Source organism: Chionomys nivalis, chromosome 24 (genome assembly GCF_950005125.1).
Source record: "Chionomys nivalis chromosome 24, mChiNiv1.1, whole genome shotgun sequence".
NCBI classification, from domain to species: Eukaryota; Metazoa; Chordata; class Mammalia; order Rodentia; family Cricetidae; genus Chionomys; species Chionomys nivalis.
In genome coordinates this window covers 22348050-22636407 of record NC_080109.1, presented here as the reverse complement: position 1 = coordinate 22636407, position 288358 = coordinate 22348050, and the positions used below count along the sequence as shown (strand labels likewise).

The 288358-nt window shown below is 40.9% G+C and overlaps 1 protein-coding gene across 4 annotated transcripts; it reads left to right on the top strand.

Annotated features, from left to right (window-relative positions):
• The first annotated feature begins 106879 nt into the window (after nt 1-106879).
• Trpc4 (transient receptor potential cation channel subfamily C member 4) lies at nt 106880-269217 on the top strand. 4 transcript variants are annotated; one of them, XM_057757099.1, is made up of 12 exons: nt 106880-107234; nt 148164-148568; nt 176926-177444; nt 216295-216631; nt 229464-229603; nt 238151-238464; nt 246475-246670; nt 249715-249909; nt 266127-266168; nt 266257-266346; nt 268049-268178; nt 268431-269217. In XM_057757099.1, exons 2-12 carry the CDS (start codon nt 148191-148193, stop codon nt 268757-268759), a joined length of 2670 nt encoding a protein of 889 aa, XP_057613082.1. In that variant the 5' UTR covers nt 106880-107234; nt 148164-148190; the 3' UTR covers nt 268760-269217. The 4 variants fall into 4 exon arrangements, with proteins under 4 accessions (XP_057613082.1, XP_057613081.1, XP_057613083.1 ...); XM_057757098.1 differs by having other exon boundaries at nt 268049-269217; XM_057757100.1 differs by lacking the exon at nt 176926-177444 and having other exon boundaries at nt 268049-269217.
• Nucleotides 269218-288358: the final 19141 nt, after the last annotated feature.

Below are 288358 nucleotides of genomic sequence, written 5' to 3'. Positions count from 1 at the left end.
TCTTGGCACCCACAGGGTGGAAGGAGAGAATCAATTCCTGCAGATTGTCCTCTGACCTCCACATGAGCACCATGGTGCATGTAGACCCATGTAAACAAATGGAAAATAAATAAATGCTTTAAAATATTAAAAGCCTTTTGAATGAAGGAGATTAAATATAGATCATACCTGCAGAGAGAAACTGATTTGAGGACAGTCACATGGCTTTATATGCAGCTATATTTTAAAGGGCATGAGGCAAGGGTTTTATTTTCTCATATGCTTTGCTGCAGAAACTAACATATCTTTAGCTGACTACTCACTATCCTTGATGATCATTTCATATCAGGTCTACTCTAAGAGCTACTGAACCTTGGTAAGATAGAAATTCCCTTTCTAAAATAAAATTAACTTAAAAAAAAGTCCCCAGAGAGCACTGGGCTGAGCTCCCAAAGTTCATTTGAAGAGTGGAAGGAGTGAGAATATGAGCAAAGAGGGCAAGACCATGATGAGGACACCTACAGAAACAGTTTACCTGAGCTAATGGGAGCTCACCAGGGAAGGAACCAGCGTAGGTCCAAACTAGTCCCTATGAATGTGGATGGGGCAGACTGCAGGGCCACTGGCAGCGGCACCAGGATTTATCTCTACTGCTTGTACTTGCCTTTTGGGAACCCACTCTCTTTGGATGGATACCTTGCTCAGCCTATATACAGTAAGGAGGGCCTTGAACCTTCTCCAAAGCAATGTGCCTTACCCTGTTTAAGGAGTGTATGGGGGGCAGGGAGGAGGGGTAGGTGGAGGGAATGGAAGGAAGGGAATGAGTAGGTGGTGTGGGACAATTCTGTATTCTGTCAATTATGTTTTAAATAAACACTGATTGGCCAGTAGCCAGGCAGGTGGGACAACCAAACATGAAGTAGAGGTGGGTCAATGAGAACAGGAGAATTCTGGGAAGGAGGAAGCCCATTCCTCCCTAGTCCTCTCCAGATACCGAAGAAGCAGGATGTGACCTGCCCCACTGACAAAGGTACTAAACCATCTAATATAGATAAGAATAATGAGTTAATATAAGTTATAAGAGCTAATACGAAGCCTGAGCTAATGGGCCAATCAGTTTATGATTAGTGTAGACTTCTGTGTATTTTCTTTGGGATTTATCGGCTGTGGGAACGAGGCAGGAAAGAAACCCTAACAAGCAGGCCCTCATGTTACAAGTAGGTACTGGAACTGGTATGTAAAATGAAAAAAGAGTTTGTTTTCAAAAAAAAAAAAAAAAAAAAAAAGGCCCCAAAGGATTTCTAACATTTAAGAACAGACATCCAATATTTTTGGGGAACAGGGAGGAAACATGAGTGGAGACATCAAAAAGTGTTTTATTTTTGTTTTTTGACAACATACAGAGAACTCTTGGCATCCTTCCTAAAACAGGCCTCCCATAGTCTAGAACAGCATTTTGCTAAAATTATGCAAACAGGACTCAAAATCCAAATGTGAAGACAAAAACAACTCAATTTTCTAACTTAATTTTCAGCTCAATTTTCTAACTCTAGTGCAAATGGCCGAGTCATAGGAGCCATTGTGGGAATTAGCATGTATCTAAGACATAGAAAGTGCCAGACCAACATAATGGAGAAACTATTAATACTAAAAATGAAAGTGAGAACAAAATGCAGGAATAAATACTGAAAATATATAAACCACCATGTTCAGAAATGGCATTGAGATCGAGAGATACAGCCGAGGAGAAGCAAACCTGATGCAACAATATAAATAAACTACCTTTCCATTTGCTCCAAACTGAGATTTAATTAAGAAAAAGAGAGTTGATAGAGACTCAATCTGAAACATTTTCTTCCCAAAAAACACTCCAAAACTGGCCATGGTTTGGGAAAATAAGGGAAAAATACATTGGAAAATGTAAATACAGCCACATAGTGGCTCGTTTGCTTTTTACGTTTATTTTATGTGAGTGAGTGTTTTGCTTGTCTGTATGTGTGCAGGTGACTGGGACTAGTGGAACCGAGAATGTAAGGGTGGATCCCCTGGTGATAGAGTTCCAGGGGTTTGGGAGGTACCTGATGTGGGTTCTGGGAAATGAACTCAGGTCCTCCCAGTAAGGCAAATGAAGATTTAGGGGAAGAGAGACTGGGGAAGAGATTATTGTCTTTAGAAAGTCCAATTCGTTGGTGCTAAAACAAGGACCCATGAAAGGCAAATCCTGTTTTCAGTAGAGCAGGCAGAAGAAGAAGAAAAGAATTTTCGTCTGATTTGCATTTGATTGATGGGGATTAGAACTACAGCTGGGGAAAGTAAAAGGAACACATTTTAGACAGCTTCTAAAATAAGTTCCAGCTTCACTGTCAGGAGAAACGTGTTCAAATGAAGGGAAACGACTGGCTACTATTTTCAGCCCCTTCTCCTTTATTTTGTTTTGCTGACTTGAAACCAAGAATCAGTTGAGCACTTTGAAACATGTGCGGTGTCATTCATGAACAGAAACATCCCAAGTGTGGATCACACATCCTAGGCTTAAAATGTGCCTCTCCTGAGTCTCTAGACAACATTTTGCTTACGAAAGCTCATTCCTTATGCTACACGTGTCTTACAGATGCCTCTTCCCTCGGTCACTCAATCTGCCACCTGATGTGTATTACCGTTCTTACTTCCTCCCAAGTTGCTTTTCATGAACCATCAGAAGAGATATTTAATAATAGATTAGTATTTACTGCAATGACAAATTGATTATTGGGAAAACCGTTCGATTTTGTCATCTTATAAGCAAAGTATTGGCAGGTAGAGACAGGCTTCCCACCACTGGGTACCACAGTGAGGAACCTCAGGAAAATGTCACATCCAGCTATTTCCCCTGCCAAGGTGATGCGTGTCACAATTTTTGTGCTGAGAACTGGGTGTTCTTATAGACCCTTCCTGCGAATGACCTTTTCCTCAAGTTCAACCACAATTAGGCCATTGAACTCTATGGGACTGATAGTTTTCAGAACTATTACCTTCAAATGACTACTGATAATTTAATCTGATGTATTGCAAAAAATGCTAGCACTTTTTTTAAAAAAAAAATCTATACATATAAATGTGTAGTTTAATGGACAAAATAGTCTCAAACTTGCAAGGTTTCTCAACAATTTCTCACAAGGAACTTAAATCACCTTTCCCCTGTATGGAATCTTAGCTTCTCATCTTTAATTCTGTATATTCAGCTAGAAGTTCCAGCAGAAGCCAGAAAACTAGAAAGAAGCATTTGGGAGGGGAAATTGGATACAGATAATATGAATCATAGTGCGGACATGGGGAGAGATCAAGCATGGAGCATAGGAGAGATTGGCGTGGGGAGAGAATGGGCCACACAAAACAAATGGGGTATGAAAAAGACATCCGGAACTTACCATCATGTAACTGAACTAAAGATGCAATTTATTTTTTAAAATAGCTTGAAAGGAGATCTCCTGCAAGGCTGGGAAAAACTGTTTCCAGAAGCTGTGTGTTATTTAACACTGCCTTCCCCCAAATGCTATGAGTAGGGTACCTGTTTATGAGTTGTTGGTCAGAGAGGCCCCAGAGATCAATACAACAACACAAGCTCTTGTCGTTTCTCTTGGTGGCCCACCAGATCTAGATGATAAGACCCTGTCACTGAACCACAATTGCCATTGAGGTATCATCCCACCCCAGTCAGAGCAGCTGCCACCAAGAGAACAAGAAGTCATAAGCCCTAGTGAGGGTTCAGGGACAAAGGAAATTTCCTGCAACTGTAAGTTGCTCAGCCACTATGGAAATCAATTTGGGAGTTCTTTGAAGAACTGAAGCTAAAACTACCACATGACCCAGCTCTAACACTCCTGGGGGTGTGCCCAGTAAGAATCAATGCAGTAGAAACAACTGCATGCCCATGTTAATCATGGCACTAGTCACAGGAGCTGAGTTATTGCATAGGTGCGTATCTTTGACATAAACAGATAATGGAAATTTGAATACATGCACGGTGGAGCGTTATCTCATAATAAAAAAGAACCAGATCATAGCATGTTCAGAAACATGGATGAAACTGGGGATCATTATGTTAAGTGAGTAAGCCAGTCTAAAAATAAAAAGGGTGATATTTTCACTCTAGTGCAGACTCTAAGGGAGAAATAGATGGCATGAAAGTAAAAGGGAGAAAATGGAGTCAAGGGGAGGGGGGAGGGAAAGATGACCTTACTAGATGCGTAGAAGAATGGGCTCATCAGCATCCAGGCAAGGCTGCAGAGCAGACTCAGAGGATCCTCTCCTTCACTGCCAAACTATTGCTGCCGATAGATTCAGGGCATGCAGGCGTCATTACCTTCATCTGTGCACTCATTGGTGACCCCCCAAAAGCTCCAATGGATAGCTCAGTCCAATGCTCCCATGGATGATTCCTCTTAAGTAAAGCATGACATAAAAACACACTTGAAAGTCATGACTCTGGGAAATGGACTGATAGCGAGAATGCCTAAGCTATTGGCCAAGCAGGGTTTGAATCAATACAGTTTCTGTGTGATTATTTCAGGTCTGGGTGGCTGGGAAGCGAATGATCAGTCTCTGCTTACAGTGACCAACTTTAAAGTAAACTCTTAAAGGCCATTTGGCTGCTGCAGAGAATCCCCAAGATGGGGAGGGAACAAATTTTACCATTTTAAAAAGTTAGTTCAATGACAGGTAGCTTTTACCCTCCAGATCAGGGAAAGTGATGTTGTGCACATGGGCAGTGAATGTTCTTTAAGGTAAGAGAATGTGGAAAGTGAGCTACCTGACAGGACCGCAGTAAGACAGATGCGGCCAGTGTGCACAACTCCAGGTTTTACTTCTGGATTCCCCTTAACTCTGCAGATGTGCTGCAGGATTTTCTGCTTTTCAATCTCACTGCCATCAGAGCCAAAGGGTAGGGTGGTTTTTCAGAAAAATTTAAGTAATGCTTGAAGTTTTTCAAGCATGAGTGCATAGCATGATTAGACTGGAGAAAGCCAGCAGCAGTGAATTGGCAGGAGACTGGAGACTTCATTGGAGGGGGAAAAGCTGGAGGGCTCAGGAGAAAGAAGCTTATACAAGATAAAATTAGTAAAACCTCAGCAAGAGGTAAATATAACTTCAGCAAGATTGCCACTGGTGGAGCTAGGAAGTCAACAGCACAATGAAGAGCAATGATGTGGTTTAATCAGCACGTGTGGAAACTGATTGGAGGTCGGAATGAAGTCAAAGCTGTCCACCTGGGGCTGAGGGCTTAGCTCACCTAGAGAGTGAAGACCTTCAGTTGACAATCACACCAAGGTGCATTTGAAGCTGGCTTGCTGAATTCTGTTCTTGGGTATTAACTCACACGTTAAACATTCTCTTTGATTGCTTTGATTATATGACCCAAGGTAGTTGAGACATTTCTACGTGGAGCCTCCATCAGTGTGCAGTCAAAGGTATGAAAGACAAAGCAAGAGATAGATAATAAATAAGTAGGTAGATAGATAGATGATTGATTGATTGATAGATAGATGACAGATGATAGATAGATAGATAAATGAATAGATAGATGATAGATGGATAGATAGATAGATAGATAGATAGATAGATAGATAGATGAATAGACAACAGACAGACAGATGACAGATAGAGTTAGGGGAAGAAGGGAAGAGAGAGAATACAGTGAGGATTAAAGGTGGGACAGCTTGCATACTGCCAGTCAACCCCCTCTAAGTCCAGTCTCTGGACCTGTGACTGGATGAAAGGCCAAGAGGGGCAGAACCTATGAAGATCCTATGGAATATTGCCTGTGTTGATTGCTAGTCCTGCCCTTACCTTCTGGAATCTTGATGGATGAACAAAGCAAGAAAACAATGTTTAATGAAGACTTTCTAGCTCCCTCCAGACTCCATTCTTCCTTTTACCTTGGGGTAAAAAGAAGATATCTGACTTTCAACATGATCTAAATTTTTTTATATTGAATCCGACATTTGGAGTTGAAGGGTTTAAAGTGTGTGATTAAGATACTATATAACCATGAGATTCCAAACTGGAAGACATGTGCCTGAAGTAAAATGTTAACCCAGATGCCAAACCAAATTATACAGCTAACCAAGTGTGATTGTTATTCTTGGTTGTCAATTTGACTACATCGGAATTAACTAAAATCTAAAATGGAGGGCATACCTGTGAGGGACTTTTGCTTGTCTTAAAGGAGGAAGATCTACTTCTAATCTGGATCTGGATCTTTGAGACAGCCCTTTCATCTGTATCTTGAGCTGGGAAGACACCCTTAATCTGGGCCGCACCTTCTGCTGGAAGCCTAAATAAGGATGAGGAAGAAGAAGGCTTTTGCTCTTTGTTTGCTCTTGCCTTGCTTGCAAGTCCATTCCTTCACTGCCATTAGAGCCTACTTCTCTGGCATTTCCGTATGCTGAAGACCAGCTGAGACACCCAGCCTTGTGGAGTGAACAGCTTTTGGATTCTTGGACTTCTAATCATAGCCAGTCAGCCATTGTTGGATTGGCTAGACCACAGACTGTTAGTCGTTTCAATAAATTCTCATGTGTGTGTGTGTGTGTGTGTGTGTGTGTGGTTAGAGTTTAGGGTTAGGGATAGATAGATAGATAGATAGATAGATAGATAGATAGATAGATAGATAAATAGATAAGGGGATTTTTCTATAAATTCTGTTATTCTAGAGATCCTTGAATAACACACCAAGCAACTGAATAAAATAATACTTTATAGAAAAAACATGATAAATTATGATTAAAAGTCATTTTAAGAAAATTGTGGCCTAGGGGAGTGAAGCCTGGCTCTAATTTTTCTGTGCTGATGGGAAAACTAAGACCCCATGAGGCCATGGTTGTGATTTCCTTGGCAACTATGGTTTTACATCCACGTGGGGACAAATCCATGCCTCAAACAGTTTGCAGGGAGGTGATTTGTTCAATGGCAAGAAGACAACATTAAACATAGTTAACAACAGCTGCTGAAGAACTCAGTTCAATTTCTTAGATTTAAAGATGCTCATGGCAGAGGCATTCTGGGGTGCCCAGCAACCATCCAGTGCAAAGCACACATTGCTGGCTTTCATGAGGCTTTAGACTTTCCTGTGTCAGGCCTACAACAGGAAGATTTATAGGCATATCCTATTTGTCTTCACCAGCCTTCTTGTTTGCCTCTGGATAGAACCTCAACATGACTAGCCTTGCAAGAGGAAACAAAAGATAACCCGTTTGCACTAAGCTTCCTACTCATAGACTATGTATTGATTAAAACTTCACTGAAAGCTCATAGGTGCTTTTCACAGAAGGATGTCAAATCAGAATCCAGAAGAAAATACTTTGCATGCATACATGTGTTTCTGTCTACTTATCTTTAATATATAAAGAGCCACAAATCCACAGATAAATACAAAGGAATTTTTAAAGGAACAAAATAGGTCAAACACATGACAAAAGGTGCCGGTATGATAGTTATTATAGGGAAAGTCCCAGTAATTAAAATTAGGCTAAAATAAAAATAATAAATGGTTTTATACATTGACTAAAAGCAACAGCTGTTGGGGCTAGAGACATGGTTCATTGGTTAAGAGCACTGGCTGTTCTTCTAGAAGACCAGAATTCAGTTCCCAGCACCCACATGGTAGCTCACACACATCTGTAACTCAAGTTCTAGGGGATCTGATGCTCTCTTCTGGCATCTGTACATATGCCACACATATGTTACACATATATACATGCAGATAAAAATACAGCACATAAAATAAAAAAAAATCTGTTTAAAAAGAAAGAATAGCAGCCGACTCTCATAGCTTGAAGTATATTTTTACATCAATGCATGGCACAGCAGAGAAACTGAGTCACTACAATCACACAGGCAACACAAGTGAGTTTGCAAAATGGTCTTAAATGAAATTGATACATTCCACTAGATTACCTATAAAATATTATCACTTATTTACTAATTTTACAAGGAAAACTAAATAAATATTTAAACATATGCTAAATGTAGATGGAACTCAGAGAGACAGAAAGTAGCAACATGCTATGTGAGCATCCTGATGCTTGTTCATTGCATCTTTATAGTCTGTCACATATATTTATATGACCTATATCTGGTCTTATATGTACACTATTTGATGAAGCACAAATACAGACAGATTTAAGCAACTGTATTTGATAATGGGGTGATATCTACTTTGATGTAGGATTTCCCTCTGTATGCTCTGATTACCATTAATAAATAAATAAACTGCTTTGGACCTAAAGTAGGGCATAACTTAGCTAGGTGGAGAAAACTAAACTGAATGCTGGCAGAAGGAAGGTGGAGTTTAGAGAAGTCATGTAGCCCCGCTGGAGACAGACACCAGAACTTTACCTGGTAAGCCACAGCCATGTGGTGATACACAGATTACTAGAAATGGGTTAAATTAAGATGTAAGAGTTAACCAATAAGAAACTAGAGTTAATGGGCTGAGCAGTGATTTAAATAATATAGTCTCTGTGTGATTATTTCAGGGCCGAGCAGCCGGGAATCAACAAGTGGCCTCCTTTCCACAGTACTTTCTTCATAAGAGATCAATTTCATGACACAGGTAAGGAAGAGATTATGATGTATTACTTTCACTGATATATATTGAAATTTATTATGACCTCTAATTAAGTAAATGGCAAATAAAAACGCTATATATTGCTGTGCCATTGTTTAATGTGAACTTAATGAGTTTAAGAATTTATTGAAAAACCAACCATTAATGGTTAGGCAGAGGGAAAGATGGACACTAAGTTTTGCTTTCATGTGACCTTGCAGACACTAGAGGCTTGTACAGTTTATGTGTCATCCCCAGTGAGAAAGAGCACCATTCCTGGGAATGCAAAACTGATAGCTACGTGCAAACCTATAAAGCCCCCAAAACCATGCTTTAAAATACCAAAATTGAAAGTGTCCTGTAATCACTTCAGAGTTCCAGATGTTATTATAGTTTCAGAAAAGATTTACAAAAGATGGTTTATGTACCTCAGTAAACTTTAGAATTGAATATCATTTCTGTAGTGTTATGGTTGGTTGATTTATTTTTTATTACTTTAAATTGTTGAATGTATGTGTGTGTGTGAGTGAGTGCATGTGTGTGAGTGTGTGTGTGTATTGGAACCATATAAGGGTAGGTGTAGTTAGGGAATGTGGATAAGCTCAGGTGAGTGTAGGTGTCGTTGGAGGTCCGGGCTGTGAGATCCCTTGTAGCTGGAGTTACAGGCAGTAGTGAGACAGCTGATGTCAGAGCTGGGAACTGAACTCTGGTCTTCTGGAAGAGCAGTGTAGCCTCCTAACTGCTGAGCTGTCTCCCACCCCTACTGTTCATTTCTTTTGGGAAATTTTAAGTTTCCACTCCCATTGTAGAAAACTCCTATTTACAAACTATATGCCCAAGCTTCTTACTGGCACAGGCCTTAGTTACACAATGCAACAAGTCAAGACTTTTCCTCTTCCAGTGTTAGTTACATCAGCCTTTCTACTGAAGAATTAAAATATCTCAGGCTCTGTTGAACAGCGCTGACGTGGTGTAAAAGGAAGGCAGCTCGACATCACACTGTATTACAGGAACACAGCAGGAGACACCCAAGCAAGACTCTCTGTGGTTCCCCTGACTCATTGTTCCCATCCCACAACCTCCAACAAGGGGTGTTCAGCTGTGCTCACATGCAAAATTTCATTACAGCTGGGCTTGTTAACTGTTTATGCCTTCTGCTTTTCAAGGTGGGGTAGGAAGATCCTGGGACCTAACCTGAGTACCGGATGCTGAACAGCATTTGTGTGCAGTTTTGTCCTATTCACGCTTGGGTAGAAGCTAAAGTATCTAGTGGAAAAAGATTGGGGATGGGGACAATAGAGACACTATTATAGCCAACAAAGGAGTTTCCAGTATGGCTTTTTAAGGGTGAGCATCCACAAGCTGCTCCCATGTGTCCTGTGGGGAAAGCCAACAAACTCACTTGTCCTCCCAGAGTGAACTTCAGTAGGATTGTGCCTCTGTCGTTGGGACCTTAGGAGGAGGGGTAGACATTGCTTATGTCTTCCCCTGGGACAAAATTTAAGCAGTGTTCTATCTGCAACATTAGATGACAGTATCTATTTGTTTATCAAATGCAAGTCTCAAGTAAGTTGAAACATGATTTTCTTAAATGTAGCACAGACGCAAACCAAGTCACTAAAACTGAGAAGGGACAGTAGAATGGTGCACTGAGGTAAATGGGCTTGTGTCATACAAGCTGACTAGTTTGAATTTCTTCCCCAGAACCCACAATAAGAGGAGAAAATGGATTCCTAACTTGTGTCGCCTTACCTCCATTTGTGCACTGCATGCATGTTCCCCTGTAATAATAAAGAGAACACAATATTTAAAAATTAGACATGTGCTCAAGATACATGGGAACTATGGTCTTGATTTTAGTATTATTCATCCTAATCTTTAACTGTCATAAAACAGGGACATAAATCACTCCATCATTCTTTGATTGGAATCACCGCTCTAAGGTGAAGAGCTACCAACCAAAAATAATGGATAATTTTGTAATTACTCAGAATGAGCACTGTTTCCATACCATCGGAACAGAAGTTAGCAAGGGGTTTTGTTGTTCGTTTCTATACATTTTTAATATGTTCCCAGCTCATCATTAAGGATAATAGAAAAGCTCTTGCAAGCTAAAAGGAAAACGGAGGATAGCTTAACAATCAGCCAGCCTAAACATAGCTATAACGAGGGAATGTAATTGCCTCATAAAGTCAGATCATAAATAAAACAGGAAGTACAACAGAATGTTAAACATATTAGTAATTAATGTTCAATGCTGAGAACACACTTAACCCCAAACCAACAGGACAGCTAAACAGAAAGCAGGGAAAGTAAATCAGTATCTGTCCTTCATGCTCTGGTATCCTCGCTTTGGAAGCAGAAGGCTGGATGTAGCATTCCAAGGAAGAGGAAAGTCACTGTTAAAAAGAGGAGGACGAAGGAAGGATGCTTTGGACGAACTGACAGAGAGGAGTAAGGATGCAGATGGGGCATGTTGTGCTCTCTGATGTGCACTAGTAAGAGATTCCCCATGGAAGGTTGTGTTATCTTTGTCATATGTGCAGCGTGCTACAGTAATCTGACAGTCGCTTTGAGAACTCTCAAATCCCTCTGCCTCCCCTGTTCAGAAGCACCAAACAGAAGGAATATGTATGAGCATGTACACACGTGCACGCATATTTGTTCACATACAGCTGACAGAAGTTGAGTGAGGTACCAGAGGAAACAAATTATTAACATGTTAACTTCATATACAAGAGTATAAAACATATCCACTAAAATGTATGTAACCTTATATATGTTGTTTTGGAAATAGAATTTGATACATTGAAAGTTTCAATGTGATCTCTGTGAGTTTGAGGCCAGCCTGGTTTACAGAGTAAGTTCTAGGACAACCAGGGTTACACAAGAAACCCATTCTCAAAAACCAAACTAAAAACAATCAAAGAAAAAATCTGAAAAACAAAAAAAATTACAAGCTTACAGAGCAATGAAACAGAGAATGTATATACATAACTCAGAGGTAACTAGGGAAAGAAATATAATTTTATTTGAGAAATTAGTATAAAATATGTCCCATATTTTTTTAAAAGTATATCCAGTATATATATCATATATCTTGTTTGTTTGAGACAGGGACTCATGTAGTCCAGGTTGGCTTGGAATTCATTATGTGGACAAGGGTGTCATTGAACCCCTGATTCCCCCCCCCACTTCCACTTCCAAAGTTCATCAAGGGCCGCCATATTCTGCAGCTACTGATTTAGCTTGCCAGAGCGTTATTCAAAGAGCATCTTGTGACATTCCCCCACCAGATTCTAACTGTAATGGTGTCCTGTTCCGTTTTAGCAAAACACTTTCAAACAACGGACGCTGGAACTCCTCAGCTTGTGCATAATTTAAAATTCAAGGCTCCAGAGCTGATTAGTTAGAGATAAATTGTGTTTCTCTTTGTGTGCAATTCAATAGATAATCACACTTAATTGCCTTGTGAGAGAATAGGAGCCCCTATTACATGAAATTAAGAATTTAAAGAAGTTTGCACGATAATTTTAAAACAATATTTGACTTGAAAAGACTATTAATTAGGCAGGACAGTTTGCATGGGTTGAACCCACATTTAATAATGCACATTTGATCTTTAATTTCTTCTAGAGTCTGTATAATGTAATGTATTCACTTAGCCCGTCTAAGCTTTCTCTATGCCCAGAAAAAAATAATCACCTTGAGGACTGTGTGTTATCAATTTTCTCAATGTTTCTTTCATTTATTTTTTGTTATAAAATTATTCATGTCCTTATCTGGCTCTCGAGGCAAGTTCTGTTTTGATGCTTTGAGACTATGGGGACATTATAGTCAATCTGGGAAAAATGAGTCTCATTCATGTCATAGAGAGGCTGAGTTTTCCTGTACCGGTCGCAGAGTCACAGGGGACTCTGAGAGAGTCACTCTTCACCTGGAACTCACCTCCAAATAGAGATGAACTTGTCAGTGGAGTGGAGCCAAGATACTGATAGGAAAAGCTCAATGAGAGGAAGTTGTGTTCACTGATTACAAAATTAACGTAACCTTGGAAGACAACCTACTATATTTTTGACCTTAGTTAAAATATTCATGATAAATTGGAGAGAAATAGCTCCCTTATACCACTCATATCATCCCTGAAGCCGAAAGTCAGTGTAGCAGGCCCAGTTTTTCACTGTGCAGGGCTGAGCAAGGTGACGTCTACCCCGTCATCCCATTGTCTTTATAAAATATATGCAGCCTGCTACCTAGGAAACCCAGGAGTAGGAGGAGCTGTTCTGGGTGATTGCATGTGGCTGCAGTTGCCAAGGAAACACATGCCTTCCCTCCTGGGAATGCTCAGTGCCCTTCCTCTGTGAAGAGCTGGCTTATCAGGGTCCTCAGAAGAAGAGAAGGGAGGCCTTCCACGCATGCTAACTGGGTGAGCCATGATGTAGCCTGAGTACACAGCTTTCAGTGACCGAAGTAAAGCTTTGCGGGTCACCGCACAGCTTTCGGCAGAACCAAAACTGTCAAATGTTCGAACTCTGGACAGTAACACAAACCATATGAATAGAGAGAAAAGTGAAACAGGAGGCACTGAAGACATCTAGGTGTCTAAATCCATGCCTTTTGAGTGACATTCTACAGAAACACAAGTCTTTTTTGCCCCGATTATTTTTTATTACTTAAGAATTCCATACATGCATATAATGTATTTCTGGTCAGTCCAATTCTTCGCCTAACCCCCTGCTTTTCCCAAGTGCTTTTTAAAAAAATCTACTAATCCTAATCAATTCTTCAAGCACATCTCCCTCTTTTTCTATCACTGATTTATTATTCTGGAAACATCATATACAAAATAGCCCGGCATTCAATATTTCATCATTCCAGTGTAAATAAATGTATAAAATCCCAAGTAATAGAAATGTTGTTAGTGGTCATTTACTATATTCCATTGCTGATCACGTATGAAATATAAAACCGCTGGAGTTAAAGCATTTTATTAATGTCCTTCAAAAGATCATTAAAAATAATACGCACTATAAAAGAGAAAGCCTGGCATCTTGCCAGTCTCTGGAGTGCTGGGAATAAAGGCACATGCCACCATGCCTAGCACGGGACCAGTTGCTTGGAAGCATTCGCTTCATTGTCTTACACGTTACTCACACAGCCTATATATAGGCAGGTACACACAGGTAGCTTGTTTTAAAACTAAGTGGAAATGATTAAGATTTCTCAGAAATGAGTCAGGGAGAATTGCAATTCACTGAGTATTCTATTGGGCGGTGAAGGGGCATGAGGGGAGGCCACATGCGTGGTGGCTAGATTGTGTACTGTAGCAGCCTGTGCAGGGTGCAATTTGAGAAACGTCTTAAATGCCTTCAAATGTCACCAGCTTTCAGTAGACTCGGCAATATAATTTCAAGGCAATTTTCTAAAATAAACTGTACACAGGGATAATGACACACTTTGTCAAAAAAAAAGTCACCTGCATTTCAGCACTTAGGTGTTAATAAAGCCATGTCAAATGCGCAGGATGCCGCTGTGTGGATAGCAGTTGGTTAAGGCCAGCTGTAGAAAGGATATGTAGTTGGGTGGACATGTTTGTTATAGAATGGGCAGCTGAAAAATGAAGACCACAACCAAGAACCACGATGTCCACACTCTTCCTTCCCTTGCACCAGTGGTCTTCTGCCCACCAACATAACAGAACACAGATAAATATGGAAAGCCCAGAGTCCCATGTACCAGGGTGTTCAATGCGACAATGCTTTGTGTCAACCCAATGTGTGACCATTTTCACGGGGTGAACGCTGATGGGTCACAGCACCATTATACAGTGGGTCTGTTTCCTTTGTGACTGGAGGAAGTTGCCAAGTGGGGTGTGTGATGATCTCATTTGATTGAAAAGAAACAGAAATGGCGCGCGCGCACACACACACACAAAGGACACATACTACATGCCTGCCTACTGGAAAGAGGCACATGTGGCTGGGAGGAGCTATTCCTCTAGCTGTATAGGATAGTCAGTGTTATATAAAGTAGAGAACTGTAGGAAAAATTACAGCTGGTAATTACTAACGTTCAGTAGTTACACTAATCAATGCGTTTCTGTTCTCGACAAAGTACTTACAAACGTGTCCCACTCATTTGAAGCACAATGAAAGGAGAGCACCTACCTATCTAAGGTTTAGAAACATGGCTTTTTTTGTCAATTTGTTACAAATTAGAGTCACTTGAGTAGGGAGCCTCAGCTGAAGAAATGTCCTGGCTGCTTTAAACTGATGTGGAAGGACCCACCTCAAGTATGGGTAGCACCCTCTGGCAGCTCCTCACCCAGATCAGAAGGGCATGGCTGGAGGAAGATTACGCTGGAGTTGATTCATCCTGTTGCCCTGCTAACGATTCCTTCTCTGATATCAGAATTGGCTTTTCCAGGCTTCCAACCAGTACTAAGATCCGCGGCTCTTCAAGAACTTTCCAGGGTTTTGATCTCCAGATTGGGACTGCTAAGGCATCGGGCACGTGGTGGGAGGAGGGAACGTTAAGCTGCTACCTGGCTGGGGCCTCTCCAGTGAGAGGCAGACTGATCCAGCCTCACAGCCAGAGTGTCTCCAGGCTCCTCAACCTCTCCCGTATGAGGCAGTTGTTGGTCCTATTTTAGATTCCTCTAAGCACCAAGGGTGGGATTGTGGGGTACAGACACAGGTGTGGGTGCTGTGTGACTCTCCAGCAATTCAGTGTATTTACTGTTTCTAAGGCTTTCCACCCGTTTCTGTTTCTTGTTTCGTCACTCTGAATCACCTGTTCTGCTCTTTACTATGGGAGTCTGATGATGGCAAAATCTTTTCAGTCTCGTCCTCTTGAGGTTTGAAACCAGGTGTGGTAGCACGTGCCTGTAATTTCAGAACTCAAGAATCAGAGGCAGGAGAATCGTTTCTGGTTGGAAGGCAGTCTGGTCTACAGAGTGAGTTGCAGTTCTAGCCAGGGTTACCTAGTGAGTCTCTGTAAGGGGAGGGGAGGGAAGAAGGAAGGAAATAAAGTTTATTTTGCTTTCATTATTAATAATTTTACTGTGTTTCTAAAATTCCTTCCCCATGGGAGAAATAAACAATGGCGACCCCTGTTCCTCATGTCCCAGCGACAAACAGAGGCTTGATCCCACGAAAGTTCACTCTGGGGAATCAACAAATTGACAGAACACAGCCCTTTCTCTCTTCAGCGTTTACCAGCCTTGCCCCTCCCCTGTTGGCTTGCAGCTTGGTGCTTCGCTTTGCCAGCCTCTTCTCCACCAAGAGCGCTTCACCAAGGCCCATAGGCAGGCCTTCTCTCTCAGCAGTGTTCCCATCTCAGATGCTGCCCAAATGCCGCCACCTGGGAGCCTACAAACCCAGCTTCAGTAGTCTCGTTTGCTACTCGGAGCTTTTGCAGACTCTCCGTTCCATCCCTCTGCCAGGTATAGGCTAAGCACAGTCAGCAGGAGGCTAGAAACCCATCGATCCTGGAGTGGACCTTCTGTGTGTTCCTAGAGGATGACGGCTCTCCAGAGCTGGCTGCTTTCAGATAACTGAAAGTGAACGGTAACTGCGCATTTCATTCAGACTTGGAGTTCTTGTTACGAGGCAGAGTCCTAGGCTGCTTCCCTTCAAAGTCAAAGTACATTTTATCTATTTTTAAAATAAGAAATTTGAAATTAAGAAAAGTTCATCTCTTTATGCTGATAAAATAAATGATAAACAGAAGGAATTTTGACTTTTCTTCTGATTTTATGTCCTGGCATTTTTATTGCTCCATAGCTATCTTTACAACCGAACAGCCTGAGGAATAGGGCTAAGAGTCAATTTTCTTAATGGCCAGCTTACATGATCCCAGTTCAAATGCTTTGCAGAAAATAACTTAGGCTTGATAGATGTTTCTTTCTACATATGAAACAGCATATCAATAGAGAGGATGGCCATCTATTGTCTTGCTATTTACAAACAAAGGCAAAGAAACAGACCGTGTGTGTCAATAAACCACTTTCTGATAAAGGAGAATTTCTTTAGGAAAATAAAGTGAAGGGGCTGGGAAGACGGCTCGGCGGTTAAGAGCACTGACTACTCTGGCAGAGGACTGAGTGCTGAGTTTACTCGTCCTCTCCTACCTCCCCCCACTTCCCTACCCCACCCCCCTACACCAACCCACACACTGGCCTACAACTCCCTCTGTAACTGCAGTTCCAGGGGATCTGAGGCCCTCTTCTGGCTCCTGCAGGTACTGTACGCATGTGCACACATATATTTAGGTAAAATATCCATACATACAAAATTATTTTTAAGACTGGAATAAACTCTATAAAAGACCCCTATTGTTGTATTTTTGTCTCTTTTCTTCAGGATCTAGAGAGAGCTTCGCTTGTCTGAACGGGCACTTGGAGACAGCCTGACGCACCTTTTGGTGAAGTAGGGCATATCTGACAGGGTCTGAGTGGAGGTGAGACAAGCTGAACTGGTCCTCTTGTCGGGGCAAAGCCAGCAGGAAACAGATTCATAACTACAGCAAAGAGGCATGCGTGATGTAAAAATCCTTAAAAACAAAACATGAAAAAATGAATCAATGCAGAGCCAAAAGGTATTTGTATATATTAAAATATAGCACGATGGCTTACGATAACCACACGTTAGGAAAAGGTGGTCACAGGACAGCGTCAGTTCAAAGTGAGACAGTGAGGGGAGGTGATTTTGAGACTAGTATTGATTATCATAAGTCAGCAGAGGAAAATCACTCCATGTTTTAATGTAGACAGAATGCTTAGACATAAAATATTTGAATTTTAATCAACATAACTTTATTGGTTTTCAACATTTCCCATCATAATGTTTTAGAAAATACTATTTAAAAATACTCAGATTGTTTTCTAAGAGAAGAACATAGCAAACATGATACTATTTGAGCAGCACAGATTAGTCTTGAAGGTTTACAAACAGAAGCAACACAAAGGGGAGTGGATTAGAGAAGAGTTGGGTGAGGGATGAATATGAACAGAACTTATTGGATGAAACTCTTAAAGATCTCACAAAGATTTACATGTATATATTTGGGGCTTAAAACTGACTAAAACCTTACAGTGATACTGATAGCAGTATCTCTATGATAGAGCTTAGGCTACAAAACCATAACCAAAATCCAAAGTTCATAAAGGGAATCCTTGAAAACCCAAGGATGCTAACAATACCAAAAGATAACCAGAAAAGTGAAAAAATTAAAAAAAATGAACAAGACAGAGATTTCCCCATTTTTTTCCTCTCACTTGAGGTCACACTTAGCCCATGGGGTGAACATGGGATGCCTCATGTCCATGACAAATGTCTTCTCTAAGCTGTTGTTTTTTCTCTTTGCATCCCTAGTCAAAAGGCTGCCCTGTAAAGCTGATGTGAGTAAATCCAGAGAGAAACCCAATCCATAATTCCAGGGATGAAAGAACAGGACAGGAAGAGATCACCACTTTTTGTTTTATCATGTTATTTCTGCCAACCATCGGCTCTAGCTGCTCTGTTTCTAGACAGGAAAAGCAAGTGGAGGAAATAGTTTGAAAGAAGATACCTCTGAATCATTTCATGACCTGGACTCTAAGTGCCATCATGTCTGCCTTTTACACAAGTGCCAGAGACCGAACTCGGGTCCTCGTGACCACCCATACTAACACCCAGCCCTTCCCTTGCAAACAGCTCAAACAGTGGTAGCCTGAAACTTACACTCGTGATTTGTTACATAAATTATCTAATGTTTGGTAATAAGAACTTACTTATTAGAAAATCCATTACATCTGGGTAGTGGTGCTGCATACCTTTGGTGCCAGCACTTGAGAGGCAGAAGGAGATGAATCTCTGAATTGAGTTTGAGATCAACCTGATCTACAAAGTGAGTTCCAGGACAGACAGGGATGCAAAAAAAAAAAGTCAGAAAAACAGAAAAATTGCATTTATTTACTTATTCAGTGATATGGCCCCAAGTCAAAACTTGTTATTTGCATGTCGAGAACTCTCTTTGAGGCCTAAGTCCATCCAGAGAGCATTATAAAAACACTTTTGCCACCCTGAATGTATTTAGATTACAATTTCCAAAGAGTCAAATCTTTAAGACTAATCTTAACTGAAGTTTTAACCCTCTGAGTTACCTCCTTGCAGTGATCATTACATATTTTCACAGTGTCCTCCCATCTGCTCTCAGTACTAGACATTTCTAACTAGAAAAACACGTTTTCTGTCCTCCCACAGCACACTGTGCATTCACCAAAGACAAAAACCTTTACAATTGTAAAATTAAAATAAAATTTCATTCTTTGGCACAGGAGTACATTATGGGAAATATGTGTGTGTGTGGTGTATTCAAATCATTCTGAAACATTATTCATAATGTATCCCTACTTTTCCACCACATTCCCACTTTTAAAAGCAATAATCAGAACAGCTGAGTATGCTCTGAGATTCTCTGGGTGCCATTCCTCCATGCTCTGCCCCTTTCTGGCTGCGTGACTTTGGGCAAAGCATTTCATTTTCCCATGCTTCAGCTGTATCATCCAGAACACAGGGAATATGCTAGGTCTGATCCATAAAGTGGTCACATTCAAATGACAGCAGGAAGCATGGGGTAAGCCATCTGATAGGAGAAAACGTTCAGATATGCCCTACTTCACCAAAAGGTGCGTCAGGCTGTCTCCAAGTGCCCGTTCAGACAAGTGAAGCTCTCTTTAGGTGATTTTAAGCGTTATATATATACATATATTATATATATATATGTATGTATTTTTTGATATTTATTGAGCTCTACATTTTTCTCTCTGGCTCAGCCATTAAAGGCGAAGCTCACAACCAAAAACACTTTATTTTCTGCTGTTACATAAATCCTCAAATGTTTGCTAATAAGTACTTTCTGATTAGAAAGTCCATTTAAGTTGTACTCCTTGGTGATTCTGTATTTGTGTATTATACATAATATGTATTTGAATTCTTAACTATAATTGCTATTGACTAAGATCTTAGTGAGTAAATTTATATATCAGATCTTATGAATTTCTGGGTGGGCTTTACAAAATAATTTTAGTGCAAAAATAAAGAATGTAAGCAAAGGTTATGGCAAGTGTTCCATGACATTAGTTTCTTAAATATTTAATTTTTGTTTATAATTCACAATTGACTTATGCTTTATAAAACCAAACAAATGAAAAGCAGAAAAATAGAAATATGTATCCTTGCTTTCAATCATTCATAAATCAAACTTTCCCCAAGAATATTGCTAACTTCATAGTTAAAAACATTCGAAATAGGCAAAATTGTTAGCAGTTGAAATGAAAGGAATTTATTTACAAAATAGTTGAAGACGTTTTCCCTGTATGAAAATGTATGTGTTCTTTTAGCAAACATAGACCGAAAACAAGACCAAAACCAAACACACACACACACACACACACACACACACACACACCCCTCCTGGATCAGACAGAGAAAATACCCATCACAGGCTGGAAACCTTGCCTACATGGTAAAGCATCAGAGCTTCTCCAGGCAAAGAGACAGACACTACAGAAACAATGCAGGGTGTGACCTTCGAACCAGGGGAATCACACAGCAGTGATGCTTCCTTCCATCTTGCACAGAGTAGTGGCCAGCAATTCCTTTCTACAAGAACCTCACAGAGTTCACCATACACACTGCACTCCTAACCAGTCTCTTGAGAATTCCCCAGAGAACTATTCTGCAAAGAAAATAGGGGCTGAAGATGAACCAATCATCCTCAGTAATGCCAGTGTGTGCTGGGATTCACCAGGTTGTTTGACGCGGCTCTTTAGACATTGGTAGTACATTTTGTTCATGGTCCCTAATCTTCCTAGTGTTTTTCTGATCTTGCTCTGTTTGTAGCTAGGAGGCCCAGTGACTTCACATAGTCTCCTCGATGGATTTCATAAAACTGGCAACAAAATAGAACGTCTAATCCCGTTGATTTCTGAAAACAAAGGCTGAGCTGTTTTAGTCAACGCTCACACATCTTGTTAGGAGTGTGATACTCACAAGCTGCGCAAAGGCTCTGTCCAGCTGACTTACAAAGATGCTCCAAGGAATAAGGCAAGCCTTAGAAGTTGCATGTCAGGGTGGTCTCTTTGGTGCTGTCTAGAAAGATTAGGAAGGAAATGCTACTAAAAATCTTTCAGAATGTGGCAGAGTTAACCACTTCGCTTGTGGTTTTAACATGAAAATTAATACAGAAAAGTTATTAACCGTCCACCTACAATACTGTTCTAGACTAAGTCAGGTGCCTCCAATCAATCCCTGCTGAATTTGTAATGGAATTACTAGGATGCAAATATTCTTTTACAGTCGCAGGTTTTCTTACTTCCTCCCACAGGGTACCATTTTTCTTAATTTCTAATACGAGGAAAAACTAAGATTCCCCAAGTCATAGATAGTATAGAGGAAAACGACGGAAGTCCGCGTTTCTCTAAGTTGTTAGAAACGCAGTGTTAACCTAACAAGAAAACAAGACAATGTTGTTTATTTTACATGTCAGGAACAAGTAGGAATGAAGCTCACACTAGTCTTGGTGGATTTGAAGCAATTAGATGGGGAACCTGGTGCCCGTAAGTACTTCAGAGTTCTTTTGACAAACGCTTACAATTTTTGCACAGTGCCTGCTTTTTGCTGTTCCTCAGAATTTTGCAGTCACTTCTTTGACTCTTGAAGACGGTGGATGGGGAGGGTAATTACCAGAGAATGGACAGTTATCCTTAAGTGAACATTTCCCAGTGTATTATTAGTCAAGAGGGCAATTTCCAATCCATTTGAGTGAGTTGAAAGCGTTCAGTCTTGCTGTAGGGAAAGGTTTATTTCTCTAAAAGCAACTGCTAACAGCAGGCATGCTGGTCAGGTCTTGTATGTGTAGCTCAAAATTCTAAATTCTAAATGCAAGCCCAGGAAGGAAGCATTCTTACTTGGATGGTGTGTTCACAGCAAGGAAATTCATTTGAAAGGCAATCACAGTTCAGATGTATTTTAAAGGTACACTATAGAATTCTGGGAAAATGTCTAAATATGATTTACATAAAAATCAAATCAGAATGCATGTGTCCAGGCTGGGGACTATTTACACATTCTCATGAAAATTAAGACACTGTGAGGTGATTTCAAATTTTAGATCCCTTTGTCTTAAAAACTAGGCTGTGTCCTGAAAAAAAAAGCTAATGGGATTGTTTAGCACTTTGTGTTCTACCAGTAGAGGACTTAAGACCTGCAATAACCTGCTAATAACAGACACCAGAAATAAGACTGAATTTTATTTTTTCCTCTCAATTAGATCATGAGAGATTAAGTAGCACGGACCTAGAAGTGTATCCCAGCTAGTGCCCTGACATTCAGCACCACATTGAGAGATGAGCACCCCAGTGCTACCGTGACAACATTTCTCTTTCTGGTTCTTCTCATCTTGAGCACATGATTCTCTAAAGTCACCCCATGACCTGGATGGAGTTTGAGACTTCAGCCATCTGTAGTGGAGAGCAAGATAATGGGGGACAGAAGACAAGAGTGTACCACTTTTCCCTTTCTTCAGTTCTCAGCCATCTTGCTGCCTGGCTTCCTCTAGTAGCCATACTTGGCTTCAAAATGGGGCAATCTATGAGTTAATTTGCATCCTACTGCTTGGGAGAAAATAAGAATGGACATCTTCACATGTAGATCTTATAATCCTAAATGCAGGCTCTCAAAGGAAACATCCCTTAGATGAAATTATGCTGGTAATAGCAGATTGCAGTCAGGAGTTCCTACCATAGTAAGAATGAGCTCAGTACCCATTAGTTATTCACTCATCAATGAAAAAGATGCTTGCAAGAGCATTGCTGATAGATATGCCAAAGTGAAAGAGGAAAAGCTTATCAGGCCACAACATTACACAAAGAACTACAGGCAACTGAAGAAAGCTGAGAACAGGAAAATTAGCCTTCTCCCCAGGGAAGAGCAATCTAATTGGCTATCCAATACCAAATTCTCAGCATTGAAAATATGCATACACATAACATTATAGAAACTATGCAGGTTATATTTAGGAATATATGTGTGTATACATATACGTATGTTGCTGCACACATTCCCAAAAGGTGAGGTGGGTGGTTTTGGTTGCTCAGTGGATTATGAATGTTTATTATCATTTAGGGGAATTGATTGCAAGTTCTTATTGTTCATAAGGAGAAAACTAAGCAAAGGAGATTCGAATCAGGCATCTTGTCCAAAAAGAAAAAGGGAGATATATAGGAACAATAGGATAAAAGGGTAAATTCTTAAATCTATTTTTAAACTAAAACAGTAACTACTAGTCATAAATATTTTGCATTGGCATTGATTTTTGTGTATTGATACAAATTTAAGGTTATTTTTGTTATACTATAGATATATTTCTTCTCTTGTTTAAGGTATTTTTGTTAGAACACACTTTACACGTTTCTACTCTTGTTTAAGGTATTGTAACTATGCAGCTCATTTAACAATGTAATGTAAATTTCTAGTCCTTGAAAATTATTATTGCAAACTATTTAGAATAATAAAAACTACAGTTAATCATTTATAACAATCAAACTTATAGTCATGTCATGTTTTCAGATATATTTTAGATAAATAGGTGATCTTCAAACACTTCAAAGACCTACAGAATGTGGCATTTAAAATATTTTAATATCAGAAGGCTTTTCATGACAATGAGATATGTCTGCTCCTGGCAGCACAAGTCCACTTCAAAGAAGATCTACATCAAAGAACATTCATATAGAGTTTTCTTTCTTTGTGGCAAAAGTTAACCACAGGGCAAGAAACTGCTCTTGCCTTGGCTGATGATAGTATGCCGTCCAAATTGGATAAACAGGACATGAAAGCAACTGCCAGACTTTGTCAATACAAAAATTCCTGCTTCACAGAAAAGTCTGTCAGATTTCCTAGGCCTCCAGACCAAAGATGGATGCCCCAAAATTATAGAGGAATCTTTGGTGGCTGCTCAGGCATCCAGCTGTTTCTGTCATTTCTATAGTTTTGGAAGTTGTTTACGCTGCACTTCCTGTTTACTCAGGTTATTACCTAGTAATATTCAGGTTATATTCTTCTCAGATCTCTGATGGAGCTGAAGACAAGGTAGTTATAGTTACAGTTTTCCTTGTTATCAATTTCAGAAAAGAAACTCACAAAAGAGGTGTAAAGTATATAAGGTTGAAAGACATAAAAGCTTAAAATTATTTATCTAAGAAAATGTTTTGAGGTCTAAAAAATAGTTTTGGGTTGGTAATATAAGTTAGGATAGAAAGTGAATTAGATACAAAACTTTGGACTCACAAAGAGAGATAATGGAGCATTTTCTCTGAATTTGACATATGCAAATAGACTAGATATTGTAAATGTAATTCTTACCTGATAATTGGACTTGTTGTATATAGTTTTACTGTATAAAAGCTAAAATTCTTCCATTTTTATTTAGACAAAAAGAGGAAAATGTTGTGAAATCTTTTGATTGCATTCTGGCACTCCCAAGAATGAAAATTTGCTTTGAATCAGAGAATGGACCAAGCTACTAGCTGACCAAAATTAGCCATAGAGGTTTTGGAAGACTGAGGACATATAGAGAGACACAGGAAGAGGTAGGGCAGAAATTGGAGAGAGTCTCAACCTTTTTGGATGGAGGACAAGAGAGGAGGTCACGCATTGCTTCTCCACTGCTTCTCTGATCATTCAGGTTCTTACCTCAATATCTGACTCCTGAGTTTTTATTGATAAAGAATAATTAGATAAGTACTTCAACATATACAATAACAATTACTGAAAAGGAGGCCATGAAATAGAAAGAAAGCAAGGAGGAGGGTTATATGGGAACATTTGGAGAAAGAAAAGGGAAGGTAGACAAGTTGTAACGATATTATAATTTCAAAAATAAGAAAAGTACTCACCAATTGTCAAATGTATCTCAAGGATACTAACACAAAGTGTAGAGACAAATTCCTTCCAAAAATACATAACACAGTTGGGGTCATAACAATAAATAGATTGTTTCAATGAGTGGTGTGCTGTTGATAGGTACGCAGCTTGCAGGATTCATTTTCTTAACCATTCTAAAATATTAGTTATAAGAGTGGACTCTGTATGAACTAGTCTTCTGAAAGTAAACCAACCCTTGGTTTTTGCAAGTGGCATATAAATGCAAAAAGAAATAAGAAGGAACAGGACCGCTCCTGGATATGGTGGAAGAGAAAGCTCATTGTAGACATGCGGGAGAGCATAGGCAGAATCAAGGACATCTGGTAGGGTACAGAGTGCACAGGACCCTGAACCAAGTGAGGAGAAGGGGGAAGGGAGGGGAGGGTAACCATGCAGCAGCTTGGAGGCCCAGAAGAGAGTAGACAAGGGACAGGTTACCAAAGTGGTTATTACATAGGGAAGGGCAGCCAAGCCCTTGGGTAGGAGTTTAGGATAGGGTGCAGAGTATGCCAGCTAGGAGGTCTCTGTTAATAGGTAGGGTCTGAGGGATGCAGGGAGAACCTGGTGGCCAGTGTCAGCTTTGATATGTTGAGTAGATACCTTGGCCAAGGTTTGTCCCAGGTTTGAAACCTAAGAGCGTACAAGCTAGGTGTCAAATTCTGTTGTTTTCTTTCTTTGGGATTTTAGCGATTACATTTCACTCAAAAAATACCTAGAACACCATTTTATAATTTCGTGGGTTAGGTGTGCCCACAGGAAAGCTTAATTAGTAGCCACAATTGAGGTCCACTTCTCAGCACAATGTTTCTCCACCAGAGGCAGTTTTATCCTTCAGAGACCTCTGCTGCTCCAGACATTTCTTCAGGTCACAGCTAGGCTGGCTGCTCCCACTAATGGGATCTGGTGGGGAGAAGCTGGAGTAAGGCTGAGCATGCTCAAAGTATAGGGCAGCCTGCCACCTCATTCAACAAAGAGAGGGCCAAAAGTGAAAAGCAGCTGGCAAATAGAGTTGATGAAAGAATATCATCCTTCTATTTGGAGAAGCGCCAGGATGGCCACAGGTCTCGGTGATGTGTCGGCCCACACGACTTTTTAGGGGAAGTGAAATCTGACTGATAGGTGTCAGCAGGAAGGAGGAGGAGGGCACAGAGGGGGAGAAATAACTGTATCATACACCAGAGAAAAGAGACTCTATGAGCTGAAGGTGTAACTAAATTGGTAGAGTGCTTGCTTAGGGTGTTCAATCCCCAGTACTATATACGCTAGCTGTAGTGGTGCAGGCCTGTAATTCCAGTGCCTAGAAGGTAGCAGAAAGGAAAGACTGGATATTCAAGGCCATCCTCAAACACACAGAGGGGTTGAATCCAACTTGGCTTAGGTGAGACGCTATCTAAAAATTCAGTCAAATGAAACAGACATGCCAAAGAATGCACAAGAACAAGACAGTACCATAGAAAAGGACTTAAATCTACTAGCCAGGACAAGGATTACCCCACGTCGGTCGTGGAGGAAAAGCCACGCAGAGTTGCCAGTGTTGCCATGTTTAACCTTACATTCCAGGCTGTGGGAGAGTCTGTAAGCAATTGAGTACAATAGGAACCGCTGGGGTGAGGAGAGCTAACACTTTGCACCGGGGAAAAGCTTGGCACAGCCTCTCTTGAACAACACCAAGGAGCCTGTCTTTCTGGGTACCAGTGGGCATTTACCAGCCTCTAGTATTCCTTTTCTTAAGAACTCTTAAAATGTTCATTATTCTGAGTATAGCTCACACTAATATCCCTGATAGTAATAGCCAGTGTCTTTGGAGAGCTTATGATGGCCGCCAGAAAACAATATCAAATTAGACAAGCAGCGATAATAGAATCCTGATGACATTCAACCAGTGTCAGCTAGGCGGAGAGGTTTCTGTTATTGAATGTTTTTGCTCTTTTTTACTCTTTGAGGGCATGCCACCCAGTTCCCAAGTAAATCACACACGTAGGCTTAATTTTAGTTATGAGTGCCCAGCCTTAGCTTGGCTTGTTTCTGGCCAGCTTGTTCTATCTTAAATCATCCCGTCCACCTTTTGCCTGTGGGCTTTGTCTCTCTCTATTTCTGTATACCTTACTTTACTTCCTTCCCTGTGGCTTACAGTGTATCCGAGTAGCTTGCCCCTGGTATTCTCCTCTCTCTGTTCCCTCCTTGCTTCTCCTTCTCTCTGCTTATCCTCTCTGCCTGCCAGCCCCACCTATCCTTGTTCCTGCCTCGCTATTGGCCATTCAGCTCTTTATTAGACCATCAGGTGTTTTAGACAGGCACAGTAATGCACCTTCTCAGAGTTAAACAGAGGCAGCATAAACAAAAGTAACACACCTTTAAGTAATTTTCTACACCAAGTTTGTACTGGGAAGTTGATCAATCTGTGAATGCCATCCCCAAAGTAGGAACAACCAGGGATGTGAAACTGTTAAATACAAGTTTAACTCCAAGGTGGGGAACTCCAAAACAATTGAAATATGTGCGAGAATTTAAATAAACCCTATTTTCCAGATAATTACAGGAATTATGAAATGTGAAACTGCTGTCATTCTGGCGTTTCTTTTTTTTTCCCATTAAAATCAATTTATGTGACTCTAATAGCTTCCAGGATTTACATTCCCAGAGAGCTACGTGCAAGGACTATCTTATGTTCATCAAACACATAAATCACTTCTTCCTGGCAAATTCTAGTACGGGTTCCTTTAAGGTCAGTTTGAAGCACACCTATCTCAAGAAACCTTCAATAATACGGTGTTACGTAAGATCCACTTTCTGCAGTCGCAGTCTATAGTAAGCTCTGATAGCTGCTGTTAACCCATTAAAGTGGGCTTTTAGTGAATTAGCTGACTAAACTTATTAATTAACAAAAGCTAATCTCAAACTTATGAAAAAGTCCTTTAATTTATTCAAAATCAATTTTAAAGATTCTGTGGCCCCTTTCATTTAAAACTGTTAATTATTTATTGCCTGTTCAGTTTCAGAAATCCACATGCCGCATACCGAATTCAAAGAGCAAGTCCTATCTTTTATTGACAATAAGCACAAAATCTCATGTTTAAGGATTTCACCAGACAAAGACTTAAAATTTATTATTTTAAAACATACCTGTATTAATTCTTTGAGAATTTCACACAATGTGTTTTGATTATATTCACCCCCTTTTTTCCTACACACCCAACCTTGTATTCTCTTTGGAAAAATGCAATTTTTCCAAATACTCTTGGGTGCTGAGGGAGATGAGCAGAAAGCTCCATTACTAGCTGAAGATTTATTGACAACTGATAGCTATTCAGAGAAGGATATCAACTAAAAACAAAAGCAAATACATCAAAACTTTGGTGGTCTAACATAGAACTACCAAAAGCAAGAACACCATGGGGGCGGGCAGGGAATAAAAGCGAAAACATGAAAATAAAACAAGCAAAATCTGAAAAGCCCAAGGTGTTTACCTTAAGCAAAGATATCTTAATAATACATCTGAACCATCTTTCCTTTTGTATTCCATCTTAGAATCCCCCAATAAATGAAGCAACCTCATTAGCCAAGGCATGAGGAACAGCTCCAGAGCTGTGAGGAAAAAAACATGATTTATCCTACAGAGACAGGCACTATCCCATCAAAGCCGAGGTTAGAGTGTGACTTGCAGTGCATAAAGAAAATAAATTAATGTGGTTTCAAGACAGCAGTTAAAGGGGATTAATACAGAACCAACAGGACTGGTGATCACCCCACCCTACACATGATGAACATGTCTCAAGCCAGAGATGGCTTAGGAGCAATTTTTGAGAAAAAGAAAATTCTTTGAAGGAATTGCCTGATTCTGGGGGTGTAGGTAAAATTTTCCTGTCCCACCAGCCTGTTCCCAAATTACCACACAGAGACTTAATATTAATTACGAATGCTCAGTTAATAGCTCAGGCTTATTACTACCTAGCTCTTACAACTTAAATTAACCCATTTCTATTCATGTATGTATTTGCCACGTGGCTCATAGCTTCACCTGTCCTCTAACTATCTTGCTGCCTCTGTGTCTCCTGGCAAATCCATTGATTTCTTTCTCCTTTCTCCATGACCTCAGTTTGGTTGTCCCACCTAAACTTCCTGCCTGGCTGCTGGCCAATTAGCCATATGTTAACAAAAATAACACATTTTCACAGTGTACAGGATTATTCCACAGCTGGGTGGGTTCAGAAAATACACAAAATGTGCCTGAATGTTTTTTTTTTTCACCAGAGAAAGGGAATGTTGTAATAAAACATCAGAACTGCAGCAGTGGGGCTATGGTAAAGTCAACCAAAAGAATTCATGGGGCCAAGGTGGAATGCCTCGAAGAGTAAGGCAGTGAAATATTAACTTATAATGTAAAATGTTAAGGAGCGATGCATGAACCCATGTGAATAATAAATGATTAGATACATAAAGAAAATAGAAGAGGAAAAATCTCCCAGGAAACACAATTGAAAATGATTCATGTTAAATTTCACCCTCAAAGAGATTGAAGGAGTGTGCCTCACTCAAGCACTGGATTCGAGCAGCTTCCTTCCAGGATTCATATGGAAAGGACAGAGTGGGGAGGAGAGTTTCCCCGTGTGAGTCAGGCTGACTGTACGCATTACTGACATAATGTGGTAAGAATACATTTAACTTGCTGAGGTCCTACTACACCAAACTCAACCAATGTCTAATTATGGAAAAGACACAAGGCCAATCCTCATTGAGGGACAGGTATAGAATTCCTCAGCAGCTGTAGCAGGGGCCTTAAACATCCCCCAGCATCCCACGTCTCATACAGGCTTGGTCTCCATGCCGCTGCAATTTGGATATAGTGGTCATCTTTAGGAGGAGGGACCTGTAGGAGGTCATAGGTCACTGTGGCCCTTGAATAGAGATATTTGGATTCGAGACCATATCAGACTTTCTTGTACTGCCAGTCCCTGAATCATGACATGGAGACTTATTAATTATGAATGCTCAGCCTTAGGTTTGGCCCACCAGCTCTTACAACATATTTTAGCCTGTTTCTCCTCATCAATGCTTTGCCTCAGAACATTTTACCTTTCCTCCATTCTGTATGTCGTACTTTCCTGCTTCCTCCATGTCTGGCAGCTGGAGGCTGTCTGTCTGATTGGTCCCTGGCATCTCCATCGTCCCCAGAGCCTAGATTTCTCCTCCTGCTTATTCTCTCTACCTACCAGCCCCACCTATCCCTCCTCTGCCTAGCTATTGGCCACTCAGGTTTTTATTAGAACAATTAGACCTGATTAGGTGTGTTAGGCAGACAAGGAAAAACAGTAACACATTTTTACCTCGTTAAACAAATGCAGCATAAACAAAAATAACACATCTTTACACAGTTAAACAATTATTCTTCCACACAAACAAATGTAACACTTCTTTACATAGTTAAACAAATATTCTTTTCTACAACATCTGACTCTGATCGATCTATCTCTATGTCTATCTATATATCTATCTATGTATCTATCTATGTATCTATCTATGTATCTATCTATGTATCTATGTATCTATCTATGTATCTATCTATGTATCTATCTATGTATCTATCTATCTATCTATCTATCTATCTATCTATCTATCTATCTATCTATCATCTATTTATTCCTTTCTAGCTATCCCAAGTGAGCATCTTCTTCTATCTTGCAATCCTACTGTAATGCCACTTCCTGCTGCCAGCTGTAGGCCTCAGAGCAGCAATGATCTACCAACCATGCCTGCCAACTGTGATGTAAAACCATGAGCCAAATAAGCCTTTTCTGATTTAAGTTTGTTTCAGGCATTTTCTTATAGTAGCTGATTAATACTCTCGCCCTCTACAAAGGTATCAAGGGCTTATTATTGGGAAACAAAACAAGAACAAAATGTGGACCTTATCACTTGTACAGTAGTTGTAACCAAAATAGCACATCAATATGAGATGTGAATAATGGGAAAATATGGCTGCGGGGTAACATAGAAGCTGTGCATTATTTTGGCAATTTTTCTATAAATGAAAACTCACATGATGAGACTATTTTTAAAGGAGGGCAAAGAGTAAACCCTGGAGTGAAATAGAAAGCAGGCATGGTAGGGAAAGGTGACACTCCTCACTATTTGGCAATAAAACTTTGGTGATATTTAATAGAGTGTGTATATCTAAAGTTTGAATAAGACAATAAGGCTGGGGACAGTAATTGGTGGCTTGATTTTTCTTTAAAGTCTTAGTTAATGGAAATCTGTTGTCTGAGGTTTCTGTCCCATCAGGTCCCACATCCATTTAGTCCCAAATAAACACACAGAGGCCTACATTAATTATAAACTGATTGGCCTATTAGCTTAGGCTTCTTATTAACTCTTATAACTTAGATTAACCCTTAATACTTATCTGTGTTAGCCACATGGCTTGGTACCTTTTTCGGTGAGGCAGTCACATCTTTCTTCTTTCTTGTTCTGTATCTGGGTAACAACTGCAGACTGAGTCCTCTTCCCAGAATTTTCCTGTTCTCATTGCCCCACCTCTACTTCCTGCCTGGCTACTGTCAATCAGCATTTTATTAAAATCCAATTGACAGGGTACAGACCATTGTCCCACAGCCAAAATTAGTGTCAGTTATAAAGGGGACCAACCCAGGCTTTTACAGGTGATTTACAGGTAAAAAAAACAGGTGTCCTGTTAACAATGAGAAGGGTGACCTTCATAGAAGAAAAAGGAGACAAGACTTTGTCAACAAAAGGGCACAGATGCATAGGTGTCAAGCTTCTGAAAGTCAGGAGACATTAAAGCCAGCTCTCTCATCACTCAGTGAAACCCACCATTATTCTTCGTGCAATGTTCAAGTCAGAACCACCCGAGGAAACTGTTGACAGCTCACAATTCCAATTGTTGATCTAGCAGAGCAGCATGTGGGATGTGGAACGAAGGGCCTGGGAAAAACTATGTTCTTAGAAACAACAAAGGTCCAGCTTACTTATAAAAAACCCACAGGAACACAACAACCCTAGCTTGGGAGCTAGGCCATTGTTAGTTTAACTCAGGTGAAACAAAAGCAAAAACAAATAACTAAAGGGCTACCACTGAAGACAAGCCCCTTCTAAGTTTATAAAAATTCTTTATTTTAAAATGAAAAATGTCATTATTATTAATTGATTCTAGAAAAAGTATCAAAGTCATCAACATGTACATTGCTGTAAAATAATATGGATTTGAGTCATTAACAGGAAACAAGGAGAATGTATTCATGTTAATCCCTGAACCACAGACCAAAAGCCATGTACTTGTCTAAGTAATGGCTTGTAATTTATCTTGAATGCAAATGAGTCTGAAGTTTTTTTTTTTTTTTTTTTAAAAAAAGCCAGTGTCACGAAATAGCACCATGCACATGCACAGGATAATTTGATCTGCAATTTTGACTTTATTACGCTATGGCTGACTACTTCCTTGTATACAGATTCCAGCTCTGAAATTCAATTGAAGTCCAATAATGTGCATATTCCTGTCTTTCCCCCATTACTCTGTCATGCGGTGAAGATCTAAGGTGAAGACAGATCAAAGCTGCGTTTGCACAAGCCCTTCCACGCTTGATGTACAATCATCTTTTTGAATGGTGGGAGAGACTGCCTAAATGGAGTGGCATTCAGAAGGAAGAGCGCAGATTCTTCAATTTAGAATTGAGCTTGCTGAACTCATATTTGAAAGAAAAAAAAAATCACCATTTTCACACACACGATGGGGTCTCAGAAACCGCACACTGCAGTTCCTTCACACCATATGTAAGGTAAATGACAGATAAGCAAAGCCTTCTCTACAGATGCCAACCCCAATGGGGACAGAATAACTGTAAGGGATGCCTTCCAAGTGTCTACAAAATTCCTGTGTGGGAAAGAGAAAAAAAGGAGGGAATTTTTTTTAGCATTTACTTTTTACATTAAAAGACATCTGTTTGGCTTCTTTCCATCTATGGGATTTTGGACACTATCATCTCGGCTTGGCTGAAATTTTTTTTATTGTAATCAAGTAAACAAAGAACCCTCATCATTCAGTAAAGCCCACCATGGTAGCTCACATTGGTAATCCCTGCCCTCCAGGAGGCTATGGCAAGAGGATTGTTGTGAGTTTGAGGACAGCATGAGATACAGAATGACTTCCAGGACAGTCCTGTGTACATGAGTCCTTACCTCAAAGAATGAGAGAGGAGTGGGGAGGGATGGAGAGGGGGAGAGAGGGAGAGAGAGAGAGAAAAGAGAGAGAGACACCTTGACTTCTCTAGGTTTCTGAATCAGAACTGACCCTAAAAGATGGATGAGAATAATCAAAACAGCAGGCATTCTCCTCATTGTCTGGGCTAGATGCAGAGGAAGGCAGATAGGTTCAGAGATTTTGTGGCTTCTCACAAGTGAACATTCTCTTATACTTCACATCAGCCCATGTTTCTAGCCACTGGCTCTATTGACTACCCATTGTCATCAACGTCTCGTTAATTGCTATTATGATCTGAATACCAAGGAAGCCTAGTTCCGAGGTGGTGGCACTCTTTTGAAAATGGTAGAAAATTTAGGAGGTGGGCCTAGCTAGAAGACACAAGTTACTGCTGGTGTGCCTTTGAATATAATACCTAGTCCCTGATATCGCCCCACCCTGTCTCTATTTCCTGTCTTAGGCCCCATCAGATTGTGAGACCACTGCCTGCATAGAAGCATTGGCAGTCGTTTCAAGGTCGGTATTAACAGAGCCCTGGAAATAACTGTGTCCCCTTCTCCCTACCAAACCCTCACCACCCACTTTTTAATAGAAAGGCTGATGAACTCTCACGTACGCAGGTGGTGCTATGTAATATTAGCAAACCCTAACTGAACGAGGAGATGAAGCCCTCCCGCCTTTGGTTACATGGCAGAAGGAGAGCTTAATGAAATTTATGACTACAAAATGGTCCAAAATATAATTACAGAAAGCTTGCACTTTACTAATTAAGACTTAATTTGAGGAACTATGCTTGCACAGAAAAATAATGTTCTCAAGAGAGAAGAATGTCAAGAAGCTTTAAATGAGATTTCAACTAATAATGCAGAGCCCACAGACCCATTCAGACCCAACGTTTGCTATGTGAATAAACTTTATTTTGAGACAGCTTCTTCTGTTTGGTCCCATGCCACTGACATTTTTTGCACTATGTGTTAAAGACAAATAATTTTCATTGTATCTGGTAAACAAATTCTAAGGATTTTATTATATGTCTCTTTATGAACAAACACATTTCCTTCTCCTTAGATAAATATAAAATTCACTCAGGAAAAATATTTTACCCCTGGAAGTGGGTGACAATAGGCTGTAGAGGTAGCAAGGGGGAACCTAATAGCTTTCTCAATGAAAACGAAAGGTTCTGAAGCCCTGGTTCTCAACCTGTGGGTTGCGACCCCAGATACACTGCATGTCGGGTATTTAGATTACAGTTCACAACAGTAGTAAAATTAGAGTTATGAATTAGCAGGAAAAATAACTTTACAGTGTGGGGTGTGTCACCACACATGAGCAACTGGATTAAAGGGTCACAGCTTAAGGTTGAGAAGCGCGCTAATGAAAAGTGAGTCTTCAGCTGCAAGGCAGTGAAGGACGGGACATGCACACCAGGGTCTCCCTCACTTCAAGCCGAGGGCAGTCTAGGAAAAACCTTTTTGGTGTCACCCTTCAAGTTTGAGTAACCACACTGTGTCAAGACAGCAAGCTTCTCTATGATAAACAGTTCACTAAGACTGAATATGTTAGAAAAATAGACGTCTGATAGGGGATTAATATTAAATGTGTAAAAAATACAAACAATTTGGTAGTGAGAAAATAAACAGTCTGATCACAAAACTAGGTAGATGTCAAAGGTGTTTTTGAAAAAGACATACAAATGCCCAGGGGTACATGACAAGCGTCAGTGTCACTAATCAACAGGGAAGTAGCCTAACACTATAAACAGTTACCGTCGCACGCCTGCCAGAAAGCTATCAAGAAGACAAAAGATAAGACCTGGACCTTAAGATGGTAGGGAGGACATTCAAATCAGTAAAGCCACCTAGAATGGCAGGCTAGACATCTTTCCAGACATCTTCCAGTTAACACAGAGGAGAGACATCAGAATGCTGCCCTCAAGGCTGAACTGTATGAACATTGGGAAGTTTATAGTCCTCATCTATAAAATGAGAGGGTTGGAAAATTGCTCATAAAGCTGTTCTATGTAAAAAAATAAATAGATTAGATATGCAACCACCCTCGCTAGGATGGTGTCCTAGCCTACAACCAACTTACTTTGGAGGTGTGGCAGACGACTATGGGAAAAGGCAGCCTAACAGGACTTTATCATGTGTGGTCCCTGGGCAATGTTACCCCCTGACTCTGAAAATGCAGAACACAAACCATGGCCAATACCATGTCTGCTGTGGACTGTTATTATTAGACAATAGTAGTGGGAGACAATAATATCATGAAATCAATAGCAGGTCTAGACAGAAAAGTCACATTGATGTGTGTGTAGGTATGTCATTGGGGATTGCTGTGATCTACTCTTGTAGCCATCTCTGAAGACCAGAGATTTCTGATGGAGACTCCCTTCAGAAGCAGACTGAGTGACCACTGTCCCAGACACTGCAGTTGGATATCATGGGAAATCTTAGGACCAAAAGAAGATGGAGAAATAAAGATTGACCCCAGTTAGGAGCTAAGAACAATGTCTAATGTCAAGTTTACATCTTTTGCTAGTTCTCTTAAGGGAGAGTTGGGGAGGGGTAAGAATATCATCAAAATATATTATATGAAACATATATATTTTAAATAAATAACAAAAGTATTTTGAAAAACCATCAAAATAAACAAAATTTAAATTTTTACCCAATCAGGAAAAAACCTACATTGACTTTATTTTATAAAATTGAATTAACAAGATAAAAGCTTTATGTGAAGCCAAGTAGTGGGAGCACACTCCATCAATCCCAGCATCCAGGAGGCAGAGGCAGGCAAAACTCTGAGTTTAAGGCCAGCCTGGTCTACAAAGTGAGTTCCAGGACAGCCAGGGCAACACAGAGAAACCCTGTCTTAAAAGCAAACAAACAAAATAAAACAACAAACAAAAACAACAGGAACCAAGCCCTAACCCTTCCACATGGTAAACAAGTACTCTACTACTCTACTGCACCCCCAATCCTGTGCTAAGATCAAATCTAGAATCTCCAGGATGCCAGGCAAGGATTCTGACACTAAACTGCCTCCCAGCCCTGTTTTCAAAGAACACATAATCAGAAGAAATGTTTCATTTGTGTTTCTTTTTCCTTTTCTATTTTCTTTCTCTTTCTTCTTCTTCTTCCTCTTCTTCTTCCTCTTCTTCTTCTTCTTCTTCTTCTTATTATTATTATTATTATTATTATTATTGGTTCTTTGAGACAGGGTTTCTCTGTATAACAGTCCTGGCTGTCCTGAACTCACCTTATAAGTCAGCCTGGCCTCAAACTCAGTTAGATCCACCTGCCTCTGCCTCCCAAGTGCTGGAATTAAAGGTGTGCACCACCACTGCTTTGCTCATTTGTATTTTTTACCTATTTTTTAACTTATCAAACATATGCAGACATAGGTCCAAGAATAAAGATGTTTTTTATGGAGTACCAATAATAGCACAAAGGCAAAAAAAAAAAAAAAAACCCACCTAGATGGTCCCTATGTGATGGTGGCACACACCTGTAATCTCAGCAGTAAGGAGACAAAAACAAGATCTTAACTTAGAAGTCAGCCTGAGCTATATAGTGAGACAATGTTTCAAAGCGTAAAGAATAAATTCCAGTACACTTTTAGAACCTGAACAGTGAAAAGACTGCATCAGTTAACCGGCAGTGGTGGCGCACACCTTTAATACCAGCACTCAGGAGACAGAGGCAGGTGGATGTCAGCGAGTTCAAGACCAGCCTGATCTACAGAGTGAGTTCTATAACAGCCAGGACTACAGAGGGAAACACTATTTTGAAACGAACAAGCAAACAAATGCTTTATGTCAAATGCATTGTCTCATATGTTCTCATTACCCTCCTGATAATTTAGAGATTCAAATTTCTTTTGTTATATAAAATGTGTTATAAGTTTGTTATGTAAAAAATTACTTTGACAAGAAAAGGGCAAACTTATACATATTTATATACCAGCATATGCTAAATGAAATTGCTAGAGATAGAAAAAAAAATCACAAGAACACAAAAGGCAATGAGCATTGTTAAGGATCCGGAGAAAGGGTAGCAATTATACATTTTTGGTGAGAGTGTAAATTATTCTAGACATTTTAGGAAAGGAATTGAGGTGCTTAAAAGATGAAAAATGAAATTTCCATAGGCCTCAAGAGCTCTCTGAGGCTATGTATTCAGGAGGATAACTTCACTCCCATAACTGCAGGATTGTATATTTAGGTATTTGACATATGTCCCAACAGATATGTTGGTAAAGAAAACTTACATGTGCACAATTGTGTAACATTTAGTCTTTCAAAGGAGGGGAATTATGTCACTAGTGATAGCATGACTGAATCCGAAGGAAGAGATGCTTAGTGAAATAATCCAGGCACGGGAAGGTGAATTGCAGCATTCTCACACAGATGTGGAATCTAAATCAGTTGAACTCATGAGAAAGGAGGGGAAGTGGTGGTTATAAGGGAGCAGATGGAAGTGGAGATAGTTGTTTGTCTATGAAGCAAAGTTTTAGATAGACAGGAAGGCTGAGTTTCCAGATGCATGGTACAGCAAATGAAAACAGAAAGAAAATTATAAAGACTGTATAAGAAAATCATGAGACAGCTTAGTCAGCTTCAGTTTAGACAGAATTGTTTTGGAGCAAAGAATCCCAGGACAACAAGAAAATTATTTTCAGAAGAAATTCAGATTCCATAAAATCTTTGAAAATCCTTCCAAAGAAGAGAGTCCACCACAAACAAATGGGGAAAATAATTGAATAGACACAAGACGATGGGTTTGCACATTTATATCTGCACATGCGCATCCATCATTTCTAACAGTATGCACTGAGAGGAGCTGGCACCGGGAAGAGCAAGGGCACGGGTAATTTTTCTAGACACTGCGCATCACTAAGTGGAACAAGGCTTCCTCAGGGAAAATATTTATTCCAGCATTGGGGACAGGAAAATAAATTTAAGATAAACCTGAAATTCTTGCTGGATAGAAACACAAGTAAGTGATTTAAAGTGTTGAGGAGGAAGAAAATTAATGGTGGCAGGCAAGCTGCAAGGTACTCCTATCAAATATGGATGATATGTCCATCATAACTGGAATCATAACAACAGATTATAACAACTTGTAAAGAATCTTTGAGACAAACACGTTTAGACATGAAGCAGTAACTTTATTCATGAGTAAATACACCATAGACTGGGGCAGTAACTCACTGCTAGATACCTTACCTAACATACACAAGGATGTGTGCTTTATCCCCAGTACCAGAATGAATGAATAAATTAATGAGTGAAGTAATGAATGAAATCAGACTCACTTGTCACCAAAGAAATGCAGAAGAAACACTAATGTTAGAAAGCACTGTCTGTGTCATTGATCGAGGCCATAATGAGTGGCTGGTAACAGTCAATGAAAGTCTAGTGAAACCAAGACATGCTATCATCTCAGACGACATCCCTACAAAACATCCCTTCATTCCAAGGAGAAAATCTAGAATCTTTACTGTCGAGAAGCCCGTCAGGTGCCCTTTTACCACCTGTCCAAAGTGAACATGGAATAATGGAAGAAGCCATTCTCCCAGGTACCTGAGATCCAGGGAGGCCAGAGTAATCTCCCCAAGGAAACACCACACAGACTCTTCAAAATAACTGGGCCAATGCATCAAAAAGCCAGGGTCCGAAAGACACAGAATGAAGATCACTTAGAGACAACCTCGAATTAAAGATAGAGTAAGAAGGAAGGATTGCTCTTCCGCTTAAAATAGATACATTGGCCGGGCGGTGGTGGCGCACGCCTTTAATCCCAGCACTTGGGAGGCAGAGGCAGGCGGATCTCTGTGAGTTCGAGACCAACCTGGTCTACAAGAGCTAGTTCCAGGACAGGCTCCAAAACCACAGAGAAACCCTGTCTCGAAAAACCAAAAAAAAAAGAAAAAAAAGAAAAAGAAAAAAAAATAGATACATTGAAGAAATAATGGCCCTGAGGCCCTGAACACAGGTGGAGATGACTGAGGAAGAGAAATGACTGAGGAAAGGCTTTGATGGGTGAGCTCACCACCTGGAAACAAATTCCAGCACAGAGCACAGAAGCAACACAGAAAGGAAACCTTGAAGACAACTTTAGGGGGCTCCCAAATGGGAGGAGCAAACAGAGGCTCCTGGAAGGACGAAGTTGTGTTTGCATGATGAATGACCAGGAAAACAGAGAGAGCTGCACATGAAGACAATCCCAGCCATCCATGCAAGCCCTCCTCAAGTATTTGAGCACTCAGAGAACTGATCAGCATATTTATGGGGCTGTTGTCAGAAAATTACCCAACTCTAGCTGAAAATCAATGTACAGTGTACTCACAGGAATGGGGATGAAGAAGCCATGATACACTGGAGAGGCTTGCTTGGTACTGGGAAAATGTTAACCATTGACTAAATGTCAAATCTCCACCCCCCTCAAACAAAAAATGACCAGAAGCAGAACATCAAGGAACATGCTGCTTCTAAGTAGCTTACACATGCCCTCCACAAAGTACAGGGATACAGGGATTCAAATACAAGCAGGAATATTAGGGGGAAAGCTCAGGTTCTTTTAAAAAGACTTTTATTTTATGTGTATGTATGAGTGCCTATATGTATGTACACCATGTGCTTGCCTGGTGTCTTCAGAAGTCAGAAAAGGCCAACAGGTTGCCTGAAACTGGGGTTACTGGTGATTGTGAGCCATCCTGTGGGTGCTGGGAACTAAATTGGGGTTCTCTGTGAGAGCAGTAAGTGCTCTTAACAATTGAGCCATCTCTCTGGCTCCAACGAATAGCTTTTCAAGAAAGCAGCAAAATAAAACCCAGACTGAGAAGAAAAGCAGATTGAGGACAGTGAGCAAAAGAGAATGTCCCTAAAGAATCAATGACCAAAGACGTTAAACCAGATAAACCTGTGTTCCTAGTGGACAGGCTGGAGGAAGGACTGTGTTGCGGGAGTAACAACAGCACTTGCCTTCCTGTTTATCTGGATCTGCTTTCGTCTCAGGAGACAGCAGAACAGAATTGAATTCTACGCATTATGAACGCAGGTCAAATGTCCAGCTGAAATGTTTGTCGTGGTTTAAATCCCCCACCATCACATGCTCACAACGTGCAGCCGCTATGTTGTGTAGGTGGGAAGGTGGGCCATATGTTTCTCTTAGGTTCTGATTACTGTTCTCTACAATGATGAGTGCTGTTCGTTGAGTATTTGCTGTGTGCCAAATGCCACAGTGGAGGCTCTTTATAATGAACATATTTTTGCTTCGCTGTGTCTTTGTCAGATTGATATAGTTACAATCATCCTCTTTTAGGTAAAGAAACAGACTCACCGAGGTTCGTACTTACCCATGTCAATATGAAACTTGTGTTCTCAGCTGCAATAATATCTCCTGAGCATTTTAATAGTTTGGTGCCTTTGCTCCGTGGTCTATTTGCAGAGCAATTCTCAATAATGGCTTAGTGTTTACTTCTTTCCCTCGACAGGTCTTCCCACTGGAAACACTTCGTGACAGGTGACATGATTCCCTGCTGAGGCTAATGCTCCACACAGACTGACTAGATTCTCCTTGATAGGGACTCTGTGTAGGAGAGACATGGTAGGTACTAGGTGAGAAGAATGCAAATGTCATTGGAAGAGAGCCCCAGAGGGTATTATGACACATATCCTAATGGATATGTCACCCTGCCTCAGTGTTTGTTCCTCTAGTAAATGAGGTCTTCACTGTACCAAGAATGCATCCAATGTGCTGCTAGTTTGGAATCTCTATGCTCACAGAGCATCCACCCATCTCCTAACCGACTATGCTTTCGATTCCTGGCTTCTGCAGAGTCCACAGGCAGAGGATCTCAGATAAAGTCGTGATTGAGAATGGGTATGTCCTGTAATAGAGACTGCAACTGTATTCTGAAAGAATACAAGTGGCTAGTCCAGCAAAATAATGATGAGGCTTGAGAACAGAAAGGATGAACCAACAATTAGATCAGAAGATAACAGTAAACAGGGACATGAAACTTTGCTTTGCATGTTGGTGAGTTACTTCAACAATTTACAGTCCAGTGATTCTCTAGACAATGTTGTCAGCAAGTTGTGTAACTATGTTGCATGCCCATGCAAGGCTGTTGCATGTATATGACACCACAGCTTTGGGACCAGATACATTATGCTCAAATTCTGACGCCATCATTCATAAGCATGGATGATTATGATGAGAATAAATTGCTGCTCTGGACATGATAGGATTGCCTCACCCTTGAACTCCCAGCAGCTGTGGTTGCCTACGCAAGACCAGAACAAGATCAAACCAGTCAACATTTTAGCACAAATCAAGAAGGGATTCATGGGCCCCTACATCCCACTTAGAAACTTTTGAAAGTCACGCCGTCTGAGGGAGAGAAATTCTGTTTTCTTTAAGGATGTGGTCACTGTAAGCCCAGCTATGATCCATTGGATGGTCCCACATCCAGGAGCATATGAATGGAACAAACTGAAGTTGATGTACTATTAATTTTTTTAAAAGAGGGCATAAAGTTGGAGGAGAGGGAGGTGAGGTTGATCTGGAAGGAGTTAAGGGGGAGGGGTTGAAAGTGAATCTGATCAAATACAGTGTAGGAAATCCTAAAATAGCTGAAAACTAAAATGGAGAGGAAAACAATGGGTTATTTAACCATTGTGAGTCTCAATTACCATACATTTAAATTGGATGGTGGCTGGTTTTGGCCATCAACCTGATATAACTAAGAGACGTATAGGAGGGGCCAGCACTTTCACAGGGAATTGCGAGACATGGGACAGTAATGACAAGGGACGCCTGCTCTGAATATGGTGGCGTCTCCCAGCAGGCTGGGACCCCAGAAGAAATGGGAAGTTGGAAGAAGTTGGGGAAAGTTGGGCGAGGTTGGGGGAAGATAGGGGAAGTTGAAGGAAGTTGGGGGAAGTTGGGCGATGTTGGGGGAGGCCTCCTTTCTGAGCAAGTCTGTCCCACTGATGTGAGACTTCAGCTTTTTCAGCCTATCCATCCAAATCAGTGCCACTGACTTAGCTTTCAGCACTGTCCTGGGACAGTTGAGCTGTTTTCTTCCCTAATTGTGTACTGAGCTGGTTCTCTGCTTCTCCAGGGAGCAGGTAACCATTACTGGATTGTGCAACTCTCTCCTGTAAGCTAACCTAAGAACTCCCCTTCTATAATATATATGTATGTATAATAATATATAATGTTTATGTATCATAACACACAATATGTATGTATAATAATATATAACATGTCATATAGTATATATTATTACACATACACATTATATTATTGCACAGTATTGTACATACATATTATGTCTTATTACATGTAATATGTATTAATATATTATATGATATGTCTATATAAATAGAACTAATAGAATATATATATGTATAGAATATATATATTTTTTTCTAGAGAATCCTGTCTGATACAGGCTACTACAAGAAAATCAGTATTTATGCCACCGGGAAGTAATATAGAATGTTTCTTAGCACCATGGCCAACATCTGGTGAGAGACAGTGAAAGCCAAGTTGTTTTCACTTAGGTAGGAAGGTAGCTCACCCACCCTATTTGATCTTACACACGATTTTAACTTTTACAGGCTGATAGAGCAGAGGAGTAGACAGAAAGTCTCAAGGTTGACAAGTCCTTAGGAGCCATGTGGGACCAATATCACCTTTTATCAAAAAGAAATAATTTGTAGTAGAAATTTTAAAATGTATAAAACAGAGTAAAAGTAGCAACGATTTAATTAAAATAAAAGTAAGGCCAAATAGCTGTAATTATCAGTTATGAAGTTAACAACTCATTGCATTCAACGGCCTAAGGCAGAATGAGCTTTTTTGCATTCGGAAAGGGTTATAAACTCTTAGAAAAAGAGTAAAATTAAAGATAAGCCATTGCATAAAGGGCTTTGCATTTTCAATCCTGGGCCTCTGGTCTATCCAGTCTTTTTCCTTTATTGGGCTTCCTTTCGTTCTCAGCTAAGTCACCCTGAGAAGCTCATGGAATAATTTCTCTCTTAAATGTGCAGCAACTGACATCCTAATGTCAGCAAACCCACTCTTTCCCTCTGAATGTGACCTCACTAGCATGGTTTTCCCTGACACGCTGAATACTTAAACATTTCAATTCGGTTCTGTTAATTAAAGTCAATGAAAAGAGGCACATGATATGAGACTGTCGTAAAGAAACCCACAAGCTGAACAGAAGCTGAGAGCTCTGGATTGGTTTCTAAATGATGGAGGGGACTTGCTATTAATATAATGGGTGGCCGGGCTTGTCAGGAGGGGTTTCCCCTTTCCCTGTGTGAGCCATGAAGGAGGTCACAGCCTTTAGTCAAAACTGGTTTTGTTTGGTCTTATTTTGTAGCAAGATTTCATACAGCCGAGGTTGGCATCACATTTGCTGTGTGCCTGAAGATGACCTTGGCCACTGAGTCTCCTGTCTCCGCCTCCCACTAGTGGGATTACAGGCGCACACCACTCCCCTTGGCCTTGTCAGAGGAGCAGCAGATGCCAGCCCACCAGAAGGAAACTGTCTGATGGGTCAATCTCGGGTAGGCAAGGCTCTAAGACCACAGATTCGGAAGATCTTCTGTTCTGTGCCTTTACGTGTTTGCTGCTGTGATCTTTCTCTGCTCTCTGGCATGGTGTGAATGGAAGTCGGGAGACTCCCCATTGCCTGTAATGTAGTGTGTTTACCTCATGGAAACATCCCGCTCAACCGGATTCCTCGCTAAGCTATACTGTCTGATAATAATAATGTTAGCTTATACAGAGATTTGATGACTAAAATCAATACAAGGAAATGCCACACAACCAGGGCCTATGAGTTTCATCTAAGGGGCTGCATAGACTGTAGCGCAAGTTAATGATTAAAATAAAACCAATTGAGCCCCACGAGTCAAGCTGGCTCTAATTCTCTCGATGCTGAAAGATGCAATTACAGTATTTGGTGTGCATGATTAGCTGAAACAAAGCTTTAAATTAATTTCAGGTTGGATCAGATGTTTTGATAATGGCTTTGAGCAGAAAAACCTTAGAGAACAATCTAAAGTTGCCAAGGACACGTAGCTGAGGTCAAGAATACAAAGCAGTCCAACTGTTACTAGCTGATGTACTTTCCTTGCTAGGGTTGGTTGATAATCAAAGGTGATGATTAATTCCTTGTTCACATTTCTGCCCTCAGTGTCCTGATATAAAAACTATTGATGAGTGGGTATGTACCCTAAGGATTACCATTAAAGATAAATAAGTTAATTGTCCCTTTCTTTGTAACTGCAAATGTAGCCTGCTAGTAAAAAACCTTACAAGAATACCTTGCTTGCTCACATGGCAAATATATAGCAAATTGCTTGGGTATGAATATACATGGGTTCTTGGAATAATTTGTTTTTTTATCTGTAATATATAAAATATCTAATCATGTGAGGAATATAGAAAAATGCTGCTTTTCATTGTTTTATATTCATTGTAATCATTCACTTGAAAAATAGAATATAGCCATATTGTCATTTTCATATTGCCTGAAAGATTTTGCTGGGGTATATAAGCTCTAAGGGAAAGAAAAGAGTTAGGTAGAGTTGAAACGGGTAAGAAGGAAAACATCAAGAATGAGAGAGTTAGAAGGAAATCATCAAAAACGAGAGTTAAAGAAAACATTAAGAGTTTTAGAGAATTAGAAGAGAAACATGAAGAGTAAAGACAGAGTTAGAAAGGAAACATCAAGAATGAGAGTGGGAAAAGAGATTGTAAAAGAAGAATAAATAAACAGTTTGAAGGAAACAATCAAGAGAGTGTATGAGTGTGTTTTCCCTTAACACTCTCGGGTAGAAAAACCCACTATACGCGGATGCTGTGGATTTCCCTTTGAGCCCTGGGCTGCCTGGAGGCTGCACACCCAGCTTCCAGATTTGTCTTAAGGTGCACTTTGAATCTAACAATTCTTTACTGTCATCTTAGAATCCCAGAATCAATGATCAAACCGTAGAACATTCCAGTATCCACTTTGCTCCCACCCTGCTCTTCTAGAGTCTATTATTGAGTTTGATAAGAACAATAATTTAAAAATATAACTTAGAAAATATACTTCTTGCTTTAAGATATTTCTCATTATACTTAGTATTAAATTTAAATTTCTAACACTTGCTCTCCTTGGCTTTCCAGTGTCGTCTGCATCTATCCTTTTGAGATCCTGTGTTTCATATCCAGTTGAGGCTTGTGAAAGACAGGATAACACTCTGCATGGATTCCAACTTATTGATACTGTATCTTATCATTGACTTTGTGGGTATATAAAAACAAAGGCATGTGGTGTTCCCTGATATGGTGGTTTGAGAGCAAATGGCCCTCAAAAGGAGTGGCTCTATTAGGAGGTATGGCCTTCTAGGAGGAAGTGTGTCACTGTGGAGGTGGGCTTTGAGGTCTCATATATGCTCAAATCACACCAAGTATCTCCAATCACTTCCTGTTGCCTGAGAGATGTAGAACTCTCAGTTACTTCTTCAATACCTTGTCTGCCTGCATGCCACCATATTGTACCATGATGGCAATGAATGATACCTCTGAAAATGTAAGCCACACTAATTAAATATTTTCCCTTTGTAAGAATTGCCATAGTGAAGGTGTTTCTTCGCAGCAATAGAAACCCTAACTAAGACATCTGACAACCAAGCGGGCTTCTTCTATGAGTTCTCCCATTTACCATGGAAGCTGTTTACTTGTTCCCTGCCAGGATATGGTGGATGTTATATGAGCCTTTTGTCTTTAAATCATGCATAGAAATGTGATTAAAAAATATGCAGCATGATTTTGGCATAAACACTTTATTTCCTTTTAATAAATATTAAAAGAAAATCAGGACACAAAGCTTGACTCAGAAGCCCTGGGAATAGAAACTAACCCAAGTTATAAAGTAACAATGAGCCTAGACAGACAAAAGGGCAAAGCTTGAATATTTTATTTAAAGTCATGATTAAAGAAAGGCCTTTGTATGGACAATAATTTGTTTGGGCTAACATCAAACCTCTTACAAAGTTACAATGTACACCTAAACGTTTTTCTTAACATAAAATCTAGCTGCCCCAAGATAAAATTCTGAGATTTAAAAGAAATTTCCTGAAAATAAGCCCCAAGTTTTATTTGTTTCTCTCTTCCTCTATGCTTTCAGTTTTATTATTAGGTTTGCAAATGTCTCACGGTCTCTTTCTGACACACCCCCCACACTCTCTCACTCGGTACCTCCGCCGTCACAGACTGCTGGGGAAGCACACCCCATAGTGAGCTGCCAGGCAGACGTTTGTCTGCGCAGAGTGAGGAGAAAACACTGACCAGACGCCTTCACCCTTGTATCTGGCATGCCCCGGTGAACTGTGATGATCCTTCACGGATGCAGAGGAGCAGCAGTAAGAGAGAAAGGCAGGGTCTGTCTGAGGCCACTGTCTTGCGTTTAGAGACTTGAGTGCACAGATATGTAGATAGTATAACCCCAAATGCTGACAGTAACACACGGTGGGCAGACACTCGAGAGGGCTCAGTATGTTGGTTCCAATGTCTGAAACTTCTAGATCCATCTTTGGGTGGAAGCTGAAAGGGTGTGTGTGTGTGTGTGTGTGTGTGTGTGTGTGTGTGTGTGTTTGTGTGTGTGTAGATGGAAATGGCAGATACAATACATGCTCCTTTATATTTGTTCTTGGACACATCAAGAGCTCTGTGGGTTCAAAGATCTATTTACATTTTCAAATGTCTGTGAACTGTATAACATGCTGTTTGAGAACTGATTAGCATATTTTAAAACCAGTCTCTTTAGAAGAAATTATCATGCAAATAAAAAATCACCATGCACAAGTGTATGAATAAAACAGAAGAATTGGCCTCACAGAGGCCATCATCCACCAGACATAGCGTCTAACATACCCAGGCTATAACTATAATATTTGAGGTAGCTTAGCTGTAATTCCCCCCCCCCCTTTTTGACTGCCAGAATTTCTGGTCAATAAACAATGTAATACACTCAAGCACTAATAAGCGGGTTTGGGGGGGGGCATGGTTAAATAAAACATCACATTGGCAGAATACAACAATACATTGCTTTACCTTATTTTTATGAACTGTAAAAAGTGCTGCTGTCATTCAAGGAAGGAAACTATGCATGTTTTACGTGTTAATTGTACATTGAATGCAGAACTCCAGTTGACAAAGTCCGGTGGTTCTGAAGTCTTTCTTTTATGTTTGTAATGCCATGACTGAAAACCATCCATAACAATGCTTATTATTAGGAAAAAGTATGGTGTCCTAGAACGGCCTGGCATCTCTCCTTCCCTTGACTACATTCTCACAATCCTCCTTTGCCTTTGTCCTGATTAGTTAGAAACAAGCAGAACAAATGAGCATCATTTGGGCAAGCTTCCGAGGAGGAGGGGCAGCTCATAGACGCATCCCTTCTCCTCTGAAAGCCTTGAAAATTAATTAGGGAACTTATTTCCTGCTCTATCTTAAATAAGCAGCAGAGGAGGTAGACAAGAGGAGAATTACATTCACTAGCGTCCAGCAAATAAAACATCCTCTGAGCATTGGCCCCTGAGGATCCCTCTTACCCACGACTCTCCATCCTCTCTGTCAGGGTTTTCTAAAACAGCCCACCCCTGTCCTTCCTAGTGTTCAAGCCTGGGCATCTTCCTAGAATTTATGTAACGGCCTTTCTTATACAGAATGCAGCTGCCGTCGCCTTTGACATCATCAACTACATCTAAACCCAAACAGAAGCCCATAGAACCCATGACACCTGAGTCACAATCACTGTCCTCATTAGCAAGGTGGAAAGAAAGAGACAGTCAATGGTCTTGTTTAGACACTGTCCAATGCCTGTGGCCCATAGCTGTTCTTTTTATTGGAACAGAGGTTTGGATATGACTTAAGCTAGGTTCTAATCTCCACTGTGTTGCAATTGCTCAAATTTTTCAAACTAGTCTCTGACATGCACACTCAAGCCATGAGAAACTCCCCTACCCACACATTTAAAAAAATTCAATAAAAAAACTAGTATAGAAAGAAAACCCTGGGATATATTCAGAGTCTTATCTCAATAAAATGAAGTAGGGGCTGGAGAGATGGCTCAGCAAGTAAGATGGCTTCCTGTGCAAGTTTAAGAGTCTGTGTCCCCAGCAGTCATGGAAAACAAACAAACAAACAAACAAACAAACAAAAAGCCCACACAAGGCCTGGGATACCTATAACCATGTTGGGGCTGGGGGTGGTAGAGACAGGAGGATAGCTGGGATTTACCAACTGACCGCCCAGCTTCATGTTCAGTAAGAGACCCTGTCTCAAGGGAATGAGGCATACAGTGATATGGCAGGGCACCCGACACCCTTCTCTGGCCTTGGCACATGTGAACATATACACGCATGCACACACACATACACACACACAGAAAATAGACTGCACTTTTCACTGAATGCCTTCTTTTTCCAAATGGTTTATAAAATACTTGGTAACTTTTAAAGATATTGAATTCTACTACAAATCTACCAAGATACCTACCACTTCAAGTATGTGCCATATATTCTAAAAACAGCTGTCGGTTCTCCTGATGGAACCTCGTCTGGTCAGTGGGGATGCTTGGTAAATCAGGTCAGCGCATAACTAGCCAGGGCATCCACTTTGCGGTGAGGTGATTTTACCTGGGGTGGCTGGTCAGGCCTGTGGGATGGCAGTGAAGCAGATCGGGGGAAATCAAAAGGACCTCCAAGACTTCAAAGGGTTCTAACTTTTATGGTACTGGGGAATGACCTTCACAAAGGAACTTGATAAAATCCTTTCCTTTGCAGGACACGCTTTAACTGTTAAAATAGGCCTGTGAAAACTGCCTGAGCCACCTCACTCCACCAGAAGCAATTTGATTTATTTCAGATAAATGCATATTCAGTGGCAAGGCTGCTTTAAAAATGAAGATTATCTCTAAACGCATATTGAACAAGTGAAAACCACAAGTCCATAGACTCTCAGCTGTGTTTCCATGACTAACGAGATAATACAAAAATAGTTCAAGTTCTAAAATTATATATAAGTACGGATGCATAGGAATCGGTTTCCTATGAGCTTCAATAATTAACATTTTAAATAGAACATCGACACACGGTCATTATAATATTAAAACATGAAGATAATCAAAAACCCAAAAGGGTTTCTCTGGGTGTCTGGAAAGATTATTTTAAATGCCATGGTGATCTGTACCATCAACCTTGCTACATCACTGGGAGGCTCCCTGCTCATCCCTAACAGGCATCTGACCAACACACGGGAGAGTGACCTTCATGACTCACTAAGGCCACTGACTGCAAAATTTCTTCTGTGACGCAGTGCACCCAAGTTTTTCTTCTGGCACAGTGAACTTCTCTTACCTTCCATTTCCCCATCACTCCGTGCTCTTCAAGTGTGAATCTAGTCTTCTGGAGCCATGGTCACAGTCCCTTTGCCTCTGTATTTGTGGTCTTACTTCACGGTCTCTGTGTTCAGCCTTGGCATCATTTACGCTCTGCTTCTTTCAATTTGCCTACAATCTGAATTCTCTAAGTTTAAAATTCAAGGTGAAATGAAATTTTTCCATCTGCGAGGGCCCGGCAACAGCTCGAATGACTAGCCCTGCCTCCATCAGCTGTCAGGGTAGAGTGGAGGACACGCTTTGGTCCTCATTGTTTATTTCATTCTCCTTCTCTTAAAGTTGAGATTCTTTTTTTTTTGTTTTTTTTTTTTTGTTTTGTTTTTCGAGACAGGGTTTCTCTGTGGCTTTGGAGCCTGTCCTGGAACTAGCTCTGTAGACCAGGCTGGTCTCGAACTCACAGAGATCTGCCTGCCTCTGCCTCCCGAGTGCTGGGATTAAAGGCGTGCGCCACCATCGCCCGGCAAAGTTGAGATTCTTGCTCCTGCCTGAAGTCCCTGAGGATCTATGGGGCTCACCGGAGGCTCTGGCTACTCAGGATCTTTGCAAGTTTTGTCACCTTGCTCTTAAAATCTCCTCACACACACAAGAAGTAGCGTGGGCAATATTGTGTGTGTCTTTTTCACCCCCTTCCTCTGCTTTCCCTCTCCATCTTCATTCCTGTTCTTCCGTGTCTTCCTTGCTGATCCAAACCTTCTTACTCCTTTGCGGTCCTAGTCCTATTCAGATGCTGGTTTATAAATTCCACTCCCTACCCTCATTTACTCAACTGAAAATATATTTATCCACATTATTAAATTTACATGACTGCTACTCCATATTAAATATCATCTTTCCCCTCACGGTTCAAGGTGTGTGTGTACAGAAGTGTTATTGTCATATTCTGGGAGGTGTAAGACTGCATTCAGTCAGTAGTACAATAGTTGCATGATGCATAAACTAGCCTTGAACTTGAAGTCAGGTGCCTCTCAGTCTCCCAGACTCTAGGGCGACAGGTTTGTAACACCACTTCCAACTTCTCGTTAGATTTTTAGTTACACACGCGAGCTCATTACCTCACACATTGCTTAAAGTAGGAAGATGGAAAATTCACTGTTGATAAAACAGCATGTATAGCTTCACTCGTTCTCTGGACTTTGTGTTGGTCATTACCATTTCTTTTATTTTTCTTGTTTGCTTTAGCCACTTCTGCATTTTGCTTTTTATAGATATTGCTCTACCATATGTGTTATATTTTATCTGTTCTTTGGGGGGCAGGGATTCACATTGTGCTTCATAAAACCGTGTTCCTGATTAGACCTTTCTGTCACTCAGACTTCACCTGCATTTCTACTGATGGACACACCCTGCCTAGTGTCCAGGCATCCCACAACTGAACCTAGCAACGCTACTCTGCAAACATCTGCCCTGGCCCTTTAAATGGATACACTGAGAGACTAGAGAGACAAACCTTTGGGAAAGAAGACAGACCTAGCTCTCAGTCTCAGGTCAGCCCGACCGCTTGGTTTGATCTTCATGCTTCCTTACTACTGCTTTCTATGCCCAGGCTCTGCTTACCTTGTCCCAGATACTCTCTGGCTGGCAGTTTATGCTCCTTTTCCTACATCCCAGGTTTTAGTCAATCGCATTTCTTCCTCAATCCCTACCTGAGGGTTTGTGTACCTCCTCTGTTTCTTCTTAGTTTCATATCCAGTCACGTTTAAAAGACGTTTTTTTTACCCAAATTACATGAAACCAACCAAACCAATCATGGTCTTTATGGTCATAATCTGGAACAAGTTTAATATGGTCTGAACACTGTCATCTTTGAGGGTATTAATATCCTGAAGCAGTAGTTCTCAATATGTAGATCATGAACTTTTTGGGGGGTGTTGAATGACATTTTCACAGGGGTCACCAAGCATTGGAAAATACAGATATTCACATTACCATTCACAACAAAATTACAATTATGAAGTAGCAATGAAAATAATTTTATGGTTGGGGTCACCACAACTTGAGGAACTTTATTGATGTTTTGCAGCATAGGAAGGCTGAGGACCACTTCCCTAAGGGTTTCTGAGAATTTTTAGCTAGAAGACTGATGCATACGACCTCCAGAATCTTGGGAAAACCATTCCTCACTAACAGTTCAGTCCCCAACACTGAATCAAGACCCTCGATGACTTAAGGCCATTTCAACATGCAGATTCTATTCAAATGTATAGAGAAAAATAAATCCTTTCTATGTGTAAAATATTAGAAAGCCTCGTCTACCTTTATTTTTCCCATCTTAGTAATGAGCTATTTGTTCATTAATGTACTATAGACTCCTCAATAGGAAGAAATGGAGGCCATGTGCCTGTATGTCTGGCCTGCATCTCAATTTTCACATCAGACAGAGGAACCCCTGGCATCTTGACAGCAAAAATGGGGATCTGATTCAATTGTTTTCCTAAATGATTAATTGTTCATTTGTAAGAGAAAGGCCAGGCTTTCATTCATAATAACAGAAACGTTAGGGTACAAGATCTGTCTAACCATGTTATATTCATTTGAAACATTTGTAAGGAAATTAAATTTGCCTGTGGAAAATACTTTTGATGAGTGAAATATACAAAACAATAACAAGCTTCAAGGGGATAAGGAGCAAAAAGAAAAAATAAAAAAGGTCAGACTCAGCTGAATGGAGGATCTCTGCAGAGAAAGATCTTGTCTTAAAATCAGAGCAGATCTAGCTCAGTCCTATTCTGGTTGATCATCCATTTTTTAAAATTCCCAAGGGAGAAGGGCTGTGTCTGTACCTGGCCAGTGCTTTTCCAGCTATGAAGGGGAAAGCTTTACAGAGCCTGGCTGTTCCCTGGTGCTCTCGCTGCCTCTAGTGTCAAGATCTCAGCACAGAAGATGTCCGAGCCAGTTTGTTACAGGTCTTGTAATGATTCCCAGCTGTGTGAACAAGTCTAGTCTAGTGGGCTCCAGCTCTGAAGTTGCTGTGACTCTAGGATGCCAAATTGCACATCCCTCTCTTTGGAATGGGTATTAAATATTCTCTTCTGGGCATCAGGGAGGGCACATGTCACAAATGAGGCTGGGTATGAATTGTTAAGGCAGAAAGGATGTCAGTGATTATTTAGTTAAGTCCCTTATTTAACAAACAAACAAACCCAGAGGATCAAAGAACTTAATTGAATCATCCTGTGCGTAAAGCAAGTTGTTCGCGTTTGAGACTCAAGTATTTGATTAGATTGTTCCTCTTAGTCCCATCGTTTTTTCTTGTAAACAATCAGAAAAGATTCATTTCTGAAATATGCTTCTTCTAGGAGCTGATATTGTAAGACATATGGAAATGTTTAGAAAATAAAAGATTACTAAAGTCCTCATTGGTATGACCTTTTTATATAAGAATAAAGGCTTTGGGGGGAAAATCCTTCACCCTATACTTTGTTCATAACCCTGCTAGAGCATAATTCGTACTGCATATGACAAAATCAAACACATCTAACGAAAAACCTAATGAAAGGCACATGTGACTGAAAGGACACATGTGAAATACATGAAAAGCTAAGAAAAATTGTATGTGAAAATCAAGTCATATTACGAGACATGGTAGGTCAGAACTTAGGTAGGTTTGCTAGGTGAGCACAGAATAGTGATGTGGACTCCTGCATAGTTTATGCATCCAGTAACTCAGTAGTTAGATTTGACAAGATGGGCCTTTTACTACTGCAAAAACCTCTCTGGAGTTTGTTCTCAGTGTTTCCCGAAGGAGCATCAGAATGCCAACTGGGAAGTACGGGACTGTGTGCTTTTCTTTGTCTAAGTGCAAACCAGAGCAGAGGCTATCAATGAACGAAAGTTGGGAAGGATTTCAGAGAGAAGGAATGTCACTGTGGTCTGAGGTGTGAATCTTTATGGTGTAGAATCAAAACCACAGTGACCAGAGCAGGTTCCACATGTCAACCATAGTTGACAGTATCTCCTTAAACTAAGAGAAGGCAAGGCCTTGTGGAACAGCTTTGTCGGAACTTTCATGCTTTTCTCCCAAACAACAAATCTGTTATGATGCATCATGCATAGCAGCTTTTGATTATGGTCTAAAGTGGTGTAACCATAGAGAAACCAGAGTGTGGTTCCTTGCCACAGCAGGGTCGTCCCCCCAACCCCTCCTGTGACACGCTGGGGATGGGGGGGTGAGTCTTGCCATGGCTGCTTTCTGCCTTAGCATTTGTGGTACTTATATTGTCGTCTTCATGGCAGAGGCCAGAGAAAGTAGAACAAAATACAGAGCTCATCAAAGATCAAAACAATCCATACAGTTATCCAAGAAGTTGATGATCATGACGGTGAATGAGTGTGGCCAAGTTAACATGTGGCTCGAGAACCAGCAGAGAGTATAGAAGGAAGAAAGGGGTGCTTGCCTAAGCCTTCTATGGGATTCTAAGACAGAGCAAAGGCCTTACATAAGAACAACTTAGCCTCAAGGAAGAGCAATGGTGAAGTTTTGTGCAACAGAAATTAATTTCCATCATTCAACATAAACAGAGACTAGAATTTCATTATAGCCTGGTTCAAAATAGAGATGGGAAAACCTGAGAAATCGAAAGTAAAGATTCAATTTAATGTTTGGGGGAAGAAACTATAGGATATTAACTATAGAAAAATATCCAAAACTGATCTAAATATAATTTTAGATTGAAAGGAACTATTGACTCCCTGGGAAGAATAATTACAAAACAGCCTATATCAACTACTAATAAAATTTCAAAATACTAGGTAGCAAATATTGTCACTTGCTTACTCAATTTCCAGACAGAACATAGCAAATGCTGCCATTTATCTAACAAATAGGTTGACTCTCCTTTTAACTCAATGGACATGATTTCATTTAGATATCCAGGGAGGTAGCATGGCCGAGTGGTCTAAGGCACTGGGTTGAAAAACCCAGTGGGGAGATACATTATAAGAGAATGTGAGTGCTCTCACAACCTGAGGTCATGGGAACATTCCTTCCACTTGTGTAGTGATTTAGTGAAGAGCAAACATATTTGCTAGCTAAGGCCAATAGAATGAAGGGGAAGAGGTTGGGGAAAGAGGGCTTTGGAAGAACAGGAGTGAATTCATATTCAAGGTAAGAGCTGTTCTAAAAACAGCAGTTAGATCCATCTCTGACGCTTCCTTCTCTCCAAAACCTACCTGTTAAAGTTTCCTGAAATTGGGCACTTAATAGATATTTACTACACATTTGGATTCAACCCCTCACCTGTTCAACTCACAGTTCTTGTAAGACCCATCTTTACCCAGTTAGCCTGGCCTGACTCTCTAGTACTCATGGCCGGTGCTTAGATCTCATATGGGTTGTCAGACTCGGGGTCAGTGATGAAACTCGGAAAGAACAAGAACTGCAGGCTCAAGTGACGGGGCAGGGCATGGAGAAACGATCCTTGGATGGCCACTCACTCTAATCTTTTCTCCAGAGGCTTTCCAGGCTGGTGAGACAGTTAATTACTCAGCCTGACTCAGCTGAATCTCTGGAGGGCCGACTGAGCCCTGAGATAAACATCCGCCTGCCCAGCATTCCTTCCCATACATGAGAAGGTGCACGTCAGCTCCTGCCTGATTTGAACATCTTTATCCTACAGTTCATGAAGGGCAAGAGAATTCACCTTCACGGTGAGGCAAGGATGAAACACTGGGCAAAGATGAAAATCCTATGTGTTTTCTTTACAATTTCTAGTTTGGTAATTGACAGAAACATCCCCAAATCTCTGAAAGATTATTTATCATAAAATTATGCACAAATATAGGCTATGAACAGGTACACATTCAGACTCATTAAATGCTGACTTCCAATATATATGTATATTTGCATGAATTCCCTGAGCTAATCTGTAAATGCCTGCATAGATGTATATATCTATGCATATGTCTATGTATGTATGGGCATAGAGAAATAGGGAGAGAATGAGAGATGGAGAGAGGCAGTTTCAACCAGGACCCACTGTGATCTGGAACAAACCTACTGTACACAACAGATTTTTGCTACAGTCTCTAGGTTTCTGTCTTCCTGAAATTCATATATTAAAATCTGATCCACAGTATAATAGAGTTGGAGTTGGGACCTTCCAGGAGTCATTAGGTTAGGAAGACCAAGCCCAGAGAATGAAATTAGCATATTCATAGAGGTAGGAGGGAGGTTATTCTCCTCTTCTGTCATATTAGGGCTCAAGAAGAAAAGGCCCCGCCCATGATGTAGGTAGCAGCCCCCACCAGTCCCTCATCCTTTCATCGTGGACTTCCATCTGAAAGAACTGTAAACCATTACTGTCATTTATGAAATATGCATTCTGTCTTTTTGTTATAACAACCTGCCCTGACTATGACAGCTTCCTTGGTACCTTATGAGCCTGCCTTGTGACTCAGTTTCCCCATAATATGCAGTGATTAATATATATCATCCTTAAAAGATCAGTTGTTATGTGTGAGTCAGTCTCATTTCAGATGGTTTGTTTGTGCCATAAAGGTTAAGTTCTGGATTCCCTGAAATGACTTTTTAAAATATTAATTTCTAAGCACATCTCTGTTTGATGCTACATGAAGATATATAGAGTGTAAAATATGGCTCAAACACAGGTTCTTCATAGGTTCCCATGATGCAACTCACCTGTGAGTGAAAGCATGTTCAGTTGGGCTCCATGGACCTCAAGAACAGTGTAACCAGCATGTAAAGTCAACCCTGGGACAGCAGCTTTGTATTGTGGTCATTATCGGTTCCCTATTAGTTGGTGAAGGCTTTCTTAGCAAGGCTGTGACTCTTCTAATCTGGATGTCACCAAAACCTAAGAGATACACACACACACACACACACAGAGAGAGAGAGAGAGAGAGAGAGAGAGAGAGAGAGAGAGAGAGCAAATCAAGCAGGAGTGAAACGAGATTGCACTTGCTTGAGTCATTGACACATCTGTATTTTTCTCCTATGTGTACACACATACGCATTTACTGACACTTGGCTGTCATAACGGAAAGCACTGTAGAGCCAGTGAGAGGCGTGGAAACGCTCATTCACTTTGAGTGTGTGCTCTCAGCCCTATACATTTATGTCAAAGAACTAGATCATATACAAGGTAGCTACAAATCACTACGTGTCAAATAGGAATAATTGGGAAAGAAATTTCAAAAATAGATTCATAAGTAGAATATAATAGAATAACATTAAGTGAAGTATAATGCGGGCATACATACATTTGTAGATATAAATAAATTTTATAGGATTAAAATTTTATAAAGCACATGGGAACATCATTTCTCACAAGGCCTCTGCTATGCCTGTGCAGACACACATGTACATGTGTGCACACATGAACACAAAAAGAAAATCCCTCTTTGTGAGTTAGTTATAGCTTAAGGAGTTTTCAATACTTTTTTCATCCATTTTTTTTAATGAGTTAACACCATGAGTGTCCTTAGAAAACCTTTATTTTGTGAAGTAAGAATTAAAACCCAGCGTCGTTCTAAAGCATGGTTTGCTTTCTTCATCTCCTAACGAGAAATGTTTTAAGGGGGATAAATGTGAAATGTCCCCTTGTATTGTAATAAACAAAAGCCATGATGCATTTCATAACAGTCACAGGTACGATTTCAGCAATTTAACCATCTTCTCTCTTTAGCCCATCTCTTTTTTTAATGAAATGGCTCAGAAATCAAATGACCTTTTCTAAGAGCCAAAGGTAATGACAGCCTCATGCACACTGCACACCCAGGTCACGTCTTAAAGTCTGTGATCTCCTGGCCGGCAGCGTGCCCAGTCAGCTTTGTGTTCCACTAGGCCCCTGTTTTAAACCTCTGTCCTGGAGGTGCTCGGAAGAAGACTGTGTTCTGTTCAGCGCAGCGGATAATGAGAGCTGGGAGACAGGACGTGCTTTGCCCTCTCAGCCTCCGCTGGCTTTTCTGTTTGTGCTCACTGCAAATTCCTATCATTGTCTTTAGAAATCAATGCTATTAAATGTCCCGTTTCTTTCCCATATGTCGGAAATATTACCCTCCACCTTATGTTATATTTTTATCGAAATTGTTAAAGTTCTACATTCTCAGCTGGAGACTGACCTCCAAGTAGCCAAAGTTGTCGGCTAGGAAAAGGACTGGGGTCATTTGGCACCACACCTAGAAATGCCAAAGCTGCCTCTCCTCAGTCCAGGTGCCTCCCATCTCAGCTGTAACGCAGGCATGGCTGCTTCAGTTTTACACCTAAGTGGCTGCTTCAGTTTTACACCTAAGTGTTACAAGCGACAACAGAACAAGCTAATGAACCTGGAACATCGCTCACTTCCTAAATTTTGATCCTGACTTGTATAGGGTGATTTATTCTGACTTCTCACAAGGAAGTAGAAAATTCAGCTTTCTTGTTAAAACACCATCTTACCTACTTTTTTCTTTTTTTTTTTTTATCTTTTCCTTGAAGGAAAAATACTTCACAAAGCCATTTAAGGAAGAGAGAGTTTATTCTGGCTCACAGTGTGAAGCTGCAGACCGTCACAGAGGGGAAGACATGGCAGCAGAAGCTGAGGCATTTGTTCTCATTGTGCCCACAGTCAGGAAACAGAGAGAAGTAAAAGCAGACTCTCCTTTGTAGCCAGTCTAGGAGCCACACCCCCCCAAACCTCCTCTCTCCCTCTCCCCCTCCCTCCCTCCCTCCCTCCCTCCCTCCCTCCCTCCCTCTCTCTCTCTCTCTTGCTGTTTACATTTAGGATGATTCTTCTCTCTTCAAACCCAACCATGAAAATCTCACAGAAATGTCAAAGGTTCATCTTTAAGATGATGTTCAGTGCTGTCCTGTTGGCAAGCGATGTTAACCCTCAATAAGGACCATTTGAAGCTGTGTGAACAAGCTGGAGAGGTGACAGAGGACCCAAGATCAGTGCCTAGCATCCACATGGTGGCTCACAACCCTCTGTAAGTCCATCTCCAGGGGATCTAATACTCTCTTCTGGCCTTCATGGGTACACACACACACACACACACACACACAGAGAGAGAGAGAGAGAGAGAGAGAGAGAGAGAGAGAGAGAGAGAGAGAGAATAAAAATTTACAATGCTGTTAGTCTGGGAGTTGAGGTAGCATGTAGAGAAAGTCAAAAGAGCGAATTAGGGAACGAATCATATGTTAGAAATAACTATTTAGATCATTGAAAAAAATCTACCCTTAAAAAAGATCACCCACATTTGTATCCATGACACCCCAAAGACCAAGACTGGAATTCCTGAGTAGTGTAATCTGTATGTAACAATAAGCAATGTCTAGGATACTCAAACACAACACTCTAGTTAGAAAGTGGAACATTCTAAGCAATAGAACCAGGATGTTGAGGTTAGAGAGATGTCTCAACAGTAAAGAGCATTTGTTGCTCTTGTAGAAGACCCAGGTTCAATTCCCAACATCTACATGGTAACACACAACCATCTCTCAGGATTCTAGGGAACCCCATGTCCTCTTCTGGCCCCCACAGGCACTTCAGACACATGGTGCCCATACATACATGGAAGCAAATACCCATATACATAAAATAAAAATAAACAAGTAGTTTTTGAAACAAAATAAAACCAGTATGTTGTTCATATCGCTTGCTTCAAAGACAGCAAAAGGAGAGAATGAAGACAGACTTTGGTTTTGTTTATGTCTATGTGAACATATGCGATAAAGTTGTAGGCATCTATGGCGGACAGAAGAGGGCATTAGATCCCCTACAACTGGAGTTACAGAGGGTTGTGACCCACCCAGTGTGGATGCTGGGAACTGAACTTTGGTCCTCTGCAAGAGCAACAAGCACTCTTAACACTGAACCATCTCTCCAGCCCCTGAAACTGTTTCAATGCACACTTGGATATGGCTATTACTTGAAATGTTTTACAGATTGTCAATGCATAATAATTTTATATTACAGATGAAAAGACCAATCAATGGGACAGTTTAGTGACACGGGCAAAACTATGGCAGGAGAATGGCAGAGTTGAAATGTAAAATCAAGTTGCATGGCCCCAGAGAAACCGATATCCTCCTCACTTATATTCAAGGGTACCTACTTTGAGACCTGATCACTTTTACACAGTTCAGGAACCCTGCAGTTTTTGCCAGGTGTTCAAAAACAGCATCCTTGCTCCTGCATGGAACATCTGCTATTATCTACTTCATGCATTGGCATTTTGTTTAAAGATTTATTTAAAAGAGGAGGTGCAAGTCAGGTGTGTTGTTTCATGCCTTTAGAACTAGCACTTGGGAGGAAGAGACAGTCTCGTCTTTGAGTTCAAAACCAGCCTGGTCTATAACACAAGTTTCAGGATAGCCATAGCCACACAGAGAGACCCTGTCTTAAAAAAAAAAACAAACTCAAAAATAAATAAATAATAAAAGCATAGATTTGGAAAAGGAGGTTGCCTACAATGATGTAAAACACTGAAAATTATTATTCTATGTTATTGTTAATATTATTTTATTAAGACAGTATCTTTCAATAAGTCTTAAAATTCTTTAGAAATATGTACTGCCTCGGAGATATTTCAGGCACTAATTTGCTGGAGGGGTTCCTGCTTAACAGGACCAGGAAATGAAGACTTTAGAGAGATGCAGCAATGGGTGGGGTGGTGGCTGGATCAAGATCTCTTTGCATGACATAGTATTCCATCATTACAGCTGTCTTCACAGACTTTTATATGGGGGTCACTGAGACAGGATGGTAAGGGGAGTTAAGAGATGCTGAGTCATGGCTGCATCCACTAGGTCTGAAGCCAGATGCCAAACACTAGGTGTGAAGCCTGCGCAATGTCTCCCAGGTGGAGCTGGTATAATTGTCTGTGGTGGCAAAACAAAAAGGGCCACTGTGCCCTGGACTGCACAGCCCTGCTGTCTGGTTTTCATTTCCACTTCTGATTTCATTAGACTCAAAGGGTTTATTTCCGGCTGAATATGCATCCTTCTTGACCTATGGATTATGTGTACTCAAGGACAAAGCATTTGACAAAGCATTATTAATGTGTCAAAATATTCGGAGGAAATGTAATTGTAGATACTACTAGGGCTCCCTAATAGGGATTCATCTCAATATACAGCATTCTTTACCCAACAGCCAAGCCTGAGTGTAGATCATTGGTAGCTCTTCCTAAATGCCAAGCAGAGCATCCCGTACAGTTATCTAATTGATTATGCAGACAGCGTATATAAATTTTGTTTAGAAATAAAGCGGATCCTAAACATTCAGTTTTGCAATTGCTAATAAACAGAACTGTAGATTTTATTTTCAGCTGTGATTTTTTTCCTGTCACCGAATTCTTTTAAATAAGCCACTGCTCTAATACACAGAGCATGACTAAATTATTCCTCTCGTTGCCAGATTATATAATATATCCCTAAAAGTGACTAACTTACTTCTAAAGATTGGACTGCCAAGTCATTTTTATTCCTGTGAAGTCTAAAATTCGCAAGGGCGTTTATAATTTAGAATCAGGGCTCTTCTGTCCAGGTTCATACTTCTGAAGAACTATCTGAAGAGTTATTGGCTAAGGAGGCCAGGACAAATGCCTGGAGTGAGTTTATTGTTTGACAGGATAGAAATGTATTATGTTCTAATCGCAGCGAAGGACAATTTGACAAGTAGCACTCTCATGAGGAAGAAAAATAAAGACCAGTTAAAGAATTTGTATACAAGAGCCGAAAGTTATTGCAAAACCATATAAATTCAGTAGACCATTTGGCTTAGGACAGGCTATAACCAAAATGACCCACCATACATTAGATGAAACTGGGAATAGATTAAATATTCCTATAACTACCTTGGTTCCCTAGCCTGGCAATAGCCACAGCCAAGTGTGAGTCGGTTCCAGTGTAATCACGTGCCTGACTGGGAGGTCTAGCTGACCCCAACTGTCCAGGATTACCAAAGAGTGCCATATTTGATAGATTTGCTTGCCAGGGAAACAAGTTTAAAAAAACTCAACTATGGTGTCCTGGTTTGGTTTCTGCTGCTGTGATGAAACACTCTTGGCAAAAGCAACTTGGGGAGGAAAGGGTTCATGTGGATTGTACTTTACAGTTCATCATCAAAGGAAGCCAGGGCAGGAACTCAAATCAGGAACCTTAAGGCAGGAACTGAAACAAAGACCACAAAGGAACACGGCTTACTGGCTTGCTTCCCTTGATTTCCTAGCTACCTTCCTCATACAGTCCAGGGCCATCGGCACAGCAAGGGAAATAGTGTGTTGGACCCTCCCACATCAATAGAAATCAAGAAATCTCCTTCACAACAAGCCCAGAAAATAATCAATGAAGGCAGTACCTCCATTAAGGAAGGCTTCGTCTCCCCAGGTGTGTCTGTCAAGTTGAGAACCAACATGAGCCACCACGTGGTCTTTACTGAACATTAATTCTGCACATCATACAGTCAAAAAATTTTAAGCCAAAACAAGCAAATGTCGGGGACCATATGTATTTTATCTGTGCAATTTATGCTAAGGCTCAGCCACAAACAGCATGAACACGGAGGCTGTGCACTTACTGCTCTCAGAAAGCTGCTAATGAAATGTCAGAGAGGAAAGCAGGGCATCTCATTTAGCATGAAAAACCAGCATTTCCATCAGGTACAGAGGGAACAAACACTGAACGTCTTCATCAATGCATAAACTTGAAGCAAAACACAACTGTATATTTAAAAAAAAACACACACACACACAATGCCCTATAAACCCTCCCTTTCTTATTCCTAACACTTCTCTTCTGAAACTACAGCTAATCTTGGTAAAGATGTGCAGCGCCAGGCGTGAGGTTCTTAGACTGTAGGACAGCTGAAAAGAATCTTAAAATCCAGTGTCTACCACAGACATCCAGTGGGCACTTTTTGCTGACAGTATTTTTAGGCGACATAGCTTATAATGACATAATTAGAGAAGCGTTCAAATAATAGCTATGTATTTGAAGGAACTGTAATGATGTCCAAGCTGGAAGATGATAACAGCCCTCCTGGCTCCTGACCAAGACGGATCTCAGCACATGCCGATAACAAAACATCTTTGGAGGAACTTGTTTTTCCTGCATTACATATTGAAGTCCTCAGACAGAACAAAAAAAAAAAAATCATCTCTGGCTTGAGTGGCAAATTTTCCAGATACCTATTATGTAATTTTTCCGGCCCTGATGTTTTTGTGTTTTCCAGTTATATTCATGTTTATTAAAATGTTTTAAAAACACATTGCATATTTTGAAACAATTTTGTTTATGTTATAACTATCCCAGTATATCCAAACTTTTTGAAGCTACTCATTCTGGGGAAAATAGAACAATTACAGTCAAACCATAAAGGCATCTGATCTGTACCTTGCAGAACACTAAAATGGGTGATAAAATGAAAGTTTTAAATGCCCAAGAATTATTCAATTACCCCTATATAGCCCTAGAAGGACCCACACAATACACAATACACAGTAGAAGACAGTATGCTTTTATCAGCCTTTCAGATTGATTTATTTGAATTTTTCTACTGGAAGAAGGTCAGAACTGCCTGCTAAAAATCCCCAGACTCATTTTTAATCTTCTGCTTCTATCTTCCATCAAATATAATAGCATAACTAATATGATGCAATCAATGGTGGTACGAAAAGTCTTCCTCTGTGACAATGTTTATTTCCATCACTGGGGATCTTTTTGCTACATCCAGGAATGTTCCAGGGGCCTGTGTCAGCAAGAATGACTATTGCAAATGCAGGCCATGGTGCTTCCATTTAGATATGATGCCATTTACAAAATCATTTGGTCAGGCAATAAAGGACATTTGACCATACAACTAAAATCATTGATTGTGATTATTTGAAATACCAAATTGCCCAATTGTGCTTTTTGTCAGGATTCTTACAGACAATAAGTATTTGAGTGACCAGATCAATTGTCTCAGATTCCTGCCTGGCTAGGTATTTTGTCAACTTGACAACAGTTTGGGTCATATGGGAAGAAGACCCTCAGCTGAGAACAGGACTCCAATCAGAATACCTGGAGGCAAGCCTGTGGGAGAATTTTCTTGATTTACAATTGATGCGGCAGAGTTCAGCCTCCCATGGGTGGTATCACCCTATGGGTGGTCCAGTGTTGCACAAGAAAGTAAATTGAGAAAGCCATGGAAAGCATGCTAGGAAGCATCATTCCGCCACTGCATCCTCTTCAGATCCAATCTCCAGGTTCTTGCCTTGAGTTCCTTCCCTTACTTCTCTTAGTGGCTGACTATGACATGGAAGTATAAGTCAAATAAACTCTTTCTTCCTGTCTTGGTTTTCTATTGCTGGTCATCACTGAAGGAAGTCAGGACAGGAACTCTAACAAGGCAGGAACCTGGAGGCAGAAGCTGATGCAGAGGCCATGCAGGAATGCTGCTCACTGGCTTGCTCCTTATGGCTTGCTCAGCCTGCTTTCTTACAGAACCCAGGACTGCCCATCCAGGAGTGGCCCCACCCACAAGATGCTGAGCCCTCCTCCACCAATTGCTAATTAAGAAACTGTCCAACAGGCTTTTCCTACAGCCAGAACTCTTGGAGGCATTTTCTCAATTGAGGATCCCTCTTCTCAGATAACTTTGGCATGCATCAAATTGATACAAAACTATCTAAAACTATCCCCCAAGTTACTTGCCATCAGAATGTTTCATCACAGCAAAAAAGTAAAATAAAATAAAAATAAAATCCTAATTAAGACACTTCTTAGGATAGAGACAAGAATCCTTCTGAAAGTTAAACAGAAGCACTCATTTGCAAAACCAACTGTACAATGATTCTCAAAAATAGGCCATCACATAACCACTCTATAGCACACTATGCAAACTCATGCAGGTTTGTTAGTGTTCTTTTGGCATTTCTGTTTAACTGAGGGAAGACCAGAGGCAAACCCAGAAAATGAACTCTTGTGGTTTGAAGAGAAGACCATGTAACTTTCAGCAAGTCTCTTATTTACAAAGTCTGCCTTTCTGACATAGGTTGCCCCCTCCTAATTCCTATTCTGCAAAAGATGTGTGTCCAACCCAATTCTCCCAAAATCAGGAGGCACCCTCTCTCACCCCCTTTTCTGAGATGCTCTGACGTCATCAGGTGGTGCCATATAGTCGCATAAGCTCAACAGGTCAGATTGAAGGCCAACAGGTCTCTGGGAAATCCAGAGGTTTTAACCCCTAAAACACGTGTTCACATATGTAACCCCATCTTGTGACATAAAGCAGAGAAGATGCCTGTTGATGCGGCCATAGAGGTTTCGTAAGTGACCTTGACGAGCGCCTTCACTGAGGACTGGGAAAATACTTTAGTTTAATGGGCTCAAAATTGAGCGAAGAGTAAGGAAACGGGAGAGCAGGCACTGTGAACTATTTCCAGACGCTCTGCTATAAATTGAAGCTGGAAAATAGGACAGAAAGCAGAGGGAATGAGATTTACAGCACGTTCATCTGGTGACAAGAGTGATCCGGGAAGAAGGTTGCAATAATACAGGGGGAGCCTGGAAACACTGTATGTGACAGTCTGGAAAAAATGGGGGCAACCTGAGGCTCTGCTGTCCTTTCAGGGGGACTATTGCATCCTGGATATGGAGCTACAAATCGTTAAACCAGTTACTCCTCCATGAGAGTCTCTTTGTTTCTCATATTTTAGGTAAAGGAAGTCAACAAAAGCAGACAAACACAGGGAAAAATTAAAATACAAAATTGCACAGTAAAAAGAATGAGGTTCACAGCCAGAAACTCTGGTTCAAATGTTTCCCTAGTGATGTGACTAAACTATTTTTCAGCTTCTAGATCTTTCTCTTATAACGAGAAGTAATACTGATACCCTCCTAACGATGCTGTCAGTGGTTCACCATCCTCTGCCTCCTTGTGTCATCCTGTGTATCCTCTTTAATCTACATGCTACAGGCTGGACCCTCCAGAAGACCCTCTTCCGGGAACGCAGATGTGCTAGGTGGCTTGCAACCTTGTTTCTTTGAATCCTAAACATGAGAATATTAACAGGCAGTCAATGTCTAAGATGGTACAAATATTTGCAAAATGAGTGTTGACCATCTCTCGGGTGCTGCTCAAAGCCTTTTATGTGTACTACTGCATTCAAGGTTTACTATAAACTATCGACTAATAGTTACTGCTAGCTTTAGACACAAGAAGGCAGAGGCGTGACAGTAGAGAAAAAGTTAGAACAGCAAATGTTGAATTCCTCAACTCCACCCCACATTGCCTTTATGCAGAGCAGGTGAATGAACGGGCAGAGGTGGAGAAAACAAAGTTATAGTTCCTAGCTGTATTCATATTTTCCCTGTGTTAGGAAAAGGACAGCGAGTAACCTTATAATGAGAATAATGCGGGCTATTGGCACTAAATACTAGGTTTCTTGTTTTCTTTCTTTGTTTTTTGTGGTAGTTCCTCTGTGATTTTCTGGAGTTCCTCTAGAAGATCAGAAAGAGGGAATCAACACGTTTCTCCAAGGGATGTTCAACATACATGAGTCTCTCACTTGCTAGAAATAAGAATGCCAATAACCAACCCCTCCTTCATCAGGAAGTTATGGGAACATCCATAAATCTTTATAAGTAAAAAAGAATAAAAAGCATTACTATTCTTGACATGGTCATTACAGATGTATATGCTTTTTTTTTTTTTTACTGGTTCTTGTTTGTAAGTATGTAGGTAATAAGCTTCCTGTATTGCATTCAAACACACACACACACTCACACATACATAGTCTTAGGGTCTTAGGTAGAGTTTACCATTACTGTGAAGAGACATCATGACCACCAGCATCTCTTATAAAGAAAACATTTAATTGAGAGGGCTCGCTTACAGTTTCAGAGGTTCAGTCCATTATCGTCATGGCAGGGAGCATGGCACATGCAGGCAGAGGTAGTGCTGGAGCCAAGACTGCTACATCTTGTGGGCAACAGGAAGTCGCCTGACTGTCACACTGAGGGAAGTTTGAGAAACAAAACCTCAAAGCCTGCCCCCATAGTGACACGCGTCCAGCAAAAGGTGTGACCCAGATTGATGGTGTGACTTCCAGCCTCAAGGTCTGGATTAAAGGCGTGTGTCATCAAGCCCCCTCCAACAAGATCATACTTCTCTCAACAAGACCACACCTTCCAATAGTGCCACTACTGATGAGTTTATGGGGGCCAAATGCATTCAAAGTACCACATTCTCTCTCTCTCTCTCTCTCTCTCTCTCTCTCTCTCTCTCTCTCTCTCTCTCTCTCTCTCTTTCTCTCTGATTCTAGTTGATAGCATAAACAGTTGTGAGTGTGGGTGTGGCTTCACATACAGAAAGGAAACCAATAAAGGTGATAACAATAAGAGCTGAGAACGGACGGAACACAGCCAGAAGGGCACATGCACATGGTTGTCTAAGAGGATAGAAGGCCAATTGCTTTCCTAGTGTCAAGTCTGTCACTGTTTCATTATTTTCTTTTTTGTGATAGGTAAGTGCATAAAAACGCAATGGATTGTAAAGATGTAAAACCCCAAGGAAAGCTCCACAGTTTAAGAAGCCTGTTCAAACTGTGCGGGAGTTCTCTGAGATGTGTAGAGAGACAGATAGGCTTTGGGACTGTGGAAGTGTTTGTTTGAGTGGTCACATGAACCGAACTGTGTGCTGTTTTTACTTTTATGAGTTCAGTACAATCAAGTGATTTATATATGAATATATAATACATTGTATATTATAGTATATATTATATTTATACTATAAAACATAATGTATTGTATTATAATATATATTTTATAGTATGCATGAATATATTGTATGTTGTATAACATATAGTAATATATTATATATAATATGTGTATGTATAGTATATAAATATATGGATATATGTGTGTATAATTGTGTGTATGAGTATGTGTAGGTGTGTGTGTGTGAGTGTGTATATATGTATTTAAACAGACGTACTTCTTCAAAATCATGTACTTTGAAGACAAAAGCTATTCAACCTGCTCACCCTTCCTAGTCCTGTGTGAGGACATGGTCAGGTCAGGGACAGTCTTCTTTTGCTGTCAGAGGGATTAGTCTCAGAACTCTTCAGGGATGCTGACTCCCATGCATTCAAGTCTCGTGCAGGGGCAACAGAAGGATTTTCACAGGTCTTGCAAATCTTCTTCTGTAGAAGAAAAAGCCTTGCTGAATTACCTGTAATTTCCAATAGCAAGTATATTTTAGCAAATGTGTTCTTCTCTGTCATTTAGGAACCAGCAGCAAGGAAACCTGTCTAGACATGTTCAGATGCAAGGTTTGGCTTACAAATATTTTTAATATCCAGATGTGGCAACTGCAGCCATGAAAGAATGATTTTATGATGAATCAAGCTATTCATTTTGAAGAATAAATAACAAGCAAATTACACTATTGTGACTACAGATATTTAATAGGACTTTGGTAATTATAAATATATATGTGTGTATATACACATATACACATCTCTATCTCTCAGTCTTGCTGAATAATCTAATTAAAGAGTAAGAACAATAATACTTAATCAAATCTCCTCTTGTTTTGCAGGAATATGTTGTTATATTGCATTTTTATGCTCAGAAGTCTTTGTGTATAAAATGGTTCTTATACAAAATAGATATAGACACTTCTCTAGGGAGTTTCCCAAGATCAACATGACAATAATTATTTTTTTAAGTGAACTGTGAAAGTGGACGTAAAAAGGGAATGATTCCAGAAAGTCAGTATTTCTCTCTGACAATCTAATCAACCATACAAATTGCCAAATAAAGTCTTCTATTTTCCAGGGTGATTTTGTTGCCAGACTTAGCCCCAGATAAACAATATATATCTTGTTGGCTCTCTTTACAGTTTAATTGATTTTTCTATTCGTTTTTTCATTTTGAAAAATTGACCAAAAATGTGTTTTCAACTGAAGAATTAAAAGCAATCAATAACTTTTAGAACATCTTTATTTAGGTGCTCATCACAGAGGCAACCAGACCACCCCCTTCCTAGTCAATCAGGAACCTTGTAGAGACTTACATGCAGTCTATGCCTCCAGAATGACCATGGCAATAAATGGACTAGCTGTGCACAGTCTCTTTAAGTCAGAGCAGGGCATTTCTGTTCATATTTTGACTAACCAAGTCACATCCCACACAGAGACTTGGTGCAAAAACCTCTTATATTGTATGAAGATGCAGGGTTTTGAAGACCTGGCCCCATGTAGACCCCAATATGCCTTTTCTTAGTGCACTTTGTAATAATATTTATATCAGCAAATATTACTTATACTCATTATGTCATTATGAGATTTTCATATATTTATATAGTATTTATCACCCTCTTCATAACATTCTTCTCACTCTTGCTAATTCTATTCTCTGTCTCTCTGTCTCTCTGTCTCTCTCTCTCTCTTTCTCTCTCACACACACACACACACAAATACACACACACACACATGTCTCTAGGAAGGAAGTGTATTCCTTCACTGTTTTTAACTGTGCCTATGCATTCCCGTTTTGTCTACAAGAACCTGACTGCAGATTTGAGGGATAGTTGCAGATAATCCATGGAGTCCAAATGTGTTCTAAGACAGAATTTGTAGCATTGTCTGTTTTCTCCATCTTAATTTCTGAGCAAATAAAATGACCAAGCAATTGTTTAAGTGTATCGATGCAGTCAATAACTCATTGAATTCACCATTCGCTGCCTTCAAAAGATCCATTTCAGAAACTAGAGACAGAGCAAATGTGCAGAAGGCGCTGTTGTTCGGCTGATTTTCCTTCCAGGTCAATGTAGTGTTTCTAGGGCAAGGAAGACGGGAACGTATTCAGTGCTGGGGACCAACTTTTCCAACCAAGCTTTTTGTTCTGGGTTAGAAATGGTACGGTCACTGGATCTTTCTCCTTCCAACCCCTGCAAACACGTGTGAATGTGTGGGGAGAATGTTCCAGACATGTTGGAGCTGTATTTCTCAAAAGGCAGGTTAGTGTAGGCTCGGAAGAAAACAAGCGGGCGTTCTGATGAGGCGCGGAGAGACCCTCCCCACTTCCCCCGCTCTGGTCACGCCCAGCGCTTCTGCCTGTTCCAGTGTCTCCTCAGATACACTAACGGTGCGGGAGCTCCTCCAGCGTGCACCTCCTTCTCCTTCTTCAACGGGATTCCTAAAACCAAAGAGGATAAACCGCATTAAGACTCAAAACCAAGCAATCAAACCAAACCTAACCAAACCAAACCAACAGAACAAAACAGAAAAACACCCAGTCTGTTAGCATCGCAGAGAGGCATTGGGTAAAAGCCTAGAGTAGCAGACCCGTTATCCGCATTTTGCGGTGAGTTATAAACGAGACTGCGGCAGCATCTCCTGGAGACCTGTGTTCAACTCTTCAATAAATGTTAAACAGTGGAGAGGGGTCGGGACAATAGAGGCGAAGAAAACCGACAGTGTAGCACCACTACTAGGGACAACTTATCTTGCCTCTTACTTGGGTCTTCATGGTTGATCTTTACCTCGAATTCACTATCAATCAAAGGCATTGGACAAACTCTACTCATATAACCAGGAGCCCCCTGCTCATTACAGCGCGTTTGGGGTTTCAGATTCACAAAACAAACAAAATAGCTAAGAAATGAACTTGCCAGTATACTTAACACTTTCTTGGAGCTAGAAAAAAAATGAAGAGATATTCTCCAAGGCCACTTATGTTATGGCTTTATGATTTTTTAAGGAGAGCTTTTATTCTGGGATAATTGCAGATTCAAGTACCATCATCAAACATAATACATCTGTGATTAATTTGCAGCGGGAGGAAGCCCCCTGATGCACTCCCTAGTGAAACGGGCTTGAAGAAAGTATGAGAAAACAGCTACTTAACAGCTCTGGAAATGCTCCTAAGGGCAAACAACAAATAAAGAAACTTCCCAAAAAATCTATAAAAAGTATCGGAGAAAGGCAAAAGACTGTGGCATTTGAATTAAAAGTACCGCAGCGAGGCAGACGTTCCACACGAAAAGCTCAGCCAAATGCAGGCTGTGTGTGCACCCTGCTCTGTTTTATCTACCCCGAGGGTCTTCTGTCCCAGAGGAAGAGCCCCATCTCTGCCACCTATTGTCCAGGGACCACGGGGAGAGCTTGAATGCTCTTCCATCTAGCACTGTTAGTGAAATGCGGGTTGAGGACTGGGTAGTGCATGCGGGGAATGTGCCCAGCTTGGGATGGGTTGGTTCCGTGCCAGGAAGACAACTGAGTACCTCCAGCTGTCTGTCTTCGCACAAGAAGTAGAAATGTCACTCAGAACGAAGCTTGCCATCGCCTTCCCTCCCAGCCTCAGAACTGTATCCCGAGATTTTTCTTTTAGAATAAAGCAGGCCAGAACTCAGACAGCTCCTAATCTTTCCCCCAAGGCAGTCACTTCATTCGCAAACAGTCTGCTGAACCCAGGGGTGCTTGCCAGTGCCGTGGAGGAAATGGAGAAAGAGAAGACTCATGGGCTTAAAGCGAAGCACACATCCACAGAACAGATGGACCGTTCTGCAGGCACGGTGCAGATACAAGAGCAGCCTTGTATATGCTGTATCCTTCAGAGAGGATGGGAGAGAGCAAACCGGCTCTCTCAAGCTTTTAAATTGACCTTAATCTCACCCATGAGGCTGCACCTTCAGGAGTCTGTGCCCTCTAAATACTGTGCAGTGACTATTAATCAGCATATGAACTCGAGGAGAACACATTTAGACCATAGTGGAAAGTAGTTTAAAATAAAATACTCTCATCTAGGCTTATCACTTGAACTATTCCGTCTCAGCAAACTAATTTAATCGTCCTCAGCTGAATACAGATCAATAAATGATACAATTATTCGTGGCACTATTTGCTTTCATTTAGAGTGGCGTTTGCTTCTCATATGACATTCTTTAAACAATTGGTTAAGTAACTGCTATTATAATTATTTTTAAATTGTCCTTTTCCTTCTAAATTATTTTACATATCAGTTCAAAACAAATTATGCTTACTTAATTAGCTGTTATAGTTGTGCATTGGAGTACAGAAGACACAGACAGAGATGGTCAAGTTTCTGTGCCCCAGAACAAAGGATTGGACCAGGGATCATTACTAAGGGAGAGGCAATGTTGAGGGTAGGGGCAGGCCAGAGACCTGGAAACCTGAGAAGCTCTAGGACCCTGTTGTGGCTAATATTGGTTGTTAATGACACCCAGGGAGAGAAAACATCTACTGAGGAATTGCTTGTGGAATTCACCAGAATGTCTTGTGGACATATCTGTGGGGAATTTTATTGACTGATTGTTGATTTGGGAAGATCCTGCCCATCACTGATCAGGTGGTCCTGAAACAAACCAAAGGGATTAATGCCCCTTCCTGGTCTCTGTTTCAGTCCCTGCCTCCAAGTCCCTCCTTCCCTCCATGGTAGACCATAAAATGCAAGATAACATTGTAGGAGGAGGCCACTAGTTAGTTCCTGGCTGCTTAGCACCAAAATAATCACACAGAAACTGTATTAATTAAATCACTGCTTGGTCCATTAGCTCTCACTTCTTATTAGCTAACCCTTACATATTAATTTAACCCATCTTCGTTAATCTGTGTATCACCACATGGTGTGGTTTACCAGCAAAGTTTCGGCATGTCTAACTCTAGCAGCAACTCCATGGCTTCTCTCTGACTCCACCCTTCTTTCTCCCAGCATTCAGCTTAGCTTTTCCTGCCTAGGTCTGTTCCCCTGTAGCTCTGCTATAGGCCCAAAGCAGTTCCTTTATGAACCAATGATATTCACAGCATACAGAGGGGAATCCCACATCATAACATCAGTCCCTTTTTTCCAGAATGCTTTTGGTCATGGTACTTACAACAGCAGCAGAGACAAACTAGGACAGACCCCCAGCCACTGTGATGAACTTCACAGGTCATTTACATAGCAGCCCCCTTCCTCAGCATCAGGAGATGGCGGCCTTTCCTATGCATGCTCTTTCTTCCTCTGCTACTGCTTTTTATCATAGGTTGACCTTGTTGACATTGCATCCTCCCTTTCTGTGAGGTTCTCCTCCCTCAACATTTCGCTTGGATTGCAGAAACCATGGAGCCCAGAGTCAAGAAGCCCATTGTGGTGTTCAGTTTTCTAATACTGTACAGAAAAACCTGAAATGATAGCTTACAAAGAAGAAGGGTTTATTATATTTTGGCTCATAGTCTTGGACATTCTGGTCTGAGGTCACTTTGGACATCTAATGGGCTTGCAGATGCTGGTAGCAGTTACATGCAGTAGGAACACTTTCTTCATTGTTAGAAAAAAAATAAAAAAAGAACAAATTCTTTTGGGCATTCCTTCAATGACCTAAGGACCTCCTGCAAGGCCCCTCTTACTGGTGGTCCATGGCTTCTCTCAATAGCAACACCTTGGGCACCAAATCTTTAACTCATGGGAACCTATGGGGCTCTCTTAACTGTATCAACCCTTATGTAAGCTGCATTCCAACATGCTGTGAGTAACTCATTACGTCCTATTAAATTAATTTTTAACATTTTTATTATTAGATTCTTACAAAAGCGAGAAAGTCTCACAGGATGGATCAGAATAATGATTTCAGAACCTGATTATATTATCCTCTAATTGTAAGCATGACCAACTAAAGCATCAAAGAAAAGTTACCATTTGAGTAAAGCCATCTCAGAATGAATGCTTTTCTTGTACAATTAAAAAAGTGGAGAAAAAAATATACAGCACAGAATATTTCAGAGTGACTTGTTTTCTGAGTGATGTATAGAATTCAGAAGATCCATCTTGAAACATTTGAAGATGTTGCTATTGAATTGCGAAAAGTAGTGGAAGTTCATTTTTATAGGCTCTGGGAACAAACCAAGGAAGCAGTTTCCGGAAGAAATGGTGCTGGCCTAGGAACATCTGTCAAAGCTCTTGCAATCATCAGTTCTCCCATGAGGGCACTAATGGCATGCAATAAACTAAAAGTATTAATAAATTGCAAAATATGGGAGAAGGCATTAAGACTTGTGATAACTATTTTTGGTTGTCAACTTGACTATATCTGGAATGAAATATAATTATAAACCAGACACAGATCTTGAGGCAAGAAGACAACGTGCCTTTAATCCAGACCCGGAGGCTAGAAAGCACTCAGTCTGGGCCACACCTTCTGTTGGAAGCCTGTAGAAGGGTGTGGATGAAGTAAGGGTTCATTCTTTGCCTGTTTGCCCTTGCCTTGCTAACACATCTATTCCTTTACTGGCATTAGAGCCTACTTCTTTGGAATTCCAGCAGCTACAGAAGACCATCTGGGACACCCAGCCTCGTGGAAATGAGCAGCAACTAGATTCTTGGACTTTCCATTCACAACTAGTTATCGTTAGACTGCAGCCTATAAGCCATTCCAATAAATTCCATATATTTATAGAGAGAGTGAGTCCTTCCGTAAGTTCTGTGAGAACCCTGACTAATACAAGGCTGGTTACAATATTCAACCTAGAAACCTTAATAGTAATAAGAGAGAGAATCAGGAGAGACACACATTCTAATTATGAAAGGTCCTTGTAGTGGTTTGAAAGAAAATGGCCCCCAAAGAGAGTGGCAATATTAGGAGGTGTACCCTTTTTGGAAGAAGTGTGTCACTATAGGGGTGAGCTTTGAGGTCTCTTTTGCTCAAACTTCCCTCAGTGTGACTGTAAGTTGACTTCCTGTTACCTTCTGATCAAGATGCAGCCAGCACCATATCTGCCTGCATGCTGCCATGCTCCCCAACATGATGATAATAGACTGAACCTCTGAAGCTGTAAGCCAGCCCCAATTAAATGTTTTCTTTGTACAGAGTTGCCATGGACATGGTGTCTCTTCACAGCGATAGAAACCCTAAGACAGCCTCCAGGCAAGACATTGTACAACTGTAAAAAACAGAATTTGAGGATACGGGAATCAGCTAAGCAAAACCTTCTTTTTTCTTCTTTTTAACGATGTATTTTGTCATTTTCTTTTATGTGTATTGTGTGAGGTTGAGTGTATGTGTGTATGTGTGTGTTTATGCATGTGCTTGTGTTTGTGTGTGTGTGTTTAAAGATAGAGTCCTAAGATATAGCTATAGCTGTCCTAAGACTCACACATATCCCAGGTTGGCCTCAGATTTTAAGCGCTCCTCCTGCCACAACCACCATGTGTCGGTGTTACAAGTGTGAACCACCAAGCCCCACTAACACTGATGTTCTGGGGGAGGGGATGGGAAGATACTTGCATGATACCATAAAGGGACTTCCGCAAATAAATAGTATTTCAGGAGACAGGTAGCTGCTCCAATAAGGACTCTAGTAAAGAAGCTATGTAAACAATAAACACACAGACCACAGACCATAAAGATGAGAAGCAAAGCAACAGAGCATTTTACCAATGGGAATCCAGAATGAGAAAAACGTTGGCCCTGGTACTGCCTTTGCTCCTAAGACTTCCATGGCCATAAAAACTATCCTACAAATCCATTGTGAATAAAATATAAATGGTCATGAAGAAATCATCTCAGCAGCAGAACGTTCACAAATGCTCAGATATAGATATCGAAATAAGTATACATTTTCATATATATCTCACATATATGGATTATACATATACTATATGTATTGTATTGACCTTATGTATTTCTTGTATCCACTGCTTTAAAAGTCACCATAAATTCAGTAGCTTTAACTATTATGCATTCACTCTAATTTTCTTGAGGTCAGATCTTAATTCAGTTTCACTCAGGCAAAGTCAAAAAGCTTTGCTTGTGAGTTGGGCGATGGTGGAGCATGCCTTTAATCCCAGCACTCGGGAGGCAGAGGCAGGCGGATCTCTGTGAGTTTGAGACCAGCCTGGTCTACAAGAGCTAGTTCCAGGACAGGCTCCAAAACCACAGAGAAACCCTGTCTTGAAAAAAAAAAAAAGCTTTGCTTGTTTCAGCTTGTCCTCAGCTAGACCCACCTCCAGCACAGCATGCTCCTACCAATGCAATTCCCTTCACTCTGGCCATCTGTGGGTTCTTCTTAAAAGGAGCCTTGTGATGATTGTGGGCCTATCTGGATAAGCCAAGAAAATCTCCCATCTCAAGATCCCCCATTTGATTGCAGCTAGAAAAGCCCTTAGCTAGATAAGGGAAGATATATAGATCCAGGCTGGTCATTCCTGGGAGCCATTGAACGGTTGAAGGCACCCATGATTAAGTTCTTTGCTCCCTGTGACAATTTGTCAGGAACTATGACAGAAGGCACCCCACACAGTAACAATGTGACACCAAGCATCTTTACTGCTTAAGGAATGAGGACATACCAGTGTGGCTGATACTCTGAAATGCGGGGGTCGAGGATGGCAGCAGCTAAGGGTCTGGGAAGATCACCCACCCTTGAAAGCGTTCTCCCTGCCTGGCATTTCTGTGCCTTGCTTCCCACCTCCTTGTTTGGTGGAATTTACTTCAAAGTTCTCTGTGAATTCACTGTAATTGATCTGGGGGAGAATAATTTGCTTTCCCATTTTCTTAAACATTTACAAAGCAGGTGGGATTGGGAAGCATTTTCTAAATAGTAACTTATTCATCATGTCATAATACCCATAATAATTTGGTTTATTCTGACATGTAAAGTTTGAAAATTAGTTCCTTCAAGAACAGTGTTGGAAAAAAAATAGAAGCTGATTCCTGTAGAGCGAACTAGTTTGCATAACTACATCAAGTGTCTTCACCTGTTTTATCCTTTCTTTGTTTCTCTTCACATACAAATGAAAGCAACTTTTACTGATTGATTTTACAAATTCTCATAAGATCAAGGTCCAAGCACAACACTTAAAATATGTTCAGTCTCTATGCAACAGAATGTCAGACTTCCTGGTTGCTGGAATATGGCTCTAGAACCTCCCCCAAAAGCCCAGGAAGAAAAGGCTTGATCCACAGCCTTTGACACTGGTGAGATATGACGGAACCATAAGCAGATGGACTCTCCTTAGAGGAAGTTAGGATGTGATTTTGAAAGTGACATTGAGATATGATCCCTTCTCTTTCACTCTCGTTGCTTGATGGCTACCATGAGGTGAACAGGCCACCTCTACCATACATATCCAGCATAAAGTATTGTGCCACCTCAGGCACCAAGCAGCCGGGCCAAGTAAGTCCCAAGCCCAAACAAACTTCTTTCTTTGTTAAATTGATTTCCCTGAGTGTTTTGTCATAGCAACATTGACTAATACACAAAGTAAATTGAACGAAAGCATAGATCTTATCCGGCTTGCTCAACATTGTGACCTCAATGCTAGAGTTGTACCTGGTACTAAGGCGGCAACTTTGCAAATATTGATAGAAGGAATTTATAGCCACCTGTACACATATGACCATGCATAATGCCAAGGATCACCCATATAAAATTGTTAAGCACCGCTGATTTCTTTCTCATACATTATTCTGCAGAATAGCACTTGATGGTTTGTGTTGTTTTCTTTTCATTCTGGCTAACACAGCACATTACTCCTGAGAAATAAAGACTTAGCTTTCCACCGACTTGTTCAGGGAAGGAATCAGTGAGTTTCTTTTAGCACTGGGGAAAGGCGTCCATCTTCACTGTTAGCTTCTAGTGAGATTGTGCTGAGTGCTGGTGAAGGCCTAAGCCTCTGCTGATGCCACACGGGCTCGGGATCTCCTGTGTCTACCTTGAAGGGATCCACATCCTAATTCCCTCATAGTGAGAGGAGGAGGACAGAGTGCCAGGTCACCACAGGACAGACACCTGCTCGGTCTGGACTGACACAGTGGCAGAGAGCAGCAGGGATTTTCCAGTGGTAAAAACCTGAAGTAAAAGTTACAGCCTAAGGTTTTATGTGTTGCTGGGATGATTTTTTACTGGACCTGTATTTGGAAATAGAAGGCATTTTTATGGTGCATTTTTGTTATCCCTCGGCGTTTGTTTGTCTCCATCTCTGAAGCCACAATCTGTTCTGCACAAAGAAAGGCCCCAGGGTGTAGAACTGTATTGTTCCTCACCTCCTGGAGTCTCTGTGTTCTCTGGAGTTGTCTCTCCAAGTCAGTTCCTGTCCATTTGTTTAACTATAACAACTGCCCTTAACTTTGTTCTTGGCGACAGAAGTGGAGATCATCCTCAGAAGGATTCCCTGATAAGGTATTAGAAACAAACACAGAATTTTTAGATTCCTGAACAATCCAGGAACCTAGAAAGGAGCCATTGACAGGGCAGGGCAATAAAGGTCTCGAGGGATGAGGGAGAGCAGGACATGGGTAATGAGAAAGAGAAAGGAGGACTAGCGGACGGGACGGGGAGGTTAGGGGGTGAAAGGAAGAGAAGGTCTGGTAGAGAACAGCTGGGGAGGGAGATAATGACGCTAGTAATGGTTGAAAAGGCAAATGAAATCTACTATTTTATAAACATCGAGAGAGAGAGAGAGAGAGAGAGAGAGAGAGAGAGAGAGAGAGAGAGAGAGAGAGTTCAATTGAAGTTACCATACACAGGGAATAATGCTTCTCCCAAACATTATAGTTTTCCAATAGAAAACTTCAGTGCCAGGTGTGGGATGCATCCCTTCTAGCTGTTGGTCAGGGATGCCCTAGAGATGCCCCAAACAATACAGACTATTACTACTGCCCTTCACTGCCCACAAAAACTTGATTTTAAGATCCTATTGCTGAAAATGCCACCTACTGTGGTCCAAGGACATGAAGAAATAAAGTCAGTACTCAGCATGACTTTCCCACTGGCTAGCTTTTGCAGTACTGGAAATGCTACACAAGCGGATGAGTGAGAAGAAAGAAGCAGCAGCTTTGGACCTCTGAGCTACAATAATGTGAGTAAATAAGTAAGGCAAGATATGACCATGGGAACAATAGCGGCACAAACACTATGGAAATTACCAAACACTTCCTGATTGGATGTAAGATCCACTCCATGGGAGGAAAGCCAAAGACTCATGTTTACTGACCCCAGAGGCCCAAGGAGTGAACTTATGACTGTTATTTTGCTTAAAGTACCTGGAATCAAATTGTCCTCTAAATTTTCATCTCACTACCCACAGGTTTGTGCAATTCTAAGACTTAACAAAATATTTTAGAAATAAATGTTGCTAAATTTTTGAAGAATATTATAAAAATAAAATCACTCTTAAAATTTACTTATTTATGCATTTATGATCAATAGTGAGAGAATTTGTTTAGTATTTTGACCAAAATGTTAAAAGATCATGAAACATTCACAACACTTGTCATTCTATTAGACTATGGGATACATGCTAATATTTATCTCACAGAATTAAGAATAAAATGAAGATTATTCATATAAAATACTTGAATATAATTTTCCTGGAATAAATCAGTTGAATTATTCGAACCCTTATTATCTCCTTGCTTAGCTCTCATTTGAACAAAAAAAATTAGAAATTCTTTTTGAAAAAATTATTCACACTCAGCTCAACCAATTTCTATGTCAGATTCAATGACTCTGGTAGGATATTTTTGGGTGATCCTCTGTAATTGTTGACCAAGGTTTCTTTCCCACCGGGTCCCACAGCTGTTTAGACCCAAATAAACACACAGAGGTCTACATTAATCATAAACTGGTTGACCTATTAGCCCAGGCTTCTTATTAACACTTATAACTTATATTAGCCCATAATTCTAGTCTGTGTTAACCGCATGGCTTGGTACCTTTTTCAGCAAGGCAGTCACATCTTGATTCCTCTGTGTCTGGGTCACGACTGCAGACTGAATCTTTCCTCTTCCCAGGATTGTCCTTGTCACGCCTCTACTTCCTGCCTGGCTACTGGCCAATCAGCATTTTATTAAAAATAATAAAAGTGACCATTGTCCCACAGCATAATGGTTAAATTTTGCTTCTCAAGCCCTGTATTTTATGAGATGCCCCAGACCAAGTAGGAATTAGAGATATTAATCATTGAAACTCTGTTTAAAGTTGACAACATTCTAATTAAGGTATCTCACCAATATGAAACGAAATTAAAATATCAGTTGAAACAATTTAAATCTTCATTTCCTCATTTTCCTGTCTACTTTATACAAATGAGTTAGCTTCTCGGTTCATTATTTACAATCTCAGGAAGACAATCTGCACAATTGACAAATATATAATAGTAATGAGTTCTTCTCACAAAGTTAAATGAAAATATTTTCAAGTTTCTCTGACACAATAAAGAATTACTCTCTACATGTATATTTAAGGGAAAAAAGTCTAATTGGATGGTTAAACATACAAGGTTGTGCTGTATAGTTTTATGTCAGCTTGACACAAACTGGAGCTATCTGAAGGAGGGAACCTCAGCTGAGAAACAACTTCCAGTTGTAGGGCATTTTCTTAATTAATGATTTAAGGGAGAGAACCCAGTCTATAGTGGGTTGTACCATTCCTGGGCTTCTGACCCTGGATTCTGTAAGAAAGCAGGCTGAGTAAGCCAGTAAGCAGCACCTCCCCCATGTCTTCTGCATCAGTTTCTGCCTCCAGATTTTTACCCTGCTTAAGTTCCTGTCTTGATTTTCTTCAGTGATAGGTTATGATGTGGAAGTATAAGTCAATTAAACTCTTTTCTCCACAAGTTGCTTTTGGTCATGGCATTTCATCACAGCAACAGTAAAAAGACAGAATGATCATTAATATTCTTATCCAATTTACACATAATTTATTTATAAACAATTATTAATTCTATTGGGAGCACAAAGTGAGCACTGCAGCTTCATTGTACAGATGTAGAAAACAAGCCATCGGCAAGTAAGTCAGTTGGTAGAAATCATTTATGTAGTAAGCAAAGAAGCCCAATTCAAACACAAACATGTCTTGATTAGAGTCGTGGGACTCCGCAGCCTGTCCAGTTAACTATATCTAGCACTTTCTTTGGGAGGTTGTGTTCTAGATTTGACAGAAAATAACATGATTATTTGAGACAATAATCACTTTTAATGAGTTATTCACCACGTGTGTGCGCATGCCTGCATGCGTGTGTGTGTGTGTGTGTGTGTGTATGTGTGTGCATAAACATAACAAGAAGCGGGTTCGTGGAAATCAGAGAACAAGTTTTTAGGAGATGGTTCTTTCTTTCCATCTTATTTTGTGGGAGGGTCTTTCTTGTCGTTTCTGCTACCGTGTCTGATTTTGTGGTCTCTCTGGCATGCAGGAGTCTCAGCAGAGGAGCCCTGAGGTTACAGATGACAGCCACCTCAGGTTTTGACTGGGATTTAGGTAGGTAGGCTGGCACAGAAGTGCCTTTACCTGATGAGTCATCTGTGGTTCTAATGATCACTCCTTAATAATAAAAGCAGTCCTTTAGTGCAACAATCCATGACAATGAGCTGGTCGCACTTTTCATTTCTATGTGAGGAAGGTTGGACAGAGTGAGTTTGGCAGCTCAAATGAACTCACCGGGCAGGTGACAGAGCTGGGACCTATGCCCAGGCTGATGACTGACAGTCCCCGCTGCTACTTGTGGCTCTGCTGCTGAAGTAGATACTGTTCTATGGCTTCTTGGTTGTTTTACAGTTTTATAATAAATAAGAGGAATGATGTTTTATCTTTTATTGAAAAATAGAGTATTTTTCTCACATACTATATCCTGATTATCATTCCTCTCCCTCTACTCCCCCCACTTCCCCTCACCCCCGAATCAGAATCCACTCATTCTGTCTCTCATTACAAAACAAACAGATTTCTAAGGAATGGCAATAAAACAAAATATAATAAGATAAAACAAAATATTGAACACATCAGTGTAAAGTATTTATGGACCCATAAGCCTCTCCGCTGACGCAATAATCCAAATCAGACCAAATCAAACCAAATTAGAAAATGCTCAGATTTACTGGATGCCAACGCTGGCCCCTCCAGGTTCCCAGGGAAGAAAGACCAGGAAAACATGAAGAAAGGAAAGGAGAACCGTGAAGACCACGTGTTAAATCAAGATCAGATTAATAATTTAAACAGAGCTATAGACTTTAGTGAAATGGAAGCAACAATTAAGTCTTCCAACTGACCCGGTGTGGTAGCATACACCTTTAATCTCAGTACTCGAGATGCAGAGGCAAGAATATCTCTGTGAGTTTAAGATCAGCCTGGTCTACAGAGTGAGTTCCAGATTAGCCAGAGCTACATAGAGAAATCCTGTCTAGGAAAAAAAAAGTCCAGGTACAAAATTCTACCAGACTTTCAAAGAGTTAATGCCAATACTCCTCAAATTATTCCACAAAACAGAAAGAACATTGCCCAATTTGTTTTATGAGGATACAGTTATCCTGATATTCAAACCACAGAATCAACGAAGAAAGAGAATTACAGATCAAATTCCCTTATAAAAAGAGATGCAAAAATCCTCAATAAAATACTTGTAAACCAAATCCAAGAACACATCATAAAGATCATCCACCATGATCCAGCAGGCTTCATCTCAGAGATTCAGGAATGGCTCAACATATATAAATTTGACAAAATCCAACACCCCTTTATGATAAAAGCAAAGTGCTGGAGAGATTAGGGATACAAGGAAGGTACTTTCACGTAACAAAGCAGTTTAGAGCAAGACTATAGCCACCATCAACTTAAATAAAGAGAAGCTGAAAGCAGCTCCACTAGAATCAAGAGCACAACAAAGTTGTTCACTCCTTCCATACCTATAAAATATAGTTCTTGAAGTCTTAAAGCAATAAAACAATGGAAGGAAATCAAAGAGATATAAATTAGAAAGGAAGAAATTAATATATCTTTATTTTCAAATGATATGATAGCATACACATGTAGCCCTAAAAATGTTCAGGGAAACTCCTATAGCCAGTTTAAATAGAAAGCAAACAAGCAAAAAGTTTCAACAAAGTTGCTGGATACAAGATTAACACAAAAATCAGTAGTTTTCCTATATACAAATGACAAATGAAATGAGAAAGAAATCAGAGAAGCAACCTTAAATAACACAAAATACATTAATAAATATAACCTCAAATAATATAAAATATAAAAGACATTGAAGAAAGAAATTGAAGAAGATATCAGATGTCAAGATGTTTCATGCTCATGAATTGTTAGGATTAACATAGCAAAAATGGCCATCCTATCGAAAGCAATCTACAGATTAAATGTAATCCCCATCAAAATCCCAACAAAATTCTTCACAGAATTGAATTTGTAGCTTCATATGGAAATGCACACACACACACAAAAAAAATCCAGAATAACTAAAACAATATCAAAGAACATTCAGAGGTATCACCATCCCTGATTTCAAACTGTACAACAGAGCTATAGTAATAAAACCTGCATGGCATTGGCATAAAAACACACAAGTGGATCAACTGAATCGAATCAAAGACCCAAACATAAGTTCACATACTTAGGGACACCTGATTTTTTTTTTGTAAAGAAGCCAGAAATGCACACCGGAAAAAGAAGACATTTTCAGCAAATGTTGCTGGTCAAACTGGACAGCTGCATGTAGAAGAACGCAAATAGATCCATACCTATCACCCTGCACAAAACTCAAGTCCAAATGGATCAAAGACCTCAACATAAAACTAGATACACTAAACTTGATAGAGGAGAAAGTTGGGAATAGCCTTGAACTTGATAGTACAGGAGACAACTTTCTGAATAGAACACCAGTAATACAGACACTGAGATCAACAATTAATAAATGGGACCTCCTGAAACTGAAAAGCTTCTGTAAGGCAAAGGACACTGTCAATAAGACAAAATGACAGCCCACAGAATGGGAAAATGTCTTCACCAACCACGTCTTCACCAACCCCACATCTGACAGAGGGATGATCTCTAAAATATATAAGTAACTCAAGAAACTAGACACCAAAATACCATAATCCAATTTAAAAATGGTGTACAGATCCAAACAGAGAATTCTCAATAGAGGAGTCTCAAATGGCCCAAATACACCTACGGAATTGTTCAACATCCTTAACCATCACGGAAATGCAAATCAAAAGGTGTGAGATACCATCTTACACCACTCAGAATGGCTAAGGTCAAAAACACTAATGCCAGCTTATGCTAGAGAGGATGTGGAGTAAGAGGAACACTCCTCCACTGCTGGTGGGAGTGCAAACTTGTACAATCACTCTGGAAATCAGTATGGCGGTTTCTCAGAAAACTGAGAATCAGTCTATCTCAAGATCCAGCTATACCAATCTTCAGCATATACCCAAAGGATGTCTAATTATACTACAAGAACACTTGCTCAGCTATGTTCATAGAAGTGTTATTCCTAATAGCCTGAACCTGGAAACAACCTACATACCCCTCAACTGAAAAGGATAAGGAAAATGTGGTACATTTACACAATGGAGTGTTACTCAGTTGTAAAAAGCAACAATATCATGAAATTTGCAGGCAAATGGATGGAACTAGAAAAAAATATCAACCTGAGTAAGGTAACCCAGACACAGAGAGATAAACATGATATGAACTCACTCATAAGTGGATATTAGCAGTAAAGGATAACCAGGCTACCATCCACAGCCCCAGAGAAGCTAGGTGAGAGGGAGCACCCAAAGAGGGACACGTGGATTCCCTGGAAAAGGGAAATAGAAGAGATCTGGGTAAACCAGGGGTGGGAGGATCAGTATGGGAACAAGAGGAATTGGGCTGGCAGCTTAGGGGCAGGACAGATGGGGAGAATAATGAATCAGAGATCTTGATAGTGGGATTCTTTTGGGGGTTAGGGAGAAACCTGGTACCGGGGAAACTCCCAGGAACCCACAAGGATGACCCCAGCTAAGACTCCAAGCAATAGTGGAGAGGGTGCCTGAACTGGCCTTCTCCTGTAATTAATTAGATTGGTGGCTATCCTAATTGTCACCAGAGAGCATTCATTCAGTAACTGATGGAAGCAGATGCAGAGTTCCATGCCAAGAACTGTACAGAGCTCTGGATGTCCTGTTAAAGAGAAAGAGGAGGGATTGTATGAGCTGTGTGTGTGTGGGGGGGTGTCAAGGTCATGACAGAGGAACCCACAGAGATAGATAGCTGGCCCGAGCTCACAGGAGCTCACCACACACCAACCCTGGACCTACAACCAGGAAATTTCCATGGGACTGACCTAGGCCCTCTGCATGTGTGTGACAGTTGTGTAGCTTGCTTTGTTTGTGGGACTCCTAGCAGTGGGATCAGGACTTGTCCCTGGCACTTGAGTTGGCTTTTGGGAACCCATTCTCCATGCTGGGTTGCCTCACCCAACCTTGATGCAGAGGGAAGATCTTGGTCCTGCCTCAACTTGATGCTCCATGCTTTGTCGACTACCATGGGAGGCCTGCCTCTTTCCAAATGGAGACCGAGGAGGAGCAGATGGGAGGGGGTAGAAGGGAGGTGTGGGGAGAAGAGGAGGGAAGGGAAACTGTGGTTGGTATGTAAAATAAATAAAAAAAATTAAAAATACAAAGAATGTAAAATAGTAAACAAACAAATAAATAATAAGTAAATAAATAAGACCTCAAGAAACTAAGAAGGTTCTGCACGGCAAAGAACTCTGTGATCCAGCAGATAAAGCAGCATCCTAGAGAGTGGGAAAATATATTAGAAAATAAACAAGTTTCTAAGGGATATTAATAAAATCAAGTACACTATAATAAGATAGAATAAAACTACATTGGAATTGTACATTGGAATTAAACAAAAACAAACAAACAAACAAAAAACAGAAGAAAACGAGCCCAAGAGAAGGCACCATAATCTGAGACTCATGCATTTGCACACTCAGAAATACTATAAAAACACTAACTTTGAAGTCATGATCTATTTTCAGGGGACCTATGCTTGCTGCTTGAGTCTGTGAGTTCATCTAAGTTTTGCTCATGCTGATTTAGAGGGCCTTGTTTTCTTGGTTCCGCCATCCCCTCCGACTTTACCTTCTTCCTGCCTCCTCTTCTGGGGGTTCCCTGAGCCCTGAGGTGACAGATTTGATGGAGACATCCCATTTAGGGCTGAGTGTTCCAAGATCTCTGAATATCCCACTCTCTGCATAACTTCTAGCTGTGGGTCTCTGTATTTGTACCTGTGTGCTTCAGGAGGAAGTTTCTCTGATGACAGCTAAGCAAGACACTGATCTATCAGCATAGCCGGATGTCATTAGAAATCATTGTGTTGGTTCTTTTTATTTGTTTGTTTTAGAATAGTAGTAGTTAGTTTTACCCTAGATCCCTGTGCTATCTTGTCTCAGGTTCTTGGTCACATAAGCAGTGTCGGGTATGGGTTCCATCTCCTGAAGAGGACCTTAAGTCAAATCAGATTTTGATTGGTTACTTTCACAAGCTTTGTGCCACCATTGCACGAGCATATCTTAAAGGCAAGACACCAATATGGATCCAAGGGTTTGTGGCTGGCTTGGTGTTTATGCTTCTCTTTTGATAGTGTAGAGTCCCTTCCTGTAGCAAAGACACTAGAACATAGGGTGAAGGTTCCATGGAGCCCTGCCTCCACTTCTCCATGAACTTCTCCATGTGTGTAGGTGTTGTCTTCAGCAATGGACCTTGTTGTCAGTTTGTAGAGAGCAACCTACAGTCTTAGCAATAGTCGGGTTGTTTGGGGTTCCAGTGTCTGCTGTTATTGTACCACTTCTCATCTCTAGTTTTGTTAATGTGAATATTATCTTTCTGCCTTTTAGTTAATTTAGACAAAGGTTTGTCAGTTTCTGTTTTATTTTCTCAAAGAACCAATTCTTCATTGTATTGATTCTTTGTATTAAATTACTAGTATCAGATCTCCAATTTTTAAATGTAGATACTTAATGCTATGAACTTGCAGAGGAGTAATGTAAATAGAGTGCTGTAGAATATTATTTTAAGGTGTGTTGCATTTGTTTATGCTCTGGAACATTTGTCTAATGATGCAAAGATGTGCTGCTTTTGTTTATGCTGCATTCGTTTAACTCCAGGAAGCTGTGATTCTTTGCCTGTATAAAACACCTGATTGGTCTAATAAAGAGCTGAATGGCCAATAGTGAGGCAGGAGAAAGGATAGGCGGGGCTGGCAGACAGAAAGAATACATAGGAGGGAGAATGAGTAAGAGAGATCAAGGAGAGGAGGATGTCAGGGGCCAGCCTCCCAGACAGCCAGCCAGCCTCCCAGACAGCCAGCCAGCCTCCCAGACAGCCAGCCTCCCAGCCTCCCAGACAGCCAGCCTCCCAGCCTCCCAGCCTCCCAGACAGCCAGCCAGCCATGGAGTAAGAGCGAAAGTAAGATATACAGAAGAAGAGAAAGAAAAAGTCCAGAGGCAAACGGTAGTTGGGTTAATTTAAGAAAAGCTGGCAAGAACCAAGCCAAGCTAAAACCGGGTATTTATAAGAAAGAAAAAGCCTCCATGTGTGATTTATTTGGGAGCAGGGTAGAGGGCCCCCAAAAAGAGCCTAAGAGCCAAGAAAGGATAGAGAGTTAAACAACCAACAACAGAGTAATTTAAAAGATATCCAATAGTCCGAATTTTCAAAACTGTATCTTTCATCTCATGGTACAGTGAAATCCTCCATTTTCTATAGTCAGCTTAGGTCCACATTTCATACATTATACTGTATTTTTTAAAGATTTTTAAGATGTATTTTGATCTACATGGATGGAAAAACCTTTATATTTTGTTTAGAACAAACGTTTTGTTGATACCCTTTCCCCTATGAGAACTAGAAGCAAGGCAGGGAAGACACCCGTGCCTTCTTCATCTCCAGTTTTAGCACATTCCCAAAGACAACCTTGCCTTACTTTTTGGCACTTCCTACAAAGTTAAATTTTGGAACAAGGGTGAAGTAAAGTATGTTTGTGTTGCTGTGGTTGCTGGAGCCAGCACTTTTTCCCCAGCAGAGAAACCTCAGACAGCAGCTGTAATAAAGGTTCTGTGTGCACCGGGGATATGAAAGCCAGCGTTGGCAGAGCATCACCTGCGGTGTTCCCTGTGCTCCATGGTGCGTTTCTAGGTGGAAGAGGAAGAAAAAAGCATAAAAAATGAATGTCATGAGGGGAAGTCGTCCGTGCCTAAGGCAGAGGATGAAGCGGATGATGAATGACCAGCTATGCTCATCAACACTTCAGAAAGGGGATTAGATAGCACAGAAAACCCAGGACAGGACCACTGAGACCTGGGTGCTTCTCCGGAGCTTACAATGATGGGCCCGTTTCGAGGTTCAATGTCTGCTATCAGCAAGGGAACACCAATGAGAGTTTCATCTGAGAATACAAAACTGTCGCTCAGGGTTGAAACTGAGAGAAGAACAGGGTTTTTCAGAGAGAAGAAAAACAGATTTGGGAAGCAGCTGCTAGTGATGAATGGAGTGGGCCCTGTAGTGAAAAGCAGCGAGGGCTGAGCCTTCTGAAAGTGCAGGGCTATCGGGAAACAATGCCATTCAAAGCAGACATTCACCAAGGCCCCAAATCCCTTAGTTTCTGCTCTTAATTTAGAATAGATACTAATAATTTACCTTTCTCTATTTTTCTCTTTTAAACATTTAGTTGGCTTATCATATGATCATTCTCTAACATGTTCCAGAATCTTTGCTGACACAGAAGAACTGTAAAATAATTTCTCAGAAAAGGGCTGCTGTGGTTTTATTGTTTCAGAAACCTGGGCAGAAACTCACAGATTGTGCTAAGCATCATACTTTTTGCTTGGTGTTACTTTGTATACAATTGTGGTTTTCGATTGCGAGTTAATTAGCTTCTATGGTTGGAAGAAGATGACTTAAATACGTCTTTCAGGGGCTGTTCCCAACGATAGACACCTTGGAAGGCCTCTGCGATGTTATTCTGAGCAGTATCGAAGGGCAGCGTTCATTTAGCCTGATGAAGTATAGGCTGGGAGATATTAACAGACCCCATCTGGCTCCGCATCTGTAGTTGTGAAGCTTGCTTATGGCGATGTGGTGATCTCGAGACAGTTACACTGTGTATTAACTGTCTCTGTGTTGCTTTCAGTTGCCAGTTAGAGCCTGGAGGCAGGACTTGCTGAAATTATCCAATGAAAGAATATTCTTCTAATTCCCTCTTGACTTTGTCTGGAATTGTATTCTGCACAAATCTCTCTTCTCTGTTTAGAATAAAAATGTTTGTTGCTATGAAGATACATGAAGAGGATTCATTGAGTTATTTATTTCAGTGCCTGCTCCACCCCTATAAAACACACAGGGAGATTATTCTGGGTATCTACAGAATGGAGAATGTGGTCCTTTGAACGGAACAGGTGAATTGGGCCTGCAGCTGCTACACATTCAAAAAGATGCCTTGCAACCTGAAGATAATTTAAACTTTTGGTTTTTCTTTTTCGGGCTTTTTATTTAGCTTATAGAACTTCAGCAATTACCTGGAATGAGGAAATAATTACAATTTTTCTAAATAGAGGAGGACTAACCCTGAATGAATTCATTTGGCAGATAGTATGCAAATCCAGGAGGGACACAGTTAAATAAAGGAGGCCTCTGTAATGAGCATAGTAAAAAATGACTTTTAGACATGTAAAAATAGCTTAGTCAGGATCTCCACTACAACCAAGGCTACACCCATAGCCAGAACTCAGTGACATTACTCACTCAAAATAACTGGATATGTCCTAGACCCCGTGACGCCCACTGGCCAGTCTATAAGCAGAGACCAAGAGCAATGCTCTGCTCTGCACATCTGGAAAGATGTCACCTTGCTCTGTCCTGTGACTGGAGAGTCTCCTCCAGGATGCTGACCCTGGGTCAGAGACTTCTGTTAGAGACTGGACCTGACCTTCAGCTAAGGTACATCACACAGGTAAGCAGCCTTGGAGAGATGGGCTTAGGACCATAGTTAGAATTTAGAGTGTGAACCTAATGTGATAAGCCCCGGTGGAATAAAATAAAACTCTCATTATATTAACTACACATATATACCTTCTTGCTCAAGACAGCCTTGCAGATAGGCTCAAGACCAAAACTGGACATTTCTTTGGGGTTGCACAGCACGAAACACTGACTTGTTCACTCTTTAACCCTGGCTTGTGTTCACTGCTTCTCTAGTTAAGACCTCACTTTTTTCTCTCTTGTTCTAGGTTTGGTGAGAAAGCAGAGGGTCACCTTTAAATTCTATGGCAGTGAGGGTCAGTCTGTGATTCTTTCCTTTCACCAGCAAATTCTTCCACTGAGTATCTTCTAGAACAAGGGTCCCCAAGTCTGACTGCACACCTAGCCATAGTAGCCACACTCTAGTTTAACTGGCAGTTAAGCTGGCAAATTTGCTTTCTCTCCTTCTCTGTTGTTTCCTCCTCCTCTCTTCCTTACCCCTCCTTCTAGCTTCTCCTTTTCCTTCCTTTCTTTTCAGTTTAAATTTGCCATGTGGATTCTAAAGCACACTATAGATTGAGACACATTCTGTATGAAGTCTTTCAGAGGAACGGACAACAGCCATGTTGATGTTAATAAGTTTTCCCTGAATACTGAGAGGTTTTATGCAGTGCTGTCTGGTCTCACAGAGTTCTCTGAGTCTCAGTTGTCTGAATCAGTTGTATGCAAAGCAGGAAAGAGCTTCTGCTCTGCAGAACTGTTGGTAGCAGTGATGCAATAATTCATACGCACGCTGTGGAAACAACAAAAGATTCTACTGGGCCCTTCTAGTTAGAGATACGGCCTGAAGAAGAGAGGAATAAAACTGTGGGTCGGGAAATTACTTCTAGAACTCTGACTCATGTTCCTAATACACAAGAATCTTTTTTTTACGTGATGACTTTGTCTGATAGTCTCAAACTCAAAGGCAAACTTGCACAATCTGATTTCCTGGTTGTTCATGAAGATAGACGAAGTAGTTATTTTTCCATAATTAAAAGTCAGTTATACTAGGATTACTTACTACCAAATTATAAATCATTCATTAATTAGATGTTAGGAGGTACAAACTTCATTACTAATAGATACTGCACTTTTGAGTCATCCAAATATACATTTTACTTTCTTCATCGAAGTTAGTATGATATACACCTTTTCCCTTCATAGACAAAATTTAAGTTTGTCTATGTATTCATTGCTATATACTAAGGGGAAAATACAACACACTATGTTCTTATGACAGCTTTAACTGTGAACTTGGCAGAATTTAGCATTGCCAGGAAGATGGGCCTCTGGGATGCTAGTGGGGGATTTTCTTGATTACATTAGCTGATGTGGGAAAATATGTCTTAGTTGTGGGTGGAGACCCTTCCCTATGACAGTGGTCCTGGGTCCTGGGTCCTGGGTCCTGCAGAAAGCGAGTTGAGCAGCGGCATGTGTCACCTTTTTTGTTTTCCTGATTGTGGGTGCAGTGAGACCAGCTGGTTCAAGCTCCAGACACTATGACTCCCCCAGCGTGATGGACTGCACCCTCAAACTGTGAGCCCAAACAAGCCTGTTCCTCTAAAGTTGCTTTTGCCTTATCATCGAAGACAAAAAAAAAAATAGCCAAGCCAAACAAACAAATAAAAAACAAAACAAAGCAAGCAAACAAAAGCCAAAGCCAAACCAAACCCCTGAGATAACTCTGTGAACAGAGGCCTTAAAACAAAGGATTTAAGGAGTTAGAGCAACAGGGAAGTCAGCAGCAATAATAGAAATATAAATGTATTATAGACGGATTAACAACATAAAGATGGTCTTAAAAGCAAGTAACAGACAAGTTCACATTCACTGCCTTTTGGTGGGTTTCCAGTTTCAACTCTTGACTCATTTCAACATATTGCTGAGGTTCCTTTATTGCCAGTCATAACTTTCCCTCAGCAAACAGAATATTAGAATAACGTAGTTGCAGGGGGGTTGCAGAAAATTAAGAATTTAAAATATTCAAAAACTTCTGTTAACTTGCCCATTGCAGCCTGGGAGGGAAGTTGGAATCACCTTCAAATTGTTAATCCCACCAGATAAGAATGAGACTACTACCACAATTTTGATCCAAATTTGAAGCAAGATTGATTTTTATTTGGATACATCCAAGAGCTATCGAGTGACTGTCTCCTAAGTCTGGCCCATTTCTTGTGCCCGCTTTAAGGAGTAAAAGGCAGGTTTTCAGAAGAAAAACAATGAAGCCATAAGGAAGTCACCATGTGATTAGGGAGGGCGATTAGGGAGGGTTGGAGGGTTAGGGAGTATTAGGGTGTTCTCAAAACAAGTCAAGGTCATGGGATGGTGCAGGTCAAACTCCCAGGAAACTGATTTAAAAACAGCAACTCAGCTCTTACAGTCAGGGGAAAGTTATTTTTAACAATACCACATAAAGACTCCTGCCTTCAAAATGGAGTCAGACAGGTTCCTCAAAATCAGGCTGTTCCATGAATTGTAAAGCCACTGTGGGGAGCAGTGCAGACAGGGAAGGAATGCCCCCCAACCCCCACACTGTGAGAAGTAACACCCAGTATCTCAGACCATTTCCTGTTGCCTGTAGGTCAAGACACCAGAACTCTCAGCTCCTTCTCCAGCACCATGTCTGCCTGCACACTGCCTTGCCCCAGAATGATGACAATGGACTAAACTTCTGAGTGGTAAGCCACCCCAGTTAAATGTTTTCCTTCATAAGAGTTGCTGTGGTCATGATGTCTCTTCACAGCAATAGAAACCCTAAGACACTTACCTGTAACAAAAACCTTCCCCCAAAATTATGGAGTGGTCATTTCAATGGTTTTGTTGTTGTTGTTGTTGTTGTTTTTATTGTGCCCTCACTGGGTAGGTACCTAAATCACTCATTCTAGAAAGCAAAACTAGACCTCTGGTAACAATAACTCAATATTAGACTAAAGAAATACAGTTTTTATTACCCAATGTAGACATTTTCTTATTTACCAAAATTCCATCTGTCTAGCTTTGAATGGGGACCCTGATTTTTCTAATATCGTGATGGAATTCTCTCAAATTTTGGTAACAGAAGTAGGGGAGGGCTTGAACCTTTGCCTATGCTAGGCTCCCATGATACCGCCAAGTTATGTAAGGGAAATCATGTTGTAGCCCAGGCAGATCTTGAACTTGCAATCTTCTTGTCTCAGCCTCCCCAAATACTCTTAGAAGGGAAGTCTTGAGATTGGTCTTCCCTGGGACAGCTGGGCATACTTCTCAGGACCCGCCAAGCTAATATGACGGCTAGATTACATTTCAACATGCCAGGCAACAGTAACTGTGGAGTAACAAGAATGTTATTTTGTAAGTAAACAGGGTATTTTTGAAAAATTTGCCAGTAGCACATTTTTAATCCAGGAAGTCAACATTTCTTCCAAATCCATTCAAAGATCAAGTGAAGGAATGCAGGAGGCAGGAAGTTGGGCAGTGAGGCATACGCAGCTCACATGAGTGTATTACTCTCCTTTTGTTTTTCTTATCCTAATTTAAAATAAATTCTTTTTTACAAATTCATGCAGATTCACCTAGCCTATAGAATGGTTCCGAATATCGCAAAAATTTCCGCCTGTTTTGTGACCTCGTATTCTCCCCCAGTCACCAAGCGACTTGGATTGTGGTCATAATATCATGTGTATTCCAAATCAGAGTTGCCGGCCTTTGCTCGTCTCTTCTTCATTTTCAAAGACTGGCGTCTGAGCCAACAATTGCTACGTTATGATCCTGAGCGAGCTATTTTTTTTTTTTTAGCTTATCCTCTATGCAGTCTGGATGAGGATTTAAACAGAGTAGGGCTTTTCCCTGTGATAAATTATTTTGTCAGTAATTCTCACCCCAGTGTCTCTCCCTGGGTGCGTGTGTCTCTCTATGTCTCTCCCTTTCTGTAAAAATGTTGTGTCTAGATGTAAAACTGTAAGATGATCATCTCTAGCCCCATGAGCCTTCCTGCAACCTCTACCTGGTGTTTCCTTCTAGAATCATTTAACTACAAGGAACCTTGATGCTTGTCATTAGCATTTCTTAATTTTATAGCTTGAAATCAGTAATCACTTTGCCTCAATATTAATTACATGAATTTAATTCTCGAGTTATAAAACTGATTCCATTACCTAATAACTCTGGTAAGAAAGCCAAGTATAGAAACAGTGTGCTTACTCCCAATATGAATAATGCCAAATAATTTTAAAACAAAATAAGACTGTCCTAGAATAAAAACAATTAAAATTTTTAAAAGATATATATATGTGTATATATGCATATATATACATATATATCACTGTATGCATATATATATACATATATATCACTGTATGCACATATATTATATGTCACTGTATGCATATATATACATATATCACTGTATGCATATATATATACATATATATCACTGTATGCATATATACTATATATCACTGTATGCATATATATACATATATATCACTGTATGCATATATACTATATATCACTGTATGCATATATATACATATATATCACTGTATGCATATATACATATATACATATCACTGTATGCATATATATAATATATCACTGTATGCATATATAATATATATCACTGTATGCATATATATACATATATATCACTGTATGCATATATAATATATATCACTGTATGCATATATATAATATATCACTGTATGCATATATACATATATACATATCACTGTATGCATATATATAATATATCACTGTATGCATATATATAATATATATCACGGTATGCATATATAATATATATCACTGTATGCATATATATACATATATCACTGTATGCATATATACATATATATCACTGTATGCATATATATGCATATATATCACTGTATGCATATATACATATATATCACTGTATGCATATATATACACATATATATCACTGTATGCATATATACATATATCACTGTATGCATATATATACATATATATCACTGTTTGCCTACATGTATGTCTGTGTATCATGCATGAATGTCTGAGAAAATCAGAAGAAGGTGTTGGATCCCTTGCAGTTGAGTTACAGATGGTTGTGAGCCACCGTGTAGGTGATGGGGACTGAGCTCTGGTCGTCTTCATGAGTAGTCAGTGCTCTAACCACTGAGCGACCTCGCCAGTCCTCAGAACTTTAATTCTCAGAGATGGGTCCATATGATGTTTGTCATTTTTCACTTTTCTGTCTTTCAGAAGTAATTTTGTGTCCCATGATTAGATGGCAGCCTCTCCTTCCTGACATTGTCCTCCACTTACAGAACTATAATTTACCGGTTTCTACTTATTAAGACCATATTAGCATGGGCTGGAGAGATGGCTCAGTGGTTAAGAGCACTGGCTTATCTTCCGGAGGTCCTGAGTTCAATTCCCAGCAACCACATGGTGGCTCACAACCATCTGTAATGAGATCTGGTGCCCTCTTCTGGCCTGCAGGCATACAAGGAGGCTGAACACTGTGTACACAATAAATAAACAAATGTTTGTTAAAAAGAACATATTAGCATTTGCTACAAAATTGAAAAAGGTTTTCTTATTCAATAACTCGACTCAGTAACATTGCTAGAAATTGTATTGCCTGAAGCTTAATATGTGCGGCACTTCCCACGGCCTCCCCAAACCCCAAGGTTCTACTGGAGAAAAGACAGCCGGAAGGACTGTACAGGACATTAATGAAAGTAAAACACTGAGCCCCTTTGATGTGCCTTTCCCATGGCTCAGCTGTTACCTGTGAAGAGCTCAGCACTGAGAAAGAAAGTTTGAGATCCAGTGGGAAGAGGTGCTGAAAGCCAGAAGAAAGGGACTCTGGGACGCGGTAGAGTAGAAGTGACAAGTCCTGTATGAAGTCATCGGGAACCTGGATCCCACCGTCCTGCAGGGGAGAGATATGCATGCCATATTTTCAGCACATGTGCTGGTCTGGGCTGCTGTTTTCCGTCCTCCAAGTTAGAAATTTACCCTTGTTTCGAAGGTTCCATAAAGCAGATTTAAGTTGGATTCCTTCTATCCAATCTGGGAAGTTCTAGATCTTTGACAAAACACTATATTTACTCAGAATTCATTAAAGAAATGTTTACAGATCTTTACTACTACAGATTCTTAAATATAAATCCTATGCTTCCCTCTTCTTTCATGAATAAGGGTTAAGTGGCAATGCCATACAAGGTACCCCATCTAAAAGTAAGTGTTTTGTTACACATAGACATTGTGCTGGAAGGGTTTTGGAGCAACAAGACATGGTGAAAAATGTCAAAATAAAAATTGACATGGAAAGTTTACGTGTTTAAATAAAATGTAATTTTATTTCGACATAAGATAGATTGATAGGAAATAAGGTGTGGGTTATGTCTGTGTGTCTCAAGACTATATCAAAACTTTATCCTATTTAAAATTCTATCCTTAAATTATAACTTGTAAAAGGTATGCTAGCCCCTCTCAGTCGGAGGCCATAAGTATGTTGTCCTATTGATCAGTAGTGGTGATTGGTCTGGTGTTTAAGTCCATGGGTCAGAGACTCAACACTCCAATGCCACAGTGTTAAGAAGTGGGGCCTATGGGGTGGGGTGGGGTAGGGAGATGTTACAGTGTTGTGAATGAATGGGTGTTGCTATGAAAAGAGCTTGTGAAATAGCTTCTGTGATCTTCTTTGCTGCCAGGGCAGGGCATGGCTGTCCACTGCTCTAGAAGACACAATTATTCAGGAAGTCTTTTTGGGAAGCAAAGGGACTAAGACACAAGCACTTTGATCATAGATGTCCCAGCCTTGGGAACGTGAGAACTAATTAAGTCTGGGTGATCTGTCATAGCTGCACAAATCTAAGAACTCAGGCAGGTAGTTCAGAAGTCTTTCACTAATTAGTAATGGCAATATCCAGAGAGTGTAAATCCATCTTAAATGATCTCAGTTAATTCAGGTGACGAATGTTCTACAGACCATCTTTGAAAGGTTCATCAGGAAAAAAAAAAACAGGCAAATAAATTAAACAGAAATGAGTAATTATTTTCAATAATGTGCTCATAAAGTAAGTGTCTGGTAATATTATGGGATGGCTTTAAATTATGGGGAAGGTGATAAGCATCTTTGCAAAGAAAGCTTTATCATGTGACTCAAGTAAGAAGTCTAATGATGCTAAGAAATGGATTTTGAAATTGCAGGTGAAAACCCATATTACATTCCTTCATGAGATATTAGAGCAAAAGAATCATATTTCTAAAGACATTATATTATTTATTAACATATTGCTAGTGGAGTGCATAAATTAAACATTTCAAATAGATAGCTTTCAACCTTGTCTGAATTTTTAAAATCTTACTTTTACTCTTAAAAATATTACTGTGTGTGTGTGTGTGTGTGTGCGCGCGCACACACACACAAGAATGAGCACAAGCCCCACGGCTCACTCACATGTGCAGGACAGAGGAAAACATTTATGAATCTGTTCTCTTTCACCGTAGGTTACTACGATGAAACCCAGGTTGTCAAATTTGAACAGCAAGCATTTTTACCCACTTCTCCATCTTGCCTGCCAAATCTTCATCTTTCATATTCTAATTGATCAAAGCAGGCTTTTTCCCCCTGATTTTTATGAAGAAAAGCTGGATTTTATATTGTATGTGGGGTTGCCATGAGGATTTATTTTTAAGCTATGTTATTTTGCTAATAAATACCTCTCTTTTTTTTGATTGAGTTGTAGACCTGCCACTCCAGTCTTACAACTTGTAGGCTTTCTATTCCAGGAAGAGTTAAAGACCTTCAAGCTGCTGTAATTAAAGCAAATTAAAAGGAATTAAAGAGGTGCTCAAAGAGAGCATTTAGGATGGGGTTGTTGACAGAAAAGCAAGATGCCCAGTTATCCTCATTTGCTGAAGACAAGGACTTCCTGTGTGGGTGCTTACAGAGGCCTGAAGAAGGCCTTGGATACCCTGGAGCTGGAGTTACAGGCAGTTGTGAGCTGCGTGGCATGGGTACTGTGACTAGAACTCAGGTCTTCTACGAGAGCAGTAGATGCTCGTTGGCACTGATGAGTTTTCCTTCCAGCCCAAGGGCTACAGAATTTTGAGCTTTTAAACTCAGAAAATGGTTGGGAAACCCAGATGGGTGTATCACAGATGGGTGTCATCAAAGAGCATCTTCATCAGCTCAGATAGAAACTGAAGTTCCTTTAAGAGCCCTGTGACGCGTTCACGCTGCTGAGAGGTCCTCCTGTGTAAGCACGCTCAGTTGTCAGGGAGGAATTCTGTGCTTTTTGGTCCACAAACAAAGGAGACATCTGATTCCATTATGCAGAACAGGTTTGCCCCACACATGTAGACACATGTGACACCAGAGGGACTTCAGTGACACTGTCAACACTTAGCTGTATGTTTACCTCAGACCGTAGAGAAATATGGACACACCCCTTTTTGCAAATACTTGACTCATTTTCATTTGTTTTTTTTTTATTGAAAGATGAGCTCTGCTCGTGTCGAAACTACCGTATTCAGGTGTATAAATTACAGCCAATGTCAGGTTCTTTTTGAGATTTTCCAGGCAAGTTTACAGAGTCATTTATCAAACTGAAAGCTACAAGTCATACACTAGTTCAAGTCCAAGGTCACTTTTATAGAAAGGGGCAAAGTCAAAATTTGAACCTGCTATTCTAATCCTGCAGCACAAGCACTGTGGACGCTGCAGAAAATTAAAGACCTGGAAACAAAATGAAAAATCCTTGCAGGACCAAGAACTCTTGAAAGATAAGACCTGACTTTCTTTATTCTCAGGACAAATGTATATGCAAATGTTGAAGCCCCAATGATAGTCAGGGATGGAGAATTCAGCCTCCATTCTCCCAGCAGTTCCCCTGATTTGACCTTGCTGATTGCACTGTGGGAGCCTGCTCTCTCAGCACAGTTAGGAGAATATGGCACAGGGCTGAATTGCTTGGGCAGCTTGGAGCTCTTTGAATTTGTTCCTCTCTCTGCTTAAACTCATGGGGGGGAGGGGATGGAAATCTTCACTCCACTGTTCTGGACTGACAGATTGTGAAGACTCAACCAAAATGAGTCTTAAATTTTTGAACAGGCCATACCTTTTGATAACATTTTAAAGAAACATTGTCACCCTCTGAAAGACCAGAAACTACATGCATAGTAACATGAACAAAACTGCCTGTTAGATTCAGGCCGCGACTACAGCAGTGCACATCCACCGATTTGCATGTATTTGTATAATTTCCATAACAATCATATTAAAGGGATAGTCTTATGAGAAATGAATACACTGAGATAGAAAGCTTATGCAGCATGTGTGAACTCACACACCCCTGTCAGTTGCAAGGCTGCAATTCCAATCCGATCTACCTGTAGCATGGCTGACTTTACCAATGTACTCTACTGCCTATTCAACCACGTTAAAAGCCATTGGAGGTGGAATAGAAAGATGGCTTCATGGGTAAAAGCATATACTGTCCTTCCAGTGGACCAGAGCTCTGTCCTCAGCACTGACCTCAGGAGGCTCACGACACCAGTTTCAGGGCTCACAGGCCCCTCTGTCTTCTGAAGGCTTCTCTGGAAAGTGCATTCATGTGCATATATCCACAAAAAAGGTGCACATAATTAAAAATAATATGTACAAACATTTCAAAAGTCATTGATCATGAAACAAAATACTAACTACTCAGCTTTATTTTAAAGTCTGTTATGAATTACTTACCTATCCTTTTTAATTCTTGAATTATCAGTGTTCTATTGCTGTTTAACAATTGATAGCCATGCCCTTTACCAGTAACTTATTTCTTCAGAAACCTAAAATGGGTATGATTGGTGAGGTCAGAGATTTCAGAACAATGTCTGCCTGCAGTCTAAGTATGTTTATGCTCATGGACTTGTGCTACACACAGCCTTGGTCAGAGAAACTTGTATTTGCACTGGTTAGTGCAGAGGCTCAGAACTAATCAAGGAGCTAAGAATAATCAACTGTTGAAGGCTCAGTCCCAAAAATCTATATCACCCTCCACCAGAACCACCACTTCTCATACTACCACCTCCATCACCACTACCTCTACCACCACCACCATCACCACCACCAGTACCACCTCCACCATCACCACCACCACCTCTACCACCACCACCACCACCACCATCACCACCACCACCTCTACCACCACCACCACCACCACCACCACCATCACCACCACCACCACCACCACCATCACCACCACCACCACCATCACCATCACCACCTCTACCACCACCACCATCACCATCACCACCACCACCACCATCACCATCACCACCACCATTACCACCACCATCACCACCACCACCACCACCACCACCACCACCACCACCACCATCACCATCACCACCACCACCACCATCACCACCACCACCACCACCACCACCACCACCATCTCCACCACCAGTACCACCACCACCACCACCATCACCACCACCATCTCCACCACCACCTCTACCACCACCACCACCATCACCACCACCATCTCCACCACCATCACCACCACCAGTACCACCACCACCACCTCTACCACCACCACCACCATCACCACCTCTACCACCACCACCACCATCACCACCACCATCTCCACCACCATCACCTCTACCACCACCACCACCACCACCATCACCACCACCACCATCACCACCTCTACCACCACCACCACCACCACCATCACCACCACCATCTCCACCACCATCACCTCTACCACCATCACCTCTACCACCACCACCACCACCACCACCACCATCACCACCACCATCTCCACCACCATCACCACCACCATCTCCACCACCATCACCACCACCATCTCCACCACCATCTCCACCACCATCACCACCACCACCACCACCACCACCACCATCTCCACCTCTACCACCACCACCTCTTCCACCATCACCTCCACCACCATCACCATCACCACCACCACCTCTACCACCACCACCACCATCACCACCACCATCTCCACCAGTACCACCACCACCACCATCACCTCTTCCACCATCACCTCCATCACTATCACCTACACCACCACCACCTCTACCACCACCACCACCATCACCACCACCAGTAACCACCACCATCACCATCACCACCACTAGTACCACCACCACCACAAGGCGCAGGGAGCATCAGATGAGAGGAGGTAGAAAGAATGTAAGAGGCAGATGCGGTAGAGGAGAGCTATGGAATGATGTCTTCTACACATGAACCCTTTACAGTAGCCGTGGTTGTCTTCGTGAGACCTACACATTGAGCCCATTAACATTCTATAAAGGTGGGAGGTACCCAGGTAGCTCTAGCACCCTCTGAAGAGTTACTGTCAATTAACAGCTGCTGGGTCAATCGTGTAGCCTCTGGTTTGTTGTCCATGTTCCGGAAAATAACCTTCCGCCCACGTTCATGTAAGCAACACTCATGAAACTTGATAGGTCACAAAAGAAAAACAAGGCTCTCATGAGCAGGACTAGGAGGCAAATATAAGAGGCTAATAGTGAAAAACTATCTATGTGTACATACATACGTGCCATCCTGACTAGTTTCTGCCAACTTGACACAAGCTACAGGTATCTAGGAACAGGAACCTCAACTGAGAAAACACCTCTCAGATTTGCACAAATGCAAGTCTGTGGGGGACATTTTCTTGATTAATGATTGATGTGGAAGGATCCAATTCACTGTGGGTGTGTATCCCCTGGGCAGGTGGTTCTGGGTTGTATAAGAAAGCAGGCTGAGAAAGCCATGGAGAGCAATCTAGTAAACAGCACCCCTCCATGGCCTCTGCCTCAGATCCCGCTTCCAGGTTCCTTCCTTGAGTTCCTGCTCAGACTTCCTTCAGTGATGGACAGCGCTCAGGATGAGTATGCCAAATAAGCCCTTTCTTTCCCAAGTTGCTTTTGATTATGCTGTTTATCACAACAGTAGAAAACAAACTAAAACACACATATATATGAAATCATTAAAAATTAATTTTTGTATGAAAAGAATGGGAGCCAAGTACCGGTATTCATTTTTCTAGGCTTGCTGGCTGAATACACTGTGATCATCAGCTCTCTCTGCTTCCTGACTGTGAACATTATGGGACCATCTACCTCACAGCAGAAAGCTGTTCCTGCCCCCATGCTCTCCTCCATGATAAACTGTACTCTTAAATCATGGAGCAAAATTAGCCTTTCACACCTGAAAAAAAACTTATAATTTTATTTTAAAAATTTAAATTAATTGATGGGGATATAAACTTGAATGTTTGGAGCAAAATTAACCTTTCACTCCTGAAAAAAAACACAATTTTATTTTAAAATTTTAAATTTATTGATGGGGATATAAACTTGGGTGTTAAGCAGTTATTTAGCATGTTTTTATTCCTAGAACTCCTCCAACAAAGACATGAGGACAGAATCAAATAAACTGTGACTTATAATTGGCAAGAGGAATAATTTCCTTTAATAATAATAGTTTTTCCTTAAAAATCATTAAGGTCTCATAATTAATTCAAATAAAATGCCCCAACTTAAAACATCATGTCTTAATAATATTTTTATAGTTTCTTCCCAGTTTCTACAAATCCACATCAGAGAGAAGTTTCTTCAGTGTTACCATTTATGTTATTAATTAACATCTGCAGGTTTCACCATTGCTCTATCAGAGAATGCAAAAAGGTTTGTACAACTAAGCTAATCTACACCAGTGTGTCAATATAGGGACTGTGGAAGTGAGTGCTCCTGCTGGCAGTGGACAAGTTCTGATTCGTTATTAGAAAGATCACACTTCTCTCTTACAATATACCCAATATCCTCAGGAAATATCTCCCTCTGGCTCTTCCATACTCTAATACATACTTCCATTCCACATCTAGGCGGATATTGCAGTCTCTAGACCATAAATAAGCAGGAGTTTGGCAGAGAACAGGTAATAAGGGTGGAATGGAGAACAGGCCTGATGGGGTGTTTGCATTTCAAATAGAATTCTTGAAGGAAACACAAGGGTTGAATTAGGAGGCTGGGATGAGATGGCAACCAATGATTCCCTCTGATGGTCTGCAGAGCTTCATTAAAATAAATAAATATAGGAACGTATTACTACATTAATGTATTAAGACCTATCAAGATGGAGCAGAGGAATAGCACTAGAATTTACTAAGCATTTAGATTGAGTATAGATTCTCAAACAGGAACAAAGATTTTAAGATTAAAATATAACTCTCCTTTTTTGATAATCAATGCAATAAACAGAAATGCATTCTTTTCCCTCAAATACATAATCTATGAAAGTAAATGAAAGACAACAGGGAACACATAGTAAGTACATGCTCTGTGGGCTAGGGTTCCTATGCTCCCCACCCCCAAACAAGCATCCTAGGTGGTATTCCTGCATGTTGACCCTTGACTCCCTTAGGAGAAATGCATCTGAAAAATTACAGTCAGAGGTACATACACACACAAATGTGTTGTCAGGGGCCAGAGAGTTGACTCTGTGGTAAGAGTGAGGCTGCTCTTTCAGAGGACCTAGTTTCTATTCCCAGTACCCATGTGGTGACTCACAACTGCCTATATCTCAGTTCCAGGGAACCCAATGCCCCCTTCTGACTTTCTCAGGCACCAAGTACTCATGGGGTATACCTATATACACATAGGCAAACATCACAGCTAATATTAAATAAATGAATTCTCACATCATTTGACAACTCACAGGGAAGAAAAGTATTAAAACAGTTTGTATTTCCATGACTTAAACAGCGTTACTTCATAGAATTCTGTAATGATTTATAACAACCATTTCTGGAAGAACATTTGACATCTTAACATGTAATTATGTATATGATCAGGAAAGTCAGCTATCACATGCATGATGATGGCATTCCTCATGCATGGTTACCAACAGGGAAAATCAAGACAACGGTCTTTGGTGGAAGTAAAATTTCCAACAATCAACGTCGTGATTTTGCCTCCTTCTTCCACTTTTTGAAAGAAAGAACTTCACACATCCTGCATTTGAGCTCCTAAAGAGAAAACAAGGGTTTTAGAGGTTAAAATTTTAGATTCTCAAACAATGGAGATCCCAATTTCATGAACTCCTTTAACAGAGATTAACACTGTAGACAGTTGTCTTTTTTCATTCTTCTTATTGAGCTATGCACTTTTCTCTGATCCTCTTCCTCCACCCCCCCCCATGCCATGGTCCCCATGCTCCCAATTTACTCAGGAGATCTTGTCTTTTTCTACTTCCCATGTAGATTAGATCCATGTATGTCTCTCTTAGGATCCTCCTTTATTTGTCTAGGTTCTCTGGGATTGTGAATTGTAGGCTGATTTTTCTTTGCTTTGTGTCTAAAAACCACTTATGAGTGAGTACATACTATATTTGTCTTTCTGGGTCTGAGTTACCACACTCAGTATGGTGTTTTCTAGATCTATCTATTTGCCTGCAAATTTTAAGATGTCATTTTTTTCCCCACTGTGTTGTACTTCATTGTACAAATGTACCACATCTTCTTTATCCATTCTTTGGTCAAGGGGCATTTAGGTTGTTTCCAGGTTCTGTCTATTACAAATAATGCTACTATGAACATAGCTGAGCACATATCCTTGTGGTACAATTGAGTGTTCTTTGGGTATATAACCAAAAGTGGTATTGCTGTGTCCTGAGGTAGCTTGTTTCCTAACTTTCTGAGAAATTGCTGACTTCCAAAGTGTTTGTACCAGTTTGCACTCCCACCAGTAATGCAGGATTGTTCCCTTTACCCCACATCCTCTCCAGCATAAGTTGTCATCCATGTTTTTGATCTTGGCCATTCTTACAGGTGTAAGATGGAATCTCAGAGTTGTTTTGATTTGCATTTTTCTGATGGCTAAAGATCTTGAACATTTCCTTAAGTGTCTTTCAGGTCATTTTAGATTCCTCTGTTCAGAGTTCTCTGTTTAGGTCTGTACTCCATTTTTTTTAATTGGATTATTTGTTCTTTTGATGACCAGTTTCTTAAGTTCTTTGTATATTTTGGAGGTAATCCTCTGTCTGATGTGGGGTTGGTGAAGATCTTTTCCCATTTTGTCGTTTTGTCTTGTTGACCACGTCCTTTGCTTTACAATAGCTTCTCAGTTCAGAAGTCCCCGTTTATTAATTGTTGCTCTCAGTGCATAGACGATTGTCCTAACACTATCATCATTGCTTGGTCTACTTTCTGTTGCTAATTTGAAAACAAGGGTACTTTCTTGTATTTTTTAATCAAACATTAGAACTATCCCAGGCAGCGGGATATGAATGGGGGTCCCTGATAAACCTAGGGGAGAGAAATGGAAGAGCAAGCGACACGAGAAATGAAGGCAAGACAGTATTTCTGATCAAACCACGTTTTATTATTTCTCAAAAGCTGTTATATAGCAAACAGGCAATGTGGAGGGGAGGATTGTCAGGTCTGCTGGGATTCAGGCCTGGAAACATCCCTAGCTGATAAGTAAATACTGAGCGTCTGTGATTGTTGACAAGCAAAGGAAAATGCTAACTGTTTCTAAAAGCCTGGGGTCTGCAGGTCTCACTAGGCTAATGTCCTAGGTTCTGAACTTGCCCTGCAAAGGTGGGTATCTTACTTGTGAACTTAGGATGGCTGTAAGCAAAATACAGATTTCAAAATACAGGTCTTTGCTTCCAGCATAAAACTAAATTCTAAATAAGCAAATCCATTTGAGTATAAATTTCTTTGGCCCCGCCAAGTCACCTTTTAAGGACTTACAGTTTTCTCAAATGATAACACACTATCTGTAAGGGAACAAAGTCAATAAAGTGCTGATGATATTCCTCTCACCAGACTGTTTAAATAGAATTCAGTTTGTAAAATTTTGTTGTTGTATAATTGCTGATCATTTGTGTGTCATGAGCTTCCTAATCAATAATCACCCATGTCGCTGAGGAGGAGGGTTTGTGATCAATGGTTCTTCCTTCCAGGGAAACACAGCCCACTAAGATCAAGCACTGTGTGCAGTTTGTGATTATCATGGTTTTTCTCTTCTTCTTCTTCTTTTTTTTTTCTATTTTGTTTTTATTGTGGACTCACAGTCATCTTCTGGGAAAAATAACAAACTAGGGATGACTAGTAAAATGTCTGCCTCTGATATTGTGATAAAAATTCTCCTATGAAGAAGAACCCCGAGAGGGGTGTACAGGTGATCTAAAGTCTTGTCCTCAATTCGTATTTTTTTTTCCTCAAGTATCTTTAAAAATGTCACAAGGGCCGACACTCATCACAGCCCTTAGGACTTAGTTTTAGCTGAAACATTCCCCCAACCATTGCCAGCTTCACTTTTGATTTTTATACATTGATTGAGCATTGAGAAAACAGGTTTCATGAAAAATTTAAAAAAATAATTCCAGTTGTACCACACAAAGCAGATCTCTCTCTGTTTTCCTTTTCTTGTTCGATACAAAATGTCAAGTTCATTGGCATGTCTATAGATACATGTTTTTTTGCATATGATATAAAACCCAATGTTTAATGCTAATAAAAGAAAACTACCTACAAATGTTGACACATATTTGTGACAAACTGTGAAGGGGATTCAGGGAAGGAAGGGAGTTATTCTGTTGTTCATCTGGTTTTCTGGTACAGGTTTGTTTAGTATGTTGTAAAGGCCTCGGTATTTTGTGGGATGGCCTGTGGGCTGTGTTCCCTCAAGACCAGAATAGGGGTCATGCTGACCCATGAGCAGAGCAGTTAGCTAGGGAGAAAGAATGATTGACAGTTACGAACATCATTTTGAAAAGAAAAACAAAAAAAACACCAGGCCCTTCATTCCAATGAGTAAGCCAGCAAATGCTCCTCGCTCTGTAATTACCCTTTACAAAACAACCACCCCCCAAAATCCTCCACTCACTCATCTGAACTTCAGAGACACGGAGTAAATGAAAAGTAAATGTTTGCCGCTGGGAAGCCACACTCCAGGGGGGGAGCGCACCGCGTGCCCCTAAAAGACAGAAACCTAGAAGCAGGGAGTAGACTGCTGTTGTTTTACAAAAGCACTGTCAAGATTTTCCCTTAGTCTCGAGGTCATGACCAATCAACGGTCGGTCCCTGAGTGTGGTAAACTACAGGTAATTTTCCACCTCTTTATTTTGATCTTATTTTTGTGTGTGAACACTACACAGACTAACCAAAAGATAACCTGTATCTTGAGATCACCAGGTAGAAGTTAGATAGGCTAAGTCCAGGGACCCATGCACCCGCACCAGGCACCTGCAGCCGCTGGGACCTCCAGGTCCCAGGCTGCTACGTGATTTGGGATTAAGTATCTGGAAAACGTGCTGAGTGCCTGTGCCAACTGTTTAGAGAGAGCGGGTAGGAGTGGATGGGACGCTGTGGTTTATCATTTATTTATTGGCACTGTCTGGATTGTTGACACAGTAGTGGCAAGCCACATCCCTGCACTAACTAGCAAGGGAAGTGTGACACCTTGAGGACAGGAGAGGGGGTGCCAGAAGCCCAGGGCAGCGACCAGAGTTGCAGGGGCTGGGTAGGGGGTTGATAAATAATTTGCTCCACCGGTTGACCCGCGGCATGGGTATTTGTTTACTACGGTGGGAATAGAGCTTTCCAGATTTGGGTCGGGTTGCTAAGTGAAGTTCTACACCCCTGCGGGGCACCACCTAAACCCAAACTCGTGTCTGTCAGGCATACTAGACCTAGGGGTCAGTCCTGGCCACCCGATTTAGCTGGGTGACAGAGGGAATGCGGCCGGTCACCCTGCCCACTGGCTGACCTGGAGCGATGCTCCCGGAGTGGCGCGTCGCGCTGTGTGGGTCCTTACCACCCACTCTTGGAGAGGTGCGTGGGATGCACATCCGCGGCAGTCGGGCCGACCCAGGGTGGGTGGGGGCGGTCCTTCAGGCTGCTCTGTGGCCCTCTTGGGAACGCAACTTTGTCTGGGTAGGGGTGGGGGGCAGAGCATCAGAGCCGGGCGGATGAGGCTGTAGTCTTGGGCACCCCGCCTCCTCCCGGGCCGCCCCTCCCCCGCGCCCCTGCTCTGGCTCTCCAGCATCCTCACTCCGCCCAGTTCCGTGCCAGCTGCGTGGGCTCCGGCTTCGTGCGGGTTTTTTTTCCCCTTGGAATGCTCCAAAACTCGGCAGCGACTACGAAAAACCCCATCGGAACTGACCGGCTGCGCTAGCACGGGGCGCAACGCTGGTGCGGCGCGCCAGCCAAGCCCACCTCTGTCACTTCAGCCACCGGATTGCAACTTTGCAGGTAAGAGAGGGTGCAGCCTCCGCGCTCCAGACATTGGCCACGCAACTGGGATACCAGTTAAGTTTCCCAAGCCTCCTGGGAAGCAGGCTCCCTCCCGGGAGGCGGGCATCCCTTAGGGGTTACAGTCACTAGGGTGCAGCAGCTTGGTTGCTTTTTAAGGTTCGGGGAAAGGTTTTTGCGAAGCTTTCTTTTGGGTGATCCGGGTTGAGGGGGAGTTTGGGGGCGCTCCCAGGTTCTCTCTGCATCGCGTTGTAAGGTAGGAGTGGGTGAGGGCGAGGAGCGAACCCCTGGTGTGACTTACATGGTAAACAAAGGATCAGCCTCTCCGCCCGCGGTGCTGGGGAGCTTGGTGCTTGTGTTCTACCTCCCAAGCGTTAGGAGAGGATTGAAATGGCACGGTCCTTGGGCACATACGGTGAACCCTCGGGCTCTCCAGCAGGCACCGAGACAGAGGGCAGGAAGGGAGTACAGCAATTGGTGTTCTGTGGGTCCATTCCCCTCTGCGTCATTTTCCTTCTGTCAGGCAGCAAAAGCACTTTTACGCATGTGGTTGGACCAGGTTTGGTGGTTCCTAGTTCTCCTGGCAACCGAGACTCCAACTGAGCCAGGGACCCTGCTTGCTACCTGAGTAGATTGCTTGGCTCCATGGCGCAACTTGTTGTTTCCAGCTGCGAACTCAGCTGCCTTTTGTGACTCCGGGGTGGGGTTGGGGGAAGGGTTGGGGAGAGCTGGTCCCAGGGACCGAAGACCTCGTCACTGTGTCCAGTGTTCTCCTGCCACTGTGGCCTGTCCCTGTAGACACGGTTTCTCAGGGGAGCACTACCAGTTAAATTCCGCTGCTATAAAATGCTAGCGAGTTACTTACGGAGCAAGCGACCAAGCCAAAAGGATGGAAACAGGGAGAAGCCTACGCTGTACCTTTAAAATGAAATTTAGAACAGACTTGTAAAACTGAGATAAAATAAACCACCCAGGCTCATAGGATTGCTGGCTTTTCTATCGTAGTTATCACAACGCAAAGCTCTTAAACATTCTTTAAGGAGAATAAAAGATTTAGCAGAGGATTTTCTTTTAAAGACTCAGACACCGAGAGTAGGAGTTGGTGGCTGTGTTAACCGTGTTACGATTTGCTATTTAAAGTTATATTTGTGACGCCTACTTCTGTTCCTCTGGACAGTAAACCAGGAAACATCAAGTATTTAAGAAAGATAGCATAGTAAGACATAAGCGTAATTCTGTCCGAAATTCAGAATTAGGATCAAAATTGGGTTTGACGTGGCTGAAGTCAATGAAGCTCTTTACGATCTCTGCTAATAGTGCAGTTGTTTACCGAGATCAGTCAGTCCAAGAGGGCAAGGTAAATGGGCATTTACCAAAGGATTTGTGGATATCTTCGACTAATGCAGAGTAGGACAGGTGGCGAGAGAATGCACTGGTATGGTTTCCGGGTACGACTGTAGTGTGCAGCTCTACCTTCCCTGAACGTTGATGGAATCTCCAGTCTGCCTGGCCGGAGGAAGGCTGGAGACTTATGCCAAGAAAGGCAAAGAGTCAGGAAACGAACAGGTTGCCAGAGAGAGGGATACATCCGAGTTTCTCATATCCTTTGAGTGGATGTATTATGATGAGAAGATGTGCACGTGTGAACTTTGAAAGTTTATCAGTTAGATCTGAAAGGAACATGCACATTTTATCCGAGCATCAGCTGTTTAGGCTGGCCAGAAAGCAAACACCTCTTTAGCCAAACCTGTCAAGCATGGAAGGTCTTTGTGAAAATCTCCGATCTTAAGAAATGACGTACATTTCAGCTTTCCTCTTTATAGCCATTCTCAAAGATACGAGAGGAACTAGATTTACAATCTTACATTGTTTATTCGTGTGTTGCATTTATTTCTAGAAGGCCAAGATCAAACTGTGTAAGCTGGCTCTTTTCATTATCAAAATAGTAACAGGCCAAATAGCTTCCCGCAGAATAGAGTCTGAGTCGGTTCATACTTTATGGAGATTGGAAATCCCAGAAGCTGTCTGCTTACCCCTTCTGTTTAGTGATTCTTGTTTAGTGTATAGACTTCAAACTCAGAGAACCACATCTATCCAAAGAGCTAAAGACCTAGCTGGTCCAATGCCCTCATCCAGAGGACAGAGCACAGTCAGCTCTCAGCAGCAACTCACGGCTTATAGACTACTGTGTCATCTCAGGCTATGATGGATGTAAAAGGCAGATGAACTATTTGTCAGCTCTCAATGACTATGTCTACTGATACGTGCATGAAGTGCATGGCATTAAAACTTTACTTGAAATAATCACCCTTAAACATCGCTGTTCCTGAACTGAAGGTGACAAGCAGAAGCTATATACAGTCATTGTATTTTTGGTACAATCATTATTTTTTATGACACAAAATAGTAAACATTTCTGATCATCCAGGACAATACTATCGACTTACTTTACTTTAAACCCATCAGTGTCTGAAGAGCTACAGTCCCTTTAAGAGTCTCTGCTTGCTGACTCTCTGAATTAAAATCAAATCTCTATGATTTTGGAAACACTCTATTTTTAATTCCCACACATTTAATCTCCAGAATGGTTTGTGTCAATTCAACAAATTAACATTCTATTTATCGACTGAAGATTAAAACGAGGTCCCTTTTCTACATAGTGCATATACTAGGGCCAAGATAAACACAGGCATACATATGTTCAATAATAAACTTTTAAACAACAATGCTCAGGGAAATCAGATTTGTAACTGAAGCTGTATTTGATGTAATTGTCAGAGCAGTCACCAGGACCACAATGTAGGGCTGAATTTTCTTTTGGAAATATCACATATATACTTTTTTTTTTTTTTAAACAAACTGGGTGAACGAGGAGTAACAGACTGTTACATTTCTTCCTAAAATCATCAACGCCAGTTAGGAGATCAGATGCCAGCGTACATCTTGCCTTCCTCAATCGTGGCGTTGTCTGGGCTAATTAGAAACTGGCGTCACTGACTTATTGAATGCCCGTCAAAAACCATGAGCTTTTATTAACATGACTCTCATGAAAACTGAAGTTGAGACAACCCAAAGTGAAAACGCTGGCTGTGCTCTGCCCATTCCCTCCCACCAATAAGCATCCACTTTAACCCAACTGTGCTTGGATGTTTATCTCCGTCTCGTCGTAGTGATGGCTTCGTTGTCCTCCTGAAGTTTTCTGTTTCTTCTTCTTCCTGATACACAGCTTAAGCATTTCGGGAGAGCTGAGGATTTTTTTTTTTTTAAAGCAGAGACAGACACAGCATAGCTGTGCTTTCTAAATGAACACCGATCCAGACCTGATCGTGGAGAGCTTTCGTATAACAGCCATGGCAACAACAAGATACCCGAGGGACAGAGAAAGACATTTAGGAAGAAAGTCATCTGGGAAACAAAAAGGGAAAAATACTTTTATTGAAAATATGTTTACTTGAACTATTTGCCATGGAACTATTTGGCAAATGCAATGAAGTATTTAAACCTTTTAATTGTCCCTGTGATGTGTCTGAAAGTCCAACTTAAGTAGGATGGGAAGGATGGCAGTCCAACTACTTGATCAATTACTGTTGCCAAATGTTACATAGTATTCCTCCCAACGTTAGTTTGTGCACAGTACAACAGTGTCTCAAATGATAGCTCCAAAGATATACAGAGTATACATGGGCATAGTCTTATGCTCCAAACTAGAACAAACATAAATTAATTTAGAGTCTAATATAAAAATATGCTTTTATCTAGCACAAAGCATTCTCTCTGAGAAATAGTAAGTGCAGTATAATTATTGATAGATATTAATTAAACACTGTCTGTAGTCTGCTCTTATCTTTTCAAAATATGTTGACAAAGCTACCCTAACTTCTTTGAGCCAGTATCAGGAAAAGTTGGCTTTTACTGAAGACAGAGGATAGGAGAGACAAAGAAGGGAGGGGCCGGTATTTCTGGGCACCAACCTGTGCCAGTCACTCATTATCATCCCTTCTGCTTGGACTTTGAAGTGCGATCACGTTTCAGCGATTTGGAAAAGGTGAACTGATCAAACACCATAGTTTAACTGTATGGTAAATCAGTGTGTTGGGAAAAAAACAACAACAATCCTTATGAATACCGGCCTGCCTGTCATCTAAGCCCTTGGGAGTCTGAGGCAGGAGGGTCTTGAGTTCAAGAGCAGCCTGGGCTGCAGAGAGATAGCTGGTGAAAACAAAACAGAACAACCCAAATAAAATAAAAAACCCAAAGAAAATAAACAGCAACAAAACACCCTTGAAAAATAAAAATTATGTTTTTACTTATTTCCTAAAAGTGAATTGTATTTTTCCAGCTATTTATTTCTTTTAAGTTTCCAAATACTATAACATGGAAATAAGATTGTCTGCTTCTTTCATGGGGACAGAATTAGAAACAACAGCCTTGAAACAGCAGGAACTGAGCTGCCCTGTTTCCCTTCTGGGCTGGACACTGACCCCAGGGCTTTGCACATGTAATCCTCATGCTCCGGCCCAGTCACAGACCTCACCCGGGCACCCTGCTTCCAGTCGTATCCCTCAGTCTACATGCAATACACATGAAGGAGAACGTGTCCTTAACGAATAAAATTCAAGATTGCATATTTCCCATTAAAAAGCCATGAGACAAGCGCTCCTTACATTCAAACCTCGCCACATCTGTAGCTATTGTGGAAAAACCGTCAAGGTGAGGCATGTTAGATTTATATTCCATTTGCCAGTGTTATGTGCAGTGTTAAGACAAGTGGCTTCATTTTCATTATTTTTGAAATTTTAACTAATTATTTCATGACCCGTGGTAAGACATTTTAGTGCCTATGACATGGTTGTTTTTAAGTTGATACATGCATTCGAAATGAAAACATTATATACAGAATCTATTGACATTGCTCTGAAAGATAACATTGTTGAATGTATATAATATTAACATGACTCTTAACTATGAACTACTATCCCCCCCACACACATTTACTGCGTATTTGCAAATGGACAGTTGGGTAGGCCGATGGGTGGCTCCTGGGTTCCTGGATTTTCAGGCAGAGTTCCCCATGCCTGGAATACCTTTTTCCCTTTTGTTCCCTGGCAAACTTGTCTCCCATCACTAAAGCCTTGTCTCCTTCTCTGGGAAGTTTTGTCCCGATGTCTCAAGTATAAACACAGGCAAAGCTTGTTAGACCTGCCTTGCAGGTGCACAAAGGCCTGTCTTTGGGGCTAGACAGTAAACACCTTTAAAAGTGAAAATGATGTTTACAACCCTGTGAGGTTGCCACAGAATAAGATTTCTATAGATATTATGCTTTTGCAGTTGAGCAGAGTTCATTTTTCATATTTTCATAATGTCATACCTGTGACAGATGACTTGGAGCTTGCTTGTTTAATGAAGCCCTCTTATGATAATATTCCTCTTATATACACATGTGGCGAATGCCACACAGTTTCTTACGTTAACACATAGTCTTCCAGTTGTCTCCATAGATTGCTGTGGAGAGGCCATCATCACGGGACTCCTATAGCCCCATCAGTAGCTGTTTTGATTTAATAGCTGCCACGCTGGCATTCCGAACGTTTTCCCGTCCACTGTGCTCTGAAGGGAGAAGTCAGACGTGAGAGAGCCCAGACACAGCTCTTTCCCAGGAACGCATGCTGAACCAAAAGAAGCCCTAGCCTCCGTCCGTGATTATATTTAGCAAATTAAGTTGAAAGTTCATGACCAAATTTGACAGACCATGATGATCCATTGTAGGTGGCATGAGTTTTGTTTTGCTTTTGGTCTTTTTAACTGTGTATCACTGAACTTTGGAAACTACAAATCAAAGGTTATTTCCTTCAGAGGTTAGGCTGCTCAGTATTCATTTATTTTGATGAGTCAAATAAATCAGTATGTAAGGATTGATTTTTGTCTTTTCTCTGTTGCTCTACTCAACCTCTTTCTTTTAAAGCATTTGTCTTTAGTAACTGGTCATGATACCAGTATGAATTCTCAAAACTACAATGGAAAGATGAGGCAAGAAGCCTAGTGTTTGCCTGGCAGCCACAGGGGGAAGAACTCATTGTGGCTTACCTATTGTCGCCACGGTAAGCATCCTCCCAGGCAAAAGCATTATTCATGCTGAAGAGAAGAGATGATACCCCAAGGACCATCCTGAAAGCCATACATTGAATGCTTTGCTGCAGCCATAGTAGTTAGACAAGCACATCCGGGCCATGCTGAATTTCACCTCTCGCCCAATACATACAGTAATGTATACACGTATGCACATACTGTATATTAATATATTTGTGTGTGCATACACATGTGTGTGTATTGTTAAATAAGTAATGTTGGTGAGATAGGCTCTGCAGATCAAGGCTTGTCATCAAGCTGATGACCTCAGTTATCTCCCTGGGATCCACACGGTAGGTGGAGAGACCAGACTCCAGTAGCTACCCTCTGACTTCTACATACGTGTTGTGGTGTGTGTGCTAAGAAATACACATAAACGCACACAATAAATTTATTGAATAAAACATTAAAAAACATATGCTGAATGGATTTTTTTTTAAGTAATGAAGAATAGGAGCTTGCTTATACTTTGCCAGAATTTTTCTCCTCTGTGATTTATACAGCGTGATCAGAGTGTCACCTGTAAGGAAGGCTCTGAGGACCTCTAAAATTAAGGAGAGGGAACATTTACAGCTCGACCTCTCTGTCTGCGCTGCATAAAATGGAAATGTTGGCAGAGAGGAAGGGCTTATTTGTTTATCAGGTTCATTTTAACCTCACAGCTTAACGTTTTGATTTGCAGTGCGCTGGCGCTTGGAGAGCCGAGCTGCGTTTTCAGTTAGCACTCCGGCACGCTCCTGGAACAAAGTGAGCCAGCAAATGATTTGCCCTTTCAGGAATAAAAGACGCTATAATGAAAGGGCATCTCGTTATGATGGTGCTTATGATGAATATCTTTCCGTCGTGTGAAAACATCAGCCTGAAAAGGAAGAACCACCTTGCTTTCTGTTTGGACTTTGCAGTGAACCAAACAATAAGCCAGAACTTAAAACATCATTGGATAAAACACTCAAGTGCTTTCCTTTTGGGTTTTGCATTGCTGTGGTTGAAAATTTTGCACAATAATATGTAGAAAGTTGTTCCCTTTTGGGTTAATGGCCATCATTACCCACAAAATACAGAAGACTCATTGCAAATTATAGTGTCTTAGTCTCTGATTAATATATATATATATATATATATATCTGCAAAGAAAACGTGCAACCCATTGAGAAAAACCTAAACAAATTGGGTGTTTGAAATGATCCATTATTGGGGAACATAGATATATATGGAACCAGAGCAGAACTTGTTTCTGTTTCTTTAAAGGAAGTTTTTCAGGGTGTGAGTTACTTTCTTAGATAGATCTAGAGGCAGGATAAGCTCCTCCCACTTTATACATAGAATAAGATTATGAGTCAAATATTGAAAGTGATTGATTAGTTCTATTCATGAAGAAGATTGCACTCTTTTCCTCGTATAAGAGCTCTTGGGCTGTGTGGAATTCAGGTCGACGATTTTAATAATAGTGAAATAAACATACAATTGAATCAGAGACAGTGCCGTTCAAAGGGTTGATTTGTCCGTAACGTTGGACACTGTTGGATAATCTCTGTGTGCCCTCTGCCTATGGATGAGAAAGTTTGGTTTTCTAGCTGGTCCTGGGATTCCGTTGCTTAGAGAGCAGCAGGCAGAGCTGCCAGGGTAGCTGTTACACCCTGCTCCCTCCCCCACCATGTCAGGCCTTTCCATGTATAGTGAAGTGATGCAGCTTTATGCACTTGAACTCTTGGGAAATTGTTGTAAGGTCATCCTGGGAGATTACTGATGCTAACATATTTTTGATGCTATTGATCATAGGTGATAATTTATTTTTTATAAGTTTAAAAGTTTAATTTCTACATATCCAGTAAATACATTTAACTTATTCCCTGGGCACCCTTAGTAACACTTTGAGTGTTTGGTGAAAATGTAAGTGAAATTTGAAGTGAAAATGTAAGATTAACCAATCTAGGATATATATCTGTTTAATGAGCTATTTTTCTCTTTATCATTATTCCAGAATAGATAAATTAAAGTAGAAGAACAGTATGTTTATCTTTTGGAGAATACATTTTCTATGTTGAGCATCCATGTGTATTTTATATGGTGGACAAAGGCTGAACTTGACAGGTTTGTTTTAGTTTTTGAAAAACAATTATGGGTGCCAGAGAGATGGCACAGTGCTTAGAGCACTGGCTGTTCTTGCCAAGGGTCCAATCTCAGTTCCCAGCACCTACATTAGCAGCTGAACTGCCTGTAACTCCAGACTCGGGTGCTCTGGCACCTTCTTCTGACGTCCATAGGCTCCTGCATGCGTGCTGTGCACAAACATACGTTCAGGATTGCACACACACATAAAACGAATAAATGAATATTTAAAAAGAAAAAAGCAATTATTTATATATTTTGCTTGCAATTTTGCTTTTGTTTTTGGTTGTTGTGATGGCTTCATTCCTTCCTTCCAGACACCCATTTCTCCCCGCTTTATCTGGCCCTGCTGGGGGTTCAAGTGTTCTCTCTTGTGTATCTTTTAGTATATACTGGAAATGAACTTTCTGGTTTTGATGGTTGACTTTTTAAAATGTTTTCTCTCATGTTTAAAGTTATTTCAATCTGTTAGAATGTCATGGATTGGAACTTCATTTCTTTTTCACACTTTTATGGAATTCAATTTATACTTAATTCAGTCATTTCTGTTGAGAAGCCAGCTGTAATTTTGAATTATCTATTTTTAGTTGTTATTCTCTTTACTTTGTTGTTTTAAATGTTTTCTGTTTGTGTTTTATTTAGTATTTTTTATTTGTTGTTGTTGTTTGAGGCAGGCTCTCACTATGTAGTTACGACTGTTTGGGAACTCATTAATGTCTTTCAGGATGGCCTCCGACTCACAGAGAGGGATCTGCTTGCCTCTGCTTCCCAAAAGCTGGAAGTGAAGGCTTGGACCACCCATACCCAGCCTAATTTTATTTAGTTTTTAAAAAGGGTTTATGCCTGTGAGTGTTTGCTGCCTGTATATCTGAGCACCATGTTCATGTAGTGCCCTCAGAGGCCAGAAGAGGGTACCAGATGCCCCTGGAACTGGAATTACAAACAGTTGAGAGCAATCCATCATGTAGGTGCTGGAACTGAACCCAGGTCTCTGCAAGAACAGCCAGTCCCTTTAACTGCTGAGCATTCTCTCCAGCTCCCAACATTTTATTATAAAATAATATGTCTTGTATTTCTCCTGCCTAATTCATAGAACACTTTATAGCGTGATTTGATATGTTTCAGTGTATTTTAAAACTCAGGGCTATTATGTCTTCGCATATAATTTTGTATCATTATTTCTTTCTCCATTAAAGTAACAAAATGTTGATGTATAGACTTTTGTACTCCACGACGAGTTACTAATATTCTTTAATTCTTCTTTTTAATGTGTTTTCTAACCATTTCAGCTCTTTCTGTCTTTCTCTGAGTATTTTTATAGCCCTGTTTTCCCAAACGACATTTCCCTCACACTCTGTTGGACCTTCTGTTAAACAAGTTTTGTGTGTCTTTCAGTTCATTGCTGAGTTTTTATTTCAAGGTTTTCATTTGGTTATTCATACTTTGCAGCCTTCATGAGTTTCCCCTTACCTTATATGACTATTCATCAGCCTCAGCTGTCCTTTCAAATGAGTATGGACCACCTCTAGTGACAAAGTTATATACAGATATATTTTCAAGGGATCCTTCTTCCTTTTTAATTTTAAGATCAATGAATGTGGTAGGGCACTGGAGAGATGACTCAGTAATTAAGAACACTTACTGCTCTTCTAGAGGACTTAGGTTCAGTTCCCAGAACCCATATGGAGGTTCACAACCATCTGGACCTCCAGTTCCAGGGGATCCAGGTGCCCTCTTTTCGCCTCCTTGAACACTGCATGCACACAGTACACAGGCATACTGTGCTGGCATGTTCTACGTCAACTGGATACAAGCTATAGTCCATTTTGGAAGAGGGAACTCCAGTTAAGAAAAATTCCCCCACTTGCCTAGCTTGTGGGCAAGCCTAGGGTGCGTTTTCTTAATTGATGATAGATGTGGGAAGCTTAACTTACTGCAGGTGAAATTGATCACCGACTGCTCTCCTAACTTCTTTCAGTTTTCTGTCCTTCTTTTGCTGAAAATCTTTAAAATTTAAGTAAGGGTTTGAAGCCAAACCTTCCAAACATAGCACTCCCTCCTGTTTATTTAGCATCTCACAGAGACATGGGGGATTCTTGCAGAAGATCCTTCTCTCTGGGAGACTTTCCTCCTTCTAAGATGTTAGAATTAAAAGTCCCAGGTAAGTCAGAAACTAGCCCTGCTTTTAGCTAAGTTGTTTTTCATCATGTTTTCAGAAAAAAAATATTTCATCACCCCAGCACAGTCAGAAGCATGAATTGGGCAGTGGTGGTGCACGCCTTTAATCCCAGAACTTGGAAGGCAGAGGCAGGTGAATCTCAAATAAGTTCGAGACAGGGTTTCTCTGTAACTTTGGAGACTGTCCTGGAACTAGCTCTTGTAGACCAGGCTGGTCTCGAACTTACAGAAATCCATCTACCTCTGCCTCCTGGTGCTGGGATTAAAGGCAGGCACCACCATTACTGGCAAATCATTAAGTTAAAATGGCTAAAAGAAAAAAATATTCAAATGAAAAATAATAATTTGTAATCCAACCCATAGAGATGACTATGACAACAACATAGATAATTTGGGGATCATTAATCTGTTGTTTTAGTTTAATTGCCACTGAAAGGAATGTCCTATATAAAAAGTCACCAACTCTTTGACATTGATAATTGAACAACTATTTGTACCTATTTTGAATTAAATAAGTTCCAAGTGAATCCCTATTAATCTAGCACAAATAAGTTCTAAGTTTTAAGTAATAGCTCTCTCTCTCTTTTGGAAAGAAAACATACCATTGATTGGACAAAAAGTAGAGGCAATATGAAAACAGTAGTGATTGGGTCTCTTGTGATTGAGTTGAGATTCGAGAGGCCTGTTATCCAGTGAGTGAGCTTCAATGGAAATAAGTACAAAAGCATGGGAATGTGCTAGGAATCGCTACACTTCGAGGGGTGATGGCTAAAGCTTGATGCAATGTCTTTCCTCAAAGCGTTTCTACAGATAGACCAAACACTGTACTGAAGGCAGACTAAAAGATACTCTACAAACCTCCCTATCAGCCATCCATCCTGTTTGCACCAACAATATCATTATTAATATCTATACTATGTATACGCAATATGACATGAATGAATAAGATCCTGTTTATACTGTGTGCAATGTGGATTGTCATTGACATGTTTGTTCACTGGCTGATGGTTTTAAATAGAAGGTATAGTTACAATCTGTGACAAAGAGACATAATATCGTGTAACTGGGGATACTGTCTTCCTAAAACACACTTTACTATGATTGCATTTTGCACTGCATGGCCTCAGCTCAAAGCACTGCAAGTAGAGTTAGAATGGGAGTCTTAATATTCTAGACCTGGGTACACTAAGGGCTACCCCTCTCCCTTCCAATTTAATATATGTCAAGTTCAATGAAACCCATCTAGGTGGTCCATGTGGAATTAGATCTTAGACTCATTGCTGGTTGATCATGTCTATAGTGTTCTTAACTTACCATCAGCCCACAACGTGAGGTCTTGATTGAGAATGACCCTAACCATTCGGAACCATGGGTACCACCACGCAATAGAGCTCATCGCATGGTCAGTAGCATAAACCTTGGAGAACCCAGCATAGATACAAGGCTTCCTTTCCTTTCCATTCAGATGGCCATCAGAATGACCAAACCTTGGCCATCTATCCCAGCTGTGTGCAGCAATTGCTGATTGACCTGGACTTCCAAGTCATTCTTCAGTGACTGGTTCATGAGAGAGCAAAAGCAGACCAGCAATGAGAAAGTGAAGAAACTAAGAAAAGATTGGGATCAGGAGGTCTTGCACAAGCTGATGGCTCGTGCAAAGAAGTCTATTAAGAACCACAGCATCTTATATGCAGTTTTCAGAATCAGCAGAAAACTTGTCTGTAATGGGATGAAGTCAGCACTAAGCTAATCAAACAATATTGTGCCAAAAAGAACATAGGCTATCTCCAGTGCCTCACAGATCAAGCATACGGTGGCATTGGGACTAATAATTCCAATTTCTTTGGTGGGGAAAAAGTCGGGTTCCTCTGAGCTGAAAATTGAGCTTCTTCGAAGCCTTGACCCCAACCTCAGACTGAACCTTGATAAATCTGCCCCTGGGCAAGGATACAGAACTAGCCTTCTCTTTGGACTCTCCTCAGGGCCTCTGAGGGAGCTGTGGATCAGTCTCATTCCCAACAGAGTATTGTTCAGTAGTATTCCATGGTGTGGGTAAACCAGCTTCTGTCACAGTTGCGATACAACATGGGCAAGTCGGAAGTCACATCAATCAGAAGACTTAGCTCTTGCGCTTCTCTGGTAACATCCTGAATCCCACGGTGACACACAAAGCTTCCAGGGGATTTACAAGTTTCATCTAGGTCCTGGCTATGGTCTGTGGTGACATCTCAGCCATCTTCCTGATATATTTGGAGGGAGATAAGCATATTTCCCAGGAGATGGTGGGGTGCCTTCTATGAACTAGGAAGTCCCCCTTAGCAGACACTTTTCACCTCAGCCTTCAGAACTTCCCAGCAGATTTCCTCCATTACAGATACATACGAAACAGGAGGAACGCATTCTGTCACTTTCAAACCATCTACTTCGCGTTATATCAATAATCAGCTCTTTATCTCTTTTCATTTTCAGGTGTTTTAAACTTCATTCACATAAGGTTTGCTTTCTTGTTTAAATCTTGCCTGGGCACCACTTCCAACAGTGAGAAATCATCAATCAGTTTTCCACGCTTATATGTGTATTTTTTTTTTTTAGTCAGTGATTATCGTATGAGAAAAATCATATACTATGTATTCTTTTGAGGCTTGTTTCCTCAACATAGTGCCTATGAGAGTCACCTCAGGGCATTGCGGGCATTGAAGATTGGTGTCTATTTTATGACCGGTATAGGTTGACCAGCTTATATTTAACCACTCACCCACTGAAAGACATTGGCTTTGGCTTCCCTCCAGGTCTTTTTTTTCCCCTCCTCTCACCAATAAAGTTGGTGTAACCATCTGTGTTGGGGAATATCTTCGTTTATCTGGGCTACCTGCCCAGTGTGTAAATGTTGACTCATCATGTTTGTGTCTTTAAGAAAGTGACATTTCTCCGAGTGTCTCTCCTCTTCAGAGACCACCATCCATGCCTGAAGGATCTGGGATTCCCAGCTCTTACCACAGCCTTGGGCATTTTCAATTATTTTTAGTTTCAAACATTCAACCAGTGCTCCTTCAGTGTGGTATTAATGTGCATTTCTCCAACGACTAATGATGCTAAACGCCTTTCTATCAGCCTCCTTGCCATATGGATCTCGTCTTCAGCTCAGCGTCTACTTTTGTCTTTTGTCTATTCCCTAAAGTTTTTTTTTTTTATATTCCATGTACTAATTGTCTATCAGATACCATCTGGCAAATATTTTCAAGAATGTAGATTGCCATTTCTCATCTTAAGACCCTAGCAAATGTATTAGTTTTGATGAAATCCAAGTAATCATTTCTCCACATATATCATCTTCTTTTTCTTTCTATTTTTTCTTTCCCTCTTTTCTTCAGTTCTTGGGATTGACGTTTAAACCTTGGATACATTAGGTGAGGCAAATGCTTTATCACTGAGATACATTTACTTCTGTTGACATAAGCGTTCTCATAAATTATATATACACACGCACACACACACATATTTCACTTTACAGTATACATTTACTATATATGCATACATTCATCCTTATAGTACCAGGTACTATGTATGTCTACTATATACATGTACACACACATTGTCGTACCAGGTACCTGACAGTAATGATGACGAAGCAGGATTGAATAATTGACGGTTTTCTTCCAGAAACAGCCTGTATTTTATTCAGTTTTTATCACCTCGGAGTTTCCACTGACATATTCCATCCCCAGAGTTGCAGAAGAAAACACAAACATCAAAATACATGAAGATACATTTTATTTTCTAGTGGTATAAATTCTATGTAAGGTAAAATGAATGTCTGAAAAAAAAATCATCATTTAGACCTAACTAATAAAAGTATCGTATTTTGGACCCAAACGTAACCACTTTGTAGTAAATTTTCTTGGGAGGATAAGAGATGGTGTTTGGTAGAGTTTGATGCTTAGCAACATCTGTGCAACGTGGCAGTGCCTTACACACCTCGGGGGTTACTCACCACTGTTAATTTAGAAGTCTTTAGAAGGCTGCCACAGTTCTGGGTGTGTCTGGGAGGAAGTTTTCAGGAGGGATTCACGGAGGAAGGAAGACCCATCCTGAATGGAGTTGGTATTGCTCCACAGGCTGGGATTCCAGACTACATTAAAAGGAAAGGGCCTAATAACCGCTAGCTCTCTGCTTCTTGATTCACTGAAATGCGAGGAGTCCCAGGTGTATGCTCACCCATATGTCCTGTCACCGGGACCTCTGCAGTGCCTGCCACAGTGAGGGAATGTACCCTCAGGCCCAACGCACTCCATGCATGTGGTCCACAGACATACGTGAGGAGAAAACACCCATGCACATAAACTATAAATAAACATTAAGACAAATTTTAAAGAAGTTCTGTTAGAGAGGGACACAAGAGGGTAGAGGAAGAGGAATCAGAATGCATTATATATACATATGAAATTGTCATAGAATGAACCTAACCAAAAAAATAAAAAAAAAAATCTATCAAAACTAGACAAAAGCATTTTTTTAAAAAATATATTTCTAGCTTTTTTCCTCTTCCTTTCAGAGACTTTAATTAAAAATATATTTGGGTGATTGGCTGTGTCCCCTAACTCACTAGTGGTGTTTTATTTTAAAATTATTTTTATCTATGCTGATTTGTGGAATTTCTTTTAAAACACTTATTTATAATTGTGTGTGTGCACGCGTGTGTGCACGTACTCGTGCCCCCGGGGACCAGAGCCATTGGGCCTCCTGGAGCTGGAGTTACAGGTAGTTACGAGCCACCTGATGTAGGTGCTGGGTGGTGGGTATGGACTTGGGCCCCCTGGAAGACTGTGTGCATCTTAACCGCTGAGCGATCGCTTCTGCTCCCTGATTGGCATAAATTCTGTTACTCTGTATTTAGGTAATTTCTTTAAGCTCACATTTGCCAGAAATTGCAGTATATGTTGCTTCTCACATATGTATTTTCCATGCCCAGGATTTTGGGTCCACCCTTTCTGAAGTCTTCTATGATTCTGCTTACCTGTTCATTCATTTCCACTGTCTGCGATAAAGCTGTAGCAATTTTGATATCTTTCGGTTATTTCTGACTTTGATTAGATGATAATCATTGTAAATTTTATTTTCTTGGATGCTCCACATTTTTATGCCCTTATAAGTAATTTTGAATTTCGTTCTACAATGTACTTAAATTACAAAGAGCAAACTGGGCCTTGCTGGGTCTTGATTTTGATTAGATTTGACCCACACTTGAGGGCAAGGGCTAACTACATGCCACTACCGCACCAGCATCTTTGCAATTTACTTTCAACCAACCAATGGATTATTGGGTTTTCCACCCTTGCAAGAAGGAGCACACACCATCCCCGGCCCTGTGTGAATGCTGAATACTGCTCCTTCAAATACTCTCAGACAGTTCCACCCCTGGCCTCGGATAATTCCTCATAATCCTGTTTTGGTTATCTCTACACTGGTGGGAACTGTGCTGGACAGCAAGGGCTGGGCCCCCTTTCCTTCTGCATGTCCCCCTCCCTCCTGGTGCAGTAGCCTGTGACCTCCAGACTATTTCTTGTTCTCCCCAAATTCTCACTCTTATTCTCACTAAGAGAGTCTGCCAACCGTATGAAGAGATGGTGCTTAATTTTTGTTACTATGGACTTTTAGTGAGATCCCATTTGAGCTATGAACAGAGCAAGATAAAATCTAGGTGGTGTGTGCTGTGTCTCTGCTTCCCTGAGATAGTGTTACTTTTCCTGGGGTGGTATGGCTGCATTGTAGGGGTGTGTAGGAAATTATTATGGTAGTATTTTCATAGCATATAAATCGGTCACTTGTTCAAAGAAATCTTGAGAACTTTATCATGAATAAGTCTTTTGTTATTTCTTTATACTCAAATATGAAATCTAAAAGATTTATTATTAGAACAGGAGGACCAGAAAATATTTTTAATAGAAAAAATTAACTTAAGGAAAGATCTTTTTCTTTTAGCTAAGTTATACAGTGTTATCACATTTCAACTATTCTGACATTGATATTTACTTAGGTTGCTAAGGGCTTACTCCGAGTCTTTCAAGGACAGACAGCTCTTCCTATGTTGCCCTTGCTCCCCATTCTCTACCCTGCTAGCACAATTTTATCAGCTCACCATTTCCAGCTACAGGAAGGTCAGTGTTCAAGCACTAAAATCCATACCAAGAGTTCCTATTGGAAATGTATAAGTTTTCCCTAAGCCTTTTTCTTCCATTAACAAATATATAAATTGCAAAATGTTATGTCAACTTTAAAAAAGATAACCACGTGATAGCCTGAACTCCCATCACTAGGATGGCACTTGCAGGCAGAGTTCTCCTTGAGGGACTGAGCAGGAGGCTAGAGTGAAATGTTGCTGGGGGGAGGGGGCTCTGATGTCTACTTGTGAGGAAAGGGGAGTCAGAAGCAGATTGGCAGAAGCAATTAGATGAGCCCTGGAGCTGATGATGGTGTAACCCATCAGGTCCTCTGGACTCAGAACGTGGAAACTGGACTTGAAACCGTGGTAAGAATTGTGTGGACGGTTCTGCACAACTAAGGCGATGTCTGAAGAAGCTGACAGCTCAGGGCTATCTCTAGCCCAGAACTAAAGCCAGAAAGCTTCATTGAACGAGATCTGGATGCATTGGAGGTCCACCAGAACGTCCTCCCCAAGCCATTAACTGCACTTACTTACCCTGAGCCCAGTGGGGGTATTGGTTCATTAATGCGCTGTACCCCTTTGTGCACTGACTACTGCAATAGGTACCCTAATGCCCACTCCTAATGACTCACACCGCATCTACCTGTGTGTCCTGAGGCAGATCTGCTAATGCTTTCCTTTCCTTCTCAGCTTCATTACAGATGCTTTTCAAAGGGCCCTGGCCTTTTGCCACTTCATGGAATCAGCTCAATCAAACACGAAGGCTGTAATTTGGAAACAAAGCTTTGAATATGTAGACCATTGTTTCCTTCAGAACTGTGTTTGTTGCTTCCTTTCAGTTTTGAAGAAGGAGAAATTCATCAGAGGAGAACAAAGGAGAGAGGTGTGAGAAAAATAAGGCTGTTTTCCTCAGGGTGTAGGAGGGAGGAAGGGCTCTGTGACCAGAGCGTCAAAAGTACCTTTTGACAAAAAAGCAAAAATACAAAAAAAATGAAAACAACAATTTGAGAATTTTAATGGACTGACACTCTTAATATAATGTTAGAGCTTTTAAAGTTTTTCATTGATTGCCTTGGTTTAGGCACTGGTTTTTTTTTCTCCTGTAAAACAATTTCCCACTTATTTCAGGAACAAAATTTACCAAAATAAAGGCAACGAGGGCTCATGGCCCATCCTGAATGAAATGTAAAATGGTTTACCTCTCTTCCCTTGCCTTTGACGTGGCCGCACACTGAGAATCTACTGAGCTAGCCAGGAATGGACTCCCTTTGCTCATTAGAATAGATACGAGCCAAAGCCGTTTCCCTAATGAAATGGTGGCGGCAGAGGGAGAGAAACAAGTCCTTAGGCGGTCTGGTGGGTTTCAGAGTGCTAATATTTTTGCTAAATATAAACTAAAGTTTATGATTGTGACTCAAGTGTGAATTCTAAGTTCTCAATTACCCAGCTCGTTGTTACTGTTTCACTGGGACTGCAAAATGAATGTGACTGTGTGTGTGTGTGTGTGTGTGTGTGTGTGTGTGTGTGTGTGTGTGTGTGTGTGAACCTCTCCATGTGTGTGTAAGCCAGAGAAGGACATTGTGCATCTCCTCTTTCCATCTCCACCTTATTCCTTTGAGGCAAGTTCTGTCCCTGAACTTGGAGTTTAGTTTGTTCAGCTAGGTTGTTAGCCATCACAGTCCAGCAATACCCCTGTCATTCTTATAGTCACCACAATGCTGGCGTGCAGGATCAGGCATAGGAGACTAGGTGGGTCTGTTAGGTGGGTGCCGAGGTGCAACCTCAGGTCATCATAATTGTGAAGCAAGTGTTCTTTAACCACTGATCAATCTCTTTAGTCCTAGATGTTATACTTTTAGATATCTGTATTTTAGGGTGTTACTTGTTCTTATTTTTTAAATATGAAATGCTTGAACAGGAACCAGTAACTCCTTTGTAGATACATCTCCAGTTCCAAGCATTGCCGGCAGCCAGAAACGAGCTTGAAACTTAAGCAGAATTACTTTACGCTCTTAGGTTGGGCATGGGGTGAGACAAGATAAGTGTTTAGATTGTGAAATTTTCATTACCTTTGGAGATACAGCACTAACCCTAGGCAGGTGGTCCTGCGTGCTATAAGAAAGCCCTCTGAGATAGTCATTGACAACAAGCCAGTGAGCACATTGCTCCATGGTCTCTACTTCAGTTCCTGCCTCCAGGTTCCTGTCTTGAGTTCCTGCCTTGACTTTGCTTACTTGTTGGTAGATGGTGATCTGTAAGCCCAATAAACCCTTCCCTAAAGTTCATTTTGCTCAGTGTTTCCTCACAGCAACAGAGAAGCAAAGTAGTGCCCCTGAAGTCACTGTCCCTGTCATTCTTTTTTTTTTAATTTTTCGAGACAGGGTTTCTCTGTAGTTTTTGTTCCTGTCCTGGAACTAGCTCTTGTAGACCAGGCTGGCCTCGAACTCACAGAGATCCGCCTGCTTCTGCCTCCCGAGTGCTGGGATTAAAGGCATGTGCCACCACCACCTGGCTGTCCCTGTCATTCTTGAAGTAGTCTGCTACTATGTTTATGGGTATCGTTGGAGGAATTCATTGTACAATTCATTCTCTGAGACTAGAACCTTAAACCTCAGCCCTCTGAAAATAGGCTATTGGCCTGTCTTCATCTGTGTCTCACAGCCCAACAGGCTAATAGAGAAGGGCCAGAGTCCCTGGAGCTATATGAGGAGAGGTGGACCAGGATCTTTTGACACCTGGTGCTCAGAATGTTCTCTCTCCCCATTTCTTAGTTAACCTTTGAGGAAAGCAATGGTCACAGTTACCCTGTTGACCTTTCATCATTGCTGTGAAGATGGCTCCTCCCAAGTTAACGGTTCTGTATGCCCAAACACAAGTACTTCCTCCTTCACACAAGAGCTGCCCTCACTAGTTGGCTTAAGGGGAAGAACATCTGAGACATGTTAGATGTAGAATCTTGAATGCCCCCCAAATGCCTCGCAAGTAAGACTTGGTCCCAGCCTGTGGCACAGCTTGGATGAGACAGAATTTAATGATGTTGGGCCTCGTGGGAGGTGACTGTGCCTTTGGAGTGCATGTTGGACCTCAAACCTCACTTTCCATCTCTTCGCCTCCTCCTGCCCTACCTGAGATGGTTCCCCCGCTGCGTCTCCATGGTTCTGTACCTCTCTAGCTATCCAGAGCTGCTGGACCCATCTACTGCAGATGGAAACCTCTGAAACTGAGTCAAAACAAATGTTTAATTCCTGTAGGTTGTGCTGTTTGCCCTTGGTACATTGCCACAGTGATGAAAACTAACACAGATAAATTAGCGTCGGAAGTTACCCAAGGAGTTAATTATTGTGTTTTAAATTCCTAGGGATGTATGTTTGCTGTTGTATTTATTTGTGTTTTTCTATTCTTTTTGAAATGAGGTCTCACTGCATATCACTGACCGGCTTGGAACTTGTTGTGTAGACCAGGCTGGCCCTGAACTTAGAGATCCACTTGCTTCTGCCTCCTGACTGCTGGGTTTAAAGGCCACACACCACCTCATCCAGTTTATTTGAATTTCTCTATTAATGAGGATGACTTGGAGCCTGGTAGGAACTCTGGAGAATGGTGACAAACATCGGAACACACGTCCATTCTTCCATCTAAGATGCAGTAATCACCTTGTTCTATGCTGGAAGCTACTTGGCGGCTTGATCTGACATCAACGTGAGCAGATGGGAAATCACACTGTGCGAAGCACTCCTCACGACAGCAGCAGCGTCTCCCAGACTCTCTAGAGCAGCAGAGAGCAGGGGTGAAGTACACAGACAGGATCTGGAGCTACCCTACCTTGGTTCCAGGCCAGCTCCACCTTACCATTTGTGTGGCTTCAGGGAAACACTTGAGTCTAACAGCGTGTGTCTCTGCATCTGTGTGGTACTTAAACACTTCTGCCGCTTGTGGTGGGAGTAGCAGGAAATGATCTATGTAAAGAGCCTGGCAGCGTGCCCAGCACACACGAAAATCTAGCGAGTGTTTGCAGCTACTGTTGTGTTTCTTGGGAAGTTTCTCATCTATTCCCTCAAAAACCGATCCTGTTGGGGGCTGCAAGGATAGTTCAGTGGGTTCAGAACACTGGTTGCTCTTCAGCAGGACCTGGCTTCAATCCCCAGAACCCACATGGTGGCTCACAGTCTGTAGCTCCAGGGGACTTTGATGGCAGTGCGTGTAGGTAGTGAACTGACAGACACTATAGGCAGAACACTCCTGCACATAAAATAAAAAACAAAAATAAGGAAGAACTAAGCCCATTCCTGCCTGTGTTAAGTGTACCTACAACATCTGGGCCACCACAAATGTTATGGTTTGTGTTTACACTTTCCACATAGTTATGACATGTTTGACTTTTAGTTTGTATCCTTGAGAGAGAGTGACACTCAGCTAGAAGATGCTGAAATCCAAGAGGGATAGGATAAACATGAGGATGGTCCTCACGGTGCCTTTGCGCACATCCTTAGGTGTTTCTGCCAGGCTTCCTGTTAACCCCGGAACCTTAGTTTGACCTGCTTGCCATGCCCGAGTTGTGGTCCTTTGAGGGCTCAGACTTTTCTACATGACAGTCAGTCCTGTTAGCCCTTCTACTGCTACAGAGCAATGGGGTTCATTGGGGTCCTGTTAAGTTTCTTGTTACTCCCTGCCCCCTACTGCAAGGCACGGGTTTCCTCAAAGCAGATGACATGTCTGCTTTACTATAGTCTTTCAAGAATTTTAATAAGGCCAGACACCTGCTAGCTGCTCAGTGTGCATTCATTGATTAAGTAAATAAAGACCTGTTTCCTTTTATTTCTTAATGTATTAAGTATACAGTATTCTGCCTGCATGTATGCCTGCAGGGCAGAAGAGAGCACCAGATATGATTACAGATGGCGGTGAGCCACCCTGTGGTTGCTGGGAATTGAACTCGGGTCCTCTGGAAGAGCAGCCAGTGCTCTTAACCTCTGATCCATCTCTCCAGGCCTAATTTGTTTACTTCCAATAGAAGGTTGAATGCCATCTATGTATTATATTTTTCTCTTTTTCCTCTTTGGTAACCCTCACTTTTGCGGGAAAATGTATTTTTGTTTTTTTCCTCTTTCATTCTCCTATGATGTATAGCTCCCTCACAAAGGCCTTTATCAAATATGGATTACAAAAGATAATATTTCTGAGAAAGTCTGAATTCTCTTTTTGACAATCTATCAAACTTTTTAATCCCTTTTACCATCTCATATAGCCACCATATCTCTCTAGGAAGACTAGGACCCTATGACAGCTGCTCTGCCAAGGGAGTGTAAACCTTGCATTTCTAGGAGATACTAATTCCCTATAATAAAACATCCTAAGACAATGTTCTGCTAGTGGGAATGGAATTTGGTTGAAAATATACTGGCCTAGCCTGCATGAAGCCCTGGGTTCAGTCTACAGCATGGCAGAGACAAGGTATCGATTATGAAATAAATCAAAGAAATTTCTTAAACCAGAATATTCTGAATGTGTGTGTGTGTGTGTGTGTATTTTTAATAGCATCTTACAGCGCCGGGCGGTGGTGGCGCACGCCTTTAATCCCAGCACTCGGGAGGCAGAGGCAGGCGGATCTCTGTGAGTTCGAGGCCAGCCTGGTCTACAAGAGCTGGTTCCAGGGACGGGCACCAAAGCTACAGAGAAACCCTGTCTCGAAAAACCAAAAAAAAAAAAAAAAAAAAAAAAAAGTATCTTACATATCCCAGGCTGACATCAAATTCACTATGTAGTTGAAGAAGTCCTTGAATTTCCGATCTTCTGACTTTTGCCTTCCACATGCTAGAATTACAGGTATATACCACCTCATTTACCACAGCTTTTGGAAACTGGATTTTACAGCTTATATTATATATGTATATATACACATAATGTAAAATCTGCCTTATATGTACATGTAAAATATATATTGTATTTATATATAATATATATGTAAAATATGTATAAAATAGAAATTATATTCTGGTTTAAGAAACTGATTTTGATTTATTTCACAATTATTCTTAAAGTAATAATTCTGAGGGCATAAATGACTTGAGAAAAGAAAAGGACATGACTGCTCCTACGTATGATAAAAGAGAAAATTTACTGTAGATAAATGAGGAAAAGCATAGCCAGAGACAAGGACATGTGGGAGAGTCTGAACATGACCAGACTGAGCTGGACTATGTGAGGAGATAGAGAAGGGGAGAGGGAGAGGAACTGCCAACCAAGAGGGGCAGCCTGGCCAGGAGACTGGCATAGCTAAAATGGCTGGAATATACAAGGAAGGGCAGCTGGGGGAAGGGCAGCCAAGACCCTAGGCAGGAGAGTTCAGGGTCGGGGGCAGGAAGCACCCTGTAAGAGGTAGAAGTTGAGGGATGCAGGGAAAACCTGGTGCTCACTGTCTGTTTTGATATGTTAAATAGGCAAATCTCATTTGTTCCTGGCTTGAGACCTAACACTCCAGCCTCGTTGTTCATAATAAATGATAAGGGGCTACATAATCTTCTATGCCTAGATCCTGTTGACATGGGGGTGTCGTTGGGGTAAGCTGGAACGCTGGTGGAGTCCAAGCGCTACTGGACCATATGGGGCTTGGGAAGTGCAGGCAGCACTGGAGCAGTGTGTGATGCTGGACCACCTGGGTGGCACTAGACACTCTGAGGCTGTCCAGGATGCAGATTTGAAGGGAAAACCTGGAGCTGGGGGAGTTGCTGGGACAGTCTTCAGTTGAAGTCTACTGGGACAGATAGACTAGAAAGAGAAGATAAAATAAGGAATTAGGGGGGACATTTTATCTGGGATGTCCACTTGAAACTTTTAGGCTCATGATCTCCATAGCTGAGGGAGGGGAGTCCCAAGAGCAGGGAAGAGAGAGAAGTCCTGCCTCAGCGGTAAACAGGAGGCAGGAAAACTCAGGTTGTTGGTTGACAGGAGAACATATTTGACCTGTGAGAGGTGGATTCAAGTCAATTCCCTGAAGTTTACAAGAATTTGTTTTAAGTTTACAAAAGGGGATAAAAGTTTTTGATATGTTGGCATTGCCACTATCTGCAATCTGTACTGAAATCTACACTGTAGAAAAGACTCACGCCTTTGAGTCATAGTAAAAGCTTCGGAACCCAAGAATGATTTGGGGTTAAAAACATGAACACACATTCCTCTCTCCAGAGGACTGGGTGGATATAGATTGGGCAGATTTTTTTTAAACACAATATGAAGCACATTAATGTCTATACTTAGAAGATAACCCAAGGACTTAAAAGACAAGCAAGGGAAATTTAAAATTTTCAGCTTGTGACTACGATGGTAGTAGGAGTACTTTAATCAGGCTAGATTAATAGCTTATTAAAACTCCATTGATTGCTAAAATTCTAAACTTTTGAAGTCTTAACATAGATAGCAATAGCATAGAGAGGGAAAGATATCTGAAATATTTTTCATTTTTAAAAATATACCTTAAATCACTCTCTTAGACATTGACCACTTGTGTTTACATATCCTAAAACATGTTTTTAGACCTTCATAACTTATTTCATCTTTCATGTCATCAGACCTGTTTAGCTTGTATTTATATGTCTGAGCACTTGCTTAGACCCTCAGAACTAAAATATACTTTAAACCTTTTTGTCCAATCATTGACTATGAGATACAGGTGGCTGATTGCCAAGAGCAGTCATTGTAAAGCAAGTTCTTTAGGGGGAAGGGGAGAAAGAATACTAAAAAGTTATTTTGTGAGTTTTATCTCTTTTTAGAGTATGGTTAAAAAAAGGGGGGGGAGGGAGTGTCTTTCTCAGCTGGAGACTCTCCCTGAGGCCCAAGGCCTAGGCCTGTTTTATTACTTAGGGGGGCAGGGGAAGGCAGCTGTAGCCCCAGGGGAGGAGCTAGCATGCTCGTGGCAGTTAAAGCTCCGTTAGCTGTCATTGTCATCTGAGGTCTGAGAAGGATACATTACTTTAGGCTGTATAATCCAAATAGCCTATTAGCAATGAAGATAACAGAGACTTTCCCATTACCGAAATGGTTGCCCTAGGCTCCCATTTCCCTGGCTTCCTTGGGACTGTAGGTGTCTGGTTGTCAAGTAGGACAACATTCAATCTTCAGCTACCATACAGGGCAGTGGGCCTTGGATCTTCAGACCCAGGTCTGAGAGAGTTTCCTGTAGAGGGACTTGGGGGACTGACCTTACAGACGGAGTGGGACAACAACCCCAAGCTGTCCACCATTTAAGTAGAGCCCTGGAGGCAGGAGAGGTGTGGGGGCAGATTCCCCAGTGGTTAGTGTCACAGCAATTCAGATGGAATCCTTCTGCCCCATATGTCTTCTCTGGAGACCGCTGGGCTCCTGTTAGGAGTGGTGCATCTGTCTCTATAATTATTAAACATTTTAAATGCTATATTCAACAGATCTCTAAAGAGCCCAAGGACCATTTATTTATGAAGTATACCTTATTTACTTGTTTTAGGCTCAACTTCGAAAACACATACAGGAAACTAAATAAGGCTTACTTCTGTAATTCATTACATTAGTATTTAACATGACTGTAAGTATAGTTCTGAAAACATTATATAATTTAACTTACCATTGACTTGTATGTTTTAATTATTTTTAACAGTTTATGATGTCAGTAGTTTTTATAAGATTAGGATTTTTGTAGCTTTATGCCTGTTAAGTTTGGTCCTTAAAATTTGAGTTTCATATTTAACTGAAGATCCTTCAGCATCAAAATAAACCATAAATGCAATAAACTTTAAACCATAAATGTAGTCCATAGGGAAACAGGAAACTTTCCTCATCTTTTTATAGTGTACCAAACTAGAATATCACAGTTTTTTTGTATAGCTGAACCTATTCAAATAGCTAAAGCTTAACAAAGTAAGAAACGACAAAGAAGCTAGACAAATATTACTGTGAACCTGAGTAGGCCTTAGGAATTTATAAAATATACCTTATTTATCAAACATACATTGTTACTTATCTAAACTTTTTGGAAGCCTTGTGTTGAACAGTTAGAAAGATGTAGAAGTACTTAGGTGAAAATCTCCAAATCAGCTTTTGTTAATCTGGGTGGAGTTTAATAACCTTACAAATTTATAAACTTTGATTATATTTTATAATAAAAATCCACATCAATTCAAAACATTTTGGAGAGTTGCTGTGGTTTCCTTGGTCTAAAAGAGGATACAGTGATAACTAGAGAACTCAGTTAGACTGATAGGTTTTATAACCGTTATTTTATGCCATAAGGTTATCTTAAGATGGTGAAGTCACGTGGCATGCACCCTTTAATCTCAGTAAAGATGGCTACCAGTTATGTGGTTGGTGTTTAAAACATCTAGTTTCTAAAAAAGAGTTGAATCCAAGTTCCATATACAGTATATTTTAAACTAGAGTTCAATCACATATATAGTATGTTGTAGCAAATTAAAATTACTTATGCGTAAGTATTAACTATAAGCCTTTTGTTACAAGTTTTAAACCAAATTTTGTTAGGCTTTATACATTTTTTTAATCATACCAAATATTCTTACAAATCTTGAGATAGAATTTACAGTATAGTCTCAAGAGATTTGTTTTTTGAGTGCATAGTGCACTGAAATCATAGAGATAAAAGATTATTAACAGTGGGAAGTAGAACCTTAGAAATGAGACTTCGTAACATATTGAACACAGGAGGTTTAGATCTTAGAGATTTGGGGAATCATTTGTTTGTGCTGTGGCAGTTGTTACAGTCTGTAAAAATCTAGAAATCAAGTGTGCTAATTTTTGGCCATCGATCTGTACTGAGGCCCTGCTGTGCTAATATAATCTGAGTCCGTGCAGACAGAGAGCAAGCCACAACATGGAACACTGTACACAGGGCAGCGGCTGTTCTTATAAGCCCCAAGGGGCAGCTGAGCGCAGAAGCTTCTAGACTGCAGTCTGGAGTGAGATAGTGGGACTGCAGGCTAAGGCAAGAGAGAAATGTAGCTTAGTGGGGCTGCGGGAGTACGAAAGTTCCTAGCGGAAGGTGAGAGAAAGCCAGGAGAGAGCAGGGGGAAAGGAGCTGGTAATCACCTTCAATAGGGAGACCCACACAGGTGTAGGAGACCAGCGCTGAGATAGAGTTGTCCAGGTGGTGGTATGCATCCCTAGGGAGTAGTAGGCTCCAGGAACCAGAGAAAGGAAGGACACTTACCAAACACGTGAGGAGAGACTGATGGTTAGTTAAGCCGGAGGGAAGAAGTAATTGAAGAGGCAGACTCCAGACTCAAATTTGGTGGGTGGCAAAAGCCAGCAGATGCAAATGATCTGTACATCCCTTAGGAGATTCAGATCAGCAGCTTGGTTCAGAGCAACCAGGTTCCATGAGAGGGAATATATTCATGCCGCTTCCTGTTGTGAAATAGTATTTTAAGATGTGTTCCATTTGTTTATGCCGTGAAACATTTGTTTTAAAGATGCAAAGATGTGTTGTGTTCTTTCTTTTATGTGCATTTGTTTAACTCTGTGAAGCTGTGTTACTTTGCCTGTCTAAAACCCCGGATTGGTCTAATAAAGAGCTGAACAGCCAATAGCAAGGCAGGAGAAAGGATAGGTGGGGCTGGTGGGCAAAGCGAATAAATAGAAAGAGGCAACAGGAAGCAAGAGAGATCAAGGAGAAAGAAAAGAAGGGGCCAGTCACCCAGCCACACAGCCAGCCTTGGAGTAAGAGTGAAAGTAAGGTTACAGAAGTGAGAAAAGAAAAGCCCAGAGGCGAAAGGTAGATTGGATAATTTAAGAAAAGCTGGCTAGAAACAGCCCAGCTAAGGTCAGGCATTTATAAGAAAGAATAGGCCTCTGTGGTTTATTTGCGAGCTGGGTAGCAGCCTCCCCCGACCCATGAGCAATGAGTAAAAGAGCCCAAAAGGTTAAAAGAGCCAACAACTCCCAGTTTTCAAAACTAGATGAAAAGAAAGGAAAGTAAAGAAAGGAAAGTAAAGAAAGGAAGAAAGAAAGGAAGGAAGGAAGGAAGGAAGGAAGGAAGGAAGGAAGGAAGGAAGGAAGGAAGGAAGGAAGAAAGAAAAAGAAAGAAGAAAAAAAGGAAAGGACATGACTGGTCCCAGGTGAAAGAGAGAAAGAAAGAAAGAAAGAAAGAAAGAAAGAAAGAAAGAAAGAAAGAAAGAAAGAAAGAAAGAAAGAGAAGGAAGGAAGGAAGGAAGGAAGGAAGGAAGGAAGGAAGGAAGGAAGGAAGGAAGGAAGAGGAAAGGACCTGCCTGTTCCTAGGCATGGTGGAGGAGAAGGTTTGTTGCAGATATATGAAAGAGCATAGCCAGAAGCAGAGACATCTTGAGAGTCCATAGTGGGCATGGACTGAGTTGGAGCCTGTAAGGAGAGGGGAAAGAGAGAGAAATTGCCAACCAGGAGGACTGAGGCGTGAGGCTTTGGGAGCCCCACCACTACCACCATGCTGAAAATCTTAACCAACTTGACCTTGAGAGAGGGTTTTGTGCAAGTAGTAAGAGCTGCCGTGAATTCATGTGTACAACATCCGTGTCATGTCCAAAGGACAGCATGTTATAGCATCTTCCCCATTCCCTGAATCATTTTCTTTCTGTCTCCATCTCCCTCAGTGTTGACTGATTGAGGTTGAAAGGAACAATCTCACCACTATGACACCAATAGACACATCTTGCCGTGACAGTTTGGTATTGTAGCATGAAGGGGTCCGGGGCTGGAGAAGACTACTGATGTCTTTTAACAACCTAAGTAGCACCTTTCAACGTTATGAGAGTTAGCCAGCAGTGAGTGCATGTGCCGTCCCCCAGGAGTGGTGCAGCTTGTTCTGTGGTAGATGTAGCTCTAGCATTTCGGGGAAACTCTAGACTGATGTCCATCAGCAGTGTGTGAGTGTCCTTCTTTCCTTACAGCCACGGCAGCCTTTGTTGTCATTTGTATTTTATATTTTTTGTTGTCACAGCTGTGTGCAAAATTTGATCCGCCATTACCATTTATCATGACAGAATTGTTCTCCTGTGACGCTAAAAATATACAACATGTGTTATTTTAGCATCTGAAGACACTTTTCCAATATTTATTAAGGAGGCTGTAACTACGTTACTAATTAAGAATGCTCACTTACCTAAGAGTAAGTAACTACCATTTTGGGCGTATTAATTTTGTATCCAGGTGGAAAGCATTTATTGGCTCTAAGAGTTTTTGCTGGTGTCATTCATGTCTCTTACATATAGAATCACATCATATATAAACACTTTCTTTTCTTCTTTTCCTATTTGTATATGTCTTATTTCCGTCTCTTGTCTTTGCTTTGGCTAAGACTTTAAGTACTGTTTTGAGTAGGAGTGGACACTCTTGACGTGTTCCCAATCTTAGTAGGAACACTCTGAGTGTTTTTCCCCTTAATCATGATGTTGACTTCAGTTTTGTCACGTGTAACAATCTAGAACGGCTTTACTATATAGGGTTAGATTCTTCCATTTCTTGATGCTCTATGGATTTCATCAAATGGTTTGGTTTTGGTTTTGGACCATATGAAATCATCCTGTAGTTTCTTTCTTTAAGTCAGTTTATGTGATTGGTAACTTTTATTTGATTTATTTATGTTGAATCATCCCCACATCTCTCGATTGAAGATAATTTGGTCATGATGAATGATCTGTTTGATATGATCTTGAATTTGGTTTGTTTGAATTTTATTTTTGCATTTTTAATCATCAGGAAGGCCAATGTGTAATTTCTTTATTCTGTTGTGTCTTTATCTGGTTTGGGTGTCAGAGTAATACTGGCTTCATAAAAGTAGCTGGAAACCTTTATGATTTTTTAGAGTAATTTAGGTAGCATTAGCATGAGTTCTTTGAAGTTTTGGTATAATTCTGCAGTGGATCCTTCTGGGCCTGGGCTATTTAGAGTTGGGAAACTTTTTAATAGAACATCAATCTCATTGCTGGTCCTAGATCTTCTTATTAATTAATAAAAGTTATTAATTTATCTTTGTTTAATTTTTGGTATATTTTAGGAACCTAAAAATTAATTAATTTCCTTAAACTTTTTCAGTTAGCCAAATAGAAGTTTTAAAAATGTATTCTTAAGATCTTTTGAATTTCACTGTTACCTGCAGTCATCTCTCCCTTTTCATTTCTGTTTCATTAGGAAAATATTCATTCTTTCTTTTCATCAATTTGAGTAAAAGTTTCTTGATCATATTCATCTTTCAAAGAACCAAATCCTCAGTTTCTGGATTCTTTGCATTTCTCATTTCTATTCCATTAGTTCCAGAACTGATTCTGCTTATATCTTTCAATTTCTTAATTTTTCTAAACTTTCTTTTTTATTGATTCTTTGTGTCTTTCACATCATGCATCCGATCCCACCCATCTCCCATCACCTCAAATCCATCCTCTGCCCCTGCAACTACCCCCCAATAAAACAAAATAAATTTTGATGTAAGCACTTATCACTGTAAACTCCCCTGTTAGAACTGCCTTCTTTGTGCCTCTTCAATTTGGGTACGTTGTATTTCGATTTCATTCAGTTCTAGGACTGCTTCATTTTTTTCCTGATTCCTTCTTTGACCCAGTTATCAATCAGAGGTGTATTGCTTAGTTTCCAGGAGAAGGAGTGTGTGTACTTACTGTGAGGCACTGTTGATAACATGAGAAAATTTTATTTCTCCTTCATCGTTAATCATTTTGCTGAGTATCATAGTTTGGATTGACAATTATGGTCTTTCAGAGCTTGATAAACATCATTTAGTAGCCCAGGCTGACCTTGAACTCACAGAGATCTGCCTGCCTCTGCTTCCCAAGTGTTGGGATTAAAGGTGTGCACCACCACTGCCTGGCTTGTTTTATGCTTCCTTTAATTCTTTAAACATTTTGGTCAGATAGACAGCTATTATTCTAGTAGGTTTTCTTTTTAAGAAAAAAAAAGGCATTTCTCTTTTCTTCACTTGTTTTGTTGGAAAGAATGCTTAGCTTTACAATTGCGATGCATTTATCTGGTCTGTAGTTTCTAATACCATAAAAAACAAATCAAATATCATTTAACACAAGAGTGTTGCTGAATATTAAGAATAGATGAGAGTTTTGTTTAATGAAGCAGATTTTTGGGTGTGAAAGTGTTTACTGAAATTTATTATATTCTCATTATAATATTTAAATATAAAAACCAATATCACTAATTACCCGTAGGAAAGTAACCATTCTGAATTAGTAACATAGTTACAGCCTTCTTATTATAGATTTTTTTGTTGTTAGTGTCACAGATGTATTTAAAATTTGATCCCCAGTTACCTTCATCATGGTGGAATTGTTTTCCCATGACAGTAAAAATATACAGCACACGTTATTTTAATATCTTAAGATACTTTTCCAATATTTACTTTTGCATTAGATTTGTGCATGGACATGGGTCTCCTTGTGGTCTATGGGAACGAGTGCAGGTGCCCTCAGAAGAAGGCATTATGAGTCACCAGATGTGGGTGCTCCTAATTTAACACGGGCCCTCTCCAAGAGCAGCACACATTCTTCCCAACTGGGCATCTCTCCAGACCGTATGTGAAGACGCTTCCTTAAATCTGTATTCATTACGCGGTTGGACTAACTGCTGATTTAGACTTTTGAGTCTCTGTTTTTTCCCAACAGTAAATAACATCACCACCCACCCACTGCCTGCCTTATAAAATGTGACTCTAGAGCAGATTCGTGGAAGCAAAGGATCTTGGTAAACAACTTGAACCTTTCAAAAGACCATACCCGCATTTCTATTTCTTTTTCAGTGGCAAGCCTTGTCAATGTTTATGAGACAAGTGTGTTCACTGCTTGGCACTGGGTGTTCTTTTGTCTATAATCTAGCACATTTCATGTGCACTGTGTTTTACCCTATTGATAAACCTCCCAGACTTTGGAGATCAGTGAAGCTGAAAGACTTTTCAAATGACATTTTCTATTTACATTTGCCTTTTCTCTGAGGGAGCTATTAATTTTGCTATTTGAGTCAGTGACTTTCTTTTCTTTTCTTTTCTTTCTTTTTCTTTTTTAAAACAATTTTATTTATATGCCAATTTCAGTTCCCTCTCTCTCTTCCCTCACCTCTCCCCCATTCATTCCTCAGAGAGGGTGAGATCTCCCATGCGGCGTCAACAAAGTCCGTCATATCACTTGAGGTAGGACCAAGGCCCTCCCACTGTATCTAGGCTGAGCGAGGCATCCCTTCATAGGAAAGGGGCTCCAACGAGCCAGTTCATTCTTTAGGGATAAATACTGCTTCCACTGCTAGTGGACCACAAACTGCCCAAGACACACAACTGTCTCCCAAATTCAGAGAGCCTTGTTTGATCTTATGCAGGTACCCCAGCTGTAAGTCCGGAGTTAGTGAGCTCCCACTTTCTCTGGCCAGATGTTTCTGTGGGTTTCTCCATCATGGTTAAATCAAATAATTTTTAAATTAGTTATCAAAGTACAAACAACAATTTTTAAAAGTTATTCTAAAACAAATAACTTTGAAAAAAGTGTTGTATGTATCTTGATGGATTTATAACTATTTTGTTTTATGGTACAAATCAAAATGCTATGATGTTTTATTTTTATTATTATTACTTTATAAATAATACCAATCAAAATACCATATTACACCTGTCAGAATGGCTAAAATCAAAAACACCAATGATAGCCTATGCTGGAGAGGATATGGAATAAGGGGAACACTCGTCCATTGCTGGTAGGAATGCAAACTTTTGCAACCACTTTGGAAATCAGTGTGGTGGTTTCTCAGAAAATTGGGAGTCAACCTACCTCAGGATCCAGCAATACCACTCTTGGAAATATACCCAAGAGATGCCCAATCATACTACAAAAGCATTTGTTCAACTATGTTCATAGCAGCATTATTTGTAATAGCCAGAACCTGGAAACAACCTAGATGCCCCTCAATGGAAGAATGGATAAAGAAAGTGTGGCACATCTACACGTTAGAGTACTACTCTGTGGTTAAAAAAAAAAAAAAACACGCCGGGCGGTGGTGGTGCACGCCTTTAATCCCAGCACTTGGGAGGCAGAGGCAGGCGGATCTCTGTGAGTTCGAGACCAGCCTGGTCTACAAGAGCTAGTTCCAGGACAGGCTCCAAAACCACAGAGAAACCCTGTCTCGAAAAACAAAAAAAAACAAAAAAACAAAAACAAAAACAAAAAAACAAAAAAACAAAAACAAAAAAAAACAATGATATCTTGAATTTTGCATGCAAATGGATGGAAATGGAAAACACTATTCTGAGTGAGATAACCAAACCCAAAAAGATGAATATGGTATGTACTCACTAATTAGTGAATTCTAACCATAAACAAAAAACATTGAGCCTATAGTTCGGGATTCTAGAGAAGCTAAGTAATAAGGTGAACCCAAAGAAAAAATTATATAGATCCTCCTGAAAATCGGAAGCAGACAAGATGGCCAGACTTCCTTTTCTATTGAGTAAATTTGTCTGTCAAATTCATTTTAAGTAATTGTTTATTTTTAAGTTTTAACTTTACATGTTAATTTTAATACAGTAGTAAGGATTTTTAGATGTCATACATGCCTCTCACGAGTCTCTGAAAATCTTCTTTCTCTTGCTGTATTGTGCAAAGCCCTTTCATATCAACAGGAGAGACTGCTGTTTGCCTAGCCTATCACTTTGTTCTTCCCAGCATTAAACTTCAAGCCAAATCAGAACATGTTTTCAGTGGAGCTACAGATTAACAATTCCCCAAACTGCTGACCAGCTGGACATCATTGTTATGCTTACATCGTCAGACAGACACTTCCTCTTTCTGCATCAGTCTTTTTACTGAGATGTACACTACCCTTGCTGCCAGTGACAGTTAAGCCACACGGCATCATCTCCTCAGTTCTCGAAGTGTCACCTGAACGGCCCAAGCGCTGCTCTTTTACAGAAATATATATTTATACAATTTGTGTGTGTGCATCCAAATGCAGGCATTTTATGTTACTCCTCCCTCGCTATAAGGATTTAATTTTTTGTCTGTCGGACCAAAGACTCATCATGAGTTATAACCATGACCACAGAATCATGTTAGTTCTGCTAGTATGGATTTAGGTCTTACTGCTTGGCACTGACTAACCTACCAAACACTTGTCCCTGGAGAAGATTGAGTCTCCCTTTCTTAGCAGTCATGGATTGTCTGTAGCTCTTCATCTAAGGGTGGGACTTTGTGAAATTTCCCTCATCCCTGTTGGCAAGTCAGGTGGTATTGCCGTTGTACAGGTCTTGTCCAGGTGACCGTGCTGTTGAGATTTCATGGGTGCAGCCCGCCTGTTTTATACATAGACAATGCAGTCTCACAGCAGACATCATCTTCTTAGCATGATGACTGTATCCATGGTTACACTACACTAAAATACCCTGACTAATAGCAGGACACTGTCTTACCTTTCCTCACCTACCCCTCTCCCCTGAAGTGGACTTGTTTCTCTGGTCTTTGAGTGGAAAAGTTGACCAGTCTCCATATGCATGAGAATAACTTTATCTTTCCACATTTCAATAGCATTAATGTAAACTGCTCACCCTGTTTTCTGATACAACCCAGGACCACCTGCCCTTGGATGGCACCCCCCACAATGATCTGGGTTCTCATCAATCATTAGTCAGGAAAATGCCCCCTGAGACTTGCCTATAGGCCGATCTTACAGTGACACTTTCTCAATTGTGGTCCCCTCTTCTTAAATAGCTCCAGTTTGTGCCAAATTGATAAAAAAAAAAAAAAAAAAAAAAAAAAAAAAAAAAAAAAAAAAAAAAAAAAACACCTACATAGGGCAGGCAGTGATTGAGACTGGAAACTCGTGACATCATGGTTTAGGATCCAGTATTTAACAAGATGACGACACTGAAAGACTTTTGAGAAGTAAATAGTTATTTAGCAGGGCAGCTGCTTGCATGGTTGAGGAGAATTCCATCTTAGATATACAGATATGCAAGAATGTGTTAGCATGAGCAATGGAGCACTGATCATTTATGTTTTATAATCTTTGTTTACTGGGCAGTATTTCTCTGCACAAAGAGCTAATTAGTATTGGCACATCTATTCCTAGTCAAGCAGGTACCTGTTTTTCCTTTTAACTCCTCTGTTTACTTAGAATTGTACTTATGTACCCTGTGTGTGGATTCTTATCTTCTTGGGTCTTATTTTAATATGACCTTTGTAATAATTATGAAAGTATCTGCCATTAGTACCCCAAATACTCTCCATTTTTTCAGTTTTTCCTTCGTCGTTTCATTTCTTACCTCATGTCCCATTAACTTCCATCTCTTACAAACTGGGAGACTTCCAAGACCCAATCCCTGATGTGCTCTGTTCTCCATGGTAGAATTAATCATTTCTTTCTTTCAATTAAATTACTTCTTAATGATTTCTTATTCCCAAAGTTTTTCTCTTATCTTCTTGTATTTTTTTTTAGAGACTAACACACGTCTTAGTTTCCTATTATTTGGTGCATTAATTCTACTTCTATATGTGATATAGAATAAATAATAAATAAATTATTTAAATATTTATTATTATTTAATAAATAAATATAAAAATATTTTATCTTTCTCCCTCTATCCTCATATTCCTCTTCCAGGACCAACAAATGACAAAAATCTGATTCCCTCTTGAAGAGTTTAGGTCATGGAGATGAGTTGAATCTTCCAGATTTAAGAATTACACACATCTTAATTTATGTGTCACAATTATAATTCTGAATCTAATAATAAGGGCTTGGGAGTAAAATATGCAGAGAAGAACAATATATTAAAACAAGAAAATATTTTGTGCAGACTGCTTCCTAGCCATTGCCTGACAGTGCTAAACCAGCGGTGGGCACATGGTTAAAGTCATTTGACCATTTAATTACACTCCACTATTTAAAATGGCAGAAGGATAACTTTAAAACCATACTGTGCAGACTATTGATTAAAGAAATGGGCACTCACGCAAAGCATGGGTCATCTGTATGCTCCTCGGTTGGGACAGTCCGAAGTCTCAGGGACCCCTTTGAATGTGAAGCACACTTTCAAAGAGAGGACCACATTGTCCTGCTTGAAGAGAGAGAAAAGGACAATTCTCAGAGGCTGAGCTACTCTGGTTAACGTTTTCTAACTTGGCAGGAGTTGCAAGGGACTCAAAGGGAAGTACGATGGTTACCTTAGGAAAAGCAGCATGGGTCACAGTAGCCAAATAGTTTGGCATTCTTGTTAATGCAAGAATAGGGTTTACAGTGGACAATCTTCAAAACTGGGTCAAGTGGGGTTGACTATAATAAATTAGAGCTTTTCTGTTAATGAAGTCTACCTTCCAGAGATTATCAGTGGTAGAATAATGTAATCAGATAGGCATCTTAGGCAGAGTAGGCCTGTGATATCGTGGGCGTCAGTGAGCTTATTAGTAAGGTCCATCTAAAAGGTAACAAGGAGATAACGTAATAAAGCAAGCTGACATGAAAGAGAAGGAATGCTACCGAGAGTTGACACGTGGCCAATAAGAACGAATGACTCTTAAAGCCATTTAATATAATTGATAAGCAGAAGGCTACAAAGGGCAGATACTGGCTACCCACTGGGCAACCCATGTCCAGAAAATAATGGACAGTTGTGGCATAATAGTGTAGATTTTATAGTGTATATTGTAGCATAAGTTTAAAGTTCCTGGAAATTTTTAAGTGAGTGGCATGGGATAAGAATAAGGGGATTCACAGAGGGAAGAACAGCCTTGGCAACATCAACATTTAACTTTGTACAAATAGAGGAGAGCCCAGTGGGTGAGGTCATGTTGATGAAGAAGATGGAGCATTTAGAGAAGTGTGGTCCAGCATGCAATGTGGAAGGGTGCGAAGGAGGGGACAATTTACAGAAAGGAAAGTGCATGGAACCAGCGGGATTTATTGCTGGAGTAATGGGCAAGAGAAGAGCTTGGTAACTTGAGGAAAAACAGAAATTGCTGCATGTGTTTTAACTCTGAGCATTCTAACCTTCGTTGCATATATTTCTGAAACATCCCTAGGTTAAAGAGTCAACTAAAATAACTGTCATTTCAGGCCGTGTTTCTCCGTGCATGTAATAAAATTGCATCCAATTTTTGGCTTCAAGTTTGGTCGCTATTAAATCCTAAGAGTCTTCGTATTTAAAAATAAGTATAATCTTTATTTCTCTCTTTAAAATCCTAGGGTGTCATAATATTTTAGTTAGTAAAGTGGTTTTTTTTTTTATTGCTGTTGCTATTTCATACCAAGTTCCTAAGTATGTGTAGCGGCTCGTCCCCATGGACTCCAGCTTGAGTTCTCACAGCACGGGATCTCATGCACAAACATGTATCTAGATGGTGAATATTTATGTTACCCTTTCCAATTTTTATTGAAAATGGAGATATCTATGCATTTCCTTAGTCTTATTTGAAACCCACATTCCCCGTTCATGCCTCTGCGGAACGATGCAGATCCTTCAGGGAATATGCATTCAGAACCATGAATATCCAGAATTTGTTTCCTTGTGCACATTTATGCTATTTAATGATGGTTGTAAATTCTTTTCAGGTTGATGTCAAATCCCAGCTGTCTCTGTTTTGCCCTTAAATCCCCTAACCTACTTAAGAAAAATGAATTTTAGGTTCTGTCAAAAGTCATATTGCAGGATTTAAGTTCTTACCTGTTAATCCTCATCTGCTATCTACTTCTTTGAAACCTGGCATGATGAAGAATTGTTTTATTTATAAAGGGACATTAAAAAGGGGAGGGGGACCTCAAAGTTCTGGAATCTTGAGGGGGAGATTTTTTTCTTTTGCTCCAGGAAGCTCATCACAAAGATGCAGGACTATACCAGGCTTTTATCAACATTTTTGGTCAAGGTATTTTCTGCTCTCGGCGCCCTGCTCTTCCCATCCTTGAGCGGCAGGTCTGCAGGTGCTGATAAGTGTGTTTTCCCAGGATCCCATCAGCCTTATCTGCTGCCTCTCCTGCATGCACACAGTGCATCTCCAGCAACAACAAGTCCAAGTTTCAGCGCTACGGCAGCACATCCTTTCTATGTTCTTGGAGGTTTTAGCGGCAGAATTGTGCTTCTGCTTCTAGGTTTCAATACCCTCCTTAAATATTTAGATTTATCTAGTGTATATAAACTTTAATTGTGTTTCAAATACGTCCAGAACATTTCATGAAAGCTATTATATATACTTTTTTTAAATGCAAGAGTTTGAAAGATGATCGAGACCTTTCAAGGCACTTAGTTTGATTCTTATCTTCTTACTTATTTTTTGTTCTATGTTGGTTTCCTCTGCTATGGACACACAAACAGGTTTTCTTAGATGTCTTACACCCATTTTATCTCTGAAATACAGTATCTTTCTCTCAGGCTAGTATCACTTTAAAATGCACTTGAATGGGTTCTGTTTGTGGAAGTTAACTGGATTCGATGAAATAAATTTTATTTAAAACTAATTTCTCTTCTTCTGCCTCCCTTCTTTCTCCCAAGTTCTCCAACACCTAATTTTTTTTTCCACTGGCATCTTATTTGTATTTTGTAAATGGGAAGTACACCATGGAAATAGAACAGAAATGCTGAGTGTCACAATAGGACACGTGCAGACTGGTCCAGGCGGAACTAGCATATGAGGTCTGTGGCACTGATCCTAAGTTTTTTTGGATACAAACTTCAGGCTTGGAAACAGGCCCAGAGGAAATGGCTCACCCCTCCCTTAAAGACAAAGATTTTAATAGGGACACTAGTGCAAAAATTGGGTTTCAAGATCAGATCCTCAAAATATGAGAGAGAGAAATGGGATCATAAAGACTTTAATTTGTAGATGTTTTTAATATATTAGAAGAATATTGACACCTCCTAGCCCTTATGTAATAGAAATTATTCTTCTCTTATTTCACAATAAGTCAAAACATCCTTAGAATAATTAAATTATACTCAGGGTTTCCTTAACTAATGTGTGTGTATAATATTAATAAATGTGACACACTCATTCATACATAGTCTATGAAAATACCTGAAAAGAAGAAAATGCTAAAAAGCTATGGGTTATGAAATAATGGTCTTAGGTACTATCCTCAACGTAGATATTAGAAAATTCATGATAAATAATCTGAAAGCCAAACGTGGAAACTTAATTACATGATTGTTTGGATCACCAATAGAATGAAGCTATCTACAAACAACTCAGTTTCTCAAGTTTAAAACTGTTAAGTGTACTCGTATTTGGGGCTTGAGAGATGGCTCAGCAGTTAAGATTACTTCTTGCTCTTCCAGAGGATCTGAGTTCATTTCCTAGCACCTATGCGGGATGACACACAAATAGGGACCAATAGGATCCAATGCCCTCTTTTATAAATGCCCTCTGTGGACACCTTTAGTCTTGTGCACGTAACTACACATACACACACACATGATGTGCCATGTCTTTCTATATATGTTTTGCTTTTATTTTTTGATGAATAAAACTGTTTCGGCCAATGGCTTAGCAGAGTAAAGCCAGGCGGGAAATCTGAACAGAGATATATAGAGAGAAAGTAGGCAGAGTTAAGGAGATGCCATGTAACTGCCGAAGGAGACAGACACCATACCCTTACCAGTAAACCACAGCCTCATGCTGAACACAGATTAATAGAAATGGATTAATTTAAGATGTAAGAGTTATTAATAAGAAGCCTGAGCTAGTAGTCCAAGTAGTGTTTTAATTAATATAGTTTCTGTGATTATTCAGGTCTGGGCAGCCTCAAAACAAACAAGCAGTCTTTGCTTACAAAACACGTATACACATAGAACTAAAAATACAAAGATAAATTTCTGAAAATATGCTCATATTTATAACTGCAAAGTCTGCTTAATCTACAGTTAAAGCATTGGTATTTAAATCAGATTAATTTACTCGTACACTGATTAGCCTACAAACACCAATTAATAGGAATATGTAAATGGTTTAAATGACCCACTTATTTTAATTTTATACTATATATATAAAATATGTCTTCAGAAGATAAAATAACAGGTATGAGATGATGCAGAAAACTTCAGTAAAGAATTTATATGTAGGAAGGGTGGTGTTTAAAGGGCGTCTTTAATCTCAGAAATGGGAAGCAGAGGCAGGCAGAACTCTGTGAGTTTGAGGCCAGCCTGGTCTACAGGGCAAGTTCCAGGAAAGCTAGGGAAGTTACACAGAGAAACCCTGTCTCGAAAAACCAAACCAAAACAACAAAAGAACTTATATGTCTAATAGAATTCGTTTTCCTGAGACCAGGGTTATGCTGATACAGTACTGCTTCCAGTGGCTTTTTCCAGCTGAGTATTTTAAATTCACTTTGTCAGCTTCAGCTGTATCTTTACTGTGAATTCTGAATAAAAGTAAATTTTCAAATGAACCTATCTCTGCATTCATCTCGTAGAAGTGGTAGAATTGAAAAATACATTTTCATAGTCCATTCTTTCTCTGTTTTGTCTCTTTTTTCCATGTTGACTTGCACAGTCTCATCTCGACAATTAATGTCATCAGTTTTATTCTTTCTCCTTTACTGAACTTGCTCACAAACAGAAAAATAAAGTTATATTCGCTAGACTCAGTGTTATCTCACCAGCAGTAGTTCCAGTAATGCACACTAACATTGATGTGAATACTTACTAATGGTAAGAACAGACTACATGACAAATGAGAAGTTTCCAACACAATGACTGTCTACAACCGTAGCAGCAGCTTCATGATCTGCAGAATTCATAGTGAATAATACATTTGAATGCTCCTGAAGGGAACCTAAAGGTATGACTGCTAATTTTTAAAGTGCTTTGCACTTGTGTGTACAGGCACATACATACATATGGGTATATATGCACATATACACAAATATACATGTGTATGCAAATATATATACATGTATATTTATACATATAGTTGCAAGTAATTTCTCAAAGTCTCCACCTGAAATTTCTGCTAAATGTTACTTTACAATTTTGAGATAAATTTCTCTTCTTAGATTAGAGGTTGTTGGGCCTGGAGAGATGATTTGGTGGTTAAGAGAACTGACTGCTCTTGAAGAAAACCTGAGTTTAGTTTCCAGCACCCACGTGGCAGCTTCAAACAGCTTGTAGTTCCAGAGAATCTGATGCCCTCTTCTGCCCTCTGTGAACATCTGCACGTGTGTGGTGTGCATACATTCACTCTCACAGATGCACACATGCACACACAATGACATTTTTTTAAAAAAAAATGTTAACTTCTGCTTTCTAGGAGAGGCATCATCTGTGGGGACACTATTGTCATTAATGATTGTGTCTGACAGCGTGTGTGATGCCTCGGACGCATCCTGATGCTCACAGTTTGCTTTCTCTGTGTGTTTTCCAGAGATGACGAACTAGCATGGCCTGAAGCATGGCTCAATTCTATTACAAAAGAAATGTCAATGCCCCCTACAGAGACCGCATCCCTCTGAGGATTGTCAGAGCAGAGTCGGAACTCTCACCGTCTGAAAAAGCCTACTTGAATGCAGTGGAGAAGGGGGACTATGCGAGTGTCAAGAAGTCTCTTGAGGAAGCTGAGATTTACTTTAAGATCAACATCAACTGCATCGACCCCCTTGGGAGGACTGCTCTTCTCATCGCCATTGAGAACGAGAACCTGGAGCTCATTGAACTGTTGCTGAGTTTCAACGTCTACGTTGGCGATGCGCTGCTTCATGCTATCCGGAAAGAGGTGGTGGGAGCCGTGGAGCTGCTGCTGAACCACAAAAAGCCAAGTGGAGAGAAGCAGGTGGGCTTGAAAGTGGTGTATCTAGTTATTATGCCTATAGAAAGGCATTTTAGATTTGCAGACACCCTGAATGTGTGTGTGTGTGTCTGTGTGTGTGTGTGTGTGTGTGGTTTTCCTTTTGGTCTTTCATTTCATTTCAAGAATATGGACTGTCAAACTGTAATTTGCTAGATTATTTTTCTGTTTAACCTCCTTGCCTGTTGTGGGTCTCTGCGTCTTCCGGAGAAAGTGGATACCCTCATCTAAATTTGCTATTGTCTGTTAACACATTCTCAAAGCTTCTTTGTAAATTCATCCTTAAAGAAGAAGTAATTGCTAGAAAGAAGCTCAGCTCTGCCTGTAGGAGGATTACAAGACATTTATTAGTGGCACAATGTAGCAACGCTTTCTTACTCTGAAAAGAGATGAATGTAGGTACAGCGCAGACCGTTATGCTTACTCTCTGCGTGTTTATCACTATAGAAACAGAGCGACGATAGATGGGAACAAGAAAGGGATGTTTTCATCTGTCTGGATCTTTTGCTTTGTCACTGCCCACTGCTGTGCCAGAAAGGCCTGTTTGATCCTGTTTCCTAGACCTTGACCCCTTGACTTCCCTGCATCAAGGCTAATGATGGATTAGTTGCAGATGCTACCATGGCTCCCAAAATCTTTCAAAGATGCGTCTAAATAGTTCTAGCAACTTCTGCCCTTTTGATAACACGTGGTTTTCTGTGTCTGAATATTGACAGTGTGTGTGGAGTCACATAGCCAATCTGTGCTCTGTCTACTCTTGTCTTTGTTTCTCTGAAGCACTTTTATCAATATCTTCACAGTTGATGGGTTGACAACGGTAGCTGAACATCTCTTCGAGTTCTGAGATACCTTGTGTCTCACGGTGCATTCTCAAATCTCATCCTCATTCACTCCTGCTTCTTCCCTGAATCAAAATATTAATAACCTAACCCCCTAAGGAATCATACTTCTCTGCTTATCGCTTTGCCGTCTTAATTGTTGTTTGTTTCATGCACAGTTGTGGGTCATCTTGTTACACTGCTAAACTTCACGGATAGGATCGTTGACCCTTGGAAACTTGAGATAACCTACTTTGGGGCATACAAGATGCAGCCACACCTAGAGACATGCCCATTGTTAGATCCCAGGGTTTCACCACTAAGGGGTTTCAAACACCCTGATGGAAAAAGGAGGAATCTGGTTTAATGTGTGTAAGCTAAAGTCTTACTGTAAGCTTTTACTGTTATAGCTGCATTGCTATGACACGGCTTTGAAGAGTAACCAGCTCAGGGAACAAAGGCAGAGTCTCACAGTTTCAGAGACTTCAGCTCGCGGTTGCAGTTTCCTCGCTGCGGGCTGTGCTGTGAGACAGAACAACATGGCGGAGAAGATATGACAGAGAACTACTCACCTCCTCACAAGACCCCAGAGAAAGGACAGAGGGGTCAGAGAAAACCTACACCCTTCAAGGGCACAGCTTCCGCGATCTCTTTCCTCTTCCTGGGTCCCCCTTGCAAGAGTTTCTGTCATTTCCCAGTAGCCCACTAATCTAGACATAATGTATTCATGAGGAGAAAGACCTCAATCACTTCCTGAAAACTCTGCCTTTTAACACTGCCCTGGGACCAAGGCTTCAATACAGGAGCTTCTAGAAAACATTGAAGACCCAAGCGGCTACCCCTAAGTCAACTCTAAGTCAACTTTCGGCTTTAAATTTATGTCTGTCATCATACCCCTAAAGCATCTACATGTTTAGTAGCAACATACTATATTATATTTCTTCTTTTTTTTTTTTTTTTTTTTTTTTTTTTTTTTTTTTTTTGGTTTTTTGAGACAGGGTTTCTCTGTGGTTTTGGAGCCTGTCCTGGAACTAGCTCTTGTAGACCATGCTGGTCTCAAACTTACAGAGATCCGCCTGCCTCTGCCTCCCAAGTGCTGGGATTAAAGGCGTGAGCCACCACCGCCCGGCTTATATTTCTTCTTGTTTAACTTCATGTAGGTAGCCATAAGCCAGGGGTTAGGTCTTCCATGTAGACCATCAGTAGCCTAGAAGTCTCTGGAACAAAATAGCCAGTTAATGTGATTTTCATGTGTTACTGAAGGAACGCATCAATTCTGCTTTGTAGAGGGTTCTTCAGTGTTCCTTTAGACAATGACATTTGTGCTAACCAGAGAAATCTGGTGTCTGGAGAAGATACCTGCTATTATGAGAGTGTTTGTTGGAAAATGTTCAACTTTTGAGCTAAGTCCTCATCTCACAAGTAGGTCCTGGCTCCTTACAGGCACTTGGACCCAAATTATTAATAGAAAGTAGTAAAGGTTTGCAGTCTGCCAGGGCGCTGATGCTTCCCAGGCTGCGTGTTTCTGGAAGATGTCTCTCACATGAGTCTTCTGGCCAAGAATTCCTTTTCTATTTGTGTGTTTTAGAATTCCACCCCGGGGAAGGATAATAAAGGAACACTGCCCTTTTTGATTTGAACTTGATTATTTCTGAAGAACTAGGCTACCTCAGAGTTCCTGGGGTGCTCCACATGGAAATGAGGCGTCGGCAGCTTGATATTGATTGAATGTATAAAGTTATTCCATAAATGTCCATAAACAATGTGTTGAGAGCCGCGTTGATTGTTAGTGTTTGGCTATGCATGGGTTATTTCATTATATAATACATCTTTAAGACACACACAACATCTCTTGGAATGTCAGTTTTCCATACATCATTTGATGTGGGAAACAAGTATATTTTTAACTGGACTCCCCCCCCCAAAATAAAGTTTAATTTTTAAAGTAAGGCTTGCATTTATTGAAATTATCTTGTGTGTTGGGGTAATGACCCAATTCTAAATGTATAGATACATATTCATCCTGTAATGTTCTGACATATACCAATACTAATGTTGAGGTCTCTGGTTTATTAAACATGAAGACAGTAATAATCTAGTAGGTTTGATAAATGTAATTTGAAGTGAAATCTAAGATGTGGTTCTAAGATAAAACCACTAAAATTAAGATCCTGAAATACGTTGTGCCTTATAGATATATTATTATTTTACAAATTTGTCACGGGCAACATTTGTTTTCCTCTGGAAAAGACCCAATGTTTGGTGGCAAGCTAAAATCATCAGTGCTGGGAGACATCAAATGAATTGGCGTAGTTCTTAATTACACTCACCGGGGAACAATTTCTGCCTCCGCCTGCTAGGCCTTGTGCTAGAGCCCCAAAACAGAGAGCATTCCTAGTCTCAAGAGTCTTAAGCTCTAGTTATGAAGAAAGAAAAGGAAAAAAAAAATCCACTATGGAATTAAGAATAAAGGTGGTCACAACAGAAAAGACAGCAGGAAAAAATTCTATAATCTTTATGAAGTTAAAACAACTGAATTTGATGAACACACTCTGTTTACAGGGTAGGGGGTGTGAGGGCAGGAGACAGATATAAGGGAAAGACTCTATGAGAAAAAGGCCTAGGGGACCGGATTGGTTATATTTAGCTCTAATGGATATTGATAACTCAGAGTTAATTAGAATTGTAGGTCAAAATGGAATTGGATAAGTAGATAGATTAAAAAATAAGGACAGCAAAGTAAATAAATGACTCGTATCTCTGTAGCTCCTAATGTAGCTTTTCACCTTTGACTCTAAGTCTTCACTGATATATTTCTGGGTCTTTAGCATATCAAGTAACGTTTCTCAGTGTGGCTTTTAATGAAAAGGTCTAGTTTTCCTAGTTAAGTGGAAGATAGCCATGTAACTCCTTCTGTATTAAATGTCGCTCTTCATAAATTGGGTTTTGGCATGTCAAGCGTTTTTAAATCATTGGCATAATGATGAGAAGAGCAATAGCTGATTTTTTTGGTACAGTGAGAGCACAGCAAGCCTATGATTCTCAACCTCTGTGTGAAGACGGTACACTGTGTACTCTCATTGACACAGCCCTCTTGCTAGCAACCTTACACTCATTTCCTTGGGTACGTTTCGGTTTTCTGAACTTTTCTCTACCCTTCTTACAACCTCACTTCCCTAGAGACAGTGGCCAGGAACGATTTCTCAGTCTTCTCCGTTGATTGGTTACTCAGCATTGAACTGTTTCCAGCTGACATTCCTTATAGATGTCCTCAGAGGCCAGATCCATGACAGTGACCTTTGCTCCAGTATAGCTGTATCGGGATGCCGAGCGGGCTTTCCCATGTTTCATTCACACCAATGGTTCTTTGACTTCAGCATCCTCAGAATCACAGGGTGGGCCTGAGGGATGCTGGGGATTCCACCTGTGGTTTCTGTCACAGCAACTTTGAAATGATGCTCTGAAATTTACACTTCTAAGAAGTTCCCAGAAGAGGCTCCTGCTTGTCTTGACATAAGACTAAGGGAAGCTGTGGCTTAGGGGATGCTGAAACTGGTAGAACACATGCACTTCTCTGTGTTGGATGTTAAACTATATGGTGCTAACCTGGTTTCCAGGAGATTCCCGCTAATCCCTTGAAATCCTGTTAGAATGATACTATTGATTAGTTCAACAGTGAGATCTGAGAGTAGTTCAGTTGAAGATACATTGACCCCATAAATCAACTACAAACCAGTCAAGGACTCTATAACCTGGACAGATCATAAGGGCATTATAATCCAGATTTTCAGTTCAAAAAGGTGAAAAGGGAAGGGGGCTCACAGAGTGCCTGGGATTTGGCCTGACCGGAGCGTTTGTAATGCCATAGCTACCTACCAAGCTTAATATAGTCATAATGGTGACAATAAAGATGCTAATGATGGTGTTACTGACACTAGCAGCTGCATTGCTAGGAGCTAAATTAATCATTTTCCTTCTGTTATCTCTCTGAAATATCTACTTCATCTTATGAAGGTAAGTCCCCTGTTATCCCCTCTTAATAGGCGAAGAAATGAAAGGATATGTTTTGAGTGACATTTCCCAGGTGCCAAAGCCAAGAATCATCAGCCTTGAAACTACTGGGCCCTTGGAAATAACTACTCATCCACCTGGCCTGGCTTTAGCCAAAGTACCAATTTGAATAGGAGATATTTGAATTGTTAATTGTTCTAATTTAAGGGACAAGGGAGACACATTAAAAAGATGCTCTGGTCTTGTTTGTATGTTTGTCCTGAATATTACAATGCCATTTTAAGTCTGCTTGCTCAATAAATATTGTGGCCCTCGATGCTCTTTGCCACAACCATGGCATCTGAATGATAGTCATTAGGAGCTGTGAAGTATTAGGGAAAGGCAGGGTGGACTGACAGAAGACTGACCTCTGACCCTCTTCTCCACTTCTGATTGAAGAATTCCACATCTCCCTGGGCTGTGTTTCGGTGGCTGCTAAGCTTAACCCCACCAGCATTTCAAAGTTTACATTTTGTAAAGTCACTTTTATAGATTTAGATATGAAGCCAACATAATAATGCTGCCATAACCGGATCATGGCATTACCTCTCCCTTCCAGACGCACACAGACTAATAACCCAGAATATCCTGAGAGCTAAGTTAAGCATTGTCAGTTTGCCCTCAGAGAGCACATGGCTTCTCTGTTCATTTGAAAAATAGAGTCTTTGCCAATCGGAACCAAGTTCAGGGAGAGCACAGAGGAATTCGGTTGGCTCTTTGCTTTTCACGCCAGTGCATAGAGGGGATGGGTTTACAGTCTCAGCAGCCTTTATAATACAATTCTGTGGCTTTAGAAACATTAACTATTATGAAATCAGAAAAAAACAAAGACTGGCATTAGCATGTTAATTCAAAACACGTGTCCAAGCAAAAACACCAATAACTAGAAATATAGAACTCTTCTCACTGACTGTGGATGCTTAGTAAGTAAATTCCTGAGTACTGGAAGGAAACCTGTTAGTTAAACAAATAAAATATTTTTGTTGCCTCCATATTCTTTCTGTTTGAAGAATAAGACACTGAAGACCTAGTTTCAGCAAAAGCCATTTACCTTCGACACTCATAACTTTCATCCAGGGATTATTAAATTACATGTAGACTAAGATGTAGTCAGTCCAGTTTAGTCGGAGCATGGATTCATTGGCATAATGAACACTCTGGGGCTGTCCTTCGTGGCTCACCTATGGTGGCTTCTCCTGATTGCTCTCATGAGAGCCTGCCTTAGGTCAAGTCTGGGCTATGAACAGTATGCACACAGTATGAATCAGCCTGTTATCAGGAAAGGAAATAAGCCTGAAGATCCATGAACCCATAATCAGCTACCATCACAGCAGGCAAGAGAATGAGATAGCATGACACACATAAATAATGTGGAGTAAAGATGTCATTTCTGAAGCCAGCTGTTGCAATGGCATACTTTGGTAATCCCAGCACTGGGGAAGCAGAAGCAGGAAGATCACTGTGGGTTTGGGTTCAGCCTGGGTTACAGAGTGAGACCCTGCCTCAAAAATACATGAATCAATGCGATTTGTCACCTCATCAAAATGTTTATCCCACTTTCTGATATAGTGACATCAGTCAACAATTCTGCTTTATTTAAACTCTCATGTAAGGTCATCAATAAAAATACTGCCTTATATTTTCTTAATCTGACTCTAGACTTAAATAGCTAAAAATCTTCTCCACTTTGGATTTTTTGGTTGGTGTTTTATAATGCAGTGTGGTCAATATGAACACGTACTTTGAATATTTGGAAAATAGAGTGAGTTTTGTTATTCCACATGAGGGACCTTTAAAGCTGTTAAAGCACAATGCGTAGACTGTTTAGTCAACTGGTGGATGGCAGTCACGAAAAAACTAAGTAGGTCTAAATGGAATCACCTGGAAGCACGATTCCTGAAACACGGTTAATATAATGTTAGTGTCAATAATTAGTTGTGCTTGCTCATGTGCGGACAACCTCCCTGGTCATGGGAAAGCTGACAGTTACCCATAATCCCTTGAGCATGTGCTTCCTTGCTCTCTCCTGTCAACACAGCACCACACAGCTCATGTATTAAAGCAAAACCTGCCAGACACGTCAGGGGCCCACAGAGTGATTTTTACCTCATGTGAAAAACATCAGGTGAAAAGCCCACATAGGTTCCAGCAAGAAAAATTCTCCAAGTGTGTCGATCTGTCTCTCTCCTGGTGCTGGAGTTCCTAGAGAAACAGCACCTGCTTGTTGGCACAGAAACTGAGTCCTGGTAGAGAAACCAAGTCACTGTTGGAAGAGAGGGCATAAGAACATGACCTAAGAGTCCTGTTTTCAAACATCAGAAAAAATCACTTAATCATGTAAGCTCTAACTTTCTCATAATGAAGAAGAGGTTGACAGCCCCACTTTTCCAATCTCTCTAGAGATTTGAAAGTTACAAGAAAACAGACAATGGAAGCCCCTTCACTTGGACATCATTTGAAGTTTACTATATTCTCACACTCAAGGCCCTTTAGACTTACTATACTGAAATTTTAATTCAAATGTCTACGTCCATCAAAGATGCTAAGTGGTACTTAGAGCAGAGCCTTTCACATATGACCTCTGATGAAAAGATTTGGGGAAGTTGTTTATTATTAAGATTCTCCAACATATTAAGAAATGTAGTGATTAAGGCTGGAGAAATGGCTCAGTGGTTAAGAGCATTCACCAGACTTAACGGGACTCATGTTCCATTCCCAACAAACATGCCAGGTGGTTGATAACCACATGTAACTCTACATGTAACATGTAGCTCACATGGGTTCTGATGCCCTCTTCTAGCTTCCCCAAGTACCTTCATGTATATTGGCAAACATACATGCAGACACACATAAAAATACACAAATAAAAATAAAATCATTCTAAACCCCGTATTTGAATCTACAAATAGACTTCTGAGAGAATTTGTTCTTTGAATTTCTCAACTAATAATAAAACTAAAACTGAGTCATTGGATGCAATTGAGTACATTTAGCACAAGAAGACGTAGGAACTAGAAAGGTCTATGCTGTGGCCAGGATGAGCGGCCGCTAATTTGAACATGCCCTTCCAACTTGCCTTGTTGCCCTTCCGTCTTCGTGGGCAGAATGAACTTTACTGCTTTAATATGAGAGGCACAAGCAGAGGAGGAACTGGAACCACTTTTCTTAGCTTTCAGGAAGTGTTCTTATTTTCATTGTCGACATTTGTCTTTTACGGATTCATTTTCTGGATCAATGAAGGTCTAGATTCGCGTTGTTTGAATCATTTATTTATTGGAAGCCCTGAACAGATATGCCCAGTTATGAGCTCTGAGCGTGCTAGGGCTTAGCAAGCACAGCGGAGAGAAGGTTCAAACTATCTCACGAAGAGTAGATTGGATGCTGAGAAAAGTTGGTAGCAGTAAATGTATTACTTGGTGTGTAGTCTCTTCTTGCTTAAATGAAGTGACAACGGGTGACTGATTGGCTTTTGCTTTGCACAGTTCTCACGCTGTCTCTTGTGTGACTGAGTTACGGTATCTTCTTGGCTCCTTACAGAATGTACATGGGCTTGTTTGAAATGGTGATTACGTTTTATCAGTAGGGAACGGGAACACTAGTATAACCGTACTTGTGCATAGTAACAGCAAGCGTAAGGAACTGAAATAGACAAAACTATTTATTTAGAGTGTATACTCTGGATTTTCTTCTTCTGTCTGTGACTGCACATGTGTGCCTGGTGTCTGCAGAGCGATTGTTTCCCCTAGAACTGGAGTTCTGGCTTGTGTGCACCACCACGTGGGTGCTGAGAACTGAACCCAGGTCCTCTGCAAGAGCAACAAGTGCTCTTAACCCCTGAGCCATCCCTTTACCCTCAGAACAAATTTTAAACTAATACTGGCGCCCCACAGCAAATCTAGAACATATCTGTGACCACTTATTATCTCATGTGAGCTCCAGAGGAAGCTTCATGGACAGTTCTTTTGTTTTTGCCATTTATTTTTCTTTTTTAAATTTTTTTTATTGCTTTATAAATAATGCCATTCAAAATTTCCACTTCCTCCCCTCCTCCCATTACCCTCCCACTCCCCCACTCATCCTCCCCCCTCCCCTTCCAGTCCTAATGGAGGGCAGGGTCCACCCTGCCCTGTGGGAAGTCCAAGGCCCTCCCCACTCCATCCAGGCCTAGGAAGGTGTGCATCTGAACTGACTAGGATCCCTAAAAGCCAGTACATGCAGTAAAGACAAATCCCAGTGCCATTATCATTGGCCTCTCAGTCAGCCCCCATTGTCAGCCACATTCAGAGAGTCCGATTTGATCACATGCTTATTCAGTCCCAGTCCAGCTGGCTTTGGTGAGCTCCCACCACACTGTCTCAGTGGGTGGACCAACCCCTCGTAGTCCTGACTTTGCTCATCTTCTCCCTCCTTCTGCTCTTCAACTGGACCTTGGCATTTGATTAAGAGTGGCTAACTTGATTGAGTCAATCTGAGTAGCTAACTAGAGTTATCTAAAGGGATTGGTGTCAAGATTCTCTCACTTACCGCAGCCTGTGCATGCTCAAGTTTTTTATAGACAGAGGTTTATATTTGCATAGAAGCTGTATGAAGGGAATCATCTGTAAGTTACAGACAATACTTGCTGTAACTCCCCGAAGACCTGTATGTTAAAAGTGTGGTCCTCAGCTTGTACAGCTATCTGGGGGTGGAGGGAACTGTGAGATGGAGCCCAGTGACAGGTCTTCAGGTTGCTGAGGGCACGCCCTTCCTCTTCTGCTCTCTCCCTGGCTCTGGGTGAGGGGAATGGCTAACCCCAGTGTACATGCAGGCTCCTATATGATGTCATGCTGTGCCGTCACCCCAGCTCCAAATGTGTGCAGCCACTACCTCTCCCAACTTGTGAGCCCAGAGGAACTTATTTCTTTGCAGGTTGGTATGTCAGGCGTGTGCTGCTGAAACAGAAACCCAGCCCCCATGCTTACTGTAATTTTCATGTCTAATAAATTTTTGGATTGTCTGGAGAAAATCAAGAAAAAACTATATTCAATTCAGAGGCCATTTTTAATTTTTGCAGCTGTTTTCAATCCACTGTGGTTGGCTGGATCTACTGACACAGGAGGCCAACTGGACTGAACTGGCCCCTTTTCCAGCTTCCTGAACCACAGCACTGAATTAAGAGTTCATTCTCACTGGCTCTTTACAGGAGCTTTACAGACTTCATGGAACACATATCCAAGGCAGTCTCTGTTAAGTAGCAGAGGTCAACAAACTAGGAACGAATGCAGGGACATGGCTACTAAAGTGGAGAAAGTCTGGGTCAGAGGTCAGCGTTTAACTGTTAGGGGATATGCAGAGAGGGAGCCGAGTGCAGGTTTGATTGCTTTCACTGGCTTTATTAAATTCCTTCTTTGGTCATCTCATACGCTGCCTCAGCAATTGAGAGCATGCCACAGCCTGGAAATAAAACCTGGTAATCTTGAGCACCGTGGCTCTGCAGAACTATCCTGAAACCCATTCAGCCAGAGGCTCCTGGCGTATCTCGATAACGTTAAAAATCTTGGGATTCACGGAATTTGCCCGATTTCCTCCTAGACGGTTGCAGGAAGAGACTGGCAGTCATAAAGGAGACGCTGATGGCACAGTGACGAATTGTTGGGAAGAGGGAGGTGAGAACAGCACATTAGCGGGAGTGTGGGAGATGAATGTCAGACCTAGCATACATCAGCGCTCCCATGGAAGGCGGGGCTTCTGCCAGCAGCTTGCTTCTGAGCTGATCCTTGATGGCTGAGCCTCTGCAGGGACAGACACTGCCATCTTGCTGGAGGAGGATTTTCTACAAGTCAACACAGAACTTTCCCCTCATGTGCCTTTGTTAAGATGGGGTTAAAGCCCCGCCCCCTTTGTCGCTGGCCTTTTCTGTACACCTCAAGTGTTTCAATGAAAACATGAACTGCTGTGTTACTTGCAAATACCTTCATAATAAAAATAACAGAAATGGAAATCCTTCCCCTAAAAACATAGATGACTTAGTGGGTTTGGGACAGATCCTAGACATGGAGCACGGGGCGTTATTGGTTACACATACCTGGTTTTCACTGTTTCCCCCTTACCCTCCACTGCATCTGATCAACAGGGAGGGAAACAGCTAAAGGTGGAGAGATAAACGCTAAAGGAGATGACGTGTTCTGGGTGAGGCTGTGGTTTGGATCCTAAGCACTCTCCTAGGGTCAGGGAGTAGAAGGCTGGGTCCTCAGCTCATGCTTATGTGAATGCCTGTGCTGTCTTTAGGGGGTCACGTCAGGTGGAATGAAGGTAGGTCACTATGGCTATACCCTGACCTTTTGTTGTTTATTCTTCATTTCCGGGCACCATGAGGTGAGCAGCTTTTTTCTACCCCGCATTTTCTGGCATGGTGTATTGCCTCACCACAGGTTCCAAGCAAGGAGGGGACTTCCTGTAGATGAGATTTCCCTTTAAGCTGTCTCAGACATCTTGTCGGTGACAGAAAGTGGGCAAGCAGAACGAGCAAAGGCTCACTATGAAATTGTATATTTCTTCATTTGTTCCCTACGGAGCGTCACCGGACAGTGATACAGCCTACCATGTTAGTCCGCTCTCCACCTCTGTGGCAAAGCGACTGAATTAAAACACACCTTTTCCTCTCGTAAGTTTTCAAATCTCCTATTCAGAGAGCAGTCTTCTGTCCATAGTGGGTAGGCTCGGCTGCTTTGGAACCTGTGGTGAGGCAGTGTATAGTAGTGGAAATGGGTTGAAGAGAAAGTGGCTTAATTCATGGCAACCAGCAGGCAGACACAGGCAACAACCGCACCCTTAACCCCTCAAGCACATTTAAGGTAACTGACTCAATCACATACCCAGTTAGCCAGTTTATAGCCAGGTAGTTGGCCCATATCCTAGGACCATTCTGTATCTATGCTGTCATTTGAGTTCTAGACATTTTATCATTAGAAGACATTGATGTACCTTTGGATGCCAGGGGGTCCATAGTTTTTTATTGTTATTCATTCTGTTTTATATCTTCTGTGACTGAGAAATTTTTTGAGTGAATCATCTATATTTATTATGCATTTCTTCAAAGAGATTAAGCTATTGGTAAAAGTATGCAGTAGTATATCCCCATATTACATCAGTGAGGTCTCATTCTCTTCGCATCCATGTTGAGAGAGTTCCTCTGTTACAGAGCATTATGATGTGAAGATTCATGACATTTTGTCCCTAACATCTTGTCACTGACTCTCTTGTATAGAACAATCCAGTGTGATATGCTACTTTTAGATTTATTTATTTATTTTTTTTGTGTATGAGCCTTTTGAATGCATGTATATATGTTATGTGCATCACACACGTTCAGTGTTCATGGAGGTCAGAAAAGGGCATCGAATCCCTTGGAATTGGAATCACAGATGTTCGTGAGCTGCCATGTGGGTGCCAGGCACTCAAGTTCTCTGCAAGAGTAGCCAGTGCTCTTAACTGCTGAGTCATCTCTCTGGCTCCCAAGTGTAACGGTTGTGACCAACTTAAGAGACTCAGACTATGTGATTTTGATAGAGAAACTTTGTAATATACATTAAAAATGAACATAAATTGTATTTTGTTCCATATTTTTATTTTGAGGTTTTATTGAAACCCCAGATAACAGGACTTGGAACCTCTCTATCAATCTTTATGAATGTAAATCTGCATTCATTCAGTTTCCACAAATCGAATGAAGAAGATAGGAATTGGGAAAAAATAATTTGGAAAGATTTCTAAGCCCTAAAAGAGGTCTTAAAATGTGTTTTTCTCAAGTGAACTCACTCTACACTAAGTTTATAGAATGTGTGTCTTTGTATATTCAGAATAGAATTGTAAGTTGGAAAATATTTGGAAAAGGAAATCTACAATGCATAGGACAAAACTGACCAGAGTAATTCTGTTTAGCACGGAATGGCAAGCATCACAACGCATCAGCTAGTTCTGCACTCTTTATCGGGAGGCACTCCACCAACACAGTGAAGCAAACACCCTTATCTCAGAAACGAATCTTTTTCCAAAAAACAAGCAAAAAAAATAGTAAGTTATACTTGGTGAAGGAAATGCCAAAGGCAATTATTATCCTTATCTGTACATCCGTTTCGGTGTGCACAAGTACATCATTTTGAATCGGGCTGAAAGAAAATATGCAATATCGTACTATTTTTATGTTTTGGTTAACGGTGGCTTCAGTTGCCTCCATGTCCCTGGAAATACCTTTATTTTGTCGCTCTCTGTGACTACGTGCGAGCCTATTGTTTGAGTGCACCACATGTTCTTCATCTATTCGTGTCGATGGGTGTTCAGTCTGGCTCCATTTCCTGGTTGTTTTGAATAGAGAACTCACAATGTGTGTTTGTGCAGATATTTCTCGGCATATAGCTAAGAATGGTATAGGGGATGAGATGGGAGGTCTTTCCAGTCATTTCATGAACTTCCACACTGAATTTCTTAGCCGCTGCATAATTTCACATTCCCATCAGCGGTGAATTAGTCTTCCTCGTTCCTAACGCCTTCATCAGAGTTTTTTTAACCATTTGTTTTCTTGATGCGATCCAATCTCAAGGTGGTTTTAATTTGAATTTGCCCTATGGGTAAATATGTTGAACATCTTTTCAAGTCTAGTGACTATATTTCTTTTACTTGAGAACTTCCTATACAGTCAATTGTACATTAATTGATTGTACAATTTGATTTTTGTTGTTTAATATTGACAGTTCTTTATGTATCCTGGATATAGATCCCCTGTCTGAGATGTAGTTGGCAAAGATTTTTCAGTTCTGTACACTCTTTCCATTGTCATGGTTGTCTCCTTTGCTGAGAAGGAGCTTTTAAATTTCTTTCAATCCCATTAGTCAGTTCTTGGGATAGAATTATCTCCTGTGCTTTTGAAGTCTGTATCAGAAACCCCTGTGTGTGTGTGTGTACAACTTGGGTTGTTTTCCTTTAGAATTTTCAGGTCTTATGCTAAAGTCTTTGACCTCAGAGACATTTGTTAAAGAGGCTGTTGCTTGTCCAATGCATGTTTTTGACAAGTTTGTCAAAACTTAGTTAAGTCTAACTGTATAGCTCCATTTCTGTGTCCTCATCACTGGTCTGTGTCCATGTTTTGTGCTGTCTTATGCTGTTGTCATGGTTCTGTGACCTACTTTATTATCAAGTATTGTGATATCCTGAGCATTGCACTTACACTAAGGGTTGCTTCAGCTATCTGTTTGCTTTCACTTGAACTTTGAAACTATTTGTTCTAGTTCTGGGAGCATCGAATTAGAATGTTCTTGGTGATTATATCGAGTCTGTAGATTAACTGTGCCAGCAAAGACATTTTCACAATATTAATTCTACTAAGTCATGACCATAATAGTTCTTCACATGCTCTAGTATCTTCAGTATATTTTTATTCTTAGTACTATTACAGGGGTTTTCCTTAGTATAAATGAAAGCTTCCCCTTCATTAATTTCATTATTTGAGTTTATTATTCACACATATAAAAGATACTAATTTTATAAATTGATAGTATGGCCTGTTACTCTACTGAAGGCTTTATTAGGTCAGAGAGTGTTCTGGCAGAATGTTTAGGTTATCTAATATACAGGTTTATATCATCTACAAATAAAAATAAATTGACTTTTCCATTTCATCTTTTAATCTACTTTATTCTATCCTCTTGTTGCTCTAGCAAAAGACATGAACATTACACCAAATAAGAATGAATAAAGCTGTTACAAGGGCCTAGAGAAATGCTTTTAGGTTTTAACAGTTTGGAATAATACTGACTGTGGGTTTAGCATTTATCATCTTTGTCATATTGAGGTATGTTTTTTCTACTCCTAGTTTCTTTGGCATTTTTATCATTAACAAGCATTGAATTTTGTTCTGTCTTTTTTGCATCGATAAAAATGATCATTGATTTCTGTCCTTAACTCTATTTTTATCCTGAATTACACTCATTATTTATATATATTGAACCAATCTTGAATTCCTCAAATAAAACCAAATTGATGATGATGTAGGTTCTTATCAATGATGTTCTTTAAATTTGAGGAATTATATTGTGAAAATTTACACATATATTCAACAAGGAAATTATAGTTTTCATTGTTTGGTCTTTTCCGTTTCTAGTTATGGTCTTTTCCATTTTCCATTTCAGGGTAATGCCAATTTTGTAGAATGAGCTTGGTAAAGTTCTGTTCCTTTGTGTTTTATGGGACAGTTTGAGGAGCACTGGCTCTTCTTGAAATGCTTACAACAATTCAGTGTTGAATTCAATTGGTCATGAGTCTTTCTTTATTGGGAAACTTTTTATCACTGCTTTAATGTTATGGAATATTTGTTTAACTATGTAAAGATGTGTTGCATTTGTTTAATTATGTAAAGATGCGTTCCTATTTTACCTTGCCTGCCTAAGGCACCTGATTGGTCTAATAAGAAGTTGAAAGGCCAATAGTGAGAGAGGTATAGGTAGGGCTCCCGGCAAAGGGAATAAATAGAAAGAGGAATTATGCTCAAAAAAGAAAGAAAAGGGAAGGAGGAAAAAGAGACACCAAGGAGATGCCAGGAACCCGTCAACCAGACACAGAAGAAGCAAGAAAGTAGGGCATACAGAATGAAAGAAAGGTAAAAAAAAAACCCAACGCAAAATGTAAATGAATAGAAACACATTAAAGTATGTTAAAAGAGCTAGTAGGACAAGGCCAAGCTAAAGCCAAATATTTATAATTAATAATGAGTCTCTGTGTCTTTATTTGGGAGCTGTTTGGTGGCCCAAAGCAAATTCCAACTATACTTTAATTTTTGTCCATTATTTATGTTATTTCAATATTCTTGATTTAATTTTGGTAGGTCATATGTGTCTAGGAAAGTATTTTCTAGATTTCCATTGGATACAGTGAGAAGTATATATCTTGTTTCTTTTAGATGTGATATTCTACAGATATCTGTTGGGTCCATTTGTTCTGTGGTGTTGTATAACTCTAACATTTCTTGGTTTATTTTTTATTTTGAAAGCTCTATTGAAAGAGGAGAACAGGGTACAGTGAAATCATCCACTCTTGTTGTATGAGGATAATTTGAAATTTTATGTCTATTATTGTTTTATGAAATTTGAAGCACTAATGCTTGATGCCTATGTTTTCATAATCGTTTTATCTTCCTGATGAATGGCTCTTTTTATTAATAGCCTTTGCAATCTCTTGATAATAATTTTGACTCAAAATCTACAATACCGTCTATCAGAATAGCTAAAGTGGTTTATGTTTGAGTTTTGTTCATTTCTAAGATTGAATCCATTCTTGAACTTCCAATTTGTGAATGTCTCTACCAGTGGGTATAATTCTTAGAGACAACATATGGTTGGATACAGTTTTATAATGCAGTCAGACATTGTGGGTCTTTCTGTTACTGAGTTGAGGCATTTACACTTGAGTTTATTATTGACACATATTTGCTAATTCTTGTTGAATTTTTTTCTGGTGGCTTAGACTACCATTCTTCACTTTCTTTCCTGTTTGTATCAGACTTGGTTGGCTTGTTAGAACTGATGGATTACTATTTGCTATCCCTTTCATTTGTTCTAGATTTTTCTTTCCTGGGCCCTTGTGATTGGCACTATCATTATTTTTTTGTATATTATATTCTATTAAGACTTCACTATGCTGTTTGGTGGCCATGAGCTTCACTTGAATATTTCCCTGTCAATTAAAAAAAAAAAAGACAGCTTTGTAGGCTATCACCATCTTAGTTGACTGTTATTTACTTTCTGGGTTTGAATTTTTTGGCTGACCCTATATTGGTAATTGTGCTTATGTTAGTGACTTAGTGACTTGATACTTTCCACTTATAGCCTTTGTGTTGTGTGTGTTTCTGTGTGTGTGCTTGCGTGTGTGTGTAATGCATATACACATGCATGTGTGTATCTGTATGCATGACGTTTATTTTTAGGTATATGTTCATTTGAGTACATGCATGTGGGTATCCATGCACAGTGTACTCAAATGTGTAGATGCAAAAGGTAACCCTTCGATGTCACTCCTCAGTTACCTTCCTCTTTTTTTATTTATTTATTTTTGATTGACCTGGTGTCCTGCAATTAGGGTAGGTCAATGGTCAGCAAGTCCCAGGGATGCACTTTTTCTACCTCTCCAGTACTAGGATTACAAATGTAGGTCACCATGTCTTTATTTTGTTAATGTGGGTTCTGAGGACAGTGGAGCTGTCTCTTCAACCCCTTGCAGCTTTGAATATTGTTTCTTTCCTTGTAGTTTTGCCCTCCTGCCTATAAGGCCCCACAACAAGTTTCTCTTGTTGTGCCTCCTAAAGAAACTGTCTAGTCTTTGAGTCTCTGAATACCTGTTGTGTTTGACTGCCTGTTTCTAGTCCAGATAATTTTATCCCTTAGCTTTATTTAATTTCTTATGTCTTTCATGTTTATCTCAGTGGTTTCTTCTGCTTATGCATCTTGATCATATCTGGAGTTATTAGATATTGTCGTTTTCTTCCCCTTGTTATCTAAGGTGGTTGCTCATCTGAAGTCTGAGCCTCTCTTGCCAGGCGCCTGTCACTCACTTGGCATGGTCTTCATCACTTCTCCCCGTCACTTCGCTCATCTTTTCCTAACACTCTGCCCCAGTTACAATTTGCTTTGCTTGCCAAATACCATCCTGGACTTCACCACACTCCCAGGTCCCTCCACAGAACTGACATTGATTATTGGCAGAATTATGTAGGCTTGTGATTTCATCCGTCTTCCTTTTTTTTTCTAGAACTCACGTTCCACCTCTTTCCATTTGCTGTGGCTTCACAGACTTAGTAGTTCATCACCGTGGCCTCTCATCAGCACCCAGACTTTCTCTCGTGCCTGACTGTAGTGTGTATCTGAAACACGTGTTCAAGATCTAGGCACGCTTTCATAGCGCTAGTGGGAATGGCAGGACCTTTAATATGTGGAGTCAATGAGAGGAGCTGCGTCACGGGTAATATACCATAAGGTTAGTGAGCCTCTAAGACAGTCATGATATGCCTCTGAGACCCAAGCATCAGGAAATCTGTCATGGACTGAATCTTCTAAACCCGAGCCAAAGGCAACCCTTTGTCTTTTTAAGCTGATTATCCCACGTTTTCGGCACAGTAACAGATAGTCGGTGGACACACTCTGTTTATAATATTATCTGGCAAAATCCCAGTCTCCACCCTCTCTGTCTTGTAACCAGGAACCGAGAAAGGGCTGCACAAAGGTAGGCAGCCATCTGGACTATGTTTGGTTCTGTAGGCATGATGATTCATTGCGAGTATGTGTGGTTCCCACTTGTCTTCATGATTAGCTCTTTTTCCTTCTTCTCCCAGACATGCAGCAAGACCGTGAGACATGTTTCCTACTCCCTCACATAATAGCTCTCATCTCTTCTCATATTAATAGCATTGGTTGTTAAGAGGAGCTTCAAGTTCTTGTTCCGCTGTACCGCTCTCAGCATCCTGCATCTCACACCGCACGGTCGTCACCTTGGCGGTCTGTTTTCTCAATACCCTTTACAGCTCCTTGCTCATCTTCTCGAAATCTAAATTTTGAAATGTCAGCGAGTTCAAACCTCTAACTACTATTTTTCTCCCTGCGCTCACTTCTCGCTTGCAAAATGGCATTCAGGCTCATGGCTTTAAATACTACTTGTATGTCGATAACTGTCAGATGTGGAGGTGTACGTGTCATTTCAAGATTAACGTGAAAAGACTATGACATGAACTCCTTTGTGTCTCTAAACCACTGCTCTGAGAATGCTCACAAGAAGTTAGCCTGCGCTCTGCTCAGGTCTGGGTATTCTATCATCCTTGATCTCTCTGTGTGGAATTTCAATTTCACATCCCATAATATTCCATTACCCAATCCCAGTGGCTTCACTTTGGTAACCTATCCAGTTCTACCCCACTTGTCAAGTTCTCCACTGTGATTTTCTCTTCCGCCTTCCTCCTCTTTAGTGACCTGCATCCCTTTAGTCCGTTCTCAATGCAAACACTAGATGGGTTCTGCGTTGGGTGCCTATGTCAGGTTGTCTCTCTGCTCAAACTGTCCCAATGCCTTTTCAGTTCTCTATGAAGTAACAGCCACAGCGCTGAAAATGAGTCACATTGCGTGTGTGTCATCGCCTACTTTCTCCCAATGCTGGCATCTGCACTCTTCCACCACAAACCATCCTGCTATTCAGTGGATTAATTCTCCAAGCGGGCTTTGCCATATTTACAGCCACCGTCCCCTCTTCCAAGAGTGTTCTTCCCGTAGTCACAGTTTTGTTTGACCCTCTCATCCTTCAGCGTCCCAGCCTCATTTCCCTTTGTCAATAAAAGGGGTAATTAATCTCTCTTCTATGTTTCCTTTCTTCTTCCTCCACTGTGGCTTTCTTTGTGAATCCTATAATTCGATGTTCTTCCATTCTTAATACATCCCTCAACTTGTTTTCTCAGGGACGGTGTCTTTATTATTTCTCTGAAAGAAGACAAGGACATTGTCTCATTGATAGATGCCTGAAAGCTGACAGAATGAGTGGCAAGAGCCCCAACTGCACCTTGCAGTCAGTGAGTGGCTGGAAGGACGGAATTTTGCCCATACAAACCACAATTAATGCAAGCAGAACAGCTAACGCTGTGTGGATAACACACATGTGCAAAATAAAGACATGGGTTTATTGATCCTTAAACAGAACACTCTCCTATGATATGATATGATATGATATGATATGATATGATATGATATGATGATATGATATGATATGGTATGATACAATGGAGTCATATCATCTGGAGAGACTAAGAGAGCTACCACAGAAATGACAGTGATGGTGGAGATACCACCTACAATCATGAGAGCAGGCTAGACTTTATGAAAATACTATGCACAGAATGATTTTCTCTCTAAATTTGACTTTAGTCCCGAAAAGAATCTAAAGTCAAGACTATACTCAGCATTTTGCTGATGAGAAAATCAAAGAGTTAACAGGTGGTTCCTTTAGGTAGCATTCTACAAGCTGCAGTTAGTGGAACGATACCTATGCCCACACACAACCATCCCGATAAAGAATCGTCGTGGATGGCTAAGGGCCAGGGAGTTTCAAAAAGGAGATGGCAAAACACAGTCAAGATAAGTGGAAACTCAGATAATAGGCCAGAGTCTGTGTATAATTGCTAATTCCTAGGAAGTTACCTTTAAACTCAGCTTGTTAACATCTTGTTAAAGGTCATTTAATCGATTCTCCTTCACTGTAACTTACGGTACCTATACAGACAGAGGATATTCAAGCTTATTATTTTGAACATGGGCATAGCGGTTCATCACAAAGACCTGCATGCTCTGGGGGAGATGGCTTTACAATTCTAGCAACAGAAAACCTTCTAAACCTTGACATACATGCTTATGAAACTGCCCGCCAGGAAATGGCAGTTCTACCTTGCAGATGAATTCAGCACTATAATTGGGGCTATGTTTATCTGAGGAGAAGCAAATGAATCTGGAGAAACTGAACAAGACAGTTCCTGCTCTTTCTCCAAACAGTCCCAGGGTTGTTATGCGTAACCTCCCGCTGTTCAGTGATCTGTAGAGATCAACAGGCTCTCGCTTTTCATCTTTACCACAGCGCTGTGGGAAGAAGCTCTGAGCCGCGTTCGGTGTTTGTTTCTCCAAATCTTAATCTATAATGAGAAAGATTTTAAATAATGTCCACGTTAGAAAGCATGAGAAGAGAGGCAAAAAGATGCATGCTGGTTTTGCCATTTTCATTCAGCTAAAGTGGTTGAGGCAGGATTTAATGTGTATCATCAGATCCTGGCGTTGGAGCAATTCTCAGGCTGTCAGAGATGCTTTAGCCAGAATAAGCATAGTTTCAGGGCTGGATGGCTCAAAGGTTAGAACACTTGCTACACTTCTAAAGAACCAGAGTTTAGCTCCCAGCACTCATGCCCAGCAGTTCACAATCACTTGTGACTCAAACTCTGGAGACCAGTGCCCTCTTCTGGCCTCAAGCAGTACCTGTACTCATGTGCATGCGCACGCGCGCGTACAGACACACACACACACACACTAAATTTGAAACCAGAAACGAATAATATGTTAAGAATTCAGAGTCTAGTGTCAGACTTTATGGATTTCTGTGTGACCATGGTAAAGGAATTTTATTAATTTTACCGAGCCTTGCCATTCTCATTTGTATAAAACAGAACATTTATCTCAAAACAATAAAACTGAATATTGACCAAGATGAGACCCAAGTTTTTAGCACAGGCCACAGCCCATGGTGCTTCATGTGTGTTAGTTGTTCCTTATATCATTACTATCAGTTCCAGGCACATTTACAAGATACTGTCAACTAGCTGACACATATTGGTCCATAACCTACTTCAGTCGGTACAAGCTTACAGCCTCTTACGTCTGCCATCTAGATTCTCACAGTGCTGTGTTCCCCACGTGCTCCCTGAACTCCCCCAAGTCAATGGCATTTCTCTTGGTCAGTATTTTTTTTTATTTGAAGCAGGACTTTATGTAAACTTACCATAAATAGTATGTTTAATATCATTTAAAATAAACATATTCAGGTTAGTAATTAAAATTATTTGCAAAGGTGAAAATGGACACACGTGGATATTGTCCTTAATATTTAAGTTAGGTGTGTCGCTTACCATAGCGTGGGTGGCCCACAACACTTTAAAAAGAGCCTTTTAGGAGACAAGGAAAATGGAATTGTACATAGTATGTACTTCTGTTCCCACCAGCTTCTTAAAGTGCTTGTTTCTCTCTTCTCGTGGGTAATTAATAATATCCTCTTCACCTGACCACATTAAGGGCAAGAAAAGCCAGCACAAATGGAGTCAACCTCTGCCACATTCATCCTCGCAGTGAGAATGTTTGGACCGTGTTCTGAGTGTTTGATACAGTTGGGTTAAGAAGAAAGAGAAGGGGAAATTAACGAGGAAACTATGAGCAGACATGTGGAGCTGCGATGACCTGGCCACTGAAGTGTGATTTGGGGAAAATGCTGACATGCAAGAACCCCTGATGATTGGAGTCTTTGCTCACCAAGTGAGATACTGTGGTACAACAGGGTAAGATGAGGCACGTGTCTGGTACAGTGTAGATGCTCACGTAATGTTTAATAAAGCAATAAAAATAGGGGAGGGAACCTTTCATAAACAACTATATTACAGTTCTCCAGGGTTACAGCATGAGATGTTGGGAGTATCCCTAGAGCATACAATATATTTTTTTTTACTTCAAATATCTAATGTTGTAATATTTATTATAGAAAAGCTGAACTTTTCTCAAATGTCTATCTTTTGAAAAACATGCAAGTGATTCCACAGTTTCGCTCCTGACAACCAGTGATACAGCCTCATTTTGCTGTTCATGGGAGACTGGATTCTCCTAGCATGTGTTACCCTAGGATGCTTCAAACCTTTATATAAAAGGGTACAGCATTTACACGTGCTCCTGCAAATTAATTCTGGATTGTTTATGATACCTAATGCAGTGTATCCACAATTGGTTAGAATTTTTACTTTGGGAGCAAGAAAACAACAAAAAAAAGTTTGTATATATTCAGTGTAGATGCACTTATTTATTGATTGATCTGTTTATTTATTTATTATTTTTATGTGTAAAAATGTTTTACCTGCATACATGTCTGTGCACAAGTGTGTTTAGGGCATGTATAGGCTAGTAGAGGGTATCAGATCTCCTGGAACTGGGATTAGAGATGGTTATGAGCCACCATATAAAAGGTGGAAGTTGAACCCAGATCCTCTTAAGTGCTCTTAGGCCCTGAGCCATCTCTCCATCCCCAGTAGAAACATTTTTTTTTCCAAAAGCTTTTGGTGTGTGCTTTGTTGAATCTGGATATAGAACATGGGAATAAGGAAGATTATGGGTAGAGAAGTATTGTCAGCATGCTTGTCTGGATGAAGTGTTCTCAGGCAAGAAAGTGTGGGTTTCAGAACTCACACAAGCAGCAGGTACATTCTAACAAGACTATAGAAACTATTCGTATTCTGTCAATAGCAGAATTTGTCTCCATAGCATTTCAAATTTGGCAACATGGTAGGAGCAGAGTCCATTTTGATATTCCTTTAATTTTCCTTTGTGTAACTGTTTGTTTCAGATGCTTTTATGTTTCTTCTGTGAGGAAGAAATTTGCATCTTCCATGACACAGAACTTCCTTCTCGGTTCGCTGCCACTCTAGGTAGTGGGGACAATAAATGTGTTTCCTGTGTGGCACATGTCCTTTACTGTTGTTTACCAGTTCATTCTGTGAGTTTAAACTTGGCGTTTTGCAACACTGCATGCAAGGATTGAATAATAAAATATTCAGGGTTCAATTCCATGTTTGCATTTTTTTCTGAGAGAGTTCTCCTCTCTCAGAAATAGGGCTACGTAACTATTTATTATTTTTCTAAAACTAATGTTGCTTTCTTGTTTTAATGTTCAAATATTTACTTCATATCACATTTACTGTTATAAACTGAATTAAAGACCTAATTTAGTTTGGGTGGAAAAATTGCTTGTGTCATTTAATAAATGATCTACTTTTCCTTAGGAATACTAGCTCTGCTATTCACATGCAAACATATTATAGATAACCCTCAGGGATCATTCTGGTAAAGCAGCTGTTCAAGCAATTCATATTTTTCCCTATCTTCTTGTAGCATATTCTGTATCATTTTTGTTACTCTTAGATAATTCTTCCATATTATCTGGTGTTTATCATTTTATCAATTTCTAATATAAGAAGATCCCAACCAAATGGTATCAAATACGTATATTCTATGAAACTTGACATAATGATGATTTTATGATTTTTCCCATATTTTAAAGATCAGAAATGTTTATGTTTTTCTCAATTCTATCAGTTAAACCCATTAATTTTACATTAATTCTTTGAGAATTTTGTACAATGTGTTTTGATCATAGTTAGCCCCTTTCCCAACTCTCCCCATGCCCACTTTACCATCCATACAACTTTGTGTTTTTTGTTTAGAAACCTTTTCAAGAACATCCTTAGGAGCCTGGCCTTTTCAGAAAGGGAAGGAGGAGGAGTGGATGGGGTGAGGTGGGAGGAGGGACCGACAGGGGAGGAGGGAGTGGAAATTATGGTCTAGATGTAATATATGAAAGAAGAATAAAAAAAAAAACCTATCAAGATAAATTTGTGCTGCCCAAGTTTTCCTATGTATGGAGCTTTCCCCTGGACTGTGGCTGCTTACCAGAGGCTAAGCTCCTAGAGAAAATTGAGGCTTCTTCTCTCAGCACTTAACTGCTAATAGTTCCTAGGCTGGGGGGCAGGGTGGGGATTTGGCTCCTCCCACCCCCCTCCACGCTGAGATTTGGTCTGACTTGGGCTTGGATGGGTCCTGTGCGTGCCTTTGCAGCTGCACTGAGTTCCTGTGTGCACCTGCCTTGCTGGGATCTGCAGATACTCTTTCCTATATTCCTACCTCTGGCTCTTCAGCCTTTCCACTTCCTCTTCCTCAAGGATCTCCGAGCCTTGGGAGGGGCTGAGATATATATTCCCATTTAAGGCTGGGCATTTTGCCATGCTGGTTTTTGTGTAGTGGCCAGTCGTGGGTCTGTCTGTTCACTATCACCTACTGCCAATAGATTTCTCCCATATTTGGATCCTATTCCAGATAATACGATTTTACTTTTTCTTCTGGTTTTTCATTTTCTTTACCTCATTCATCGTTGTTATATACGTTGTTATTAATAATTTCCATTTTTAAAGCTCTCTGTATAGTATGCTCTGTTTTACGTATTGCAAATGTAGAGAAACTCATTACCTTTTACTCTAGGAACCTTGCATGGGACCTTGTGAGTGGGACAAACACAGGGGCTGGTAGCTTTACCGAGCACAGGACCTTGTGAGCTGGCAGAGACAGATTGGCCTCATTTCCTTCTTAAAATTTAGTTTTGACATGTGTAATTATTCAAGTTTAGGGAGCGCGTGTGCACACTAAGTAGACCCGGTACCCGAGTCCTTTGTGGTTTTCTTCCAGTAAGGATGCTCAAAACGGTCGTCGCTCCTTTTCTCACGTATTCTGCAGCTCCGGTGACGGAGATGCATTGGTTTTTATACCTTAGGAGCACAGGTCTTCGCAGGCATCTCAAAGCCCGTGCTGCTGTTTCCTCACACCAGAGGTCCGCTCAGTCCTCCACAGGCTGATCATTTCTTAGGAATAGGAATCTTCCCTGCTGTTATGCTTCCTTTGCCTTTGAATTCTCCTTAAATGTCTTTAATCACATGAGATGTTGTTCTTTATGAAGAAAGCCGGCTTATCTGTTATGGCCTACTTTTCTTCTTGCTAGTCTCTGACAGTCATAAGGGTAGAATATTCTTTCCGTCAGTAAAGATAATTGCATTCTCGGCAATTAAATGTGCTACTTTCTTTCCTTTTCTGGAAGTCTGATTTTTCAGTTTCTTTTCTAAATGACAGCTTTGCAATCAAAACCCTCCCTTGAGTCTTCCAACTTCGATTCAATGAGACTTAAGGCTTTTTTCTTGTTTGGGAATTTCATACATGTGTATAACGTGTCTTGAAATCCACACCCACTTCCTCCTCTCTGACTCCTCCCACCCCAACCGTTTGAATCTCCCAATTGCATCTATTGTTTTTAAACCCACTGAGTGCTGCCTGTATATAAATTGTTCAACTCAGGATAAAATAGATTAAAAAAATACATATATAAACTAGGAAGAGATATATGATATTTTGATTTTTCTAGCTCCTAAGTGACATATGCAGTTACTTTATATTATGAATATAGGCCAAAAATCAATTTTTCTGGCATTATTATTATATTATTTTTTGATATGCTGATCACTAATTCACAATCAGTTTAATTGCCTATTGAAGATATTAGGAAAGAAGTATATGTACATATGTTTGCATGTACATATTACATGTTGTGGATGTGTTTAAATACTTTCACCTACACAGAGTGCAACATTCCTTATTCGGAATGGTGTTCTTTCTGCATTAGGCACCACAAACAGCCTCAGATTTTGTGAGTTCATACCGCACACGTGAAAGAGCTCTGCATCTAGAGCTGTAGGCAGTCAGTTCTCTTTCAGCTGCCTTTCATCCCTGTTCCTAGATCAAATGTTCATCCTATGTCAGATCAAACTGCTGGTGCATTTAAAGTTGTAGCCATGCAGATGGCCTAGTCATCTTTGCTTCAGGGACTGACTGTGGGCATGTAGGTAAATCCTTAACATTACACTGAAACCAGAGTTGGATTGCTGCATGGCAATTGCACATTGATTACTCTGTTGGAGCAGTAAGTTAGTCCTGAAATGATATGGTTGAATTTGATTGGATAATATTGTAACCTAAGTGAGTCATCTATCCATCTATCCATCCATCCATCCATCCATCCATCCATCCATCCATCCATCCATCCACCTATCCATCTATCCATCCATCCATCCATCCACCCACCCACCCATCCATCCATCCATCCATCCATCCATCCATCCATCCATCCACCTATCCATCTATCCATCCATCCACCTATCCATCCATCCATCCATCCACCCACCCACCCATCCATCCATCCATCCACCCACCCACCCATCCACCCATCCATCCATCCATCCATCCATCCATCCATCCATCCACCTATCCATCTATCCATCCATCCATCCATCCATCCATCCACCCACCCACCCACCCATCCATCCATCCATCCATCCATCCATCCATCCATCCATCCACCTATCCATCTATCCATCCATCCATCCACCTATCCATCCATCCATCCATCCACCCACCTATCCATCCATCCATCCACCTATCCATCTATCCATCCATCCATCCCTTCACTACTTGATTCATTAATGTAAATACCACTTGTTTTTTGTGGTCTAAGTGCTCATGTAGAAATATGCCTTGTAAAATTGGGTGTGTGTATAAATTTTCAAATTCTAAATAACATCTATTACTTGCATTTTAAAATTAACTTTATATTGATTTGAATTAGAAAGTCAAAGAAATCTGCGCAAATGAGGGAGAAAAAAGTATATTCTGACATTTAAAAAATATGTTAGTATATTACTTTGTATGATTCTACTTGAAAACAAAGTGAAATTGCAAAACCCAGGCAGTTTTGATTAAACTATTTTTTTAAAAAGTGTCTGTTTTATTCCATTATTGTACTGTCTGCTAGAGCATGCAGAAGATCTTGAATCATGGCAACTTCATGTTATGAGACTAACTATTCTACATGAAACAGGGTTAGAAACCTGTTCACCTGTTATTTGCTCAAATAAGAAAAAAATCCATATTAGAATATGAATTCTTACCTGGTCTGGTGGCACATGTCTTTAATCCCAGAGGCTGAGGCAGGGTGGATCTCTGTGAGTTCAAGGCCAGGCTGGTTTACGTAGTGAGTTACAGGATAGCCAGAGCTACATAGTGAGATTCTGTCTTAAAAAACAAATAAACAAGCAAAGAATATCGATGTCATTTTTTAACATCTATGATACACAAAATAATGCTATGTGCACTTTTTTTTCTATAAGTATGACATATTCTAACAAATTCTGCATATAAAGGGGCACAGATTTAGACTGGATAAATGTCACATTTTGATGGACTTTACTCTTAAAATTGTCTATTACATTTTTAGTGTACAAAATGCATATTCTTATGACATATTTCTAAATGTGGGTAAAGTATCCCAGATAGATTTGCAAAGCTCTGTGTACCTCAAGTTGGAGCCAAGTGGCTTCACTGTGAAGAACATGCATGACTTCTATGAACGGCCATTGTCCTCTGAGGGAATGGAGTCTGTGTGTGCTAGTGACTCCAGGGCTCTGTGATGTTAAAACATCTCAGAAACACCTAACATAAACATTTTCCAGTAAGACTAAAGGAAACGCTAAACTCTGCATGAGGGTTCACCTGCAGGTTTGTATGTGCACCGTGTGTGTTTCATGCTCCCAGGGGCCTGAAAAAGTCCCCTGGATCCCCTGGAAGTGTACTTACAGATGGTTGTGAGCCACCATTGTGGGTACTGGGAACTGAACCCAGGTCCTCTGAAAGATGAACTGGTGCTTGAGCCATCTCTACAGCCCCAGGATCTTGGCTTAAAAGCAACTTTATGTTTATTTAGGTTTATTTTTTGATTATCAAGACAGTGTCTATAGAAAAGATTATCTGTTGAGAAGTAAATTAGGAGTAAGGAAGAATAAACAGTTTCCACGGCCACTTATTTTTATATTTCAAAAAATGATCCCAATTTATTTTGTAGGGAGGATATTTTATTATATTAGAGTTAAATTTTTTCTTGAATTTTTTGGGTTTTTTTTTTGGAGGGGGGAGTCTGTCCTGCAAGGAAGCATGACAAATGGTTTGTGATCCTTGCTCAGCACAGCTGCCCTGCGCTGTTTGGAACGAGCAGGCACCCACTCCTCTTCCCTGCTCTCTTCCCAGGTGCCTCCCATTCTCCTGGATAAGCAGTTCTCGGAATTCACTCCAGACATCACACCTATCATCTTGGCCGCACATACAAATAATTATGAGATAATCAAACTTTTGGTCCAGAAAGGTGTCTCGGTGCCGAGACCCCACGAGGTCCGCTGTAACTGTGTCGAGTGTGTCTCCAGCTCGGACGTGGACAGCCTCAGGCACTCCCGGTCCAGGCTCAACATCTACAAGGCGTTGGCCAGTCCCTCGCTCATCGCCCTGTCAAGCGAAGACCCTTTTCTCACTGCCTTTCAGCTAAGCTGGGAGCTGCAGGAACTGAGCAAGGTGGAGAATGAATTCAAGTCGGAATATGAGGAGCTGTCGAGACAATGCAAACAATTTGCTAAGGACCTCCTAGATCAGACACGGAGTTCCAGAGAGCTGGAGATCATTCTTAATTACCGCGATGACAATAGTCTGATCGAAGAACAGAGTGGCAATGATCTTGCGAGGCTAAAATTAGCCATTAAGTACCGTCAAAAAGAGGTGAGTGTTGCCAGACACGGTCCACCAACGAGATAGAATCTCATCCCTGACAAGCCAGCGCTACTCCCAAGTAGTGTTACATTTAACAGCGTTTTAATTCTCTTGTAAGCAGGTGGCATTTCGTGTTGGCCAGATTTATAATTATCTCCACACTGGAGAATAGTGGTAAGTGGCTCAATAATTGGAAGTTGCTTCTGGCACCTGTGGGAAGGCACGTGCGCTCACTTGGAATAAGATGGAAAGCTAACACATTTTGGATTTTCCCAGACCAGGGGGAGAATTTTGACTTTGCCATTGACAAGTCTTGTCAATCTAGACTCTTGATGGTTGCTTACGGAGTTTGTTGAATTTTCTCATTTACTTAATAAAATTGATTTTATACTGTATATATATACAGTACTGTATATATATACAAATATTATATATATATAATATTTTCCTTACAGTTTCATAGGAGAAATAACACATGGGGGTGGGGGTGAGGACTATTAAATAGTTGTAAACTATTATACTTGAATGTATTATTAAGAATTAATATAAGAAGAGTGTTTTGTTCTGTTTTCTTGCCTTCATGATCTGTCAAGTATAGAGAGACTAAAGACTCAGTGGTGGGAACTAACTTTCCAATGGAATGTGGGCAGATTTTGGTGTTTCCAATGAAGAAATCTAAACCACTCACATTTGTACCCTAGACCCTTCACATCTGTTCCTAGACCACTCATATCTGTACATCTGCACCTAGACCCCTCACATCTGCACCTGGACCCCTCACATCTGTACCTAGACCCATCACATCTGTATCTAGACCCCACACATCTGCACCTGGACCCCTCACATCTGCACCTAGACTACTCACATCTGTACCTAGACCCCACACATCTGCATCTGGACCCCTCACATCTGCACCTAGACTACTCACATCTGCACCTAGACCACTCACATCTGTCTCAGTCACACTTTCTGTTGGCATGCAGTTCTCAAGATTTTTTTTAAATCTCCATAAAATATTGGTTTTCTTTCCCTCTTGAATGAAAATAATTATCTATTCCTAAACAAAGTGTAGGAAAACTACAAAATATGGAAGTGATAGATGAAGGAAAAGATACTATTCAATCTTATTTTAGTTTTATTAAGATTTATTTTTATTTAATGCATATGCATGTTTGCCTGAATGTATGTGAACCACATGCATGCCGAGCCTGCAGAGGCCTGAAAGCAGAGTCAGAGCCCCCAGAAGCTGGTTGTGAGCTGCCATGTACCATGTGGGTGCTGAGAATTGAGCATTCTACAAAAGGAGTCAGCGCTCTTAACTGCTGAGGAGTCTCTCCAGCCCTGAATTGACTCCGTTTTAAAATGCCCAGTTGCTTTTATGCTGGGCATTGTCTGTTTTGTATCAGCCCGAAACTTTCCTATTGCTATTTGCTAGATGTTTCAGATTCAAAATACCTGAAATTGCTTGCTTGAGTTTTGACTATTGTCTGGTTCTCACGGCCCCTGAGACTTACCAAAGTCATCCATCCCCACCCCGTCCCCCATGAGAGAGATGAGAGGAGCAGTTCCGCTCATTCCCGCTGACTGGAAAACCACTCTCTTTGTTCTGACTTGAGTCTCGGGGTGCTTATGTTTAAGAATTAAAGGCCTATGTCTAAATAATAATAAACTCAATAGTAATAATTGACTAAAGCAATTTTAATGTGCGAAGTGATGAGAAATTTACATGATTTTGAAAGTTCTTAGTGCCACTGCGAAATCTGGAGCTCCATTGTGTACATTGTAGCTTGTGGCATGGGGTGAGGTGACGACGGGAATCATATTTCGGGTCAGGTCTCAAAGATCCCTATTCGCACTGCTCATGATTGCCTTCCTTTGGTTTATTTAGGAGGGGGGGGGGGTTATAGGACTGGCTAATGACTGTCAAGGTCACCTGTGCAGTGTTGGTTTTTCCCTTTATACTATTAGTGTCATAAAATCATCCAAATGTTCACATCACAAAACAAAAACCAAAGAGGCAGTCTGCTTGGCTCCCATGTTCATCTTAGCAGCCTTAAATCAGCTCACATTTATTTATCATCACCACCATCATCATCATCACCATCATCATCATCACCATCATCATCATCACCATCATCATCATCACCATCATCACCATCATCATCATCACCATCATCATCATCATCACCATCATCATCATCATCATCATTTTCCTACACTAATCTTGGCCCTTCTGTTTTTACTTTGCCTTCGGCCCCAGTGGCTTTTTGAAAGGCCAGGAAGGAACAGTTTTTGATAAACTACTTTACAGTATCCTCATAACAGGATGTCTTTAGTGAGACTTAATCCTTTAGGCTACTGAATTCTCGCTTAAAAAAAAATGCCCAAGACAAGTGTTTTAATGTGAATTTCTTACACACATCTGCTTGTGCATGTTGGCTTACAACTCAGTTTCATGCGGCTTAATCATTCATCCATTTCTTCATTTATTAAACCTTTTGAATGCATTTTACATAAATCCCAGGCAGAGTTCAAGGCACTGGTCCTGGTGGTGACACAGCTCAGCCCTTCCACACACCTTCTACTAAATTAAGAGAGACAGTAAGCAAATTGTTTACTTAATGTCTGTTTCTTTAACTCGGATCTTTGAATAAATACTTCATGAATTCACAAAGTGAACTCACCTTCAAAGTCTGGGGAACAAAAGTTACAGTTTGAGTTCCTTGTTAGGCATGCCACCATTAAGGTGACTGATCATTCCCAACATCCTTTCTAGATTCCCGTGTTACTCTGCTAATGCACAGCTGTGATCTTGGAGGTAATGGGACCCGTAAGTACACCAAGATGAAAGATGGGCCAAATAGAACCTGTAATAAGAATATAAGAATTAGTAATGGCCTTTCAGATGAATGTTTCTGAAAAACAGCACATTTCCATTTTCTCCTTTCATCTCTAGATACTTCAGTGCAGAAGGAGAACGACAATAATGTTTATATGGTAGTTTATGAAATCCTTCATTCGGTCTCAAGGAGCAGATTTTTCTCAGACTGTTTGTGAGAGGCAGAGTGACATTGTTTGCCTGATAGCAGTATAAAAAATTCATAATAAAACATTACTCTAGTGTATACCCTTTAAAATCAGAAACTGGATTTGATGAAACATAATTCTAGATTACCCAGAAGGTATTGCCTTCAAAATATTTGATTTTAAAATTTTGAGCAAGACCACATGTCTTATATACAACTCTGCTTTGGTGGAATGCCTTCCCTTCGATGTTTTTGTTATAGGTTTTCCTTGGTTTAGCCTAAACAAATTTGAGGTCGGCCTCAGGTCTATGTTTCATTACTTCTCATTAATCTTCAGGCTGGCTAAGTCCTTACTTATTCTCACAGCCCACTTCCCAAGGAATGCATCCTCTCTCTGAGGTGAACATCCTAACTGTATACAAAGGAGTGGGTTTCATTTCAAGATTGTCATTACATTGAATGTTAATCTAAGATATCAATTTAAAAACCTTTCAAGGAGTTAATTTATTGATGATTAGATGAGGAATGAATATATTACTGTAAAAGCATAGCTTGCTCCCCTGAAAACACCCTTATTATGTACATCCGACATTACATTGTGTTCCTGAATCTCCTTCTCCTTTAGGCTACATTAGGGGTACTCCTGTCTTGCTCACCATGTTCAACTGCCTCTGTAGCCCATTAACAACATAGACAACTGAATGAGGTGAAGAACCTCCCAGATCCAGACAGTTCTGAGCATGTTTTCTTGTATATTTGTTTGTTTTACCTGATCAAATGGCAATGTTTACAGGAACCTCATGAATAGTCATCCTACGAATGCATGCATTGTCTTGGTTTACTTACTATTGGTTTGATAAAACCTTGACCAAAAGCAGCATGGGGAGGAAAAGACTTATTTCATCTCACACTTCCAAGTGATAGCCCATCACTGAGGAAAGTCAGGACAGGAGCTTCAAGGCAGGAACTAAAGTAGAGACCGTGGAGGGGGGCTGCTTGCTGACTTGCTCAGCTTGCTTTTTGATATATATGCCTACGAAGATAATCTGCCCAGTGAATTGAGATCCCCCACATCAATAATTAGTCAAGAAAATTCCCATCTGACTTGCCCAACGCCAGTCTTATCAAGGCATTTTCTTAGCTGAGAGTCTCTCTTCCTTGACAGCTCTAGCCTGTGTCAGCTTGGCAAGAAGTAAGCAACATATACCTTAATATGACTTATGCTGGATTGAAGATTTGTTCAAATGCTTTTTTAGATATCAAGCATCTGGATATCTTTTATCTTGCATGCCAGGAATCTGTCCATTTCTGTGAATTAAACTAAAGATGTCAGAGGCAAACATTACCTTGCACCATCATGGGTAACTTTACTGCAGTAGTTGCTATACACAAATCTTAAAACAAGGAAGCAGTGTGAGCTATTTGGGTTTTATTTTATCTTATTAGATAAATTTCCCATTACAGAGAATTAAATGGTGTCAAGTGTTATTAAATGTTGAGCTCTGGGTGCAAATCCAGATCCTAATGGCAAAACGTATTTCTCCTGTTTGCTTATTATATGTGTCGAACAATAATCCTTTTGGTCTCCCTCAGCTGTGACAGAGAGAGGGCTAGAACCCGGCATCTGCCTCCCAGTGCTGCTCAGAATGAACAGCCTCACAGTGCTGGAGCAAAGTCAGAACTATAGACTCCATAGCCAGACTGACTCCTCCCATGTAGTAGGTAGGAGAGAGGGGCGTGGCTGGAGATGTGTCTTAGGAAGCTTGTCACTTACTCCCTGGCATGATCTTTGTGGTTGTAGAATTCGTGAAGGTTAAAATTATCTCTATGCTGTCACCCCTGTTCATAACATCCCTGAATATGTGTGGAGACCTTGACAGATTCCCCAGGTATGCGTATAGCCAAAATCTTACTTAGGTTCAGCCACACATCATTGACAACATTGTGAAGAACTAATTTAGCCAGCGAGTACCCTAGATGTTGAATGACAGGAAGGAGAGAAATGCATCCTACTGAGGGAAAACATCTTCGTGACTGCAAACTCAGCTGAAAAATAATTACTGCAGACTGAATGACATGCACACCTATGTTTAATTTACCTTTTCCTTGACGGAAGCTTACCGGCATCAGAGTGGTGTGGAACTTAACCTTTGAAATAACCTGACTCGTGGTCTTGTGAGTTAATAAGATTGGTAAAGAGAGAAGGGGAAAAACCCTGTTGCAGGATATTTGATAGCACTGTGACACTCCAAGACTATTGATAAAGTTAACCTTGAATCGGGTAGGCAGAGTCAGTGATAAGTCAGAACCAGCCATAAAGATTTTGGAGGATTCAGGATACGATAAAGGGGCACAGGAAGTAATAGGGAGGGGCTTGGAAGGATTCGCCGGCCCTTTTGATATGGGAAGCCTGAAGACAAGGTCTGTTAGTCATTCCTCTGCCACTTTCTTGCTCTATCAGGATTTTATCCTAATATCTGACTTCTGGGGTTTATTAATAATAGAACAATTTAGGTAAATGCTTCAGAAACCAAGTTTTGATCACCCCGTTTGTTAAGTCCTCAGTTTCCCCTTCATCTAGCCTTTATTAAAATGAATGAGAAAATGTGAAGATTCGTATCAGTTAGACGAGTCCACTGTGTGGGAACTGAGCTGATCCCAGGCCTTGAGGGCTCTTTTGCATCCCAGAGTTATGACTTCATATTTCTGGATTATTCAAACTTTCATGATCAAGAAATAATATTGGTTTTAAAGGAAGCATGAGGGTCAAAGTCTCTAGCCCTAAGACCACCCACGGTGAGTGTATCTGCAGACACGTGGTGATGAACCCTGATACACAGAGAACAGACTAGAAAGCACCCAGAGTTTGGAATAAGGCCTTCACTTATCATTTTATAAACTATTTACTGCTAATGATAGTGTCATCCAAACTATGAATGAATGAATGAATGAATGAATGAACTTATTAAAAATAAACCCCAAATGCCACTATATTTTATAAAAAAAAATATACCTCACTGAGATTCCTCAAAAGGTCACCATGTACTTTTGATAGGTGGTGGAGGAATTACCACCTCTGTGTCTTTCTGTGTTTCCATCTTCCTATTTATCTATCATCTGTCTGTCTGTCTGTCTGTCTGTCTATGTATCTATCATCTATTCAATCTACCTCTATGTATGTATGTATGTATGTATCTATCTATCTATCTATCTATCTATCTATCTATCTATCTATCATCTATCCATCATCCATCTATACCTTACCTTGAGGAAGTGTCACTATCTAATGTTACCCCCAAAATAAAGTCATAGAGAAAGCTGTGATCACCTCACTTCTGGCAATTTTCTAGGCTGGTTGGTGGCTTGGTAAGCGATGGTCCTCTCCCCTGAGAGTGATAACGAAGTAGACTAGGCAGGTGTTAGGATGCCAGTTCACAAAACCACAGTAACTAATAGAAAATGTGTAGAAGGGATCAGCCTTCTTCTAGCTGCCCGTTCTCTGCTGCTGCTCTGTCGTGGATGCTCCTGGACCAAATTCCAGGGCCCGGCTTCCTTGCTCCGTGTGTTTACACAGACCTTCTGTTGCTATGGATCTCAAACCCCCAGATGTGTTCCCTCAGCTTCTTTCTGAGCATCACACATTTGCACATCTCTGTGCCTGCCACCGAGTCATGGAGGAAGCAAATGCCTGTTCGGGGCTTGTCAGGCAGCCGACAGACTATGACAGGTCATTAGGCATTTAATTTAACACTAGATTTTTAGAGCTTGGAACTCAGTCCCCGTGGGTTTCTTTGAAGCTAATTAAATGACAGTCACCACTTTCTCCTAATTCTTATCTGAACATAATTACTTTTTTTTATTCCTTCCACATTAAATTTGTGATTGTGTGTATCTACAATACTCTATAAATGTTGATTAGTCTTTTCAACCGCACCCATTAAGAAATCACAATTCCACACCCCCAAAAGCAGAAAGCAGCAAATCTTATCTTTAAATTAGAAACAGTAGTTGGCTTATATTTAATATCGCTTCAGATAAATAGGAAAATGATTAAAGATTTATTTCCAAAGAGGTATATGTATGTAAGAGTTTTCCATGGCAAACTCTAGGCTAATGACGAGGATCTTGAAAACTTGCATTGTGTGTTGGATGCCTTCTCTTGCTCCTCAGGTGGATTGCTTTCATGTGTAACCTGATACTTCTGACTTCATGATGATTGACAAGCAAGAGCTCGCAGGTGGTTTGAATTCTGGAGATACATTCATCTCCTCTGTCAGTGGTTGTGAACCACGCAGCCCTTTCTTCCGCACGCATGTGCACATTGAGATTTCAGTATTATTTCCCCAGAGTCCGTGTTTAGTCACGTGTGTTTTCATTGTCACTCATCACTAAGTGGAATTAAGGACTTACTTTTTTTCCTATGAACAGACCATATTCTGGGCCCCCTGGAAAAGAAGAAAATAGGGGTTTCCTTTGGCAATTACTAAAACACAAATACAAATCCTAATGAATTGTCTGTGGCTCGAACACCTGAGTTTTCTCCCAGGTCGTGCAGGCGAGAATGTTTTCAGATTATCCCTTTCCCTCGTTCCCCTTTGATTCCACCAGGAGAGTTGGTTCTAAATAGAAGTTATTTAACGTTGTAATTATTGGAAGCCCAGCTCCCCGGTACAAGTCCCTAGGACTGATAATGCCCGTGTGATAATTTTGTGCCTTGCCATTCTGACACCAAGCTCCAAAGCTGTTGTTCACAGATGGCTCCTAGGAGGCACACCAGGGTGACATGCTTTTGTTGTTTGTATGATGCCCTTTCTTTGTCAGCTCTGGGGAACAATCAGGACAGCATATGTCCTCTGCAGCAGAAGTCGGGGGACTCTATCTACCTCCGCTCAGGTGCTAGTTAGCTCCTGTATGTTTGTAAAAGCCTGCTTCTCATTGCCTGCAGCATTAGTTCAATGTTGAATGCTGGATGCTGTTGTCATTCTCCATGGCTTTCTCAGTTCACAGTGATTTCGCAGTTACATCTGGGGACACCTAGCCTGGAGCCTCTTTTGTAGCCCCCCCTGAAGTGAAGCTGAGAAGCGTGTCAGTAGCTGCCATGGCAAAGAACACAGTGGAAAAGGAAGCATGTAGAGCTCCAGCCAGAAACTACTGGAGAGTCAGGGGATGGTTCCTATCTTCCGGTGTACACATTTCATGGCACTTAAAGTGTCCACCCTGTGCCAAAGTCCAGGAACAGAAAAACAAGCTAGTAGGCACTGGGCCAAGCTTGAGTTGCTTCTAGAACACTAAAATAATATGATGATGTGTCCTGAGGATACCACCTTGGAGCCCAGGAAAATGGTTCCTAACTTTGCCTAGAGCTTTTATGGGAAGCTTCCAGAAGAAGCCTCCATTGCCATTCTGTGGGAAAGACAGTAGAAGGGACACCGTGAAAAGGAAGCACCCTTCAGTTCTGTGTGGGAGACACCTTCAAGGGGGTCCATTCCATTCTCACTCTTACCTCGTGGCCTCCCAAAATCTTTGCAGTGTGTGGTCCAGTTTGTGCATCCATCACCAACGACTGCATCTCCAGGGCTCTCCCTTCTTCCCTAGCTGGATGTCAGTGCTCTCGGCATGACATCACCCAATTCTTCACCTTCTCCGCAGCTCGTCCAAGCTCACCTTTGCTACTGGGTTGTTGCTCAGTCATTTTTGTGACAGTCCTGTGGAGCACAGGCAGCTCTATTCAGATTTCTGCTCCACAAGATTGTGCACTACCATGGATTTTGTCTGACAGCACTGAATTTTGGAGCCCAGGTAATTAAGCCCCGCTTTTCCTCTCTGGAGCTAGTTTTGTAACTCCTCCTCCATTTCAGGAGTTAGTGCCCTGCCGATATTTTACTATAAATGTTCTTCAGGTTTGACTCCTCATGAAAATGTGGACCCCATGATGACCAAAACTAGAAGTTTGATGTGGTTATATTTAAAAAATTGCAATATCCTTGATACTACTATGAGCTCACAAACATTTTCGGGGTGATTCTTTTCTTTCTTCAAGTCAAAATCTATTTTTATGATGCCTGGTGACAGTCACTGCAAGCATTTTATCACTGGACCGCTGGAGAAAAGACAGCAGAGTGTGTGTGTGTCATTTTTCTCGACTGTTCCCTCTGTCTACAACACTGGTAGATCTGTGGACAGGGGACAGCAAGAGTGGATGGTTCCACGGATTTGGGGTCAGGTGCTACATAAACACTGAGTAAGCAAATATATGGAAATATAGTTATTTTATGTTAGTGTTAATTCTAATAATGAACAAATCAGGTAACTACTACATATAAGATTAAGTAATATCAATCATATTTGTTGACACCTAACTTTATCCATAATATAGTTTGGCTTTTATCTGTTCAGACAGATAAGCTGAGGCTGGTATTAATGGAGCATCGATCCTGTGATTAAAATTTGGAAGCCAGGAATCTTCAAGAGCTGTTTGACTATAACAGGTGTTGGAGTAAGCCTCTTTGGTTGTGCCCCTCCCATACACTTGCCTGACTTTACAATTCTGCTTTTTCTTACCCTTTTATGTCTCCTGGAACCTCATCACTGTATATCTCTGCCTTGCACTGGGACACTTCAGGAGGCAGCATTATCTCTACAGCTGCTTCCAGTAATAAAAAACAATCAAGGTCCAGATTGTATAGAGCGCTGGCCTTTGAATCAAGGCCAGTTTCCTAGCTTCCATGGGTGACTCTACGTACTGAGGGTTTAGTGAGGCCAGCTTCTTTGGAGCATATGGGCATGGATATAAAAACAATCAGAGGCCCGTTGTCTATGGATCTCAGAGAAGGAGGAGGTTGAAGAGAGGTACCAATCATAATAAATAATTGAATTTTAAATGCTGGTGTTTAAATGCTTATAAATGTGGTATTTTGGTGTGCAGGCATTTGAGACTGAAAATCTGCGTGTATATTATTGTCCTTTACCCCCAAATATTTTTTCACTTAAGAGAAAGTGAGCAAAATGTTTTTGAAGTTAAAAAATCACTTTACTGTAAATAATTTGCAGTTAGGTTAACATAACCACTCAAACAAGCACTTCTGTACATCTCCATGAACTCGAACATAGTCAGAATCTATCAGAATCTATATAAAACAAACTAACCACTCAAGCAAGCACTTTTGTACATCTCCATGAGCTTGAACACAGTCAGAATCTATCAGAATCTGTATCAAACAAACTAGTTCTAAGGCAGCTAACCTTCCTTTGCTAACTCAAACCTTCCGAACAGATGGCAGCCTTACCCCCCGCCCTCCACAGTCCTGTTCCATAGTCACATTCATAGGGATTTGGCTTATCAAAATGTGATGGAATGATGGCAGAATCCGTCCTGAAAAATGCCAACGCCTCAATCCTGCTCACCCAGACCTCAGCTCCCATGGCTGTGCCTTTCTGCCTTTTGTAGCCATGCGCGTTTTCTCATCAAGGTTTGATTAAAGTGTCCAATAATCACTGCAGATCAAAGGTGAGGAAAAAAGTCTCTAGAACTGGGACTCTGGGACTCATTTATGGAAACATTATCTTTTAACATCTTTGAGACGTCTTTGTTTCCTTTCTATGCCTTAAAAGCAATAAAGTTCAATAATAGATTCTCTTCATTTAAAGTGGATCTATGTGTGTCCAAATGGTTAAGATACCATGTAACAGAAAGGGTTGGCTTTTACAATAGGGGCTGGAGAGAAGGCTCAGTGCTTAAGAACACAGGCTAATTTCCCTGAGGACTCAGGTTTGATTCCCAGCACCCACATGGCAACTCCCAGCCAGCTGTTCCAGGGGATCTGATGACTCTTTTGGTCTCCACAGTTACTGCATGCACATGGTACACAGACACGCATGCCGTATACATTGAAGTAAATAAATATATTTTTAAATTTAAGCAATGTAGATTTTCTGAATACCTTAAAAAGAAGCCCATAGTAGGGTTCACTAATGTAAGCAATAATTTAACTGGAAATTATCAGTAATGAATGGGAAACCTGTGGTCAAAGTTTAGAGAATAACTTAATTATAAACAAAATGTAGTAGGGGGCTTTTCAAAATGTTAACAAGGTATTATTACATGGTATTTGACACGTGTCAAGAGACCTTATGTAGCATAGAGCTGGCTTCAGTCGGGCGACCATGTATCATCATATGTACTACGCATTTCAGAAAGGAAAATGTCCGTTGTTTTCAAACGACTTTGGGTGAGACATTAGAATGATAAACTAGAATGCCTGCAAACCACGGCACTCTGAAAGGTGGAACTAAGGAATGAGAAAATAAAATGCAGTCAGATGAAATTATTTGGAAAACTTTTTGTTCCAAGTCATTTACAAACGAATCTGATAATGATGAAGTCGGGCAGTCTGAACATTGACTTCCATTTCCAAAAGGTAAATTAGCTCTGACCGCCATACTCACACTGTACGAGTCACCCACACAAAATAAGTAAATAATAACTGTAAAAAAAAAAAAGTTAATGTAGCGCAAACACTAGGCATTCCTCTATGACATCACTTGCTTTCAGCAATAGTGTTGAAGAGTGTTTTTTCAAACATCACTTTACAGCACCCAGATAGAACCTTTAACAGTTGGTTGCATTTCTTCAAACATTAAAAAAGTGAGCTCATTACGGCATTTGCTGATCTATTCTTAAGATCTCAGAGGATGTTGTAGTTCAGCTTGTAAACTTTCCCAAAAGTTCATGGACTGAAGGCCTGGCCTCTAGTTGATGCCCCTGTTGAACTTCTGGAAACGGGAAGAGGTGGGGTCAGTGGAGGAAGCTGGAAGTGACTGAGCGTGTTCCTCTGAGGGAAATATTGAGACAGGTCCTCCATGTTTGCAAGTCCACCAGAATGTTCCACCTCATCCAGAGCCTCAAAGCCGTGGAAACTGACTGTGGACAGAAACATGACAGACATAAGGAGCCCAGATAGACAGTCCTTCACCTGTGTCATTTTGTCACACAGAGAAGCGACACGGTGGGGAGAGCTTGGCAGTCCTGGAGATGGCTTCCAGTCTTCATCAGCCATGAGCAACTGCCCCCTATATTGGCACTGTGTAAACCAAGAACGTGCAGGCTGTGTTTTCAGTCATGAGAAACTGCCCTCCATCTGTCTCTTGGCAAGCTCCGTGTTTAGTCTGTGGAGTGGAGAGAGGCACTTCTTTGTTTGGGAGACTCTCCTAGTGGGCCATTCTTCAAAATCTTCCAAATACTCACAATAAATATTTTGCCAGGCAGCGGCCAGCAGCTTTTTACATTGCCCTGTGTATCTCTTTGTACATCTCCGACAAGCTCGTGTGTTTATAGGCCCCACCAGTGATGGAGTTCACCTGCATCTGTGCTTAATATAAAATGCCCAACCCTGAGGCTGGAGAGATGGATTAAGAGCATCTCATGGGTTAAGAGCACGTTCTGCTCCTAGAGGAAATGGGTTTGATTCCCAGCACCCACGTGGTATCTTACAAACATCTGTAATGCCGGTTCTGGGAAATCAGAGGCCCTTTCCTGGATCCCACGGATGCCAGGCATACACCTGGTACGCATACGTGCATGAGGGCAAAAACTCAAGAAAAATAGAAAAATATTTTACAAAATGCCTAATACTAATGATTTGAAATGGAACATTTAAGAATTTAAATTTAAGAATGTATGTGAGTAAAAATTTCTTTAGTAATATGGCAAATGTATTCAAATAAAAGTTGGCAAGCAACCTACTTCTGGGTTAAAATATAAAACATTAATTTCAATACGTTAGTAAGTCTCTTACTATCTGGGGTGTTGGTATATAGACATTTATTTGTACCATTTCTTAAATACCAATTATACTTATTTTAAAAATTTTCAAATTTTAGGCTACTTAGGTAAGATTTCTTATTAAAAAATGTTCATTACACAATAGCATGTAAGTAAGTACTCATTAAAGAGTCCAGAAAGTTATTTCTGTGAAGAAAATGCAGTTTCGGGGGGAAAACAGCCCAGTTGCTTGTGTCTCCAAGTCAGCTAAAGGGCAGATGTGGGTTTTATGACTAGAAATAAGATGTCTGCTACCCCATCCCTTTGGGTCTGCACTGAGCAGCGGTACCTCTCTGTATCCTGTTCTAGTGAATGTTCCCAGAATGAGAGTTGTGACATGTGGGGATGGGAGCCGGGCTCAATGTTACAGAACTGGCCTCAGCTGCAGCATACTGCATACTGTGGTTGGGTCCCATCACTGGGGAAAGTCAGTCCATATTCCTCTAGTATTTATCTTGCATGGAGAATAAAAGGAAAATAGCTCTTTTTATGTTTAAGCACTAAAGTATGACCTGATCACTGAGTGAAAATTGAGATGTTTAAAGAGCAAACCATTCTTGGGATGGCCAGGGCCATCCTGGCCTTTCCGGCCTCCTGCAGGGTACCCATGTTCCTGTTTCCATGGCCCTTTCTGTAGTCTTGACATCCTGAAGCAAACTGAGTGACCGAGAACACTGCAAAGCCTCCTAGTCTGTTCCCCTCTCCCTTGTGATGACACTGAGCTTACACGGAACCCAGGACAATCCCATTTTCAGGTCAGATGGCTTCTCCAGCTTCACTCTCGTTCCCCATGTGATGTAACATATGAAAAAGGTTTTGGAGTTAGTGGGTGTATTTGTGGGAAGGGCACAGAAAGATAGAATCAATTGTTTTTATTCATTTCCCTTTAAGCCTTCTGTAGATGTTTGAAACCATTCGCTTCTGCCCTCAGTAGTAGTCTGAAGTCATTCTGAATGGCATCCTTCTCAGACTGGGGTCACTATTTTCTCTTTGTTCTTTGGTTCTCAGAAATTTTACTATAAAGTGTTGTAAATGTTAACTCGATTTGTGAAATAACCAGGCCAGCTTGAAGATAAACAATTATATTTTTACTTATTATAAGGAGAAACTCACGCCACGAGAGTGGGAAGTCCAAGCTCTGCTGTGTCCCGTGGGAATCATCCAGAGACAGCGAGCACCTGGTCCATCCCAGTTTATCCTCCTGGGCTCCAGGTAGCCACGCCTTAATCAGGTTTCACTTCTTAGAGGTGATTGGTTAACAAAGCTTCCCCCATCAAAGAGTCTTGGCATAATTTTCTGTTTTAAAGCTTTTGATTTTTCTAAAACTTTGATTTTGTGTCTATCACCACTTTAGAAAACTTTAAGACATTATTCAAATTAGTTATTTCTCTGATTTTCCTCCCCTTCTCCCTTCCCTTCCTCCTGTTTCCCTCTCTCCCTCCCTTCCTTCCCCCTTCTCTCCCTCTCTCCCTCCCTTTCTTCCTCCCTCTCTCCCTCCGTTCCTTCCCTCTTCTCTCCCTCCCTCCCTCCCTCCCTTCCTTCCTTCCTTCCTTCCTTCCTTCCTTCCTTCCTTCCTCCCTCTCTCCCTCCCTTTTTTCTACCTTTCTTGCTGTTTACCATTGGTTTGAGTTTTGAGAAAAGGTTTGAGAATGTAGCCCAAACTGTCCTGGCATCTACTATCTTCCTGCCTCGGCCCTGCACGCTGGGGTCATTGTGATCGCAGTAGGCACCATTGTACCCAGCTCTTTCCTGTTCTGAGGCTTTTGACATCGCCCACACACACTAACATTTGTTTAGCATTTTTATTTCTTCCTCAGATGGGATCATGTCTGTCCATCTGTGTTCACATTGATTTGTTCTCCCCTGTCACCCCCACTGTGCTGTTAGAGCTCATTCAGTAATATTCTTAAACTTTTGATATTTCAGTTTTCAGTTCCTAACTGCCTGCATATTTCTTGTACGGTTTTTATATATCTGGTGGAATTTGTTGATATGTTACTTTTCCCCTTTGCTTTTTTGAGCCCTGTGAAGACATTAATCCTCTCTAGAGCCCTCATCTGCTAAGTCATTCTGAGCCATCCCAGGTGGATTGCCCTGAACTTTCCCATTTGCCTCTGAAGCGATCTTTGTTTTGCTTCTCATTTTTGAAGGTGACTTATAATAACCTCAGCTTGATTCCTCAGCCTCTCTTTAGCCTTGTACTAGCAGACTCTGATCCATACATGCACAATTGAAGAGCCCGCACAAACTTGCCTCTCGGGCTCTCACCATGGAATTTTCTCCCCGTTTCCCAGCAGATCCACCTGCCCAAATCCTGGCCTCTGTTTCTATAGGTCAAAATTGTTCTGGGTTTCAGATCTCCTTGCTCTATTTTAGAGAACACGTATAGACCAATCTCAGGCTGACAGCCATCTCAAACACCATCATTAACCACAACATCAGTGAAAGAAGGGAAACCCATTGATTGCTCCATGTTTTAGATCTTTTATGAATCTTCCTGGTCTTTATTAATTTACAGACCCGTAGTTGTTTTCATTTTGTTTTGTACTGAGTCCAGTTCTTACTCTTCAGGAGCAAAAGTGGTCTAGTATACTAGCCTGTCGATTTGCCAGGGCCTCCTTAACAAGATGGCACACGCTGGATATTTTAAATACTAGTAATTACTTTCTTAAAACTGTCAAGAGAGGTCGGAAGTCGCAGATCACAGTGTAGATGTTTTCTACAGATCACAGTGTTTCTTGTTTTCTGTCTTTGACTCCCCAGAGTTTGGTCTGTGGCTAACAGGTAGTCCTTCCTTGTGCAGCCCCCTTCTTAGCTCCCTGCTTCTTTTCGCATGCCTACCTCTGGTCTGACTGCAATCACATCTGGAGGTTCAGGAATTCAGAACTCACGCTCTTGAAGCCTCAGGACCAACAAGGAGGTTCTAGGATACCATGACAGGCAGAGATGTTGGATGGGACAGTAATTTCCCGAGTCCTAGTTGAGTCTCCAGGGTTCCTATTTGCTGTGAGATAATTCTCTTGTGCACCGTGAAGATTTGTCACTTGTATTGGTTTAATACAACACTAATTGGCCAGTAGCCAGGCAAGATGTATAGGTAGAACAACCAGACTAGGAAAATTCTGGAAAGAGGAAAGGCAGAGACACAGTCACCAGTCAGATGGCAGAGGAAACAAGATGAGACTGCCTCACTGAGAAAGTGTACCAAGTCATATGATGATACATAGATAGGAATTATTGCTTAAGTTGTAAGAGGTAGTTAGTAACAAGTCTGAGCAAGAGGACCAACAGTTTATAATGAATATAGGCCTTTGTCTGTTTATTTGGGACTGAATGACTGTGGGACCGGGCGAGACAGAAACTTCTATCTATACCTATTCAGTATATATTCTGTGCCCCCATTCCCAAAGAACTCATGTTAGTACAGAAGATAAATGTGCTTCCATCCCTATAAGCTACCCCATCTACACTATCAGCTGTGATGACAATGCCCACACTAAGTGCATATCAGCCTCTACATACCCTCTCCCTTAATGGAAAATACCAACACCACAAACATGGGCGTTACTTTGGAAATACCTGCTTTATTCTTAATGACTGATGATGGCTTCTGCTGGGTTTATTTTTCCTTTCCTCTCTGGGGTCTGTCACATGCTGGGGTCCCTGCCGTGGTATATAGTGGCCCTCAGTTTCACTCTGAGGATGGCCCTGGCCTTCACAATGCCACCATAGCTCTCATTCTCTGTTAGCTATATGACACACTGTCATGCTGTGTGCTGTTTCTGGTTTGGTTTGTTTTACTGCCTGGCTCCTACAGTTAGAAGGCAAACTATAAGATGCTCTTCCTCCTCTGTTCATGGCAAGATCTGCAGTGTCTAACACACAGCTGCACCCTAGCAGATGAGTAACACGAAGTTGTTGAGTTAATCAAAGCAAGAGGCCAGGATTCTCTTCTTGAAAATGAGTAACTCAGAAAAACATCACAACAAACGCCGAGATGTGAATCATTCTTTTCATAGATCATGAATCATATGCCAAGAAACATTCTTCCAATATGTATGGTTCTTTAGATTAGTGATGCTATTGGGATTTTAGACTGAAACTATTCAGACATCTTTGGTATACTTTAATATTAAGGAATGAACAGCATTTGAAATATAGATTTAGAACAGAGGTTCTCAACCTTCCTCATGGTGTGACTCTTTAATACAGTTCTTCATTGTTGTGGTGACACCAACCATAAAACTATTTCCATTCCTACTCCATAACTGCAGTTTTGCTACTGTGATGAACACGAATGTAAATGTTTTTGTAGATAGAGGTTTGCCAGAGGGGTTACGACTCCTAGGTTGAGACCCTCTGATTTACACACTGTGAGCTGATTAAAAACAGAAAAGAAACTCCATTTCTAATGCTACCCACTCTGCTTCCTCTCAAAGCATTTTCTAACATCTCCATTTAATGACTGTTTACTTTTAAGTGTAAAAAAAACTCTAACCTCTTAAATCCTTAAACTTAGGTAAGAAATAAATTATTACTAACTTTAAAAAATAGTTTTGAATATTTCTCTGTCTTATGAATACAAAAGATCATTGGGAAATAAGTCACACTCTCCCAAGTGTCAAACCCCTCAAGTTTTGTTCATCAAGTCCATCTGCTGACAATGTCACACCCTCCCCATGTCTCCAGTGCCTGTGTGGACATGTGTTCAGTTAGACATTTCATTGTTCTCCCTGCCTCAGATTTAGTCTCCTGTATCAATCTAGAAGATGAAAATATATACAAAGTTGGACATACCCAAGAGAAGCAGCTGTGAGGAAAATAAACTCACAAAGGGCGACTTAAAAATAAAGATGTTTTTTTCCAGCTTCCTAGTTTAAAAATACCACCCTTGTTGAGACTCGTAATGATTAAAAATAGCTCATAAGTAGAGAGGTCATGTTTTTCTAAGATCTGTTTATCAGACATTTTATGTCAAGAACATTTAAGAATCAGCATTCATATTTCAACAGCAGTGTCTCGCAAGCCCTCACAATAACCCCCCTTCAAAGAGTACCCAGTGTCAACCGCCTCCAGAAGTCTCTATGTGGCTCAAAGGGCATTTGATTTTGAAAGGTAGTAACTCAGATATTTAAAGTCGTCTGATGATGTGGAGTAGCCCTTGATCTTCCATGTGCCGTCTTGGCATAAAACAAGTGGAAATTCAAACAAGTGCTTCTGAAGTTGATGCTTACACAACATTACGTTCAAAGATACAGTTATAATTAATTTATATAACTAGTAAGACTTGAAATTAAGAAAGCTTTTCATCACCTACTTCAGTGCATCCTGGGCACCTTTCCTCACTCCTGAAGTTAGCTGACCTTGAATGAATGAGTTCATTCTCGTACTTATAATCCTTAGGTGATTTGGTCATTAGAGCCCTTGGCTCTTGGGTCCTTGAAGGGTAAAGTGTAACCCAAGCATTAGTCCATGTAAGACTCTGCAGAAACCAAGGCAGCTTCTAAACTTCTCTCCCTCTAATGCACAGCTACAGGAGAATTTGAACACACATGCACACACCAGGCATGCAAAAAGGTAATATCTGGAAAATAAAGACGATACAGGCAGCCAAGGCTCTTGTGGTTAGAGGGGTTCCTGAACACATTCCCAGGGGTTCTCATGCTCTCCTGTATGTCAAAGGTTAGAAGGTATCTTTTCCAACCAGGAGCTCAAACTCCCATAGGCATTGACAGGAGAGGAGAGAAGGGCGACTTCTGGGAGAGACTAGTCTTTGTGAAGACTAGATGACATTGCAGCCAGCAGAGTTCCCTTTATCTCAGCTGACAGCCGGCCTGTGTTGTCACAATCCAATGCATAGCAGCATCCTAGGTGGCTAGATACTGTGCCAGGAGAAAGCAACATTGACTGAATTTAGTGAGCTGGCATTTCTGCAAAGTTGTGAGCATATGCCGAACTGTTTATCAATTGCTCTTTACTATGCAATATCCCATGTGGGGGCATGTGCCTGAGGACAGAAGGAAAGAAATGGTGGATTTTACTTGGTACTGTGATAAGAACTTTACAACTATCTTATTTTATTAATATTTTAAAAATTCAAGGCAGCTGTATTCATCATCTGCATTTCAGAGAGAGGCCTTTCCAGTTCTGGAGCCTGGACATTTTGACATGACATCTCGTTATTTTCTTTCTGCAAACCAGCCCAAACTAATACACGCTTCTTTGCAGATTTTCTTATAGCTCTGCGTGTTGACACAGGAGAGGTCTAAGCTGGAACTAAAGTGTCACTCACAGCTTTGACATCAGTTGGCTCATACTGTGCCCATCAGTTAGATCCAGGCCAAGATGCCAGAAAAAAATGTCAACACATCTCAAAGTTGAGCCTCGACAAGTACTTCTGGGTCTCGACCACAAGACACCTGCAAATTCTTTCAGGAATCGTATTAGTCACTCCTCTCCTGTCAGAATACCTGATGAGAACCACTCAGGAGAAAGAGGTCTTAGTCCGGTTCACAGTTTGAGTGTAGTCTGTTTTGGTGAAGAAGGCGTGATTGCAAGACTAGACCATTAGCCACCTTGCCTCTGTAATCAGGACGCAGAGGATGGTGAAAGTTTCTACTCATCTTGCTTGACCCTTGCCCACAGAATGATGCCATCCACGTTTAGGGTGTATCCTCCCAACCAACTGACCCAATGGAAAAACAAACAAACAAACAAACAAACACTCTGTCACAGACACACCCAGTGGCTTGTCTTTTGGCGATTCTAAATGCTACCAAGTCCACGGTGTGCATAAACTATCCCTAGAACTGACACGTTCTGGGAGAGGAGAGATTAAGATTCATACCACTTGGATCCATGTATTTGCTCTTGGATGTCTTTACTTGTTTGTTCCTCACTGGAAAAAAACAATACTACTTGTGGCTGTTTATTCCAGACTATCTTAGACTTTGGTAAACTAAAGAATTTCTTGCTTAGTGCATGAGTACAGCATGGAGAATCAATTTTTAAAATTGGATTATGAGATTAACAGTGCCAGAATCGATCAGATGGCCAACTGAGGACATGGAGATAAAGAAGGAAAGAAGTGTTGAGGGTTATAGAGAATTTAAGACGTTATGGCTATTATGTGAAGTGAGTGGGCCAGGGACCATGAAGCCAGTTGCCAGGGCAACAGCATAGGCTAACCCTGAAGAGTGATGGGAAGCACTAGGTCCAGGACCTAAATGACCTTCTGGAGTATTTCCTCTTTTACTCTAAAAGCAACAGAAAGCTTTTAACTTTTTAAAAATTCATTTAATTTAGTTTAGGTGTCCATTTGCTTTTGTGTATGTCTGGGCACCACATGCACGTGGTGCCCACAGATGCCAGGAAAAAGTGTCAGATGCCCGGGAAATGCTGTTACAAATTGTAGCGAGCCACCAAGTGGGTGCTGGGAACTGAATCCAGGACTTCTACAAAAGCAGCCAGTGTTCTTAATCGCTGAGGCATCCCTCCACCCCCTACACGAAGCTTCAAAAATGTTCAACAGAGAAAATTCCAGGCCAAAGTGTGTGTTTTGAAAGATGAGTTTGGGTACTTTGTTTAGGATAGAGTGAAACTGAGCTTTGCAATGTGGTAGATGGGAAACGACAGCAGCTCTTCCCACAGTTACAAGACAGAGAAGGATTGAAAACTCTAGGTAGAGCCCCATTGGATAACTGTTGTTTGAACATGTGGACTGCAGAAAAGGAGTCCACAGGCTGGCATCTCCCTTTCTAACAACTAAAACAGAAGTGAGTATAAGAACAAGACCTGTACTTTGCAATCACATTTAGGAAATAGTTTTACCATACTGTTTTTCAGAAAGGGGTACCAGCATAAAGTGAAGACTCAAATAGCTGACGTGGTATTTTGGCATGAGACTCGGGTGTTTAAAGTCCCTGGTTACAAGAAATGCCTGCTCTCTTTTCCCCACAGGCTGGAACTCAGATGGAGACAGTCTTCGGTGCTTTTCTAACGCAGCCCCCTTCCCAGATTCCCCATCATATTGGTTTAGGGCACAACATCTTATCTAATGATGCTTGAGATTGCCACATCCTTTCTTCCCCCGGGAGCCATCAGGTGATAGCAGTGCCTCAGCTAAGGGTGGGAGCTTCATGAGCCCTCCCCTTCCTTGCTGTGCTTTTTGTCTGGCCTGAGCTTGTGTGGACCTTGTGCATGTTGTCCCAGCTGCTGATGCTCATGTGTGCAGTGGCTCTGTCATGTCAAGCAAACACTGTTTTGCTGAAAACATCCTCTGTATCTGGCTCTTCCTAGCCTACTTCCATGATGATTCCATTTCCTGGGGAAAGCAGTGGGTTACAGCTGTACCACTGAGAGCTGAGCACTATGTGGTCTCTTATTTTCTGCACACTGGCCAGTTGTAGACCCGTGTTCTAACCACCGTCTACTGCAGAGAGAAGCCTCTGTAGCCAGGGCTGAAGATTCACTAATGCCTTGTGTGAAGATGAGAAATTAGGGGCAGTTTTAGACTATGTCCATTTAGAGAAGAGTGACACTAGGTTCTCCCTGGTGGCCTAGCCAGCCGTGGGATTTGGCCCAGGCATGAGTTCCAGCTCATAAAGTGGATTTTCAATCCAATCATAAAATGGTTGGTTACTGCCAAAGCATCTGTGCCGCTATTCCACCAGGGGACACACTTTGTTGGTCATTGGATATTTTATCTTTCATGGTTCACAGTTGGGTAAGACTGTTAATTACTTTTATACCTAAGTAGTATGCATGGCAACTTCTAGTATGGAAGCTAGCCAGATATGATGAAGCCTCCAGGTCGATACCAGTTTAGATTTTTCATATCCTATGACTACGTATGTGGTGTCCTCAGCAATGGGGTTTTAGCATCAAGTTCTAGAGGACTCAAGGGCAATGGCAATAGCATGTAATGTTTAGGGTTATCTAAGGAACCCTACCTTCTAGCTTATCAAAAATAGGTAGTCCATACCTACCAATAACATTTTTATTCAATAGGCTGTGGTGCCTGGGTAATTATTAGCCCTGTATAATAGAGTAACTGCATTTATGCATGTAGTATATGTACATATTTTAGAATCTTTTTACAGTACTAGGTTTCCATATGTCTTTTGCTTTCTTTCTTTTTTTTTTTTTTTTTATTTTTGAGACAGGGTTTCTCTGCAGTTTTTGGTGCCTGTCCTGGAACTAGCTCTTGTAGACCAGGCTGGTCTCGAACTCACAGAGGCCCGCCTGCCTCTGCCTCCCGAGTGCTGGGATTAAAGGCATGCACCACCACTGCCCGGCCATCTGTCTTTTTCAAAGGCCTTCAGTGTTAGTTATCTCTCTCCACGGTCCCTCATCTACCTTGCCCTCCCCCATACTACCTATCATTTTCTGCTCCATTATTCCTCCGCCCTACATAACACCATTCGTGAGGTATCTCCTTCCCCTTGAAATCCATCCCCATTGTCCCTTACTAATTTCCTGACTCCTGTAGGAACTGCAGTTTAAACACATACATATTTAAAGATTCACAGCTAGCATCCACACGTGACATTTGTATTTCTGAGACTGGGTAACTGCACCCTGAATGATAATTTCCACCCCCATCCATTTATCTGCAAATTTCATCATTTTGGGTTTCTTTGCAACTGAATAACATTCCATATATTCCACATATTGATTATCCACTCATCGATGATGGGCATCTAGGCTGTTTTTATTTCCTGGCTATTGAGAATAGAGCAGCAAAGAACATGAATGAACAAGCATCTCTTTGGGTGGTGTAGGCTTTTGGGCGTATGCCCAGTTGTAGTATAGCCGGATAGTGTGCTGGATCTATTTCCAGCTCTCTAGGAATCTACTTGATTGTTTTCAGTGACTGCATCGGTTTGTACACCCACCGGCTGTGAATAAGTGTTCCCTCCCCCACAGCCACACTAACATTCATTGGCTTTTGTGGGGTGATCTTAGCCATTTTGACTTGGATAAGATGAAATTTCAAAGTGTCTTCATTTTTACTCCCTGGTAGTTATAAATGCTGACCATTTCTGAAAGGTATTTCTCAGTCATTTGTATTTATTCTTTTGGGAACTTTCTGTTCAGTTCCATAATCTGTTTTTAAATTCAATTGTTTTGTTCATGGTATTCTTTTAAGGTATTTTTTTTATAATTCTTATTCTGGGCCCCAACCATCTGTCAGATATGTATCTGTAACCTCATTATTAAATCTTAATTCCATACACCTTACAGGGCATCACCATTGCTATTTCATGTTCATTTCACATATCTCCAGGGAGATTAGCAGACAGGCGTGATGTCTGAATGTCTGTCAGTGTGGGCACCAGGCTGCAGTTAGCCCTCTGACAGGATGTGCTGCCAGAAGCCAGTCACCTCCTAGTTAGTGAGTGTTTCAAATCCTCAATCAAAATTTACTCTGTTTTAACGTCCACCCTTTTAAAGTCAGTCCTCACCTTCAACTGTGAGGAACCACCTCTGTCTGCACCTGGTGTTTTGTTGCCTTCACACTTCCCTAGGCTGGAAACGTTTGTCCCGTTACAGGAGAACATTCCCTTCCTCAGAAAGATTAACTCGACATGGCGGGAGATAGCTGTTGTAAAAATAAAATAGTGAGACCATGTCAGCATCAGGAAAAAAACAAAGGTTGTCCTCACTCTGTGCTATGTGAACGATCCTCCTTCAGCCTCCTGAGGTGTTATTCTTGAAGTGTTTGTTCTCCAGGAAAACATAGCGGCATTCCTGCGCCTCTCATAGGAATGCTGTCATTTTGACTTGCAACTACTGAATATACAGCTTCCTGAAAGTGAGGAATTGTAATTTAAATAGTGTGTGTAATACGCTATTCAAAAGCTCTAGGATGAGGTATGAAAATACTTGCTGGAATGTTTGAATTGCTTTCAGATCAAGTAATGAGGTACCCACAAAGCATCGTGACTAAAATTCATAGTCTTAACTGAATTTAGGAAAAGGAAAAGGTTCTAACAATCTTCAACTTTATACAATACTTTTGGTAAGGGAAATTATTGCTAACAGAAACACAGGTAAATATTTTGATGACCCTTCTCAGATGTATACACCAAATCCTGCATTGTAAATGTTTAAAAGAAGGTGAGATAGTCACTCACAGTTAGCAATAATATATCTGTGTGGCAGGAAGCAGGGAGGTTCTGCTTGCCATCAAGTGAACTTTTTCACGGCCAGAGAATTTGGCAAGAAATGTTGGGCATTTCTGAACTCCCTCAGGACTTTCATCTCCTTCCACCGAAAGTCCAGATGTGGGAAGAGGAAGATTCTGTGTCATTGAGTCACCTTCAATACCGCTAAGATTTTACTGAGTGTGAAAGCCCCTTTTCAGTTTGTTTTAAGAGACAGTCATATGTTGGGGGAGAGCGGATGCTGGCACGGATTATAGGGACATGTCATCTGTTCTTGCTTCCTCTTTCCTGGTAGCAATAGATCCAGAGATCAGAAAAAAAAAAAAAAAGTCTGAGATAGCTTGACAGGAAAGCTTAGTTTGCAAATTCCTTATACTCTAAAATCTAGCTTCAGGACATTTACTCTTGAGTGTGATTCCTGTCTGTCCATCTGTCTGTATGTATCATTTATTTCACCCCAGACTCACAGACAGACAAACTAGAACTAAAGATCCACACAGAAGCTCACATACCCATAGCCACCTGATTTTGTTTTTATCAAGGGACCAAGAATACACACCAGAAAGAAGACAACATCTTTAACAGATACTGGTCAAGCTGAACAATGGCAGGTCGAAAATGAAGTAGCACCTTCTCTCACCTAGAACAAATCCCAGCTTCAAATGGGTCATGGACCTCAATGTAGGACCTAATACCCTGAATCTGATAGACGAGAGAAAACAAGCTTTCTGAATGACTTGGATAACACGGGCATTAAAATCAATAATTAATAATTGAGACCTCATGAAACTAAAAAGCTTCTGCATAGCAAAGGACATGATCATTCAAAGGAAGAGAGAACCTACAGAGTGGGAAAAAGTCTTTAGGGTCTGTGATATACAAATATAACAACGGCAATAAAAATACAGCTAAACAATGGGGTCGAAGAAAACAGAATTCCTATGATTTCCTGTAAGCAAATTAGGAATTACAGAGAACCAGTTTGCATGAATTCTTCTGTCTGATCATCAGGCCTTTCCCATCTAGAATAACCAGTTCTGAGGAAGTTGCTTAGCAGAGGGATCAAGAGCCTTTGGGTTGCTTTCCATCAGGCTAATTGAAACATGGTGGTGGGCAAGGTGGGAAGAGGAGGGCTGGAGGGGACATAGTGCTATCTTAAGGAAGTCACCAATATTACGTTATTCCTTTACATTAGCCTTGTTTTAAGTTTTGCTGTGAGCTTTGTGGTTTTATATGCATAACTCTTATGCCTTCTGCTCTGCTTTTATTATTAAATTATTGTAGTGTTGAGAACTGAACCGAGGGCCCTATGCATGCTAGGCAAGCAGTCTGCCCCTTGTATCATGCCCGGCCCTTGTTTCATAAAACACAGTTGCACAGTGTTGCCCACGATAGACAGGAATTCACTATGTATTCTAAGCGGGCCTTGAACTCTTGTTCCTCCTGCCTCTGCCTCCCAAGAGCTGGGATTATAGAGTCACACATTCACACATTTTTTTTTGGATATTTAAAGGCAACCAGTATGAATCTTTTAGAGATGATAAATTTAGAGATAATCCCCAATTTGTGTTACATTCTTCTGAAGCAGTGATAAAGTTTGAGGACATGTGTATCAAGTATTGAATATTCCATGAAAAAAAAGCAAGCTACTTAAAGCTGTCTCTATTCTATTTCATGTTATTCCCAGTAACATGGAGGTACAAATCATTGTTGCTATATTTAGTGTTTCAATTTTCCATGAGTAGCGAGAACTACCCATCCTCCAGAGACTAAACATTATAAAATTAATTTGTTCTCATATATGACTTGAACACCAATATGTCTTGCATAAAATTCCAATATCACTCTTTTGGTCTCAGTGCATTTAAATAGTTGTTATTTTTATATTAAAGGAAAAGGTTATTTATTCATCATTTGTCCTTCTAATAATATCTTTCATTATGTGTGCATAGGTCTGTTTAGGTTAAGCAATAGGAGAGAAGAAAGAATGCTTTAGTATGGTCTGCAAAGGCGCCATCAGGAGGTTTAGAGAATTAGAAGATAATAGGGTTAGGTGTGAAATAACTAGTTTTTTGAACTTAGATCTCAAGAAATGCCTGATGTCAAATTATGAAATTATCTAAGGATGAAATGAGCTGGAGTGTGTACTGAAGTTCAACAAAGAGATGAAAACAGAAGAACATTAAGAGACTGCTTTGCTGACGGCCCTTGTTTGCTTTCTATGGCTGTGAGAAACACCATGACCAAAAGCAAGTCAGGGAGGAATTTTTATTTCAGCTTCCAGCTGAGAGGAGTCAGGGAAGGAGAAGTCAAGGCAGGAGTTGATGCAGAGGCCATGGAGGAATCACTCAGCTTACTGACTTGCTCAACAGGGTTTTCTCACCTGGCATTTTATATAACCTGGGACCACCTGCCCAGTGGACTATCCCACACTAATCATTAACCCAAGAAAATGCCCCACAGGCCAGTCCCCTCTTTCCAGATGACCCTAGCTTGTGTACAGTTGACAAAATCCTAACCAGCACAACATAAGAGACCAGTTATCCTCAAGGTACCCGTGGCCCCAGCAGATAGGGACAGGCTTATTTTCATAGCAGAGTATCACAGGAAAATTGGCAACTGACAAACTGCACATATTTGAGCTGAACATTTGGTAAGTTTTTGGATGTGTGCAAACATCACGAGAACATTGTTATGGTTCAGTGCGAACATATCCACCTTTCTCGCAAGCTTCCTTTTGTTCTTTATTAATTGTACCGCCCCTCAAGCACCCAAAGATCTGATTTCAGTTGTTCCATGTTCATTTGCATTTTCTAAAGTGTTTATGAATAGGGTTATACAGCATTAGTTGGTTTGAGCCCCTCCATTCTTTCATTCAGCATAACTGGTTTTTGAGACAGAGTCTCGCTATATAGCCGTCGTTGACCTAGAACTCACTGTGTAGAGCGAGCTGCCCTTGAACTCACAGAACTTCCCTTGACTCTGCCACCTCCTCCCCCTCAAGTGCTGAGATTAAAGACTTGTGCCAGCATACACAGCCAGCATAACTGTTTTTAAGATCCAATAATAGTCAATTATAACACTTCCTTCTTTTTTGAACAGCAATCTAACATTTGTGGACCTTTGTTCGCCCTTTCATGGGTTAATGGATGCTCAGTTGTTCTACTGTGAAGTTCTTAAAAATCAAACATGTCTTTATGCAGACGTTTGTATGGGTACACTCTTCATTTTTCTGTGGCTATATGGTGTTGGTTAGAATGACTTCATTATCAATAGTATATATTTAGTTAAAAATTAAGACTTCACTATTTTCCAGGGTTGCTAACAATTTATATTTCATGGGCAGTATATGAAAATTGTAGTTTGATTCCATGAAATCCTCCCACAAGAAATACTTAATCTGTTTATCATTGGCCTTTTTGTTCCTGTGATAAAACACCATGATCAAGACTACTTATTTCTATAATAAACTTGTCTGGAAGAGTTTATTTTGGCTTGTGGTTTCAGAGGATTCGAGTTAACAATAGTGGAAACAGCCTGACAGCCGGCAGCAGGCAGCCAGCATGGCAACTGAAGGTGGCAGCTGAGGGCTCACATCTCACAGAGGGGCATAAAGCAGAGAGAGGGGGAGAGAGAGAGAGAGAGAGAGAGAGAGAGAGAGAGAGAGAGAGAGAGAGAGAGAGAGAGAGAGAGAGAGGCACTAGGCTATTAAAACTTTAGTCAACCACCAAATGGAGAGCAAGTTTTCAAACGTCAGAGCCTATGGGTGACATTTGTCATTCTCTACTATAGTCCATTCCATTAGCATTGCGTATTGCTGGGGTCTCATTGTTGGGGACTGCAGACCACCAGACCCTGAATTTCCTGTAAACAACTTGTTTTCCTCTACTCTGAGCAGCCTGCAGCTGCTCTGAGCACAAGACCCTGATGGCAGGGGCGTGGGTTCTGATGGGTCTGCAGCTGAAAGAGCCTGAGAGCTGGGGCGTGGCCAGAGCACTCTATAAGCTGCCCCTGAGCACAACAAAGTGGCATTCTTGGGGAATTCAAGGATGACCCATGTCTCTGTCTCTCTGTCTGTCTCTGTCTCTCTGTCTGTCTCTGTCTCTGTGTGTGTGTGTGTGTGTGTGTGTGTGTGTGTGTGTGTGTGTGTGTCTTTCAATCTTTAGCCCCTTGCCCAGCTAGGGAACCTTCCCTTAGTGGCAGGCTATGTGCTACAGGTGTAGTACCGTAGTACATGTAGTACAGGCGCTATAGGTCCATAGTACAAAATAGTAGCACGGACTCTACATCTCATGGCTAGCCATCTTTTTCTGTGTATCTTCTGGTGATGCCCGAGCAAACTTTGCACCCAGTTTGGGTGTTGCCTGCTTTCTCGCTATTGTGTTTGGCTTGAATGATACCCAGCTGAGGGGAAGTTTAGCTTCACAGAGACGCTGCTTGTTGTTGTGTGAGGAAGGAAACGAGTTGATGGCTCATGTCTCATCTGTATGGATAGTTCAGAGGTAACCAGTGTAATCTGAACACTTAGATAAGCAACATGATGGAGCGTAATTTAAATTGTGAATTGTGTTGAATTTTGAATGTTTGTGACTTTTAAGTAATAAATTTTCAGGAAAACAGAGCTTGCTGGTAATTTAAACTTAAAAGCCTCATCCAATCGGGCGGTGGTGGCACATGCCTTTAATCCCAGCACTTGGGAGGCAGAAGCAGGCGGATCCCTGTGAGTTCGAGGCCAGCCTGGGCTACAAGAGTTAGTTCCAGGACGGGTTCCAAAGCTACAGAGAAACCCTGTCTCGAAAAAACCAAAACCAAACCAAAATGAAACAAACAAACAAACAAAAAAAAAACCCAAAAAACAACAACAACAACAAAAAAAGCCTCATCCAACTAGGCAAAGCTGGGGCTGTCGAGGCTTCACTTAAATTGGCAGTTCCTCATGAAACTCCCCATCTCCTGTGAGATAAAACTCAATGCACAGCTTTCGTGTGTGTCCTTGGGAGTCTTCAGTTAAAGGCACAGTTCTGGACCAGATGAATGTTCCATACCCCTCATTTCAAATGGCTGAAATTGAATTTTTCTCAATTCCATTGCATGGTAGCCCTAACGCACATGATAAAGAATTGATTAGTTAATATTTCACCTGTATAAACAATATAGCATTTTATACCAGTTAGAATAGGTCAATCTCCTGGCAACTCTTAGGAAGATTGAACCACAGCTGCGGAATGACATGGGGTAGCTTTAATTTATGACTGTGTTAGCCTGAACATTTCTTATCAAAGAATATCTGAGAATAATAAAACAGAAAGCAACAGAGACAGGAAAGGGGAGGGGATCCAACATCTAAAAGAAGAGAAAGACCAGGAATCACAGTCTGCTCCTGCGGAATCACTCCGTTTATTAAAAGATGAAATTTTAGAGGCTGGAGTGATTGGTCAGTGGTTAAGAGCACTGACTGCTCTTATAATGTGTGTGTGTATGTGTGTGTGTGTGTGTGTGTGTGTGTACATTATATGTTCCAAGCATACACATGGTGGCTCACATCCATCTGTAACTCCAGTTCCAGGGGATCTGACACCCTCTTCTAGCCTCCATGGGCACTGAACACATCTGTGCACATGTATACATGCAGACTTAACACTCATGTATATATGCATATATATATATATATATATATATACCTTGTTTTAAAAGAATATGGATTTACATTGGTAGTGACAGCTAATTAACAGTGTTTTATAGAGTTATTAGAGTTTTAAAATGATTCATGGAGTTGATATTTATTGGGAGCATATGAACTAGTAGCTGCAATGTAACCTATCATGTCAAAGCTATGTATTAGGCAACTATCAGAAAATGTATGATTATGAATGTTACAGCTTGGTATTTTAGCAACTTAGCCCTAGTGCTAAAGAACACATCCTAATTTGGACATAAGATTGGTCCACATGAGACATCAGAAATTGAGGTCATCGGGCTCCTTGCTCCTGTGTGGCTACGATTGCTTTCCTTATATGAGATGGTAGTTGGTGCAAAGTGAGGCACCCACGCATCACTGTGTTGTGATGACACAGAAAGAGACTGGAATGAGGTCCCCACATGCCAAGGAATGCCAAGAATTGACAGACATGTAGCAAACAGCAGGAAGAGGCAAGGGGAAGTTTGCTCTCATCATCACCTAGATATTAAGCTGTGAGCCTCCAGAACCAGAAGAAAGAATTGTGAGTCATTTTCAGCTGCCCAGTGTATGGACCTTTATACGACAACATTCTCAAAAACTATACAACAAGAAAGCTCATTGTAACAATATCACATAAAGCTGAAAATGATACAGTGTATGCAAATTTTTTTTCTTTTATATTTTTTATTTATTTCTTTTTTAATTAAAATTTCCACCTGCTCCCCGTTTCCCATTTCCCTCCCCTCCTCCCAAATATTGCCCCCTCCCCCCACTTCCCTCCCCCTATCCCCACTCCTCTTCTCCTCCCCCAACTCCATTCCCCCTCCCTCTCGATACTGAAGAGCAGTCCAAATTCCGTGCCCTGCGGGAAGACCAAGGTCCTTCTATCTACGTCCAGAAAGGTGAGCGTCCAAACAGGCTAAGCTCCCACAAAGCCAGTTCATGTATTAGGATCGAAACCTAGTGCCATTGTCCTTGGCTTCTCATCAGCCTTCATTGACTGCCATGCTCAGAGAGTCCAGAATCAACCCATGCTTATTCAGTCCCAGACCAGCTGGCCTTGGTGGGCTCCCAATAAATCGGTTCCACTGTCACAGTGGGTGGGTGCATCCCTCGTGGTCCTGATTTTTTGCTCATGTTCTCCCTCCTTCTGCTCCTCATTTGGACCTTAAGAGCTCAGACCGTTGCTCCAAATTGAGACTCTGTCTCTACCTCGATCCATCGCCAGATTAATAACAAATTTGCTAGTATGCCAGGTCAGAGTTATCAGTGACGTTTTTATCCTTACCTCCAATCCTCAGCTGCAGGACCTGATGGTCTAAGCTGCCAGGAACTAATGCCACAGGCTCAGCAATGTCTTTGCACGGCAGACGATTATTGCCTTGGGATGCCCTGATGAAAGTTGTGCCAGCCAGGGCTTGAACAAGCGGAGTTTGTGTTCATTTCAAAAGAAAGTCTTGAAAAGATTAAGTGAGAGGAAATGATCAGTATTGGTCATTTTTAGGAGCATAATTTGTATCACTATAAAGAAACAAAAAAGAATCAAAAAAGTGTCAAGCCTGTAGTTAACAATCCTAGTGAGAATCTGTTTTTGGTTTTGTTTTGGTTTTTGAGATGAGATTGTCTCATTGGTCTAGTGTCTGCTACTTAGGTGAGAGGCTAACTGGCCAGCAAACCTCAGGAGTCTGCCTGTCTCAGCCTCTCCAGCAATTGCTCCAGGAGGCTGGAGAGATGCACTGGCAAGGACTGAGGTTTAGTGCAGATGCTGAGACTGCTGGCATTGGTGACAATCAGGAGAGAGACTGAACAGTGAAGATAAAGCACCGTCTCCTCTAAAAACACATTGTTCCTCATTCTCTGCCTCCTGCAAGGGATGTAGAGTGGCCACCCTAATCATTATGTACAATTTTGTCCATGTGTCTGTCCCCTTTGTGACTGTTCTAATGAGAGCAGACAGAACACTCTAGGTGCCAGTAACTCTGTGAACCCTGCTGTCTCCAAAACACATTATTTCGTCTGTGTTGCAAACTAGAGAGTTTGATTCCAACTTCAGTAGCAAACAACTTAGCAGTGTAATAAAGGATTGCAGTTATTGCTTTTCCCAGGATAGCCAAGGTTGTTTTCAAAGCTATGCATTGTCAACAGCCAGGAATTCAGAGAAGGGAGAAACATCACAGAATATGTTAGGCCGGGTCCTCTAGATGAACAGAACAGGCAGCACAAATGTATATTAAAAGTAGATTTATTAGATTGCCTTGCCCAACCAGAGTCATCCAAAAATGGTTGTCTCACCCTGAAGAATCCAAGAACCCAGTAGTTGCTCAATTCAGGAGACAGGGTAGCTTGCTAGTCCCAATCTGGTGCCTTGGAAGACCTTAGAAGATTCCTGGTCTTCATTCTTCAGTTTGTGTTAGAAGAAAGCTTCTTCTTCCTTCCTTCCTTCCTTCCTTCCTTCCTTCCTTCCTTCCTTCCTTCTTTCCTTCCTTTCTTTCTTTCCTCCATCCATTCCTCCCTCCCCCTCTCTTCTTTCTTTCTTTCTTTCTTTCTTTCTTCTTTTTTTTTTTTGTTTTTTTTATTTTTTTTTCAAGACAGCATTTCTCTTTGTAGTCCTGGCTCTCCTGAAACTCACTCCGTAGACCAAGTCAGTCTCAAATTCGGAGATTTGCCTGTCTCTGCCTCCCAAGTGCTGGGATTAAAGGTGTGGGCCACTACCTCCTGGCTGAAATATTCAGGTATGTCCCTAATACCCAGGAAGGCATCAACAGTGGCAGCAGCAGGGTGAATGGACCCCCAGCGAAAGTGAAGACCAAGCCTATATAAAAGTGCGTAATTTGCCTTCTGCAATGTCCTTTTATATGGGCCCCTGCCAAAAGATGCCAGTGCCAGCCATGTTTTCCCACATAGACTAAGACAATCAAGGCAACCCCCACAGCCATGTCTGCAGACCAACCTGATAAGAACAGTGGTCTCTTGGGGCTGTCTTCCAGGTGATCTTAGTTTGATCCTAAGACTAAAGTTAGTGTCTGTTTAGGCACGGTGTGGTGGTGCATGCCTTTAATCTCAGCTTTCAGGCAATATAAATAGGTAGATATCTGTGAGTTCAAGACCAGCCTGGTCTACGTATCAAGTTCTAGACTAGCCAGGGATACCTAGAGAGACACTGTCTCAAAAGTCTGTTTATGAGCTCATGTGTATACATTTAAAATACACGTGGTCTGTTTTACTGAAATGTTTAGATTGGCAGAAAGGGATTTTTACACTGTGAAAATGACTTTAATTGTGGCCAGAAAGAGTAGAATTGTTCCTCTGCTTCCCAATGCCTTATGTAATTTCATCCTTTTAGGCAGAGAAAGTATACCATGTGACCCAGCTATTTTACTCTGGACATACAACTCAATATTCTAACAGAGATTTTTGCACCCCCTGTGTTTATTGGTGTTTTATTCACTATAGCAATGAATTGGAATCAACCTAGTTGTCAATCAACAGACAAATGGATAACAAAACACACACACATATATGTGTGTGTGTGATGTATTTTTATATATACACACATTTTTATATATGAATGTTATTCTGCTCTAAAGAAAAAATGTTATCATAAAAATCTGCAGAAAAATGGATGGACTCGGAGTGCATAGTATTAACTGGCGTCACACAATCTCAGAAGAAAAAAACTTGCATGTTCTTCCTCAGTTGCAGCATCTAGCCAATAATATATATGTAAGTGAAAATGAATTTGCACATGGGTACAGTGTGTTATGGGCAATGAGAATAAGCAGGGCTAAGTAGTAGGAGATGAGGAAGAACTGACTGAAAGAGATGGGCGTGAGTTCTGGGGGACAGAAGCGAACTGGTTTTCTACCTCTAACCCTGCCCTGCCTTTCTTGTTTTCGTGGGTAAGTGAATAAAATATATCAGATAATTAAAGTGCAAACTCCGCTGTGAAGCTACACAATTTCTGGATGTCCATTCCAACTGCACAGAGGTCCACTGAAGCGCATAGATACCGATCTTTTTAATTGTGGTGTGTGATTTTTTATTTCCACTTGTTTATAATAAAGTTTTAAAAAGAAATAGGCTCTTATGTGGAATCATGCAGGGCAGTGAACAGAACACTGACTAAACCCTTTGTCTACTAAGAACAGTTAACATGAATGCTCATCTGCTCATATCTGTTCTGGATTCTTGCCCTAAAGGAAACAGAACCACTATCCAGTCTTTGCCTTTAATGGAGATTAAAATACCCTTTTTGATATGCCTTGTCTCTGTGCAGGAACTCTTGTTTGCTCTTGGGAGACTGTGATTGAAGAATCAATCCTGAATACCCAGCTGTGAGCCACACCTGACTCTGTTACCCCCTTAGTACTGTCCTAAGTTATTCAACACATGAAGAAACACCCAGACACGGTCCCATCAGTAGCCAATAATTTCCCTGCTCCCCATGTCTATTCATTTTCAGAAAACTTTAGGTAGTATTCTAAAACTAGCTGCCATTTTCACAAATTATTTCCATCGTTTACTTAGTCTGTCAGATGGGTAATGGCGAACAGGTGTGGAGATTATACCAACTATTTCCCTTTGTGGTTTTTCAAAGGGTCGTCATTATCTAGTGATTATAGTTCCTGGCCACTTAGCTGGCTTTGTTTTCTAGGTTCAATTTATTTGTTTCTTTAGTTTTTGTTTGTTTGTGTGTTGAGACAGTGTCTCACTGTGCAGACCAGGCTAGCCTCAAACTCTTGGTTTTCCCGTTTCAGATTCCTGAGTGCTGGGCTTGGAGGCACGAATGACCATGCCCATATCAAGTTCAATAGTTTAATGTATTCAGTGTTGAGCCATCATTGCCCTCCTTTGTAAGACTGTTGGCGTTTCCAGCCTCCTGTTACTATTCCCGGTCATTACAGATCATCTTCTAAACCAATTTTGAACATAGACCCAAAGTATTTTAGGAAATGCAATCCTGTGCTTGTCGGACTAACACGATTAGTGAGAGTTTGGCTCTCCCTCACTGACACAGATATGGTATCCAAGAGATGGGGCACCCTTGAATCCTGTTCTGAAAGTCCAGTGTATCGTGCCTGCTAAAGACAATGTTAGACAACCTGATGGCCAGCTAGACAGCTCTCAAAGTTCTCTTTGCTAACAGTGGAGGACAGGCTCTCAAGCTTCTCAGTTAGTCTTTCTGATCAGTTTTATAACATTTTTCATTGTCTTCTCAGATCTGATAAAAGAGTCATTCATTTTTTTTTTGTTTTGTTTTAATTTGAAGAAAGCTACTGAAAACAATCTGAAAACTGGGTATTTGATAATTAGTTATTTTATGAACATTTCTTCATTTTTAAGTTACTATTATTATTATGGATGTTCTTTTTCTCATAGAAATCCTTTTCTACTATTATTCTTTTTATAACATCTTAACTAAAATATGGTTATCAAATTCTCTCTCTCTCTCTCAGTGGTCATGAGCTGATATTTTTATAATCACTAGAATGGATATTTGCAATGAATTCTAGCTAGTCTTTTAACTATTTATTCTATACACTAAAACTATAAATAGCTTCATTGGGCATAAAGCACATTAATCCAGTGTTTACAAACAGCACACAGGAGTTGTGCAATGCATATGGTTGCTCATTGAGTCTAAAGTTGGGTCAGATACCCTGCATCACTGACTTACTCCCAGATAATGCTAATGTCACCAGTCTCAGCCCACACTGAAAATAGCAAGGACATGGACTCAGGAGTTTCCTGAAGCAATATTTCCACGTAGATGCTAAGAGATAGTGACAGCGTCCCTTTCTATATTGTCTCCGCTAAATCTGCAGTAAATTACAGCCCAGCCCATGGATTTCACTTCACAATTTTCAGTACGGTCTTTTCTAAGCAGAAGCCACGATATATTCATGGGCCAGCTTGCATCTGTCCAAAGCCTGCCTGTTGTTTCAGGCTTAACTTGCTGCCTTTTGTTTCCGGTGATCATTTTACAATGAGCGTCATCTCCCCTGCTTCGTGGACCTCCTTGCTTCAGAAGGCTGGATGAGGTTATCTACAGTACCGCCCACTTTTGGCATACAGCGAGTTCCCAGAAATGGACTGACTAGTTCCGGGAGACTGTGGTCTCTTTTACTCCTAGCCAGCGTCTGATAGACAGAGAGTGCTGACTTTTATCATCACATCAGGAAGCAGCAGGGGACATGGAGCTTTGATTAATGAAGTGGATAGATTGAGCCAGTAGCAGATCTGAATGTGCACAGGCAGACGACAGACTAGAGGAACTGTCTTCACCATGGACTGGAAGTCCCTCTGAAAGAAGGTCACAGGCAGCTTTGAAGGGATGTAAATGGCTGATAGAACAGAAAGGTTTTTTTTTTTCAGGTATGGACACCATGTTTCCTGGGAGCACTCAGTGTCCAGTGAGTCCTGATCCCCTGTAAGCAGGATTACACAACACAGTTTTGAAAAAAACAAATGAAACAGTTGTGTTCAAGCCAGGCAGGATGGTTGCCTCTAGAATGTAACATATTTTGCTCTTTTTGAGAGTGTGGCTCTAATGTAAATTTTAGGTACAAGTTCTTAAGCTAGAAAAAAATATATAATATATATATTTATATAATGCAATAATATATAATATTATAAAATATACAATATTATTATATGATATAATATTATATAAGATATATTATATCATATAATAATATATAATGCAAAGCTGAAAATATCAGGCCAGAACGTTTATAGTGTTTCACTCATTGCCGGCTTCCTCTCAGCTTGCATTATCTGCAGTTACTGTTTCAATTCCCTTCTAGGCGGAAGGAGATTGTTCAGTTGACTTAAGTATTTTTTAAATATACTTTCCAATTTTATTTTTCTCATCATTTTTCTTTATGTTTTGGGATTTTAGTATTTGTGTGGTTGTTTATAATTCATTCACGTTGGGTCCCAATTTATTTGTAAAAACAAGATTAGATTCAGTCATTTTCATTCAGTGTCTTCCATGATTAGAATCCTGTGTCTCAGTAGTTCTATAAATACTCAAGGATCGGGCTTTGGAAATGTCTTAAAGGTTATTGAATGCAAATTGTCAGTGTGTCCTTTGTAAGCGTATGGAACCATTATAAATCTGAATGCTTATAATGTTTCCTTATGAATGCTAGCAGTGACTGGAGGGGTGCTGGCGCGTCTTCCTATAGGGGTTGTCTAGAGGCAGAAGCAGAGACCTGTGGTGAAAATCTCCTTTCTCCTGGACCAGGAGGGTGCAGAGGGTGGTGGTTCCTGTGGCAGGAGCCCAGGCTGCAGGCCCCGAGCTTCCTGTGGGCAATGTTAAGGTATCCGGGACTGGGGTTTCCCTGGAAGGAACACCATCTTAGTCAATGAGAATGTCAGTTCTCTGAAAGTCCTTCAGAAGGAACTGGAAAAAGCTGAGCACATTGACAAGAGGTAGAAAAAGGCCCAGAGAAGAAGTAAGGGAGGTCAGAAGGAAGGAAGAAGCCAAAGACAAGGGGTGGGGAGTGGAGAAAAGAATGAGGTCATCTACCTTAGTAATTACAAGTTGTTTATTACAAAAAAATCCTGAAATCCGTGTCTCTTGGGTTCTCAGTTACCCTACTCCAGATGTTTTTTTCCTAGCTCCTTCCATTCTACTTGCAAATTTCATAATTTCATTTTCTTGACAGCTAAATAATATTCCATTATGTAAATGTACCACATTTTAATTAGCCATTCTTTAGTTTATGGACATCTAGACTATCCATAACAGCTATGGGCTATTATTAACAGAGCAGCAATGACCACTGATGAGCAAATCCCCTGTAACACAATGTAGAGCCCTGAACACAAAGGACAAATATTATATAATTTTCCTTATATGTATATGGATGTGAACGTTCAGCTTTTGATAGGTATGCCACAATCCAAACATCCACAAGGATTAGGCACTTAGTGAAGGAGCAGAGGGGACTAGAGGATCATCCAGGAAGACAATTAGAATTGAGTGTTATAGAGAGATGAAGGGAAAAGTAGAACAGGAGGACCAAATAGGGTGGGGGGGGTGGAGGAGGGAATGTGGGGAGAGGCAACAACGTTACAGATCTTTGGAAGAGCCATGTGGAAACCTACAACTATAGAAGCTTCCTAACTTATATACCTATGCAAAAAATGTATAATGGAGTCACCAACAAAATAGGGGAGACAGTATCCCAGCTAGACATCTTACGCCACCATGTAAAACTTCCAGTGCATGCAATAGGTTATGTCTCACTTAGTCCCAGCACCTACATGGCAGCTCACAATTGTCTGAAACTCCAGCTCTAGGGGACACAATAGACTCTTCTGACTTCTGCACATATCAGGTACACATGTGGTATGCACTTACGTACACATAAAATAAAAAATAAATCTCAAGGAGACATTATAGCTTTACTAAGAGCCCATGTGTTTAAGATTTGGCCCCTAGCTTGTTTCTGTTGGAAGGGAGTCCTCAGGGTATCAGTAACAAATAAAAGCAACACATATACAGAAGGACATCCCACATCGGATGTAGGTGGACCCAGTCTGCTATGCGAACCGTCTCTGGGCAGGGGTCTGTGGACATTGTAAGAAAGACAGATGAGCAAGCCAATAAATAGCGCTCCCCAATGGTCTCTGCTTGAGTTACTGCCTCCAGGTTTCTGCCTTGGCTTCCCTGCATAATGGACTCTAACCTGTAAGCTAAATAAATCACCTCCTCCCCAGACTGCTTCTGTGGTCAGTGTCTTATCACAGCAGTGAAGATAAAACTAGGACACTGTGTATATCCTTATACCTTGCCTCTGTCTTCACTCCAAGTGCTGGTACCCTGTTTTGACTTCACTTAAGTTGACACTCAGCACTGTGCCCTGAGTGAACCAGGTGTTCATTATGGCCTTTCTCAGCATGACTCAGTGCTGGGCTGTTTTACTCTAATATCAAGTGAGCTGCAGCTTGTGTCTTTGAATCCTAATATTGCTTTACCAAAGAATATATGATTTATATAAATTTCATTTGAGTATGAACTAAGGAATATATTAAAGGTTGTCATTATCTTTTCCTGAAACTGTATGTTGAAGGGTAATGTCGAGCCTGCATTCTTCCTGATGCACTGAGGTCATTACCTCTAACAGGGACTGAATTCTTGTCTTTTCCTCCTAGTTCGTTGCCCAGCCCAACTGCCAGCAGCTGCTCGCCTCCCGCTGGTACGACGAGTTCCCCGGCTGGAGGAGAAGACACTGGGCCGTGAAGATGGTGACGTGTTTCATAATAGGACTGCTTTTCCCCGTCTTCTCCGTGTGCTACCTGATAGCTCCTAAAAGCCCACTTGGACTGTTCATCAGAAAGCCTTTTATCAAGTTTATCTGCCACACTGCCTCCTATTTGACCTTTTTGTTCCTGCTGCTGCTGGCCTCTCAGCACATCGACAGGTCAGACTTGAACAGACAAGGTCCACCACCAACCATCGTGGAGTGGATGATATTACCGTGGGTCCTGGGTAAATGTGTTACTATAGAAAATATAATACCAAACGTGTTTCTGCCATGGAATTCTGTTGCTTGGAAAGAATATTCACGAATGTTTGGAGCGGAGGGAAACGACACATAGTCTCTGACCGTGGTTGCTCTCAGACCTAATCCTCAAAACCAAAGATATTTTGCCCAACTGTGGTGGGCTTGCCCCAAAGTGCAGCCAGGGAAAGGCAGTGTTAGGTTCCAGGATGACAGGTGTTGATGACTCCATGTCCCACAAAGGACTCAGGCCTCACTGGCCACACATAACCTATTTTTCTCCTGTGCTGGTATCTGAACCCCAGGCTTTTCAGGGGGAAGCAGATGCTCTACTTCTGACTGAGCTGCATCTCCAGCCCCCAGTTTTCTTAGAAGTCCTCCACAGATCAGTATGTGTCTCTCTAAAGAACCCCTGATTATATATATATATATATATATATACACATATATATACATATATATGCATACACACATATAGATACATAATATTTTTAAAACTTTATCTACTTGTTTTTCTTTGAACATGTGGTAGTTAGGAAATCTGGATATTAAACAATAGAAAAATTTTAACCTCCATGTTGCCAGAGATAGATAATCATTTTAGAATTGCCACAGATCAGAGTAGAAACCTTATTTATTAATATTAAAACTGTGTTTTCCTTTCTTCCTTCCTGTTACTGTAGCCATGCTTAGAATTTGCAATTTAATTTCCCTTTTCTGTATCCTACTGAGGTTTGCGGAGAAATCACATTTTCTCAGCTTAGCTCTTCGCTTGAGATCCCTGTGGCACTGGACCCAGCTCGCTAGGAAATATGATAGATTCCATGATTCACCATCTCAGATCTGTTTGGGTTCCCTTCAGAGCTGAGAGGTCACTAAAGCGAGGAACCAGCAGGGAGAAAGAAGACCAGCCTAAATAGTCGCTAAGAAAGGAGGACAGTGACCTGATGGTGTTTACATGTTAACTACATTCTATAAATACCACCTTAAGTGAATCTTAGCATCAGTTCTGACTTGCCTGATGTGCATGCACTATGCCCTCATTTAGGCCAAAAGGAAAGTTTAGATCTGTAAGTCTTCAAAAAAATCACTACAGCCTTGGTGTTGATAGTAAGATGAAATCATTGCTCTCCACCAAATTATCTCACATAAGGGACATAATTTATGTTAATTTTATTCATAAAAATGCTTTCTAGAATAATTCTTATGAAAACACTTAGGAGGTCGTATCTAAGCATTCATAAGTCACTGAATATCTACCTGAAAGTCCTGACATGCCAAACGCTCAGACGCAGTGTGTCATAAGCACAGGTAGCATCCCTCAGCTTTGTGCAGGCAATGGGTGTACACTGGATACCTTCAAAGAGCCAAAGGGTATGACTGCTGCATAGGGAGCTAAGGGCACTTGGCCAGATGGAGCTTAAATTTCACTGGAGGAAATGGGTAATGGATTAATGATCAGAACTGCAGAAAATGGTAAATATTATAAAAATAGAGACATTTGACATTGAGCAACATGTGTGGCTAAAACTGCCTTTGACTGTCTGGTATACGTTAAATGTGTAGCAGAATATTCCTTGTCATGTCGATGAACGAAATGACACCACGGTCACTGCTCAGTGCTTAGTGGATAGGCTTCACTGTACTATAATCCCAGCAGTCGGAAGTATCGGCTAGAGGCAACATTTTCAGGATAATATGACTGCAGGGGGCTAATGGATCTGGGCGCTTGTAGAGTAAAAGGTATTTCATAGAATTAAAACCGTATGTGAATGATTATCTCGTTTCAGCAATAGGGCCTGGAATCAATGGTGTTTAAATATCAGGTAGACCTCTCAAAATAGTTATACTGTTGAATCAAGAAAACCTCACTGTTAAGATTGAGTCTGAAACGCTCTAGAGGATCCAGGCTTGTAAAGGGCTGTAAACTGTTGCTGAGAAGCTGCAAGCCGTTACTGGGATTCTGTGAAGAGGCTGTATCTCTGGGACTTAAAATATAAGCAGTCACAAACCCTCAGAGTTTTCAGGGCCGTTATCAAAGGGAAAGGGTTTTCACCGGATGACATTTAGCATGCCATTGAATCTACTGAGCTTCCCTCATTAGGGAGAGAGAATCACTGTTCTCACAAAGGGGTAGAAGACGGCACTGGGGAGGGAGAGCTTAGACCCTTCTACAAATGTGATATAGATTACAAGGGTATGGTCAGATCTGATGGCTGTACCGGTGAATCATCTATATTACCTTGCCCAAGACAGCTAGATGATGCAGTAAGACATCTTTAGCTTCATTTCCTTACCCAACATTTGCTGGTTCATGCATCGTAAGGGTCTAGATGATAGCAGTAAGGAAGAATGGCTTGAGGCTGGAGAGATGGCTTAGTGATGAAAAGCCCTGGCTACTCCTGCAGAGGACCAGGGTTCAGTTACCGGCACCACCATGGCAGCTCACAACCATCTGTAACTCCAGTTCCAGAGGATCTGACACCATCTTCTGGCCTTTGCAGGTACTGCATACATATGGTGCACATATACACATGCCAGCAAATACTTACTACATATAAAATAAAATTAAGGGAAAGAAAAAATTCCTTGGGATACTAGTTTTCCAACTTTCTCAAAAGCCGTTTTGAGCTTTTCCTCAAGATGCATTATGATTGGTAAATATGTGCCCTCGCTTTTTATACGACATAAAAATAAATATATATACATGTATGTATGCATGTATACACTTATAGAATCAACTTAGCAAAAAATTATGACAATTTTTATCATAAAAATTTATGGCAATAGTATTTTATAATAAAAGTAGCTCTTCAGTAAAAGTTGTCATATGTGAAATAACGCTTTGCTCCTCAGGGGGAGTAAAATGGCTGTGCAGTGATTGGCAGTAACCCATGCCTGAGAATATGCCACAGTCAAGCAGCATGAGAATCTATGCTCCGTGAGCATGAGGCGAAGGGTGAACTGAGGAGATGATGGCACGGAGAAAGGCATCTCAGTTCTGTTAAAAATAGAGCCTGTGGAATTGCTAGCCCCAAAGCAAGAAGTGCTCATAATATCCGCGGTACCCAGCTTGCCTGCATTGCAGGCTTCCTTAGCACTTTTTCTTTAGCAACACTGGCTTCTCATTTCCATCCTTTGCTGTGTAATTTATAGCTTAGAACGTTGATATTAACAAGTCTGAAAATCTTCAACTGAGTCTGCCAAGTAGGCAACGTGGAATGAATAATGTTGATCTTATTCTCATCTCGACACTCATAGGAACCAACAAGCATATTATTGGGACCATTTTTAATATATGTACATATATAATTCGTATATGTATATATATATATACACAGAGATACATATATAATTTTTGTTCTTGTGACCATTTTTATTTTCCATCTTTTGGTGCTAGGGAGTAAACCCAGGGTCTCTTGCACACTAAGCATGTGCTCTTTCACTGAGCCATACCTCAACGACCCATTTTTTTCAAATAATCACTAAGATCATTTGGCTTCTATGACTCATTATTTCAGCCTTGCTTCTAAAGCTCCTAGGACCTCAGTCAGCTCCAAGCAGTGTTACAATTATAAGAAACTAGCCTTCACTCTTCCCCCTCAAGTAAGTTCAACAGACTAGTCCGGTCATGTACAGATTCAAGTACAGGCAAAACATCCATTTGGTATTTTAAAGGACTATTGTAATATTAAAACAAAACAAAAACCCAGACAACCATTGCAGTATGACACTTTTTCCCCTCATCTTTCTTTTTATCTGTGTGTGCTGGTGGAACTATTTAAAAGCTATTCTTATATAGTTATACATGGTAAACCATTATGACATGCAATATTTAGAAATATTCAAATTGTTGTCTGAGCTACTAACTCACAGTAACTGAATTCTTTACTGGGGAAAAACTGAACTCTCTCAGGCTGTGACAGTGTAGGTCAGATTTAAGACTCAAAGACTGAAATCTGCAGAGCTCCCAAGAGTGGTGGTGCGTAGTGGAGATGGGAGGAGGGGAGCGTATGGGAAGAGCAAGCTAGACACCAAAATATAAAAAGGTCAAAGACTTGGATGGCCATTTGAATTAGTTTTCCTTGGCTTGAAATTACAATAGCTATCGTTGCATAACAATATTAGAAGCTGTAGCGGCTGAACAGTTTAGATACACATCCTCCTGTGAATGTCACAGTAGCTCTGTTCCATCTGGCTAGAGTAAATGATGGAGCAGGCTTTGAGAAGCTCGATTCCTTGTCTAAAATCAAGGCGCCAGCAGGTGCATGCTAGTATAACAAATCCCAGAGCTCCCGAGCAAAGAACCTCGATTCTCTCTGAGATGCTGAGCCAGGGGTGGGAGACCCAGGATGGCAGGAAGCACCAGCCAGGCCTCTACATATGCACCGTTCCCCCAGTCTCCTTATACCTTTACATGGGTGCAGGGGACTGGGCAGCACATGGGATTCATTGAACCGGTAATGCATTCCAGGAGGCACCTTGGTTATAACAGTATTGAATAGCACATCTGTGCACAATAAATCTTTTGTACCACCCCACCACACTGCCGCCGCCATCCCCCCTCCCTTCCCATGGTCTAGAACAGTCTATGTGGCTCTCTGGTGCTGGAATAAACAATATCTTGGAGATATAAAGGAAGGGAAGGATGGAGCAGGGGTGGAAGGAGAAAAGAAAGGAAGGAGAAGAAGCAAAGGAAGGGAGAAAAGAAAATAAGGACAAGGAGAAGAAGAGAGGGAGGGAGAGAGGGAGGGAAGGAGGGAGGGAGGGAGGGACGGAGGGAAATACTAGAATATGTACACATTTTATTTTTATATTCAAAGAATCACTTTCTGGGACATAAAGTTAAGTTCTCTTGTTTCTTAGAACATTATTATTAATATTTACCCTTCTGTTGAGGGAGGTGCATTTGAAAAAGGAGTTAAAGTCATTTTTAAAAAAAATACTGAGAACATATCTTAAGTGGAATGTGATGATCTTCATAGTGAAAACAAAGAATTTGCTCATTTAAAAATTGTGCATTGTGCAGCTTCTACTAATCATTGAAAGGGTGCCTGGAGCAAAGAAGCAGTTGTCTTCCCATCAGTTTCAACATATTCTTTTGTAATATTCATGGAAGTGTGTAAATTAAAGAAGATCCTATAAAAAGAATACAACTACATTGCTCAAACTTCCTAATTGATTATTAAATAATTATACTTAGGTATGAACATTCTAACTTCCATCTGAATGACATTCCTTTTACTAAACTAAAAGTATGGTCTTCCTTAATGTTGTTTTCCTTCTTTTTCCCCCTAATGATAAAGCAGTGACGTCAAAACCACAGTGATGTAAGGGTTTTCAGACGTCTTCAAATGCAGAAGACTCATTGCCATTTGCATCACCTCCACCATTCTTGATGGTCTGCTGACTGCAGTCAGAACCACTGGGAATTATTTTGAGCAAATCGAGATTCTGAGTGATCATCTTGCTTAGTTGATTCAGAAATTGCAGAGGTCTTCAAACACACTCAAGACTGAGAAATAATCATGGAAGAAAATTTTCATATAGATTTAGTTCTCAGATGAAAGTTGTGAGAAACTCTGCTCCTTAGTTTTCTGTTCTGCCCCCTAAATCAGAGAGCTTTTCTCTATTTTTGAATAAGATTGCTCTTAGGTATTGATTTCCCGAAACCTTGAGTTATTAAAATGTATGACCATTCATTTTGTTGTGACATTTTGAACTAATTCTTTGAGAAGTCCATACAATATATTTTCATCATATTCACCCCCACTCCTCTCACAGTGTCTCCCAGATCCACCCCAGTCTTCTCCCAGATCTAGTCTCTGCCTCTCAACTCCCGCCCCCAACTTTGTATCCTCTTTTTAAATAAGCAATCAAGTCCTATTTATGCTGGCCATGTACTCCTGGCCATGGGCATGTACAACTGGGGCATGGTTGACCTACCAGGAGCCACATCCTTTATGAAAATCGACTCTCTCTCCCCCAGAAGCCATCCACTGCCCACAGCTCCTCAGTGAGGAAGAGACCGCAAGAGTTTCTTCCTAATCTCTTCTGGAATTCCAACTGGCTTCATCTTGTGCAGGTCTTGAGTACAGCTGTGGCGAGTTCCTGACACAGACAACACTGTTTTCTCTGGTTATCATGCTCCTTCCTCTCCCTCTTCTATTGTGGTCCCTGAGCCCTTGGAGGAGGAGTGCTAGAGAGGCCCCATTTGTGGCTGACAACTCCAGTGGCATTCTCTGCATTTTGACCCGTTTTGTGTCTCCGTGTTAACAGTTACACAAAGGTCCTTCTTCTCCGCAAAGGTCTGAGAGCTGCATTAATGCATGGGTATAAAGATAAAAATTTAGAGGACAGTTTGATATTATGTCGATTTAGCAAAGTAACAGTCCTAGGTTCCCCCCCCCAGGGCCTTTGAGCTCCCCAGTTATGGGTTCTTGGTCAGGTTTACAATACCAGGTTCATGTTTCTTTCTGTGGAGTAGGCCTTAAATTTATTCAGCAAAGGACTGGTCTGTTTTAAAAACTTTAAACTTATCACCACTTTACAGACTTCCTCTTCTCAGGAAAAGACTGGTTCATGTCTTGAAGGACCTAGATGTGTTCATCTATATCTGGTTCATGTTTCACCTCCAACCCCAGGGTGCACAGACTCTTTCCAGTCCCATTGCCTCACGGAAGTTAGATGGCAGCATAAGTTAACTCTTCACTAACCAACTGGTGCCCCGGCCATAGCTCTTCCTGAATACCCTGCATTCTGGGTATCACTGAGTACCTGTGCCAGACACGAGCATGCTGACCTTCTGGGGAAATTGCTGTGCTCTCTAGATGCTCCTGTTGTGCCCACACACTGCAAGGTTCTTAGGATCAGATGCAGCTCCCTCTGACATCTTGCAGTCCCTCAACCCCTGAACCTTGAGGTCAGCCTGTGTGGTCTCCTGTGGTCCCTAAAACTTCTCTTGAGTTTGGCAAGAAGAGACATACACTCAGCCTTCTACTGCAAGCCCAGGCACATGGAACAGTATGAGTTCAGGCTGCTACCAGCTGCCCCAATGACAAGCTGCATGATTTCCTCTTGTCCATGATGGACTGGACCAAGAGAGAAATACAACAGTTGACTGTCAAGAAGACACCCCAGTAGGGAGTACTAGTTTCTCTTTGCTTGAGGGATATTCTTGGATCCCTTCACTTGAACTAAGGAAGTATGAAAGGAAAATCACCCTTTGGTCTTCTCTGCTATTTATTCCCACATTGCACAAGACTGCAGTGTCAGTACTACTTGTATTTCTTGCCACCCCTTTTCCAGGCTTCTCTCTTTTTGGACTAGGGCAATGGAAGGCAAGTGTGGGCTAGCGGGATGTTTCCTCGGATCTTTCAGTAACCTACCGAAGAAGATTATCTGTAGTTTTCTGCAAGCTGCCTTCAGAAAGCAGGTGTCATAGGCTTTTGTCTTCTACTTCGTTGAAGTTTTAAATATATCATGAGACCTTAGGAACGACCCTTAATTTAGTGTCTCTTGGGGTCTGGTGTCACGTCAGTCCCCATTACATAAAATAACTTCTAGTAATACAATTATTCTTCCACAGAGACAGACATCTGATCCTAGAGACATTTCTGTTCCCTGATTTGAAAGGCAAAGGAAAATTCCAGTAGTGAGGAATTCTTTGTGTTCTTTTTATCTTTGTTGATTTGATGTCTCTCCAGAGGCTTCTGTCTTCACTAAAGAGCTCGGCAGCTTCTGCCCTTGAGCAGCAGACCCTTGGGGGTTACTTTGATGAAGAGGTACCTCACTCTTGTTTAGGGCTCTTGCTGTCTACATGTGTCCCAACCAAAGCAAGAGAGGGCAAGGCCAAGGATCCTTCCCTGTAACACAGTTATTCCCCAGAGCTTGAAATCTGGATGGTTGAGTGTGAAATCAGAGACTCTCTCTGCTCCCTGGAATCCTCACAGCCATGCTCAGGATAGAGCTCTCAAATGTTTTGGTGAAAACACCATAGGAGAGCTAAAGAAAAGGAAGGGAGGGAGGGAGGGAGGGAGGGAAGAAACAAGGGAAGGGAGGGAAGGAGAGGAGAGGAAAGGAGGAAGAGAGAGAGAGAGAGAGAGAGAGAGAGAGAGAGAGAGAGAGAGAGAGAGAGAGAAGATAAAGAAAAATCCTGGGCACTGGAGCACTGGATTTCTTTCTCGAACTCATTTCCCTTTGCTCTTTCCATCCTGGGTCCACACTCTTGACTTCAAAGCCTGTAATAAGGCTTCTAGAACAGTTCTATGAAACCATGCCATCTGTTTATAAACAGAGAGCCGAGATGTTGAAATGTTCCATCACGGGGACAGGACAAACACGCTGTGACAGAAGCTCCCCAAAGCTTTGTTCCCTCCCGTTTTGTTTTCAGTTCCCGTGAATACTCGGCTCGCTGGATGTGTCTCCGTTTGTGCTAGCACCCTCTCATTTTTCTAATGGCTTGTTTGTTCAAAAACGCGGTGACTGTTGCCAGGGGAGAGAAAACTTGGCATTTCACTAGCACGATTACAGCAGGCTAAAAAGCAACAGCCACCAAACAGGTATGTCATGAGGAGGCCATTATGAGATGATGCTCCAACCTGGTGGTTGACAAAGAAAAAGGTTCTAGGGCTGAGGGATGTCTCCCAAGGACCCAGGTTCAGTTCCCCAAACCCACAAAATCCTCTGTAACTCCAGTTAAAAGGGGTCCAATGCCTTCTTCTGGCCTCTGTGGACACTGCCTTCACATACATACTGCTCATATATACATACAAACAGTTAAAATGCTCATACAAAGAAAAATGAATGAATCTTTTAAAAAAAATAAGTCTTTTAAAAACATTTCAACTCATTAACCAGCAAGCATTAATCGATAATGTTATCTATAGCTGAAGCTAAATTGCTGGGCTGATGTAGCCCTTGAAGAGTGCTGTCGTGAGTTACCGGTTTAATCTGGATCCTTTATCGGTTTTGTATCAGAAGTGAGGTAAGAGGATGGGTGGTCAGGAAGATCATGCAAAATCAATCTCCACGGACTCCACGGAAGCCTTTTGGGCCTCAGAACTTTTGGTCTTAGGAAACCGTGGGTATCATCCAGTGCTAGCTTCCGGTTGAAGCTTCCCTTCCTTGGACCCTAAAGAACTCCCAAGCTAAAGTATTTACACCTGCATCTCTCAGACCTGACAAGGGCCTCCTCTGCCCTCAGTGCACCAATGCCCTGATTACTCCGCAGGTACTTTAAGATCTGTTACATGTGAAAATACACATAAATTTGAGGTGACTGAGTTGTGAGTACACGCTGATCTCTAGAGAGATACATAGGCTGGGTTTCCACACCTTGACAAAATGGTTTCTGAAGATTCACAGGGAAAGGCATTCTAGACTCCAGGTTAGAATTTCTACTGCTATCAAGTTTGTAGAAACACAGTTGCCGGAGAAATCTTTACACTTACTTGGCAGGATGCTATCTTCCAACTTTACCAGTCAGTCATATGATTTGTATGTTCTGGGGCAGGCCAATCAGGTCTTTGTCTACTTGTAGATGACAGATCTTAATCTCATGTCAGATATTTTAACAGTCAAACATTGCAATAGTATCAGTAGTAAGAAACGATGCTTGGGAATCTTTTACAACAGCGATAGAATCTTTTAATTGAAATTCGTATCATTGCATCCTCTCTTTAAGTTCCTTCAGGTGATGAGTTGGTTAACACTATAGCTAATGCGATAAAGCTGATTCCTACAGTGCAGCCTGGCACCACCCCGTCTGACTGGCACAGTCCAGTTCTCAGCTCTATGTGTTCTACTGAGGGCTAACCAGAAACACATCCGCCAACCTCTGCTTTCAAACGCGTATCTCTGATCTCTGGAGACTGGCAAAATTTTACACAAAACAAAATAAATAATATATAATAATAATAATAATGATGAGAGATCTGCCTGGTAAGAACGTGTCGTCCTGGCCACTGTATTTGGAGATTCAGACCCCAGTGTCCCCATTAATTACAAGCTCAGCAGTAGTCACACGGTCTCCTTATGCTGTGGTTTTCCATGTAGGCTGTGGTGATGGGCTGGATCCCAAGAGCCTGCGCAGGGTATCTGAGAGAAATACCACCAGTGTGCAAGAGGCAAGTGTTGTTATTTGTACCAAGTGTTTTTCCTCATCATGTGGGGTAAATTGTAAGTTTCCCACCAGCTCTGAAATCCGGTGTGTGAATTGTATCTTTTCCAGTTCTGGGTTTCTCTTTTCTTCAAAGGCATCAGCAATGGTCCCAACCCTAAGTGAAAGCCCAGGGGGTCTGTTCATGAAGGTCTCAGAGGGTGATCAAGTTAGGATGGTCATGCTGACATAGGGGCTGAAGAACCCTGTTTTTCTAATCCAGAGTCACAGTGGGGCCTCTGAATGAGCTCTAGGAATCTCGGAGAGGTCTGTGATGATGCCCTTCAGGCTACGGCACTCAGACTCTGCAGGTCATAGAGGGGTGGTTTCCTGCTCCCTGCCTAGTCTTAGGAACCTGATTCCTGGCACTGTCTCTCTTCTTCCTCAGGGTGAGCATTTTGCCCCTTATATGAGAGATGCCTGGATCAGGCCTGTGTCTTTCCCACATGAGTAACCCTTGCGCTTCCTGGATCACAGTTTAATCTTCCTCTTGAGTATGAGGAGGTTATGTGGAGAAGGCACACGAGGGTGTTAGTTCTGCCTTCTACCTTATTTCTGAGGCAGGGTCATTCTTACTGTTTGTTGCCATGGGGCTCCATACTCCAGAAGAGCTGGCCTGGGATCTTCTGAGAAATCAATCTCTGACTCTCATCTTGCCATGGGGTCCCTGGAATTACAGATACAATCTACCACATGGCAGTATTTGCATGGGTTACAGGAACTCAACCCAGGTCATCAGGCTTTGCAAGGCCTCTTTTACCCACTGAGCCATCTCCCTGGCCCCTCTTCTTGTTCTTCACAGGGGACTGGAAGAGTGGCTTACTTTTCTATGAACTTGACACCTCTTCTTTTCCTACATTTCTTATGAGGATGTGACAATCTATGGTATTTATAATTGATCTGACTTTTTCTTGCATTTAGTAAAAAGCAATTATGATCTTTTCAACTTCCTGTATTCTCAGCAGCTATGGAGCTTGGTATTTTGCGTGTGGCATTTCTGTCTATCATTATTACACAGGAGTCTCATTTATTTTGATGAGTGCAGTTATAATAAATGAATTTATCTCTTTAATATTTCATAATGCTAGATCATTCGAAAACTCTCTTTAGGATCTAAAATAGTTATTATTTTAATAAGATTATGGAAATAAAATAATAACCTTTATAAATACATTATAAATATTCCAGAGGATTACATAATGTTAGAAAAGAGAAGATAATTCATATCAACCCTGGATGTGGTACTGAAGTTACTGCTTAGTGTGGCATCCCTAGGTCACTTAGCAACCTGACATGAGTGCTGCAAGCATCCCTTCTTCAAGGTTGACAGTAGACCACCAAAAGCACCAATTGCTGATAGAATCAAAGTATTTGGTTTGTTTTTCACAGATAAACTATTTTCCATCCATTTTTAAAGTCATTTGACTTAGGAGAAAATTCTAGTTCAAACCATGCTTACAAGAACATTTCATGACATTCCCATGGAAAAAAATACATGGTTATAGAGACATGAAATCTTAAACTTTTTAAAAGACTTTATTCCTATTACTTTTCCTTTATGTCGATGGGCACTTTGTCTGCGTGTGTGTAAGTGCACCATGTACCCGCAGTGTCCTCAGAGGCCAGAAGAGGGCGGTGAATCCCCTAGAACTGGAGAAAGATATTTGTGAGATTTTATGGGTTTAACTTCTGATTACCAGAAGACACAGTCTCACAGCAAACTCCTTCATCCTCTGGATCCTACAATCGATCTGCCCCCTCTTCTGTAATGTCCCCTGAGTCTATGTGTCGGGTGCTTTGTAGATGGAGTCATTGAGCCTGGGCTCCATGACTCTGAATGTTGCTTAGTTGTGGTGTTCTGGAATGGGCTCCACGCGTTTCAAAGAGAAGTTTCCTTGATGAGGGTTGAGGACTAAACGTGTCTTTGGGTTTAAAGACACATGAGCTAAGAGGATGGCACCAATTGTTATGCTTATAAGTGGGTGGGCATGGAAAAGCCCATGAAACAATACACAAAATTTATAGTTAATTGAGGGATGCTGGGAATGGGAGAAATAGTCTTCCCCAGGGAAGGGCACACCTATTGGTTGTCTAATATCAAATAGTTAGTCCTGAAAACACACATACAAGTAACATTATATAGGGTGAGCAGATTATATTTAGGAATATATATATGTGATACATACATATATATTCATGTTAGAATAATTAATGAATAACGAGGTTGTGAATTTGAAAGAACAAAGGGGTATATGGGAAGGTTTGGGTAGAGACAAGGGAAGGGAGAAATGATGTATTTATATTATAATCTTTAAAAGAAAAGGAAAACATGAAGAGAAAAGATTGTTGTGAGCCTCCAGGTAGATCCTTTAGCAAGAGCATTAAGTGCTCTTAACTGCTGGTCTATCTCTACAGCCCCAAACGTTATGTGTCAAATGAATAAATTAAGTAATGAGCTAAAAATACCTTCTAGAGTTAGCTTAGTGTCTCCAGTCCTAATGTTGTTTGAGACTCATTATTGTCTATAAAAGAGTTACTGTGTCTAAGCTAGTCGCACAGTCTCTCGTGGCTTCAGTATCTGTGGTAACTTCATTACATTTCTCCTTTGTTCATGATTTGACTGGAAGTCACACTTAGAGTGAACGTCTCTGTAACTGCAGGTTTTATTTGGGGAGAGATTAAGCAGATGTGGGACGGCGGCCTGCAGGATTACATTCACGACTGGTGGAATCTCATGGACTTTGTGATGAACTCCTTGTATCTGGCCACAATCTCCCTGAAGATCGTTGCGTTTGTGAAGGTAATTGCTCTTTACATTGTTGATAATGCGCTCATCTAATCCTTAAAGATGAATCTTTGGTTGTATTAATTTTATTAAGAGACCTTTGTGTGGTATTTACTAGCCTGCTATTTTATTTACAGGACTGAAGTACGGGAACGATGCTTGCCCTTTCATTGCTATTGTAAGCATGGCAGAGCTGCTACGGTATCACCTTTCTGCCGATTTAGATGCCTGCCTCAAATGAAATAGCCTTCTAACTCTAGTTCTTTCTAATCCCACTGAACTTCTACTTCAAACACCGCTTAAATTTTGTCAGCCCAAATCTATTTTTGCAAGAGATAACAAATAGGTACATTTTCATTGGCAAATCAAAAGATCGCTCTTTGAAAGCCTCGATGTTGTTGTTTATATTTGAAGTAACAGTTCGACGTGATTGGAACGAATTAGAACGTCTTTGTCCTTGCTCTGTTCATCGTGACACTGACTGTCTGAAATCACCCGCTGGGTTTGTGCACTGGCCCCAGCTACAGCCACCTAGTTCACACAGAGCATTTAGCACTGCGGTGACAATTGTCATTACTTTCGTACTTGGGGGGGGGGGGCTTGTTTCAGGCTCAAGGTGTTGAATTTCCCCTTTTACCGCATTCATTTTGTCTCCTCCTTTTTGCCTCCTTTAAAATATAATAATTACAAAATGATTAGTGAATTGGTGATTTGGGGAAGAGAGATTCTGATTGATGCCACATGAATAATGCATGCAATTTATGATCCCAACTAAAAAAATGCACACACTAAGGTCCTTACTCACTCAGTGACGCTCTAAACAGTGTTCTAATTCTCTATGAATACTCATATATCATAAGATCAAAACTGCCCCAATTGAGAATGTTATGGTTTTGTTATGATTTCTCGTGTGTGTGTGTTATTATAAGCTACAATCACACTCACATGATCTAATATATGACGATTTGAATTTTAGATATATATATTATATAACCATATATAACTAGAGATAAAAATATCTCATATCTTGGTTTTGGCATTACAGTAGTTCTATCTATCTATCTATCTATCTATCTATCTATCTATCTATCTATCCCTTCATCCCTTCGATACAGGATCAGAAAAGAAACACATACATTTACCATTATTAATCTCCCTCAGCTCCTCTTCTATCTTTTCTTAATTTTAAATCTAAGATTTTTGAGCATCTCGTACAATTCTTACTGTATCTATATCATGTCTATCCTGCTTCTCCCCTTTCCACTTCCTCCTGTGCCCCCACTTCCTCCTGTGCCCTCCCTCCACTTCCTTGAAAATTCATGATCTCTTTAATTAGTGCTCTTACAGGTCTCCTTGCCCTCTACTGGTTTCTAGCCTCCTCTCATGACCTCTGGTCCCCGGTGTTCATCTCTCAGACTGGTGTTTAGCCCCATGCACAAGTAAGAACAGGGCACTGCTGACCTCCCTGTGCCTGGCTCGATGCCCTCAGCAGAAATTCATGATTCCATCCTGTAAATGAGATGACTCCATTTCGCGGCTGATTAATATTCTGTCCTATGTGTACTGCATTTTATTTATCTCTCCGTTCTCTAATAAATCAGTCAATCGGTTGACTCTGGCATTGCCTATTATAAACAATGGTGCCATGAGTACAGGGACCCCTTTGATATTATTTCTCATTTTTACGAATTCATTGAGAATTTTGTATTTTGAGCCTAAACTCATTCCCTCCCCAGAGCCTTCCAGGATCCCTCCCCACCCCGCACTTCCTTAGCAGCCCAACTTTGTGTTCTCTCTTCTTCCTAATATATGCTTCCTAGTGCTCTTAGGTTATGGCCTTCCTCTGTAGTGTGACTGGTTGATCAGGAACCACAGCCTTAAAGACAACTGGCCATCCCTCTCCTAGCAGTTCTAAATTGCCAATAGTTCCTCAGCTGGGGTTAGGACTTCTTATCCATTGAAGTCTGACCTTCCCTCTCCACGGAGGGATTTGTCTGGCTTGAACTGGGGCAGGCCTGGTGGATGCTGTCACAAACTGTGAGCTCATATGCACAAGTAACCTGCCATGCCTGGAAAATACTGTTCCGTTATTGTCTCCTATCACCTCTTGTTTTCAATCTCCCTGTGCGTCTTCCACAGCATCTCCTGCACCTTGGGGAGGAAGAGGATAATATAGAGGTCCCATTAGGGCAGAGAATTCCAATCACTATCTATGGCTTGTATCCCTGCAAAAATGAACTTCTCTGATAAGAACTGAGATGTGCATTTGTCTAAGGGTGTAACGATAGATTATTAAAAGTCAGTTTAACAAGCATACCAATTTGATATTTTGACACCATTTCCTACTCTGAAGCTGACTGCCCTGAATCCTTACAGTATTTTTAGTTTAGTGAGGTTCCTTAGATATTTTGCTACCTAACGCATGCATTTGTTTGTATTCCCACCAGCAGTTTTGAGTTGTCTTTCATCTCTGTATTTACCTTACACGGTTATCTTTTGACCTATTTACTAATAACTATTCTGGCTTGGAGAAATAGCATCTTCTTTTGATTTTGACTTACATTTTTGTGATGATTTGTGACATTGGACTTTACTTCATGCGCTCGCTGGCTATTTGTGTTTTCGTTTTCTGAGAAATGTCCAGTCAGATCATTGACCCACTTTTGAAATGGAGGGAGCTACTTGGGTTTTGTTGCTGAGGGTTTTTTTTTTTTTTTTTTTTTTTTTGGTGATTGAGGGAAGACACTTTGAAGATTAAATCAACCAAGAGCTCTTTAAATACAATTACCTTCAAAAACACTTCAAGCAAGATAATTTCCACTCACATTATTACGATACTATTTTTGATGCGGGTCATTTTTCATATGTAAGAATTCAAGTGTTATTGTATATTTAATAGATGAATTGAGCCTTTATATGGGGGAGGGTATGGAGAGAATGGGGGGAGACAGACAGACAGACAGGGAGAGTGTTTAGCATGTGTTCCCAGTATACACCCCTGCAGACCAATCTCCCACAAACTGCGACCCCCCCCAATGTTCCCACAAGCTGTCGGTCCTTTGAGGGACATTGCAGATCCAAATGACAGCACAGCCTTTGAAGCCAAGGCTGCTTATGATGTGACTGCCACTTATCCACCACTTCCTGCTTGTACTGCTTGAAGCAAGCTACTCAATATCTCAAACGCCTTTTCTGGAAAGCAGCAATAATCTTCAGACTTGGTGAGAGGAGCTCATATAAAAACTAAGTATTTACTCTGGCTCTGTAGGATACCCTGCTTTGGTCTCTGTTGCTGTGATAAACACCAAGACCAAAAGCAACTTGGGGGAAGAAAGGGTTTACTTCCTCTTGGAGCTTACAGGGCATCTGGAAAGGAAGTCCAGACAGGAACCTGGAGGCACGAACTGAAGCAGAGATCATGAAGGACTGCTTCTTACCTGCTTTCTTTCCAAAGTTCAGGTTGTTTTTCTTACACAACCCAGGGCCACCAGCACAGAGTTGGCATCTCCCACAGTGACGGCACCAGCCTTTGTCAGTCATTAATCAAGAATAGCCCCAAAGACTGACCTACAAGCCATTCTGAGGAAGGAAATTCTTCAGCTGACACCACTTTTGCCTGTTTGTAGACGCCTGTCACTTGCATCCAGTTGACATAAACTAACGCACTTGTATATATAAGGTTACAGCATCCATAGACTAGGCATACAGGCACAGAGGACTTGACTTTTCTCTGATTATGAGCTTTGGTTGTGCTTGCTTGCATGCTTTGGTGCTTTTTGTACTAATGGGATGGTTGTTTTTAAATTTTTCTTTAATGTACAATCGCTTCTTGATCTCCAGAACACCGTTTTAAATCTTATTTTGGCTTCATTGAGACTGGTTCAGAACTACTTTTTACCCAGCTCATTTCCACATGTAAAGCTTGTCTCGCAAGCTTATCTTCAGTCATTTGACAGGTATGAGTAAATCTCTATACCTCTTGACTGCGTAACATATAATTTCAACCATCAAAATTATTATGAATAATTTTATACAAGCAATTGATTTCACAGCCATGGTAGAGTTTTTGCATCATTTTGATAAGTAGTTTTGACTGGATGACTTCACTGAATCTCCCTCTTACCAGTTAACAGAATTACAAGGACTGTTGCTTCTGTCTTACGAGTGATCTCACACCAGAGTCAGCTCCTCGGATACAGTGTTTGCTGTGAGGTTCTTCAGTTTTGTAACAAGGACAATTAAATCCTGCTAGAAACAATGTTCTAGAATTATCTGCTAGGGAAGAAATTCTTAGGCTTTTCTCTTTTCTTTTTCTACTTTATTAGCACATAGAGAAACATTTTCATCTTGTAACATAGTCATTAAAATCAATATATTTTTTTCTGTAACCTTGTGTGATGAATGTGCATGCCATATTTCATCACTAAATCAAATATCTGAGACTATCAACCTATAAAGAGAAAAGGTCTTCTTTGGTTCACAGATTGAAGGTGGTGGTCCGTGGTCACTTGACACTTCTGTACTATGTTAGAAAATGTATGACAGAGAAAAACTAGCCATCTATGAGTGGGACAAAAGGAATAAGGAAGAAAGCAGGGTCCCATCTTTGGACATCCCCCTAGGTGGCACAGCATCTGAAAGGGTTTACCATCTCCCATTAGCATGGAACTGAAGGCCATGCCTTTAGCAAATCAGCCTTAGGAAGACATTCTAGATCCAACTACGGGCAACAGCCATTTTCATAAAATATCTACCTAAAAGTTTAACTCGTTTTGATTGACAGTTTGGCTTTTATGAATATTCAGCAGCTTATAAAGGGCATGAAGGCGAAGTTGCATATTTTCCTATAATCTAGGGACATATGATCCAACGTTATGATTCACTCCATCATCAGCCCGTAACCCTCCTGTCAACCTACTCCTCTCACTGTCCCTAACCGCCCAGCTTTATCTAGAAGTCCACATTCCTACCAATGATTCACCTTCCAGCGCTTCCTTGTCCTTCAGCATGCCTGATTCTTCTCTTGTGATTTTAGAGCTTCAAAAGGGAAGAACTTCAGGAGACAGTCCTCCACTCAGGAGACATTAGGAACCCACAACACATGGCTGGTTATGTCTACAACAAAGAGGAGTTCTCTCAGAAAGGTTAATCCCAGCAGAAAGGGAGGCTTTAGGCAAAATTATGTCACAGTAGGAGTCCAGTGAAAAACAATGGTGGGGTGGCCAGTGTACGTGTTGGCCTCAGAAAGGGAGGAGGTGTGTAGAACACCTACTGCTCGCTCCCTCACAGATTACTCTACAAAACTAGCCTACCATCTTGGGCCTTTGGGATCCTAATATCCACTTATCTCCTTCCGAGGTAACATGCTCAAAATTACTATTTTGAAGTCCTTTTCTTATGATTTAGCTAAACTGATTTTCTTGGGGAATGGTACTGAAGGAATGCTGGCTTCTGGTGGAAGCATACTGTCTTGGCTGTTGGTGGTTGTATTTTTGTGCTGGGAACTAGACCTCTGGGGTTATGGTGTTTGCAGTGTTTCTCCGTGTAGCTATCTCTGTATGTGCTCAGTTCTTTAGTTGCTCTTACCACACTCTTACAGGTCATAGACCAGAAGAATGATGCTTGTTTTTCAGTAGGGGCCATTCTGTGTCTTAGGGTTCAGACTCTGACTGTTCCAGGATTTGAAGTTCTGGCTAGAACTCTGGTTTCAGACTCCAGGCACTACTGATGGGTTCAATGATGATGCAGTAGGTGGGGTGGGTGGCATGCTACTCTGAAGGTCTCTTTTGTGACTTGGGTCCTATCTTAATCAATGTTCTGGTGCTGCAAAGAGACATCATGACCACAGCAACTCATAAAAGAAAGCATTAAACTGAGAGCTTGTTTACAGCTTCACATGTAAACCAGTTTTACAGTTTTAGCCCTTTATCATCGTGGAAGAAAGCATGGTGGCACACAGGCAGAAATGGAGCTGAAGAAACAGCTGAGAGCCACATCCTGATCAGTTGTCTGGCTGAGAGAGAGAGATTCTGGGCCTGGCTTGGGCTTTTAAAACCGCAAAGCCCACCCCTAGTGACACACTTTCTCCAAGAAGGCTGTATGTCCTAATCTTTTCAAACAGTGCCACTCCCTGGTGACCAAGCATTCAAATTTACAAGCCTTTGAGAACCATCCTCATCCAAACTGCCACAGGTCCACCTCCACTAAGGGAGGAGGAGGCAGAGCTAGAGGTACCCTAGAGTTGCCAGGAATGGCAGCATATCTGAAGGGTTGGAGGTAATTGTGAGGAGGCTGGAGTATGGATTCCCTAGAAAGAACAGATGAGGGAAAATAGGGATGGTCTCCCTGAGCCCCAGCCACATGTGGTGGCTGTGGGGTCCCTCCAGGTTGTTGGGGAGTGACAAAAAGATGGGGCGGGGCTTGGAGGAGTGGCTGAATTGGTCAGCAAGGAAGAACTAGGGGAACCCTGGACCCACAGCACCAGGAAACCAAAACCCAAGGGGATGGAAGTAGGCTAGGAGGAGGAGCTGGGACCAAAATCAAATTTCCAAATTGACATGCTAATATCTAACAGGTTTAGAAAATACAGCCAGTGGGCAAATACTTTATTCTTTATAGATTCAAAGAACATTGTGGTTTGCAAAGCTTTTTAATTGCTTCTTAAAGCAATGGCTTATTCACTTACTTTATCTCAATGTGCAGCCAGGCTGACTTTGAATTCATCCTATAGCGTATGCTGCCCTCCAAGTCACAATCCTCTCTTGAGTCTTGGGTGCTGGGATTACAGGTGTACACTGCTCTGCCTGACTCAGTGACCTCCGTAGAAACCTAAGAAAATGCACATGTGCATGGCCAGATTAAAGCAGAGTGGAAATGAATGCGCCATAGCACCTCTTATTCACTGCTCATGTCTCTGTTCTCTGACAAGAACCAAGGTGTCTGCATCAGGAAACAGATGAAGTATTGATTTACACTATGATCTGAACATCAGTCCCCATGTTCCAATTCCCCAATGAGGATGTGTGTATTGAGAGCCAGATGTGCCCCCGTGCACAAGGGATTTATACTACAGGAAAGGAAGTAGGAAATTATGAATCTCAGAATTTACGGGATACAGCTGAGCTAGCTGCTCATCTTTCCCCCGGGGACAGAAAGATCTGAACTTTCTTAAGTAAATAAATATTCTCTTGAGAACAAGGTCCCTGGGATTATTATCCAGAGAATGGAAGCCTCTGGCTCCAGGGAAGATATCAGTGAGTCCCTCAGGAGCCTTTGTAACTTCAAATGGGGATTTGCCATTACAACACAATTAAACCCAAATAGCAGCCATGTTTGCTCAAGAAGGCGATGTGTGGCATGATATTGTCGGTAAGGCATCACTTCCTAACAGCTACCCACCCTACGAGACTCTGAATCCAGTATGGGTGCTGATATTAGGGCCGGGCGAGAGTCTCATCCTTTAGAAGATTTCCCCTTAGGATTCTTCCAGTTACAGTCAAAATCACCCACTAAGAAGGTTCTGTGTCCATCACTGTGTTAGGGTCTCATGATGGCTTCTACAGCAGGTTGTCTCCAACTGCTACAGCACTGCTATTAAGGCAAAGCCTCTCCTCTCTACTGGGACTCTAAAAGCCTCGACAGCATATAGACCCTATACATCTCTAACCTTTTCTCCCCTACTCCCACAATGCCTTGCGCTAATGTCCTTAAGTGTTTGTGTTATAATTAGTTGTATCTGTCTGTGTCCTAGTCTATGACAATATTATAGGCAAAAAATTTGTCCTAAGCACTCGTGGTACACAGTATGGAGTATTGATCATTTCAAGACGTTTTAAAAAGTGCTTCCTTCCTTATCAATATACTTCCTCTGTCAGACTGTATATTGTTTGTAACTCAAGAACACCAACTAGGATTTCAAAAAATAATCATTTTTTTCTTGTTCAGACTTGATTGTTTTATGGTGTCCCTCAAGCAAGAGTCTACAAGTTGAATCTGGTCAATTGAATAAGCTGAGGAGTTGTGTTCTTTGCAAGATTTTAAAATACAACATAACAATCAAAAACAAATTGATTAGCATATGAAGATTTTTAGCACATGGACATACATTAGAAATAAGGACAGACTTGTCCAACCATGTGAATTAAAGCTCATGAGTTATAAGGCAATGAATTTCTGTCTTTGCATAGCTTACCCTAGCCCAGTGGTTCTCAACCTTCCTAAAGCTGCGGCCCTTTAATACAGTTCCTCAGTTGTAGAGACTCCCCAACCATAAATTTCTTTTCATTGCTACTCTTATTTTGCTACTGTTGTGATTCATAATGTAAATATCCTTGTTTTTTCATGATACGTTTTTTGATGATGTTTTTTGACCCCTGTGAAAGGGCCATTCAACCTCCAAAAGGGGTCATGACCCACAGGTTGAGAATTACTGCCCCAGCTACTGCCATCGTAAAGGATATACCTTCCAAACAGTGCCAGAGGTGGACCCAGGAAAACACCACAGACCTGAACTCGACTCTGTCAGCGTGTGTGTTTACTTCCCCTTCCTTTCTCTTTCCCCAGTACAGTGCTCTGAACCCACGGGACTCATGGGACATGTGGCACCCCACCCTGGTGGCAGAGGCTCTATTTGCTATTGCAAACATCTTCAGTTCCCTGCGGCTGATCTCATTGTTCACTGCCAATTCGCACCTGGGACCTCTGCAGATATCGCTGGGACGGATGCTTCTGGACATCCTAAAATTCCTCTTCATCTACTGCCTCGTGCTGCTCGCCTTTGCAAATGGCCTAAATCAGCTGTACTTCTACTATGAAGAAACAAAGGGGTTAAACTGCAAAGGCATCCGGTGTGAGAAGCAGAACAATGCCTTTTCCACGTAAGTCGGGGAGGCAGTGTTCCTCTTGGTAAACGCTGGGCGGAGTGAAGAGTATATGCCTTCACAGATTTCAAAAATCCACCCCATGGTTACAAAGGAAATGGAGAATTAAAGCTATGAATAATGCAGGAAATGGAATTAGCATGGCTTTGAATAGAAATGTAAACTTCTGGCATTCAGAAAAAAAAAATACCGGGTACATTTATTTTAAGTTTTAGTAAATGGTCTTTTCTTTTAAATGACCTCAGGAAAAGGAAAGGCTATCTATCCTGTTTGAAAATGTAGAATTCAAAAAGGAAGCCTATGTATTATTGACATCTTATACGTACGTATGCATGTGCAATCAGTCTTGTTAGAAAGTCCAAGTGTTTTCTGCATTTCCACATGACCCTTCATGTGTTTCTCTTGACTCTTAGTGTGGTATGCAAAAACATAAACATGCAAATATTATCCAAAATGGATACTCGAGTCTGCCCATTATAATTACCTCGGAAACGTTTCCTGTAAGCTTACACGAGGATGAGCAGTTATACACGGCCACTGTCAAATTCTGGTGACTCTCATAAGCAGAATTGATGGCAGCCCACGCTCAGAAGAGACTCGTGTGCCCTGCCACCGTCTCACAGGCTTTTCTGCCTGTGTCTGTTTCCTTCCCACTGTGAGAAACAAAGGTTAGCAGGTTAAGACGCTGGGTGACTTCTCTATACACAGCCACACCAGTTTGGACTCATGCTTGCTTTGTAACTTTAATAAGCAGCCTCTTTCATGGGCCCTCATAGAACTATACGCGCTGCAAAAGAAACAGTAAGGTTCCAACTAGAAGGCATTTCGCATAACCTAAATTACTCGGAGCTAGAATGCTCTAGTTGCTTTAATCCTGCATCTGTTTGTTTTTATCCTGATATTTAAAACTCCATTTTAATTAACCAACATCTGCTTGTGTGCACAGAGGATTCAATCTCACCCTTTTAGATACAAACTCCCAGTGGGAAGAAATCATGTGATCCTGATTCCCCCTGTCTCACCTTTGCATCCTTGGGCCCAGCCAGTTAACTTGGCCTCCTCCTCGGTTGCCTTTTCACCTTAGTTTGAAGGGAGGTAGTGAAATCTTCATCCTTGTTTGCTAGAACTTTAGATGGCTAGCCATTTCCTGACTGTATGTGGTTATTTTTGCCTTGTGACTTGGCCGAAGGCAATGAGGACAAGAGAATCACGAGGACCCAGATCCCACCACCCTCCCCCTGTACCTGTCAGAATCTTCCTGGACATTGTCTGGTGACGACTGTCTCTGTGGCTTTGTGACCAGGCTCCACCTCTCCTAAAACCTTTGCTGCTTCCTTCGTGCTATCTTATTAGAAGCTCTTTGTTGGGTCCTCCTCCTGTGTGTGCTGCTGAGTCCTTCCTGTGTGCTGCATCCCTGAAAGAGCTTCTACACAGCACCTATGGCAAAGTCACCCCCTCCCTCATTATTCTTAATTTAATGGAAAAGATCTCACTCACATCCGAACCCTTCGTACCTGCCTGACTTCCTGGCCCGTAGCAAGGCTACTGTCACACTGTCCCTGTTTGTGATACCCAATCATCCCCTTGTTCCTAATGTTGGTTTATTAGTACATGATTAATTATAATATCAGACCAAAAGCATTATAGTCAGATGTCCAATGTAAAATTCTGACATAGATTTATTCCAAAAATAAATATTAGATTCGTTCAACCTCAGTATGGTTTTAATTGATTTGCACCCACAATTTCTTCTATGACTTGAGAGGCAATAGACAGTTGCATATCCCAGAAATTGTAGGACTAAATCTTTTGACACCCTCCCCAAAAGATCAGATGTTTCATCTAAATTACTTTTTCCTGCAAATGACAATGACAATTATGTTTTTCGCAATGATATTAAAAGCTAAATGATACAACTAACCCTGAATATTATTAAATCGGGTGTGTTAGCCTTAAGCTTATCCCTAGCTGACTCTGCTGTGATGTAACAGATGTCTCTCGTCCTACAAGGGGCATATGGCGACACTTGGCATCTCTTGATATCTACCCTTCATAGCTGCGTTTTCACTTTCAGTTTTTCTGCCACAATTTTTTTCACTGTTTTGCTACCCATTATTGCAGAGATTATATTCCATACGACATTAAAATCAGTTCATGACTCACACAGGGCCTGTGCTAGCATCGTGGGTCCTTAAAGACAGTAGCACGTCCTGAGCGGTATTATGTTTGGTGCACTGCTGTTTCATTAGCTTCTCAGCTCTCCCTCCTGGATGGCAGCTGTCCCATAGCAGCACGCCCTCGTGTCCCTTCCTCTCCTCAGTACCACCCTGTATCAACATCTCTCTCCACCTCTCAGTCGTTCTTTTTTTTTTTTAGTTTGCTTTTAACTTTTATTTATTTTTTTTATTAATTAATTTATTTAATTATTAAAGATTTCTGCCTCTTCCCCGCCACCACCTCCCATTCCCTCCCCCTCCCCCAATCAAGTCTTCCTTCCTCCTCAGCCCAAAGAGCAAGCAGGTTTCTCTGCCCTGTGGGAGGTCCAAGGACCACCCACCTCCATCCAGGTCTATTAAGGTGAGCATCCAAACTACCTGGGCTCCCACAAAGCCATTACGTGCAATAGGATCAAGAACCCATTGCCATTGTTCTTCAGTTCTCAGTAGTCCTCATTGTCCATTATGTTCAGCGAGACCGGTTTTGTCCCATGCTTTTTCAGACCCCGGCCAGCTGGCCTTGGTGAGTTCCCGATAGAACATCCCCATTGCCTCAGTGTGTGGGTGCACCCCTCGCAGTCCTGAGTTCCTTGCTCGTGCTCACTCTCCTTCTGCTCCTCCTATGGATCGTGAGACTTAGCTCCTGAGTGTGGTGCAGGGCACTGTAATCACTGGCTCTAGTGAATAGTTATCATCTTAGAGCATATTCAGTGGGAGTCCCAAAGGAAAGCTTGGGTTATGGACCGCTCACTAGTCTCTTTCCAAACCTCCCCTTCCTCATGCCCAGACCTCTTAGCCACACAGGGAGGTAAAACCTTGGCTTCATCATTGTGCTTCCCTCCCCCTCCACTCTATATGTCTTTCTCACCGTCTGCATCATCTTGTCAATCTTTCTTTGTTCACTGCCCAGACTCAAGTCTACTTCCTGTCACTGAGTTTGTTCTGTCTGTCTGTCTGTCTGTAAGATCTTTCTAGACCAAGATTAGAGGCTCCACCATCTAAGTTCATAATGAATACCTATCTCTTACCAGATTCACCCTTAACCTTGCTGGACTTCGTCAATCCTTCAGTGGTCTGGCCTTTGTTTCCTTTTCCATTTTTTTTTCAAGGTCTTAACATTATTTTACTCTTTCCTAACAAATTGATTATGAATCCCCAGTATATAATTTTCTTTTTCCTTTCAGTGGTCCCTTATTTTGCCTTTGCACTTCTCAATCTTTTCATCTTCTCAGAGAAATTTTTTTCCAGGACTCATTCCTTGATGCCTACCTGCTGTGGGCTCGCAGTGAGCACAGACCATGACCAGGTCTGTAGCAGGCTTTTTCTTTTGGGCCACCAACCCACTCTCAAATCAGGACATGGAGACTTATTATTAGTTATGAACGTTTGGCCTTAGCTTATGCTCATTTCTGGCTAGCCCTTATAATTTAAGATGTCTCTCTTCATCTGTTTTGCCTCAGGGCTTTTTACCTTTCTTCCTGTGTCTGCTGATTGGTGGCTGGCTGGCCCTGGGCATCTCCTTCACTTTATCCCTTTTTCTCTCCTATCTTCTTCTTTCTTCACCTTGTTCTTCTCCCGGCTAGATTTCTCCTCCTTTTTATTCTCCCTGCCTGCTGCCAGCCCTGCTCCCTACCTCTCTCTAGCTGTTAACCACTCAGCTCTTTATTAGACCAATCAGGTGCCTTAGACAGGCAAGGTGAAAAAAAAATGCAACACATCTTTACATAGTTAAACAAATGCAGCATAAACAAATGTAACACACCTTGACACAGTTAAAGTAATATCCCACAGCATAAACAATGTAGCACATCTTTACCTAGTTAAAGTACTATGCCACAACACTGGTCTGCTAAGACAAAATGGATACAGCTCCCACTCCCTTTGTGTTTTGTAGTTTCCTCATTGACATGTGAAAAACTGCTCCATCCTTAAGACTCTCAACTATTTGGGCAGTGGTGGTGCATGCCTTTAATCCCAGCCCTGGGGAGGCAGAGGCTGTGAACATCTGTGAGTTTTGGGCCAGCCTGGTCTATAAGAGCTAATTCCAGGAAGGGCTCCAAAGCCACAGAGAAACCCAGTCTCAAAATAAATAAATAAATAAATAAATAAACTATTTGGTGACTGAAATAAATCTATTCAGAAGTTTTAGCTAACTGCCCCGGCAAGGGATTTGCCCAGGAAGTGGGGGTCTTATGACGTTGTCTGATTAAGCACAGCTCATTTGAGTGTATTGGAGCTCAATTCATAATGTCTTGTACTGGCCAATTAAGGTCATATTTTACATATTTTAAGATGAAATTTTTGGGTAGAAAACAAACAAATATTGAGTTGCGTCTTGTCATGAATTTGTTCCATCATCATTTTAGTCTCCCAGGACAAGAGGAAATCTCTGCCTCAGAGCACATTGTTTTCCTTGCTTATTCCATGTCTCTAGCTGTAAATATTTAGCCAAAAAGGAATAGGATCATTCAAAAAGTAACAGCTGAAAAAAATACCTTCACAGGGAAATAAATGAAATCTTATTTTCAGAAAAGCAAAACTCTCATCCATATAAAGTGGGTCTTCAGTTTAGACATCAACACAGATATTATGTCATATGAGTTAATTAGGTTGTGGTATTGCCTTGGGAAATTAATAAGCATTTCCTAAAAAAAAAAAAAACTTTTCACTCACACATTGTGGAAAATATTAGCCACATGGAGGTCTTCTGAGATGTCATCCAGCTAATGAATCCGAAATTTATGGACATCATGGGTTCCAGTGGATTTGAGAAGCAGTAATATTCCTTCCTGGAAGCATTGGCTTTGAAATATTAACCTACATCACAATCCAATAAGAAATCAACTCATTGAGGGATGCCTGAATACCAGGCGCTTAGTTCATCTGTGAAGCAAATATATTTTAGCTAGGTAAAATGTCCTGTGAATTTCACCACTGGGTCATCCCACCAAAGAAAAGAAAACTCTACAGTTGATCACGAAATACCATTTTGCATTTTCTTCTGCTAAATCTTAATTCTTAAATGTCTGTAGATATTCACTGAATGATTAATGAAGGTTCTTTGAAAAAAAATGGTTCTTTTACATAGAAGCCAATGGGGACTGTCAATCATGGAAGAACTTTGATTTGCATGGCTGCTTTATCGGAATGCTTGAGGAAGCAACCACAATGGAAAGGCACTTGTAATGTCATCTATTTGTTAGTATTTTATTAAATGTGCTATTCAATATGTAAAATTTTCCTTTTCTGTCCTGTGTGATGCATGTATGCATACATGCATGCATGTATATAAGTACGTATGTACACGTGTGCATGTGCATTTGGAGGGCAGAAGTTGAAGTCTTGTGTCTTCCTCCATAATTCTCTGCTTCACTAAGATGGAATCTCTCACTGAGCCCAAAGCATGCTGATTTAGCTAGCATGGCTGCCAGCCCCAGGAATCTAGTCTCACCTCCTAAAGACGGGATTATGGGCAAAAGTCACAGCTGCCCAGCTTATGTGTGGGTGCCAGGGATTCAGACACCACGTGATGGCTTCCACAGCAGGTCTTGATCTACTGAATCAAATCTTAGCTATGTCATGTAAAACTTTCCCTGAGTTTCTCCCTCATGTCAGGACAAACCCAACTGAAGTATATTTATATGTTCCTATGAGGGGTCATCACTGTCAGGAAAGAAAGGACACAGTTAACTCACATTAGATTCAAAGGATGCCTAAGAGTTACTAAAACATAAAAAAAATTGACCCATAAATCAAATTAAAATATCTCAGCTGAGCAGTGGTGGTGAACGCCTTTAATCCCAGCACTCAGTAGGCAGAGGCAGACGGATCTCTGCCTCTGAGTTCAAGGCTAGACTGGTCTACAAGAGCTAGTTCCAGGACAGGCTCTAAAACTTCAGCGAAACCCTGTCTCAAAGAAACCAAAAAAAAAAAACATTTTCATGAACTTTTCTAGAGTCAAAGAATTCATTTCAGTCTCCCTGACAGTTTGGAGACCCACTGGGCTCTTTCATGTGAAGACATCTTCACCTTCTTATATAACAGAACACCCCTCATTTTGACTAAATTTGGCCAAAACAGCATCTTTGTTACAATTATCTGTCACAGCATTTAACTATTATAAAATATAAATAAAGTTAAATTTTACTCCTAGAATCAGCTTTTCAACTAAAAATATGAAGTTTTCACTTGTGAAAGCAATAGATTTGTGGAATTAAAGGTCTGAGTGGCAATTTAGACATATTTAGTTAGACTCCTTTGATCATGAGGGCTAGAAATGAATTGTGTCGGCACCAGGCATTCTGCTGTAAGAACAATACAGAACTACAGCGCTCAGATCCTCTGAACAAGGAGGACACGCTCAGCTTTAGGGAATTGATGCAGAGCTGGGCACGGAGGCTTAGATCAGTCTCAGCATGATCCTGTGTCTTTCCATAAATTCCCTTCCCTTGTCCTGTGGTTTATCCATCCTTTGTTTCTGCATCCTGGTATTTGCTGTGGCAAACCTCCGGCACACCTTGTTCCCAATGAGCCTTCTAAACTCTATTTCAGGCTCTTTTGGTAACTAACTCACCTTGGTATTTCCTGCAATGAGTATGTCTGCTCATGTTCTCTCCAGGCTGAGGGCCTCATATGAATTATGTCTCTTGGGTCATTTGACCAGGGCTGACCCAACACTCAGACACTAGGTAGGCAGTTTAGGAGAGCGTCAGGGAGCCTTGCTGCTAGAATGTTAGTGACCTGTCCTCCTAATGGCATTCCAGTCTAGTCCTGGTCCCTCTAGAGACTGAAATCCCACCTCCTCACTGTACCAGGTGCCCGAAGGGTTTTGCCTTCATTTTTCTAATATGATGTAAATATAGTCTTATTTTAATCATTTATAAAATTCTATCATCTTTTGCTATACACCAACTGTATTATTGTGTTCTATAGTACAATGAAACAAACATTTCTTAATTTGGGTACAGGTGAGTGAAAGATTATTATGTTTTCTTTGTTTAAGCAAAGGAAATTCACTTATTACCTTGAGTGAGTAAAATGGGCCTTGAAACTAAAAAGCAATCTACAGTGTCTAAGCATTTTGAGACAATTTGCTTTCTGAGGCGGTATACTATGTGTGGGTCCAATTACAAATGCAGAAATCTAAAAACAAAAATTATAATTTGTTTTAATCCTTCCATAACGGAAAGCAAAGCAGAGAAAGGCATGACTGAATTTTATGACTAGTAAGCTTTAGGATTAGTAAGCTTCACATACTGAGAATGGGAATCAACAAGCTTTCTATGAACAGGAGCAAATAGTAAATATTTTAGACACCACAAGTCAATTGTTCTCTGATGTAATTTTGGGCCAACGTGACCAGCAGAAAACAAACCATAGACAATACAAAAATAAACAAGGGTGGCTATGTCTCATAAAGTTTGATTTGCAGATATTAAGTTATAAATTTTACATAATTTCCATGTATCACAAATAATATTGTGATCCTTTTATTTTCCCTCAACCATTTGAGAAATTACAAAACTCTTCTTAACCGTGCAATCATGTTCTTCCAGGGTCTGATCTGAATTCTCCTTTACCCACTTTACTCCAACAAAGTGTAGCTTTCAATGCTCATTGAATAAATAATAAAATACGTAGGAAAAATAAGTCTAATTTTTGTATTTGTTTGATAAAAATATTTTAAATTACTTTATTAAGTTTAATTTTGTAATTTTTGGTTGAAATTGACAGCACATATATGTACATATATAAAATAAGATAACCTTACTGCTTTCATGTTTTATTCCAGGTTATTTGAAACTCTACAGTCCCTGTTTTGGTCAATATTCGGACTCATCAATTTGTATGTTACTAATGTCAATGCCCAGCATGAGTTCACTGAGTTTGTTGGGGCCACCATGTTTGGGACATACAATGTCATCTCTCTGGTTGTCCTACTGAACATGTTAATTGCTATGATGAATAATTCTTATCAACTAATTGCCGTAAGTTGACAACACTACTTTTAATTCCATATCCTTTCTTCAGCGTGTTGTTCTCAGCTATATTCTATCTTATCATCATAGTAAATAAAGTCTATAATCTGATATTGATGAGAGAAATCAGAATAGTTAATGGTCAGTGGTGATGTATATGAACAACAGTGGAGCATAAATGACTGTATATTATTCTATTTTCTAGGCAGAGTAACAGGAACAATTAAGTGAGCCCATATTGCAACAATTAAGTGAGCCCATATTGCCAGGGAGCCATTGCCATGAAACAATTTAGAAAGAGGTCTCTCATCTCTAAGCAGCCCATCAGCTAATTCATCATAAACAAAACTTGTGCCAGGCTATGAAGTTGAAAAGAAATCCCAGAGATAAATCTGGTAAAGGGGAAGCCATAGATATTCAGTTTCTTTGGTTTTTTGTCTTGTTTAGTTTTGTTTTGTTTGTTTGCTTTTTGAGACAGGGTTTCTCTGAAGCTTTGGAGTCTGTCCTGGAACTAGCTCTTGTAAGCTTAGGAAAAAACAGGGGCTGGAGAGATGGCTCAGCAGTTAAGAAAACTTGCTCCTCTTCTGCAGCTCCCAGGTTCAAGTCCCAGCAACCACATGGAGCTATCTACAGTCTATACTACAGTCTCGGGGGATTCAGTGGCCTCTTCTGGCCTCATTTGGCACCAGGCACACATATCACACACACACACACACACACACAGAGAGAGAGAGAGAGAGAGAGAGAGAAAATATCCATGCACATGAAATAAAAATTTTGAAAGCTTAGTAAAAGCAACAAATATAGAAATGATCTTGAATTCCCCAGACAAGTTTGTGGTACAATATATATTATTTAAAATTCTTCCTTTCAAACAACTTAGCATCATTTATTTACTTAAAATTTCAAAACCTCTGCCTAGACATGGTTGCTTACATCTGTAACCCTAGCATTTGGAAGGCTGAGGGGGGTAGACCATTTTTAATTTAAAGCTAGCCTGAGCTACATTGTGATTTCCAGTCCACCCTGGGCTAAAACTTGAGACCCTGTGTCGAAAAGCCCAAAATCAGCAACCAAAATGTCTTACCAACGGATTGATTATGGTTGAATAAATAAGTGCTTTGTTACCAAGGACTGTTAGAGAAACACTCCAGCAACTGTGATGAAACGCTTTATCCATGGGAACTTACGGAGTAGTGGGCTAGGTCCACTAAGAACAGCTATAGAGACAAACTAAAACCAGGGCACAAAGCATGCATGTGGGGCCCTTCACAGTCAGACCTTAGTGTACGGCGCATAATACAGGTTGTCCATTTTGTCACACACAGCAATTGTGTCGTGTCCTTGAATCTACAGCAGAACTTCTGAACCATTACCATGACTTTTGTCAAGTAGCACTCTGCATTTGAGTTGAATTTTCTTTACAGAGGTAAATTTTTCTCAAGCCCATCAGTGAAAAAAAAAGTGCAATACATTAGAATACAGCATCTGTGTTACTAGTTCAGAGACTACATGTAAGAATTCCCCGGGCTCTACCAGTCTGGGAATGAACATCAGAATTTGTGGTTATACAGAATTTTAAGTAACATCCTAGAGCCTGAAATTTTATAAATAGACTCCACATATATCCAGAGCAACAGAAACACACACACACAAAAAAAAAAAACAAAAACAAAAACAAACCAAACAGACAAGCAAACAAACAAACAAACGAAACCCCAGAAAACCATAACCATCATGTTAAGGACAAAGATGCTCCAGCATTTTGGGTCATGTGAAACATTAGATGCCCCAGCTTTGTCCAGAAGAAAACATTTCTCGGGAGTAGCATGACACTGTCTCATCACGTTTTTTGTGGATCTTGTTTTTCTAGGCAATGAATAGAAAACATTTCTCGAATCTCCCCTTTTATTTAGCCTGTTATAAGCCAGGCAGACATCAGGACAGAGGTAGTGACCTCTCCGTGTCTTGTGAGGGAAGCTCCTTGGGATGTTTGTATGTTGAGCATCTAACCCTCGTGTCTCCCAAAATCTCTGAACAAACTCAGAGATCTCTTCTTGGTTCCTGCTACCCACACCTCAGAACTGTAGGGCAAATCACAAAAACATCGGGAAGTTAGCAGTTGCTGAGTTGAATCAATAACACAAGCCATGACTAAAGCCTTCTTGTACTTTTCTGTTGATCACAAATTTTCTTATGCGTCTACTGTACATCAGTCACATACTTGATTTCTTAAAAGTCCTTTGTCTCAAAACATATAATAGGGACAAAAGAAATTCATGAATCATTTCAGTATTAGGAAGAGAGAGTAGAGAATGCTGTGAATGTGCCTCCACTGCTCCAGGTTTCCTTGAGGTGCATAACTTCAACTGAGCCATGGTTTGTGAGGCATGTGGTCTCAGGATTGTGCTGGACTAGCAGATGATATTTAGCCATCATCCCGGGACACAAATACCCTGATTAATGGCTCCTGTGCAATTGCACCAAGGCTCAGGGCTGTGATGGAGGCCGCTGCTCTGCGTTGTGGGTTAGTGAGATCTCTCTGTAAACGTGCATCTCTTGTCTGAGGGTAAGAGAGCATTATCCATGTGGAAACATTTCCACTCAGACATCCCCTGCAGCACCAAAGCTCATCTGTGAGCGCTCATGCAGGTAGCATTTATCCAAGCAGCGTGCAGGGCCTGGGCTAGGATGTAAAGCCATGCCTCTGGCTAGCACCTAGTGAAACCAAACCATACAGTCTTCAGGGACGGAGCTGCAGCATTGCTTCCCAGTCAGAAGAAATCACCACAGCTTCTTTAACACACAACTGTGGATCTCTGGTTCCTTAAAGAAGGAGGGTTGAACCAAGTAACAATGACGTGAGTCCGTACAGGGCAAGCCACCGTCTCTGGGAGTTAGTGGCGCTTTTCCAAGCCATCTAACTAATGTTAGTTAACATGTAATTAGTGTTCCAACAACCCCTCTGTGTCAGGTTCGGGTTCCATCTGTGAGGCTGATCTTACATTGTTAATTAGAGAACCTGTCGGCGCTTGTCATGTTCTCTTGCTCAGGACCATGCAGACATAGAATGGAAATTTGCTCGAACGAAGCTTTGGATGAGCTACTTTGAAGAAGGCGGCACCCTGCCTACGCCTTTCAATGTCATCCCAAGCCCCAAATCCCTGTGGTACCTGGTCAAGTGGATCTGGACGCACCTGTGTAAGAAAAAGATGAGAAGGAAGCCAGAAAGCTTCGGGACAATCGGGGTAAGCTCACATCCTGTTAGTGTCCCATTGTCAATCATGAGTTGTCTGACTAGAGTTGAATCGTTACCAAACATGGGCAGATCTTTTGACTTTCTGTTCTCACTGATTGTACACAGTAAAGTTTCACTGTACGTCACTCAGGTTTAACCCCCCCCCCCCCCCGTCCGGGTAGCTAGGACTCTTCACAAGCCCATTTCTTGAGTGAAAGACATCACGCCTGTTGTAATGGAATCAACTCTCTTAATAAAGTGGCCTCCTCATTCCCTTAGCCTAGTCTTGGGGACACAACCATCTCTTATACCCAAGTTCTTCTGCAATTACAGTGGTGACTTATTGGGCTTGCTCCCTCTGAACTATTGCGTCCATGAGAAAAGATGCATGCTTTAGTGTTCAAGTCATTGGATCCATCATTTAGGATGACGCTGGCTATTGGTTTGTCAAGTATAGCTTTTACTACTCTAAAATCTGTTCCCTCTAGGTCTACTGCTCTAGGACTTTTGTCAAAGGCATTTTCTGCATCTATTGAGAAGATCATGTGAAAAATTTTTAGACATTTATTTTATCTCTTACTTGTATTGATTTTCTATGCTCAGACTTCCCAATATATCCAGGATAGCGAGAGCTTCATCATGGTGGTTGATCTTTTTGATAAATGCCTAAATTTTGCATAAAAGCATTTTTTTTGAGAAGTTTTGCATCTGTGTTCATTGGGGATATTGGTGCCTGTAGTTTTCTTTCTTGTTGTGTCTTTACACAGTTTTAACCTTAGAATAATACAGGGGTTTAGAAATATAGCTCCTAACTTTGGATGATTTAAGAAGTATTCTTGAAGATTTTCTTTGAGAGTCTGGTAGAATTCTGTAATAAATACAACTGGGCCTGGGTTTTTTTTTTAAACCTGGAAGGCTTTTTATTATTGTTCTGATCTCTTTATTTGTTATGACTCTATTTAAATTGAAAATCTCTTCTTATTCAACGTTGGTGGTTTGAAAAACCTGGAAATGTATCATTTTATTTAGATTTTCTAACTGTATTTTAAAAAACCTTGTAGGTTTTTAAAAAGTAAAATATAATAAGATAAAATAAAAATAACACAATGGAATTAGACAAAAAAAAAACTAACTAACAAGAGAGAAGGAAAGAGCCCAAGAAGAGGTACAAGAAACAGTTGCCCACTTATTACACACTCAAAAATTCCATAAAAAGAATAAACTGGAAACTATATGATTTATGCACAGGGCCTGTTGCAGATCCACGCAGGCCCTGAGCATGTGGCTTTAGTCCCTGTGAGTTCATAGGAGCTTTGGTCATGTTGATGTAGAGGGCCTTGTTCTCCCTGTGTCCTCCATCCCCTTTGCTCTTACATTCTTTCTGCCTCCTCTTCTGCAGGATTCCCTAAGCCCAACTGGAAGAATTTGGTGGAAGCATTCTGTATAGGGCTTAGAGTTCCAAAGAATCTAACTTTCTACATAAACTCTAGCTGTGGGTCTCTGTATTTGTTCCCACCTGTTGCATAAAGAAGCTTCTCTGATGACGGCTGAGCAAGTCACTCACCTATAAGTATAGCAGACTATCATTAGGAGACATTTTATTGGTATTCTATTTAATGAACAGTAGATATACTAGGCCCCTGGTATATCTAGTCCCAGGTTCTTGGTCACCCAAGCAGTGTTGAGTGTGGACTCCATCTCATGGAGTAGCCTTAAGTCAAACCAGTTATTGATTGCTTGCTTTCACATGCTTTGTGCTAGCATTGCACCAGCATGTCTTGCAGGTGCAATATATATATACATATATGTATATATATGAAAGCTTCTACCATATTAGGTTTTCATACTACACTTCAAATGGCCCTTAATTTTAGCTATTTCTCCCAACATTCCCTCCTTCATCCCCCTTTCCCCACAATTGATATTCCCATTCCAGCCCCCTCCCACTCTATACCTAACCTCTGTGGTTCTACAGATCATAGACTAATTGTTCTTGACTTAACAGCTAATATCCACATATAAGTGAATACATACCAGATTTGTCTTTCTGGGTCTGGGTTACTTCAGTCAGAATGATTTTTTTCTAGTTCTACCCATTAACTGTAAATTTTATGATTTCATTTTTTAAGACTGAGTAATAATAGAATGCTGGTTGAAAAGTAATCACTTAATAATATTCTGAATATCTTCACTGCCTCTTTTGATGTTTCACTGTTAAGTTATTTTTCTGCTTGTTTGTTTTGTTTTATTTTGGTTAATTGGGTCAATAGTTTGTCAGTACTGTTTAAAAAAACAAAAAACTCAAAAAACAAGTTCTTAAAAAATGAAAAGTTTTTAGTAACAAAACAATACAAAGGATCAATAAATCTATAGATAAAGTTGTACCCTGATTTTTAGCATTTCAAATCCAGTTTAGCAAATCAAACTGGATTTGAGTTTGGTTTGTTCAAAGTCTTGAGTTTCATTACTAAGTAATTTATCTGTATTCTTTCTGTCTTTCTTAGAGCTATAAATTTCCCTCTTAGAAGTATTTTTAACATGCCTCAGAGGTTTTTTTTATGTTTTCATTTCATTTGTGGAATATTTTATTTCTTCTTCAGCCCATATATTATTCAGTAATATATTGTTATATCTCCTTGAGTTTGTTTATTTGCTAGGAATTTATTCATTGTTGATTTTAAGCTTCATTGAATTGTGGTAAGAGAGGTTACATGGAATGATTTTAATTTTTCTGAAATTGCTAATATTTGTTTTGTGTTCCAGGATGTAGTCTAATTTAGAGAAGCTTCCATGGACTGCAGAGTAAAATGTATATTCACTGGTGTTTGGGACAAATGTTCTGTAGATATCTGACAAGTCCATTTGATGTATGATGTCATTTAATTCTTAGTTATCTGTTTGTCTTGTATCAAGATGGGCTTGTCCATTGGAGTAAGAGGAGTATTGAAATAACTGTTACTGAGTTGGGGTTTATTTCCATCATGAGGTCCAGTAATTTTTTATGAAATTCAGTTTACCACAGTTTGGTGCATAATCGTGTAGAATTATAATGTCATTTCTAGTAATCATTACTTTGTTTGTAATGAAATTCCCTTTATTATCTCTTAAAATTTGATATATTTTTTTCAAATATTAGGATAACAATACTTGCTTGGTTTCTGACTCCATTTCCTTGGAATATTTTTTGTTGTTGTTTAAAGAAGACAAAATGAGTTTTTTTGTGGGAAACAGAAAGATGAACTTGATGATGATGATGGTGGTGATGATGGTGAGGATGATGTCTTATCCCATGTATGAATGTGTAGATGAGTGCAGATACCTGCACAGACTAGAGGTACCAGATCCCCTGGAGTTGAAATTACACAGAGTTGTGAGCCACCTGCCTGACATGGGTGCTGGGAACCAAACTCGGGAGAGCAGCAAGTGCTCTTAACTGCTTAATCACTTCACTCCCAGATTTTTCCTTAATCCATTCAATTAGCCTGTGTCTTTTCATTAGGAAGTTGAGGTCATTATTATTTAAAGTTATTATTGGAAGGGGTGAATTGATGTCAGGCTGTCATTTTGAGGTTTTGCTGTTTGTGTTCTAAGTCCTAGTTTGTATTTCAGTAATTGTGCCTTCATCTGTTTTCTTTCTATGGTCTCTTGGCTAAGTGTATTCTTATCTTCAGTTCAGGTATTTCCACCAGTGTCCTCTGTAGGGCTGACTTTGTAGACATAGATTTTTTTTTTTTTTCGCTTGTTACGCCCAGGGAAATTTATATGTTTTTCCTCTTTAAACTATGGCAGGTAATTTTTCTGGGTGCAGTAGTCTGGGATGACATCTGTGGTTTTTTAGAACTTGATGTCCATTGCTCCAGACTACTCTGGATTTTAAAGTTTCCATTGAGAAATCAGCTGTTATTCTGATGGGTTTTCCTCTACAGGACTTATAATTTTTTTTCTCTTGAAGCTTTCAACCATTTCTCTTTATTATGTACATTTAATGTTTTAGCTATAATATGGCATGGAAGTTGGTTTTTTTCTGGTCCTTTCTATTTGGTGTTCTGTGTGCTTTTTGCATGTTCTTGCATGGATATGCCTTTCCTTAATCTGTTCATGCTTTCTTCTTTGGTTTTGTTGAAGATCTAGTTTATGCCATTGATCCATGGTTCCTCTCTTTCATCTGTGCCTATAATTAGAATATCTTGTCTTTCAAGGCATACCAAATTTTATACATGTTTCTTTCATTATTTTTAGAACATTTGATACTCTTGGTTTGAGTATTCAAATTCTTCTACTTTTTCTTCTGGTCCTGTCTTAGTCGGTATTCTATTGCTGTGGGAAAAAAAAAAAAAAAAAAAAAAAAAAAAAAAAAAAAAAAAAACAACTCCATGACCACAGCAGTTATTTTAAAGGAAAGTATTTAATTCAGAATTTTTTGCAGTTTCAGAGGCTTGGTCCATTGTCATCACAGCTGGAAGCTTGGTGGCATGCAGGCAGATGTGGTGCCAGAGAGAGGTTAAGAGTCCTACATGTGGGTTTGCAGGCAGCGGGGAGAAAGGGACAGAGAACACTGGGCTGGGCTTGGACTTCTGAAACCCCAAAGCCCACTTCCTGTAAAGAAAACAGTCAGGAGTGTTTATCATGAGCTATTGCGAGCCATGACACAATTATACCTTATAGCAATCGATAATTCAGATGTCAACCCACTATAAAAATTATTCTCAGATGGAGGAAACCTGCTCAGCAAAGCCTGCGGGAACACTGACTCTGAAAGCTGTGGCTTTCGTCTGTGATTTCACTTGTGCAATAACAGCTATCATATCTCCCCATCACGTGCATTTCACGTAATGGGTATATGTAATCTCATGATTACATCTTAATCTTATGGGCGCATATATCTGTGGGTGGTCAGGAAGATGACTTTTCATTTAGCTGTGTAATTTTAATATATAGAATATATATTAGGACATGCTTCGTAACTAGATCGATTTGTCCCATAAGACTGTAGACACTTAAAAGCCTGCTTTGTCCTTTTTTGCTTGGACTAATGTCAAAAAATAACAATTTCTCTTCAGTCTAACACAAACTGCACCCAATTAGTTCACTTTTACCTCAGAGCAAGTTCAAGCTAGACCAAAGGCTTTTGATAAATAGATCATAAGTTTAAAACTTTAAAGGTACACGCAAGGTCCGAGTCAGAGATGCCCAACCAAGGTTACTGAGCAAAGCATGGCAATTCTTTGCTTGCCTGTCTGTTGAGAATAGGGCTATGTCTCAAAGTTTGTCACTGGACAGTGTACCACACACACACCCCTCGGTCTGGTCACAGTCTAACTGCTGTAATCTTGGAACCTTGTGTTGCCATGGCAATGACTCAGCTCCCTATCGCTTACCCTAGGTGTGTGCTTTTGACCGATGAGAGACAACTCTTAGTTTGTTTTTTTTTCTTCAAGCCTCTCATTAAAAAAAAAAAAAAAAAAAAAAAAAAAAAAAAAAAAAAAAAAAAGAGTTTCAAGGAAAGATAGAAGACTCTAGAAGAAGCTAGGAGGAATTAGAGGTAAGATAGAAAAATTAGCAGGAAAATAAAGAAACAGAAAAATTAGCAGGAAAATAAAGAAACTGAATTGGAAAAGCACAAAGTGAGAGAATCAATCACCCTCAGACCTTCATTGACTGTTGCTTCTTCTCTGTACCTTGAGAGGGCCTTTGGGCTGGACACACACACACACACACACACACACACACACACCTACTCCATCAAGGACACACCTCCTAATCCCTACCAAGCAGAGCCACTTCCTAACAACCCAGCATTCAAATCTATAAACCCCTGGTGCCATTACTCCTCAATCTGTCATGCCTGAGTCACGAGACACCCCAGCAAGACCTCCACAGAGCTGACTTCCCATGCAATTGCACAAGATTTCTTTATTGTACAGGTTCGCAACAGGAGCCCCTGCCCCACACACTGATGCAGCAGATGAGGGAGAAAGGCCCTGAGGACACAGTGCAGGGGGTCTGTAAAGGGAAAAACCCGCAAGCGGGGAGTTACATGCCTTGGCATTACCTGATTGGGTGGGGGGGGGGTAGTTGGCTCTAAAAGTCGGCAAGGAATTTTTGTAACTTTCTACAAAACCACCTGGTAATTGTAAGCACTCTTGTTTGTCTAACTTGGCTGTCCTCGAGTCTCTGGGCAGCCAGGCAGTTTTTGAGCCATTTGCGGCTTTTCTCTGAATTCACAGGTACATGGGTGGGGTGCCTGGGGTGAGGTGCCTGCTAGGTTAGACTCTCACAAGGATGGGGCCTAGGTTTAAAATGGCTTTCATCTTGTCTCTTCAAAACCACCGCAAGTTCTGGTATTCTAAAAGCGTCCACCCATTGTAGTAGGAAAGACTTTCTGTTGGGCTTTTCAAGTCCAGCTTCATTTCCGTTGGAGTTCTCTTCAGTATTTCTATGACTTTACTGAAATCAGTTTTCAGATCCTCAGTTGACTTCGTCATTTCATTTCTGCTGTATGCTGTGTTTTCCTGAACTTCGCTCAGGCATTTCTTGCCGCCTTCTTTGAGTTCATTGGGGCGTTTGTTCTTGTCTTTTTAAAAAACTTTTTGAGTCTTTGGAGTTTCTGGCTGTTCTTTTAAATCTGTGTCCTGGGATTCATCCAGATCATTCTCATTGGAGACCATTTTTACAGGAGTCCTGGTTAGAGGCAGGGATATAGTATCTTGGCCCTTCCTACTGTTTTTGTTTTTGCTATGTGACCTGGACATGTGGATTTCTTCATGGTGTCTGATCTGAGAGTCTTGCCTGTGTCAGGTTGGGCCACTGTGGAAGCTGCATATCCAGAACTTGCCCTGGGAATGTGTAGATATCATGGACATGTTGTGTTTAGGGGGAAACTCACCAGGAAAAGTGTACAGAAGCTGGGAAACAAGAACCAGGGCTTGAATTACGGCGCCGACGTGTGGGGTTCTTCCTGTCTGTCCTTAACTTGACATTCACAAGGCTTTGTGATTGACTCTCATGGGGATCTTTCCTACTTTGAGTGTCATGGATTGTTCCTTCAACCCAGGATCAGTTCTGTTCTAATGGGGAGTTGAAGTTGACTGGCATGGGAGAATTGTTGTTCATGGGATGTGGTTATATTTGCTCCTATATACTACCACTTCTGTGCATGAGAAACAGCTGGATTAGGAAAATGTCATAGAAAACCTCCTACTAACTCGCCGTCTCTAGCAGTGGCCTTAGAAAGGAGTGGCAATCCTTTTACTCCAAATGTTTGATTTGTCCTCCAAACCATGTTAAATTCCAATCATTTTTAAAACATTGTAGAACAAATGATTTGAACAGGATACGTCTTATAAGGCTCAGTAAGCAATAATGGCGTGTTGTTCCACAGGCCGGGAACTCAGCTAGAATTTGAGGCATAGAGGAGGGGCAAAGATGTGGCCTCATCATTGATGGCCCCTGTGGGAAAAGATGTAGCCGTGAAGGCAGTCTAATAACATCTGCTAAACAGCCTAGTCAATGTTCTGATGCAGTCGCACACAAAAAGCTGTATAAACAATGCATGCAATTACTGTCATCGTCAGTCAAGTAAAAGCATAATAGTTTCTGGGATGCAGATTACCAGTTTACTCCCTTCTGGATCAAAACCTATTTACTGTATTTTAGTCCAAGACATTTTTTTGGAACCTTATTATGTAGCCCAGGCTGGTCTGGAACTCACAGAGATGCCCCTTAGTACATTGCCTCCAACACAAGTGTTTTTGTTTTGAAAAGGGAAAGCCAACTCATGGAAATGTGTCTCTTTCGTATTCCACTTTTAGGGGAAGCAGAGGAAATCTTGGGTTGTAAGGTGCTTGTGAGACTCGCTACAAGCTCCCACACTCTCCTCTAATACCGCATCTTCCTCTTCTGTGCACACAAAGGCTGGAAGACCGCTCTAAGAACTGCCTCCAGAGCCACTAGTGACAGTCTTTAGTCTATGGCATCTCCAGTTCTCAGCTGCAAGGAGGCTCTGGAAGTTCATCTGGGCTTCCTCCCAATCTAAGCGCTGAGGAGCACAAACACTGCATTGCTCCTGGAGTCAGAAAAGCTTGGTTCACTCAGGGGCTCAGATGCATGGTCACATCTCCATGTCCAGACATGCGTGGTCACAGATGCATGTCCAAACATGCATGGTCACAGATGCATGTCCAGACATGCATGGTCACAGAGGCATGGTCACATCTTCATGTCCAGACATGTGTGGTCACAGATGCGTGGCCAGACATGCATGGTCACAGATTCATGACCACAGATATTGCATGGTCACAGATGATGCATGGCTACATATGAAATTCAGTTTTCTATCAAAGGAACAATTCCTATTTTTGAGAATGAGACCTTAAATCAGTTTTTTGTCTAGAGGTAACTGTTCTCAAAACACAAAATTCTTCTGATGTCTCTATTTTTAAATTTGCATCTTTGCCTCTAATCTGATTCACGGAAAGTTAATTTAAGCTAATTGACCACAAACCATTCATTTTTTCCTTTGCAATGTACATTTTTCTGACCTTTGATTGTGCATACTTTAGTGACTTGAGAATTTATGCCAAACCAAATATTCTGAGTCATGCCTTCCTCTTCATAACTCTTTGTAGCACCAAATGGCCCTTGTTTTCTCCCGTTCAGGGTTTTGAATAAGCTTTGTCCCAGCCCAACTCAACCCTGTTGGAATCTACTGTTTATCTAAAGACATAATTGATTGGCTTATGAGCTCTTAGTTGTGAATATCTATATATGTGTGTGTGTGTGTGTTATAGAAAATATACTATGAGCTCTTAGTTATGAATATATGCGTGTGTTATAGAAAATATACTATGTGTGTAATATATATGTTTAATTTGTATTGAAGCTCTGATCTACAAGATGAAAGAAAATAAAATGATTTTTGTGAAACTGAACCAAAGATATGGTTCAGGGGTGAAAGGTTCTTTCTGCCTAGCCTGAAGACCAGGGCCCATGGGGTGGAAGGAGAGAACCAACTCCTAAAAGCTGTCCTCCAACCTCTATACACATGCTATGGTGTATGTGTCCATGCATAAACACACACACACACACAGAATAAATGCATGTAGTTTAATTTTTTAAGAAAGATGGTTGTGAAACTGTAGAAGATTTTAATGAGGAAAGAAGGTGAAAAGTCATTGGTGTTACTGTGAGGGCACTCATACTTGGCTAGCCTTTGTGACAGTTCATTGCATATACACATATCCATTATGAAAAGGCCACACTAGAGGACCGGGGACATGCACTTTGCAAAATCAAATCAAATCTTAAACTATGTTTGCATCACCCTCCAAAGAGAATTTAGAGATCATCCAATCAAACCATTTTCTTTTCCTTCCTTCGATTCTTTCTTTCTCTCTCTCTTTCTTTCTTTCTTTCTTTCTTTCTTTCTTTCTTTCTTTCTCTTTTGTTTTTGAAACAGTTTTTCTCAGTATAGCCTTGGCTGTCCTGGAACTGGCTCTGTAGACCAAGCTATCCTCAAACTCACAGATATCCACCTGCCTCTGCCTCCCACATGCTGGGATTAAAGGTGTGTGCCACCATCACCAGGCCAACCACTTTATTTTAAAAACAAAAAAAAAAAACAAAAAAAGAACTTGTTTATTTATCCAGTTTCTCAGGATTCCTTGCTTCTTGGGGACAGGAGGTGGAGGGTGGGGTACAAATAGGTCTGTGTGCCTGGCTCCCCATCACCCTCCCTCACTCCCCATCCCGAGGCATGCACAGCAGCTGGTTTCCAAGTTGTACTCAGCTTTTGATTTTTCTCTGAAGCCTTTGGGGATCTCAGCTGACTATGTCTCAAAGATCTGAACAGGCTGCCTTGCTTTCTGCTCTGACCAGCAGTGTGTGTACGTTTATGTCATGCTTTTGAAACATAAAACTGTAAATTCAGCCAGAGGCGATTATATTCTTCAAGGCATTCTCTCTAACTTTCTTACTGTGGTTTACTTAGAGCTTCTCGTTATTCATAAGTTGTGTGACTTCACACTGCGGGTCATTCTGGGCACGCTCTCAGAAAGAGCCTAGAACACCAGCTTTTCTTGGGAACAGCTGTCCTGTCACCCTCCGGGACCCCATTATTGCTGATCTCATCTTGTTGTTCATGCTTCCTGGCAATCGTAATTCAATAGCCATGAATGTTCATGTTTGTCTTAACCTCAAACTTCCTCTGATGGATGATTGGTATTTTCAGGTAAATCAGCCTCTCACTTGACCACTTTCTGCTGGAAAACATAAATGAAGTACCGATGTTTTATTGTTGAGCAAAACTTTTATAATGGAGGTAACCCATTACCGGCAGGTGGCTTTCCCCTAGGCAATCATGAAAACTCCACTCAAGGGACAATTATGGAGATTCTACTAATCAAATAATAACATCAAAAAAATCATAAGTCAGAGTATTTTATTTTATGTCTATGACCTCCTGGAGTTCAGAAGAAGGTGCTGAGTCCTCTGGAATAGAGTTACAGATGGTTGAGAGATGTTACGTGGGTGCTGGGAACCAGGCCTCGGTCCTCTGCAGGAGCATGCAGTACCCTTCACCACGGAGCTGTGTCTCTACAGCCCCTTGTCAAATGCCTTGCCCCTGCCTTCACTGGCACTAAAGCTTTAGTCCTAAGACTCTCGCTTATACCAGAATCATCTAGAATTGTTTTATTCAAAATCCCTATTCTAGGAAAGCATTAGGACCTAGCTCAGCTTTATAAGATAAAAACCAACCTCTGTGCTTATTGCTGGAAAGGTTCAGATACATTTAATTGAAGTCCAAAGAAGCTAAGGCAATGGCTCCCCCAAAGCATTTAATTAAAGTGAAATGTTCTTCACGCCATAGGCCCCAGGTGGGTTTCTAACTGGAATGCTTAAATTAAAGGGCAGCATACTAACTCCCTAACTTCCCAGTCTTTGATAAAACCATAGCATTTCTTGAGTTTCCTATTTTCCACTGTATAATTTTCTCTTTAGTGCGTAGTAAAACATGAAGCATAGTCTCAAGGCCATTGAGTGTCATTCAGCCCTGAGATGTAGATGAGCTATGAAAGTCTAATGAGTTGTCACGGAAATATAATCAATTAAGTCAGTGCAAGAGAATCAGAGTCTGTGCACTTGCCCCGCCTAGCATTTTAAAAGAAGGAAGTTAGTGGTCCACGCCTGCACTTCATCTTCAGAGGTAATTTGTCAAAATGTACAGATCGAGCCGGCTGCTCTCAGTAGGCTTGACTGTGGGTCTTACAGAAGGGATAGCAGCCACCCATGCAAACCCTGGCTTCCCCTGAGTTTCCACTGTAAGATTTGCTGCAAAAGAATTTGTATTCAATTTGCTTTTTCAAATGGCAGATAGTATAGAAAGGGCTTGGTACTCCCAGAAATTTAGGAGTAAGATCCTGAGTGCTCGGTCTGACAATATGATACCCAGGAACCCTGCACCTTTGTTTCATACACGTAGAAAGTATGATCGCTGAGAAGAATTCACATCTGCATTCTGTAATGACGAAAAAGTGTGTTAGAGAGGACGCTAAGCCAATCCATCTCAGAGTCAAACCGCAATTTTTGGAGTAAAGAGCCCGTCCTGCGTTGGCCTTTTGCCAACACAGCAGGTTGCATCCTTACAGGGATTCACTAAGCAGAAGAAAGGCTAAACAGCATAATTCATGGGCTGGAAGCTCAGTGACAGACAGAAACCATAGTGGAAATGAAAGAAAATGACCCGGAAAGCTGACTGCAGGGAATTGGCTCTATGCAGAGGGCCTGACATTATTCCACACAGTAGACCTGGAAAGAAGAGAAGCTAAAAAGCCGGCAAATGTTACACTGCCTTCCCCAGGGCACCTCTCGGGCTGCAAAGCCCTCTCTGCTTGAGAGAGCCTGGTGCAGCTGTTGGAGCCTCGACTTCCCTTGCAGCAGTAAAGGCTTCTCACTGCTTCATTTTTCTCTCTCCATTAGTTCTATGATTCCAGTGCCATGGCCAAGCCTAGCACACCATGTGGGGCCGTGGCTTAAACCGAGGTGACAGGCAGGTATGCCTTCAGCCTCCGCCTTGAACGCAATCCTGCCAGGAAGTAGTCCACATGTAATCCAGGTGCCTATGGTATAACTGACAAAGAGAACCGCAACATCACATGCATGTCTTCCCTAGACACATGCTAAACAAAGTCTTCGATCTCGGCCCACTTTCCTGTCAGGCAGAATTGACAACTATTTGAATTAAAATTAAAAGTTACAAACTGCAACTCTCAGCCCTGCAAAATCTTGCAAAAATCTGATTAGCCGTATTCACTTAGTGCCTTTCAATCAAATACCACTGATTACATTATTGCCATAAACACTTCCGTCACCTCTAGTGTTGGTCCGTTTCAGTGGTAATTAGGATGTGATCTCTTCCCTGAAGATCAAGACCATCTAAAGCCTGCAGATCGTTCCCCACTAGAGAGGTTACAAGTACTCCAAGTATCATTGATGGTGTGCCTGTTATAACATTTAACAATATCACTAATTGGCAGCAATTTTATGCATGTTGCAGAGAGTAATCCTAAGTTTAACTGTCCTGCTCTCCTCACCTTGATTTGTGAATTAGAAACCCGAAGCCCCCGGTACCCCAAAGTGGGAGCTCACTGTAGTTGCATGCAGACTGAGGCCCTAGGGGCTTTGATCCCAGCCATGTGCAGACACAGACACTGTGTGAAGCTGCACCCAGAGATCTTGAGTGACGCAGCTTCCAGACCAAGAACACCAGGGTCTACGGCCACGGCCAGAAGCTATGAAGGTCTTCCTTGCCTGACGCCAGACAACCGTCACACTTCCTTCCCAGGACACTTGGTTAATTAAAAATCCAGACACCAGACACTAAGAGCCACAGACTGGACTGTGCCATGGAAGGTCTGTCATGAAGAATCCAGACCAACTTTGCCAGTCTCTCTCACATTCTAGCACCAGGAAGACCTGTCCATCCTATTCCAGTTTTCAGGAACACCTGTATCTCTTGACTTGTCAAAATCCTGGTGCCTCATGTTTAGCTGGAAACCTCCCTCCTAGTCCCTAATCCTTAGCTCTTCTCCCCTGTGCTCACAGGCCACTCATAGGCTCCCCCACTGTGTGTGTTTAGTGGTATATTTTCCATTTCTGTGTCTCTCTCACTTCTCCATCTTACAGAACACAAGCCATGTAAGCGCGTTTCATTCAACATATCATTCAAAGCTTTCTTGCCTCTGAAAGAATAATTTTCTATATGAACATGTATGTCGTCACCTATTAAATGTATCTTAGGGGCTGGAGAGATGGCTCAGCGGTTAAGAGCACTGACTGCTCTTCCAAAGGTCCTGAGTTCAATTCCCAGCAACCACATGGTGGCTCACAACCATCTGTAATGAGGTCTGGTGCCCTCTTCTGGCCTGCAGGCATACACACAGACAGAATATTGTATACATAATAAATAAATATTAAAAAAAATGTATCTTATGTTGGCTGTACAAACAAGAGCTGTGCTACAGAGACAAAAGACAATTCACAGGGACTGTGGCAGGTGTGCAATGCCAGGCAGAGAACTTCACAAATCCTGGGCTCCCACAGAAGACAGCTGACTTCCGAGTTTGACCGTCTTTTCTCTTGCTGCACCACTTAAAAGCAAATTTCCCGTTCCCACCTCTTGTTACCTCATGATCTAGCTGAACAAAGTTCTGGGACAAGGATGAAATCCATAAAGGCCCCACAAAGAGAGGCAAATGTATTCAGATCGTGTTTCCTCAGAAGGAATCCAGAGGATTGGTCAGTTTATGAAGCTGGAGGGTTCAGGAATATTTTTAATTTGTGTCTGCCCACAATTAAACCGTGAGGAAGTGGACAGGTGAAGGAGCCGACCATAATGACAGCTGCTGTGAATCAAATCTTTTGTTTAATATTTCAAATTCCCCGATGAGTTTGTTTCCACTGTGAAACTTTGAAGTCTCTCCGTCTGAGGTGCAATCAGCTCATCTCCGTGTCTAGCCTGGTTCCACTTCCTTCACATCACACTGCCGCCACCAGCCGCTTCTAATGCAGACAAGAGGGACGGGCAGGCAAAAACAGAGACGAAAACCGGGATCTCTGCTGAGACACCAGAGAAGGGAAGGGAAGAGATGAGATCTGCAGCCTGCGTGGCCCTGCAAGACTAAAGGGTATTATGACCCAGGGGACAGAAAACAATCAGTTGACAAAATATGAACCGCCTTAAGTTAGCCTTAAACCCAACCAGTGGAATTTAAATCCTCAGCTGAGTAAGCTTTTCCTATGCCCTTCTTTAAAAAAAAAAAAAGCTTTTAAATGTTTTCCCAAGCCAAATATATTTCTGGCCGACTTTAAATTATGTTCTTCATTCCTTTTGACATTTTAATTAAAATGGTTGGCTGTAGTTATTAGGGAAGGTTCTAGAACCTGAAAGAAACCGTGCCTGTTTTAATATTTAAGCCCACCGTGATATCTTCGCTTATCATTCATAACTCTATCAACGTTAAGCTTAGTCTTGTGCTCTGTAAAGTTCAACCATGACCTCAGACTTATTTTGGCATGATCGTTTTGAATTTAAAATGATTCTAAGAAGCCAGGCAAGGCGAACCAGCTGAATTGGCTTTATATCAAATTAAGGGTGTGTATACTTGAAGCATCCTGGAAGTCATCTGTTCGGTATATTTTAAGAAATTGGCGTACGGCGGTATTTTACTTTTCTTAAGCTGAAGCAGGTCCACAAGCTTGGAAGGCCACTGCTTCCTTCTGGAAGTGCTTTTTCTCTTGGAGTTTAGCTTGAGCGTTGTCTCAACAGGAGGCAGACACCACCCCCATCTGGCAGCCGAGGCATAAAACGCCACTGTACACTCTTCAGGATGGTCTAATCTAGTTTGGAGGCAAACGCCTTAATCATAGAGAGAATCCGGTTCCCAGGCATTGAGTGATGTTTTCAGTGATTCGTGGCTTTAGGAATCAGAGCCCTGTCTCCCCCCTTTCTGTAAACCCCACTGCTTGTCTTGAAACAGAGACATTGCTTAGGATCAGTAGAATGGAATTTTGACTTTTAAAATATATTTTCTGATGATTGTCTTATATGCATGCACAGCTCTTTCTAAAATTCTATTTTATCAGCCTGTGATTAAATATTGACTAAGGAACAAGAAGATCAAAGCCTAATTAGACACCCAGAACTACTATTCCCTTTGTTTCTCAAAATACACCAAACTAATTCCTTTATCGCATAAGTGTTGTTATTTAGATTGTTTCCAGTGTTTGTCCTTCAGGGTTAATGCTACAGTTTATTAAAATGCACTATGTGGGGTCACCATAGTCAGGTTTTTGCTTGTACTTTTAGCACACTTGTGAAAGACGAAAAGATAAAATTTTAATCTCATTTGTTATTTAACTCACTTTCTAATGGACCTTTCCCATCATCATCCTCTTCTTTCCACTCTTTCTATCCCATCATTGCACACACACCTACCCATCTCCTGAAACAATCTCGTTGAAGAGCTAACTGACGTAGGAAGCACAATGGGCATGACTCGGTGGTGGAGGACTTACTGGGAGGACTCAATCATGAGTCCCGGCTACTCTGGGTGCCGCCTGCAAAAATCCATGGCTAAAGGTGGCTGAGAGTCACACTCGCTGCCTTAAAAATCATAAGATTAATTAGTGGTGTGGATGAATAATTCTTCATTCATTGATCTTATGAAGTCTCATCTAGCTAAAATGGGAATTCCCTTCAATGGACATATGATTGCAAGTTCTCTGTCCTGTAAGCTTTCCGGTCATGTATTGCCACCTACGATGACTGATCTCTATATATTTCTGTGTTGATATTTATGAAAAAAAACATCAACTCTGTTTGCTATTGCCCTCCCTGGTTATTTCCTCTTTCCACCTTGGGGTATTTCCAGGGTTGCAGAGTGTGTATTCAATGTAATTAGCTCATTCTTTCATGGCCTGCCCCAGAACCAAGTTCCTATTACTACAATTGTGTTTGAAGAGTCCTGTAGATTATATACGTGTGCTTTTTGACTTTTGTCCACTGGTTCTTTGGATGTGTGTGATTCCTCTCTGTAACTATGGCTCATTGCCCCCCCCCCCCCACTTTGGTGACCAAAGACAACAAGAACAGCCTTATCTACGGAAGCAGTAATGTTTCGGATAATAATGAACCCGTATAACCTCACAGGACTGTCTTTTCCCTTTCAGCGGCGGGCTGCTGACAACCTGAGGAGACACCATCAATATCAAGTAAGTAATGCTGGTGTTCAGACCCCAGATCGCTGTTAAAATGGGCAGAAATTGAACTCATGAACTGAATGTCAATCCTGTCTCTCAGGAGGTCATGAGGAATCTGGTGAAGCGGTATGTGGCAGCCATGATCAGAGAGGCAAAAACCGAAGAGGGCCTGACAGAGGAGAACGTCAAGGTAAGGCCTCATCTGACAGAGGAGAACGTCAAGGTAAGGCCTCACCCGGAGGCAGCCTTTAAAACCAGAGCTGCAAACGCAACCCTATGTGTTCTTACAGACATCCGTGTCATGCCTTCTGTGTCTTAAACGTCTATGGAGTTTAGGGAGAGGGAAGACAGACAGAAAGACAACAGCAAAGTAGAGATAGTTCCTAAATTGCTTTGAAGCATACTTAACTCATTGTCAAGGGGACTTAATTTAGTGGGAAGGGAAATCCTAGTCCCTGCTACCATGACCCCAATCCCTGCTACCGGGTAAGCCTTCCATTTGTATGTCAGCCTGATTTCTAATTTGGAAGCGTTTACGAACCAGCCCACTAACAATAGCACAAACTTCCTGGGTCGCTGCAGCTCTTGGGGGCAGGAATTTAATTAAGGTTTGCTTTCATTTTAAGCTTAGTCTTTGGACTTGATTTTCTAATTTTAAAGTCATGTGACTGGTAGTGAGTGAAGACAGGAAAATGAGAAGTTTCAGATTAAATGTTAAGTGATTCTTTTATTCCACATGACTGTCCAGAAACGTTAGAGGAATGTTTAAGGTGAATAAGATTTGACAGGCAAAATCAAACACACCAAAGCATTAAAGACCTTTACAGCAACCGCAGCTAAGCACTCATTGAGGTCAGCAAGTCAGGAAACTGGCAAGCCTACAGCACAGATTGTCAATTAACTAAATTCCAGAATATTTTACTGTAAATCTCAATGATAAGGCTAAGCGATTCTCTTTGCCCTGGAGGGCAGAGGGATATGGGGTGGGCGCAAAGAAGTTTCCCAAAGACATAGAAAAAAGATCTAGGAGTCTCATGTGAATTGGAGCCAGGCCTTAAGGACACAGTGGCTGGCGTAAGACACTCCCCAAGGTACCAAGACTTGGAAGTTTCTCAGAAGAGTAGGCTCCTTGTCATTTTGCTTTGGATACCCCTTTGCATAGAAAAATGTTTTAAGACATGTGAACCCAAGAGCAGGAAGTGGCCTGACAGTTAGATGCAGACTCCAGAGAGGAAATAATTTAAAACCACCATCTCAAAGAGAATAAAAACAAACAAACAAAAAAAACAACAAAAAACCTGCTGTACAGTCATCCTTAGAAGATTTCTTTTTGTGCCTTAGCCATTTTTCTCCTCATTGTGACAAAACACTAGAGAAAGGCACCTTAAAAGAGAAAGTGTGTATTCGGGTCATGGTTTTAGAAGTGTTGATCCGTCTGGCAGAGAGGGTATGGTGGTATAGTTCCCACCATGGCTGCCAGGAGTAGAAAGGGGCCAAAGGCGCTGTGTAGTCCCATGGACATGCTCTCTGTGACCTCCTTTACCCAGCAGGTCCCACCTAGCCCTAAGTGCCATGGTATAAAATTAATCCATTGAGTGGGGCTTGTATCTTCAGCATCACAGACACACCTAGAAGCATGCTTTGGGGATCTCTCTGCTCAGTCATGTTGGCAATGAAGACCAACCATCATACTAGGATATAAAATGCCAACAGGGAAGTTACATCAAAATGACACCAGGTGACACAGAAAGAGCCTGACTTGCTAAGTAGAGTGCCAGGAGCTCAGAGCCCTAGCTCTTCAAAGGTGCAGGGCCATTTCAGATCGATCTATGACATTAGGATATAATGTTTCCACAAGTGATCACCTAATCTGTCATTTAAATTTCACTCAGGAACTAAAGCAAGACATTTCTAGCTTCCGCTTTGAAGTTCTGGGATTGCTCCGAGGAAGCAAGCTCTCCACAATACCGTCAGGCACCACGGCGAGTTCAGCAGACGCCGACGAAAAGAGCTGCAGTGAAGGTAATAGCAAGGACAAGAGAAAGAATCTCAGCCTCTTTGATTTAACCACTCTGATCCACCCGAGGTCAGCAGCCATTGCCTCCGAGAGACATACCATAAGCAATGGTTCCGCTCTGGTGGTGCAGGAGCCGCCCAGGGAGAAGCAGAGAAAAGTGAATTTTGTGGCTGATATCAAAAACTTCGGGTTGTTTCATAGACGGTCAAAACAAAATGCTGCTGAGCAAAACGCCAACCAAATCTTCTCTGTTTCAGAAGAAATTACTCGTCAACAGGCGGCAGGACCACTTGAGAGAAATATCCAACTGGAATCCCAAGGATTAGCTTCACGGGGTGACTTCAGCATTCCTGGGCTCAATGAACAGTGTGTACTAGTAGACCATAGAGAAAGGAATACGGACACTTTGGGTTTACAGGTAGGCAAGAGAGTGTGCTCCTTCAAGTCAGAGAAGGTGGTGGTGGAAGACACTGTCCCTATCATACCGAAGGAGAAGCATGCCCACGAGGAGGACTCGAGCATAGACTATGACTTAAGCCCCACGGACACAGCAGCCCTCGAAGATTACGTGACCACGAGATTATGACAGTCGGAGGAGGAATGTTTACCATACCTATACATATTTTCCATAGTGCTCTGGGTGGGGGGGAATGTTTGAAATTCCATTATCAAATGCTAATTGACACTTTGTAGTGTTTATCCATCGTGGCATAGCAGCCTGTAACATGTTTGAACAAAGCAGAGGCAACCTGAACCTCCACCCCCCCTTTTGTAGCCTGCTTTTGCTTTCACAGTTTATTTTACAAATGTTTCTGTTAAATAAAAAGCACCTTGTACTCCTTGTACTGTTAAAACCACCCACAGAAAATTTCTAGCTATCTTTTTCAATTAAAGCCAATGCAATTGATTACATGTGGTAAGTGACTCCTACAGTAGACATTTTTATGTGCAAAATGGAGTATAGGGAAATATTCAAGGCTGGACATTTTCACAACTTGGGGGGGGATTGCTAGAGATGGCTATTCACTAAAGAATTCCATGCAACACTACAGTTTGTCTCTAATAAGCAACCATTACCAAATTACTTCTTATCATATCAGACACAGTTAAAACAAGCTACCATCTGCCTGTGAGATCTACATCCCAACCCTTTGGTACCAAGAAAATCTGAGGCAGTTTGCAAGTCTTCTAGGCTCTATTTTCAAGAGTTGAAGAAGAAGGTTTGTCTTGATGGTTGATGATGTGTGTTGGCAATTTGTCTTCAAGTTCATACCTCCAACTTAAAAAAAAAAAAACAGTTGTGAGCTTCAGGTTCAACTGCTTATCAATACAAATGTAGACCTTTGTCTTTGTCCCCAGTTTGGAAATGCAGCTCTTTGTAAGGCTCTCAGTAATAAAACAATAAACTCTGGTTGTCAAGAGAATAAACACATCCAGGTGAAAGTAAAATCACACTAGAGCCCAAAGCCAAGGAAAGTTGTTTTTGAAAGCTCTGAGCACTCAGTGTTGTTATTGAATTAGCAGGGAAATGAAAGCCAGACACCTCCTGCTTCCCCTAGTGAGGAATAGATACTTCTTTACAAAGAAAACAACTCAAAACCTTTATCAGTAGAATCAATACAGTGTATAGTTTCCCTTATGGGAAGTAGCTGATCCCTGCCTCTTTTGTTGTTTACAAGATGATTTTCCTTATATGGCATTCCTTTCCCAGATTTTCAAAAGGAAAACATTCACACACAGTCTATAAAGATGGCACTGGCAGTTTGTTAAAGTTTAAATTAATTACTCCTGTCTCTTTTAAGGAGCCACAGGAAGTTCCCTCACCACATGCAATTAGCTTTTCCTTCAAATCAGTGAAAATTGTTGAGTCTGTTTCACTGCAGGATTGGTCTCTGTAGACTCCAGGAATTATATAATTTAGCGCTGACCCAAGCTGTAATATGACCGTGAAGTAAGAAGTTGCAGTTGGAATGGTGTCAGTCTTCTGTGTGTATAATACGGGTAGACATATTTATCTCATGTCCAGATGAGGACATCCAGTCAAGCCACAACCTAAGGTAACTCATTCATGAAGGAGCTTTTCCATACCCTTAGGAGCCATTCCGGTCACCACAGCTCCCCAAACATAAACACGAGAAAAGCAATGTCTGCACAGAGGGGTTTAGATTCTGAAGCCTTGTTTTTTTGTTGTTGTTTTGTTTGTTTGTTTGTTTGACAGTTCATTAGGTAAAACTCCATAAATGTGTGTCCCTTCTTGTAAAATAAGAATCATGCACAAAATTAAAATCTTTAGACCAAATCACATCACAGGAGCTAGAGGACTTTAAGCGGTATGCAGCATGGGGTCTCAGTAAACAGTATGCAGTGTGGGGTCTCAGAAGTATGATTGTGGGGTCCCAGAAGTATGATTGTGGGGTCTCAGTAAGCACTATGAAGCATGAGGTCTCGGTAAACAGTATGCAGTGTGGGGTCTCAGTAACCAGCAGCATAGTGTCTCGGCTATGGACTTGAAGTATTGGAAAGCCAAGACATTGAGCATCAACCCTAGATTTGCTTTGTCTGAGGATTTAAGAGCGGACTGGGGATGTTTGGAGAACCCTAACCTGGTGAACGTGTGAACCTTTATCTCCAGTGTATCAGCGCACAGAGTAAACTATAGTTCTACCAAAATATTCCAGTTACCCAGTAACTGCAGGCTTATTTTTAATCTTGTGTGTTTTTTTTAATAAATGACCCTGTATATCACCATTCTGCATGTCTTAGCAGAACGGAATTTCAAATCCTCTCTACGCTTCAAACAACACCAAAGGTAATAAAAACCAATGCAACATTTCTCCTTTTTCCCTGTCTGGTAGCTTTCCGTATTGGGTAGGAGAGCTGACATTTTCCTGGAAACCTGGTGACTGGCGAGTGTGTGTGTGGATCACCTGCTTCAGTGTCCTGGAAATGGTTGCGCTCACAGCTCTGGGAGGTCGCTGATAGGTGGCCTATGAGTAGGCGTGAAGTATTGCCATTGGTGTCCAATGCCCTGAAGATATTTTATGCTCTGATCACTGTGCAGCATTAACAAGGAGGAACAGACTGTCCAGTGTAAGAATGGGAAGTAACAGTGGGTTCTCAGGCAAAGGAAGCTGCTCTCAAAGCCTTAAGTAAGCAACTTGGTTTTCCACTGTTGTTCTATTGGCTATACATAGAAATTCCCAATACTCAGGAGAAGTTTAAAAATTGCCTTCCATTTGTGTTAATAACACACACACACATATGGTTTTATTCCCTTGATCTTAAAAGAAAGAAAATATACATTGGGGAGAGGGGAGCCTGGATTAATAGAGTATTTTATGGAAAGTCCAGCTGAACATTAACAGATCTGAGATAAAATAACAAGACTGCCTTCTCATGTGTATGAAGTGTGGTGTGATGAGGACACACACACACACACATACACACACCTGTGGGCCAGTGGTGTGATCCTGATGGCCTCCATATAAATAAATCTGTATTCGCTTTAGTAAGAAAACTGGCTATGGAAAAACCGATAGTTTTTGTTTTGTTTTGTTTTGTTTTGTAAAATGATGAAGTATTTTTCAGAGTTTATAATCCTGAAAAAATTATGTTTCATTAGTTGCCTATGTGTATATCAAATTTTATTAAATCATATTTTATTTGCTGACTAGTGATTAAAAGAGTGTAAAAGAAAAAAAATGTCATCCCTCGCTACGACATGACTAGCAGCCTTACCTCAGGGATCCCTGCAAGAATGTAAGCAATAGCACTCTGTGACTAACTCTGGGAGAGTAAAGGAAATACTAGGAATAAAAGAAATCAGTGAACTTTCAAGACAGCGTTCTCAAAAAGCACAGCTGGTTTTCTAGCAGCTATAGCGACAATCTAGGCGATCATGGCGTGAAATGCCATCCTCCTCTTATACTAACTAGTCCGTGATAGACAGGGAATTCAGCTGAGCGAATGGTTGTCCATGGCCAGTCCTGTGACCCCTCTCCAAGCACGCCCATTCCTAGGCACAAAGCCCTGTTAGCAACAGGGTGGGTGGCTGCCTCCCACCCTCAACCTCCTTCAAAACCAGCCTGACCCAAACCACTTGAGAATCTCTGTGAATACATTTGCGCTGGTCCAGATTTCAAAAGGACCACCTGTCTGACTATAGGTTATCGTGCTGAAAATCAGTTCTATTTTTTTCTTAAGTTTTAAGCACAGAGCTACCAGTAAACTCAAAATTGCAATGTACACCGCTGGCAGTTCCCTTAGCTACCACAAATTCCAGTGATTTTACAGTTTTTGCTTGGGCAGTTTATCATGTGTTGTTTATTTGAATTTTACATTTAAATATTTAAACTGTGTTAAATAAATTCTCCATAGATAACCGAAGAAACAAAGGCTCGTGAGATTAATGAAAACACTAAACTTACCTTGATGCTCAGTGCCTGAGTTGAGTTGAAGCATAAATCAAAATTTAAACAGTTGTAAGTTTAAGCTTACAACTCCCTATCAGGTTTTCGGGGGAAGACATCAGATTCTTTGGGCTTTGGGCAGCTGGAATTTCCTTCAGGAAAATTACTTATTCCAGTTCCTTAAGTAGAAGGAAGACACCTGCAGTTGCCCAAACTTTCCACAGTGAGAAGCAAAACTAAAGATGCTTATCCTTCGCTTTTGGTAGGAAATCACTTTAACGGGTTTTAAAAGCCCCCTTCTTAGAGTTTTCGAAACATACTGAGTTTGGTTCACTTCAAATGTAGATTTTTGTGATAAACCTAAAGGCACACTGGTGTCAATGACGTGTACCCAGTCTGAAGTGTACCCACTCTGCTGGAAAGGGACAGAGCTGAGGATGAAAAGCTGGGCCAAGATGAGGTCTTGAGACCAGGGCCAGGGTGGGGTGCAGCCAGGCATCGCTGGCCTGACCCACGCTAAAGGTGTCTGAAGGAAACCAGATTCAAACCTCCCATCCCCTAGAACTGCGCATGGGGATAAAACAGCATGATAGGGCGTCAAGTCCTTGGAATGCGCTAAGATTGCTGTGAACCAAGGTAGGCCATTAGCGACAAAGCACTTTCTGTAAACTCAGTAAAAACAATAGAAAACTAAATAAAAAGAAACCACTCCCCCATCAGAGATAGATATCCAGTGTGATAGTTAAATTACCGTTGGCGATATCTTAACATATTTTGCTTGGTGTGACTTAATATTAATTGAATCTTAGGTTGCTGTTTTACTTTTCCATGTAGCTGCTAGCGAGGTAAAAACATATATATGACAAGCATGTGTAACAAAACATTTGTGTCTGTTCACTCGGCTCACTTCAGTCCCAAATCTGCATCACAAGGGTGAGTTTATATATTTGAACGACTCAACACAAACAAACAAACAAGAAACAAACCACGGTGTGGTCCATTGAAATCAGGAGCTTCTCCTAGATTCCTAATCTTTTGGAAAGACTGGAGATTTTTGTAGTTTTCCAGAAGTCTCTGCTCTGGCTTTTCGAAAGTGCAAGTACATCAGTACATGTAGGGATGCACCTGTATTGGTTACGGTCAGTTGCTTTGTTAAGGATGAGTTACTCCTCTCCGCAACACTTAGCTTTCCCTCATCTAACGGTGTTACTGAAAGCATCTGTGCTCCCTTATGATACGGCAGAGCATCTGAATCCACTCACATCCTTTGCTTGACTGTTTTTCCGACTGCAGCAAGTCCGCATACAGTTTCCTGGAGTACAGACGCCAGGCACTTCCGAAAGGCAAATGCCTTGGTTTCTGTCCTGTGTTTCCAGCCCACTGGGGTGCCCTCCCCAGGGCTGAGTGTCAGCGCCCCCAGTGGCCTGACTGTGGTATGAGCATGCTTCTCTCTCAAGCTAAACTTTGGCAGTTCTCAAATTCTTATTAACTACCTTGCACTTTTTATTCTCTTTCCTCCTCTAGCCTTAAGTAAAAGTGTTATACTAATGTCATGCTTAAATTTTCTCTGATGTAGTAATTTAGTCATTGTAATGGACTTATTTTATATTCTCCTTTAGGCTTTTTTTTTTTTTTTTTTTTGCCTTTAGAGAAATCTTTTTCCCTTAGAGATATTCTGGGCCTGTCAATAATGGAAGTTTCCCTACCTCCTAGGAGTAAGAGGCAGTCTGCACTGAGGTCCTTTGAGGGCACCAGTGTGCTCTGAGAGATTTAATTTACTCCCAGGAAACAACTTGCTGGACTGATTCTGTATGGGAAATGCAGACTTCCCAAAGCACCAGGGGAAGGTGGGAAGCTCTGCAGGGTGCTCCATGTCTGTAGATGTCAACTGCTGGTATTTAAATTTTCCGCCTGAGAATATGACCCCTCTACCTCCACAACACAGAACTAGAGCAAATCAACATCAGCACCAACTGATTAGATAAGTCAAGTAAAAACACCCTAAGGTATTTCCTCCGCTTAGCCGCTAATTAAACATTTTAAAAACTGGAGGTCATTATGCATCTGCCTTCCACAAAAATAAGTGAGAAGCATTTTATGTAGCCTTTACCTCTTTCCCCCTTATGCGGCTATCTAGGTTATATAAAATCACAGTGTTCCTTTCTTCCTTAGTGTTTTACTAGTGCTGGGGTGCGGAATAGAAGGCAGAAGGCGCTGGGTTCTGCACATTGGATAAAATGTATCCGTGTGAAGCCAGAACTGCAGGCAGGGAGCAGAAAATCCCCTCGTCCAGATTTCCTGGTCGTATCTACATTTTTAAAATCCCCAACCCCTCCCCGACTTGGCCACTAACCTCTGTTTGTTTTATGTAGTCCTTTCTAGGCAGGATATTTCCCAACAATGTGTTCATGGAGTTACAGGAGAAAGCTCTTAGAGAGTAGTGGTTTTCACTGCAGAAAACTCCCACAGGTCAGCCGAGTTATCCCACAGCCGTCTCATTTGCCGTTTGCTACAGTCTCATTCCATGGTTTGGACTCCTTACCTATCACAAGATATCCAGAACATTCCCAGGCTGTGGCAGTGACCAATGGCTCTGCCGTTAACATGCATGAACAGGTCACTCTGTGAGCATGAGATCTCCTTCTCTGAGGGAAACTCCAGGCACAAGAATAGCTAGGTAGTATGTTAGTTGAATATTTGCATGCTTTTATTTTTTGAGTGGGAGAAAGATCAATATGTATTCCAGTACACGCTCTAACATTTTACATACAATGGTTTCCCTGCCTTTTGTTCATCTCTGGTGTTATTTTAGCCACTATGATAGTTGCATGACAACCCATTCGAGGTTTAATTTATGTGTTCCCGGTGGAGAATGATTTAAATGCTTCACGAGGAAATGTCTCACCTCGTGTTTGGGAATTTTTATTAGACTTTCCATGTGTTTACTTTAAATACCAGCTTTTGAGAGTTAGCTCCCAGAGGGTGGCTGCTTTGTACCTGGATTCCAAACATAATCCACTTCATAACTTCTCTTTTCATCCTCTTTCACAAGGCAAGATCGTTGATTTTTATTGGTCTAATTTCTCATTCATAAAACATATTGATTACTGGCTGTGGAGAGATGACTGAGTTAAGAGCATTTCTTCCTCTGTCTGAGGACTGGTGTTAACTTCCCAGCACCCACATCAGGCAGCTCACACCTGGAACTCCAGTTCCAGAGGATCTGTCGCCCTCTCTGGCTGTGAGAACACCCGCACTCACATGCACACCTATAAAAATAAATCCTTAAATAAAGTTTCTCAAATGTATTATCTTTGTGTGTGTGCTTATATGACATGCCTGTGTCCTGTTCCGCAGTGTGCGTGTGAACAGGAAAGGACACTTTACAAAGTCAGTTCTTTCTTTCCTCCTGTGTGTAACTTCTGGAGACCCGTCTCAGGTCACAGGGCTTGTGCAGCGAGCATTTCCACCAGCTGAGCCATCCCCCTGGTTCCAATTATGCTTTGTGTGGGAACCCAGAGAGCTGTGCATTTCCACTGTGATCGTTATTCTCGGTAAAGGCTTGCTTTTAGGCTCTGTATTTCATCATATTCTGTTTGCTTCCTTTTTTCCCAAATGCTTTAAGTAGCACATACACAGATTAACAGAAGAAAACTTGGCTTTGGGAAGAAGAACATACACAGGGGAGAAATAAAGGTGACAAAATAAAGGAAATTATTCTAATGAGCTAAAACTGACCCTGTTACCAAGTACAGCCAGACTTTGGTGAAATTACAAAATGAGAAACCTCAAGTGGTTCTCAGTTCCCTCCTGGTTCTTCTTAAAGCATAGAATCAATAAAGATGAGTAAAACCAATCCCATGAGAGTGAAATAAAAGAATATTAAGAATAAAATTAGATATACATCCCAAATGCAGCATTATCATTTAAATCTTGCATGTCCCCAAAGGCCTGGGGTCTAATAGCATTGCCTGCTAGCCTGTAGCGATGGGAAGTAGGGGCTGGAGAAGAGTCAGGTTATTTGAGCATGTGCTCCTGATGTGGGGCCAAGCCCCTTCCTCTCTGTCTTCTACATCGCTTGAGGTGAGCAGCCTCCTCTACCGTGTGCCCCCTGCCATGTCCTCTGTCTCACTACAGACCCCAAAGAGCAAATCCTCCCAAGCATGAAACAAAACCATGAGCCAAAAGCCATTTTCTTGTAAGGTGGTCTCGGGTATTTTATTCCAGCCAGGAAAAGCTAATTACCACAGGATTCCTTTTGATAATACATGGTGCCTGCATTTTTAATCACACCTCTGACTTTGAAGGTATTGCATGGGTGTCCTGGAAATGATCAGTCATTTGCTTAAAAATACCTCTCTTTGCCTTTGACAGTTATACAAACATAACAAAAAAAAATAAGTATCTAAGAAAGAACACCAATGTAGTTTTCTGATATAAACTTGACCAAGCTAGAATAATAGATTTATAATCATTAATAAGTATTGGATTCCCAGTTATTGGGTTCCTTTACTGATGCAATAAGCCAAATCAGACTGCATTAATAAAACCAGATTTGATAATCAGAGCAAAGCAAACCAGAGCACTCCTGGGTGACCCTCAGGAAGGCAGGAGAGAAATCACAGGTAGGTCTGGTGACCAGGTCTTAAATATCCTGTAGGCATGGGCTTGAGCAGCTCCTGGGGAGGAGCTGAGCCTTGGTAGGCTTTCTGAGGGGCAGGGTCTGGAATGGGAGGAGTGGGAGCTGAGTTGGAGATTCCACCCAGACAATCACAATATGAACGAATCATTGAACAAAGCAATTTAGTCCAGAATAAAAATTACACCTGCACGATGAAAGTATATAAAGTTATGCTCATCTGGAACACTTCTGAGCTGTCGTTAGCAAAGAGAACCATATCTCACATCTGTAAAATATGGACTAGGATTTGGAGCAGTCCATTAAGAGACATTGTATCACAGTATTTTATCACTCTGATAGGAATATGGATGGAGTTCTCTAAAAATAAATTTGTTAAGTTTTGCAAAGTACAAAGCTGTAAATATTAAGTCAATTTGTAAGGATTTTCCTGATCTCTAATTTTCTTTAATTTCATGTCATCCCCCACTCTCTCCGTAGCAACATAGCCTTTTCCTCAGGCCACAGCATAGCCGTATAATCCTTTGCCATCCTGAAGTATAGACAACCATGGTCTGTAGTCATGGCAACAAAAGTAAAACACAATAGCATGGCTTGAGCTAGGAGATTAATAAAATCCCTTGTTAAAAAAAGGAGTGAGGGTCACAAGGCTCTCACCTGAGATACGAGCCTAACTCCTCTCCTGCCCACCCTCCCCTGAGTTACACACGTTCTTGGGAGATGGTAGACAACAGATTAAAAGTTGGCTGAGGATGGGACTCCATGGGCAGCCTCTGCTGTATCATGATACATCCTGAGGACAGGCTCTCCAGTGAAACTGCTGTTCTGAGTCACCCGCTCCTCTAAGTCAGTTCAGGAAACTTCTTGACTCACCTGGACTTGTGCGGATCTGTTCTTTGATCTGTTTTTGTACTGTCTGGGGCAAGCATGTGTTTTTCACATGTCTCCAGAGGAAGCTGTGCAACATCCCTGAGTTAGTGTACGCCGTGTGGTACAGTAGAGACAGAAAGTGGAAGAGTTCTTTCTAGGGAGGTCCCAAGGTCAAATCTGGAAAAATCTTATGCATACTGTAGCAGAATCTATTTGTGGTGCTGTTCTTCAAACAGCTAGGGCTTACTAGAGTCTGAAGAGTGCCTCCATTTTCATCATTACATGTTAAGTCATGTAAAAAGAGAATATTTCGTTCAATAAGACATTGCCTTTTCATTTCCTCAATGTTTACTCACATTGACTAATCATGTGCTTACAAAGATTTTTTATTACCTTTGTTTACTTTGTGTCTGTGGAGGGAACGCCATGTCACATATGTGGAGCTCAGAGGACAGGCAGAGTCGGTTGTCTCCTTCTCCTATATAAACACCAGGGGTGGGACTCGGATTATCCAGCTTCCAGGAAAATCCCTTAACCACTGAGCAACCTCACCAGCCCTACGCATGCACTTTCAACAGGCATTCTAAGACATGTTAAGAATGAAATAATATCATTGATCTAAAAGGAGGTTAATAATCTCTGGATGTAATGGTTGCAGTTCTGTATCATAAGCATTGAAAGAAAATGGAAAATTGGGAGAAAGTAGAAAATCCAGCCCAGGATTAGATAAAAAGAAGCTAAAGCCCATTAGAGCGAGCTTAAAAGATGGGTAAGAGTTCCTCAGAAGTTGATCTTTATCCCAACTATAAGCTCTGTCATTACGTGGTCGTATGTAGGAGTTTGTCATGACAAAACCCACTTAAAGACCAGAAGGAAGGAGATCGAAAAGCAGTCATTACATTTGTATATGAAGTTAAAAGAAATTCTTCCCATTATGAGATTCTTTTACATAAATATACACACAGATATATAAATATTTAGGATGCTTATAAAATGGATTTTCATATGGCCTTTTCAAACACCCTTGATGTTAGTTATCCCTCTGCTATCCTTTCCTCTGCCCCACCCTCCCAGCTCTGTCCTATCTAAATCTCCATCGCCATGACAACAGTCATGTAGCGTGTCATGTTGTATGATCTCTCTTTCTCCCACTTCCGTGGCCCCCTTCCTAGTTTTTCTGGCTCCTACAGATTCCCCACGTTAAACACACACATCCAAAGGTGTAGAGCCCGCGTTACTGAGAACTGTTCATCACATTAGTGATGCTGTTCTCTCTGATCTGCATTACTGAGAACTGTTCATCACATTAGTGATGCTGTTCTCTCTGCATCTGCGTTACTGAGAACTGTTCATCACATTAGTGATGCTGTTCTCTCTGCATCTGCATTAATTTACTCAGGATAATATTGCCCATTCCATCAATTTACCTGCAAATTTAGGATTTTATTTTCTTAGAACTCAATAAAGTTTCATTGCGTATAAGCACCACGCTTTCATTATCCATCTTTTAGCTGATGGGCATTTATTTGGCTGTTTTCATGTTGTGGCTATTGTGAATAGAGCGGCTGTAAATATGATGAGCAAGTGTTGCTATAGTAGGATAGAGAGTCATTTGGGAATATGCTCACGGGTGGTATAGCCGGATCATAGTCACCCTACACAGGAAATAATGTTCCACCCAGAACCTTTAAATTGTCAAACAGAAGCCCACCGTTAAGTGTAGGCTACCTCCTGCTTAGTCACTGTTCTATTGCTAGGACGAGACACAAAGACCAAAGCAACTCTTTTCAAAGAAAACATTTAATTTGGGACTTATAGTTTCAGAGATTTAGTCCATCCATCATCACCATACCTGAGAGCATGGCACTGGAGTAATAGCTGAAGAAGCAGCTGAGAGCTTCATCCTGATCTTTAGGCACACACATGATGGAGGAGTTACTTTCATTTAATAAAGAAACTGCCTTGGCCCATTTATAGGCCAGCCCTTAGGTGGGTGGAGTAAACAGACAGAATGCTGGGAGAAAGAAGCCGAGTCAGGGAGTCGCCATGATTCTCCCACTCCAGACAGACGCAGGTTAAGATCTTTCCTGGTAAGCCAGCTCGTGGTACTACACAGAATATTAGAAATGGGTTAGATCAATATGTAAGAGCTAGCCAATAAGAGGCTGGAACTAATGGACCAGACAGTGATTAAAAGAATACAGTTTCCGTGTAATTATTTCGGGGCATAAGCTAGCCATGCGGGCGGCTGGGTGCCGGGGACGCAGCCCCGCCATTCTTAATACAACACACACACACACACAAGAGGGAGGCAAGAGGGAGAAGGAGAGACTCTGAACTTAGCATAGGGTTTTGGAACTTCAAAGCACACCCCCAATGACATACTTCCTCCGCAAAGCCAAATCTAAATCTCTCTAGTCCTCTCAAATAGTACTAGTCCCTAGTTCCTAAGCGTTCGAATATATGAGGCTATGGGGGCCATTATTATTCAAACGTTCAAACCTCCCCTCAAGATATCGGTCATACCTATCCCAGAAAGCAGTCCAGGCTATTGCCATTCTTCAAGGTTTCCCATTAGCCGTCCTAGTGGGTGTGAAGTAACAGCTAATATGCCTTTGATTGACATTTCCCTGAAAGCCAATAATATCAAGAATCTTTTCAATATAATTTTCATTATATTTCTCTATAAAATAAAATTTCAGATCCTATCTTAAAGAACTGTAATCATGAGTTATTTTTGCTTTTATTACTGAATTTGAAGAGTTTTCTATACATCGCAGCTGAGTCCCCTCTGAAAGATCCCTGGTGAATTTTTCCAGCTATGTAATAGAATACATATTGACTTTGGAACTTCTTGATGGTACCCTGTTGTCTTAGTGGATGCCCTATTGCTGTGCAGAGACACCATGACCATGGCAACTCTCATAAAGAAAAGCATTTAATTGGGACTTTTTTACAGCTTCTGAGGTTTAGTTCATTATCATCACGGTGAGAAGCACAGTGGTACACAGGCAGATCTGATGCTGGAGAAGGTGCCTAAAGTCCTACATCTGAATCAGAGGGCGGTAGGGAGAGAGAGAGAGAGAGAGAGAGAGAGAGAGAGAGAGAGACTGGGCCAGGCATGAATATTTGGAGCCCCAAAGCCCACCCCCAGGGACACATTTCCTCTAAGAACATCACATTTACTCCAACAAGGTGACACTACCTAACAGTGTTCCTCCCTATGAGCCCATGGGGACCACTTTCATTCAAACCACCACACCTGTGAAGCTTGGAAACTTTAAAACAATATTTGATGTAGGTAGGTCTTCTCCCATTTTAGCACTGTTGCTCATATGCGCCAAAGTCGTGAAAGTATTTATCTGAGTATTTTCTTTCTTTAATTTTTATGATTTATCATGTTTGCCCTTACATTTAGGTCTTCTGTCTGTATCCAATTAACTGTACTGTCTCAGTACCGTATTTATAAAAGGCTGCTATTTACCTATTGAGTGGTCTTGGCATGTTTCTCAAAGTCAGTTGATCCTGTCAAATGGCACAAAATATCATTCAGGAAGAATGAATTCAAGAAATCTCACCAAATGTGACCACGTATCATTTATTTAAAGGAACCAGGCTTTCTTTTTAAAGTTTTTTTTTGTGTGTGTGTGTTTATGCCCAAGGGTATATATGTGCACCATGTACAGGCAGGTAGCCATGGAGGTCGTAAGGAGGCATCAAACCCGTAGGAACTACATTATAGGTGAATGTTCCTCCAGAGGACTGGAATTTGGTTCCCAGCACCACACAGCAGCTCACAGCAATCTGTAACTCCAGCTCCAGGGATTGCAATGGACTCCCCTTGCCTCCAAGGGCAGTACACGCATGCGGTGCACATTCATACCTACACAAACATTCACCTAGGAAATCAAAATAATCTTTTAAAGAAAGAGTCTACTAACTTCTGGTCTACAAACAGGCTTTCCTGTTTATTTAGATTTTCGTAAATTTTATCATTTTCATGATATTGTGAACGGAATAACAATCATATTTTAAGAGTCCCCAAAATTCTAAATTGTATAAGTATATACATATAAGTCAATTCACTAGCACTATTATTATATCAGTTAAAATTAGATAAAGTGTATTTTTTTCTTTTATTACCTTGCATTTATCTATGGCATGTGCATGCACACGTGTGGGCACAGAGGTGCCATGCACATGTGTGGTCCTCAGAAGATGATGACCAGGTTTGGTTCTCTTTTCACGGAGTAATTTTGGGGACATCATCGGGCTGGGCCATTAGCGCCTTTCCCGTTCAGCGAGGAGCAAGGGACTGACAAGTGGATTGAAATACTGATTACAATTTCCACACTTTAAGTTTTACCCTATTTAGTAACAGGCTTTTAACTGATACGGAAAGTATGCCTGCGGGGAATTCGTGAATTTACCAGCTTTTAAAATTAAATTATTCCAGCTTATTATATTAGACAGGAAGAGGCTAAATCTTGTCATTTTGGAGGATTAGTGTTCAAATTACTTCTTTAGAAAAGGTCATTATCAGACTAATTGGCTCTTTTCACTGAAAACGTGGTATTGAAAGGAAAGGGTAGCTGGGCTGTGTGAGAACGTGAGGTCCGTGTCAGCTGACAACAAAGAAGCCACTGGGAACTCGAGAAAAACTAAGAAGGGCAATGGTGTCAAGTAAGTTGTACATGGCCCTCGGAGGAAGATTGATGAAGCCCACGTCTCACCAATTTGCTCTTCTAGACCATATTCACAGCCATTTAAAGATAAAGCAATTTTCAGTTGTCATTGGGGAAACCAGACCGATTGATCATAAATGCGGATACACTCTGCAATCTGACTCTGTCGGCATCTGTAGCATGTTCCTATGCAAACACAGACTCAAGTAAATTAAGTTCAGAAGCTCAGTACGTATGGTCTACATGCTTCTTTCCTGTTTCCATGGAGACAATAACGCTTTGAATAAGCATTCATGATTTTACATTACCAATCTGATATTCCTAAACTGAGACGAAGTTAGATATAATCTTGTGTAGTTGGTGATAATAATTAAGGAAACCCATCTAAAATTTATGTCAGAACTTCCTTTTTTGGCTCTCAGACTTGGATTTAAGCAATTCAATTTACAGTTTTACACTAATACCTTCCTGACACATTATACTCCTCTGGACTGAGTCACCTGGGTGTCAGCATGACTAAAGATGGAGAAGTCGATTAGAAGACTTTCCGAGGGCCTGTGTATCATGACATTTTGTCCCCATTATTTGAGAATAAAAATGAAAAGGCCCAAAGAAATAAGAATCCAGTGTTAAATAAATTCTCCCATACAACTTGAATCAAATAAAACCATAATTCATCATAAGAAAACAAAATGAGCCACAGGCTCAAACTAATCTACTGTATTAATCTAGATAGAAAAGAAAGTGTCTGTCAAAATGAGCCAGAGTGTAGAGAAACATCAGTAACGAAGGGAAGGGTTTTAGAAGGGCGGCCCCTTCCTGCCCTTCCTGGAGGAAGAAGCATTTTCGCTGACTCTACTAGACAGTGCTGACCTACCTGTGAGGATGAACGAGTGAAGGCAGATACATGAGGTCCTCTGTTAGACATTGCCTAAATCTAGTGACTTCCAGTATAGCTGTGTTCATCAAACACATGTGCGAGGGGTGTTTGTGTGACGGTTGTAACCATGGAAACAGGAGGACAGCATCTTGATGGAAGATGAAAACTTCTGAACTGAGCAAAGTGCCAGGATGGAAACATGTTTCATGAGTCAACAAAGTTGGAATTCAGAGTCTGTATGAAAAAAAAAATGTTTAGGCCCATTTATCCAAGTGAGCCAGCCTGAGGGTAAGAATGAGAAAGCCCATTAACTGAGACTAAGTAGTGTAGAATTTCCTTCTCATAATACAGCTTCAATAAAATGAAACTATAATTCACCTCGGGCCAGCGGAAGGAGCCTGCATGGTCTCTTAGGAAACAACCAGGTGGTTTTCCTGAGGGACACAGGGACCTTTACTCTTCAAATACTAATTGTCACTGTCATATCACATTTTTAAAGCCAATTTCTTCCTCTAGTATGTGTATGAGTATTTGCCTGCATGAAGCTTATATACACCACAGGCACATAATACCCCTGGTGCTCAGAAGAGGGCATGAAATACCTTGGTACTGGAGCTAGCTTTGAGTCACAGTGTGAGTACTGGATACCACATCTGGGTCCTCTGCAAGAGCAGTAAGGATGTTAACCTCCAGCCCTAACACATCTCACACCTGCCTAAACACAGCAAGTAAAAAGATCACAAATACCAAATACTTGGGCTCAGGCTAGGTTCCGAAATCTGCAGAGTTAAAACAAAGTATATATGCTAAGAAAACTTACAGATAATGTTAAGGACTAATCCAAGAATGCAGCTGGGAATAACAAAGATTTCAAAGATTCCTAGATCTCTTTCCTGGCTGGATAAATGGATGAACAGTATCTTGAGACTCATGGGGTGGCAAATGAGTATACTCTGACAATGAGTGCATTTTCCATTAATGATTCATTTTTTTTTTGAATTCTTGTATCTTCAGTTAATTATAGGAAAATGATTTTAACCGGCTGTGCTTACTGAAACTGTTCTCATCCGTGACCCCTTGATTTATGTCACTACCAACAGTAATCATTGCAGACAAGGATAAAGATTTCTTATCATTTTGTTATTGGGTTAGTGATGCATACAATTGAAGCAAATGGAAAGCCAAAAGCTACAGCAACCGAAATTAGTTTTGTGTGCGGAATAACAGAGGTGGAGAGAAGAGAGAGGGAGAGGGTTAGAGAGAGGGAGTAGAAGGGAGAAACAGCACGTGGGGGAAGAGATTGTAGCAATGTCAAGTCAAGGCATTACCTGCTGTCACAACATGAGATTTTACAGGGTTAATTGAATACATTTAATGAACAACAAACAAGTGATAATCTTTGGAGTATCATATTTTAGAGGATTTCTGTCGTGAAGTTTTTGACATACTGTTTTCGTCTGAGATATGACAATGGTTGTATTCTCGTCATATCAGTTATTGAACAGAACTGGCTAATAAAAGCAAGAACAAAAAAGAACACATATGTTTTTTTCAATTTCCCTCTGTTAGTGTCTTCTTTCTACCTCCCAATTTAGGTCACTGGTTCTGTGGAATAATGGTAGCATTTCCTTCTTACCAGAATGCTCTTTCACTTGACTCCAACAGAAATATAACAACTTCCCCAACCTCAATCCCAGAAAAAAGCTGTGTCCCTGGTCAGATCTTTCAACCTTTCGCTGTCTGTGAAGTGGCAACTGGCATCTGTGTGGGAATTGCTCTATAGATGAGCTCAGGAGTCATGGAAACTGTGACAAGCCTAACTCCCAAGCCCTTTGTGTATGAGAAAGGGAAGGTGCATTATGATCTTCAGTGGGGGACAGAGAACCCTGGGGACATCTTCACGCGGACTTCAACCTTTGAAAACACTTCTCTGCATAGACGGTACCCAGGTCCATGCTTGTGCCTGTCACAGCTGGGAGAAAAGACAGTCTACTTCAAACAGACACCTGTCACATTGACACGGATTCTTCTCAGGAAGTTCTTCTGGAGGAAGAAAACTCATCAATGGCAATAAACATAGTTCATGATACAAACGTATTATAGTGGAATTAAAAGCTTCCTCTGCTTCCAGTTTATCCTGGCTATGACATTTCTTAGGGGAACTTATGCTTGTTATAATGAGAAAATGAACAACATATAAAGTCAATAGATTCTTGAATACCTGTAATATCACATCCTCTGGTGTATGAATAATAAACTCTGTCATTTCTTTTAATAGACTGCACACTCACTCATCTTCAGTCTGGACCTCTTCTGTCCATGTTTGCCCATGGAAATCTAGAATTTAAATGAGGCAATAACCCCAGCACAATGAATTGTAAATCCCATAAAGGGTTTGGCACATGTTCCCTCTTCCTCTGCAGGTTCAATAGAGATGCCTTTCTGGGTCCTCAGACTTACTCAAGAGTATCACTCAACACTTATCAGCTGAGTCAGTACCAATCATCAGTGCCCCTCCTCACTATGGAGACTTCTGTAAAAAAGCACAGCTACTGAGAGTTTGGAGTTTTTATATTACAAAATGTTCACTGTCCATGCAAATTTTTATTAGTCCTCTGAGAATTTTGTACAATGTGTTTTGGTCATACTCACCTTTTCCCCCAACTCCTCCCCTAACCAACCCCCTTTTCCACTCACCCAGCTTTGTGTCTTTAAAAAATAAAACCCATAAAGTTCCATTTGTGCTGCCCATATATTCGTATATGTGTGGTCTTCCATGGGAGCGTGGTTGACTTAGCAGGGGCTATGCACTTAGACTCTCCCTCTCTTAGCACCTCAGCCAGGGGTGGGACTTTGTGCCCACTTCCCATCTCCATGCTGCGACTTGGTCTGGCTTGAGCATTTGTCATGGCTTTGCATGATGTCACAACTGGATATGTGCATTTGCTGTGCTGTGTCTGGAAGACACTGTTTCTTTGTAGCCATCTTTCACTTCTGGTTCTTAACAGTCTCTCCAACCCACTTCCATAATGATCCCTGAGGTTTGGGAGACAGAAATGATATAAATGCACACACGCACACGTGTGCGCGCACACATACACACACACACACACATCCCATTTAAGGATGAACATACCATGTCACTTACTCTTCTCACCTTGACCGGTTAAAGTATGCTATCCAGTGGCCCCTAGAAAATGTTTAACTAATAAAGGCAATCTGTCATCTCTAAAATGAGCATCATACCTACCGCTAATACATATTGTGCAATGATACTTTAATCGATATAAATTAATCCAAAGGCATCACTATTTATAAACCTTATTTACCAAAGCATTAGATAATCATTGCTATTTCTGACTTGTTCCAATGCAAATTAAGATATAGACCTTAAAACCTTACTTATTGGGAAGTTATCATCCTCTGTAAGTTATCAGCATGCTTATAGCTGGAGAATTTCAGATTGGAAGGATCTCAAAATAATCTTTTCCAATGCTTTAAATTCAACTGCTGTAGGTTAGTAAAATAAAGCTACCTATGCAAAGTTATCCTTCAAATTCAAAATAGACTGATGGGGTCTACAGTGTTCTATACCCACGAGATGCACTGTTAAGCAGCACTTGGAAGTGATGGGATGACTCTATGTCTAGCTACTTGGACAGATTTTAAAACTAGTGTTGAGATTATATGTGTGCCCAAACCAAAATACTGCATGTGTAATTTCACAATGGGCTCTCACAGAAGCAAAGTGTGACGTGTTGTCAGCCACATCGACTGCATTTCCAGTTAAATGAGTCTGCCCAAGAAGAGCATGGCTCCATTGGGTGAGTGTTAAATACAGAGATCAACAGCCGAGGACATGGAAGGAGCTTGAATCTTCCTTTTGTTGGTTATCCTGTGGATTTAAGAGTAACATCACCTCTAATCCACTCGTTTCATGAGGGAAGAACAATAAAAAGGAAGGAAGAACAGGGAAACAGAGAAAGGGGCGAGAAAATGCTTCTGGAATAGACTTCCTAGTCTTCAGGGGGACCGAGTATTATTTTGTAGCTGCACAATAATTATCCCAATAATTCAGCATTGGCACCCACAAAATGCCATTTACTTTGATTGATGTAAGCATTCACACACACACACACACACACACACGTATCAAAAATAAATATATAATTCATTAAATAGAATTTTACTTCACATATTTATAGTCTCTGCTTAGATGAGAAAATATAATTTAAAAACACAACTATACACAGTTTGACTCCATCATTGATGCATGATCGCTAATAGACCACGCTTCTCGTTCCCCTGTTGCCTGGCCTCTGGACCTGCCCCTTAGAAAGCTCGCAAGGCTTAAGCCGTGCACAGCCACACCTCCTGCAAGTCTATGTACTGTGGTCCAGAACTCTAATTATCAATTAACTCCAATAACCAAGTCAACCCCTATCTTCCCACTCTCCTCAGCCAAGGTTGAAGCTCCCTGGAAGCCTCCCTGCTCTCCAGAGAAGCCGCGGTGTGTCAGCCATAAATTTCTATTCCTCTTGAGGCGTGTGTGGCTAAGTTATGACCTCAGAGCAGATACTGATGAGTGGATTTTATTCAGCCCAGAGGTCACCGCAAATTGGAAATAAAACAGACAGATACTCATTTCCTCCCTTTGGCCATTCCAACAGCACCACAATCCTGAGGATCCAGAACATGGAAG

Excerpts from the sequence above, each read along its gene's own strand:
- Trpc4 (XM_057757098.1), top strand. The coding sequence starts at position 148,191 with ATGGCTCAATTCTATTACAAAAGAAATGTCAATGCCCCCTACAGAGAC. Across the intron at positions 148,569-176,925 it reads AGCCAAGTGGAGAGAAGCAG|GTGCCTCCCATTCTCCTGGA; the intron begins GTGGGCTTGAAA and ends CTCTCTTCCCAG. Across the intron at positions 177,445-216,294 it reads TTAAGTACCGTCAAAAAGAG|TTCGTTGCCCAGCCCAACTG; the intron begins GTGAGTGTTGCC and ends TTTTCCTCCTAG.